Source organism: Ursus maritimus, unplaced genomic scaffold (assembly GCF_017311325.1).
Source record: "Ursus maritimus isolate PB19 unplaced genomic scaffold, ASM1731132v1 scaffold_25, whole genome shotgun sequence".
NCBI lineage: Eukaryota > Metazoa > Chordata > Mammalia > Carnivora > Ursidae > Ursus > Ursus maritimus.
Genome location: NW_024425008.1, coordinates 4,529,183 through 4,759,574, shown reverse-complemented (window position 1 = coordinate 4,759,574; position 230,392 = coordinate 4,529,183). Strand labels below are relative to the sequence as shown.

Genomic DNA, 230,392 nt, shown 5'->3' with positions numbered 1-230,392 from the left:
CCGCCCCCATCCAGCAGCCCCTGATGTGGACAGCTACCCTAACCTTTGACACATCCTGGGTGTGGAAAAATCCTGAAACCCCACCATCACGCTTCTAAAAAATCATTTTAAGAAATTAGAAGAGTTTTAGGTTTACAGACAATTTGCAAAGATAGTTCAGAATTTCCCATATATCCCTTGCCCACATCCTCTATCATTAGCATCTTGTGACGTCCTGGTACGCTAGTCCCAGTGAATGGACCGATGTTGGCACATTCCTATTAATTAAAGGAGTTCTCTAGTTTTCCCCTTCTGTCCTTTTTCTGCTCTAGGATCCTATCCAGAAGCCCACATTCCATTCGGTCATCGTGTTTCCTTAGCTTCTTCTGGTCTGTGACAGCTTCTCAGACGTTCCTTGTTGACCACACTTTAAAAAAAAAAAAAAAAACACAAATCTATTCATTATTGACATTGTTTATCAAGAAACACATAAGGATTTCCTCCTTTCATCCCTTCCTCCCCTTTCCCCCGAGGTCCTCTCTGGCTTTATCTGCTAGCGCCAGGATTTACAGCAATATGGACGAGCACATGCAAACTTTGCGTTTTTCTTTGTTCCTTTTCCCTATTTTGTATAAACATTTCCACATTGCAACATCACTCTCGAAAGCATCGTTTTGAATGGCTGTGTAATTGGCTGTTGAGTCACCGGGCCACAATTATCTTACCCATTCCTTGGACATTAAGCTTATTTCCCTTTTTTTTTCATAGAGTGCTTCTCTAAGGAAATATCACATATATGGAGCATGTAATTCATGCCAGGCTGCCTTAGACCCACCCTCTCCTTTTGCCATGAGGCACCTTTCTTTCGCTGTGGGCTCATTCTCCCCAGGCAACTGAGGGGACCCGAGGCTTAGAGAGTTCTCCTGCTCAAGGTCCCCTGGAGGGAGGAGCCAGAACCAAGCTAGACTCCTTCCCTTCCCGCCCTCCGCCCTCCCTCATCTCTTTTGTGTTTCTCTTTTGGAATGCACGTCTTTCTTTGCACCGCAACATCCTGCGTAGAGGCTGCCTGGAATGAAGAAGTCGGGAGTGGACGAGTGGGGTGGGGCATCCATCACTGCCCAGACAAAACCACTGGGGCATTTACGGGTGCATTTCCTACCTTTTGCCTAACAGAGTTTTTTTGTTTTTTTGTTTTTTGTTTTTTGTTTTTTACATCATTTCTTTAAGGAACAAAACCGTGCTGGGTCTGTCTGAAGCATGTGGATATAATCTGGGGTTCAGAGCACAACCCACTCTTTCTGCAGCTTTGGGAAGCGTGGGTGCCTGGCTGTGTTTCTTCAGCCTCTGGGGGAAAGACCCATACCCCTCCTCAGTTTCCCTCTTTGGCCAGGCCTGTCTGGAAGCCACCTCCTGTCACATGGCCACTTCACCCTTCAGGCTTTTCCCTTGTGCTGCTGGAAACTATTGAAGTCTGGACCCACGTGGGCCAGTCCCAGAATAGGGTCGGTCCCATTCAAAGACTCACAGATCAACAGCCAAAAGCTAATTAAAATGGAATTCCATGCCTTACTTGTGCCCCTTGGAGATGTCAAAGGAGACCCAATTCAGAGCCCTGGTAACCCTTCTCAGAAGCGTCTCTCCCCCAGCTCTCTGAAGCCCCGCCCCCCACACCCTGGATCGCTCAGCTGCCAGCCCCGCAGCTCTCTCCCACCCTTTATCTTTAGATCCGCCTTACCTTTCCCTCTGATGTGGCATCACCAAAATCCAGGGCCAGAGGGGCAGAGAGAGAGAGACTCTCCTCACAGGCCGAGGGGCGCCGGCGGGGGGGTGTCAGGGTGGGGTGCGGGAATCAGACTGCAGTCACAGTTACAGCGGTGGGGCTGCTGGTGGAAGGAAAGGGGCTGTGACATTTGATCTCGTTCCGAAGACAGTTCATGCTCTGAATCAGAAGCCGCTCAGGAGAGGCTGAGCCACTGGCCCTTGGGCTCTTGAAAAGCAGACGCTGAGGGGACACTCGGCAGATTGTCCTACAGGATTTCTGTCCTGGGGTTGGGCTCCCGGAGCCCTGGGGGCCACACGGCAGGGGCGCCACCAGTGGTCACCATAGTTGTTCCCGTCCCCCTCTGCCCAGGCCTGAATGCACAGTGGTCTGGCTGCAGGGGCAGGGAGGGTGTCAGAGGGACAACTCAGGGCGGGCTCCCGGGGTGGCACTCACCACCTCCTTGTGTCGGCAGGCGGGCGCCACCCGGCAAGTGTCGGACCCAGCCGGCCCAGGTGAAGGCGAGGAGCCGCCTCATCCGGTTTGTGCCCAAAGAAAGTAAGTGCCTGTCAGCAAGGAGGCATCGGGGGAGGGAAGCTCCCCCACCCGGGGCCCAGCTGCTCCTCCACCAGATATGGGTCCTTCCAGCTGGCCCTGGATGCCCTTCCTGGGCCCCGACGCCTAGCACTGGGAATGGCACCCAGGAGATGCCCAGTTATAATGGGTGGAGCCCCTTGAACCCAGGCCACGGGTGAGTGGCCCCAAGGGGCTGCGGGCCTCACAGGGGCAAGGGAAGGGGAGGGATAGCTGGCGCTAGGCCAGGTGCACTCAGAGCCCTCGGGACAGACAGAGACAGCGGGTGTACCTGTGTGGGAGCAAGACTGGAACGAGTCATTCTAGATGCACGAGCCGCAGGGGAGGGGACACCTGCCTGGCGCTGCCATAAGATGGTTCCGTTTTGACAAATTTGGTGGGGAGGGAGGTAGACGCAAACCCTCATGACCTGAGGGCCAAGCAAGGCCACACATGATGACCCCTGGTATCTGGGGCCAACTGAAGGGGCAGGCCTGACGAGGGGTCTGTTCCCCTGGGCCCAGGCTAGGTGGGAGCATAGAGCCAGTGCTGGCAGACCATCCAGTTCTTAAGAGAAGTGGGAAATGGATCCATCCATCCGTCCGTCCGTCCATCTGTCCATTCACTTACCACACACACGTGCTTCGAGCTGGCGATGTACTGCTGAGCAAGACAGACATGGTCCCCGCCTCCTCGGGTTGTTACGTGCAATCTCTCCATCTGCAAATTTAGGCAGCTTTGGCTCAAAATCTTGAAAATCACCCTGCGGGCCAAAGGAAATACTTTAGGGGGTCCAGTGTGTCCAACAGATTGAGGACCTGTTGGTGGACTGAGGGGCAGGGGAACGGGAAGAGGGGAAGGCTGAGCACCTGGCAGCTGGGGGTGGGCAGCCCTGAGGAAGGGGTGCCCCCAGCAGAGGACAGTTGGGGGAAGGAATGAGCTCAGTGTTTGGGGAAGTTAATTCTGGCTGCACTTGATTTTGGGCCTGGGCCAGTTTTCCATTCATTCAGCAGTTTCTGGCCGTTTCAATAGTTACCCCTTCCGTGCTGGATGCTGGGACCACAGGAGAAGTCAGACCAGGCCCTGTCCTGGCTGGGACAGACAGAGAAGTCACTTACTGTCCCAGGGCTGTTACAGAAGTGTGTGCCAGCTGCCATGGGGACCCAGAGCAGTGCAGGACTGGGGTGGGGGCCTGGGGGTTCCTGGGGGCTGAGGGTTGAGGCTGGAACATAGAGGAAGGGTGCACTGGGGGTGGGGGGGGCAGTCTGGGCAGCAGGGCCCACAAGAGCCAAAGCAGAAGGCTCCCCAGCAGCCTGGGGAGCTGAACGTCCTTCCCTGTAGGTGGAGTGGGGGCCAGGCTGCAGGGAGGGGGGTGTCTGGCCCATGTCCCTGTGCTCCTGGCCCTGACCTGCTCCTGGCCTTGAATCAAGACCCTTTCTTAGCCTTCATCTCAGCTGAGGTGGGGGGTTAGAGGGCTTCGGACTGGTGACCCTGGGGTCCCTCCCCATAGTCAGGGAGTAGTCTGGGAGTTCGCCTCTCCTGGCAGTGTCTCATGCAGAATTAAGTTTATCTCTGTGGCTGGTCAGGGCCGAGCGTGAGTGTTGGGGTGCTGCAGGGACAAAGGGAGTCGCCCCCCTCAGCTCCCCATGCCGACTCTATCCAGGCCTGTGGCAGGGTAGATGGTTGGGGTACTCTGTCCCCTACGCCGGTTCTGGTCAGTGTGGACCCCAGCCCCAGGCCAGCAGCCTTGGGAGTGTGGAGGGGAGAGCTTCGCCCCGCCCTGGCGGGCCCTGGGCGGTCCAGTTCCCATCCTGCCCGTCTGCCTTAGATCCTCAGCAGTTTTTCCCCATCAATGGGCCTCAGCGTCCTCGCCCCTAAACCAAAGACTGGAACCAGGAAGTGTCACTTGCTCTGAGGAGTCCTCCCAGACACTTCTTCTCTTCCACTGGGCTCATGAGTTAACAGTGTGAGGGGCTGTTCCCCCATCCCTGCTCCCAGACTTGGGACTCCCAGGAGGGCAAGACTAGAGGTGTGGGGAGACCCCAAAAGCGGACTGGTGCAAAGCAGCTGCCAGTGAGTGTTTGCAGAACGAAGAAGCACCTCGCACCCAGCTCCAGGCTGGTAACCCCAAGAGGTACCCCATCCTCAGGGGTTGGAGTGGAGGGCAGAATGAGAACATCTTTCCTTGGTGGAGCGCTGGGGTGGGCTGGGCGGCTGGGGTCCTTCTGACCGCAGGCTCTTCCTCTGCGCAGAGTTCATCCGGAGGGCGGAGAGCACCCCACGGCCCACAGCGCGAGCACCCACCCAGGCGCCCCGCCGCAGCCGCCCCACGGCTGCTCCTCCGCCTGCGCCCACCCCGAGGCCCGCACGGCCCACTCGGCGGCCCGGAGGCCGGAGGGGTGGCGGGCGGCGGCGGGGTCGACCCGGCACCGCGGACCCTGCGCCCTCAAACGGCGCCGTGCGCCTGGTGCGGCCCGCGGGCCTGAGTCCGGGCCGCGGGCGTGTGGAGGTGTTCGCGGGTGGACGCTGGGGCACCGTGTGTGACGACGCCTGGGACATCAAGGCTGCCGCCGTTGTGTGCCGCCAGCTGGGCTTTGCGCACGCCGTGCGGGCCACCAAGCGCGCGGAGTTTGGCGAGGGCCGCTCGCTGCCCATCCTGCTGGATGACGTGCGCTGCGCGGGGAGCGAGCGCAACCTGCTGGAGTGCACGCACGCCGGCGTGGGCACGCACAACTGCGGGCACCAGGAGGACGCGGGCGTCGTGTGCAGCCACGAGGACCCTGACCTGTAGGCGAGCACCATCCGACGGGCCAGGACACCTCGGTCCGGCCGCAGCCTGGCAGGGCCCCTCCACCCTGAGCGCGCCCGGTGCGTGCATGAGTCTGAGGGCAGAGGGGGCCCATCCGTAAGGCTGTCCTGTGGAGGTGTGTGAGGTGTGTGCAGTGCTCGCGTGCTCTGTGTCCCTGCCACTGTGTCTTCCGCAGACCAGAAGCCACAGCATGTTGGGGTCTGTGTGGTCATGGCCCCGGGTGTTCTTTTCTTACCTCCAAACATCTTGGGCGTGCACGGGAACACAGTCTGGCCATGGTCCCTGAGCACTGAGGGCTAGCACCCTTCAAGGGCAGACATTGCTTTTGGCCGCATTAACAGAGGCGTAGCTGGCAGATTGAGGGAGGGGATCAGGCCTGTTTTGCCCAGGGCCAGAGTGGAAGGCCCCGGACTATCTGGAGTGTGGCTTAAGGAAGGTGACTCAGAGAGCATGGGCAGGTGGCCCAGCAGGTAGAGGTGCTGAAGAGAACAGGAAGGCATCCAGTGGGGCAAAGGGAAGCTGTTAGACTGATGGGTCCAGGGTGAACTGTGAGCCATGGCCATCTGAGTGAGGATCAGGCTGCCCGGGGGAGGCGAGCATTTGGGGAGGGCTGGCTGGGGGAGGGGGTTTCTGGATGACCTCTGGAAAAGCCTCTTGGTCATCTTGGACTTCATCATCATGCTGGGTCCATGTGGGTGCTCTGGGGACAGTGCTGGGGCCCCGGGCCCTGAGACCTGACTCTCCAGTGCTCACTGGAACGGAAGCCACCCACCTGGCCACTCTGAGCACCGTGGCCCTCAGCGAGTGAGTGGGGCACCAGGTTTCTCTACTTTAAAGACTGTGCTGGGGCCACTGAAGCCACCCCGGTCATCTCTATCCCCACGCTGCTCAGTGAAATCCCAGAGGACCCTCTTATTCTCCATCATCCGCCCACCCCCAGAGGTCCAGAAAGACTACTGACGCTCTATCACCCAAAGCTGTGCCAACAACGTGACTGTTTACAATCCCCTTCCCGCCTCTTCTCTCCAACCTGTACTGCCTGGGGGCTGGAGATGGGGGGGGGGCGTCTCGGCCTGGAGCCTCCCTTCTGCTCACAAGTGGAAGTTCCTTTGCCCACTAAGGACCTCCACCCTGGCCCCGTGTGTCAAGTACAGATGGGCATAGCTTCTGATAGGGGAGCAGAGAGGAGAAGCAGATGGTCACTGGGCAGTGGGGACAGGATATAGCCCATGTCAGGGTCTGTCAGGGCTCTGGGGGGTCATCTCAGCCCAACCTGTCATTATTCTGAGAGCTGAGCCAGCACCAGCGGCGGTGCGCCCAGCTAAGGCAATGGTGCAGGCAAGTCTGGGGGGTTCTCCTGGCTGCTCGCGGAAGCTGAGTGTAGAGTACAGGACTGTTGAAGAAAGCTCAGGGTCCCCTCTAGACCCCACACACCTCTGCCTTGAGCGGGGTCGGCAAGGGCCCTGGGCCCTGGCCACTTACCTGGCCCCATTGAATCCGGCCTGGAAACCATAGCCCTGCCATTGAGCGTGGCCTGTGTGCAGACACCGTTGTAAGGACAGTAGAGCACACGTGAACTCATTTGAGCCTTTGAACAGCCCTCTTCTCCTCCTTTTACAGATGGGGAAACTGAGGTGCACAGCCAGGGAGCGAAGAAGCCAAATAAGAACCCACACAGCCTAGCTCTTGCACCTGCTGGCACCCTGACCGTTCGTGGCACTGCCTGACCCTAGGGCTGCTATACCAGCAGAAAAGCAGCTTGGCCCAGGGGATCCCCCCGGGCTCCTGCCCACCGTGGGGTGCCAGCCTGGCTGGGAAGCAGCTGATGGACACTCCTGCCTCCTCTCACTGCCTCGTGGTAGCTGACGGGCATCTTCCCCAGACACAGGGAAATTCTGAACAGCGCTAGGAGCTGGGAGGGCTGAACTTGTCACTGCGCCCATGGAGAGAGGAGCCCAGGAGGCTGAGTGTCCTGGGCCTGGGCCTGTCCCAGATGGGGCTGAGCTGAGACTAGAGCTGAGGGAAGGGGGGTGACCCTCCAGAGCAGGGTGGCACCACGGCCCTACCCAGTGGGGCGACCAGAGCTCTTGGGCCCCCTGGGCCCAGAATGGTGGTGGTGGAAGGAGGGTCATACAGCGTCTTCCTCGGGCTCCTCCATGCCCTTCCCTGCCCTTCCTCACCCTATCAAGCCCCCTCTTCATTTGAGGGCCTGAAGGCCGTGATGCCATCAGGTGTGGGTTGGGAAGTGGGGCAGAAGTGAGGGCGGCATCTCCCACTGCTGCTCAGCAGTGGTAACCATCTGGGGCTCCTGGTAACTTCTCCCAAGTGATGGGGGGGGGTCCAGTGTCACTGTTGTTTGGGGGCAACTGGGAGCAGTCTCAGGTCCCTCCCCTCTGGGTGGGGTGCTCCCCCCTCCAGTCCCCCACCTCCTGACCCCTCAGGCTCCAAACAAGGCTTAGGCTTCAGCCTGACTCCTGACAAGGAGGCTGACAGACTCACTGCCCCTTTAGTAGTAACAAGGATGGACAGCTGATGTTTGCTGAGCACTTACTATGTGCTAAGCACTGTCCTAAAAGTTTTACTCAGTAGTCACTCACTTAATCCTCATATTAACCTGCATGAGGCATGTATTCTGCTCACCGTTTGTTGTACAGATGTGGAAACTGAGGCCCTGGGAAACTTCATTACTTGCCAAATGTCATATAGTCAATATTTGAAAGCAGGCAGTAGGGCCTTGAGCCCCAGCTTTGGAATGTCACCCTGCTGCCTAAAAGGCATTGAATTCAGTGTCCCCCCACTTCCCATCGGCCCCTGTCATTGTGCAGATGGGGACACAAGCCCAGAGCATAGCAGAGCTGGTTTCAGACTCCCTGTCTAGTGCTCCTTTCACTCCACTGCCTACAGCTGGCTGAGGAGGGAGCATTCACAAGTGACTCTGTCCCCAGGGACTTTGACCCTGCCTTAGAGTCCTCCACGGTCTCTGGGGATAGGCGCTGACCCTGGCCAAGGCTTTCTCTGCTCCCTGTCAGCCTCTGCCATCACACCCTCTGACTGGGCTTCCAGTCAGCAGGTAGAGTGATCTCTCAGAACGTGGCCCAGAGAGGGGCTGCCTCCACCCAGCGTCACACAGCTTAGTTCTTGAGCCCTTGGAGCCCAATGCTGCAGGGATGTCCCAGGTGCAGCCCGTCACCCAGGAGTGCATCCATGTGTCAGCCTCAGGTAACGATATGCCAGGTCCCTAATGGGGCCTCGTTTGTTCCTTGTGTACCTGCATCCCCTTCACGAGACTGAGGCCTTGGTCCCATGTTCAGAGGGAGGCGGTTTTGCACCACTCGAGGGAGGGCAGCCCCTTCAGAGCCTGGCTCCCGAGCAGGCAGCTTTCGGAGCCTGCACCCTCCCTCCGCGACTCCTGCTGGGGAACCTACTTCTTACATGATGCTCTCAAACTTGAGCAGAAAGACTTGCAGGGCCGGTTAAAACACAAGGCGCTGGGGGCCTGGCAGAGTGTTAGACTCAGTAAATCTCAGTGGGGCCGAGAATTTGCCTTGTGCCCCGGGTGATGCTGATGCAGTTGGCCTACTTAGGACGCTTTGAGAACCACTGTCTATACTAGTGCTGTCCGATAATATGAGCCACACAGGTCATTTCAAATTTTCTAGTAGTCATGTTAAACAAGCAAAACGAAAGGGGTGAAATTAATTTTAATAATATATTTTCTTTAACCCAGCATATTCAAAAATTACTGTTTTAACAGTTAATCCATATAAAAACATTAATGAGATTTTTAAAACATTTTTTATATCCAATCAATGTAATGCAGTGTCTGTTTTACACACACAGAACATCTCAGTTTGGACTAGCTGTGTTTCAAGCGCTGGATTGGCACATCTGGTCAGTGGCTACCATATTGGATAGTGGTGTCTAGACCTTTCTGGGGAAGGCGCTTCCAGGCAGCGCCCTCTGCTGGCGGCTTGTAGTGGTGCTGCCCAGGCAAAGGGCCTGGAGACCCACCTGAGCTTTGGGTGGGTCTTCTCCCTCATCAATCCCTACCTGATCACAGGAGAGCTGCGAGAATCAGATCACATGGCAGTAGGACAGCAGCAGACTTGGTACATGGGGAGAGGACACTGTTGACTCGCCCCGGTCAGGGACAGGGGTGCTCTGTTGACAGAAATGCTGGTTGAGCCATGGTCACCTTGAGCCAGAATCTGTTACTGGTGTTGAGTGATGCAGCAGACAGTATTAATGCCCGTTCCTCTCCTTGGCTCTAGTTGGACAGGCTTAGGTTCACAAATGTACGCTGAGGCTCCCCCGTGCCTGCCTCATGTGAGACCCCACACTTTGCCCAGAGCAGTTTAGGATCTGGCCCTGTCCTCAAAACACAATGGTTGGGGGTCTTCCCTCCAAATTGCTCCCAGTCCCTGGAGCTTTCACAGCCCAGGAGGGACTGTCTAACCTGCCCACCGCCACCAGCACCCCCCCAAGTGCTGTCCAGCCAGCCGCTGCGTCTCACCGCCACATGGGGGCGCCCCGGCAAGCCAACGTCTCCCAGCCCCAGCCGTAGATGCACCCAGCTCCCCGCGCCGGGATGGGCAGCCAGGCTGCGGTGGTCGGGGACAAAAATCCTGTCTCTTCTGGGTCCAGTTCTTAAAACGTGGCCCTCTCCGTCACCCTGCAGTCCACACACCCCTCACAGTCATGTCCCTGCTGGGGACCGTCCTGGCTGCATCTGGGAAAGAGATACACAGACCTCGGTTTCCCAGCCTCCCAGACCTCTCCAGGACTGGCCCACGAATGGGGCAGGGCCATGTCCCCTTCCCAGGAACCCGGCAGCATCTATCTTTGGGCGCCTCCCCCGCCCCCCGCCCGTTGGAGCTTTATTGGAACTAGGAGTGTGCACACCGGACCTTCCCATCCACTGTTCCCACTCTGGGTGCCCCCCGCCCCCCAGTGTAAGAATGAGAACTAGAAGTGCAGAGCTGGGCATCCTCTGTTACACCCGAATGGGTGAGGAGGAGAGCGTTACATAAACGCGAGGGAAGTCTCGGTTATTACTTCACAAATACCCTTTGACCACCAAGGGCACTTTTGTCGCCTTCCGTCGAGGGCGACCTTGCGCACCAGACTTGCACGCACTCCAAATCCGGCTCCTTTGGACCCGGGTCAACGCCTCCTACCCTACTTTTCTTGGGTTTGGGAGGCTCCGGAGGCGCCGAGACGCCGGGAGGGCCGACCCTGGTCCAGCTGTGAGTTCTTCATTCGCAGACACAGCCTCCCTGTGTCCCCGGGATCCTCGCCACCTGGACCGTGGGCCCCACGGGGAGACCACGGGCGCTCGGCGGGGACCGGGCAGGCAGAGGGAACCAGCTTTGGCGGTTGAGGGTTCCAGAGAGAGGTATGGGAACAGTCGGCGTAAGACGGGCGTTTGGAGGCTGGGATGGGGTTCCCAGGAAGGTTTTAGGGAGAAGGGAAGGGGCCTAGGACCGCGCGCGGAGAACGCGGTTATTTGAAGGGGCCCAAGACAGCGGAACTAGCCAGTAGGACTTAACGCTGCCGCCGGGGCAGGAAGCGCGGAGGAATCGGGGTTGCCAAGGACAACGCGTTCTGGGCGGAGCTTCTGTTGGGATAGAGCTTGAGGGACTGGGGGCGGGGCCTGGAGAGCGGGGGGAGGAGGCGGAGCATGGGGGGTCTGAGCCAGAAGCGGCTTTGTGACTGGCGGAAATCCCATGCTCTGGGCGGGGCCTGAGCTGGAGCGCAGTAGTGGTTGGGGCGGGGCGCGGGGCGGGGCGGGGGCGGGCCCCGAGAGCGGGAGCCGGAGGCGGAGACGTGGTTGGCGGGGATGGAGCGCCCTGGGAGGGGTCGAACCGGCGGGGGCGGAGCCGAAGGGGAGTGGGCGGTGCTGGGTCGCGCCGGGCCTGGGGCCGAGGCGGCGCGCGGCGCTGACAGCTGAGTCGGCTCGCGGCCTCCCGCCCCCTCGGTGCCCGGCCCCGACCCTGGCCTGGCCTGCCCCGGAGCCATGAGCCCCGGGCTGCTGCTGCTGCTCGGCAGCGCCGTCCTGGTCGCCTTCGGCCTCTGCTGCACCTTCGTGCACCGCGCTCGCAGCCGCTACGAGCACATCCCCGGGCCGCCGCGGCCCAGGTGAGCGGGGGGTGGGGGCGGGGGCCTGGATGGGGCGCTCGAATGGGGGGGCCGGGGGACCGCGTCCAAGCCGGCGTCGGGGCCGGGGGTCCAGCCTAGCGGTTGCGCGTGGCCTCTTGGAGACGGCGGCCGGGAGAGGGGCGCTAACTATTCTTAGTAACAAATTACTCACAGCCGCAGCAGCTGCTCGGCGCCCACCGCGCTCTGCTGGGCCCCACAAACGTGATGGCAGCGACAACCCTGTTAGGTAGGCGCTATTGTTACCCCATCGTTCAGACGAGGAGACTGAGGCGCGCAGAGGCAAAGTCACCTGCCCAAGGTCACACAGTTGGTAAGCCTAGATTTAAGCCCGGGTCAGCCCTGGATCTAAAGTGGGCACTCTTAACTTTGAGACTTGGAACGGGGTCACTCAACCTGGATTGGAACACACTCGACTTTGGTCACATTCCCCTTTGTATTTCTGTCCTGGTTTATCCTTTTTGTCTTCTCCTTAGTACTTCCATTCCATCGTTGTCCCCCACCCCCACCCAACTTACCTTCCCCCCTACCCCCGTCCCAGCAACAGAAGCTTACCTTTCTGAAGCTTAAACCAAATGTGTCATTTCTCCGCTTCAAACGCTTTCCTCACTTTAGAAGGAAATCTAATTCTAGATTAAGTCCACTCTGTGGCCAGCAAGGCCCCCGCTGAGCTCTCAGAACCCACTCTGTCCTGTTCTCATCCCCCCCTTGCTTGCTCACTGCTGTCCCCAGTCTTTCTGCAACACCCCTCCTGCAGCTCCAGGGTCTTGCTGTTCCCCATTCACCCTGTGTGAAGCCCACCTAGCCCCAAACTCCTTAAGGGGCCATCACCCCTGAAGTTACCTTCTGTTCACTTGTTGACTGTCTCTTCACCTGTTGACTGTGTCTGTCTCCCCCCTTTAGAATGTGAGCCCCGGGAGGGCAGGGAAGCTGTGTGTTCGCTTGTGTATCCCCAGCACCTGGCACATTGCAGATGCTCAATAAATATTTGTTGAATGAATGAATAAACAATGGTATTAGACATACTTTTTAAAACCTCAGGACATGAACATTCTGGAAGGTGCCCTCCTCCAGCCCAAGCCAAATGACCTGGCCTTGGAAGCCTGAATCCATGGTTGGTGGGTTTGGGAAAGATCCTGTGGCTGGTGACATAGGGAGGTGATTGTTCTCCCTGCTGGCTCTCTGTCTTCCCAGGTGCCCTTGCCCACCTTGGGGTCTTCCTTTTCCCATGCTTAGCAGCTCTGTCTTCCACGCCACCTAGATGGTTCTTCCCCTCACCTCCCAGGCTTGGTTTCAGTGCTAACTCCTCAGGGAGGTCCCACCTGCTTCCATGCCTGAATATATCATGTTCATTTTGTAAACTCTGTGTAATTGTAAGAGTTGGGTAATTGTGCAACCTCTTGTTAAGTGTCTGTCTTTCCCATAGGCCTGTGTCTGTCTGTTCACGGCTGTGTCCCGGACATCTGGCACAGCAGCAGCTGGCACATGCATAGTAGACCCTCGATAAACAGTGATTCAAAGTGGTTGGTGGAAATCGCCTACCAGTTCTGTTCGGTACACTGTCACCCTTCCAACTTTTCAAATCAGCCATCAACAGCCTGGGATTGAAGGAGCTGTGTGCTCGTTCTGCTGGGTCTCATCATGACTTGGTCTTCTTGTAAACCCACGTGCTTCAAGCACTGCAGACCTGGTCTAGTCTCTTTGTCTGCAGAAGGCAGACCTTAAATCAAGACCCCTTCTGCCCCTCGCCCATATCTTTTTTTTTTTAAGTTGCACTTTAAAAACAAAATCATGCCATACAATTTACCCTTTTAAAGTGTACAATCAGTGCTTTTTGGTATGGTGACAGAGTTGTTCAGTTTAACCACTGGTTCCAGAACATTTCCATCACCCTAAATAGAAACCCAGTACCCATTAGTTGTCACCCCTCATCTCCCCCTGCCCCTCACCCCCCAGCCCTAGGCAACCACTAATCTGTTTTCTGTCTCTAGATTTGTCTGTTTTGCACATTGCATATAAATGGAATCAAACACTATGTGGCCTTCTGTGGCTGGCTTCTTTCATTGACCATCATGTTTTCCAGGTTCATCCATGTAGTAGTATGTGTCTGCATTTCTTCCCTTTTATGCCTGAATTCTCCCCCAAACCCTACACTGCAGAATCTACGTGTGACCTACAGGTGCGTGTGGGTGGGTGGAGGAGTGGGAGGAGGTTAATTATATAATACTTAATTATATAATTAAATATAATTATAGTTGGGCTCTTTATTCTAAGGAGGTGAACTGAACGCTGCATATGCAAAAAGATTTGGGATTAACAGTTGTTTGGTGGTCACATATAAAACTGCACTAAGCGAAAGTTCTGGAACCTCTTCTAGCACAGATCAGAGGCTTGGGTGTTCAAAGCCTGGATCCTCAAACCATAATTGGCAACATCATGGTTGGCAAAGAAGTGTACGTGTCGAGTCTCTAGTAGTAATATTTGCCCCTCAGTGCTTCCAGGCTTTGCCAACTTTCAGGAAGTATCCCTCTGCCTTACAAGGGGCAGCTGCCATGCTCCCCTACCCACACCCATCCTCCTCCTTATTCAGCAGGAGTCACCAGGATGCCCCCTCCTCCAGGATGCCCTCCTGGAGTTCCCCACAAACAACATCCTACTGCAATCATCCGTGTAGCAGCTGAAAACCCAGACCCCACGTTCGGATCCCACACAAACACTTGTGGTTTCTTCATTTCTCTCTCACTGCTCTCCATTTCCTCATCAGCCCCCACTCTCCTGGTAGCGTGGGATGAATGTAAACTTGACAACAAAAAAGCCTCTCTCTTCCGTTTTTATTTATTTTGGAATAAGTTTTTCAAGTGTGGCTCCTGGGTGGCACCAGCTCCCTCCTCCCATTTCCACTTGCCAAGTTGCCCGAGGTGGGGTCTGTTCAACAAATTGCCCGCTGGCTCCCGGCGATGGTGGTGACCCCTTGCCGGCTCCGTTGGGTGGCGCATCCAGAGGACTTTGGCTGCCCCGCTGAGCGCTCACCACCCCGTTCCACTGGCACCAGGCACAGTCATGGCCCCTCACCCTCGCTCCTGGCAGCGGCCCACCCCTCAGCCATTGTGTGGGCTCCCTTCCTCCCTGTGGCTGGCCTCGCAGTGGGCTCTCCAGATGACCTCTGCTTCTTTACCATCCAAGACTTTCTCTGCCCTCAGGAAACCTTGGATTGCCACTGTGCCAACCACAGCGTTATGGGAAACGGCTCGTGCTACCGACTGGGCGAAGGGAGGGGGATTTTCACCCTCTTCTCTCTCCCTTGGCTGCTCTGCCGTATCCAGTCTACCAACAGGGGCTTGCTTCTGTCAGGCCCCCAGCTCAGTCCCAGTATTCTACCAATGGGAATTCTATCATCCCTTACCTGTTTATTTCCGACACCTGGTCTTCCCGCTTTGCCTTTGCCTCCCCAGCGCCCCCTGCAGGAACTGGAAGGAACGGGTTTTAATTCCCTTTCTTGCCTGGCCCTGGGGACCCCACGCCAATCTGTCCCCTGGGCCTTCTTGAGGTGGACTCACCTTCTTCCCCAAATGGCAGTGGGCCCCAGTGTTTATGGTGGAGGCTCTCAGACAGGCCTGGGAGGGTCAGGGGGGGTCTAGATTCTGTTCTCACTCAGGTGATTCAAAACAGAGCATTCTCCCAAAACATGCAGCTATGGGGAGTGACCATGGATACTAGATTATTCCGGAAATACAGCCAGTCATGTGTGATGTCCGTGGTCCGTCTTTCTACGGGTGGAGCAGTGTAAGTTCAAGGCCGTCACCCCGAGCGGCCTTCAGCTGCCCTGCGGCCACACTGCACTTCCTTCCTCATGCGTTTGCCCACCCACTCTCGAAGTGTTCTTGCTTCTATTCAGTCCCTGCCACCTCCCCCTCCATCCCCACTCTCAGCCTTTATTCTTGCCTCCCACTTCCCCGAGTAAAGGGAACAGCCTGGGAGAACTTCCCTGCAGGGCTGTATGGCCACAGCTGCCCCCTTCCCTGCCCCGGGCCCACATGCCCTTCGCAGTGGGACCTCAGAGCTTGTGGCCAAGGAGAGCCGTCCCCTCCGTTCAGCAACTCTGGCCCCAGCAGCGCCCCCCCCCATCAGTTTCCCTCATCTTCTGCATCATTCCCATTTTTATATAACATGTTGCAAAAAAGAAAAAAAAACACCACCCGTCTCTTCCCATTCCTTCCAACTGCCGCCCCCTGGCTCTGCACCCCCTCAGCAACCCCCTGAGAAGCCTGCCTATCTTTGGGCCCCCATTCCTCCTTCCCCTCCTCTTTTGGGCCCGCCACCCCATTGGGCTCTGGCACCCACCTCTCTGCCCACCCTGCTTTGGCCAAAGTCCCAGTGACCTCCCCGTAGCTCCATGCACAATAGTGCTTCAGTCCTGGTCTTGCCTGGCCCAGGGCAGCCTGGGGGAGTGCCTGTCCCTCCCCTGTCCTGCTCTCTGCAGGCTTCCCACTCCACTCCCCCCTGCTGGCCTCCGGCCTCCCCAGTGTCTCCTGCTCAGTCTCCCTGGCTGGTGGTCCCTTTGCTGCCTGACCGCCTGGCAGAGTCCTTGGGTCTCTTCTCTGTCTACACTCATCCCTTTGTGGTCTGATCCAGTTGCTGGGCTGTAAGAGCTGCCTCTCTGCTGAGGACCGTCACACTCACATCTGTAGCCTGGCTTCAAGCATGGACTCACCTGCTTCCCTTAGTAGCTTTCCCCCGCAAACCTAACAGGTTCAAAGCCAAATTCCTAATTCAATCCACTTGTCCCAGGTTGGTCCCCAGAAGCTGATCCTGAGACAAGATTGGAAATGTAAGTGGTTTATGGGGGATGATCACAGGGGGAATTGGGGATTGGTTAGAGAGAGGAAGTCAGAAAGCCAATAAAGCAAGTCACCTCTGGGAGCAACTGAGGTGCAAACCCCCTGGGGAGCTCTGGGAGCTTACCCCCACCCAGGTGGAGGCCACAGGGTCATTGCTGGAGGCTGCTCTGGGGGTGTTGAGCTGGAACTTCTGTCCCACCCTTCCTGCAGGCAGAGCCGGGAGCCCCAGGCGGAGTCTCCGTGCTGGCCCTCACATATTGCCTGCCTGCATGGACAAGGGCAGCGGTGGGCACAGTGGGGTCTGCTGCCCCCCATCAGCTCCTTCTCAGTCCTCCTTGCCTTAGTAAATGGCAGCCCCATTCATCCTTCTGACACTCAGCCCAGGAGACTTGGGTCAGCCTTGACACCCCTCTCACACCCACACCCACAGCAAGTCCGCTAGAAACCAGGCTTCTCAACGGCACTGGTCTGAGCCCTATGCCCTTTCACAGCCCCTCGCTGGTGCCCCTGCCTCCATTCCTGCCCCCCACCCATCCCGTTTACTCTCAGCACCGCTGCTGTGAGAGCGAGCCATTGAAAACCCATCAGACCGCCTCTGCTCTGCTCAAAACCCTCCGCGGTCCCCGTTTCAAGGTCAAAACAAAAGTTCTGACAACAGTCCACAAGGCTATTGGTGATCTGCCCCCTACCTCGGGGAACCTATCTTGTATCACATCTCCCTCAAGCACTCTACTCCAGCCTCAACACCTGCTCCCTGTTCCTTGAACTTACCAAGCACACTCCTACCTCAGGACATTTGCACCTGCTATTCCCTTTGCCTGCAATGCTCTTTCCCCAGATACCTGGGCAGCCAAGTCCCTCACTTATGGCAGTTCACATGTTACCTTCTCAGAGGGACATTTCCTGACCTTCCTGTAGAAAATGGCAACCCTCCTCCTATCCCCACCCCCACCTCTGATTACCTACCCCTCTGCTTTTTCTCCCATCTCTCTTCAACTTCATGTTTACTTACCTCTTTGTTTATTTGCTGTCTATCTCCCTCCAGGAGAAGGTGAATTCTCTGATGCAGAAAACCCCACCCGCAGTTTTGTCACCCACTCTAGATGGTGTAGTCAGTGAGCTTGTCTGGAATAAGTCATGCAGGGGAGAGGAAGAACCTTAAAAGCTGCCACAAGCCAGACAGACTTGTTCATACTCTGGTGATCACACCAGACTTAAACACACACACTGCAGACTTAGCATCACCAAACAATCCCCTGGTGAGAAGGACTTTGGGGTGACCTGTCCCAGCCATGCAGTGGTGGGCAGATGACCACCTCTGTGCCCTCCGCTGCCCCACCTATAAGACAGGTTAACAACAGACCTATCTCCAGGCGGTGGGGGTAGGTCAGATGGAATGAGGTGTAGAATGGTACCCAGCACGTAGTCAGTATTCAGCAGATGTCTCAGGGTCATTGCACACAATATTCTTCTTCACTTTCCGCATGCCAGCCTCCAGCCTCTGCACCAGGGAGATGGTCTCATTCTTCTCCATCCCCCCTCTATGGAGACTTCTGGAGCTGGCCAGACCTGGGTTTGCATTCTGCCTGCCTGCCTTCTTACCGCCGGGTGCCCCTGAGCCAGCACCATACCTCCTCGTGCCTCAGTCCTCCCATCTGCAAAGTGGGCCTAATAACGCTAACCTCATGGGGTCCTGTGGGGGAAGGGGGCACTCTTTAATGGTGACTTCTGGTGGTCTTAACGTTTCCCATTTCTCCTAGTTTCCTTCTAGGACACCTCCCCGACTTTTGGAAAAAGGATGAGGTTTGTGGCCGTGTGCTCCAAGATGTGTTTTTGGATTGGTGGGTCCTAGTTGTCATTTGTTACCCTTACTCCAGCCCAGGTCCCTCGTGGGGTACCCCCTCCGCCCCCACCCCCCAGGCCAGCACATCCACCCCTCCATCCCCGGCCAGGTCACTGCCACGCCCAAAGTTCCTCCCCTGGGTGGAGAGGCAGAAGAGGCTGGTTCAGAAGGCAAGCTCTGCCTGTCGCCAGCTGTGTGACCCGAGACCAGCCATCAGGAACTCTGAGCCTCAGTTTCTCCCTCTGTAAGCTCGGTGGGGGGTAGGACTCGGTAACAGTCCGCATATGCGGTGGTGCTTTACTCCTGCCAAAGCATCTTCAAAGACACGATCTGGCTTGATTCCCAGCAAAGGAGGAGTGTAGGAACCCTGTTTCATAGATGTGGAAACTGAGACCCACTGGGGGGTGTGACTCAGGCCCTGGGATGGGACACCCTGACCCTCCTGCTGGGTGGTGATGATAATATTCACATCTCCCAGGGCTAACAGACTGCTTTGGGTCATTTTGGTTTCCAGGGCTAAGAAGTACGGCCCCGTCGTGCGAGTCAACGTCTTCCACAAAACCTCGGTCATCGTCACGAGCCCTGAGTCGGTCAAGGTAGGAAGCAGAGTGGATTCCATGGGGGGGAGGCCCTTCCCTTCCCTGGTTGGGGGCATGAAACTCGGCCCCAGGGACTGTACGAGAAATGTCCTGAAGGCACCAGCGTTTGGGCTGGTTTCCCAAGGATCCAGAAATGAATGGCATCTTTTTCTCTGACCACCCACCGTTTGGGAGTGTGGCTCAGGTGTGCACGCACATTAAGCTCGTTAACCTCGCTCAGCCTTCGTTCCTTCATCTTCAAGGTAGGATCATAACCCCGCTGTGTCCGGGCTATCATGAGAATTAAAGATCAATTGATTCATTTCACAAATATTTATATAAACAAATATTTGTTTACAAATAAAGGGGCAAAAGATACTTAAACATGCACTTCTTTATATACTTCATAATTATTAACCCATTTAATCCTCACAGCGGGGAAAGACCCCACCAGCCTCCATATTAGAGATGAGGAAATGGACAGGGAGCTCGGATCGGTCTGTACCATGTACAGGATGGTGCTGCCACGTGGGCACGAAGAATGGTCATCAGATCATTTACCTTGGATTTGGCCGAACTGGGCTCAGGTGTGGTGGCTCTGCCATCACTCTGGGCCTCCGTTTCCTCATCTGTACAATAGGGATGATGCCTCCCGGACAGGTGGTTGTCCGCATGGAGCTGAAATAACGTGTGTGAGCCACCTAGCCTGTGCCTGGCATACAGCAATTGCCCAATAAGTGATGGTGCTTCTGTTCTCACAGCGGGTACTCAGCAGACATGCAGGGTGATTCTTGGCAGGCGAGGGAGAAAATGCAACTTAGGGTCCAGATCAGGAGAAAAGCTGAACAGCCATTGTGTCTCTAACACAATGCTAAAAATCATTTTTTTAGGGTGCCTGGGTGGCTGAGTCGGTTGAGTGTCTGCCTTTGGCTCAGGTCATGATCGCAGGGTCCTGGGATCGAGCCCCACGTTGGGCTCTGTGCTCAGCGGGGAGCCTGCTTCTTGCTCTCCCTCTGCCCCCGCTCCCTGCTCATGCTCTCTCTGTCTCAAATAAATAAATAAATAAATAAATAAATAAATAAATAAACATCTTTAAAAAATAAAAATAAAAACCATCAAAAAAAAGTTTAAAGAAAGGGGGGTAATCAGAAGGGGGAATGAAGCATGAGAGACTATGGACTCTGAGAAACAAACTGAGGGCTTCAGGGGGAGGGGGGTGGGGGAATGGGATAGACTGGTGATGGGTAGTAAGGAGGGCACGTATTGCATGGTGCACTGGGTGTTATACGCAACTAATGAATCATCAAACTTTACATCAGAAACCAGGGATGTACTGTATGGTGACTAACGTAATATAATAAAAAAACATTAAAAAAGTTTAATTTCAATATAGACACAGTTTAAGATTTTTAAAGCATGCTACCAAAAACCGTATACAAAGAACTTCAGACGTTCAATGAGAAAAGTTGAGCCATATATGTTAATATGATGAATTAATATTCAAGTGTTAAACCAACCTTGCATTCCTAGTCATGATACAATTTGCTCATCTTTTGCTAAGAATTTTTGTTTCTATATTTATTCTTTTCTTATAACGCCTTTGTCTGGTTTGGGGATCTGTTTAACAGACCTTGTAAGATGAATCAGGAAATGTCCCCTCTCCTCTGTTCTCTGAGAGAGTTTGTATGGGGTAGTGTTATTTCTTCCTTGAATGTTTGGTAGGACTCATCAGTGAAGCCACCTGGGCCTGGCATTTTCTTTGAAGGAAGTGCTTTTTGTTTTGTTTTAATTACTCACTTTCTTTAATTGATTTATGGCTATTCCAATTTTCTGTTTTTCTTAGGTTTGGTAATTCGTGTCTTTCAAGGCATTTGACTATTTCATCTAATTGTTAAAATTATTGGTATAAAGTTGTCCATAATATTTATTGATTAACTTTTTCATGTCTATTGGCTCTGTGGTGATACCCCTTCTTTCATTCCTGCAAACAGTAATTTGGGTTTCCTCTTATTTTCTTAATCAGGCTAGCAAAAGGTTCACCAATTTTATTTATCTTTTCAAAGAACCAGCTTTGGGTTTTATTGGATTTCTCCATTGTCCATTTTCTGTTTTCTTGATTTCTGCTCTTTATTATTTCCTTCTTTACTCACTTTGGATTTAATTTGTTCTTGTGCAAATTTTTTAAGGTCAGAGTTTAGAAACTTGATTTTATATCTTGCTTCCTTTCTAATATAAGCACTTACAGCCATATATCTCCATATATTTCATTTATCTACAGATATCTCTATATATCTCCATATAGCTCATACATAGCACAAATGTAACATACATTTCAATATGTTGTGCTTTTATTTTCATGTGGTTCAAAACAGTTTCTAACTTCCCTTGTGATTTCTTCTTTGACTCGTGGATTATTTAGATATATGTTATTCAATTTCTAAATATTATGGTATTTCCAAATATCTTTTGTTATTGATTTCTAGTTTAATTCCATGAAGTCAGAGAAAATACTCTTCATGATTTCAATCTGCCTCAATGAACTGAAGTTTATTTTATGACCTAGCATATGGTTTATCTTGGTGAATGTTTATGAGCACTTAAAAAGAAGGTATATTCGGTGATAGTTGAATGGAATGTTTTAGAAATGTCAGTTAGGAGAAGTTGGTTGATAGTGTTAGTTGAATCTTCTAAATCCTCACTAGTTTTCTGTATAGTTGTTCCAGCAATTACTCGGAGAGGAATGTCAAACTCTGACCACAATCATGGGTTTTTCTATTTCTGCTTTTGGTTCTATTGATTTTGCTTCATATATTTTGAAGTTCTATTATGAGGCATGCTCACATTGAGGATTAATATGTCTCTGTGATGAATTGACCCCTTTATCTTAAAAATGTCCCCCTTTATCCTTGGTAATATTCCACTTCTTGAAGGACATTTTGTCTAGTATTAATGTTGCTACTGCAGCTGTCTTCTGCTTAGTGTGGCATGCTATATCTTTTGCCATTCTTTTACTTTTAACCCATCTGGGTTTTTATATTTAAAGTGGGTTTCATATAGATAGCATATAGTTGGGTCTTGCTGTTTTACAGTTTGACAATCTCTGCCTTTTAATTGGAGGGTTTAGATTACTTATATTTAATGTAATTATTGATGTGGTAAGGTTTAAATCAACCATGCTGTTATTTGTTCTCTGTCCTTTCTGTTGTTTGTTCCCCTCTCCTTCTTTCCTGCCTTCTTTTGGATTGAGTATGTTTTAGTATTCCATTTTATCTCCACCATTTGCTTATTGGCTTTCTTTCTTTCTCTCTTAGTGGTTGTCCTAAGACTTATAGTATACTCTTTAACTTACATCTTATACTTACATCTTACAACTTATACTCTTAACTTACAAATAATATACTACTTCATCTCTTGTCTACTTTTAAGATTTTCTCTTTATCACTGGTGTCAGAAATTTGATTACGATCTGCCTTGGTGTACTTTTCTTTTTGTTAATGCTCCATAGGAGTCTTTGAACTTCTTGGATACGCGGGTTCCTTGAGCATATTTGCCATATTTGTAATAAGTGTGTTAAAGTTCCTTTCTGCAAACTCCATCATCTCTGTTATTTCTGGTCCTGCTTGTAGGTAGATTTTTCTGCTTTTTGGAGTGTCTAGTGATTTCACGTTGGACCCTGGACATTGTGAGTTATATATTGTTGGGTGCTCACTTTTGTTTCATTCCTTTAGAGGATGCTGGAATTCATTCTGGCAGACGGTAAAGTTACGTGTGGATCAGTTTGATCCTTTCCAGGTTTGCTTTAAGGCTTTTGTGGAGTTGGGCTAGGGTCGACTTTTGCTCTAGAGCTAGTTTAGCCCCACAACTAAGGAGTGACTCTTCTGGGGACCACATAAAAGCCTTCTGTTTGAGGTTTAACTCTGGCCAGTGGGAACTTGAACAGTTCTTGGCCTGTGTAAGCTCTGAGAATTGTTCAGCCTGTAGTTACTCAGTAATTCTTTTCCCAGAAGTTGTCTTTAACTCAGTCTTGTGTTAACTGTATGCATGCACAGGTTGGTGTCCATCCAAAGATGTAGGGATCCCTATGCAGATTGCTGCACAGGAACTCTTTCTATGAATAGCTCCCTCCCCTCGGGTTCTCTGCCCTACAAATTGTAGTCTCCTCTGGCCTGTCGGGACTCTGATTTCGGTCTCATCAATTTGGAAAGCCTGCTGAGCTATACGTTAGTTTTATCTTTTAGTTCCTTTATCCTGAAATAGCAGAAAGTTGGAGTAATATTAGGTCGTAGGGCTCACATTTTTTTTTCCTTTTCCTTCTCTTAGGATTCACAATCCTGCACTTCTTGTTGTCTAGTGTCTGAAAACAGACATTTCATGCATTTTGCCTGTTTGTTTTTTTTTTTAATTGCTTATGGCAGGAGGGCAAGTCCCCAGCAGTTAACCCTTAATGTGCAGAAGATTGCTGTCAGTGTGGACAATCAGTGAAGGCAGTGAAGGTGCTGAGGGTGCCCCATGCACCCCTCGTGTCCCAGAACCTAGCTCACTGGGCCTTCAAAGGATCCCCAGCCCCAGGGACAGCAGGCATGGGGACCCCCGACTATGGGGACACCTGATTGGAGCCTGTATTGAGGCTGCTGTGCCTCAGTATGGGGACTCCTCAGTTTAGGTTGGGAGGATTGGCACAGACCTTGGACTATTTAGGGATGTTTGAGAAGGACCTGGGAGGTGGGTCTTTATTGTCATAGGGACGGAACCTGCAGAAGTGGGTAGTGATGGAAGTTGGTTTATAAATGACAGTGCTGGGTGGGAGTGGGGTTCTCAGGATATGGCTCATGATCCAAAGTCAGCCATTTTGAGGGTTTCTTTTCAGCTGAAAAATTTCTACTAGACCCCTGGGCTCAGCTCCCAGATACCAGCAGCCCCTGGATTAATGTAGAGTAGAGATACCATCTTGCTGGTTCCCAGTGTCCACAGGATAAAGCTCAGTGTACCATAAGGCAGACCTCTGGGATCCAGCACACCCCCCCCTGCTACTCCTCCCCTCTTCTCACTCTGCCTGAAGGCAGCATGTGGCCTGGGCTTCCCCTCCTTGGATCACAGCCTTCGCTTTCCTCTCTCCCACAGCAAATTGCCTGGATTCAAATCCTACCTCCACCGTTCACTGTGTGTGTGACCTCAGGCATTTTAAATCTCAGTTTCTTCATCATATGTAAGATGAGCATAAAAATAGCACCCACGGCTTAGGGCTGACTGGGCACTAAGTGGGCTATCGGATGCTGATGTGCACTTGACATTTATGGAGCACCTGCTGGGTCTCAGTGTTCTGACTGTTCACACAGAGCAAATTTACTCTTCACAGCAACTTTCCCAGGCAGGCAGTCTTCTCCTGTGAGGTGAGGAAGCTGAGGGCAGAGGAGATGAGTAACTTGCCTGTGGTCATAAAGTTAGCAAGTGGTGGAGCGAAGATGCTGAGACTGGATCCAAATTCAAGCCAGCTGACTCCACAGCCTGAGCTGCTAACCTCTTGACTATACTGGCTCAATAGCTGTCAGCTAATGTTATTATTGCTACCATCCAGCTTGTGGTAAGGCAAGTTGATCCTTCCTCCAGGAAGCCTTCTTTGACTTCCATGGCTGGGTTGGCACTAACAATACTGAATCTGTGCCAAGTGTCTCTCCTGTGTCCCAGAAGCCCTCCCTCTGGGCTTCTCCCCTTCCCGGCTCTGGTTTCAGAGCAGCACCTGCCTTTTCTTGTTCTCGCTGCTTTGGAGTGAGGTCCATGCGTGGGCATTGGAGTGAGGACCCCCCACCGTACCACTCCAGCTGGGTGGCCACAGCAATATCATTTGGTCGCTCTGTGCCCTGCTTTCCTCATCCCCAAACAAGATGATATTGCTTGAAGACGGGGCTTCCAGAGGGTTAGGTGAGACTGTGCTGGAGGAAGTGCTCACGCCACAGCTGGGACTCAGTTAATGGTGACTCTTGGGGCATGGTTTCATAAGAGTCCAGAAAACTGCTGAGTCCTTTGCAGCCTCTCAGGGATGCACGAGCTCATGTTGGCTTTTTGGGGATGTTTAGAAATTCCTGATGTCCACCAAGTACAACAAGGACTCCAAGATGTACCACGCAATCCAGACTGTGTTTGGTGAGAGGTAAGGCATGAGGAGGGGCTGGGGGAGAGGCCGGGAAAGCCTCTGGTGATAGACAGAGGGCCACGGGGCTGAGGGCATTGGGCATAGCATGAAGGCCTGAGCCCTGGCTACCAGGCACGAAACAGGTGCCCCAGAAATGGTGGCCATGGCTGTTGTCATTGTCACCTTCCTTCTCCTCTTTCCCTTCTGGATAGCAGGTGGGCGGGTGGGGGGTTGCCAGGGTGAGGGACACGGTCACCCCATTTCTTATTTACTTTTTATCATGGTAAAGTTCACAAAAGTCATCGTTTTAACCATGTTGGAGTTAAAATTCAGTGGCATTTGGTCCATTCACAATATGGTATAACCATCACCACTGTGTAGTTCCAGAACATTTCCATCATCCCAAAAGGTGACCCTGTCCCCATAAAGCCGTCAGTCCCCCTTCCCGCCCTGTTTCTCACATCAGACACTTGTCTCCCACAGACTGTTCGGCCAAGGCTTGGTGTCCGAATGTGACTATGAGCGCTGGCACAAACAGCGCAGGGTCATGGACCTGGCCTTCAGCCGCAGGTGAGTGTATTCAAGATGGGGGCCTTGGGAAGGAGGGTGGGTTTCAGGAGAGGGAGCCTCCCCCCAGATGAAGGGAGAGAGGAGGGGGCATTAGTAGTCAGAGAGAGAGAGCAAGGCAGGCTGCCAGGGACACGGGGCTGAACATCCAGGGCTGAGTGACAGTGATGCCTGGGGGTGGGGGTCTCTCCTCCTCACTCCTCCTCTGGGCTTCTCGTTTTCCTTATTATAGCTCTCACTTTTGGTCACACTTTATGTTTTAAATAACTCTCATTGAGGTATGGTTTCCATACCATGCAATTCATCCCTTACAGTTGAGTGGGTTTTAGAATATTCACAAGATTGTACGACCATCACCACAGTCCATTCTAGAATACTTTTGTCACCCCCAAAAGCAGGTGCTCCCCATTTCCCCTCGGTGGTCTCAGCACCTGGCAACCACTAATCTACTTTCCGCCTTTGTGTTTTTCGTATTCTAGACATTTCTAACAAATGGAATCCTACAGCATTTCTTTTGTGCCTGGCTTCTTTCACTTAGCATAAGGCTTTTGAGGTTCATCTGTGCCAAAGCGTGTTTAGGACTTCCTTTTTTTTATTATCAAGTGAAATTCCATTGTTTTGGACATACCACATTTCGCTTATCCATTCATCAGTTGATAGGCATTTGAGTTGTTTCCAATTTCTTGGCTCTTTCAACGGATGCTGTTTCCCCAGTTCCTTGGTCAGCTTGATGGAAACGTTCAACGAGAAAGCTGAGCAGCTGGTGGAGATTCTGGAAGCCAAGGCAGATGGGCAGACGCCGGTGTCCATGCAGGATATGCTGACATGCACCACCATGGACATCCTGGCCAAGGTGATGGGAGGCTGGTGGGCCGTGGGAGTGGGGTCCGACACGGGTCAGAGGGCTGCTGTTCTCTCCCTCTTCCCTTTCCTTGCGTTCTCCCAACCTCCTCCTCCTCCTCCACACATCAGCCCTTTCTCTGCATGGGGAGCTTCATATCTCCTTGAATATTCAACACAAACTCGTACGAAGTGATAGCTACTAACTCATTCTCTGGGAATGGGCCCTGAGAGGTGTGGGGACTGGCCTGTGTCTGGTCAGTAAAAGAACCTGGACTGGATCTCAGGTCTGCTTGCCTCCCAGCCCAAAGCCTACCTCCCCTCAGCCCCTGCCCTGGGTCTGGCTTGGCTCTGCCCCCTGGCAGGCTCAGCAGTGACCCCCTACCCCACTCCAGGCAGCTGGAGTGTAGACACAGTGGGTGATGGGTTGTGTCACTCAGTGATTCCCTGGGAGGCTGGGTATAGAAGGGACACCAAGGAAAGCTGCATTTCTGGGCAAATGCATCTTGTCAAGGAAGGAAGCCAAGGTTTGTGGAGTGGCTACTATGTGCTATGTAGTCCTCACCACATCCCACGGGGTTGAACTCATCACGGGTCATTGTGAGGAGTTGATGACAGGATGCACGTAAAGCCTTAGGCCAGGGCCTGGGTCTCTAGCTGAGCAGTGCCAGGTTCTGCCCTGGGTCTGCAAGTCTTCCCACCCCCCAGGGATGACCTCGCCCTTCTCTCCCGCCCCCAGGCAGCTTTTGGCATGGAGACAGGCATGCTGCTGGGTGCCCAGAAGCCTCTGTCCCGGAAGGTGAAACTGATCTTGGAGGGGATTACCGCATCTCGCAACACTCTGGCTAAGGTACTGCCTCCGCACCCTTCCGGTGACCAGCCACCAGGGCTGGCGTGGTCCTAATTTGCTGGAGCACCTTCTCCAGGGACCTTTCTTCGGAATGGTTTTTGAGCTCTGGTATGACCGAAGTGACTTCAGGATTTGCAGACATCACCAAAAGTAGAGACTCAAAATCAAAGTGGTTTAAGTAAATGAGTAGTTAATCTTTCTCTCATGTAAAATCATCCCGAAGCAGGCAATCTAGGATGGCTGTGAGAGCGCCACAATGTCAGATGTTCCTGGAATTTTTTGTCTTTCTGTTCCACTGTCTCCAGCACATCACCTCATTGTTATAAGATGGCTGCTGCAACTCCAGCTATTACCTCCTTGTTCCAGGCATGAAGGAGGAAGAAGGGAGAAAGGTGGTACTTGAGTTGATCCTCAGACAGATGCCCAGGGCCTCTTCCTGTTCTTTGGGACTTCAGCCTCTGAGCTTGGGGTCCCCTGATGCCACCCCATCTTTTCTGCAGTTGATTCCACCTCACTCCCCTCTGGCTGTGGTTTCCTCCTTCCTCGCAGTCCTAGCCACCTCCATTCTTCAGGGATCCCTTCTTATTTTCCAGGCATCTTTCCCATTGTATCTAGGGATTTGGTACAGGAAGGGGAAGCTGATGCTTGGGCTCTGGCTGCCATGTTGATCAAGTCTCCTTGGCTGCTTTATCTTTTCTAGAATTTTCTCGCAATTTTCCCACCTCCCAGCTTGCCAGGGCTGCTGTGGGTTTCTAAAGTGGTTTGGGAGTCGGGGGAGAGGGAGAGGCTGACGTGCGCTCGGTTGGCGTCCTGAGTGGGAGCTCTTGTTCAGTTTATGCCAGGGAAATGGAAGCAGCTCCGCGAGATCCGGGAGAGCATTCGCTTTCTGCGCCAGGTTGGCAAGGACTGGGTGCAGCGCCGCCGGGAGGCCCTGAAGAGGGGGGAGGACGTCCCTGCCGACATCCTCACACAGATCCTCAAAGGTTTGAGGGCTCCCACATGGGCCTTGAGAGGGCCGGGCAGCAGGGGTGCCCCATCATGCTGGCTGATCACGCTCAATTCCGGGTGTCTCTATCCGGCTTCCAGCCAGAAGGGCATTGCTTCTTTGCTGAGCCGTGGGGCGAGGGAGCGAGGGGGTGAGTGTAGCTGATGTCTGCAGCCTGCCCTGAGACCCTCCTTGTCTTTCAGCTGAAGAGGGGGCCCAGGATGATGAGATCCTGCTGGACAACTTCGTCACCTTCTTCATTGCTGGTTCGTAGCTCCAGGGGAGGCTAAGGCCCTGGGCTTTGCAGAAACGGTGGGAACCAGGCATCCCCTCGACCCTGACTCTGGGCGATTTTTCAGGCTGTCTGCGCAGAGTTCTGCTGCAGAAGTGAGGGGCTGGGATAGGGGAGCAGAAGGCCTCTCTCTGCTCAGGGAGGTCCAGGAGGCCTTCTCGGTGGCCGCTGACCTGGTGATGGAGCTGGCCATTGAGAGGGGTCGTGAAGCTGCCTTTTTGGGCTCAGGAGAGCTTGGCCATGTGAACTCAAGGCTCCGCCCCACTCAGAATTTGTGGGGAGGCCTTCATTAGACCAGCATGAAAAGATGTGCCGGGCAACTTCATTCCTTTGCTCATCAAATATTTTTTTAGAAGATTTTACTTATTTATTTGAGAGAGAGAGAGAGCACAAGCCGGGGGAGTAGCAGAGGGAGAAGGAGAAGCAGGCTCCCCACTGAGCAGGGAGCCTGATGAGGAACTCGATCCCAGGACCCTGAGATCATGACCAGAGCTGAAGGCAGACACTTAACCGACTGAGCCGCCCAGGCGCCCCCAGAAGGAGCTTTTAGGGTGTAAAAATCAAATGCATGGAGGCAAATGCCATTTACTGGACCACACTGGCCGGCACAGGGGGTCAGCAGGTGGGCAGCCTGTCTCCTTCTTACCTGTACATGCAGCTTGGTGGCAGGGGGCAGAAGTGAGGACCTGAACTGCCACCAGGGTCTCAGGCTCAGGATCTCAGAGGCGGGAGGGCCGGGCCAGCAGCAGCCTGGTAGCCCCATGTAGAGCTGCTGCTCTCCTTTCCTGCAGGCCATGAGACCTCTGCCAATCATTTGGCATTCACGGTGATGGAGCTGTCCCGCCAGCCTGAGATCTTGGCAAGGTATGGAATGGAGAGACTTGCTGGGGGAGTAGTGGCTCCCCTTGAAGCTGGTGAAGGGATTGTCTGATGTCTTGTTCCTAGAAGACAACCAGCTCCAGCCTCCCACAGCTGAGTCTCCTCCAGTGTGTCCTGCTTCTCTTCACCCCAGGGCCTTTGTACATGCCAGTCCCTCTTCTAGAAGCTCCTCTCCTTGCTTTTCTCTTAGAGAACTCCCTGTCCGGCCCTATAGAAGCCTTCTCACAACCCTAAAGTAGCCATTCTGTGATTTCCTCTCCTAGGTTCCTCCCAGCTCATGAATGCATTTTTCTCCTGGGACGGTTTGCTTTGAGCCTTCTATTTCAGTCATGAAACTAGAAGCTCCAAAAAAGCAGGGACCGTGGCTCTTTCCCTCCCCACGCTGTGCTCAGTGCCTGGCCACGGGCTGACACTGAGAACTGAACAGAACTCCAGCTCAGCATTGAGGAAGGGCTTATTCTCGGCTGGCGAGACAAAGAGGGTACCCAGGAGATGGCGTTTGAGCTGGGCCATTGGTTTCCTTAAATACAAACGGGTTCCCTCGAGGACCGTTGCACAGACCAACTGCGCCAATGTGAAAGCACTGTGAAAAACCCCACAGGCTTGGGGGTGGGAGCTCTGGAGGTGGGGAAATCCTTGATTACAGCTGCTAATCGGCAGCGTCCAAGGGCAGATGTGAACGATTGCTTGTGAGTATAAAATGGTTGGTTGGGGTTTTAAATATATCTATAATACTAATATGTTCTTTATAAAAATTTGGAAAAAGCAGGAAAGTTATAATAATAATAATAATAATAATAATAATAATAAAATAATAATTCTACTCACTGTGCCCCACCCCCTGGAGGCAGTTCACATTAACTAGTGAATTTCACCGTGTGTTTTATCACATCACCCCACATTATTTATTGTAAACTCTTCTCCCAAATTCACTCTTTTTTATATTGTGGATATATACACACACACATGCATGCATAAAATTTGCCATTTTAATCATTTTTAAGGGCATAGTTCAGTGGCTTTAAGCACATTCCCATTGCTGTGCTGCACCACAGCATTTCCAGAACTTTCTCATCATTGCAACTGACAGTGTCCCCAGTAAACATTAGCTTCCCAACCCCCTCAACCACTTACTCTCTGTCTCTCTGAATTTAACTCCTCTAGGGACCTCATATAGGAATCACACAGTAATTGACCTTTTTGTCTGGCTTATCTCACTTAATATAAAGTCTTTAAGGTCCATCCATGTTTTAGCAGGTGTCAGAATGTCCCTCCTTTTTAAAACTGAATAATAGTCCATCGTATGGATAGACCACATATTTTTTTAAAGATTTTATTCACTTATTTGAGAGAGAGAGAGAGAGAGAGAGAGAGAGGAGCAGGGGGAGGGGCAGAGGAAGAGGGAGAAGCAGACTCCTCACTGAGCAGGGAGCCTGACATGCGGCTCGATCCTGGGAACCCCAGGGTCAAGACTTGAGCTGAAGGCAGATGCTTAGATGACTGAGCCACCCAGGCCCCCCATGAACAGACCACATTTTGTTGATCCATTCATCTGGTGATGGACACTGGGGTTGCTTCCGCCCTTTGGCTACTGTGAATAATGCTGCTACGAACTTGGGTGTACAAGTATCTACGCGACCCTACTTTCCATCTGGGGGCGCATACACCCAGAGGGGAATTGCTGGAGTATATGGTAATTCTACATTTCATGTTATGAGGAAGCACCATCCTATTTTCCATATACACCTGCACCAGGTTACATTCCCACCGGCAGTGCACAGGGTTCCGACCGCTCCACGTCCTGGCTAACGCTTGGTCTTTGCTGCCTTTCTCATGGGTGTGAAGTGGTCCAAATCCACTTTTGGTGCTGCACAGTCTTCCAACCGTGCCCATCATATGGCTTACTCAGCCAGCATCCCTGCACTGCTCACGCTCGTTCCAGCTGTCGGCTGCTGTGAGCCAGGCTGAGCCCGGCTGCGCGGTGGTGCGTTTATTGTCTGCAGCCTGTTCCAAGCAGCAAGCACGAAGAAGGGGTGTTGTAAGGCCCCGGAACAGAACTGCCAACCGCTGGGGCAGCTCGGTTTGGGACGTGGTGGTTCCTGGACGTCTTCAACAATGGGGCGGGCTGTGCGTGCGTGCATACGTGCGTGCGTGCATACGTGCGTGCATACGTGCGTGCATACGTGCGTGCATACGTGCGTGCATACGTGCGTGCGTGCATACGTGCGTGCGTGCATACGTGCGGTGGGGAGTCGCAGGAGGGTCACTTCTCACTCCCCTCCATCCCACCTTCCTAAAACTAGTAGGGGGCGACCTATGCTTGGGGACCAGCTTGTCTTTATCTGCCCCAACAGGCTGCAGGCGGAGGTGGACGAGGTCATCGGTTCTAAGAGGCACCTTGACTGTGACGACCTGGGGAGACTGCAGTACCTGTCCCAGGTGTGGGGGCGGGAGAGAAGCTTCTGGGCACATGTGGGTGGTGCGTCAAGCCAGGCCTGCTGCCCCCCTGAACCCTTCCATATGGGTGTTCTCTAAATTCACTGCGCGTGAGAACGTCCCAGGAGATTTAAAAAAAAAAGTTCCCACGACCAGCTGCCCCAGACCAATGACATCAGAGTCACTGGGGCAGGACAGGGGTGGGGCAGGAGGGGCAGCAGCAGTTGTAAGGGCTTCCAGGTGATTCCAGTGCAGGGTCCAGGTGGGGAAGCAGCCCTTGATGGAATGGCGCTGTTTGCACTCGCCTGCGAGGCCCGGCTGCCAGCGGGGCCGGGCACTTCCAGGAACCTCAAGCCGGCCACCAGGGGCCGGACTCAGCGGCCCCCTGCCCTCCCCAACGAAGCAGCTGGAGGCCTGGCTTGAGCTGGGGGAGGGCTCCTCTGGGATGGTAGTGCCCTGGTTCAGAAGGAGCCCTGGGGGTCCTGGTCCGGCTCTGGCATGGTAGGTCTGCACAGTTCTCTTCTCCTTTTGGGCCTCAGTTTCTCCTTCTGTGATGGGAGGGGTTGGACAAGAAGATGAGGCTAACTTTGTGGGAGTCTGGGACCCAGTCCTGGACGTGGGTGCGCATTCAGCACTGAGTGGGAGCAAAGATGGGTGTTGGGCACGTTCTGGGGGGATCGTCTGACTTCTTGTCTCCCCACGTGGCTTCTGTAGGTTCTCAAAGAGTCGCTGAGGCTGTACCCACCAGCATGGGGCACCTTTCGCCTGCTAGAGGAGGAGACCTTGATTGACGGAGTCAGAGTGCCCGGCAACACCCCGCTCCTGGTGTGTGGGGGCCCTCCCTCCCCACCCCCAGGGTGACCAAGCTCTGAGGTCGGGATGTCCGTGGCCCCATTGTCACCACTGGGGGTTTCTCATTCAAGTTGCACTATAACCCCTTTCACACTGTCCGGCGTAAGGTTACAGTGGATTCTGGAAGGGAGGCACCCCTGTTTACGTCTGAGGACACTGAGGCTCAGAGAGGTTAGGTCACTTTCCTGAGGTCACATAGCCATCCAGGGGCAGATACGAGATGTACCCGGTTTCACAACTGACCCCAGTCCGTCCAATTCCCTCTCTCTCCCCTTCATAGCCCCTTCTCCCACGGAGGGTGACTTTCCCCCTTTCTTTCTTTCTTTCTTTCTTTCTTTTCTTTCTTTCTCTTAGTGCAAGAGTGCAAGTGGAGGGGTGGGGAAGGTCAGAAGCAGAGGGAGAGAAGAATCTTAAGCAGTCTCCATGCTGAGCATGGAGCCCAAGCGGGGCTCGATCTCTGAGATCATGACCTGAGCCGAAATCAAGATTTGGACGCTTAACCCACTGAGCCACCGGGCACCCCTACTTGTTTCTTTGTTTACACACGCATTCATTTATTCCCTCATCAGGCATCCCTTCATGCACAGTGACGTCCCGGAAACCCACCCCAAAACTAGAGATGTGTCACTGTCGTCTTCCCTCCAGAAGCAATCACTGTGCTGAATTTTGTGCTTGTCATCACCTCGCCTGTTCGTGTGTGTGTGCCCACACGGTAGTATGTCCCGGGATTGCTTTGTGACTGCGGGCCCTCAGGTCACTGCTGTATCATATTCTGCTGTGTGTAGACCACCACCCCGTTCTCGATCCTGGGTCAGCGGGCATCTGAGAGGTGCCCAGTTTCCTGCTCTCCTGAGCGCCACTGCTGCTGTTCCTGCCTGCGTGACTGGTGGACGGTGCAGGGACGGGGAGGTGGGGGGAGAGCTGGGGTGTGGGATAGCTGAATGGCCAACTTGGTAAACCAGCGCCAAAGTGTTTTCCAGAGCACCTGTGCCAACCTTGATGCCCTCTAACATGGTTCCTTATTCTCCCCAACACCTAGAATGGCCCAGCTTCTTATTTTTTGCCAGTGGAATAAATGCAAGGAAGGTACTTCCCTGGGGTCTTGATTTGCACTTTCCTGGTTACTAGTGAGGCTCGCAGCCCTATGCTACTTTTCTTCTTCTGGGCTGTCTCATCGCTATGCAGAGCTCTCTTGAGAAATTCGTGTTAATCCTTTGTCAGGTATGTGTGTTGCAAATGTCATCTTTAGATTTGTGGCTTCTCGTTGTTAAGGCGTTTTCAATGATCTGAAGTTCTTGATTTTGTAGGGGTCCCTTCTCTTGTTTTGTCTTAGGGACCCCCTCCCTCTGCCCCCATCTTGAGGTCAGCTTAGACGCTTACATTGTCTTCTAACAATTTCACATTCTTCTTTTGCAAGTTAAGTTCCTATCTACCTGGAGTTGGCTTTGTGTATCGTGTGAGATAGGGATCTGGTTTCGTTGCCTGGGGCTGCCAGAACAAAGCACCACAGACGGGGTGCTTAGCTGTGGAAATGTACTTTCTTACAGTTCTAGAGGCCGGGTGTCCAAGATCGAGGTGCCGGCAGGGTTGGTTTCTCCTGAGGCCTCTCTCCTTGGCTTGCAGTAGCCACCTTCCTGCTGTGTCCTCCCAAGACCTCTTCTGTGTGTGTCTGTCCTAATCTCTTCTTCTAAGGGCACCAGCCAGACTGGAGTCAGGCCCACCCTAATGACCTCATTATAACTTGATTATCTCTTTAAGGAGATGACCTCTGAAAACAGTCACATTCTGAGGTTAGGACTTTAACATAAGAATTTTAGGGGGACACAGTTCAGCCCATCGCATGATCCATTTCTATTTACAAAGGAAAGCGACATGCTTCTGGTCCTATGTATTAGGCAGCTCTCCCCCCCCCCCCCCCCCTGCTTCTTCTTCTTTTTTTTTTTAATTAACACCCCTGCGCCAGTACCTGCTGCCTCAGTGACCGGTGGCGGTTTGCAGTCACCTTACGTCTGGCTGGGCAGGTGTATCGCCGTATGGGCCTTGAGTGGGCAGACCCCGGCTCCAGTGCCAGCCCTGCCCTGGCAGGCTGGGTCATCTCTGGGCCTCGGTGCCCTCCTTGTGAGATGGGAATGATGATACCTGAGTCACAGTTTACTGAGAAGAGTCAAAGACTAACGTACGTCACATGTGTGGCAAAAATCCCTGGCACGCAGTAGGTGCCCTTTGCTGACCTCAGACCCCTCCCTGCTTTATGCTCCCACTCACTTTTCAGAGTTTCGTGCCAGGCCCTCCCTTCTCCCTGGCTGCCCCGGACTCAGCACAGAGAACCAGGGGCATAGTGGGCTCAGGGAGCTCTTTTGTGCAAGAGTCGTGAGGCAGAGGTTGGGACCCAGGGCCCAAGTTATGGGAGGCCAGGGGCATGGAACATTAATCCCAGTAGGGAGGTGATGTAGCATGCGCTGAGAGGCTAGTGGGTGCCCGCAGCTCCTCTGCCTCACCCCTCTCCCCTACTCACCCCCCGCCCCGCACCCCAGATGCAAGCCTTGTGCCAAATAACAGCTCTCAGAGAGCTTGAGAAAGACGCTCTTGAAGCAGACCTGAGTTTGAATCTCAGTTTGGCCACTTACTTGCTGGGTGACTTCAGGCAAGTCATGAACCTTTCCCCGAGCCTCAGTTTTCTCATCTGTAAAATAGGGGTAGTTGTAGTCCCCCCACAGCACAGGGCCCAGCATGGAATGGTGCAGCAGCCGGCTGGCCCTTGTTGGCACACTGGGCTGTCCCCTTCCTTCCTGTCAGGTACTTTCCAGGAGCCAGTGGAGTCCCACACTGGCCCAGATGGGTGGGTGGAGTAGAGTGGGGGGTGGGCCACTCCACTGGGGGGCCGCGGCGGGTCGGGGAGGTGTGAGGGTGCTCACCTGTGGAATTAGAGACAAGTGGATCGTCTGCCCCGCAGTTCAGCACCTACGTCATGGGGCGTATGGACACGTACTTTGAGGACCCACTGACTTTCAACCCCGATCGCTTCAGCCCCAAAGCACCCAAGTAAGTCTCTCTTCAGCTGTGCATGTGGGAGAAGGATGGTCCAGGGAGCTCTGGTCTGAATCGCCTATGACCCCTGATCCCACAGAGCCTTCCAGATCACCGTGAGGGAGTTGTAATCCCCACTCTGCCCCCTTTTATGGAAAAGATATCACAGCTCAGAAAGGCTAGGTACCTTGTCCAAGGGCACACAGCCGGGAGCCTCAGAGCTGGGGTTTAAGGCCAGCTCAGACTGGTTTCAAGACCCATGCTCATAACCTGTCCCTTATACGGGCAGCCCTGTGACTCGGGCCAGGGACCGCACCTCCCCCCGCCTTGATGGTCCTATCTGAGAAATGGGAATCCTGATGGTTCTCTCTGAAGCTCGCTCTGGGGGTGAATGCCTGAATGTACAGTGGTGGGGGTGGCCAGGCTCCGGGGACAGACCACCTGCGTCAGACTCTGCCCAGACCCGGACATGTGACCGGCCGAACATAGAAGTGCCATAGGATCGTGAGCTCCTTGGTTCCTCCTTCTGTGAACTGAGGGTAATACCAGCTTCTTCTGGAAGGCTCCAGAAGAGGATAACATGAGAAAATGCTGATGCAGAGCCTGACGGAGCCAGCTGTTGATGTTTTCAGTGTGTGCAGAACCCAGCCCTGGCCCACAGCCATTCCTCAGCAAGGGATGGGTTTGTCACCGCGGCAGTGGAGCTGTGACAGGGCCGCTGCCTCCTGACACCTCTCTCCCTGCAGGCCGAGGTTCACCTACTTCCCCTTCTCTCTGGGACCCCGCTCCTGCATCGGGCAGCAGTTCGCTCAGGTAGGAGGCCAGGGCTGGGTTTTCTGCCCGGAGCTGACTTCAGGGGTGGTGTCTCATCCGGGCCCAGGAGGCATTTCAGAGCCCTGCTCTGGGACCCCTGGGCTGGCGGCCGGGGGCTGGGCCAGCCGGCCGCAGGGTTTGCGGCACATTCACGCGCCGTGCACTTCTGCACACAGATGGAGGTGAAGGTGGTCATGGCCAAGCTGCTGCAGAGGCTCGAGTTCCGGCTGGTGCCCGGGCAGCGTTATGGGCTGCAGGAGCAGGCCACGCTCAAGCCGCTGGACCCCGTGCTGTGCACTCTGCAGCCCCGGGGCTGGCAGCCCGCACCCCCGCCGCCCTGCTGAGCGGGCCTAGGGAGAATGGGACTCCTCGGGCAAGGGCGCTGCACCCACGCACCTCTGCAACCCCACTGCCACCCACCTCACTCCCCTACCCCCTTCCTCGGGGGCACCCTCCCCGCTGGCTCCCAGTGGGCCCCTTGCCGACCACCGTCTGCTTCACACCTCCCCCTCCCCCCAGAGCTCCCGGTCCACCGCTAACTCCATGCCCTTCCTGGACTGGCCCCTGCCTAACTCCCAGCTGCCACCCAGATGTGCTGTCTCTTACCCTGAACCCCTTTGCATAGGCCTCTCCCTCTGCCACACACCCTAATTCTTGCTCACTTCCTAAAACCCTCTTCAGGTGTCACCTCCTCCAGGAAGCCCTTCCTGCCACCCCCCGGCCGGGCCAGGGGCCCCTCCTCTGTGCTCCCTTGGTCACCTGTGCTACCTCTAACACCACACTGACCACACTGTATTGTGAGTGTCCTTTGATGTGACCGACCGCCCTGTCAGGCTGTGAGCGCCTCATGGGTGAGGTCTGTGTATGATTCGTCTCTGAGCTCCCCTGGGCCTGGCACAGAGTCGATGCTCAATAAATATGTGTTGACTGCATGAATGAATGGCCAGACCGGGCCAGAGCGCTCTAGCCTCAGTTGCTCGTCTGGTAAATGGGAGCGATGTTGAGGCCAGTGTAAGGGCTAATGCAGCTCGGGAAGCTGCCCCTTCAGATGCCCAGACATCTGGGGAGAAGACTGCCCATGTTACCAGGAGGGCTCTGTGTTTGTAGAAGCCCATTCCCTGTGTCGTATGCAAGACCATGTTCCTGTGTGTGGTGTGAGGTTGGAATTACAGACGGAGATTGAAGAGCTTGATTTGACGGGGTCCGGGGCCCTGGAGTCTGTGTGGTCTAGTCTACTCCCAACAAGGGTGCTGATGGCCCAGAGGGCCTCACATAGGCTAGAGCCCCTGGGACCTTTCTTGGGGACAGCTTGGTGAACTTGAGCACCTGGATGCCTGGCCTCGCACCTGCTGGCATCCTTCGTACCTTCTGGCACAATGCTTCCCCTCCTGACCAGGTTGGAGGAGGCCAGTGGGCCCAGCTCCAGGAGGTGAGACTGGACTCTCACAGTGGGTAGGTGCGTGGGTGAAGACGTCATTCTTTCCTCCCCAGGGCCTACCCAGGTGGCCAAGGGGCATTAAATACTAGACTAGCCGTATCCTTTGGGCCCATCCGAGGAAAAGGACCCCCTCAGTTTCTCTTTCAGCACTTAGGAGCTTGTCTTCCTGCAGAGAAAACCAAATGCCCATGACCACTGCCTAGGGCACAGGACCCAGAGAGGGCCCCTCTCCACACCAGGGAGGATTTAGGCTGGCCCTTGCTTTACATCGGCTCCTCATTCCTTGTGCAGTCATGAACTGAGGGATCTTCCTATTTAGCAGAAGAGGAAACTGAGGCTCAGGGCAAGAAGTGACATGCTCAGTATAGATGGGTATATTGTCCCGGGGTGGAGCTAGGTCCCTGGCCCAGGTGGGTCATGGGGACTGGCACCAGTTGTCTGCCCTGGCCTCTGGGCAGAGGCTCCAGCCTCCAGGACGTCTCTGTAGCTGCAGACGGAGAACACTCCTGCTCCCCTAGCCCTCTGCCCAAACTGAGCCCTGGGCGAGGCTCTTCTCAAGCTACACGCCCACCCTGTCCTTTTCCAGTTCCCTGTCTGGGGGCCCCCAGAACCTCCTGTGGCTCTGAGAATAGTGTGCCTGGGCTATGCCTCCAGCTGGCTGGCCAAACCCACCCTTGCTTGTCTCTGCTCAGCCCAGAAATGGCCCCTTCCCTCGGCCACCCAAATGCCACTGTCTCCTCTTGTCTTGTTCCTGGGCTCTCAGCCTTGCACTGTTTCCAGGGACCTGTCCTGCACAGCCCCTAGGCCCCACCCTCTGCAGCATCTCTGAGATTTCCCAGCCCCCCTGCAGCCCTCCAACAACCCCACAGCTGCCCCCATCCCACAAACCCTACAGCCCACACACACCCTCGGCATCCTCTACTATCCCCCCACACCAGTCACCCCACAGCAGCCCCCCAGTCTCCACCAGCATCCCTTGCTCATGCCCTGCTTCCTGGCATGGCTAGGCTTGGCCCCATAGGACAGAACTTCCTTCACTGTCCATCTAAAAGATCCACAGGCTACCGAGCCTCAGCATTCCAGGGGCATGGCCTGGCATTGCCTGGAGTGGTCTGGAGGGTCAGCTCCCACTGGAAACTTCAGATTGCCTTTACCATCCTCTGACTTGGCAGATATCTATCCATTGCTGAGCCTGAGTCTTTGCATCATTATTTCATCAAATCCCCGAGTATGACCCATTTAACAGATGAGAAAGTCAAGGCCACAGCACACAGCCAGGCTGTAGTGGAGTCAAGACTCAAACCTGTAGGCCTTTGCACTCAGTAGCCTTCTACCAGCTCAGCAAGCCCTGTCACTGAAGGCCTGAGCTTGCCTCTGAGCACTTGAAACCCAGGGCTGGAGGCCTGAGGTGAGTGGGAAGAGCAGAGCCTGGACCCCCCACCCCTGCTCTGCTGTCATTATCTCTGGGTCAGTGCACCCACCTGACCTTCCCGAGCCACTTTCTCCTGTAAAAACGGTTTTCTGTGAGTGGGCAGGTGGTTCTTAGGCCAGCTGGATCAGTCTATGGGCTGGGAGCCGGAAACTTTTCTTACACCCCCTGGGGAGACGCCAGTGTGCACAAGGATGGTGCAAATCCTTGGGACCCAGCTCGGATGGATGGGATTAAAACCAAGGCCCTGCACCCAGGCTTCCTGGGGTGGAATCCTCCCTGTACTGTCACTGTTTATGCCGCTTGAGCCTCAGTTTCCCCATCTGCAAGGGAGGACGGATGGTAGGAGATCCTAAGATTGATGGGAGAATTAAGAGCGTTCTACACAGACCGTACTTAGCACAGAGCCTATCGCGACAGTGCTTCAGACCCACCAGCAGTAACTGTCACTGGCGTAAGCATTTTAATTACTAGTTACCTCTACGGAAGGAAGGACTTTCCTGGGAGGCCAGGCGGTGCAGTTCCCAGAATAGCCACACGGTGGCGCCCCGGCGCAGCGCTCGGGTCGGCGCGGCCGCGGCAGGCGGAGGGGGCGGTGCCTCCCCATCCAGCGGGGACCGGAGGCCCGGAGGGGGCGGGGCTCCCAGCGAGGCAGGCCAGCCTCCTGGGCGCGGGGCCAGGCCGGGAGGGCGTCACAGCGGCGGCCCCGGGCGCGGGTGGTCTGGAGCGTCCGCTGGCCACTCGGATGACGGCGGGCAGGCGGGCGTCGCCATCCCCATATCGCTGGTGGGGCCGCCGAGGCGCGGCGAGGCGCGGCAGCGGGTGGGGCGTCAGAGGGACAGCCACGCAGGCGGGCGTGCCGAGATCGCGACCTCTTCTGGCGATGGGCTGGGTCTGGCGGTGGGACGCTGGCAGGTCGGGCAGGGGCAGCTTTGGCAACCCCCGCGGTGGAGAAGCTCACCAAGAGCCGGGCAGGGGTGCAGGCTGCTTCCTCTTGCCTGGGAGGGCTGGGGGATGCCGCCTGACTCCTCGGGGCTGAGCTGCCCTAACACTTAAACATGCTCGTGGCTGAACTGAAGCCACGTCCAGTGCCTGCAGCACCAGGGTCCTGGAAGCTGGTGATGAGGGGGCCTCCCGATGGCTTGTGCCCAAGGTTGGGCTGTGGTTGGACTCGAGAGCCTTGGCCTACCTGGGCTGGGGGTGAGAAGCTTGGTACAGCTGTGCGGGGCGGGAGGTTTTCTTCCTTGCTGCTTCAGGAGGCTGGCTCTGGAGTCACCTAGGGACCCTGCTGGGCCTCAGTGGAAGCCAACATGAGTGGACGGAGGGCCACAATTAGCTGCCCACCTGGGCAGGTTCCTGATGGAGCTTGGCTCCTCCTGATTGTCTTGGCCAATCAGGCATGGTGTCCTTTATACTGGTCTAGAGTCTGGTAGGTCCAGCCCAGGCGGACCTCACAACAGTACGGGTGTGTGTTTCCTGGCCGATCAGTGAGAGAGAGAGGATGGCCACCTGGAGGGGACCTCAGGGCAGGGGCAAGAGAGGGCTGAAGCCAGTGGCTCTTCCCACGTTTCATCCCCTCTGCAAGAACATTTGCTTTCCTCTGGAACGAGAATCCTGCCTTCTAAGCAGGCCTCCTGATGAGTGTACGACCCGAGGAGGTTCTCGCCCCCCTGGGGTGGGTGACTCCTACATGTGCACATCTGCCCAGACCTCACTGGCGGCTCCAGACAGCCTTGGGCATCTCTGCCTGGACATCTAAATATAACCCTAGCTGGGGGAGGGGGCAGCCACTGGGGGTGTTTCTGGCAGGCGAGCGAGACTTACTGCTGGAGGGCCATTTCTCTGAATCAGGGCTGGGATGAGCACACATGAGGTCAAGGCCCTTCCTTGGCCTGGAGCTTTAGAATCATTTGTTTCTCCCAGAACACGGCCTCCCCTGCACTTCCTCTTCACTTGAGGAAACCATGGTCATCCCCTGGTGTTGCCCACCTTCAGTAGTCCCCGCTGGTGAGCCGGAGCCTGGGCCAGCCAGGCAGAGTGGTCACCACCAGCAGGTGGTAGCCGGGGCAAGTGTGCCGGTCCCTGTTGGGGGTACCCCAGAGCCTCAGCCCTGCTGGCAGCCCCCACCCTGCTGTGCTGAGCTCCCTAGCCTGCCCTGGAGGAGGCACCCTGGACCTCAGGATGGTGAGGCCGGGTAGGGGCAAGGGGGACACTGGGGCCTTCCATGCAGGAACCTGGCCTCCCAGGTGGGGTGTGGAGGGTCCCAGGGTCAATGCTGGGCAGGCAAGGGCAAAGGACTAGACTCCCCTCCCTGTTCCCTCTCTTTGGGCCCAGCTCCTCTGCCGGTTTTGGCTTTTGGGGGCAGAGAGGGATGATGACAGCAACTCTGCCAGGGCTCTTCTATCCACTGCCCATGGGGAGAGCCCCTTGGGTGGCCCTGGGACCCTGGGTGAGGAGGAGCCCAAGATATCATGATGATGCTGATAGGCATCCAGCTCACTGCTGAGCGTCCCCTGTGGCCAGCCCTGAGCCCGCTGTGCTCTAAGCCCGGCCCCAAGAGGTGGGGCCTCACTCTCCCTGGGGGGGCGTCACCCCTGCTGTGAGCCCCAGAGCCCAAGGAGGAAGCCAGAGCATCCCCACCAGCTCCGTGGCCCCACCCCTCACACACCCCAAGTGACAGCAGCTCCTTGGCCCCCACCCAGAGGTGAGGGTGTTGTGCCAAAGGACCCAGGAGTTGCTCCCGCCCTCACACAGCAGGGACACCTCGTGCATCTGGATGGGCCTCTGAGCTTCTCTCCTGGCTGGGAGCGTGGAGGCTGGGAGGCTCATCCAAGGCCACCCAGGAGGCCGTCAACCTCAGGTGCCCGGGCTGGATGGGGGGCCTCTGGGTGCGGGAAAGCAGCTCCCAGAGCCACACTGCACGTGTGTGTGTCTGCTCGCGTCTCCGTGTATCTCTGTGTTTCTGCGGCCTCCCTGTCATGGCGGATCTCTTTTTGTGAGTCTCAGCGGCCATGCCTGCGTGTCTCAGGCTAGTGTATCGGGGTGTGTGCACTGTGATCTGAGCTATAAGACGGTGTCTGTTGTAACCTAAGGCAGTGGGTAGACCTGGGAAGTGTTCTGAGGCCCAATGGGGACAGGCCTTTGCAGTGACGTGCGTCACCCTCCCTCCGACATCTGGGCCTGCTCAAGATGACGCACCCAGTGTGGACATACGCTGTCCTTCCTCAAGTCGTGGACACTGAGGACCCAGGTGAGGCTCCTTGTTCAAAACTTTCCTGCTTCTATTATGGGGGGACCCAAGGCCCAGGAAGACGGGGTCTCCAGCAGGGAGGAGTTACTGGGGCCACTGAGACCTAGCTGGTGTCCATGTGAATCTGGGGTGAACAGGTGCCAGAGGGGGGAAGCGGGCCTTCTCCCTGACCCCAGCATGTTGGGGCGCCCCTCCCACCTTTGATCAGGCCAGGCCTGACCCTCCTTTCCTTGGACACCCCCCTTCCAGCAGCAGAGCTGTCTGGCTTCTCAGTGTGGGGGCAGGTGCGGGGGATGTGATGCCCTCCCTTGAGACCCTGACGTGAGGCAGGGCCGATAGGGGCTTCGCTCAGACCTGGCCTCACTGACACCCAATAAATGTGCACCTCTCTTGCCCTGTTCCCCTTGAAGCAAACTGCACCCCTGCAGACTGTGGAGGCCCCATGAGCAGCCCGCCTTCCCTCTCACTGGATCTCTGGCCCCCCGCCCTTGCCGCAGCCCTGAGCACTTTGCCCGCCCTTCTCCTCGGCTGCGCCTGAGCTGGTTCGCGCCGAAGCTGCTGGGTCACCCTCCAGGCCTCCGCCTGCTTGACGCTGCTCAGAGAGGCCCCCCTGAGCTCGCCCCAACCGCTCTGCCTTCCCTGCCCCACCGCCACAGCCCGTGCCCGCATCTCGAGCAGGCCCCGGCGGCAGCTGGGCCTCACGGGTCCCCAGCGGGTAGTGGATCGTGGCAGCCACTTGCTGGGGGCCCCCAGCGGCCGGCCAGTGCTGTGCCAGGCCTGCAGGACCCAGGACAGGGACACAGACAGCTGGCTGGCAGGTCAGAGATATGGGCACACGTGCATGGGTACACACACGCCCGCACACGCACACACAGCCTCCTACACACGTACACAAGCTCACATGGAACCACACACATGCCGCACGTGTTTACACTCCCCGCACACACGCACACGTGCTCACACTCACGCACACTCCCCTACACACATGTACGTGCTCCCACACAGATGTGCACACACATGCTCGCTTGTACAAACCCACACCCACACGGGTGATGTGCTCTCACACATTCTCACAGGCACACACTTCCCCACACACGGACCCACCCCCGTGCACACCCACGTGCACTGTCACACACGTGTTCGAGAGCGCACGCACATCCACACACGTTCGCACATGCGTGCCGTGGCCCATAGCTGCTGCAGTGAGCTCAGAAGCAGAGGACTCAAGTTGTTTTTTCCCCAACCCATGTTCCCACAATAAAAAAAACAACAACAGGAAGGTGCTCAGGGCCGGGGCCAGGAAGGGGAAGTGGCCCGTGCGCAGGGAGTCGGCTCTGGCGGGTGGACACGGGGCGGCCTGCTCGGCGGGACTCGGGTGGAGAGCCGGAGGGCCCCTCCCAGGCGTCCGGGCCCTGGTGCTCCTCCTCACCCCAGCCGCCCACTTTCAGACGAGGAGCCGAGGCTGGGGTGGGCTCGTCCCAGTCTCCGAGGAGGGCTGGCGGAGTGGCGTTCGACCCAGGCCCTCTGACCCCGTGTGCGTCCGGCCCCGGTCCTGCAGTGCCTCCGAGGTGGGCAGAGGCCCTCTGTCTGGGACGCCAGGTGGCTTGGTGGGGCTCTTCCTGTGGCACCACTATGTGTCCTGCACTGGGCACACCCCTGCCCCCTGGACTGGGCTGCTGGCAGTCGGGTGCCCCGAGGCGCGTGCCCCGCGTGCTCCTTGGTCCACCCAGCTCCTGCCAGGAAGAGCAGGTGCTGCGGGAGATGAGCGCGGTCACCTGACACTGGGGGCCCCTCCCGCCAGGGACTCTGTGGGGTTCTTCCTGCCCTTGGTGGCCCAGGGCCAAGTACATAGGAGGTGCTCATAAATGCACTACAGATGGGGAGACAGAGGCGTGGAGGGGGACCGTGACCGCCGAGGCCACACGGTGAGCAGGTGTGACCCCGCCCGGGGCCTCCCGCTGCAGCTCCAGGAGAGCCACGCTGAGGGGAGGGTTTTGCAGGTGGGCTCCAGTGCCCGCCCCGGATGTAGCAGTCGCTTGCGGAGAATGGCCACGCAGTTGCTGTGCTTTATCTCAGTTAATCCTCAAAACCCAGCAGGTGAGACTCCTCCCCCATGCGGGTGAGGAAGCCCTCAGGAGCCTCTCCTCTCCCCAAGGCTCAGGACCGCTGGGTTTCCACTCACTCCCAGAGCGCTCCCCCTGAATGAGTTAGGCGGTGGGAGGGGAAGAGGAGAATGCCTAAGGTGGAGGGGGTGGGGACTTTGGGGTTCCAGAGACAGTTCCAGCCTGGCTTTGTCTTTTTTTTTTTTTTCTTTTCTCACTTAAAAATCTCAGGAGGGACCCAGGACAACCGACAGTCCTGGTTTATCTATGAGGGTTCCCAGGATGCAGGCAGGACTTTTAGGGCTGAAACAGGGAAAGGCCCATGGAAACCAGGACAGGTTGGTCACCCTAGAGGGGCCCCAAAGGCATTAAATTAACCCCACCTGATGCTTGAACTCCCTCCACTGGGTCCTCATCCCGTGGCTGTCCAGCCCTGCTTACATACCTCCAGTGATGGTGAGCTCATTATCATACAGCAAGAGCCAATCAAAAGGTGGACAAAACCAGGGCCAGGCACTGACCACAGTGAGGGCAGGTTGTGGAGCAGAATGCAAGGTCCCCTGGCCCACCTTCAGGGACAGTCAGACAAGGCTTCACTGAGGAGGAGAAGAGGGAGGAGGACAGGGAATTCCTGACAAAGGGGTCAGCACAGGCAAAGGCCAGAAGGCCTGGAACCACCTTATAGGGATTGAATTCTTTTGCTGTTATCGCTGACAGCTGGTGTAACTCTGCAGCTCTCCCCAGTTCCATCTCCAAAAGGCAGTTGCTTTGAAATATGGCGGCCTGGGCCCTGCTGTCTTCATCCCCCAGGTGTCTGAGCTGGGAAAGGCCTCAGTGCCTTTGAAGAGCTGCTGGATGCCTCTGATGCTGTTCCACCCCCTTCTCGTTTTTCTGAGGCTCATGGACCCTTGAGCACCAGCATCTGCCCCCTCTTCCAGGAAGCCTCCCCGACTTCCCTAGCCCTGATGCCACCCCTTCTGCAAGTATCAGCCTCCTCTCTTTGGGTTGGTCATGACCTCCAGCCCCTGCCAGGGACGCCTAGCACTCTTCAGTCAAGCTTTCCCAGTTCTGACCTATGCACCTGCTGGTCTCTTTTCCTAGAATGCCCTCTCTTCTCCTGAAAAAGCTTTCAGATTCTTCAAAGACATAACTCAAATGCCAGCTCTTCCAGGAAGCTCTCCTGTATCTCTCTCATTGGTATTGATTTAACAGCTTCTCTCCTTTTTAAGCCATTTCACTCCTTCTGCGCTCTGGGTGCAAGAACCAGGTGGACCTCGAGCTCTGGGGGGGCCCAGCAATGCCCAGCCCAGAGGTGATGGCTTGGGAGCGGAGCTCAGAGCCCTCCATTTGTCTCATTGCCCTAGTCTCTGGCCCAGGCACTTGCGGGGACCCAGAAGTCCTAGGTTACCTCTTAGGCAAGCACACAGCAAGTGCATACTAAGTGCTTGCTGAGATGTGTCCTCCCAACCACTATTTCCTGCATCCCCACTCTGGGCCCAACACTGGGTCACATGGCTCCCCCAGGGAGTCCACCTCCGCCCCCCACAGTACCCCCAACACATGTGGAACAGTTGACACCCAGAAGGTGCTCAGAAGTGTCTACTTTTGGTCTGCCAAACAGAGGCAAGGGCCACGCCTTCCTGTAGCCTTGGAGACAGACAGTCGGGCTCCAGAGTCCGGCTCTGGTCACACCCCTCCCTGGCCTGGTGGCCTTGGGTGGGTTGCGGCGGCTCCGGAGAGCTGAGTGAGAGGACAAGCACGGCAGCACCAGGCTCGGGCTCAGTGGGTGGCATCACTCCATCTCTTCCACCAATGCCCATAAAAGCACCTCACCGGCTGAGTGGAACCCTTCCCAGGGAGAAAGGCTTGGGCACTCTGGGGTTTCTGGGGCTGGGGTCTTGGGGGACTGACCAAGCACCCAGGGGTGTAGCAGTTTCTCAGGCAACATTCCGAGGCTGCCCGGGAGAGGCCCAGGGCAGGGGAGGGCAGTGCCCAGATTTATCCACCAATCGGGCGGGCTCCTGGCTCTGGAGCACGTTCTTATCTGCCCAGCCCAGCATGGGGGGGTGGTGGGGGCCTGCCGGGCCGGCTGGGGCGGAACGCTGCCTGGGGACTGGACACGGAGCAGGCCCGGCAGCCCCAAGCCCCACCAGGTGGGTGACAGCCACTGACGGCTCTGAGCGTCCCTGCAGGCTGGTGGCCGGCTGCCCGCCCATCTCCTGCACCATGTCGGACGGCGAGGGCCCCTCGGCCGGTGAGTGGCAGTGCTATATTTACCCACCACGGCTCCGGTTGCAGAGCCAAGGCTGCTGGTCGCTAAGGGCACTGGGTGCCCCCACCCCAGGCTGCAGGCAGTTGTGGGGCTGGACCCCCTTCCTCCTAGCCTGAAGCCTGGGGCGGGGGGCCTGCGCTCCTGGAAGAGGAACTGGCCCTTCAAAGCTAAGTTCTGCGCCACCCGCTGTCTTCCCGATGGGGCTAGAGCAGGAAGCCGTGCCTGCTGCGAACCCCACCCGCTGCCAGCCGGGGAGTCTGGAGCTGACCCACAGTGCCGCAGGCGCTGGACTGTGGCTGGGCCCCTCGGTGGGTGCGGGCTGCCGGGGGCCCCTGGAACCGCATGCAAACAAGTGTGTGTGAACATTTATCGGGGCTGGGGGGCCTCCAGCTTCCATCAGATTCCCCGAAGATCTAAGACCTTTGGGAAGTTCTGAGCCCCTGGTCTGCCTGCACAAGGCAGGCCCTCTGTGAGTGCCCAAATCCTCTAGGTTGGAAATGGCCCGGGACACAAAAGCAGAGGAGCGGTCAGATACTGGGGTCTGCGCACATACCTTCTGCCCTCCAAGGGGACTGGCTGCCTGTGCGATTGGCTGGCCACCCGCGGCTCCTTCCGGCTGAAGGCAGGCTCTGAGGTGGACATCCCTCTGAGCCGGCCGTGGGTGGCACCGGAGCTGCAGACAGCCTACTCTGGGCTGCCCGGGTTCAAATCCCCATTCTTTCACTTCTAGACTGGGTGACTGACCTGGTGCAAGTAGCTTCCCTGCTCTGAAGCTCAGTGTCCCCAAGTTAAGAGAGAGACAGTGCTAGCAACAGTCCCTCTGGCCAGGGTGGTTGTGAAGACTGTGAGAACGCGTGACCGCCGGTCTGTTGGGCCGGCGTGCTGTGAGCCGTCAGTGACGGCCTCATGGAAGCAGCAGGTGGAGGGTCCTGGGCAGGGGCATGGGCCTTCTGCTCTGGCCCCTCCAGCCGTGCCTTGTCGCCTAAGCCACTGCACGGCAGTCCCTGGAGTCCTTATCTGTCCCGTGGCACCGTGGAGCCTCCTGGGCATGTCAGGCTGGCCTGGGGGTCCTGGGATGGCTGTGATTGACAACCATGTGGCCACCGCCAGCGTGGTGTCTGATGGACAGTCCTGGCGCCTGGGCCTGGCCAAGTCAGATTTGGAACAGAGTGTGTGTGTGTGTGTGTGTGTGTGTGTATGTGTTTCTGTGTTTGCGTGGGTGTGTTGGGGAGGGGGACACCGACAAAAGTGGCCTGACCTCACCCTCTTCCGCCAGGCGTCAGTGGTGCAGGCTGCCAAGAATTGTCTGCCGAGGAGCCAGTATGGGGGGGTGCAGCAGACAGGCCCTTTCTGGCTGGCTCTGCCCACACCTGACACCAACCCGGAATAGCTCTCTCCCTCCACCAGGGACACGGCCCTGCTTTTAGCAGCTTGTAAAACCACCGCACAGAGCTGGGTATTTCAGGAAGGCCAGAACAATATTTAGCCCGCAGGGGCGATGGAAGGGGCGCTGAGTGTGTGCGTGTGTGTGTGTCCGGGAGTCTGGGAGGAGACACGGCCTTTACTGTAGGAGAGGGTCAGCTGGGCGGGGGCCGGCAGGCACGGTCGTGGCTCTGCCCACCCTGGCTGGGCAGGTCATGCTGGGCGAGCCTGGGGCTTGGCTTCCTGCCTGTAGAGGGATGGTTGTTGTCTCCGCCGTGCTGCACTTGCTGGGGATTCTGGTTGACAGGAGTAAAGGCAACACCTGGGTGCAGGGGTGTATGCATGTTTATTGGAGAGGGGTCTTCTAGAGTGTGTTGTCTGAAGGTCAAGACTTTCCAGGATTCCAATCCCATGGCAGTGACTGGGTCCAGGAGGCTGCTGTGAAATATTTCTATATCTCTTTTCAGAAACCAACCCCTGGGCCTGTGTCTACAGCAGGAAAGTTCTCAGCTCCCCAGCCACAACCTGTGTGACCGTGGGCGGGTTACTGAAGGTCACTGTGCCTCAGTTTCCTCATCCATTAAATGGGGATGATAATAGGACATTAGCTCCTCAAGTCCCAATGAGGATTAAGTGACAGAAACCATACAACCCACTTAAAATAACAGCAGGATACTGTTAGCAGGTGTAATTGTTATTACTGTTCAACCCATAAGCGAGCTGCAGCCAAAGAGGAGAGTGAAGGGGACAGATTATGGGCTGTGCCTTGTCCTGGCCACTTTGGAGACGTGGTTTGATCCCTGGAGGGGGATGCATGAACTCCACTGTACAGCTCGGAAAACTGAGGCTCCGAGAAGCAGATAGACTGGCCCCAGGTTGCCCAGCTGGTAAACGGTGGAGTCAGGATTCGAACCCAGCTCCCCAGACCCAGACTCGGGGCACCATCCAGGAGATCCCACCCTGCTCACCCAAGGGTGGGGGCTGAGGGGTCTCGTGGCCCTTGCGGCTCTCGTCTGAACACCAGCACTTCTCATTTCGGACACAGCTAGCTCAGCATTGTCTCCAATAATTTGGAGCCTGTACCAAGCAATGTGGTACCTTGTTAGGGTGTCAGGAAAGTTGCTCAGAGCAAGAGCTCAGTGGCAGGCGGTCGGCTCCAGGATTTGTGGCCCTCTGCCTGGACAGGGGAGCCTGGAGGCTAAGGTTACCGGGAGTCAACGTTGTATTTATAGCAGGAAGCCGCCTGCACCAGGAACTGCCAGCCCGCACGCCCCGTGCAGTGAAGGGGCTTCCCTTACAGCTGTCTGGATTCTAGGCCTGGCTCTGTCCCCGAGTGAAGCACAGCACGGGACGACGGTCCCCTTTCCCAGCGAGACTCAGGTCCCCCGTCTGTAAAATGGGGCCCCACCATGTCCCTCGCTGGGTCTGGAGACAGAGTCTCTGAGGGCTGGCAGAGCCTGGCCAGAGGGGCCGGAAGGTGCTGGCTCCACGCATCCCGGGTCTGTTGATGCTCTCTTCCTGCCTTTGACCTCGTGATCTGCCCCCTCCCCTCTCAGCAGAACTCTGCAGGAAGAGAATCCAGCCTCTGTGCTGTCGGTCCCCATGTGTTTGGGAGAGTTTCCGGTAAAGCAGTTTTGCCATTCCAAGCACCAAAGAATAGGCCGTTGTTATTCTCAGCAGAGCAACGAATGCAAGTCCCTCAGAGCCCAGGGTTCGAATCTCGGCTCTACCGCCCCCTGGCTCTGTGGCCTTGGGTGAGTCACTTAGCCTCTCTGAGCCTCAGTGATGGGTTTCCATTTGCCCTGCTTTGGAGGGTGTGGTGTGGTGAGGGTGGGCACGGCTAACGTGATGAGGGCTCAGCCAACAGAGTGATTCTCTTTGTCCTCCTGTGTAAACTTCCACCAAGGCCATGGCCCCTGGGGACCCCAGCCTCCCTTTGTTCCTTCAGTGGGCAGTGGACAGCTTGCTACTGCTGGTTCCCCTGTCTGTATCCCCTCCTTCAGCTCTGCAGCTCCTGCAGCTATTCCGAGCGATTCAGCTTGGGGGGGGCTACCACCAGCTCTCTGGGGTCCCCCAAAGGCCCCCATACTTGGCTCCCCAAGTATTTCTCTTTGCCTGGATACAAGGGTTTTTTCCAAGGGTGGAGGGCCTGACATTGGGGTGGGCCGCCCCCATACCCCACTCAATTCCTCCTGGCATCCCCAGAGCCCAGAGAGAGTCCCACTTCCTTCTCCCTCGTTGTCCTGGCCTGGGTTTGATTCTCCTTCATGTTGACCAGCTGACCTCAGTGCCTGGGCCTGTGTCTGTAAGGAAATTCAAGCAAAACATTTTAATTGTTAGGCCTTGCTCTTGGAGAGGAAGTGTCTTCCCCCAGGAGAGGCAGGCTTGGTCCCCGGGCCTTGTCATCTCTCTAGGTTGTTTCCTTCCTGTTGATGAAGGCTTCCCCCCTTCTAGACAGGTAAGTGGGTTCAGTGCTGTCTCTTGGGCAATAGGGAGCCAGTGAGAATTTTAGCCAGGGTGTACCTGGATTGCTTCCATGTGTGGGGGGCAGGGACTAGAGAATCTGGAGGCCAAGAGGCCCAGGAGGAGGCTGGCAGGATAGTCCTGAGGAGAATAGGGTGAGGCTGACTCAGGAGGGGAGGGACGGGGGACTCGGGGGGTTAGCGACTGCCGTGTGTGGGGGCAGGGAGGCTGTGGCCCCTTGCTGCCTCCCCCATCACGGAAGTCCAGAGGACAGATGCTCATCTCCAGGGGACTGGGGGCGACCTGGCAAAGTGCCAGAGCTGGTCTGTAAAAACACATGGGAGTGGATGGAGGACGGTGTCCAAAGTCAGGCAGGCCCAGCCCCCGCTGGACGCTGTGGACACAGGCAGGCCCTCCTCTCTGCCCCTCGCTCGCCTCATCTGTTAAGTGCAGGTGACACCACAACCCCAGGGACTGTCACGGGGGCTCTGTGAGATGGCACCTGCAAATTCCTTACAAACCGCCGGCCTAGGGGATGTACGGGTGGTGCTCGGGAATGAGCCTGGAAACTCTGCTGTTGATGCGCCAGGCACCTGCTCCCAATGGCCGGAGGGTTCAACCTGAGCAGCATCATGTGACCTGGCTGAGAGTGGGGGTGGGGGACGCAGGCCCCAGACGGCCCCCTACTCCTGCTCTTCACAGCTCCCTCCTGTCATGGGTCAGTGCCATGCCTGCACTCCCAACCCGTGGAATCCCTGCGTCATGGAGGGGGAGACTGAGGCGCAAGGGAAAGACTGGCTCAGGGTCACCCAGCCAGGGAATGAAGAGCGGGGACTCGGGCTCGATTCCCAAGCATGGACCCACTCGCTCTGGCACCTTCGTTCCAGCTTCCCTCCTTCTCTCCTCCTGACCAAAGCCAGCCCCTCATCTGGCCTCTGTGGGGCTCTGCCCCCTCCAGGACGCCTCCCTTGATTCTGCAGTTCCTAGGGGACCCTGCCCCCTTGGAGCGCCGACCCCCCAACCATCCGGTTGAATGGTGCCAGCCTGGACACCCCTGTCCGGCTCACAGGATGTGGGATGGCCGGGGAGACGATTGGGTGGGGTTCTTTGCTGGGTGACCGTGACAAACCTCCTTTCCTTTTTGGCCTTGGGGAGGTTATTTCTTGGCGTCTGCCCTCCAAGAATCCTACAGGCAAGCACATGGCTCTGTCCACATGTCCTGTGTTCCAGCATCAGGCGGGGCTCGGGCCCCTGCTCTGTGCCTGTGCTCATCACAGCCGGGACATCTCTGAGCAGCAGCTGAGTGCACTTTCACTCCACGTGGCTCAGGTCCCTGCCCCGGTGTCTCAAGTACCCTCGGGATGGGTCTTAACGTGACAACGAGTACCATTTAGAAGCTGTTGGGAATTCAACTGGGAAATGAAAGTTACCTGTTTCCGTTCTTTTAAGGGATTGGGTTCATTCTAATTCAGCATTCTTGAGAGAGCAAGGTCGATTTTTAAAAATTTTATTATATTTTTAAATGAAGCTGCTGGTGTTTGCAACCACTTACTGTATTTTCTTGAATCTGTGAGGTCAAAATAAAAGAAACTGGTGGCCGAGGGGCCCCTGGGTGGCTCAGTCATTAAGTGTCCGTCCGACGCTTGGTTTTAGCTCAGGTCATGATCTTGTGGTTGTGGAATCGAGCCCCGCGTCGGGCTCCGTGCTCAGCGTGGAGTCTGCTTCAGATTCTCTCTCCCTCTCCCTCTCACCCGTGCGCTCGCTCTCTCTGTAAATAAATAAATTGTCATTGTCATTCACAGCTGCTGATTTTAAATCTTGGCATTCATCAACACAGACCCTTTGTTTTTTGCTGACTATAGCACCCAGGATGGACTCAGTATGTGCTGGGAAAAAACAAATAAATCCCAGTGGTTTAAAGCAGGCAAGGTGTATTTCCCACTCATGCAGAGTCCTTTGTGGATCTGGGTAACTCTCAGGGCGGGTTACCTCCGCCATGGCTCAGCCTGATGCCTCCATATGGACCCACGCTTCCCCGGTCACGAGGCGGGCAGAGGGACAGAGACTCCGCACTGACAGTTCCACGCTCCCACCCCCAAGTGGCCCGTCCTGCCGCTGGGGCATTTCATTGGCTCGAGCGAGTCACATGGCTACACCTGATGGCCAGGGGGCGGAGTGCAGCCCCCGTCTGTGAACGGCAGTCATATCAGCCCCCCCATTGACTTTTGTCCCCAATTGACTTAAAAAAAAAAACAACTAATCCATTTTAATTATGAAATGTTGGGAGCGTATGGTCTGAGCTGTGGTCCGCAAGCATCTGAAATGCAGATTATGAGTCGTTCCAACATGCAAGTCACAAAGCAAGGGACGAGATTTTTCAAAACGTGTTCCTTCCCACAGATTTGAATTTGCATTTAAAAGCACAAACATAAGTGCCTGAAAGATTGGGTCATCACACCAGCAAGGAAGAGCGTAACCAAGAGAAACGTGAGCCGTTAATTGCCACGAAGCTGTATTGATTTATCACTTGCTCGCGCACTGAAGACGAGCGTGCTGGGCTGGACCGCTCCTGCGCCTGTCCAGTCAACACGGTCAACGATGAAGAAACAGGGTCTCAGCGTAGGAGGAGATGGTGGTAGAAATAGATTGGAAGGTGAATCACGAGTCTGTGCGCCGTCTCTCCGAGGCAGGCACTATTGCCTTGATCCCAGACGCCACCGCCGCGTGGAGGCTCGCCGCCAGTGTAAGGAGTGTAGCATCTAAGGGAAGGAGCTTAACCGGAGGGCTGTGGCCGTGAATGCTGCGCGGCGGTTTGTATAATGAGATAAGACCTGGTTTAAAAATAATGTTTGCAAAGACTAGCTTGTCTCTAAGCTTCTCCGTAAGGGTTGATGACGTCAACTGAATGGCTAGAAATAAAGCTGGAATGTAATACGTTAATATTATAAAATTAAATATTAATTGATTAATATTAGATTGATTAATATAAATTAAATATTAATTAAATTAATAAAGCTGGGATGGTAGGGCTCCCTGCTAGGGATCAGACACCCCTGCAGCCCCGGGGCCCCACGTTCCAACCTCTAAGCCAGACTGTTTAGAGTACTCTCTCCTTAGTTTAAACACATCTTCTAGGGTTCCTGCCTGATTTATTTTGGGTGGAAAAGCATGTCCAAGCACGGTGCAGTTGTAGAAAGCACTCTTCCTGCTGCTCCTCTCTGGAGGAGCCTGTGGTCTCAGTGGACCACCTGATTTGGTTGTGCTTTTCTAGCACGTCCTGTGTGGGCGGGTCCCACCAGGCCCTGCCACGTTGAGGGAAGAGCTGGGACCTTGGCCCTGGGGAGGGCCCTGGGGGGCAGCTGGCCAGGGGAGCTGTGCTCAGGTCCCTCTGAGTCCCCAGTGATACTCAGGCTGCAGGCTCCAGGCAGGGCCCTGGGGACCCTCCACCCCAGCACCGTTACTTCTAGGTTTTGGTAACGGCTTTATTGAGACGTGTTTCGTATGTCCCGCGCGACTCACCCACCTCACGGGTACAATTTGGTGGATCTTGGTCTGTTCCCAGAGTTGTGCAACCGCTCACATAGTCCGTTTGAGAACATTTTAGTCACCTCGAAGAGAACCCCGCCCATCGGCAGTCACTCCGGGCCCCCCAAGCCCTCCTCTCTCCGTCTCTGCGGATTCGCCTATTGTGGCCATTTCATATACACGGAATTGCACAGTACGTGGCCTTCTGGGACTGGCTTCTTTCACTTCGAGGAACGTTTTTAGGCTCCTCCACGTGTGGCCTGTGTCTCTGCTTCAGTCCTCTTGTGGCCAAATACCCTCCCGTCGTGTGGGGAGAGCTGTGTTATTTACCCGGTCAGCGGGTGATGGGCGTGCGGGCCGTGTCTGTGTTTCGGCTACAATGCCTAACGCTGCCGCGGACTTGCTGGGGGGAACAGACGTCTTCATCTCTCTTGGGCGAATGCCTCCCAGCGGGATTGCTGGATCGGACGGTGGCTCCGTGTAGGACTTTCTGAGGACCTCTGGGCCGGCTTCCACAGTGGTGGCACCAGCCTGCACTCCCCTGGGGGTGCGCGAGGGCTCCCCTTCCTCCACATCCTCAGCAGCGCTGGTTGGTACCTGTCTGATTCCAGCCGTCCTAGCGGGTGCACCTGTCTCACTGCGGTTTTGCTTGCCCCTTCCCTAGCGACTAGTGGTGTGGAGTGTCTTTTCCTGCGCTCCATGACATCACCCCCTTGGCTCTGAGACCTTAAGCCTCAATGTCTTCCTCTATAAAATGGGGACAGGGACAGGGACAGTGCCTGCCTCACAGGCTGTGGTGAGGCTTCAGTGAGATAATTCTGGGGTCTTGGCCCAGAGCGGCTGCCCAGTAAATGTTTCCCGCTCTTAGCTGCGGTCCGGGCTTAAAGTCCCTCCTCTAAAGGCTGATGGGAGGGAGGGACTCGGAGAAACCTGGAAAACGGGAGGTTTCTGCACGTTCCAAACCCGTGTAGGGACAAACCTCATCAGAGAGGTGCTGCCTGACCCTGGCCCAGCCCTGGTGATTTCCTCCCTAGCTGCTGGGCTGGGCCGGCCAAGGGAGAGGGCCACGTCTGCACAGCCCAGATAAGGCAGGTATCCTGACCACACGCTCGGTGGAGAAGCCTAGCCCTTCATCCAGGTTTCCACTGAGGGACACCTGCACATTTTTCTTATCTGAAGGTATTTGGCCTCCTCCCCTTGACTACTCTCGAGGCTGCTCATGTGGCCCTTCCCAGACTTGCAAGCTTCCGTCTGTCCATGGAGAGCTCTGGAAAAAGGCCAGGAGCATCCTCCCGTGAGCTTGGGCAGGTGCCTGGGGCCTGGCGGGGGTGCTGATGGTCAAGCTGATCGTGTAGCTGTAACCCAAGCCAGCAGCTGGGCGGGTGGTGAGGGAACACAATCGCCTCATCACCAGCAGAAAGCAAATCCATCTCCAGGTAGCAAGCTCGTTAGGCTGCCCCGGAGGAACAATTCCTGTTCTGTTCTGGAGCCCAGTGGGAGAACTGCAGAGTTCACCCCGATGGCCCTGGGTGTTCAGTTGAGTCTGTAATTTGGGAACAGTGGGTCGTACCCTAAGGGGACTCCGGGCTTGGGCTGGGTGCAGATGCTGTCACTGTGCCCCTAGCCGCTCGGGGCAGCAGGTGAGAAGCAGGGATGGGAATTGGCTGGGGAATCAGTGAGACTGACTTTGGCATTCGAGCTCTGCTATCTGGTGCTGTGTGACCTTTGCAAGCCACACGACCTCTCTGGGCCTTTGTTTGCTCGTGTGTAAAATGAAGCTGATGATACCTTATAAGGTGGCTGTCAATCGCGAATGGAATAGTGGTCAAGGGCAGGGTGGGGGGATTCTAGAGATAGGAGTGGAGGTTCGGATCTATGCACTTGCCTCAGTGGGAAAGGCTCTCAGGAGAAAGCAGTGAACGTGGGAGGGAGGCAGCATAGGGCTTCAGGCAAAGTGTAGCTTTATTTTGTTCGATGTTTGATGTTTGTACGCTTGAGGGTCAGCCCAGGGAGGGAGGGGACCACGCCTTTCTTGTTGCCTCTGCTTCTGGGGGGAGGGCAGCAGATGGGATCCCGAGGAAGCGCCCCAGTGTAGACTGCACCACAGATCTGAGGCAGGAGGAGAGCTCTGTGCCCTGCCCCAGGGCGTCAGGCGGTGTCCACCCCAAGGGCCTGGCTCTCCCCCCCCACCCTCCCGCTCCTGCCCAGTGTGGCTGAGGCGCTGCGTTGGCTCCTGGGGCTGCTGCGACAAATGGCCGCGAACTTGGTGGCAGGAGACAACAGAAATTACTTTTCTCACGGTTCAGGAGGCCTGAAGTCTGCGATGAGATGCACTGGGCTGAAGTCCAGGGGTCAGCAAGGCTGTGCTCTCACTGGGGGAGAATCCATCCCCCACCTCTTCCAGTTTCTGGAGGCGCTCCTCAGCTGGGGCCGTGTCCCTGCGCCCCTGTCTCCGCGGCCACATTGTCCCCCTTCTGGGCATCAGATCTCTGTCTGTTGCTTTCCCCTAAGTCCTCTCGCAGTGGCATCTAGGCCATCTCCCCACCTCGGGATCCTTAATTTAATTACATCTACAAAGACCCTTTCCCCATATATGGTAACATTCAAAGGATCTAGTGAGTAGAGCTTGGCGCCTTCAGCCCTACTGCAGGGACCAACACAGGATCCCTGGGAAGCTTGTGGCCTCCCGGGGCTCTGGCTGGGGACCCAGGGAAACAGCCTGACTGGCTCAGATCCCCCCAAGGGAAGAGCTTTGTGCCCAAGGGAGCGCCCCACACCTTCCTGGCCTCTGAGTCCTGCTCTTCTCCCTCCCTCCTGAACCGTCTCTGGCTACTGGACCAAAGCTTGCCCAGTGCCAAGGGCAACCGTACCCCCTTTGTTTCCCCCCCCCCTCCTCCCATGAAGAAAGTGATTTAGGGCCTGGAGTAAACAGGGTCGGTGGGAGAGGGAGCATAGTGGGGCCTGACTGCAGGAAGAGTCAGCTGCTACCTTTCAAAAATACACGTTAAAAAAAAATACACTTTTTAAAACAGCAGTTTTTTAAAATAGCGAAGCCTGAATAGGAAAATAAACCCTAAAATATGCGGATGGTGGAAGACTTACTCGGGGAATCTGAGAGGGAGCGTGAGCGAGAATGAGGCCTCTGTGGGAGGTACCCGGCTTGGGCCCCCGCTTGACCACATGTGGGCAGTGACCGCACCTGGCTGAGCCTCGGTTTCCCTGGCAGGACCCGGGGCCCACCTCAGGATGGCCGCAGGCAGGAAGCGGGGAAGATGGCTCGGCAGGCAAACACCTGGAGGGGGTCCTACCTGCAGAGATAGTGGTGTCACTCCTCCCCCAGGGAGGCACCCCCACCGTCTGCCTTTCCCTGGGGAGCCTCTCCTCTCAGCCCTGTGGCCCGGGGTCCCTGACGCTTCAGCGGGTAGGACTTCTTGGGGACCTTTCTCCACTGGAGTGTGGTCTAAGCCCCTCGGCCTGGCATACACTGCCTCTCTGGGAGATCTCCCAGGCACCCCCCTCACACCCCAAGTGCAACCAGAGATAGAACTCTGCACTTTCTGGGCCATTTCTCACCTTTTGGTCTCCTCGGGAACGCCTCCTCATCTCTAGCAAAGCCCTCCTTCCCTCCCAGCCTCTCCCTCCCTGCCAGGGGCCCCTCACCAGATGGTGACCGTTGTGACGGCGGCATCCGTGTCGGAGTCTACGGCCAGCAGCTGACACATAGTAGGTGCTCAGCAGACGGCCGTGTTATTTGTCTCATGCTGCTAGGTGCTCTTCCTCCAGCGGCCTTCACGGAGGAGGCAGTAGGATCACTAGGATCGAGACCTGTCCAGGGCCCTTCTGTGCACCTGCTCTCTCCCCACAGCCCCACCACCAGGGGTTACCCTCACTCCCACTTTATGGACCAGAAAACTAGGGCGGGGCACCTGGGTGGCTCAGTCGGTGAAGCGTCTGCCTTCGGCTCAGGTCATGGTCTCAGGGTCCTGGGATCGAGTCCCACATCGGGCTCCTTGCTCAGCAGGGAGCCTGCTTCTCCCTCTGCCTGCCGCTCCCCTGCTTGTGCTCACCCGTGCTCTCTCTCTCTCTGTGTCAAATAAATAAATAAAATCTTAAAAAAAAAAAAAAAGAAAACTGGGGCTCAGAGGGTGTGGATCATCACGTGGCTAGTGCGGAGGGGTGTGAGGACTCACCTGCAGGCTGCCCCCCGCCCCCCGCCACTCCCCACGACTGAGACCTTCCTTGTCCTTGCCCTGCATCACTGGGGCTCATGGACAAATCCCTTCTCTCTCTGGGCCTCAGTTTCCTGATGTGGGAGGTGGGGGAGGGGCTACTGCTGGTGATCTCTGAAGCCTCACCCCTGGAAGTGGGGGACACAAGACACCACCACACTGTGTCCCTCCTTGTGATGTCATCTTAATGCTGGGCAGGCGTGGTCTGCAGGGGAGCAGGGGCACCTCTCAGCCTGGAATGCTGCCTCCCCCACCCCTGCTTCCCCCAACACTGGCACGTGTGACCTCTGGGTGAGGCTAGGCCTCGACTCCCAGCCTGGCCTGTCCGGGCTGGGGGGCTCCCTGTGCTGGAGGAGAGGGGGGAAGGGGGAGGCGCGGGGGCTGCAGACCAACCTCCCGGGGCTTCCTTTGGTGGCCTGGCCTTCTTGTTTTCCATCTTTGCTTGCCCCAGCTGTAAAGTTAGAGGTTCGGGTGTGGGCGGGCAGGGTTTGCACACACGAATTCACTTGTTTCAAGTCTCATTTTGAAGACGGATGAGTCAGCTTGCCATCCTGGGACAGGGAACGCTGGCCAAGCCATCCACCCGCGGAGTGGTCTGAGCAAGCCTGTTTCCCCACCTCTAGCAGCCGGGCTGGGAAGAGCTGCATGGACCCCACACGGGAGCCGATGTCTCCCCTGCCCCCCTCCAGACCCCTGCAGATGGCAGGCGCGCGCCCCGCAAACACCCGCACTGTTATAAGAGGGGACAGGTGGTCACGAGGAAAAGCTGTAAATCTAACCAGTCTTTTTAAAAAAACATCTACCCGGTCTTAATCCTGCTAATGGTTTATCTTCCTTTCACGAGAATGAGGTCCAGCTTCCGGCACAGGGCCAGGAACAACAAGCCTTTGTGTTCTTTTGGAAAATCGAGATGGAGCTCAGAAGAGGACGAGTCAGGTGTTGGCGCCTTATCTTTCCTGGCAAAGCCGGGGCCTCTGGGCCAGGTCCCTGCTGGCAGCCGAAGGGAGGCGTGAATAATGGAAGGGCTGGCACCGGGCTCCCTGCCACCAGGGCTGTGTCGGGAAGCTGAGGGAGGAACCATGTGGATATGCAGCCGCAAATGGCATCGGGATCCTGGAGGCCCAGGCGGGCTGAGGCTGGGCTGGCACTGCTCCGGGAGGCCAGGTATCTCTGCATCAGGTTACACCAGCTGTGTGTCCTTGGGCAAGACGCCTAACCTCTCTGAGCCCTCATCTCCTTATCTATGACATCCTGCCTACTTCTTGTGATAGTTTCAAGGGCTCCAGCAGAGAGGCTGCAGGGTGCCTGGCGCACAGTAGGTGCCTCACGGTGGCAGCTACAGGAGAAAGCACTCGGGGCAGGGCCGCTTCCTCTGTGGGGAAATGGGGGGAGGGGGACATTTACGAGGTCCCCAGAGCTTGTAGGACTCCAATTCTGACTGGCGCTGTTGCTGATCAATGGCTCAATCCCCACAGCCCCCTCGCCATGGGGCAAGGGTGGGGAAACCAAGATGCATTTGTTGGTCAAGCAGGGGCTGCCTGGAGGAGGTGTGCCCGAGGAAGGCAGAGGGCAGGAGCCAAGCCCCAGCCGAGAGTTGGCACAGGGATGGGCTATTTCACAGATGAAGAAACTGAGGCTCAGGGAGCTCAAGCGACCTGCCCAGGTCGCCAGGTGGCAAGTGGCAGCCCCTCTCCCCGCCATTGCTGTACTCAGTGAGGGGATAACGTCTTGACCCTGGGATGGCTTTCAGTGAAATGGAGCTTGGGAACAGAATTATCCTGGGTGAGGTCACCAGGCGCCAGCAATCCGAGGGTCAGCGCCTGCAATGGGGATCCTTCCCGGTGCTGCTGGAGATGGTACGCCCAGATGGGGGGATGTTGCTGATCGCCACCTATCACTTCTGATTTAGGGTGGGTCCCGTGATGGGGTGTCAGGCCAGGAACATGGGCAGGGGCGGGGTGCCAAGGAGCAGGGTCCACGGCGTGACCGCCCTGCCCCTGCCCCGCTGCTGCAGGAAGGTGGGAGGGGACGGCTGGCCATGAAGGCCACTCCGTCCCACTCCAGTGTGAGTCACTGCTTGGCTCCGGGCCCAGGAAGCCGAGGGAGGCCTCTGCCCGGGGTTCCCTGAGGTTAGCAGCCTTGGTGCCCATCCATTCCTTGGTGTTCCTGGCAGGCTTCTGTTCCTTTAAGAACGTGAACTTGAGATACTAGGGTGGGTGTTGAGATGCCTTGAGCTCAGGGATGTTGTAAACCTCTCCCTAAAGAATCATGGGGCTCACTTTTCAGTGCCCCAAACCTACGGCCTGGGGTTCTCAAACTTTGGTGTCATTACAGCCACGTGGGGTGGGGGTGCTGCCCAAAACGGTGCGTTCCTGAGTCGCACCCAGGCCCCTGGGATCTACATCTCGGGGCTTCCCGCGTGGCTCATGGGCCCTGGTCTCTGGTGCCCGTTGGCACATCCATGAGATTCTCCACACCCCCTCGTGTGCACTCTCTGCAGCCCTCCCCCGCACATCCTTACACGTGGCCTTCATCCGTATGGCTCCCGCCCACACTCACCGGGACTTGTGAGCAGGACGTGCAGACACACACACACCCCAGACCGGCCACACAGTTCACAGGCCCCTGTTCGTGGATCTCAAGGTGGTGACAGCAGGACATTAAACCAAGCCTGTGGCCCCGTGTGGCAGCACAGGTCACACGTCAACACGGCCAAGCCCTACATACCCTCAGGTCACACGCCCGGGGACACTTGTGGATGAGCTTGCCCGTCGCACGGGCGTCTGCCGTGGGCACACACGCACGCTCACGGGCACACACGCTCCTGTGCGGTGAGGCTTTCAAGATGGCTTTTTATTGGGATAAGGAAGCGTGCTGGTTAATGTTTAATAAAGCAGAATCAAAGTTGAGTCATATGTGAGCTGCTTGTAAGCAAGAAATGCCAGATGGAGTATTAGCTGAATCACTGTCTTGGGTTTCATGAGTAACATTTTAATTGGGTTGTGACTAGTTTGGGAAAACTTCTAAGCTCCCTCCCACGCCCACCCCAAGACCTAAATTAAACCGGCACTTATTTCATGCTTCAAACACCACAGAGCGCACCGAATAAAATGTGGCCTTCAGGAATTCTGTGAACAGCATTAGGGTGAATGGGCCTGCCCTGGCTTTCCAGGAGTGGGAAGGGGAGACGCGGTCATTGAGCACCTGCTGCGAGCCGGCCTGCGTGCTCAGCGAGGTGGCCTTTGTCTCTGCACCTGTCCTGTTTGAGAGCACCGGGCTCCCTGCCCCGCACACGGTCCATGCTTCGGAAGGGGAAGCTTTAGTGCTATTTAGACGTACCTCGGAGACGTTGCAGGTTGGTTCCAGACCGCTGCGATACAGGGACTATCACCATAAAGCGAGACGAATGGATGTTTTGATTTGCAGTGCATATGTAAATTATCTATGAAGTGTGCAAGAGCACTGAGTCTAAGAAAACAATGCACATACCTTAATTTAAAAATACTTTATTTCTAAGAAATGCTAACCGTGCTGAGCTTTCAGCGAGTGGTGATCACTGAGCACAGATCACCTTTTTTAAAAGATTTTTTATTTATTTTTGTGAGAGAGAGAGAGAGAGAGAGCACATGAGCAGGGGGAGGGACAGAGGGAGAAGCAGACTCCCCTGCTGAGCAGGGAGCCGATGCGGGACTCGATCCCAGGACCTTGGGATGATGACCTGAGCTGAAGGCAGACACTTAACCAACTGAGCCACCCAGGCAACCGAGCACAGGTCACCTTACAAATATAAGAATAATGAAAAGAATAATGAAACATTGGGAGAATTATCAAACGGGGACACAGAGACACGAAGTGAGCAAATGTGGTTGGAAAAATGGCACCAGGAGACTTGCCCGACATATGACGGCCACAAACCTTCCGTGGTAAGAACCGCAGTATCTGCGAAGTGCGGGAGGACAAAGTCCGCCCGTGCTCATCCAAGCCTAGGATCCCACTGGTTATTCTGACCACTGAGAAAGAGAAAACACCGCCGTTCATACCCCAACACCAGCCAAGGTGTTGATGGGTGAACTCGCTCTGAGCTCATAGGTGCTTAACTGTGAAGAGCACGTCTCAGAGTCAGTGCAGGGAAGGATCGGCCTCCCAGTCCAAGATGGGGAAGACCGAGCTCCCGGAAGGGAAAGAACCAGCCTGGGGGGCTTTGGGGCTCTTGCTATTATGTTAATAAAGGCTTACTAGGGCTTATTCCAGAGTTCCACCCACAATGCATGCAGTGTTGTTTTTCTGGGTGAGGGGGAGATCTGCCTCAATTTCCCTGAAATGCTACTGGTGTGCCCCTATCTGTGCAGCCTTGGGGTTCAGGGTTTCCCACAGTAGAGGCTTCATTCTTCCCATCGCCCCCACATTTCACCAGAGGTAGACACAGTTGGGAGGGTTTTCTTCAAAGCAAGTTTTAGAGATTATAGTAATTTTGAGGACCGAGTCCTGCCTTGAGCCCTGCCCTAGGCTTCCCATGCAATAATTCATTATGGAAGAATTTTTCAGAGACAGCAACTGGCCTTAGAAGGCGATGAGCTCATGAATATGCATCAGCTCATCCTCATAAATTATGCATTTGATAGGGAGGCTTCCTGGGGAGGCCAGGGAGGGCGGGGAGTGCTTAGTCCTGACAGGCTTGCTCTCATGCACTTCTTGTAAAGCCCATATCCCGCTTGCCCTCCCTCCCCGTGACAATGAAATTGCGGGGCACCGCTCCGGCTCCATTCAAACATGGCACTCTGGTTTTCTAAGAATCTGGAGTTGACTTGGCTGTTGCTTCTCTGATGGCAAGACTGGAGGGTCCAGAGGGGTCAGACAGGCATGTATTCGCCCCCCCAGGGCAACTTGCTTCAGACACACAGACCTTCATAGTCTGACTTACAGAGGCCCCGGCAGCTGAAAAGCTGATGCCCAGACGTGTGATTTACGTGTTGTTTAGATTTCAAGGGCTCATATTCCTCCAAATGGGTTCATGCTCAGGGCCAGGTGGCCCCAGCATCTTGCAATTAAGCCCTGTGCCAAGAGTCAGGGTCAGACCAAGGTGGTAGCAGGAAGGAAGGGAGGTGTCTGGGGTGACCCCAGGCACCTGCCCTCCCCAGAGCCACCCCTGGCCTCCCAGATGCGTTGCTGTGCGCAGTGAACACATGGGCAGTCGGGGTCCAAGGTGAGCTCTGCATGGTCTGCTTGGCTGGATGGAGGTCACCCCTTCCCTGTGTCCATCCCTCCTCTTGCCCAGCTGCTGCCACGTGGGCCCACCTTCCCCGCGGCTTTCTTGTGGTTCTGCCACATCGTGGGGGTCACACCTCAGCCACTCTTGAGGGCAGTCCTGGGCCAGGGGGTCCTGTTTCTCTGTCTACGTCCTTCTGGGACCATCAGCTCCTTTTCTGCTACCCACAGCCTTCACGTGTGGGCACGTCAGCCCCTTCCTTCCATTCCTGGTCGCGGTCCAGGCCTCAGCCGGAGAGGGAGGGGCCCGTCCTGGTGAGTGGCTGGGAGGTGGCACTGTGGGTTCGGAGCGGGCTCACTGAACACTGTCTCCAGCCCGGCAGCTCGGGGTGGAGCCCCCACCCCCAGCAGGGCCAGACGAAGTGCTCCCGAACACTGTGAACACATATGGATCGAGAGCTATGGGTTTAGGCTGAAACCATTCCATCTTGTTAAAAAGTAAACTCCCAAATGTGTGTAAGAAACAAAACCTCTACGGAAAGTGAGAGACGTTGAGAACAAGAAACCTCTGTCACCTGCGGTCCCTTCACCTGGAGACACAGCAGGCCGGCGTTTGGGCTCCCTGCCCTGCCACATGTGTTGCTGAGCAGAACTGTCCCCACAAGCCTCCTGTAGGAGGGCGTCTCCCGTCCTCGTCTCACTGTGATGTCACGAGTGTTTCTCACGTTGTTGCCATCTCTAGAATTACCGCTTCTAGCGACCGCAGAACCTAATGCATGGGACCCTTCCCTTATGTTTGGGCGTTACCTGCAGGGTTTTAGAAAGTTGCTGTTCAAAGGAAATGACTTTCAGCCATCTATTAATTTAATTCTTCCTGGCGTGTCACTAATGGAAGGCAGCTATCGACCGGTCCTTCGTCTACACGGCTAGCCTCCGACGGCAGGAAACACGGCTTTCTCCCCAGCCTCGCTGTAAGGGCCTTGAAGACAGGACGGGAGCCCGCTCCACTCCCACATGCACGCTGACAGCTGCCACTGTTCATCCTGTTCCCGCCAAGTAAGCACCTGTCCTGGGCCAGACGGTCCCCACGCTGCCATCACATGTCCCACCGTAGGCGGAGCAAATAGTGTCTCACCCTGTACTTGTCTTCAGCTGGGATGCCCAGAGCAGAGATTCAGACCCTGCCCGAGGGCCACCGAACCACCAATGCCTGACCTGGGGGAGCCACAGGCAAGCAGGGGGCCATCCAGCCTGAGGGCTGACGCCAGTAGAAACCAGAGGCCAGTTAGAGAAACACCGTGGAGGCTGAACCAACTCCGTGCCTGAACAGATGTGGGGACAGCCAAGAGAGGAACCCCACCCCCAGGCAGTGACCTGGACTGTCAGCATCTTCACCCGTACCAGCCGGGCAATAGCAGCACCTGTGCCCCTGGATGGTTTTTACGTGTACTTTTTAAAAAAAGATTTTATGTATTTATTTGAGAGCAAGAAAGCATGAGAGAGAGATCAGGAGCAGGGTGGAGGGGTAGAGGGACAAGCAGGCTCCCCACTGAGCAGGGAGCCCGATGCGGAGTCGATCCCAGGATCCCAGGATCATGACCTGAGCTGAAGGCAGACGCTTCACCGACTGAGTCCCCAGGCTCCCTAAGTGTACTTTTTAAGTCAGTATTTAGCGTGCCTACAGCGGAGGGAGCAGGTCGTAAGCACAACACTTGATGAATTTTCACCAAGTGAACAGACGCCTGTGTCACCAGGACCCTGAATCAAGAGACAGAATGTTACAGCTCCGAAGTCCCCCTGATACCTCCAGGCACCACCCCTGTCCAGACCCCTCACACTGCAGATGAGCCTTGCTTGTTTTAGACATCACGCGTTTGCAAATGCAAAGGCTGGGCCAGAGCTGGAGCAACTGGAACTCCCACGTTACTGCCGGACTGTGCGTTGTCGAGAGCATTCTGGAGACGGAGGTTACCTCCTAAAGTGGAATGAGACTGTCGACGTGCCCGTATGATGTCTGCGTACGTGTGCGCACACATACATGCTGCTCCCAGTGATGTCCCCAAGGGACCTAAACACGCATATTTACCAAAAGGAATGTTCGCAGCAGCAAGTTCATGAAAGCTTCACACTGGATGCGGCCTAAGGACGTCGACGCTGAAATCAGTAAGTCACACAGCGGAGTGGCACTCAGCAACGAGAAGGAAGGAAGGACACGCAGCAGGGTGGATCTCAGAGGAAGGGAGGCCGACCCGCAGGAGCGCGCGCGGTGAGGTGCCCTGGGCTGTTCCCGGGAATAACGAGCTCATACGAGGGAAGCGCCCAGGCAAGGGCCCGGCGAACTTGGCTGTGGTTCGCATCACTAGTCTCATGACTCGCATCACTTAGTCCCACTAAGCTGGAATGATGCTTTGACTGATTTTAGCTTTTCCCATGCACGTTCCTTCCCCTCTCTGAGGCTCAGCACAGAATGAACATGGGCATGGGAGGGGCGCTGGGGTGGCTCAGGAGTGGGGCATCCAACTCTTGATCTTGGCTGAGGTCGCGATCTCAGGGTCATGAGATGGAGCCCCGTATTGGGTTCTGTGCTCAGCGTGTAGTCTGCTTGTCCCTGTCCCTCTGCTCCTCTCCCCACCTGCTTGCTTGCTCTCTCTCTCAAATAAATAAGTAACATCTTCTAAAAAAATAAGCATGGAGAGTGACATGAGCTGGCCGCTCAGGGCCGTGGGGGACGCCTCTTCTGGCCATTCGTGAGCATCACCACGTCCACTCTGCTGGGCAAGGGAGGGGCCAGGCCGGGGTCAGGGGGAGGCTTTGGCTCCTAGAGGTCACTGACCTGCGGAGGCCCTCCCTCGAAGGCAGGGCTTGGGTATCAGGCTGCACTTTGTTTCTTGCTAGGACTGCAGGCCAGCTCAGGGCCTTGAACACTTCCTTGAGGAGGAGAGAGTTTGCAGCGGGGCCAGGAGGTGTGGGAGCAGAAGTGGGGGTGCCAGAGACAGGCACAAATCCCATGCTGGCCAGTGATTTGCAGCGTGACCTCTGGGTCTGCCCTCCTCCCTTCCCCCTCCCCTCTTCCTCTCCTCCTTGGCTTCTCTCTCTTTCTCCTCCCCCTCTCCCTCCTCCCCCTCCCCCCCTTCCCTCTCTCCCTCTCACTCTTTCCCTTCCTTGTCTCCGTAGCCCTGCAGTTTTACAGACAAAAAAATGCTGCTCAGAGAGGCCACTGACCTGCCCCAGGTCACACGGACAGGAAGAGCTGGGGCCAGAATTCAGCCCTAATTGTCCCTCCCTTGTGCTTTCCTGGCCACCACTGGGACTAAGGGTGGTCTTCCCCACCTGGAGTCGCCCCTCCTCACCAGTCACAAGCTGAGCTCCTGCTGTTGGGCCCTTGTTCAGTAAAGCCCGCTGGTTCCGGCTGCCAGAAGCCTTTCTCTTGCTCGCTTCCCCAGAGGAGCCCAGAGCCCGGGCCGCCACTGCCTGTCCACCCTAGAGAGCTGGACAAGGAGAGCTGGGAGCTGGGCCTGCCCTCTGGGCCAGGTCTCTTGTGAGACTCTGTGCAGGGGAGCTGCGCTTCCCCCCGCTCTACCCGTGGGGAAGCCGGGCTCAGAGGAAGCAGGTTGAGCCTGTGCCTCGGGCTGTGGGAGGGGTGAGGCGAGGTCCAGCCCAGGCCCCCACTCTGCCCCACCAGCTCTCCTGTGAGGTGTGAGCTCCCAGAGGGGGCTGGGGGTGCAGGACAGGGGTGGGAGGTTCACCCAAGGAAGCCACAGCTCCTTTGTTGCCCTGTCTCTGCAGATGACAACCCTAAGGCCTGCACCCGTGTTGCCCCTTGGCAAAGACACTCCTGCGATCCGTATCTAAAGGCCCCCAAGTATGGGCCGGTTCTTGCTTTCCAGAAGGAAGGGCTGTAGCAGGTGGCAGCCTGAGAGGCACATTCTGCCCAGTGAACGGTCTCTGCCACTCAAATGCACACCCATGAGGGGCCAGAGGGGGCCTGGCCTGCCTTTCACCGTGCCCGAGCAGAGAGACAGCAGCCAGCAGAGCAGAGGAACCCACTGTATACGCAGCATTCTCCAGAGAGGCAGAAGCAGTAGGATACACAGGGATCTGTAAGAGGAGATTTATTATAGGAATTCACTCACCTGAGAGATGAGGCTGAGAAGTCCCACAGTCAGCCGTCCCCACGCTTGAGAATCAGGAAAGCCCGTGGTATGATTCAATCCCAGTCGGAAGGCCACTAAATCCCGGGAGATGTAAGTCCCCATCTGCTGCCCCAAAGCACCAGAATCAGGAGCATAGGTAACCCAGGGCCAGAGCTGATGTCCCAGCTCAAAGAGTGAATTCGCCCTTCCTCCACCTTTTTGTTCTATTCAGGCCCTCAGGGGATGGGTGACGCCCACCCACATCTTCTTACTCAGGCTGCAGATTCCAGCGCACTTTCTGAGACACCCTCACAGACACACCCAGAAATAACGTTTTACCACTGATCTGCGCGTCCCTTAGCCCCGCCAGGCCAACACATGAAATTCGCGGTGACACCCATAAGGTTGGGAGGGTGTCTGTGTGAGAGGAAAGAGCCATTCTATAGACAGCGCCACTGGGGCTGAATGGGGGATGCATTTCTCTTCACCTGCAGGACATGTTAAAGCTCACGATTCCTGAGCCCAAAGATTCTTACTCCCTGGCTGGATAATTTGAGTTTCTAACAAGCTCCCAGGGGCTGCTGATGCTAAGTACGGCATTCAGGTTCTCAAAGCCCGGAGCCCAGTGGAGAGAGAGCCCAGTAAACAGAGGGCTGTGGAGGGTCAGGGCAGGCTTCCTGGAGGGGACACCAGAGGTCCTGCTGGAAGGAAACGGGTTGGTGGCTGACGGAGTAAGGAAGGAGCGAGGCCCCCACCAGCACTGCAGTCCAGGAATATAGCAGAAAAAGCAGGACAGACTACGCATGGCCACAGAAGCAGGCATGCTTGGGGAAATATGCACGAAAGGTCCTCGATAGACCTTTGGCTTGGCCGGGGGTAGGTCTGTGTCGGTGTCCGGGGACACCCAAACCACTGTCTTACCCATTCCTCCACTGGTATTGTTTTCTTGTGATAAAATACATGTAACAAAATTCATCATCTTACTTGTGTTTAAGTGTACAGTTCAGGGGCGTTAAGCACATCCACTCTTTCCTGCCACCGCCACCATCCATCTCCAGAACTCTCCATTCTGCAAAACAGAACTCTGTATTCATTATTCATTAAGCACTAACTCTGCCTCTCCCCTCCCCTAGCCCATGGTAACCACTGTTCTACTTTCTGTCTGTATGAATTTGACTCCTCTAGGGACATCATAAAGCTGGAATCATACAGGATTTGTCTTCTTGTGACTTGTCTTCTTAGGTGACTGTCTTTTGTGATTGTCACTGAGCGCAATGTCCTCAAGGTTCATCCGTGCTGTAGCAGATGTCAGAATTCCTTTTTTTTTTTTCCTTAGAGGAAGGGACGTTTATTCTTCCGTGGAAGCACCAGAATTTCCTTACTTTAAAAAAAAGTTTTTTATTCTAATTCTAGCGTAGTTAACACAGTGTTCTGTTAGTTTCAGGTGTATGATATAGTGATTCAACACGTCCATACAGCACCCCCAACCCCTCCTTCCCCCAGTCTCCCCACCCAGCTCCCCTCGTAAACACCAGTTTGTTTTCTGTAGTTAAGAGTCTGTTCCTTGGTTTGTCTCTTTCTGTTTTATCCTTTGCTTGTTTGTTTTGTTTCTTAAATTCCACCTATGAGTGAGAGCATACAGTATTTGCCTTTTTCTGACTGATTTATTTCACTTCGCATAATACTTGTTAGCTCCATCCATGTCGTTGCAAGTGGCAAGGTTTCATTCTTTTTGATGGCTGAGTAATATTCCATTATATATCTATACCACGTCTTTATCCATTCATCAGTCGATGGATGCTGGCTGCTTCCATCTTCCCGGTATCGTAGATTATGCTGCCATAAGCATAGGGGTACATGTATCCCTTTGAATTAGTGTTTTTGTACAATTTCCTCACTTAGTAAGGCTGAACAATATTCCATTCTATGGGTATACCATCTTTTGTTTCTCCATGCCGCTGTCAGGGACACTTGGGCTGTTTCCAGCTGCTGGCTCTTGTGAGTAATGCTGCTGTGAACATAGGCGTGCAAATATCTGTTCAACCCCTTCTTTCAACTTCTTTTGAGTCTACAGTCAGAAGTGCTGGATCCTATGGCAATTCTATGTGTAATTATTTTGAGGAACTGAATCGGTATTTTTTATCACCCACAGATGGAGAATTTCAGGGAGGCTTAGCAACAGCGGGATGAGCTGGTCATTACGCTCGCACATTATTTAATGTTTGATTAATAGCTTCATTATCCTAGACTTAAAAGCCGGGTTTGAACTCTTCACTGTTGAAACCGTATTGGACAACGTTAAATATCCACCCAAATCAACATCAATAATTTGTTCCACTTGGCAAGGGAAAATGTTTAAAATTCAATGAAGCCAGCAGATACCCACAACCCTGTGTTGCCAAGCAGCAATCGTGCTCACAAACGGCCAGAGCTTTTCTTATAAAGAGAGGAGGAGGCCAGCGTCCGCACGGAGACAACGGGTCTGTCGCTAATGGAGTGAGGCTGGCCGTGGAGTTTCTATAGGAGGCAAAGTGCAATCCATCATTTCTGAGTGTTTACTTTGAAAGTATGGCATGTCCACTGGGAATTGCAGTTTTCCAAGGTCCTCTTGCTGGTTTTGCTGATTCATATTCCCACAATTCCTTCACCGCATAATATTTTCCCATTGCCATGGTGACCGTGTGAGGAGAAGGCATAGGGAGAAACTTCTGAGTTTCCTGCTTATTCCACAGAACTGAGATTCGACTTCTGCTGGAGAGTGGGTTACGTGTTTCTATTTTAAAGAGAAGAGGTAGGTTCCACCGAGCCGAGTTCTCTCGGGCTCAGAGAGAGCAGGAGTCAGGGAATGAGAACAGCTGGGCAACTGGTCCTGCATCCAGCACTTTCTAGCTGGTTCTGGCACGTTCTGGTTGTTGACCTTGGTCAAGACTTTCCTTCTCTGAGCCTTGGTTCCTTTCTCTGTAAAATGAGGTGCAGAATGGCAATTAGGGTTCTCTGCGGAATTGATCGAGAAAATGCAAGACATTTACAAATAGTAAAACCTTATTTAAAAAAAAAAAAACCCACAAAGAATTCCTCAAATACAAAGCCCTTTAGTCCAGGCCAAGGTGTTGCCGCGGGTGGTTTTATCTGGAATTGCTGTTGGTTGCGTTCCTTCCGACCGCTCCAACCCCCTCATTCACACACACGGCAGCCTTGACCTCCTCAAGGACAGGAGCTTTACTTTGTCATACTGATCCCTCCAGTTTGCAGAGCACACAGCTTTTCCTAGTGCAGAAAATCTTGCACGGAGCTCAAACGTGGATCCAGCAAGTGCTTGCCAAGCTCAGTCTGCACCAGGCTGTGGGGCCGCAGAGACAACTTGGGGGGGGGGCTGAGTCACCCCAATTCTGAGGTCTGCCTTTGATCTCACAGCAGCCTTTCCTGGGGGTGCGGGACAGAGGGAAGCACACTTACATTAAAAGTGTGAAATGGGGGGCGCCTGGGCAGCACAGCGGGTAAGCGTCTGCCTTCGGCTCAGGGCGTGATCCCGGCGTTATGGGATCGAGCCCCACATCAGGCTCCTCCGCTAGGAGCCTGCTTCTTCCTCTCCCACTCCCCCTGCTTGTGTTCCCTCTCTCGCTGGCTGTCTCTATCTCTGTCAGATAAATAAATAAAATCTTTAAAAAAAAAAAGTGTGAAATGGAAGATTCAACCTTATTTCAGGAACCTTCCAGAGCAAAATGGTGTGTCATAGAGTTGAGAAACTGGTTAATTACAATGCCGTGTGTTACGTGAACTTCTCAGAACCTCTCTGTTAGCAGAGGTGATCCAGAGAAGGAAAGGGTTCACTCTGTGTGATGGGGCGGGGTGTCAGAGAGTTTCATGGAGCAGCTGTCCTGGCTGGAGGGTGACAGACCGGAGCTGCCACACTGAGCTGCCACGGAAAAAGAGATTTTGCGGGCGCAAAGGCTCATGGCAGCGGGCTACGATTAAAGGAGCTGTCGGTAACTCCGTGCGGCCGGAGCATAGAGGAGGAGGAGGGAGGAGGACAGAATGCAGGCAGGCCAGGAATGACCGCACACACTACACACTCAACTAATGGGCACTAAGAGAATCCGTGCTCAGATCGTGTGTCTTGTGCACCAGGCAGCTTGGTCAAAAGGGAAGACTTTGGTGTGCTTGAAAATCCCCCCAATGCTGGTTGTGTCTTTTTTGTCCCCAGTTTGGAGCTTCAGAGTGACCCAAGCTGGCATTGGTTGGAGGTTCTGATGAGGAATCAAGACAGCCACGAGCTGCAGACCCTCCACCATTCAGGGGACCCCATCAGAGGTTCTTCTTCTGGTCGTCCTTCCTTCCTTTCTTTCTTTTCTTTTTTTAAGATTTTATTTATTTATTTGACAGAGATAGAGACAGCCAGAGAGAGAGGGATCACAAGCAAGGGGAGTGGGAGAGGAAGAAGCAGGCTCCCAGCGGAGGAGCCTGATGTGGGGCTCAATCCCAGAACGCCGGGATCACGCCCTGAGCTGAAGGCAGATGCTTAATGACTGCACCACCCAGGCACCCCTGGGCCTGCCACCTAGCACATATGGAATAAACATTAAGTCCTTCCTTTTCCTACTCTTAATTCTAGCAATTTCTACTGCTATTATAATGATCTGTGTCTGCCTTACCCACTAGATGTTGAATTTTAAGGGTCTATGATTTAGTCCTTTGTGTTTGCCCTAGCAGAGTGATTTTCCATCTTTTTTTAAGAAATGAGCCATAGTAAGAAATATATCTTACGTCATAACTCATATGTATAAATATCAATTAGGTCAAGATGTGTTGGGATCCTCTGTCATTACTGATTTTTTTTAAATGGTCTAACTGTTCTGTAAATTGCTGAGAGAGGGGTGTTAAAATCTCCTCATATGATTGTGAAGTTGTCTATTTCTCCCCTTTGTTTTTTTCCGAAGACTTTAAATTTTTAAGTTATCTCTACACCCAACATGGGGCTCAAACTCACAACCCTGAGACCCAGAGCTGCACGCTCTACTGACTGAACCAGCTGGGAGTCCCTATTTCTCCCCCTTTAAAGCTGTCAGTCTGGCTTCATGTACTTTGAGGCTCGGTATTTGGCACATGCACCTTCATTATGGCTATGTCTTCCTGATGAATTGACCCTTTCATCGTTAGGTGGCGTCTCTCTTCAGCTCCAGTGCTTTTCTCTGTCCTGAAGCCCATGTCCTCTGGTATTGATAGAGCCACTCCGACCTGGAGTGGCATGTTACGTCCTTGCCCAACGCACTTACTTCCCGTCAACATGGCTTAATATGTAAAGTGAGTCTCTAGCAGACGGCACACGTGTACAGTTGTGTCTCACTTCTTGTCGCATTCTAGTAACCTCTGTCTTCGGATTCGAGTGGTTGCCCATGACCCTTTAATAGAATTATTTGCTTGGTTACCTGTGAGTCTATCATTTTATTTTTTATTTCCCCTTCGTCATCTCTGTTTTTAATTTCTTTTTTTTTTAAGATTTTATTTATTTATTTGACAGAGATAGAGACAGCCAGAGAGAGAGGGAACACAAGCAGGGGGAGTGGAAGAGGAAGAAGCAGCCTCCTAGCGGAGAGCCTGATATGGGGCTCGATCCCAGAACGCCGGGATCACGCCCTGAGCCGAAGGCAGACGCTTAACCGCTGTGCCACCCAGGCGCCCCTGTTTTTAATTTCTCTATTCACTTTTCTGTCCTTTTAAAGAGAGAGAGAGAGCTTGAGTGAGCAGGGGACGGGGCAGAGGGAGAGAGAGAATCTGAAGCAGACTCCTCACTAAGTGCAGAGCTGGACACAGGGATCATGACCTGAGCTGAAATCAAGAGTCCAATGCCTAACCGACTAGGCTACCTAGCAGCCCCTTTCCTGCCCTTTTTAAGAATTATTTGAATATTTGGGGGAATTCCATTTTAATCTACCCATTGACTTTTTAGCTATACCTCTTTGCCTTTTTAGTAATTGTTTCAGGGATTATAGTATACATCTTAAATTTTCACTTATACTTAAGGTTAAAATGGGATGGTTTCACATAAAATGTAGGAACTTTGCAGCCATTTGGTGCATTTATCCTCATTCCCTCATCCTTGCACTGCAGTTGTAACATGTATTATATCTCTATCTACTTTAAATTCCATAAGATGGTGTTAAAATGTTTGCTTCAGACAGAAATAGGTAATTTTTTAAGATTTTTTTAAATTTAGAGAGCAGGGGGAGGGGCAGAGGGAGGGGAGAGAGAGGGAATCTCAAGCAGACTCCACACTGAGTGTGGAGCCAGACACAGGACTCGATTTTACGACTCGGAGATCATGAGCTTAGCCGAAATCATGAGTCAGACGCTTAACCAACTGAGCCACACAGGCACCCCTAGAAATGGGTAATTTTTTAAGTTAAGAGGAAAATGGTCTTTTGTATTTACTATTTCTGATATCATTCATTCAGTCATGAAGATCTGAACTTTTCTCCTGCTTCCTTTGCCTTCAGACTGAGGAAGTTCCTTTAGTATATCTTAGGTCTGGTGGGGATGAGTGGCCAAAGTTTCCTTTATTTTAAAATGTCTTTATTTCATCTTCAGTCTTGAAGAATACTTTTGCTGGATATAGACTTCTGGGTTGATAGTATTTTTTCTTTCAACACTTTAAAGCTGTTGTTCCACTGTCCTCCGACCTCCATGGTTTTGGATGAGATGTCTGTGGTCATTCAGATTGGTTTCCTTGTATGTAACACATGATATTTCTCGGTCCGCTTTCCAGCTTTATCTGGTTTCCAGCAGTGTTTTATGATGTGCCCCAGACATAGCTTTCTTTATCCTCTTCAGATGTGTTGAGCCTCTTGAAATTATAATTTATGTTTTTCTTCAAGTGTGGGAAGTTTTCAGCCATTATTTCTTCCAATAACGTTTCCTGCCCTGTTCTCTTCCTGTCCTCTGGAACTTTTAAACCTTTGAAATTGTTTTACTGTCCTTGAGGCTCTGTTAATTTTATTGTCTTTATCTTCTCTCTCTTTCAGATTGGAAAATTTTTATTCATCCCTTTCCAAGTTTGTGGATTATTTTTCCCTTCTCATTCTGTGTCCAGTGAATTTTTTCCATTTCAAATACTGTGGTTTTCAGTTCTGAAATTTTCATTTGATTAATTTTAAATGTATAAGTCACAGGTTTTTTAGTATGTGTACAAAATTGTACAATCATCACCACTATATAATTCCAAAACATTTCATTACTCCTAAAAGAAACCCAGTATTCATTGGCAATCACTCCCCATTCCCACTTCTCCCCGGCTCCTGGCAACTACTAGTCTACTTTCTTTCTTTATAGATTTTCCTATTATAAAAATTTCCTATAAATGAAATGATACAATAAGTGGTCTTTATATCTGGCTTCTTTCAATTAACAGTGTTTTCAAGGTTTATCCATATGGTAGCCTGTACCAGTACTTCATTCTTTTTAATGGCTGAATAATATTCCATTGCATGAATATACCATATTTCATTAACCCATTCATCAGTTAGTTGATGGATATTGGATTTTCCCCCTACTTTTTAGCTCTTATGAATAATGCTGCCAGTTGGTTCATTTTTATATTTTATATCTTTTGTTTGAGATATCCTATCTTTTCTTTATTAGGACATTTCTTTACCTCATTGAATGTTGTTATAATAGCTGCTTTAAAGATCTTATCTAATAATTCCAATATCTGGGTCATCTTAAGGTTGGTTTCTGGTGATTGACATTCTTCTTGAGAATAGGTCGCATTTTCCTGGCTTTTCATATATAGAGTAATTTTAGAGTAATTTTGGATTGTGTCTTGCACTTTGTGGGTGTTATGTTCTGGAAACTCTGGATTCTGTGATATTGTTTTGAAGAGGGTTGATGTTTTTGTTTCAGCAGGAACTAACTTGGTTAGACTCAAACATTTGTGGTGGGTGGGAGCCCAGATCTTGGTTCAAGCTGCTTTTAACAAGCCACACACATGTGTGGTTTGGGGGTCAGCCAGAAATTTGGGCAGAGTTTACACACAAAATTTTGTGTATTCCTTCTCTGGCTCTCTCCTTTATGGGCTTCCTCCCCACTCCCAACTCTGGTTGTCCAAGCCGCCTTCTTCTGGTTCCTAAGTCCAGGGGGAAAATAGGCTTCCTGCTGGAATTTAGCCACCTTGTTCCCCCACCACAAATGTGCCTGCCTTCAGGGCAAAGCCACAAAAATGGGAAATTGCCCCTTATGGGTTGATTCTTCTAGGGATTTTTTTAAATTTTATTTATTTATTTGAGAGAGAGTGAGAGAGAGAGAGAGAGAGCACGAGTGGGGTGAGGGACAGAGGGAGAAGCAGGGAGCCTGATGCGAGGCTCGATCCCAGGACCCTGAGGTCACGACCTGAGCCGAAGACAGATGCTTAACCAACTGAGCCACCTGGGCACCCCTCTTCTAGGTTTTAATGCTACTCCAAAACCTGCCTGCTTATGTTTACTCTCCAGGACCCTCAAGATGTTGTTTTTGCTATTTTGTTCATAGTTTGTTAATTTGTAGATGTTGTCTGCAGGAAGGTTGGTTTGTGAGGAATTTAATCCTGCATAAAGAAGCAGAATATGTGTGTGTGTGTGTGTGTGTGTGTGTATGAATATATGTATATATTTCAATATATATTAATATATATTTCAATATATATTCAAATACATGTACATTTGAATATTTATTTGAAACAAAAAGGTTTATGAATCAATACTTACCCTACTCCATGTTTACACATGATATATTCTGATATTTTCTGCTCTGCTCCACAGTATTTCATTTAAAAAATGCTGGTCTCAGTCCCCTGCTACATTGATTTCATGAACCAAGAGTGGGTCATGACCCACAGTGTGACCCGTGGTGCTCTAATGCCTGGCAGGCAAGGGGCAGGTGCTCTTACTAGAAGAGCTCATTGAACAAAATGCAAGGGGTCCCCCCTCCCCTGCCCCAGTTTTCCTGAACATACTGGGAGCAGGGTGGTCATAATGACGTTCTCACAGATGGGTGAACATCTGTGCCTCCTCCCCCTCCACCCCCACCCCTCCTGGGGCCTGCAGTGACCAAAGCCCAAAGTAATAGCTCCCCAGGGCCCATGCCTTGCTGCTACATGTGATTCACAGGCTTTTGCTAGCACGTCCCTGACCCCCCAAGGCAGCAACATAGGCTGCAAACTTTTTATTTCGCTAAATAAAGACATTTAAAAACCATGGCCATCTACTCGAACCACCATTTCGTTTAAAAAAATCACAAAAACATCAGATGGACAATCTCAGAACAAGGCAAAGGGCTGAAATCAAATTCGCTTTGTGCATCCTGAAAACCCACTGCACATCTCACTCGTGGGTGGGCGTTTGGGAGCCTCTGGTCCAGCCGGGGCCACAGGAGGCCGGGGCTAGAAGGACACTGGGAGGTTTCAGAATCTACCCCTCTCCCTCCCACCTGTGTCGGGCCCAGAATGGGGTGGACATCTGCCCAGGGTCCCAGATCTGGGAGAGATAAAGTTTTTTCCAGTTTTTTCCACAGAAAATTCACCAAAATGCTGAGTAGCTCTGACTGCAAAGACGCGGCGCCTGCTCCCAGATCCCATCTGTGCTCCACACACTTCCCAGATCACTGAGCTCATTTCACTAACCGCCACCAGTCCCCTGGGGTGGCTTCCTCTGCCCTACTTGCCACCACCCAGATACGCAGGGCCTTGTGGCAGAGAACGGCGGCAGGGATGGGAGAGGATCCCACCAGGCCAGGTGGGCGTGCTCCCCCCTCGCGTCCCCGCCCTGCTCCCAGCAGCATTGGAGGCCCAGAGCCCCATTAGTGCCTGCATAATGGATGTCTCTTTTCTTGGAAATCACCAGCCCATCTACTTAATGACAACGAGGGAAGTCGGATGCGGGCGCTCTGCTTCTAAGGCTGGTCTCGCCTCCTATCCCTCTTGGAGGAGGGGCAGCCCGGTGCTCACGCCGGGGGAGCTGGCGAGGTGTCTTTCTTCTGCCTCACAAAGGCTGGGTGAGCATCTTCCCCTCCCACCCTCAGGCCGTCCTGCTGAGGGCTGGGGTACGGGGCCTCCGAACCATGCTCAGGGTGGGTGGGGTGGGCAGAAGGAGCTGGGGTCAGGGAAGAGCCCTTCGCAGGGCTAAGGGGGGGCGAGGGTGGGAGGGAGGGGGGGAAGCAGAGCTCCAAGCAAAGAGCAGAGGGCTTGGAGGCGAGAGGGTGGGATCCTAGGGGTGGAGGACTTTCCCTCACCCTCTGAATGCCTCCGGTCACCAGAGACAGCCATGCGGGCATGGCCCGGACCTCTCCGCTAATGCACATCCACGCTCTTCACCGCGGTGGTCCTCGGCATCTTTAGGGTCAGCTGGTGCACCTGGTTTGGCCACGGTGATTGTTGAGATTCAAGTATTTCTGTACTGCTCCGTATTTCTGGAAGGCTGCCTCATCCCCCAATCCTCCCCTGAATGCACCCTTTTGTCCTGCCACCCAGCCTCCTTCTGGGGTCCCTCCGACTTCCCCATGTCCAGCAAGGAAAGGGCTCCTGCCGAACACGCCAGGGGCTCCAGGCCCTTGCTGCAGTCCTGGCCGTGCGGGCTATTGCAGAGTTTAACAAGTCCCTCGGGCCTTCTTTCTGCTAGGCTACTGGCGCATGGCCGCCCGCTGATTTGCAGCCATGGGCATATGCCTCGTCTGCTTGTGGGGCTGAGCCAAGGATGTCAGCCTTGCTCCTGGGTGACCTGCAAGCTTAGGGGTAAGGAGCTGTCTTGGTGCATCCACGGGAAACCTTGGGTCAGGAGAAGCTGCAGGGAGAAAGGGCTGGAATTTGGGCGGGGTGGGGGTACATTGCCGGCATCCCCCTGAATGGTGAAGAAAGTTGAGAGTGAAAATTCTAATTGCAAATCCCTCTGACAGCTTGAGTTTAAGGGAAAAGATGAGCTAAATTTAACCTAGCCAGTTAAAGAGCCAAAAATGCAATTTACTAATTAGCTTAAAATGGAAACGAGTCCAGTGATCATAAAGAGCTTTTCTAGTTACAAAATACAAAAAAAAAAAAAAAGAGGCTGTTCCTCTCTTCGTACTGACATTCATTTTACATCCTAATACTGTTATATAATTAGGAATGTAGCCTGCTGGCACGGTGTTCAAGACAGGCAGAGCACCACAGCCCTCTTGAAAAGTTCCAGGAAGCTGTGTCCATGGCAAATGCATTTTCTAATTACAGAGCGCTGGGAGGGATCCAGTCTCGGTTCTCAGGGAGTGCAGAGCCCACGGGGTGCCGAGGCAAGGTCTCACACTGGAGTTCTTCTAGATGGCACCCAGTGCCGAGGGGCTCAGAGGAGGGAGAGGGGCATCTGGTAGGGAGGGAGGAGAGGGTCCCCAGAGTGGGAGGCATCGGAGATGACCCTTGAGGGATGGGTGACTGGGAAAATGCGGAGTGCATCTGTCTGTTTGGGCTTCCATAACACAATACCACAGGCTGGGGGGCTTAGACAACAGAAATTTACTTTCTCCCAGTTCTGGAGGCTGGCAGGTGAAGATCAAGGTGCTGGCAAGTCTGATTTCTGGGGAAACTCTCTTCTGTCCTGCAGATAGCCACCTTCCCATTGCATGCTTACATGGAGGAGAGAGAAAGTGCTGTTGTCTTCCTTTCCTTAGAGGGATGCCAGTCCTATTACATGAGGGCCCTACCCGGGTGACCTCATTTAACCTTGATTCCCTCCTTTTCTCCAAATGCAGGTGCATCAAGGGTTAGGGCTTCAATATAGGAAATTGGGGGGACAAAATTCAGTCCGTGACAGGGAGCAATGGGAAGGAACAGCACGAAGTCTGTGATGGAACAGCGTGGGGGTGTATCCAGAGAATGAAGGGGTCCACGTCACACGTGAGCAGGCTGAGGTGTGGGCAAACGGGATAGACCCCGAGCTGGAAGGTCTGGCCTGACCTCATCACAGCAGTTCCCAGGCCTGGCTTACCCTTCGGTCTTGGGCAGTGGGGAGCCACTGAGGACTTCTGAGCAGGGTAGCGATTGCATGAGAGCTGCAGTTCAGCAGACCACTCTGGGCACGCTTAGAGGAGGATACATTTTCATTACCGTGGGATGTATTTTGTTGAATATAATTTTTGGACCAACTTGGAAGGCGTGCCTAAAACAGGGGGCTAACTTATGAGCCCCTTCTGTTTCCCACATAATGGTAGTATTGGGTTAGCAACAAGGACTTTGAACACAACATTTGTGGATTGATCCAGGACAGTATAAATAGTCATCGCACAAAAGGTACCATTTGGGAGAAAGCGTTCTCTTAGCAAATTTGCATGATACAGTTTATGTTTCTACTCTTCCAACTAAAACAGATGGTTTTCCAAACTATGGCTATCTTTTAAGAATATTTACTGCTGCTGTAATTTGGTGCAATAAAATGTCCTTTGGGCAAAAATAAAATCTTAGCAGGTAAAACAGCTGTTCGTATATTAAATATGTAGGAAAGTGTGTCCTTGAAGTCCTCCTAGATGGAGCTGAAAGGAGGAAGTTCTATCTGTTATAAATGGAGAAAGTGTAAAAACCTGTAAAATTAGTGCAGAATCCCGATGACGTATAGATGAACATTTTACTATCCCATTCATTGCATATGGTTAGTTTTTAATCAGTAAGTGACCTCATTAAGAATGCACATAATAATGTAATTAAGGACAGCATCATAGTATATGGTATATAAATGAATTCTAACTTGTTGTCATTAGTAATATCGGTCCTAAATTAATTCCCCTCTTCCCAAATGGCTATGTGTTGCCCATAAATTTGTTCTCCTGCCACCACCTCTATTTCTCACCAGAGTGGCCAATATATGAAAATATAAGCTTACACATTGATATATTTATTATGGGGATTTTCTTTTCTGACAGATTTATCATAAGGCTCTTTATATCAGAAACTCCAGCCACATTGTCCCAAGCCTTTCACTGATTTTCAAACGCACAATTTAGAGTTCTTCAGAAACCCACCTACTATACAAAAACAAAGTAGAAAGGCACATAAATCTCTAACCTCCTTGAAGTTTTTCTTATTAAAAAGAAAGGTCCTTTAGGGGCAGGAACTGAGATTTCACCTTCATTGGCACGGCACCTGCTCACAGCAAATGTCTGTAGAATGAATGAATGAATGAATGAATGAATGAATGAACAAATAAACCAATTGAAGTTTGGGAGCTTAGATTAAAACGTACGTATAATTTTTAAACTTAATTTCAGTTCATTAAAGTCATACTGCACATATTTAAAACAATCAGGTAGTTCTACAAGTCTTAATACAAAAATATAGCAGTTAGCTTCCTTCAGGCCATCCCCACATTCGAACCTCCCAGACACAACTGCTACTTTCAAATACTGTATCTCTTCCTTTTGGTAAGCATTTATCTTTCTTGAACTAGCCTGGGTGCACTGATTCTCCCAGATCTTCCAGATGCAGGAATGTGTTACCTGTTAGTGTCCCACAACAGCGGATGAAGACCTCGCTCTCGTTCACGTGGCTCACGACACAACCACAAATGCACACACATGTCTCCTCTTCCCAATGTAGTCATGTCATAATTTATTAGTACTATTATTCAAGTATAAAAAACCTAGTGTCATATTAGTTTCAGGTGTATAATATAGTGATTCAGCAACTCTATACATGAGTCAGTGCTCACCATGGTAAGTGTATTCTTAATCCCTTTCACCTATGTCACCCCCACCCCCGACCATCAGTTTGTTCTCTATAGTTAAGAGTCTGGATTTTTGCCTCTTTCTTTGTTCATTTGTTTTGTTTCTTAAATTCCACATATGAGTAAAAGCATATGGTATTTTTCTTTCTCTGACTTATTTCACTTGGCATTATACCCTCTAGACCCATCTGTGTTGTTGCAAATGGCAAGATTCCATTCTTTTTTATGGGTGCATAATATTCCTCTCTCTCTCTCTCTCTCTCTTTCTCTCTTGCTCACCTCTTGTTTATCCATCCATCTGTTGGTGGACACTTGGGCTGTTTCCATATCTTGGCTATTGTAAATAATGCTGCAATAAACATAGGGGCACATATATCTTTGTGAATTACTGTTTTTGTTTTCTTTGGGTAAATACCCAGTCGTGGAATTACTGGATCATATGGTAGTCTCATTTTTAATTTTTTTGAGAACTTCCATACTGTTTTCCACAGTAATCGTACCAGTTTGCACTCCCACCAACATTGCGCAAGGGTTCCTTTTTCTCCACATCCTTGGCAACCTTTGTTTCTTGTGTTTTGATTCTAGTCATTCTGACAGGTGTGAGGTGAGATCTCATTGTGGTCTTGATTTTGTATCTCCCCGATGCTGATCGATGTTGAGCATCTTTTCACGTGTCTGTTGGCCATCTGGATGTCTTCTTTGGAAAAAAGTCCATTTGTGTCTTCTCAGTTTTTAATTGGATTATTTGGTTTTTTGGTCTTGAGTTGTATCAGTTCTTTATATATTTTGGATATTAACCCCTTATCAAATACATCGTTTGCAAGTATCTTCTCCCATTCAGTAGGTTGTCTTTTTACATTATTGATGGCTTCCTTTGCTAGGCAGAAGCTTTTTATTTTGGTGTAGTCCCAATAGTTTAATTTTGCTTTTGTTTCCCTTGCCAGAGTAGACATATTTAGAAAAATGTTTCTATGGCTGATGTCAAAGAGATTATTGCCTGTCTGTTCTTCTAGGAATCTTATGGTTTCCGGTCTCACATCTAGGTCTGTAATCTATTTTGAGTTTATTTTTGTGTATAGTGTTAGAAAGTGGTCCAGTTCCATTCTTCTGCTTGTAGCTGTCCAGTTTTCCCAACACCATTCGTTTTTTTTTTGTTTTGTTTTGTTTTTTTAAAAGATTTTTATTTTATTTATTCGACAGAGATAGAGACAGCCAGCGAGAGAGGAAACACAGGCAGGGGTAGTGGGAGAGGAAGAAGCAGGCTCCCAGTGGAGGAGCCTGATGTGGGGCTCAATCCCAGGACTCTGGGATCACGCCCTGAGCCGAAGGCAGATGCTTAACAACTGAGCCACCCAGGCGCCCCCCCAACACCATTTGTTGAAGAGACTTTTTCCCATTGTATATTCTTGCCTCCTTTGTCATAGGTTAATTGACCATATAAGCATGAGTTTATTTCTGGACTTTCTATTCTGTTCCATTGATTTATGTATTTACTTTTGTGCCAGTACCAAACTTTATTTTTTTTAAGATCGATTTACTTATTTTTGAGAGAGAGCATGTGTGGAGGGGAGGGGCAGAGAGAGAAAGAGAATCCCAAGCAGACTCCCTAATGAGCACAGAGCCCCACTTGGAGCTTGATCCCATGACCCTGAAATCATTGCCTGAGCCGAAACTGAGTTGGACGCCTAACTGACTGAGCCACCCAGGTACCCCACAGACTGTTTTGATTACTACAACTTTGTAGTATATCTTGAAATCTGGGCTTGCAGTACCTCCAGTTTCATTCTTTTTCAAGATTGCTTTGGCTATTTGGGGTCTTTGTGGTTCCACACAAATTTTGGGATTATTTGTTCTAGTTCTGTGAAAAATGCTGTTCGTATTTTGATAGGGATTACATTAAACCTGTGGATTACTTTGGGTAGTATGGACATTTTAACAATACTGATTTTCCCAATCCATGAGCATGAAATATCTTTCCATTTGTTTGTGACATCTTCAATTTCTTCCATCAGTGTTTTTTTTTTAAAGATTTTATTTATGTATGTATTTGAGAGAAAGAGAGTGAGTGAGAGAGAGAGAAGGAGGAGGGGCAGAGGGAGTGGAAGCAGCAAACTCCCTGCTAAGCAGGGAGCCCAACGTGGGGCTCGATCCTGGGACTCCAAGATCATGACATGAGCTGAAGACAGACACTTAACTGACTGGGCCACCCAGGCGCCCCTCTTCCATCAGTGTTTTATAGTTTTCAGAGTACAGGTCTTTACCTCCTTGGTTAAGTTTATGTCATGTCATTATTTTCTATTTAATCACTATGTGTTTATATTATTCTGATGACGAAATGCTCTCTCTCCATGGTTAAGCCATGCAGTATACGATTGAATTTCCTTTCTTCTACATTTTTTTGTTTTCCTGGAATAACGAACTGTCTTTGGTTTTGCATATATCTATCACTAAGGCATCCCAAAATACTTTGGCTTGTGTGTCAAGCTCGCAATAGTTTCCAGTTTCATCTTCTTGGTAGCATTTCTCCAGCATCTCTGTCCTGGGGCTGTCATCTGACTGGCTACCTCCTAGCATGACTGCTACTGTGCATTGCACAGCTGATATCTTGAGATCTCTCGTCCCATGTTCCTGGGGACTCCTTTCACCTCTGTCCTGGATCTGATTCCTTGTGTTTTTGGATCCTATGTCCTTGGCAACTCCCTCATTTTGGTGGAGCACATCCTGCAGTAGCTTCCTGAGAAAGGAGGCACATGGGAGCTAAGTTTTTGAGAGCTTGCAGGACCGAAAATATCTTTAATCTACTCACACACCTGGTTTGATGGTTTGTCTGGGTCTGTGATCATAGGTTGAAAACAAGAGCCCCTGCAAAACTTACTTTTTGCATTTCTTTATCATCAGAGGACAGTGAGCTCTGCTCGGAAATCCAAGGCCATTCAGATTCTGGATCCTTTGTCTGAGACCTATTGTTCTCCTTGGCAGCTTTCTGAATGATTTCCTTATCCCCAGTGTTGTAAATGTCACAGGGTAGAAACTTGGTTCTTTCTCCATTGTGCTGTGCATTTAGTAGGTCCTTTCAATCTAGGAATCTGTGTCCCTTTGTTCTGGGAATTTTTCTTGAATTATATCTTTGATGATTTCTCTTCCTCTAATCCTGTTTTTGCTTTCTGGAACTCCTGTTTTTAGACACTGAACTTCCCAATAGGATTACTAGACTTTTTCCTCCTGTATTGTAGATTGCTTTGTCTTTTTGTGCTATTTTTCTGGGAGATTTCCTTAGCTCTATTTAGACTCTTCTGTGGACATTTTATTTCTACGGTCATATTTCCCAAAACCCTCTTTTATCATCTGACTTAGCATCTTGTCCTTATCTTTTGGCTGCAGTAACTTGGATCACTGATGATGCCGATGACTGTTTTATTTCCTTCTGGTCTCTGTATTGTCTGTTTCCTCATACTCCCCTCCTCTTATCCTTTCATATTTTCTGTAGTGTTTAAAGACTTCGGCTCTCCATTCACATTTTAGAGAGGAACATTCAACAACTGTCTGAAGCTTGGAGTTCACCGATGAGGCTTGTCAACAGGAGGACCTCCCTGTGATTTCTGACCTTCCCCACCTCCAGGTTTTTTCCTGAGTCTGTCATATTCCCTAAAGAAGTGTCTCCCATACTCTGGAGAGCAGATACTTGGCTGCCAGGATTCCTGGAGCTGAGGGTGGGAAAGGGCTGGGGTGATGGCTCCTCATTCAGCCTTAGGTGATCACTTCTTTCTCATCTTCAGAATGGTGGCCTCTGGTATCCATTGGTGCAGAGAACCCCTCAGTTCCCCTGTTGCAGAGCTTAAAACTCCAGTCTTCTGCAGGGAGAGGAAGGGCATCGGGAAGGCGTCTAACTTCTTCTGTCACAGCCACCTTGGGCTGCCATAACAAAACACCTTTACAGGCAGGGGGGCTTACACAACAGAAATTTATTTGCTCCCAGTCCTGGAGGCTGGAAGTCCAAGATCAGGGTGCCAGCAGCATTGGTTCCTGGTGGGGGCCTGCTCCCTGGCTGTGGACAGCTGTCTTCTTGCGGTGTCCTCACGTGGCAGAGATGGAGAGGGAGGCTGGGAGAGAGAGATCTTCCTCTTATAAAGCCACCAATCCTATCAGATTAGGGCCCACCAATATGACCTCATGTCACCCTAATTACTTGCTGGAGCCCTATCTGCACACACAGGCACTCTGGAGGTTAGGGCTTCAGGAATTCAAGGAGACACAGTTCTGTCCGTAGCAGCTTCCTAAGCATACTTTTGGCCGATCCTCCTGTTTTCAGCCTCTCCAGTGCCCCTCATGTCCGTTGGTGCTGGTGCTGTCAGTTCTTGAATCTTTGGGGGGCTCTGCGGTAGCAAATGGGGTGCTTCCTGGTTGCTCCAGCCTTACTGGCTTTGGCTGCAGATTGCTGGGGGCACATGAGCCCTGACCCGTCCTGTCCTGGTGCCCAGCTTGCGGTTCTGCGGAGGGCCTCTCCTTCCATCCTCTCTGCCTGTGGGTGTGAGGGCCTTCTGCACAGTGTGCGCGGTCCACTGCCTTTCCCTGGAAAGCCACTGTTAGATCTTCTTTATGAGGACAGTTACGTTGTCAACAAATACCTGTTGAACAAATGAACGAAACCTCACCTTTTTTGTGGCTTAACACCCATCTCATCCTTCTGACCCTCCCTCGCAGAAGACGTGCCCTCCCTCCTTCTGTCCAAGGAAGCTCCCCTGCATACCGTGTCCTCTGGAAGCCCATCCCAGCAGTCACCTCCCCCTCCATGAGTCACCACCAGCTTCCCTTCCTCTGACTTTCTTCCTCCCACCAACTGTGCTTGCTCTTCCCGTCCTGACAGAGTCCCCCCTGGTCATGCTGCCCCTGAGGTGGGTTTTCCGCTCTTTTCTCCTCTTCCTATGTGACTGCCTGATCCTGGCCCCCTCCAGCCCTCAGGCCTTGCCACCGCTCAGCTGTCCAGTTCCAGGTCCCCGGTGGCATCCTCACTGCCAAAGCCATGGCCTTCTCCCTGCACACACCTCACTTCCTGACAGCTCGCTCTGCCCCTGACTCCTTGTCTCTTGGAAGACATCCTCCCTCGGCGTCCTCTGCAACAGCAACCTGGTCTGACCAGCCCATTCCCCACCCACCTGGGAGGCTCGCACTCAGGCCCTCGCCACCTTGCTCAGAAATATGCTAGGCATCCACTGGTTTGTTTTCATGTCCTCAGGGTCCCCTGGTCGAGTTTACATGCCCTGCCCCATCAGCCTCCCTGAAGCACAGACTAACCGTGCGCCTTCAAGGGGCTTCCTATTGCCCATGGGCCAAGCCCAACCCCTTTGTAGGTAGGGGCTCCCAGACCCTCCGCAGTGGAGCCTCCAGTCTGACCTCCTCATCCCATGCTTGACTTGAACAGAGCTGGACAGCTTATCATTTCCCAGATACCCTGGGCAGGCATTGCTAGCCTCTTCCCTGGATGGCTTTCCCTCATCCTCCCACTGTCTTGTCTTCCAGGCCATCAGGGCTGGAGCTCTGGGTCCGTCCACCCCCAGTTCCTCTCCATCTGCCCCAGCCACTGGGGGTGCAGTAATCCTCATGCCTTCACTTGTCCCAAGCCCAAGCAGCAAAGACTTTCTGTGTTCATACTATGGGTAAGGTGCAGTTGGACCTGGGGGCTCACCCTGCAGGATGTCTGAGGCCCCACCCTATCTCGGGGTGTTCTTCCTTCCTGTGCGCAACTGGTGTAGGCTTTTATTCTTGAGTAAAGTCTTCCCTTCCTTCCCCCTGGGCTCTTATCTCATCCTCGGCTGCGGAGGGAATAGTTCAAAACAGAACAGGGAGGGTTTGGGCCTGACAGGACCGGATTTAAATCTTGTCTCCACCACTCACCAGCCCCATGACCTCAGGCCAGGCACCTGTCTCTCAGCTCACAGGGGAGTTTCCCTATGTGTAAAAAAAAATTTTTTTTTAAGTTTTTATTTTTTATTTTAGAGAGCGAGCTCAAGAGAGTGGCAGTGGTGGCGGCGGGGGAGGAGCAGAGGGAGAGGGACAGGCAGACTGCATGTTGGGCGCAGAGCCTGATTGCAGGGCTGGATCCCATGGCTCTGAGATCATGACCTGAGCCGAAATCAAGAGTCAGACACTGAGCCACCTGGGTGCTCCCCTATGTGTAAAATTGAGGCAGTACTACCTACCCCACAGGCCTGTAGCATGGGCTGGAGCTGATACATGGATGGCAACTGGCACCTATCCCCGATGGGCTCCAGTGTGCCTTGGTCCCCTCCTGTGTGTTTGCTGTGTTCCTATGCATATGCTCCCTCCTGGACCACGAGACCCCCAAGGGTGGGCTGGCGCCTTATTCCCCTTTATGTCCTCTGTTCCTGGCACAGAGTAGTCACTCAATGTGTGCAAGGGAGTGAACCGATGATGGTCAGCACCCTGTCTGTGATGAAGAACACAGTGAACAAGCCATGACTGGGGGAGGAACAGCATTGTCTTACCAGTGATCTCTAATCAGAAGACTCTTTAACCCTTTGCCTTAATCAGTGGGATAGCTGGAGTTGAAAGTCCAAAGACAAATATTTTAGCAAGGCTTCCAGGACCCTTGGTTAATTACAAATGAGTGCTGTGTATCTATCCCACAGAGATGTGAAATCCCAAGCTGGGGGCGGTGGGAAGGAACCAGGCAAACCTCAGAAACAGGTCTTTTACTTGGCGTTCCAGATAAATATTCTGATTTCTGGCAACTTTCTTTCTTGCAACTTTCATGCCATAAGGCAGCTTAAGGTAGCACTTTCAATATACCCGTGCGAATCTCAATAATTTTTAAAATACACACTATGGATAGATTCTAAGTCTTTCCATGCTAGCTGGGATTATCATATAATTTGTCATCCAAACCAGAATACCCCAGAGTCCCAGGGGGACTACTGCTGATCACCCAGGGCGCGGGCACAAACCCAGCCGCTCCCCAGCACTCTGGAATGAATAGTCGACCTAATACTGGTGTATTTACTCTGTGGTTAGTCGGTGGTATGCCAAGAACTGCCATAACACCTCGCGGGGAACACAATGGAGAAAATGAACACAAATTCCTGAAAATGACGTTGTGCAGTGGAGCTGTTGCAATGGAGGTTTTGTTGGCAACACCTGTATGACTCTATGAACCACAGACAATCACAATGCCGAGTGTCCTAAACGAAACAAAATTTTAAAGAGGGAGAATTGAATATGCCTTTTAAATTTCCACTTCATTTCAGACACTTCCAAATATGTAAATTATTTTGATAGAGGCCAATCGTCAAGAATGCTTTTGAGTGAATGACCAGAGAAGAAAAAAGCCATGGCTTTCGCAGATCACAAGGAGTCTTCATGTCCATCTGGACTATGAACAAATTAAGTGTGAAAGGCTCAGAAGTTCATGGTTCTGTGGCGCCGACAGTTCTGTGATAGGGTAATGAGGCTGGAGAGGCCCCTGATAAGGCCGTGTGTGCTGTTTCTCAGCCGGCGCTTCTGGCACGCCCCAGCCGGTGCAGGACAGGTGGTGCGCAGGTGGCCAGGGACCAGGCTCACCATGCTGCCGCTGACTCACCTTTGTGAGATAGATCTGTCTCAAACCTTTGTGAGATAGATCTGTGAGGATGAGGCTCCCAGGGGCGAGGCCAGGCGGAGTACTATGAAGGCTCCATGTTGGCTGCTGGGGGGGCTGGTGAATAAACACAGGGAACAGAAGCCAGGCTGCCATGGTTCCCAGTGGTGTGGACAGTCCAGTTTCTACAGAGTTTCAAAAGGCAGGTTGGTTTGGCACCGGTGAGAGGTACTGACTGCCTTGAGAAGTGGAGGAGACAGCAAGTCTGGCAGGACTCTGAGGTTACTGTATCTGGTTCTGGGGTGGCAGGATTCAGAGCCGAGTGGAGTGGAGCTCACGGATTGAGGGGAAGGACACGTCCAGCAGTGGGAATCACACAGGGCACACCTGGGGGACAGGCCACTGGGGACTGTCTGGGAAGTGAGGGGCAGCGTGGGCTCACGGGGGTGGCAGAAGCATGAGCGAGAGGAACAGAGGCCACAAAGGACTCTGAAAGCCGTCTGCAGATTTTGGGTTTTGCTCTGTGGGTTTCTTTCTCTCCCATGAGAAGAAGAGTTGTAAAACTGGGAAGAGTAGAAGAAACATCCCTGGAGGAATTGTCAAGAGCCCAAAGATAGGTGAGAAATGGCGGGGGTTCCTTAGTTACCCGCGAATACATTCTCTGGGCCTTGACAAACCATCTCGAACCTCACCAGATGGGCGTCACAGAAAACTGGGAAGGGAAAAATGTCATAATTTTCCCCAAAGCAGAGGAAGTTGGATTCTGGAAAATATGGATGATAAATTTGATATTAATCTTGGTTCTGAGCAAAAATTTTAACAGATCTTTGAGGAGCTAGTGTGCATGAACTTGGAAGGAAATGAGGTCCCTAAGAGCCAAACCAACTTTGTTCTCTCTTTTTCACGGTATTACCAGACTGGATTTACTGAGCGCTGGTAAAGATCCTTCACAAAACACTGTGCAAGATGGAGAAAAATGGGCTGGGTGAACAAGCAGTTGGGGCAATTTCATGTTTAGTTGGACAAACATGTCCAAGGTATATGGATAAATAGATCACTGGAGATTCGGAGTGCAGAGCTCTGCCCCCTCTAGTGCTGCGGAGGGACGGACGTGTTTGTCAGTTACAAGGGGGGCACCCACAGTAAAGGGTTGGTTCCCGCACACTCCCTGTCATCAGAATGCTGATGCGTTAGACGCCAGATTTCAGAGTTTAAAGATTTGGGTTGGCTAAGAGGATGGGTTGAAACCAACAACATGGCATTTAACAGGGGTAAAGATAAATTGTGTTTAGATTTTTTTTTTTTTTTCTGGATCGATTAGTTCAATACAGGATGGAGAAGACCCAACAGCAGTTCATTTGAAAAGACTGCTAGGTTTGTAATTGACCGGAAGTTCAACATGAACCCACTGCTCGAAAAGAAAAAAAAATCAATAGGAACTTCAGTCGCATTAAGAGAATTATAATATCCAAGTTGTTAAAGGGAAAGGCCACACAGGTCTGTCCTCTGACGTGATTGTATTCCGTTCTGGGTGCAGGGATTCAGGAGAAAAGAGCTCAGCTGAGTGAGGTGGGCATCTCTTCAGACGAGGGGTTGAGAAACTATGTCATGGGATGGCCAGGGAAGCCACGGACGGAGAGCAGGAACGCTCTCTTCAAAGCATTTGAAAGCCTATGGTGTGTCCTAAGCAACTGATTTTGTCCAGCGGGTTCATTCATTCATTCCATTCATTCACTCAGCGTGTACTCAGTGCCGACTACGTCCAGCATGAGGGGTGTTTGGGGCATCTAACCTCCCGGGAGAGATGGACACACAAGTTCCTACAAGGCAAGGCCACTTCACATAAGGGATACAGTAAAGTACCAGCAGATGCTGGAAGTGTAGTGGACAGGATCACTCGGCTCCTCTGCCGCCGGGCGGGGAAGGCAGGCGCTCAGGGCTGGGGCATGGGCAGAGGTCCAGAGCGTTCAAGTGCATGGCATGACTGAGAGTCTTGAACGGGCGCTGCCGATAGCGTGGTGCGGCGGGAGCGTGTCAGATGCCAAAGACAGCATTTGCCTCAGGAGCACAGACACACTTGAAGTCTGCGCCAAGATATTTGCACTTAATGGGGTAGGCAGCAGAGAATGAAATGCCATCATTAACCCCTCTCTGGGCCAGTTAACCCTGGAGTCACAAAACAGAGCTGGGAGAACAGGACACAGGCTGTGATGGCAGAGCCTCGGAACAGACAGCCTGCAAGCAGGACAAGGGAGATGAAATCGCTCGGACAAAAGTGGGATCTGTAAAGGATGCTTTGGGGAAGGAGATTTGGGATAAAAATAACAGCCATCTTTTCAATAATTCAAGCTCTTCAATTTTGAAATGGCCGAGGGACCATTTGTCAGGGACGTTGTAGAGAAGTACAGGTGTATTGGCGGGCAGGTGGGAGACCACGGAGTTTAACGTTCTTTACTGACGCTAGGAATCTCTGATTATCTCTTGTTTTATGGAGTGACAATCCTACCATAGGAAGTGTATTTTGTATTTTAATGTCAGTAATGAATGCTGTCCTGGATCTATGGAATAGCCCATTCTTTTTTTTTTTTTTTTTAAGATTTTATTTATTTATTTGACAGAGAGAGAGACAGCCGGCAAGAGAGGGAACAAAAGTAGGGGGAGTGGGAGAGGAAGAAGCAGGCTCCCAGCGGAGCAGGGAGCCTGATGCGGGGCTCAATCCCAGGACTCTGGGATCATGCCCTGAGCCGAAGGCAGACACTTAACGACTGAGCCCCCCAGGCGCCCCTGGACTAGCCCATTCTTGACTTTGGGTTTCTATATTAACTATGTTGGTTTGCCAGGGCGGCGGTAACCAAGTTCTACACACTGGGGGGTGGGGGCGGGGGCCTAAGCAGCAGAAATAGATTGTCACATTGTTCTGGAGGCTGGAAGTCAAAGTCAAGGTGAAGGCTTGGTCGCCTCCTTCTGAGGGCCACGAGGGAAGGGTCTGCCCCAGGCCTCCCTCCTCGGTTTGTAGATGGCTGTCTTTTCCCTCTGTCATCACACGATCTTCCCTCTGTGTGTCTGTGTGTCCTAATCCCTTCTTCATATGTGGACATCGGTCCCACCCTAACGACCTCATTTTAACTTCATTACCTCTATGAAGACCCTGACTCCAAAGGTCATGTTCCGAGGTGCTAGAGGTTAGTACTTCAACATATGAATCTGGGGCCAACACAGTTTAACCCACACTAACCTAAGGGCAACTTTCCTTTGCTCTTAGAATATAGTCAGAACCCGCATGTGAGCAGGCCACTCTTCCTGCCTGGGTGACCTTCTCGGTTCCTCAGCCGGTCCTGGGTCCTGACCTGGCAGAGCAGCTTCCCCTGTTCTGATTTCCTCCTTTACCCTCAGACCAGTGTTCACGCTCTCTGGAATAATCTGAAACCCTTCCTTCTGCTTCTGTTTCTTAGCACTTATCACGATTCGTTATTACCTGCCTGAACGTCTCCTGGACTTCGAGGCCTAGAGGGAGTAACATTTTTGCACCACGACCCAGCATGCATTTCAAGTAAAAACCAATGTGTTGCGTAAAAACTCTTGGTCTTAGTAAATTCAATGTATTCCACTATTTCCTATTCTGGTTCATTTTTAATTGGTCTTAAAATATGCATAAAATTTGCCGTTTTAACTTTTAAGCACAGAGTTCGGTGGCAGTAAGTATAATAACCCTGTGATACAACCCGCACCACCATCCATCTCCAGAACTTTCTCATCATTCCAAACTGAATCTCTGTCCCCGTTAAACACGCATGTCCCGTCCCCCTCAGCCCCTGGCGCCCACCATTCTACTTCTGTCTCTGTGAACTTGACTCCTCTTGGGACCTCATGGACGTGCCATCACACAGTATTGGACTTTTTGTGACTGGCTTCCTTTACTTAGCCTAAGGTCCTCAAGGTTCATCACATTGTAGCAGAGGCCAGAATGTCCTTTCTTTTTATCTTATTTTCTTTAAAAAGATCTTCTTTCTTTCTTTATTTGAGAGAGAGCACACACACGCGCGGTGGGGGGGCAGGCAAAGGGAGAGAATCCCAAGCAAACTCCACACTGAGCCAGATATGGGGCTCCATCTCACGACCCTGAACAGAAACCAAGAAATCAGGAGTTGGACACTTAACCGACTGAGCCACGCAGGCACCCCGGACTTCCTTTTTAACACCGAGTAATATTCCATTCCATGTACACATCACATCTGGTTTATCCATTCGTCTGTTGATGGACACTTGGGGTGTTTCCACACTTTGGCTCTTGTGAATAATGCTGCTATGAACATGGGTGTGCAGATATCTCTTCAAGACCTTGTTTTCAGTTCCTTTGGGTATATACCCAGAAGTAGAATTTTCTGCTTCATTCTTTAAAGTGCACATACGACTCTTTAAATCGACTACACCCAGCCACCTGCAGTTTGCAAAGTACTGGGTTCTGTGGCTGTCTTCCCAGCCCCAAGCACGGTGCCTGGTACCGTGTAAACTATTTTTGGAGAAATGTTGAATTAAACAATAGATACACAAGCTACATTTCCGGGTAATTTTAAAAATTACTTTTCTACGAATGAAGGCTACTGAGCTCCCATTTTTCTTTCTCTTTCTCACATACTGTACAATATGCTTCTATTAATGCCACTGAATGCTATGGTTGTATTGTCCTCGAGAGTACATCACTTATCACAGTGACAACAGTTCTTGGTCTTGGGCCAGAAATTATCTCAAAATGACATGGAATACAATCTGTTAAAATGTTTGGGCGCAAAAATCACACATCATTAATTAAGTGTTCAGAGATTTTTCTTGGACTTCCCCCATGGATCTTTTTCAATGTGGTGTAGATTATACCTAATTGACTTAACATGCCTATCCTTGTAATTATACTAAATTTTGCTTTTTTAAGAGTGAGTTTTTGCCATTGTGGGAAAAACATAGCCTTTAAGTATTCTAGGTTAAGAGTGTAATAATGATCTTTATCATCTCAAAAGCACGTGGACTGAGTTCTTCATTGTTATTTGCAATTTTGCTCTTAGCAAAAGTAAAATCTTCTGCAAAAATCTCCAGCTCAATTTCTCTCCTGCCCCACTTCTGAATTTCCTTTGTTCTTAACTCTTCTTAGCTGTGGTCCAATAGCATACCTTGAACACGATAAATCAAGAATATTAACGTTCTTAAGAAGAGCCATCTTTTAATCATTTATTCATAATTATCATTTCCTTTCCAATTTGAAGAATGCCGCAGTCAGCTTTTTATTCCAATTATCTGCTGTATTCTAATGCATAAAACTGCAAAGTGGAGTAGAGGTAGCATCAGGACTGGCTTTGAAGGGGAGAAGGTGGGAAGTGAGAAGACGGACAAGGGCAGAGATCAAAGTGTACCCGCGTGCAGTCTTGCCCTTGGAAAGCCCCTTCTCTATAGCACCTGCTACTTGCTCTACAGATGCCGAGGGTCCACCTGTACTGGGCAGTGGCAGGGCTGGCTTTGTGTGACCCTTCTGCCTCCCCTGCCCTCTATAGTTGGCCCTCATTTCCTTCGCCTGCCGAAGTTCTCAAATGTGCATCCACGTGTGCTCTCCTTTTGACACCCAGCAGCCCGGCTCCTGTCCCCCCTGCTCACCAAGATGCTCCAGGCCACCTGGCAAGCCCTCTGCCACCAGATGGAAGGACCTTTGCCCAGCTTCGTCTTTCTTGACCAGTCCTACAGAGAATCCTGCAAAAATGCCCACCCCTCTGCAACTTCCTGTGCTCCTAGTTTAATGAGACAATATCCTATGCGGGTTTCCTGCCTCTCTTTCCTGACACTCCTTTGGAATTTCTCTCCTCCTGTCCCAAGGCTCTGCCCAACACTGTCCTCACCTTTAGAAAGTTCATTAACAACCTCTACCCAAATCCCATTCTTTCAGTGGCACACCCTCTCCAGTCCCCAATTGCTCTGAGCATTTCTAGTAGGATGCTTGCTGTCCTCTCTTGGCTTTCCTGCCTCTCTAGCTGTCCGTCCTATAGCGAGGTCCCTCTGGCTCATCCCTCTGACCGTGAGCCCTCCACCCGCCCTGGGCCACTCCAGCTCCCGGCCCTGGTCCCTGCTGTCCAGTCAACACACAGACTCCTCTCTCTAATGCAGCTCCAACAGCCACTTGCTTGTGTGTAAGCCTCTCACCTCCCTCCTCCGTCTGCCACCAGCTCTGTTCAGGCTCCTCTGCTGGCCCTCGGGGCCTCTCCTACCTGGCTCCCCCCCCCCATGCAATCTCATTTCCCACCTGTCTGCAATACAAGCTGTTCCCTCCTCTCAGAGCAGCCCTTTGGCCTGTCAGCAGACCCAGGATCACTAATGCTGTCCTTCCCACCGTCCTTCAAGCTCTAGGGCACATTCCAACCGACCCCCGCAGCCCTTCACGGTCCCCCATGCATTTTCCTTGTTAACAATCCTTCTTGTCCTCTGTGCTTGGTCTCCCTGACTAGGTCAGGGGGAAGGCCTTCGACCTCCCTTCTTCCTACAGCATCCAGGGCCAGTTGTGGCTAAGCCACAGGCCAAACACGCTACTTGCAGTGACAGAGCTGGGGCCCTGTGCCCAGTGAGGCCCACACAGTAAAGAGGCCCGTCTTTACTCATCTCACCTACAGGGTGGTCAACCCCTACAGGGGAATACCTACAACTTGAAACCATTCAGACATGTAAGTGAATTAGAACATGTAACGTGAATCACGTGTTGTCCTAAGGCGGAAGTGAGTTGTCATTGTTGTGTGGCGAGGAGCACAAATGTTGGCAGTCTCTTCCGCACCCGGCCAAAGGATCACCCGGCGCATATATTCTTGTCTCCATTTCCCAGCACCGGGCTTTCAGGCGGAGCGTGGTGAACTCCAGTCATTAATGCAGCGTGTGTGCGTGTGTGTGTCGGAAAAGTTGCAGAATGCTGGGTCTGGGTGTCTCTCCTGCTATGGAATTTCGTCAGAACGCGGTGTCTTCCTGAGACAGAATGCACACAGCTCTCCCCGGCCCCAGGAACCAGTTAACAAGTGTGTAATGTGACAAATCTGTACCGCAGGGGCTGATCAGAGGGGAAGGAGCGGAGCAGATGTTGTCGCTCCTTCCCAGGCCGCCCAGACTCTGCGGCCCGACGTGGATGAGCCGCGGCCTCCGTTTGAAGTGGGAGGCCGCATCCCTCTGCGCCCTTGAGCAGGCGGCCGAGCGCAGTCACCACCCGGTGCTAATCCTCCCTTGGGGCAGGGCCTCGCCGCGGCGGAGGACGTGTGGGGAGAGGGGCGCGCCGCGGTCGGAGGACGTGGCCAAAAGTGGAGCTGCTCCGAGGGGGAAACGCGGCCGAAATGGGCTCGCGCGCTGTCCATGTTTGGTCCTGGAGCCGCTGGCGGCGCGGGCGCAGGGACCGGGCCTCCGGGGAGCGTGAGCCTCGGCGCCCGCAGGGGAGGGCTCCCCCGGCCGGGGCGGCGCCCCGCTCCCTTCGCGCCCGCCCCGCCGCTCCCTTTGTCCCGCGCCCCCCGCGTCCCGCCCTCCTGGGGGCGCCCCGACCGCGAGAGGAGGCGGGGCCCGGCGGCGGCGCCCCCGCAGGCCCCCGACGCGCCGGGACCCGGCGGGCCGGCCGCGCCCCCGGCTCGGCCACGGCCCCGCCCCCGCCGCCCCTGCCGACCGCCTGGCGGGCAGCGCGAGGGGCTCGGCCAGCGGGCGGCGACGGCGGCGGAGGGCCCGGGGTTGCCATGGTAACCGGCCGCGGCCGCCGCCACAGCAGGGCCGGCCCCAGCGCCAGCGCCGGCCGCGGCTCGGCTCGGCTCAGTGTGGGGGTGAGCGGCGGCGGCGCGGCCGGGCCGGGGGAGCGGGCGCGGCCCGGCGGCCTCAGCATGGAGGACGGCTTCTCGAGCTACAGCAGCCTGTACGACACGTCCTCGCTGCTCCAGTTCTGCAACGGTGAGGGGCGGCGGCCGGGAGGGCGGGGGCCGCGGCGGCGGGCCGGGCCGCCGGGCGAGGCCGGGGCTGGGAGGCCGCGCAAAGTTGCGGCGGCGGCGCGCGGTTCCGCCGCCGCGGGCGCATTGCAGGCCCGCGGCCGCGCGCCCGGCTCGCCCCCGCTGCCTGCGCCCCGCGCCCTCCCGACCCCGCGTCCGCGTCCGCGCCCGGCCCGCCGGTGCGCGCGGGCGGCCGGTGCCGGGGACCCGCGGAGCGAGCGCACCCGTCCGGGAGGCGCGTGGGGAGGCCGGGCCGCCGCGGGCGCGGGGACGTGTTGCTCGCCCGCTGCCCAACTCGGGTCCGCCTGCAAGGCTCTGCGGGAGGAACTCGGAAAACAAATCACTTAGTAGTGTTCACTCCGTGGAGATGTGCGCGGTGCTGTGGCAGCTGGACCCTCAGGAGCCGTTCACTGCTACTTTGGTGAAATCACCCCCGTGCAACGCAGTGCACAGGCGGAGTGAACCTGGCTGGAAAGTGCTTGCACTATTCTGTTTATGGGATGGTAGATTTTGTTTTTTTGTTTTTGTTTTTTTACAGGAAGGAAACAATAATAACTGGTAATATGGCATCTTTTACAAAATGTAGAATCCTACGTGCTTTTGAGAGATTTTAGTCTCACTAGCAGGGTTGAAAATGATTTTCACATCACACAGCATATTTTATGAGAACATGATGTATGATAATTCATGCACAAAAGTTAACCAGTTTTTTTTTTCTACGTTGGATTTATTGCTTTATCCGAGGGTCCCAGAAGTTTGTTAAGGAAGAAACAATGTATTTTATAGAATTTGCCTGTAGTGCCATCAGAATAATTTGGAATTCTAGATGCATTGACAACTTGAGCAATTTATTTTGCAGTTGTAATTGTGATTTAGGGGAACTTTTCTAGCTCTTCGACACCTGTTTGCAAATAGGAGGTATTCGCTGTAGCAATAAAGATTACTGAGTGTGTCGATTCTTCCTCTATAATGATATTTTAATTTCGGGTGGAATTGATCATTGTCTTTTTCATGGAAGAGTTTTTCTGATAGTTTTAGCAGTGAATGATTTTCATGTTAATCACGTGCAGGCCTTCATTAACTTAGTAATGCTCTCTTCAGTGGAATGAGAGAAAGTTTTGACTCTCCATATGGAACAGCAGTTTCCCAGAGCAAAGCCCCTGTGTTTTTGGTCCTCTGAAGGTGTTGAAGGCAGATAGAATGTATTTGGTTCTCTATAGACCACTGGGATCCCTTACAGTTTAGGGTCACCGGAGCGTTTTGTTCTCCAATACAGTGAAAAGAGTTCCCAATTAAATTTTGAATGGTTTCCTTAAATGACTTGCAGTCAATCCTATTTGAATTACTATTTTTGGTGTAAAGGTAGTACAGCCTCCTACGTGTTGATGGTAGAATTCCCCTTATGTTAGTTGTGAAGAGCATGTGGCTGAAAAATTATATTAAATGAATCCCAGGCATGAAGGATTTTAAAAATTAATATGTGGGCATATATGTTGACAGTTTGATTTAGGTTATGGAAATGAGCCTAGATATTTTTATTTGAGCAGTTGTTTGGGGGCCCGGTCATATCATTCCTAAATAGTTCAGTCGTGAAGTTGACCTACACGTCTGTTCATGAGTGTTTTGGTTTTCTGCCTTTTCTTGTTAATTGCTAGTTTAGAGATATTGGTGAAGTATCTTCCTGGCAATGATGTCTAGAAGAAGGTAACGGCCAGCTGTTATATGTTGTATGGGCAACAGTTTAAGAAAAATCACTTTAAAATAGCCAGAATCAAACTGTAAGATCACTTCAAAACACAACTGAATGAATCATAGCTGTTGAATTTCTTTTCTCAGAAAGTTCTTAGCTCTGTTTTTATTATGTTTTGGTTACCATATGAATAAACTTTACAGCAAGAGTAGTTTATGGGACAGAATGGGCGTTAACTAATGATGTCTCAAGCAACAGATGTTTTGATGTGAAATTATTCATTTTAAGAGGCTGCCATTAAGTAAAAGTATAAATGAATACAATTTAGCTAATTACTATGATGATTCCATTAAAACAGCGGATCACAGAAACACCGTTTTACTAAGAATGAAATTAAACATGTGGGTATTTCATTAGCTGCACTGAGAAAATTTTTTCTTTTTAAATTAGAGATTTACATGACAATGGCCCAGACTACAACAGCATAATATATGAACTCCTCCATTTTCATATGTTGATGAAGGCTCATGCTTCAGATAATGACAGGAGCTAAAAAGTCATAGTTCAATATTAGCTTCAGCAAATACAACCCATACTTATTCGCTGGATGACTGTCAAAATCAGCGTCCTCACGGGGAGATAAAGATGGAAGCAAATATCTAAACGAGAAGGAAGAGAAAACTTTGTTCAAATGAATGAACTCTTGGTCTTCCTCTCGTCCTTTTTTCCCTTGCTCTGTCTCCTACCTAATTTGCAGTGGACCCTAAGTGTAAAGTCAGGCGGTGTCAAGCCTCACCGCCAGAAGACTTCATTCTCATCTTTCAGATACTGGCGCTCTCCTTTCAGGAGAAAACTCATGCAGCATTTTTTCTCCAAAGTATTTAGAACTCTGGTCAAAGAGCGAGAAACCACAAACTTCTTTTATTGCTCCAAGAAAAACCACCATAGTTGAAAAGTGAAGAAAAGTTATCATTTATAAGCCAATTCATGATTTGGGAAATGCTTACCATTCTTTACTCCATATTTCTTCAAAGCCTCCCTTTGAGGTAAATCGTATTGCATGTGAGAAAACTGAGGCTCAAAGAGATTTGGGGATGGGGTGCCTGGGGTAGCGCAGTCAGTTACGCGTCTGACTCTTGATTTCAGCTCAGGTCATGATCTCAGGGCTGTTGGATGGAGAGCCCCTGGGCAGGCTCTGCGCTCAGCAGGGAGTCTGCTTCTCTTCTCCCTCTGCCCTCTGCCCTCTGCTCTAGACCGTGAGGAGGACTAACCTGCTTTCTGTTTCTATTGATTCTGGATGGTTTAATGTAAGTGGAATCATCCTAATATTTGACCTTTTGCACTGGGCTTCTTTCATTTAGCGTCATGTTTTATACTTTGCCCAAAGTTGTAGCACTTGTCAGTACTTTGCTCCTTTTTATGACCAATTGATATTCCATTGTATGGATACACCGCATTTCATGTTCCATTGTATGGATACACCGCATTTCATGTTCCATTGTATGGATACACCGCATTTCACGTACCCGTTCTCCTGTTGGTGAGCGTTTGGATTTTTTCCACTGTTTGACTGTTCTGAATAATGATCCTATGAACATTCATGTACAATTTTTTGTGTAGACCTGTGTTTTCATCTTTCTTGGGTAGATACCTAGGAGTGGAATTGCTGGGTCATATGGTAACTCTGGCTTTTAATCTTTTTGAGGAACCAATCTGAATTTTTTGAAATCTCAATATCAGCGTCTTTTTACATTACACCCGTGGATGGAAGAACAGGGAGTTGAGCTGGATCAAAGAGGGAGAGAAGTGAGAGTGCAGTGTAAAATGTTGCTGTTTCATTTCTGTGAGTCACTTTGGATACTTTTCATCAATTGCAGCTCACCGGAAGGATCCCGCACACACCGTTGCTCAGATGCCGTAGGTTAGAAGGTGTTTGAGGGGACCTAACAGAAATTTCATCTTGTGGTTTCCTTTCTTGAGCCTTTGAGCTGTTTCTTCAAAGTACCGCTTACCCAGGAACCCAAATGTAAGGCGGATGAACATGGAGCTCCTTCAGCTGAAGTAGAAAGAGCACAGCACGCTGGCCCTCCTCGCCTGCCACTGAGCCAGGCCACCCATCCCTCCAGGGCTTGAAATCTCGGGTGTATGGGAGGATGCTCCAAACGTTATTCAGCCCCTGCCTGAGCAGTTCCAAGGGGCTGGAAACTCACTGTCTCTCCCTGCAAGCCATTCCTTCTGTGTGACGTTTCAGACTGTCGGTTCCGTGTGCACTCAAAATTTGGCCCGAGTTCTGCCTCTTGGGTCCACAGAGAATAGGTTGAACCTCTTTTCCATACACTAGGTTGTCACATGTTTGAAAACAATTATGATAGCTCTTTCTGAAGTCTTCTTCTAGCTAAACATTACCTTTGAAAAAAAAATTCCTTATACGATACAATTTTAGGCTCTTAATCGTTTTGGATTGCCTGATCTGCATGTGTTTTCTTTTGTCTATATGCCTTTTAAAATTGGACACAACTGAATGTGGTATTCCAGACATGGTTTTTAAACAGAGCAGAATAGAGCAGGATACTTCACCTCCCATATGCTAAAGTTTATACTTCTTATAATGTAGCCTAAGATGATATTAGCCCTTTTGCTTATCATTTCACATTGTTACCTCTTTACTGATTTTCACTTAAAATTCTTATCTGTTTTATATGTATAATGGATAAGACCTTACTTTTCTTACTTTTACCTTTCTCTTTTGAGGGGGAATTTCTTCCAGCAGCCAGAACCCTGTCACGTTACAACACAATTGTAATCTGGGTCGTGATGCTGTAAATAATCCTGGTGCTCATATAAAATACTTCAGCATTATCGTAATGTGGAAATTGGTCGTCATCTTAAAGGGTTATGATTCTGGATAGCAACCTTTTCTCCATCTTTCTTTGGAAGGTGTCATGAGAGACTACCGAAGTCCTTCTAAAGCCTATACATAGTTTAAGTACCCGTTCGTCCCTGATCTTCTTCTCCTGCAGGTGTTACTTTTAATAACCATGGCAGGTCAAGTCTATGGTACCTGCTACTCCCAGTCACGTTTTGAAATCACTATAATAATCTTTCGAGCTGCTATTTATTTTTTCTAGTTTTGAAATGGAGAATCTTTTTAATTTCTAGGGATTTAAATTTTGAAAATTAAGAATTATTTATCTAAAATCTTGAGCATCTTTTGGCATCTATAATACCGACGACGTTCTCCTAACTAGGATCATGATAGACTTTTCAAGTTGGCACGTAGTTGGGTGTACGACAGGATCAAGGCATTCTTGTGAGGAAATCATCTGAACTCAAAACTATGAAGTCTTCTCCTACCTCTTCTGCGTTGCCGTGTGGTGACCGGGCACTGACTTGGGCTTTCTGTGATAGCAAAATCAAGAGAGAATGCTCTCATGGAAAGTGCAAAGCAAGCACCCATGCTAAGTGAGAATTTCTTCTTAGTACCCTTGGTACTCCACCCGGCAAGGAATTTAGTTTATAGCCAAACCACAAGCATTTATGACATTATAAACAAACCCAAGCATTTTGGTGGAAAATTCACGAAACTGTGTTCAAAAAGTAACCAGTAGTTGGTTATTGTTAATTTCTGAGACAGTGAAGCCTTTTCGTATATTCTGTTAAGAAATAAACACTTCAGGGGCACCTGGGTGGCACAGCGGTTAAGCGTCTGCCTTCGGCTCAGGGCGTGATCCCGGCGTTCTGGGATCGAGCCCCACATCGGGCTCCTCTGCTATGAGCCTGCTTCTTCCTCTCCCACTCTCCCTGCTTGTGTTCCCTCTCTCGCTGGCTGTCTCTATCTCTGTCGAATAAATAAATAAAATCTTAAAAAAAAAAAAAGAAATAAACACTTCAGTTGAGTGGACGGTAGATAAGGAACGAGAAATAGCATCTTTGTTTCTAGTGTTACAGTCTGTTCAGGCCACAAAACTAGTAGCGTGAAAAACTGAATCACAGTGGCTTTGAAAATTCTCCATGAAAGCGTTGCTTTTATTAGTAGGGACTTGAAATCAATGGTATTTTGTGCTACTAAAAATCTCTTTCAGGAAAAATGTTTTTATTCCTCTTTAAAATCCTAGCTTATTAATAGAGGATTTCTAATAACAAAATGTTTTAAATGCCAGCAGAAACATGAGTAATCAAAAAAACTATGCTGTCAACTCTGAAAGCTGTGTAACTATTTATCAATACAGCTCCTCCCCCAAGAAGTCGGTGATTTTCTCACTAGCAGGTGGACACACACATTTACTATTCCGCTGGTTGTAGCGTATGTTTGATGCAGTCCAGGCCTGGCGGTGTCCTGGGGCGTGAGCAGAAACAGGGGCGCATCCTCTTTGGTTTGCTATAAAGAAATAGCTGTTTAAAAGAGTTTATCCTTCTTTAAAGTACTAATTTTTAAATGAGGAGTTAGTTCCAATTTTGTTTCCTCTAAAGCTGTATCTTTATTGGAAAATACTCTTGGTGTGGAAAACCACATTTTTGCAACATACTTAGTCGTGTCTTAAAATGCAGGATTTATTCTGCCAGCTTTCTGGAAGAGATCTGAACTCTCTGGGAGTAATAAACTACCCCAGATTTCCCTAAGAATCATCATAGACTTTTCTGTGCCCCATCCTCCCGTCCCAATCCGCCCCATGGATTCTGCTCCCTGAGTATCTGATAACCCATCCCTTCTGCTCAGTTCAGACGCTCATCACTTCTCAGCTGGGTTTTCGTTTGTGTTTAAAATGGAAGCCCCAGACTAGTCTTTCTTCCTCCAGTCTCAGCCTCCTTCAGTGTGCTCCTTTTTTATTAAACAGCTAGGGTATCCACCGTGCTCATTATTACACTGATGGGGGGGCTGGTTCCAAGGACACACATGGCCAACGGGGCCCTTGCCTTCGGGAAGCCCGCGCTGCTTGTCGGGAGCTAGACATTCAGCGCTTCCTTCACGATGAGTGACTTGGTGAGCCCGGGGAGGACGGAACTCACAAATACAAGGACAGTGTAGAGTGTTGCAGGGTGCTGGACTCGAGGGATGTGTATTGGGTTTCTTTCCAGGATGAGTGCAAGTCGGACGCTGCGAGGGGGTGGGGAATGGGCAGGTGCGGGGAGAAGAGCAGTCCAGACCAGGGACGGCGAAGAGCAAGTGGAGGGTGGAAGCACTTTTGGAAATGGAAAGCTCTCATGGGGAACGAGGCAGGAGCAGAGTGGCTTGAAATGAAGCTGGGGCGGAAGGGGGGGGGGTCCCATGGGGCTTCTTGGCCACATTAAGGAGTTTGATCTTATTCTGAGGAGCAGAGAGAATGTGGCAGAGGATTTTGAGGAAGGGAGTGAGGTGGCCACATTCTCCGGGATTTTTAAAGAGGGCACCCCCTGCAATGTGGAGGGTAGGCTAGCAGGAGAGGGGAGGGGAGGGTGGAGGCGGGAGTCCATTGTGTGAAGTCAGGGGACAGTGGTGGTAATTTCTACTTGAGGGCTGCTGAGGGCCCACCTCACCAGGACTTGCATCATCATCAAGGGGCAGGGAGAGGAGGGAGCCAGGGATGACACCCAGGCTTCTGGCTCATCTGACTGAGTGCCATTTGCAGGGAGAGAAGGAGCCAGAAGGCTGGGCAGGCAGATGATGGTTCCGGTGTGGCTTGTGGGTGTGACGGACTGTGGAACATGCCAGTTGAAGAGCCGAGCGGGCTGTGGGCTGTGGGGTCTGGAGCCGGGGAGATGTCTGTTAGGTGTAAAAGTTCGAGAGCCATCAGAGTATTGCAGCTGAAGCTGTGGCACAGATGAGCTCACCTAAGAAGAAATTTGACGTTTTTGGAACACTCTTTCTGGAAGACAGATCTGATCATAACAGGCTCCTGATTGAAAGTCTTTAGTGCTCCCCCCCCCACCTTGGGCACTCAAGGCATCTTAGAGGGGGCTGCTGGCTTAGCCTGCGGCCGGCTCCTCCTGGCTCCCACCTGCCTGAGACTAGTGAGGGCTTTCCCCGGTGGCCATGGGGTTATCTCGCATAAATCTCTGTTACCACGATTACCCCAGAGGCCTGTCACTGCGGCTTAGTTGCACATCTCTCATTGGGCTGTCACCACCTTGCGGGCAGAGTCTCCTGGTGATCGTCTCAGTGTCCACGCATCAGCAATGCCTGGTACCTCATGGGTCTCCTGGATCAGGAACCACCTTCTTTATCCCAGAGCGCCTCCTCACACACACAACCCAGCGAAATGGCTCACATGCCATCGTACGCTGAGTCGTGCTTGGAGAAAGCGCTCGAGCCGCGTCTCCGTATGCTTGAAATAACGTGTGTATTTGTATGTTACACCTCACATGTGTGTATAGCTACACGGGATGCACGCAGGTACACATGTCACGTGCGTGCGCATACCTGCATACCTCGCGTGACATTTAACTCTTGCCCTCATCAAAGACCCAGCGCACTCAGGCATTCAGAAGAGAAGGCATCGTAGGTGAGGGGACCTCACTGGGAAAAGCCAGAAGCAGGTGACTGCGTGACGGCGAGGAGCCTGGCCTCACCAGCACAAACATCACAGAGCACCTCGAGCTGGACGCTGGCTCTCGAATCAATAAGGAGGAACATTTGCAAAAAGCACTTGGTGGTTCAACAGGCTTAAAACACATCATTTTCAGCCAAAGTAATTGACACAATGAGGTAGTTCTTGGCAAAACCAGCGTTTTGAACATTAAAAGAGATTTGGCTGTTAAATCAGCCCCCCAAAAAGTTGTTTTATGTAACAAGAATTTTACCATTCTTAGGGAAGTATGCTCCAGTCGAGAAACAGTTGGGTGGACTTAGGCTGGCTTAGGCTGGAGCATCGTTACACATGTTAGCCCCGATGAGAGTGCCGAAAAGAGCCGAAAATCCTTAGGAGGAGAGCGGAGTGACGAGACTTCGTCTGTTACGGAGTCCCTCGCCATGCCAAACCGTTCTGCGTGTGAGTCGTGGAGACCGCTCCTCGGGGACCGTATGGGAGATCTAATAATGATCTGTTAGCACGGCTCCCCCAAATTAGTCCTTTAGAAAGTAATTAAGCAGGACTGCCCACACTCCAGTGCCCTCAAAGACTGAAATCTGGCTCCATGCGTGATATCTTCGCCTTCCGTGAAAATGGCCCTGTTCTGAGCTGATATAATTTAATTTTATAAAAATACGTGTCCATACTGCATCCTGTACCGATGATAGCACTCTCACCAGAGTTGTCATTTCCAGATTGGAGCTTTCTGAGGTAGGGCCAGGGCCTCCTCGTCTCTGGGTCCCCACTCAGGGCCTGTTGTACTGTGTGGGCTGCAGGGGAGGAGAGGGAAGGGGGCGGTGCTCTCAGCAAGCAGGGGCAGGGGCCCAGGACTGAGTGCTTTAGGGGGACCCCCCTTAATCCTCACTGCGCCCCTTTGAGGTGATGCCTGTTATCAACTGTGTTTTGACTGGTGAGGTCAGCAGAGGCCCCAAACTTTGGGTGACTTGCTCAAGGTCCCCTGGCCAGTGCTTTTCAGAGCTGGGATTTGAACCCAGGCACTCAGCTCCGCTCTCCACAGCATGCTGAGAGCTCAGTTACGCTCGAAGAGCGAGTGATGGGTCAGAGGTGGGGAAGATGCGGAGGGGGCTTAGGGAGTGGGTTCAGTCTGTGTCTTGCTTCTCCGGGGGACCACGTGCCGAATACCAGCTCAGACCTGTGTGCCTTTCCCTGGCTCACTGTGGGGTCTCCAGACACATTTCCTCGTCTTCACCCGTTTCCCTTCCCCACTTCAGCACTTTCTGAGGCAGAAATCCTGTTTATCTCTGAGTTGCTCAAAGTCCCACAGAAGTTGCCCATAGCTCAGAGGACGGGCTGGGTCTGGAACCGCCTCCCACCTGCCGCCCTGGCCTGGGGCCTCCTCTCCCCGCAGGCGCCCTTGGGTTCTGCCACCCTGGCTGCTTCTGGCAGCGTCTGAAGGCTCCACCTGCTTGAGGTGCATCCGCACGTGCTGGGGCCCCTGCCTTCCCGTCCGTCTTCACCTGACCGCTCCTTGTCCTTCGGAACCCAGCTGTGTGCCCTGGGAAGCCTCCCTGGCTGAGAGCTGCCCGAGGCCAGCTCAGCCGGTGCCCCGAGCCTGCTGTCTGCGTATCACTGCACACCTTGATGTCCCTCCAGACCGGCAGCTCCTAGAGGACCACACCGCGCTCCCCCCGTACCTGTGCACTGACCCGAAGAGCGAGCCATTGCAGGCTGGTGACCGCCTGCCGAGGCAGCTTGAACGTTCTGAGTGGCCCCTGCGACAGCGGTCACCAGCCTTCGTGACGCTGGTCAGTCTTCCTGTGAGCGGCCCTGGTACTTCCGGTGCTTCTCCAGCACCCTTGCACTATCGTTATTCCCTTGCTTTCCTCAGAACCCTTTTACAAAATGTTTAATTGTGCTGAAACGCACATCACATAAAACGCACCATTTTAACCGTGTGAAGCCTGAAGTCAGGTGACACTGAGCACATTCACGTCACCACCGTCCATCCCCAGAACACCTGTCATCCTGCAGAACTGAAACTCCCTTAAACCCGGACTGCCCTGCCCCGCCCCCAGCCCCTGGTGCCCCCCATTCACTTCCTGTCGCTGTGGGTTTGACTGCCCTACAGACCTTATGTGAGTCGAATCATGCAGGATTTGACCTTTTGTAACTGGCTTATTTCACTTGCTGAACCCTTTTAAAAACTATTGTTCCATGAAGTTCTAGAATCCCAAACTGAACAATGTCTAACTAAGGGTTCAAAGCCGGGCATAACGAGTGGGATAATTACCTCGAAGTTCAAGGCTGTCAGAGCCCCTGCTGGGTGTCACCTGATCACACCCACATGCGATCCAGCGGCTCTGCTCAGCCTGTGTAAAGTCTAAGCTGCTTATCTCTGGAATCCCTGTAATAAAAAGTGTGTTCTTTCCCCCAAGCTAGCGTCAGTATGAGGCCGGGCTCCAGAAGGGCGGTGCAGAGTTCTAGAAACAGGGCTCAGGCTCAGAACTGTCCCGTACGCCCACTGAATAGCAACAGAGGCCCCTCTGACAAGCAGAGCCGGGTCACAAGTGTCTAAGCTCTCTTAGGAATGGAGGAGGTGGGAAAAAATGTTAGAGCAGTTTAGAAAAATGATGAGGGGCATATGTTTGCTAAAGAAATTCCGTGACATATGCCTTCTGATCACCAATAGCATGCATTCTCTCGCAACTAGCTAAGAATCTAAGAAAGGAAACAGCAGATGTGGGACCCATGATCTAGGAAGGATCTGGGCGGGAGTCTTGGAATATCTCCTGAGTTTCTTTCTTTTTTAGAGATCGCTGTTACACATTTGGCACAATCCACTGACATGACTGTCTGATTGGAGCATCTCATTTGCAGGACTGTTTAAAAAAAATAAGCAAGCAGAGGCTGCCTGTGTGCAAAATGAATCATGAGCCCTTGAGAAGTAACACAAAAGATTATGTGCGTCTCTTTCAAGACCCTCTGTGGTCTAGCAACAAATCACTTTTTCCGAGTTTCAGAGCAGGGGCTTTGGAGAAGGACAGGTCTGGTTTGGAATCTTGATTCTGTCAACTATGAAGAAGCTGGGGGAATCGACACCCTGGCCCCACTCTCCTCCCTCCCTCCCATCTGTTGCTCTGTGCCCCGCTGGGCAGACTCAAAGGGAGCCAGAGAGCAAAGGAGCATGTTGCAACACCCCCAACCCCAGCAGCCTCCCAGCGCAGAGGACAGGACAGAAGAGCCGAGGGAGGACCTGGAGGGCCAGCGGGAGAGGCCCAGCAGCGTGGTCTACAACGGAGAGGTTCGTGCCAGGTAGTGAGTGTTCCCTCCTGCTGTCTTGAGGGTTGCAACAATGTTGATCTATCCTGGTAGGAATCCCATCGATGTTGGATTTGGGGTCCTAGCCCATCCCTCTGCCTACCGTGTGCATTGTTCCTCCGGTGTGCCGAGAATTGCTTTGGCTCTGTAGTCCTGCTTTATCAACCGTCCCCCCTCCTGTTCCCACACTGAGATGTAGTTCATCCTGGGGCCCCGCTGGGACCATCTCCCAGCGGACCTTCCGCGTCTACCCGGAGCTACTTCCTCTTTCCTCGGCACTTCCAGGTTATGACACGCACACCTCTGACCGGTGCGTGGCTCACCCCATCGTGCGTTATGGGCAGCTGCGTGTTTGTTTCCCCCACCAGCTGGTGAGTTCCTTTAGGGCAGGGACCCTATATTGTCTTTCTGTTTCACTTCCTTCGATTGCTCTGCAAGGTGCTTTGCACCTCGAGTATGTTTAATAAGTGCGTGTCAAATGAAAAGTCCATAGTGAAATTTTAGAAAGGGCCACGCTATCGTTAAATCATCACGAAAGGCCAAGGGAGAATGTCCTGACCCTGAAAAGCTTTTCGGCATTACCAAAACCGCTTCTTCGTTGTTAACAACAGGAAGATAGCCCAGTCATACGTAGCAAAGCCCCTTAACGAGTGGAGGATGGATGTACAATTTTATTTTGTTTATTTACCTGACTGCTATTCACCATGGCCTCTAAACACAGTCCAACCACTGTCATCCGTTCCAACATCGGGGGGATGGATGGAGAGACGGGACGGTTTCACACAAAACCCCATTTGCTGCGCACCGTGGACTGAGGGAGTTTTCAAGAGTAATTTTGACGCTATTTTCATCCCCTTTACTGACCCGAAAACATCACCCCAATGTAAAACAATCTCCTCTCTAGTATTTTAGAGTACTAAAAGCTCCTTCAGATCTTTTCCTCACTGAATTCTCACAAGCAGACTCTGAGGCAAGTAAAATACTGTTCATGACACTCATTTTACAGAAGGTCCGGGAGACGGATGGATGCTGCCAGCTCGCCGCAGCCACGCGGGAGAAGGATGGGCCTCAAGGGCAGGTCCCATCTAGGGCTCTGGGAGCTGTGCCCTCTCTTCCTTGTCCTCACGTGAGTGCTCTGTTTAGAAAGAAAATGAGACCGAGATAATTGCATCTCTTATTCTGCAAGTTTTGTTGTTGCTTTGCTGGATCTTGAAAATTATTAATGCACTCTGCCTTAGGAAAAGTGACATTTAGAAACCTGGGTGCGTAACACGTAAGCCAGTGTAAGATTATTTATAGGATTCCATAGCATCTTCTTAAAAGTGTGAATTTCCTTGTCTTCTTAAATATCATATTTACCGGACATGGACCTTATTCTTCAGGACCATATCCTGGGTATGGTGTCTCGCTTTTTTACCTTTTTTTTTTTTTTTTAAACTCTTCTTCTCCCTGAAACCACCATCTGATGCTTAAAAGGCTGGAGAAACTGCTGCTGTCACCACCGTACATCCTCACTCGTGTGGTTTTCCATTCTGGCTGATGTGTGCGCTGCGACACGGCTTGGCCAGAAGCATGTCCGGCGCTCAGACAGGTGCCCTGGAGCCCAGGCTGGGGCTTTGCCCGTTTGCTGGAGCCACCCCTAGCACCGGCTTTGTCTCGGGTGCCCTGAGATCCAGCAGCCCCAAGGGACAAGCAGCTGCTAAGTCGGCCCATATCCCTTATCTGTGATTTCAAAATCCAGAAGGCTCTGAGCACCAAATGTTTTTTGGTAACTCGTTTGTTCGTTAGTCTTGGCCTGCTCTGAAATCACTTGGTGAGGAAAAAACAACTCATCTGAATTGAAGCATGTGGTTTTAATGGTTTACATTTATTTCTTCTTAGACGAGAGTTCTGCTTTCCTGTATTTTTGAGCGTGTTTTTATGGATGTTGCCCCAAGAGCTTCTGGGGACGTTGGGTAATATGTGTGTGTTCCGTGCTTCCGTTCTGAGGTCAAAATCTGAATTCAGAAGCAGATCAGGCACCAGGGGTTTAGGGAGAAGGGGTTGTGCACCAGTGGGACCCGATGGCCAGGCTGGCCCTGTGCCCTGGGCGGTTCCTGCTGAGACTCTGCACGGCTGGTCTCCCCAGTGTCCTGGACGCTGGCCTGATGCGTGGCCAACATTCAGGGGAAAGCCTGGCTTGTAGGTGAAGGGTGCCCCCGGAGGGAACCGTAAAGCCACGATAGGACAGCCCCCTGTCACAGAGTCCTCCAGAGCCAGCCAGGTTCCCACAGAGCCAGCAGCTGATTTTGTGCTGAATTTTGTCCCGGGAAAGCCAAGTTCAGGGCGAGTGTACTGACTTTACTGTATTCCTCCCTCCCGCCCGCCCTCCCTTGCTTCCGTCCCCAGCAGTCTGTGTGTCTCCTATTAACCAGGCCTGGCACTTGCCTCACGAAAAGTAGCAGTGACGCTTCACATCTGCTCGCCCTCTCCTGCTGGTAGACTGTTGGAGTTCCTCGCCCCAGGCTTCCACCGGTCCACGGCGGGCTGGGGCTGGCCTTTTCCTTAGCGGAGGAGCTGGGGGTGCGTGGCTGGGCGACACCCAGCTCTCCAGCTGCAGACCCTGCACTTTGTGCTTTCCCTGCCGCGTTCGGAGGCCCTCACAATTAGTTGTTGATTTGGACCAAATCTGTACCTTCTGAGACTCACCTTTTCAAAGCCCAATCCCAATGATGGGGTGGCTCTTTTCAGATTCCTGGGACTACGCTGCCGACTGCAGTGTGCCTCGGTTTTCAGTGCTGCGAAGTGGGTTTCCTGATCCTGCCAGGGAAGCGGTTGGCGTGGCCGTGCTTCGTGAACCTGCCCACGTGGGGTGACGCTTTTCCACCCCCGCAGGCGGATACGTCTGTGGGGCGCCCCCCCGTGCCTTCTGGGGTTCACCCCCTATACTCCGTTCTGACATCCTCACGAGTGTTGCCTCGATTCCTAAGTGAACAGTAAACTGAGTTGAGTTTATACAGCACAGAATGATCTTGGTGGTCTGGGCTTGCTGATGTTGTCAGGGGCGCCTTGGCAGGTGTGGGGCTCCCGAGGCCTTAGTCACCTATGCCTGAGGGCACCCACTAGGCCATGTCTTTAGGACACCAGAACCTCTAGGGATGGTTGGAGAAAGTCAACCAAATGAATGCTGTTTAACTCACTCTAAAAATGTAGATTTTAGACAATATCCACATGATGATTCCTTTCTTGATTTACTGTAACTAGAAATAGTAACTGTGAGGTTGGGGGGTTAGCATCTGAACCTAAGGGGCTTTTGGAAGAACCAAGTAGCATTCAGGTGTTCCTGGGAGTTTCTCCCCCGCTAGGAGCCTCTCGGTGACCCTTTCTGGTTGATTATGCGCGCCCAGGGTGCATGGCCCTCTTCCCTTCCCAGACAATGGGTTCTACCAGTTTGTCTGGCTCGGAGGTTTCCTCCATACCAACGAGACTCAGAGTGTTAAGATTTAGGGCCCTTTTGAAGTGGGTGGGGTGGGAGGGGGAACACAGGCTTCTCGGCAGGGTTGCTGAAAGTTTCAGGGGTCAAGGAAATAATATAAACCTTTGAATAGAGGCCCGAATAGTTTGTTTGGAGCTCCCGGTGACTAGCATCTCAGTTACCAACTGCTTTGTTACAATTTGCTTTTCTTTAGCTAAACAGGCTCACATGGTTTTAAAAGCAAGTGAAGGGATGGAGCTTTTCTGAGTGTAATGATTCTCTTCCCTGATCCATGGCGAGCAAGGGGAGAGTGGGCGGAGGGCCCTTCAGCCAAAGGGTCTGTAATTCACTCTGCCAAAAAATCCGTTCCACACTGTCAGCCCCACGTCGTTCTCCTCAAGGCTGAATAAATTAGGTGCCGCCCTTGGAAAAGAAGTGCCCTGTTTGGCCGGGAATCTTCGCTAGCTACCTTTCTTGAGGAAAGATGATTAATCTTCTTATGCCCAGCAAAAGGGTTCCGGGTATGGCTGCACCAGTTCTGTGTGCTTTGAAATACCAACCCTGTCAATTTCGTGTTTCTCGGTGAGGGAGCAGCAAATGACAAATTCATGCAAGGGAAATACTGGCTTTGATTTAAGGGGAGAAAATACAACAGTTGCTTAGCTTTAAAAAAAAAATCTTCAAGGCAAAAATTCAGGTGCCGTCGCATATACATTTATATGGGTTTTTGGTTGTAGAAAGGACAATCTGGTAGATTATCAGGACTGACAGAAATAACGACCTGTTAATGAAATATAAAGATGTGAATAGACAGTCAACTTTGCATATAATTATGCTAATCCAGGTCAATAAGAAGTTAGGAAGTAAGGGTAATGAAACATCAGTGGACAGCATGGATACTTAGGTTGATGCTCTGGAACGTCCGACCCAGAGTCCCTTTTGCACAGAGCCTGGAGGTGCTGGTGGGCTTTGAGGCGCTGTGGACTGCCAGCCTGGAAGCCGGCTGGGGTCCAGGGGGGACCCACGGCGGCACGGTCCTGTGTCTGACACACCTGTAGCCTTCCGCAGTGTTTTGTGTTCTTGTAACTCCTAAGAGACCACATTGTTCACCCCCCAAACAGTCAAGAATGCAAAGCAAAGGTGGCGCCATTGTCATTTTCTGCAAACCTAGAGATGGAGAGGACCTGCAAGGATTCAGGGCAGAAACTCCCCTTTAAATAAGAACCCCAAAAGAGGGCCAAAGGAACCAGGTTTATTATAAAGCAGTTTTTAAATTACTAGGTCATAAAGCCAAGAGAGGAGTTTGTTAAAATACAAGTCAAGGCTGTTTTACAGAACATGGAGGCTTGCATCGCAGCCCAGTGGAGCCTGTTGAAGCCGGTCCAGCTCTCCTCCCTCTCCCCCTCTGTCCCACCCTTCTCCCTCCCTCCTTTTCTCTTTCCCTCCCTCCTCTCCCCTTCCCCCTGCTTCCTTCTCGTCTTCCCCCCACCGTGAATCCTACAGCACACGGACCAGTCAGCTCCCAGCCATGAAGACGCATTTTCCCACATTCCTAAGCCCCCACTGCTCCTCTCTGGAGTGTCCGTCAAGCAGGCGGGCCTCAGTGGTCCTTACTCGAGCAAAGACAAACTCCGAGTGAGTGACTCTGCTCGAGGCTGTGCTAGCCCAGTGTGCTCTTCACTCTCCCAGCAGTCCTGTGTGGGCAGGCTGACTTAGCTCAGGTTTGTGGATGGAAGAGCTGAGGCCCAAGAAGGCACAGTAGTTTGCTCAAGGTCACACAGCTAAGGGAGTGGCAGAACCAGCCAGCATTCAAACTCTTGTTGGTTTCATTCCAGAACTTTCTTGTACAACCCATAGCACAGGGTTTGGGCATTGCTCTGTCATCTTGAAAACTGTGAGCTTGAATTCTCCCCGGTGCTTAAACAGATCTGTGAGGCTTTGTTTTAGAAACAAACTATCCATTTCTAGTGCGGTAACGATGCGTCCCTTGTTGTGTTGTGGGTCACACTGATTGATTTTAGAGAAAATTGTAATGATCCCTTTTTCGTCTATAAACAATGGTTTCTTTTTGTTTGCCTATGTTAAAATGGGAATGAATAGATATTTTCAATAGCCAAATTGCAACAGCCCTTTGTAATACTTTCTGCAGTCTGGAAGAACAGTTTTGATTGGATAACAGAATTAGAGATTTGTAGAATAACTCTTAAGTGATTAATGGAGGAACATTTCTGAGTTGCTTTTTGTTGGGTTTTCATAAACTAAGGGGATTTTTAGGGCGTTGGTGATTTTTCTTCTGTCTCCTTTATGGTTTGAAAGATAAACCCATGTTGGTGACATGTTGGTTCTGTCATTGAGGTACTTAGAAGATGAGCATTTTGTCGGGTGTTTTTTTTTTTCTCATTCAAGTATAATTAACATACAGTGTTAATTAGTTTCAGGCATACAATATAGTGATTCAGCAATTCTATCCATGACTCAGTGCTCATCATGGTAAGTTTTCTCTTAATCCTCTTAACCTATTTCTCCCATCCCCCACCTACCGCCCCTCTGGCAACCATCAGTTTGTTTTCCATAGTTAAGAGCCTGTATTTTGTCTCTTTTTTCTGTACTCATTTGTTTCTTAAACTCCACATGTGAGTGAAATCATAGGTAATTGTCTTCCTCTGACTGACTTATTTCACTTAGCATTATACCCTCTAGACCCATCCATACTGTTGCAAATGGCAAGATCTCATTCTTTTTTATGGCTGAGTAATATTCCAGTGTGTGTGTGTGTGTGTGTGTGTGTGTGTGTGTGTGTATGCGCGCGCACATCTTCATTATCCATTCATCTGTCAGTGGGCACTTGGGCTGCTTCCATAATCTGGCTATTGTAAATATGCTGCTATAAGCATAAGGGTGCCTGTATCTTTTTGAATTAGTGTTTTTGTTTTCTTTGGGTAAATACCCAGGAGTGGAATTACTAGATGATGCGGTAGGCCGATTTTTAACTTTTTGAGAATTCCACAGTGATTGTACCAGTTTGCATTTCCACCAACAGTATTCTGGGTTTTTCCCCCCACATCCTCGCCAACACTTGTTGTTTCTTATGGTTTTGATTTTACCCATTCTGACGGATGTGAGGTGATACCTCATTGCAGTTTTGTTTTTTTTCATTGTGGTTTTCATTTGCATTTCCCTGGTGATAAGTGACGTCGAGCACCTTTCCCTGTGTCTGTTGGCCATCTGGATGTCTTTGGAAAAATGTCTATTCATGTCCTCTGCCCATTTTTTAATTGGATTTTTTTTGAAAGGGGTGAATTGTATCATTTCTTTATATATTTTGGACATTAACCTCTTATCAGATGGGTCATTTGCAAATTCTCCCATTCCACGGGTTGCCTTTCTGTTTTGTTGTTTCTTTAGCTGTGTGAAAGCTTTTTATTTTAACGTAGTCCAATAGTTTGATTTTGCTTTTGTTGCCCTTGCCAGAGCAGACATATCTAGAAAAAAGTTGCTATGGCCCATGTCTGAGAAATTAGTGCCTATGTTTTCTATTGATTTTATGGTTTCAGGTCTCACATTTAGGTCTTTAATCCATTTTGCATTTATTTTTGTGTGTGGTGTAAGAAAGTGGTCCAGTTGCATTCTTTTGCGTGTTGCTGTCCAGTTTTCCCAACACCATTTGTTAAAGAGACTGTCTTTTTTCCATTGTATGTTCTTGCCTCCTTTGTCGTAGATTAATTGACCATATAAACTTGGGTTTATTTCTGGGCCGTCTATTCTGCTCTCTATGTGTCTGTTTTTGTGCCAGTACCATACTGTCTTGATGACTACAACTTTGTAGTATATCTTGAAATCTGGACTTGTGATGCCTCTAACTTTGCTTTTCTTTTTCTAGATTGCTTTGGCTCTTCGGGGTCTTTGGTGGTTCCACACAATTCTAAGATTATTTGTTCTGGTTCTGTGAAAGATGGCTGTTTGTATTTTGGTAGGGATTATATGAAATCTGTAGATTACTTTGGGTGGTATGGACATTTTAACAATATTGGTTTTCCCGACCCACGAGCATGGAATATCTTTCCATTTGTTTGTGTCGTCTTCCATTTCTTCCATGAGCGTTCTGTAGTTTTCATAGTACAGCCTTTCACCTCCTTGGTTGAATTTATTCCTAGGTATTTTATTCTTTTTGGTGCAGTTGTAAATGGTGTTTTCTGAACTTCTCTTTCTGCTACCTTATTATTAGTGTATAGGAATGCAAGAGATCTCTGTATGTTAATTTTATACCCTGTGACTTCTCTGAATTCGTTTTGCATTTGCTCGGAGGTAAAGGGTGGCTCCTGCTAGATAGGGATCTCAAGGAGGGAGAATGTGGGGATTCCTGTGTAGCAAGCACTTCTCATGGGATGTCTGCCGACACTTCAGAGCAGAAAGGTTTCCATGTTGTTTTACTTTTCCCTCATCCTGGCCTTTTCCCCTTTCTACCTATTTTATACCTACCTACCTTTATACCTACCTTTCCCCATTATACCTGTTCCCCTTTATATATTATTCTTAATACTGTGTCTGTTCTATCGATCTTCTTTACACCCCCTCCTTTCAGAGGGTTATTATTGATACCAAATGCTGTCGGTGAGATGCGCAGTGTGCCCTGGGAACCTCTGTGGTCAGAAATCCGACTGGAAGTACTTTCCCTGTATTTTACTGGATTCCCACAACACACTGTGTAGACAGTGTCTGATGCCGCAGACACAGACATGGGGGTCTTAGTGCTGGACGCTCTGCCCAGCTCTCTCGGTGCCCCTGGTGACATCGGGGGTCCAGTTCCTGGGCTTCCTGCTCCCCAGGCTTTGTCCATATCACCTCTCAGTTTGATCCAGTTTTGAAAGTTGTCGATTTTGTTTGAAATGAGGAAAGCTTGGGTTGGAATGGTACAATTGTCAGATGCAAGTACGAAACAGACTTCTCACTGTGGGGCGCACAGGCCAGTTCCTAAGGAAAGGAAGGGGTCCATTGTGATGGAGATTTGGGGGCTTGCCTTTCCACTCTGGGTCCTTCAGTTTGACACTGGAGGTCGGAGGTCACACCTTCTGTTCCATCTGGCATTTGAATGGCTCTTGGACCTTTGGGTGGTTTTGGAACGTCATGTTGTCACTTGGGAAGTACTGATGCCCTGGATGGTGCAGATGTGCAAATGTTGACACATTTCGTTATATAATATCAACAAAATCACACGGGTTAATATCACCACCAATACCCTCAGAAAAGCCTGTAAGTATTGGGAAGGTATCAAGCTCATGGATGCCGGTACAAGTTTCCAAAGTTCTGTCTTTTTCTCTAAAGCTCGGATTTTTATCATTGGTAACAAATACTGTCAATTGCTGTTCTTGTTCTCTCATTTTTGAGAGCGTGATTACAAACACTGATGTCCAAATAGCCACACGGTTTGTCTCTCAGCTCTTCCTGCCGGTGGAAATGCTGGTTCCTGAAGAAAGCTCGCAGCTCAGTTGCACAGAGCTTTGCCTGAAGACAACTGGCGTGCTTTGGTCGACGTAGCAAACGTGCTTTATATGTACTTGTCGTTTGTCACTCAGAATATTAAAGAGCCGTGTTCTTAAGGGGTCAAGTTTGATAATATGACTATTGTTTGCAGCTTCAGCAAAGACATTCTTACATGCATTTGGCATTTTCACTATAAGTGGCAGCAAGGAGCCCAGTGACCTGGTGCCACCACCTTGATTGGGCCGAGATGTCCACGATTTTACCCGCTGCTGCTTCCGCACACGTCAACACAGTGACAAAGGCAGATAAAATCTTGGCATTATGATGAAAATAGTTTTGACCTCATGACTTCCTGAAGGGGCCTCCGGGGCTCTCGGGGGTCTTGTACCTTCCTTTTAGAATCACTGCTCTCAGTATTGGGAGCAGCTCTTCAGGCGGCACCTCCACGGAGGGCTGGCTCTGTGCCAGGTGATGCGCTAGGGGCTGGAGATACCAGCAAGGACTGTCACAGTCCCTGTTCTCAAGGAGATCGCGGTCTGATGGAGAACGGGTCAAGTCGGTGTGGTGGTAGCGGTCAGCCAACGGGATGCTTGGCAAGTACGGAGGAGAATCACCCAAACAGCTCACTGATCTAGCGCTGGTGATGAGGAAATGGCAAGGATCTGATGACTTTCTTTCGGCATCAGGGTTTTACTCTTTGTTTTGAAATGACTTCTTAACAAACCAGTCCTACACACATCCAGACAGACAGGGAGGGTGTCCGATCAGAGAGACAGAGTCATCATTTCCCCATGAACCTTATGCACTTTCTATGAGCAAACTCATTCCTCCGTACAACTCCCACAGGGAGCCAACATCAGATGAGGCTCCGCAGGTCGGCTCAGAATCGAAGCTGTGGTTTGCTTGGGTTCAGCTCCGGGTAACAACTGTGTTGAGGTGTCCTGTCGCAGTCGTTGCCAGAAAGAGACCCAAAGCACACTGATGACAAGGAGATGGGGGAGCATGAAAGGAGGCGGCCGGGCTGGGAAGGCACACAGAGCCCGGGGCAGGGTTTGGCTGTGATTTTTACAAAGCCAGTGCACTTCCTAACAGTGAAATCACCTGCTTTAGGAAAGTACCGTCCCCCGATATCGTTGGCAGGTGGAGGCCGAGGCTGGGTGCTAGCTAACATCATGACTGCTGGACGGGTTCTTGCATGAACTTCTAAATCTGTCCTGCTTTTATGTAAAGCTCTTTAAATTTGAGTGTCTCAGCACTGTGACCCCATAAAATAGGGTCATTATCCCTGTGGTACAGATGAGGACATTGAATCGAGGGTTAAGTGGTCTGTTGGGGGGTAACACGCCCCTAGCCTGGGTCTTTTAAGGGCTCTTTCTGTTTGTTGCACCTGCTGTCTTCTGCCCAGGAGGAAGGGGACACTTATCTCTTCCAACTCGAGAGATTCTCCCCATGTGACAACAAATGATGAAATGGAATGGAGCAGATCTAAAAATCACTTAGACCAGGATCGACAATTACATTTCTACTTGCTCCTGTGTGTGTTCTATGACATGCTTCCGCGGCTAACCACAGACCATTAGCAGTGCGCGTATCTGCGGTCAGATAGCCACAGGATTCACTCCCTATCAGGAGGGCAGGGTGAAGCGGCGGCTTCATGGCCCATCACTGTGCAACCCTGAGTAATAGGAGCAGACAGACAGCCTGGTGTGCAGAAAGGAGAGATTGGGTTGCTCTTTTTTGAACAAAAGCATTTTGCAGCCTGTGAGGTGGTAGCAAATGGTTGCAAATAGGAGTGCTGGCTTCTCACCAGAGGGCAGACAGCATGTCTCTTCAGTACAGTGAGGACTGCTTGCCGTTCTAGGGTTCTTTTTCCAAAACAAAATCTACTTTTTTTAGACCATGGCACTGTCATTAATGGTATTTTTGAGTATCAAATGCAGGGGCTGTCTAGGAGAATATGCATTTGTGCGTGCGTGTGTGTATGTGTGCATGCGTGTGTGTGCGTGTGTGTGTGTGCGCGTGCAGGGGGGGACCTGGTAGACAACGAATAATCATGTAACAGCACTCAGTTGTTTGACTAACACCAGCAATAATACCCTCTTACATGCAGAAGGCACAGTGACATTTTCCAAGTACTTTCACAGGTGTCATTTGAATGATAGTTTAGTCAGGTCATTGTGCTCCCGCCAGAGGGTGAGGTGGGAGAGGAGGTCTGCCCTCCCCACCCCTTCTTTGCTTCTTGCTCTGATTCCTTTCTTCACCCACATCAGTTCTCCTTCTGTAGCCTCCTCTGTTCAACACCTCTTGGATGGGGACTTCCCGAACCTGTCTTTTTTATCTGTCTTGCTTTAAAAACATCACTGATTTCCTTTTGCGATGATGCGCGTCCCACAGGGAGGCGTTGGACTTGAACTTGGCCACATGGCTTAGCCTCAGAGGAAGCTCACTTGGACTGACTTGCTGGCCCACTGGGCTCGGCCGTGTTTCTGATTTCCATTCCTCGGTCCCCATTTCAGCCTGCTGAAACCTCCCCCCAGCCTCCTCATATTTTAACACTCCCTCTTTTTGGCCCAGTTTGCCCCACCAGACATGCTGGTTGTCACCAGTCCAGTCCATCTGTGTCTTCTGGATTCGCACCGGAGTGTCAAAGCCTTGACAGGCTGGGCTCCCGCCTGCCTAAGTGCGGGGCCCTCCAGAAGCCACCTCCTCCGGGAAGAAGACCAAGGCCCCCCTCTGCCTTTCCAGCTTGAGCCTCACCATCCGCCATGCCTGTCAGTTCCAGGGGATGGGGGGAAGGCTGCCTTTGGGTGCGTAGCCAGCGTCTTTTTATACCAACTCGATTTCTTTTTATAAAATTGCTGCTCTGGGGACCGTGCTGCCAGCAGAATAGCTTCTTTTCTCATGCTCGTGCTGGTTCCCGGCTCCCAGCAGCGTCTGCCACGTATGTGGGCCTCGTTGGCTGCCGTGGGTGTCGATCTTGTCCTGGCCTCACCAGAGCCGTGTCCCAGCATAGCCATCAGAGCCGGGGCCCGTCCCGGTGGCGGGTGGTGGGGCAGAGCGTCACAGGTCCTGGCATCACCAGCCCTGGAGGAGACCTTGCATCTGAGCCTGAATTTCTATTGTCTACAAAATTGGGTCGAGCAATCGCACAGTACCTACCACAATCCCTTGCTCGTTGTACAAACAAAACAGCATGTGCAGAAGGACTGTGGGCTGTGACAGTGCTAGAGGAGAGTTAGTTCACTGTTTCTTCCAGCGTGTATTTATTGAGTGCCTCCAGCATGCCAAGCCCTCCCACATGTAGGCTGTAGAGAAAGAGCAATGAAGGGAACAAAGAAAGGTCATTATGGCCTGGTTGGGGAGGGACCACACGCAAGTAAGCAAATCAATGAGCAAGGTAATTTCCTGAAGTAGTTAAGTACCCTGAAGAAGGTGAACTAGTGACTGAAATGATTTGGGTTGGGTAGTCCGGGTGTCACTGTGTATCACTCAGCATTCGGTACCATTTCCTCCAGGAAGCTCTCCCTGATTGCCCCAGGCTAAAACAAGAATAGCTGTGGTTTGTTAGGAGGATGACTTTACTAGGCATTGTTTCTAATCTTCCCTCTTCTCTGTAACACTTATAGAGCGCTTATATGTAACACTTCACAATCAGGAGACCCAGGCTCAGAGGGATCAAGCAATGGCCAATATCTCATAGCTAGAACGTGGCAGAGCTGAGTGCCTGCCCTCAGTGTCTGCCCTTCGCACCACCTCTCTGATCCTCCCAGTTCCCCTGGGACCTTGTGTCTGCCTCTGTTCCAGCACTGCCCATAGCCTGTGGACTGACGGTTTCCTGTGGTTTTCCCTGTTAGCTCCCGAGCTTCTAAGGGTGGGAGCTGTTACCCTTAGCCGCTGGAGCAGGGCTGAGCACTTCCTGGGAGCTCCTCCCACGTTCACTGAATTCATCACCAGCTCCAGCCAGCCCCTTGCCGTCTAAAGGGCACCATGGATTTTCACTTACGGGTTCCAGAATTGTGCCCTGTAGACAGCAGTGGGAACAGTCAGGTGGGATATGTTTTGAGAGAAAACAGGGGGAATGAAGTCTCTTTTAGACCTGAGGCCTCTCTGTTCACAGGAGCGATGACTTTTTTGACAGTCTGGCCTCTCAGCTTTACGGTGAGCAAACGGAGGTCTGTCCCTAGAGCCGCTGAAAGCCCTTGGCTCGGTTAGTAACAGGTGATGGTGTCCGCTTCCACGAGCGTTCGTTTGTGCGAGGGCTGACGGTCTGCGGCATGTCAAGGGTGCTTGCCTGCATTGGTTTGGAGCAGGGGTAGGATACAGGTAAGTGGTGGGGGTGCACCGAGCAGCGAGCAGTCAGGGCTGGGGTTCCGGTCGTGACCACTCTCTCCACCGAATCCATTTGCCCAGGGCATCCTTATGCAAGCAGCGCGTCACCGCCTCCCCGGGTTCCCCCCCCACCGGTCTGTGAAAATGCTTGTGCCCCACCGTGCCCGGACACACCTTTGTTCACCAACTGGAGCCAGACCACCACCACACAGCACAGTGCGGGTGTCCCAGGGTCACGCACACTGCGCCTCGAAAAACATCTCAGGGCAAAAAAAAAAAAGTGACTGTCTAGACTATTTGAGAAGTCTGTGGGTGCTACAGATGTGATCGCATTTTGGAGGGAAAGAAAGCCGACATGTACACAGACGCCAGAGAGTGGAAGTGAGTCAGGAGCTGAGGCGCGTGAGAACTTTGCTGTGACCAGAGATGTTCTGAAAACAAAGCACGGTGTGTCGACCAGGAACAGTGTGTGACGGTGGTTCAGAACACTGCAGAAGGCTGGTCAGGGTGGTTCCAGATACGGATGGTCGTGAGTTTTTTATTCATTCGGAGCCAGGCTTCGTACGCTGTTCGGTGCAAAGTCAGTGCCACAGTGCAGAGCGTGGTCTTGGTCCTGCTGCACAGAGAGCCCTGTAGCAGGCCCTAAAGACCCTGGCAGGGCAGCCCGACCTGGTGGGGACTGGTCCTGTGTAAGTAGCCTTGTAAGTGTCCAGACCTGAAAGGCATGGTAAATACCGCTTGTCGTGGGCTGAACGGTGTCCAAGTCATTGTTGAATTGGCTGAACCAATTCATATGTTGAAGTCCTAACCCCACAACGCCTCAGAAGGAGACTGTATTTGGAGGTAGGGGCTTTAAAGAGGTGATTAAGGTTCAGTGAGGTCCCTAGGATGGGCCCTGATCGGTATGACTGGCATCCTATATTGGGGTGCAGACGTGTGCAGAGAAGACCATGTGAGGACACAGGGACGAGGTGGCATGTGCTCACCAAGAGACGGGCCTCAGGAGAAACCAGCCCTGCCAGCACCTTGGGGTGGGGCTTCCAACCTCCAGAACACTGAAGGAAGTAGGTGTCTACTGTTGAGGCCCCCCGGGTGTGGGACATCGCTACGGCAGCCCCAGGAAACCGACCCACCCTCGTGAGGCTGCTGGACCGCGTCAGCAGGAGTGCTGCACACATCCTAGCAGAGAGCCTGGACCCCGGGGCTCGAGGCGCACGTGTGCTGTGCGCACGTGAAGAGGAAGGCAGGACTTGGAAGTTGCTGGTGTGCTTGCAGACTGGCTATTGATTTCTGGGTTCATTTCCTAGAGGGCTGATAGTTACAGTTCTCTTTCCTTATGGACCCAAATCATCACGTGCTCATGACCCCCCAGTATTTGTTCCCTGTTTGTAATTTAAAAAATAGGGGTGCTTTCTCGTCAGCTGCTGTTTTGAACCAGGCACTTCTTTGGATGCCTTCTTTTTTTCTATTTGGCAAAATTGTTTTGGTCCTTTAAGACGCAGCCACCACTGTCTTCAGTGCCAGAAGCCTTCTAGATGCGCCGAGCTCACCTGAGGGCCCCTGTCCGTGCCTCTTGGGAACACCGGCTTGTATTCTCGCCCTTGCACTTTTGTTAGTACCATCATCTGTGCCCACGAGCCTTTGCACTTCGCATCTCCACCACCCAGCGCTGCCTCTGGCACACGGAGCGCGTGACTGCAGACAAGCGTGAGTATGCTTGACTCCCGTCGAACAACACAGCAGGTCCATGTATACGTTGGGTTTTGTCAATAAATACAGTCCTGGAAGTATATTTTCTCTTCCTTATGATTTTCTTAATAGCATTTTCTTTTCTCTAGCTCACTTTATTGTAAGAACACAGCGTGTAATACATGCAACATAGAGAACATGTGTTAATCGACTATTTGTTATCGGTGAGGCTTCCCGTCAACAGCAGGTAATCAGTACCTAGATTGTTGGGGAGTCAAAAGTTGTATGTGAGTTTTTGACTGTGGGTGGGGGTCGGCATCCCTAACCCCACATTGTTCGGTGGCGAACTGTATATAGTTTTCTTGAAAGCCAGTCATTCAAAGTGGTTGAAGAAAGATTGGGGTACCTATTTAATGTCATAAAATATATATAACAAAATCGGCTATTTTAACCATATTAAAGTGTACAAATCCGGTGATGAGAATTACTTTCACAAAGCTGGGCAGCCATCACCACCATCTCTTTCCAGGATTTTTACATCACCGCAGACAGAAACTCGGTCCCCAGGAAGCAGTAACCCCATTCTCCCCCTGCACCAGCCCACCAGCCCCTGGCAACCTCCAGTCGGCTGTCTGCCTTTATGAATTTGCCCAGGCTAGATATTTCATATAAGTGGGATCGTGTAATATTTGTCTTTTTATGACTGGCTTGTTTCACTTGGCACAATATTCTCAAGTTCCATCCACATTGTAGCAGGTGTCCGAACTTCATTTCTTCCCGTTGCTGAATACATGCTGAATTTCCGCTCCCATTGTAGGGGTGCACCGCACCTTCTTTATCCACCCCTCAGCTCGGGGACGCGTGCGGTGTTTCCGTCTTCAGACTATTGTGAATAACACGGCTCTGGACGTGAGTGTGCAAATATCTGTTCAAGTCCCTGTTTTCAGTTCTTTGGGGTATATACCCCAGAAAGGGAATGGTGATTCTATGTTTAACTGTTGGAGGCACCACTACGCTGTTCTCCACAGGGGCAGTGCGTGACGGCCAGTCTCTCCGCACCCTGGCCAAGGCTTGATATTTTCAGTCTTGTTGCTCCTCGCCCTCCTAGTGTGTGTGAAGGGGTGTCTCATTGTGGTTTTGATGTACAATTTCCTAATGACCAAAATAATGTTAAACATCTTTTTATGTGCTTATTGGCCATTTGTGCGTCTTTGGAGAAACGTCTATTCAGGTCCCTTGCCCATTTCTCTTGTTGGGTGGTTTCCTTTTGTTATTGAACAAAACGGTGGAAACTTTAAAAAGTGTGCTCCTAGAAAATGTGTACCCCTCCTAATACTTGGCTTTCTAGGAGAGCCTTTCTGAGGGTCTAGACTGACAAGGTTATTTTAGTCATCTCCTGTCCCTCCCCACTCCCAGGTCTCTTGGCTTTCTCCTACTTTTTTCTAGTATTCACGTTTCAGATTGAATTTTAAATAGATCTCAAGGAATCAAACTGCGAAGTTTCACTTTGGAAAATGCTACAGCTCAAATGCCCAAGTATCCTTTTCCCATGCCCTTAAGAGATTGGAGACCTAGACGGTCAATTCCTATTACTCAAAAACACTCTGTAAAAGTGATAACATTACGGACATGTACTCTGGGCTGTATTTCCCAATGTATTTGATTGGGGTTGGAAGCAGGGTTTTGAATGTAGAGAGGCAGATGTCGTCTTGGCTAGATCTGAATACTCAGCTCCGTGGTTTAATAGGGTGTTCAAGGTCAGTATCCCCCTCTGTGGAGGAGGGGCCGGGGGTGTGGGGTGCAGCCGCCCCGTGGATGGGTGCAGAACACATCCTGCATCCCAGCCCTCAGGCACTGCCTCCGCGGGACCAGCTGTGAGCTGGGGGTTGTATCTTTTGTGGAATTTGGAATGAGGAATTCCCAGTGGGATTTTCAAAGCTAGTCTAAGAGGGTAGAATTGCAGGTGGGTGGGAGGTGGGAGAAATATGATTTCGCTGTGACTGCTGGAATATGTAATTCCTGGCTTTGATTTAAACTCTTTTCCCTTTTTTTTCTTTTAAGAAAAAGTCTGCTATAACCTTTAGGTCCAGAAACAGTCCAGTTTATCTTTTTTTTTTTCTTTGTTCAACCTGAATATTTCTTTTCTCTTCTTCTTCCTCTTCTTCTTCTTCTTCTTCCTTCTTTCTTCTTTCTTCCTCTTCCTCTTCCTCTTCCTCTCCTCCCCCTCCTCCTCCCCCTCCTCCTCCTCCTCCTCCTTCTTCTTTTTGCATCCTGCTTCATTCCACGAAGATTTTGATATCTTGTAACACACGAGTAGGTTTTCTAGATTCATTAAAATATATTTAATTTTTTTTCCTTTTCTCCTCTTTTTACTGAAAGATGGCAGGGTTGTTTGCTTGTTTTTGCTGCTTCCCTCCCTTTAAAAAAAGAAACTTTCTGGAAGTATCATTGATGTGCCGTAATCTGTACACATTTAAGTGAACAATTTGGTAAGTGTTGACATATGCATATGCATATGAAACCAGCCCCGATAAAGAGGATGCACATTATCATCCCCTAGGGTTTTTTTGTGCTCCTTCATCTTCCCCCCCGCGTCCCCCGCACCTTCCAACCACTGACCTTCCGTCCCTGTAGTTTAGTTTGCATCTTGTGTAATTTTGTATAAATGGACTCATTCAGCATGTACTCTATTTTCTGGCTTCTTTGACTAAGCGTAATTATTTTGAGATTCACTCACACTGTTGCTTCTATCAATGTTAAAATATTTTTATTACTGAGTAGTGTATCTATTCTGCGGACAGCCGACAGTGTGTGCATTCATTGGGTGATGGGCATTTGGGCTGTTTCTAGTTTTTGACTATTATAGACCAAGCTGCTCTGAACTTTTGTGTCCAAGTCTTCGTATGGACATATGCTTTCATTTCTCTTGGGTAAACGTGTAGGAGTGGAATGGTTGGACTAACAGTGGGTGTGGGTTTAACTGTTTTCCAAAGTGGTTGTACCATTTTGCATTCCCACAGCAGGGCATCTGAAATTCAGTTCCTCCAATGCTAACCCACACTTTTTGCTATTTTATCTGATTTTGATGTTAGAGTCATGCTGGCATATAGGTTAGTTGAGAAATAGTCTCTCTCTTCAGTTGTCTGCAAGACTTTGTATAAAGTTGGTATTATTTCTTCCTGAAATGTTTGGTAGAGTCCGCCAGTGAAGTTATCTGGCTATAGGGTTTTCTTTGTGGAAAGGTTTTTAACTATAAATTCAGTTTCTTTAATAAAGCTATTAAGATGATCTACGTATTCTCTCTTGAGCTTTGGTAGTTTTATCTTTCAAAGAACTTGTGCTTTTATCCAAATTATTGATTTTATTGGTATAAAGTTGTTCTTAATATTCCTTTCTTATCCTTTTAGTATTTGGAGATTTGTAATGATATTACCTCTTATTCCTGATACTAATATTTTGTGCTCTTTCTCTTTTTATCCTGAGTAATTTGGCTACAGGTTTGTCAATTTTTTTATTGTCTCCAAGAACGAGCTTTTGTTTTTATTGATTTTCCCTGTTGTTTTTTTTTGTCCTAGTTCATTGATTTCTGCTCTAAAGTGTATCATGTCCTTTCTTCTGCTTCCTTTGCGTTTCTTCGGTAGCTGAGGTCATTTTCCTTCACCTCCTCCTCTCCTTTTCTTTTAAAGATTTATTTATTTATTTTAGAGAGAGGGAAAGCGAGAGCACAAGCGGGAGGAGCAGAGGAGAGGGAGAGAGAATTGGAGCCGACTCTGCACTGAGCATGGAGCCCAACACAGGGCTTAATCTCACGACCCTGAGATCATGACCTGAGCTGACTCCAAGAGTCGGCCAGTTAATAACCAACGGAGCCACCCAGACACCCTAGACTGTGTGTCTGTTCCTTTACCAGTCATACAGTGTTTTGATTACTGCAGCTTTATAATTAGTCGTAAAGGCAGGGAGTACCAGTTCTCTAACGTTGTTGCCCTTGTTTCAGTATCGTGTTGGCTATTCTTTTACCTTTCCATTATAAACTTTAGAATCAGTTTGTCAGGATTCACAAAATAGCTTGCTGGAATTATGGTTGGGATGGCGTTGAATCTGTAAATCAATTTGGGAAAAATTGGCATTACAACAATATTGGGACTTCTAATCCACGAATATGGAGTATCACTATTTCTTTAGATCTTTTTAAAGTTTCTTTATAGTAACTTTACATAGAAATCCTGTATATGTATTTTGCTAGATTTATACCTAAGTATTTCATTTTGGGACACTATTGTAATTGGCATTTTATTTTTAATTTCAAACACCACTTGTTCATTGCTAGTATATTGGAGAGCAATTGACTTTTGTATATTAACCTGGATCCTGCAACATTGTCATAATCACTTACTAGGTGTAGGAGTTTTTGTTGATTCTTTGGAATTTTCTATATAGGCAATCACGTCATCTGCAGAGTTTTATTTCTTCTTTCCCAATTTGCATCCTTTCACTTCCTTTTCCTGCCTTCTTGCACTCGCTAGGACTTCCAGTGCGATGTCCAGTAGGAGTGGTAAGAGGGACGTCCTTGCCTTGTTTCCATTCTGAGGGAGAAAAGCATTCAGTTTCTTACCATTAAGTGTGGTGTAGCTGTAGGTTTTTTGTAGATGCCCTTTATCAAGGCGAGGAACTTCTGTATTCGTAGTTTGCCAGATTTTCTCCTTGTCACTGGTCTTAAGCAGTTTGAATTTGCTCTGCTGCAGTGTAATTCCTTCATGCTTGTTATGCTTGGGACTTACTGGGCTTATTGATCTGTGGATTTATAATTTTCATCAGATTTGGAAAAAATTCGGCCATTATTTCTCCAATTATTTTTTGTTCGCTCCTCCCTCACCCCCTTCCTTTGGGGACTTGAATTACGTAGATATCAGGACACTTGAGGTTGTCTTACGAACTCCCTGGTGTTCTAATCTCATATTCTCTCCCTCCCTCTCTCCCAACCTCATTCCAGTCTGTTTTCTCTCTGTAGTTCATTTTGGATAATTTTTATTGCTATTTTTTCATGTTTACTAATTTTTTCAGTTAATCTCATCTAGCGGATTATAGTTTTCATCTCTAGAAGTTTGACTTTTTATTTTTCTATTTTTTAAATGTTTATTTATTTATTTATTTATTTGAGGGGGGAGGGTGGGGGAAGGGACAGAGGGAGCGAATATCCAAGCAGACTCCCACTGCGTGTAGAGCCTGAAGTGGGGCTCAATCTCATGATGCATGGAATCAGGACCAGAGCCGAAGCCAGGAGTTGGACACTCAACCGAGTTAGCTACCCAGGCGCTCTTAGAAGTTTGTCTTTTTAAAATATATATATATATATCTTCCATGCCTCTATCTAACATACTCAATCTTTCCTCTGGCTCTCGTATATATAATACAGTTACAGTAACTGTATAATTTCCTTGTCTACTAATTCTATCATTGCTGTCATTTCTGGGTTAGTTTGCTTGGTTGATTCTTTCCCTTATTATGGGTCATGTTTTCCTGCTTCTTGGAATGCCTGGTCATCATTTTTTTCTTGGATATCAGACATTATGAATTTTACCTTGTTGGGAGCTAGATATTTTCGTATTCCTATAAATACTTTTAAGCTTTGTTCTGGGATGTGGTTAAGTTACTTGGAAATAGTTTGATCCTTTTGAGTCTTGCTGTTAAGCCTTGTTGGGGGGGGCACCAGCATTTTAGTCTGGGGCAAAATCCTCTGAGTTCTCCACCCAATGCCCTGTGGATTCTATGGTTTTCCACCCTAGCTGATGACAGGAACTGTTCCCACCCCTGTGTAGGCTCTGGTGGTGGTTCTCTTTATTCTTTTTGGGTGGTTCTTGTCCCAGCCCGGGGTAACTTCCTCACGTGTAAGTGCTGACCCATACCTGGCAGAAGACTCAGGGGTCTTCTCTGCACATTTCCAAATGTTCTGTCCTTGTGGCTCCCTCCTCTTCAGGGTTCTGCCCTGTGAACTCATGGATTTTTCTGGACTTCCAGCTCTGTCTCCCCAACTTAGGGAGACCTCCAGGCTTCACCTCGGTTCCCTCCCTGCGTCACTTCTGGGAAACTCCAGGCTGTACGTGGGACAGTTATAGGGTTGGCCTCACTTCCGGGAACCTCTAGGCTGTATGCAGGGCAATTGTAGTGTCCCCTCTTTGGCTTAGCATTTCTGAGCGATCGCTGTCCCTCATCGTCTGATGCCCAGTGTCTTCAAAGGCCTTGTATAATATATTTTGACTGTTCCTTTTCGCTGTTGTAGGAAGGATGACATATACGGGGCCTATAACTCCATCTTGGCTGGAAGCAGAAGTTGATGGCACTTGAGAAAAAAAGTAGTTACAAAATATCCATAAAAAAAGGCAGAGAGGGCGCCTGAGTAGCGCAGTCGTTAAGGCGTCTGCCTTCGGCTCAGGGCGTGATCCCGGCATACGGGGCATACGGGGATCGAGTCCCACATCGGGCTCCTCCGCTGGGAGCCTGCTTCTTCCTCTCCCACTCTCCCTGCTGTGTTCCCTCTCTCACTGGCTGTCTCTCTGTCACTCTGTCACATAAATGAATAAAATCTTAAAAAAAAAAAAAAAAGCAGAGAAAGCATTTTACAGTAACAGCAGCGATCAGCAAAAGAATGTGGATAGTGGTTGGGACTCAGATGTCCTTTGGATTCTAACCTCAGAATGTTGTGTCCCCAAATTTGATAGGAACGGACAACAGAAGTCCTACAGTGAGAACCTAGGCATTTTCAGTTTTAATATCTCCCATGAGCCATACCCATCGACTGACTTATCCTGAAGACAGACTGTTACCTTCACAGTGTTTTAGGACGTTTTATCTTGGAGAGCCAGTTCCATGGCTTTCACCCATTCATGGATTTTCAACCATTTAAACTTTGCTTCTCTGACTTTCATCCCAGCAATTGAGGGACAGGCTCCTGTGCAGGGAAATATTGTCTGAAACTAATGGAAACAATCCAGTCTAGAAAATGACCAGTGTTATGGGGAATGGAGCCATAAAGTACTTTAAATGGAAGCATGTTATATTAATGGAAATTAATAGAAAAATAAGATAAGGTTAGCTTTTATTTTATTCTTTTTGCTGAAATGTTTTGAAACCATCATAGCAAATAAGAATTTATTAAAGCTACCTTTTTAGATACTTTTTTGTTAAGTCCATTTAGGACCTGACCACATGGTATCTAGACGTGGACAACAAATGTGACAAGTGAATATTGCAGTAGTGTCCTTGTAAAATAAAATTGAGATGACAGCTTTAGATCTCTCTCAAGTCCTATGCTATGCTCATTATTTTGTCCGCGCTCCCCTTCCCCACCTCTGTATTTTTAATCCTTCCTTTTGAGATTGGGATTGGCAATCCTGTGTGATTTACATCGGTCCTTTTCCTCCTCTTCCCCCCGCCCAGCTGTCCCTGGGACTGGCTACGCCCTCCTGTCCTCAGTGCTCCTTACACGGCTAGACTTTGGAACAAAGCCAAGTTTGAAAGCAGATCACTTTATGCCTTATTGGGGGTTTCTTTTCTGGTCAACTGCAGGATCTCTCATTTGCTTTAAAAGTGTAAAGTGGGAAAAAAAGAATCAACAAACTTAAAGTGTCTAGGTCTTTTAGTTTCTGGCAGAAACGAGAAACAAAATGACTTGCAAAGGTAGGGGTGTGTGTGTGTGTGCGTACGTGCATGCATGCAAGTGTGCATGTATGTTGGGGGCACGTGCGTGTATGTGCACGCACGTGGAGAGGGCATCGGTACGTGGGCGTGTGTGTGTGGGCTCATGGTGGTGTACGTGCATATGAGTGCATGCGTGTGTGTGTAGTATTAATCATTTCACAGATTTCAAGGAATCTCAGGGCTTCATGGAAAGTCTTTGTTGGCTTGGTAATTCTGGTTCGGCAAAATGAAATTAGAGTATATTTCAAGATACAGTAATTAACCCATTTTCTAAATGCTCAACTAGAGAATTCCGAGGCTGTTCTTCCCGTTAAGTGTGATTGTTCTCATTCATCCTCTGCTTCATTCATTATTCACAGTTGAAACCCAGCAGCTCACCTGAAATCCTGCTCTTCCCCCTTCACCTGTGTTTTGAAGCAGGTGTGTCTGGTCCTCACGTTACATTTCCAGCTGGGCTTTTTGCCAAGTTTGGGGTGGGGGGCGGAGCGGGGACAATTGCTCTCTCGTCCGTGTCCCTGTATTTCTGTGGTGGTTATTTGTGGGCCAGTCTCCTCTGCTAGACTGAGCCGGCTACAGGTGGGAAGGTCTCGGTGTTCGTTGCACTGCCCGGCACTAGGTCTGGCCCAGAAGGATGCTCGGGAACGTTAATTGAACTGGGCGGAAGCTCTGTTAGCTTTAAGCTCTGTGTCACTGAAATTCCAGCCCCGTCACCTGATGCTTCTTAGGGTCTTAGGTCTTACATGTATTTTTCTGGTCTCCAATACCACTTTTTCACAACCTACGACTCATCAAAGACTTTGAAGCCATTGCTCTCCAGATTCTGGGGGCTCTGCTGAAGTCCCTTTAATCAATAGGCAGTGGCTGCATTTTTCTATCGGTCAAGGGCTGCTGTAGAATTCTTTTACAGTCAAGAATACAAATGTTAGCTTGAGCATCCATCGAGACAGGTTTATTGGCAGAGGGGGTCAGTTCTTGTAGTTTTCTAGGAAGCGATGAATTTCAGAGTTGGACCTTATGTGGCAGGGCCAGCCCAGAGACAAGCAACACTCGGTGTGCCCAACGACCCAGGTGATCACAGCAGAACCGGGAGTTTGAGAGCAGAAATAAAGCTGGTGCCCTTCAGGGACGTCTGCGTGGCTCAGTCAGTTAAGCGTCTGCCTTCAGCTCAGGTCATGATCCCAGGGTCCTGGGATCGAGTCCCGCATCGGGCTCCCTGCCCTGCGGGGAGCCTGCTTCTCCCTCTGCCTGCCGCTCCGCCTGCTTGTGTGCGCTGTCTCTCTCTGACACATAAATAAATAAAATCTTAAAAAAAAGAAGAAGAAGAAGAAGAAAGCTGGTGCCCTTCAGCCAGGAGTGGTGGACAGGGCTGAGAATCTGACAGTAGAGCTGGAATCCATACCTGAAAATGACAGAGGGCGCGTCGCTTCTTACACTGACAGTGTCTACGTTGCTTTTGCGATTGGATGCTCCAGAATGGTTCAGAGTATGACGGTCAGTCTAACATAATATGGAGAGCCAGCTTTTATATGAAATGTCTGCCTGCAAATTATCGAGTGAAAGACTGTTATTCCTTACTGCTTATATGATCTAAAATGCTAAAACCTGGTAATGAGGTATTTTTCTAAATAGTATTTGTCTAATATTTTAGGAGAGGTAAAACAGAACAAAAATTCTATGTGTATTTTGCTTAGTACCACACAAGTCATTTAGATGGACAATGCATGTGGGGCAAAGAGTGGATGCCTTCCAGCTAGCCTTGGCTCACCGCTTTCTATTTAGAAGATTTAGAAGAGACGGATGAGAAACCTAGCTTCTTCAACCTCATCTACGGAATGGGGGTGACACCTCAGTGGGGGAATGTTGTACGGACTGGAGAGAATGCACACGAGGTAGAGTTTCTGACAGTAGTGGGTGGGGGAGGAAGAGCAGGTGTTATTGTTTTGGTGCCCTCCTTACTGTTGTAAAGATTTAAAGAAAAAAGTGGTGCCTGGATGGCTCAGTTGGTTAAGCATCTGCCTTTGGCTCAGGTCATGATCACCAGGTCCTGGTATCAAGCCCCTTGTTGGGCTCCCTGCTCAGCGAGAAGCCTGCTTCTCCATCTCTCTCTGCCTCTCCCCCAGCTCGTGCTCTCTCTTTCTCTCTCATATAAATAAATAAAATCTTAAAAAAAAAAAAGATTAAAAAAAACAATTAAAGAAAAGAGGACAACTCAAGATAAAGGGGACAGATTGTAAGCTAGCCTTTTAAAATTAATAGTTCCTCCTTTGACCTCCAGGAGCATTACTCAGACACCAACAGCATTTCAGAGTCAAGAGCCTGTTTCTCTCTACGTAATGAGAGAACCCTATGAACAGGCAACAAAGTGCACTTCCCTTGCCTTTTGAAACAGACAAGTTACTTGATCTTTTTGTGCCAGTTTTTACTGTAAAACAGTAGTTAAACCTAAAAGTCACATCCACAAATGGCTACGCGAAGATCTAGGGTAAAGGCAGAGCTACGGGGTCATCTTTTTGCCTCTGGATCCAGGGGTGATGGAGGACCCACCTGAATCCGTGACCTCTCTTGAAACTCAGAAGCTTGCATTAGGCGAGGTTCTCATGAGAGTGAAGTCAGAGGCGGGGCCGTGGACGTAATGCTTGGTCCATCCTTTGGCCACTCATCACGGGCTGTCATGGGAGGGCTTGTACAGGACTCTGCCTTACCTTAAGGTCAGTGTCACATTTCCTCAGCTTGACCGGAGGTGTTCCAGAGGCAGAAATGGTCCTTTTCACTCTAGAGCAGACCTGTCTCGTGGACCAACCGCTGCACAGTGCTTGCAGAAACCGCACAGTAACTATCGTCAATGCTGACTTCCCTGAAGGTCAGTGTTCGCTTTCGCTGTTACAAACAGTAGGACTCACAACAGTGAACTGTAGTAATACTAAACTACCATTTGTGTTGAGCATCTCTTTGCCACCACTTTGTTAGATGTTCAAATAAGTCAACGTTTATCCTCACAAGAACTTCAGAAGACAGGTGGTGTTCCTGCTAGAGCGGCCAAGTCCTTTGCCAAGACGACACAGCTAGTAAGTGACACACCGGGCATTGAACCTTTGCCCAATTTGAACTCCAAAGCAGTGCTCTTTCTCAGGGCCCAGGGCCCAGGGAGTCCAGAGCAGGGTTCACGGAGTGTCAGCCTCCCCAGGGACTAGTTTTCTGAACCGTGTTTGGACCTTGACAGAACGCTGACACGAGTCTGAGATCCGTAGCCCCGAGGAGGTCTGCCGCTGGCCGAGGACGCAGTGCCTTTAAGAGCAGTTAGCCAGCTAAGACATCTGTGCCACGGGCCTCACACCACCGTGGGTTGGGTCCTACCTCCGATTCGATCTCGTCTGTCCCTTTGCCTGTTCCGTCAGTTTGCGCGGCCTGGTCACTGATGGTTTCCTGATACCGAGATAAAGCGACTCTCTGCTCGTCATGTGTAAACAGATCCCCATGCCTTCCTAAGGACATGAGAAGGTGCCAAGGCCCCAGATACAAGATCCAGTTCATACGGAAGTGTAAAAAACCCAAGAGGTGCAAATATAAAGAAGATTGTCTTTTTCAACCCCCCCCCCCAACTCCACAAAGTGCAATGATGGGGGACAAGAATGCAAAAACTTCGAAAAAAAGATAAAGCAGTTCTGTTATTAACACTGTTTTAATGACATCCGTGGGTAGATTTTAGAGCTCCAGGAACGAACGTTATTTTAAAATTCATAACTCGCTAAGGTGTTACTCATGCTGGATTCCCAATCGAATAAGGTTCTCTCTGATGGAATTCAGGGGCACTCGCCCATCGTGTGCTGTGGAACCCTGTGAGATGTCCCGAGGCTGGAAATGGTTTGTGTTGGTTAGACCAGGCTTTGGGCTTTGGTTTTCTTTATGCCAATCCATTTTTTTTGCCAGCTGAATTTGAATTTGAAAAGTCATTTGAACAACACTGGCCTTTTCTATACCCAAGAAGGGTAAGACCTACAGACAGCTCACACTGCTGCCAAGAAGCCTTCCAGTCTGTTCTAGAGAGGAGCCACCCAAGGAGCAGAAGTAGGAGAATGAATTGCAGGCTAGGGCAGGATCTGCAAGCCACGGGCATTAATGTCACAGGGACAACTTCAGCAAGTCTTATAAACAGAGGTTCTCCTAAGCACACCAGACTTTTCCGTTTTTAATCGCTTGTATTTAAAGACAGGCATTGAGGTGGTTGGGGTTTTGTGCTTTGGGTTTTGGGAGTTTTTGGTAAAATATTAAAATTTGATTTTTTTTCTTATACAAATTTGACAATATAATTAAAATAGAGTCTGATCTATGCACTTTTATGAAAGGCATCTATAGAGCAAATGGAGGCCATAGGGATGCTATTTTGCATTGTAAATTTTTAGAACACGGAGCAGGCCTGCGCTACCTTACTTGGTATGCTGTTATAGGTATAATATTGTCTTGACAATGCAAGGTAGTATGAAACAGCCAACTTACTCCTTTTCAGTGCTGTGCGGGCCCCCACAGCCAGTGCACACCCTCTCTCCCAGCTGCTGTCTACTCACACAACCCCCAAATCATAGAAATGCATGATTCTATATGCCAGATTCTTTTATGACTTAGAAAAAACATACTATTAATCAAACACTAATTTCTAATTAATTTTCCAGTGCTATTTTGCTTAACAACGTTCAGACAACACACATAGGACTTTTGAAGGAAATGTTAAACTCAACTTCGGTGATTTTTATCAGTAATAATAATTAACACTAATGATGACAGTAGCCCTATTATAGCTGGTGTTTATAAAGCATTTACCATATGCAAAAATATATCCTAAGTGCTCTACATACATCAACTAATTGAATAGTACAACAACCGGCTGAGGTAGATAACTGTTGTTGTCTCTGTTTTACAAATGGGGAAACTGAGGCATGTGGCAATTAAATAATTTGCCCCAGGTCACACAGCTAGTAAGTAGCAGAGCTAGGATTTGAACCCATGTGATCTGACTGTCCAGAGTCCACGCTCTTTGCGACTAGAGTACATCCCCCTTCACAGGTACTCCCTGACACTAACTTAGTCCTATGATGGTTTCTTCCAATCCATAGATCTTTCCCTGCCCTCTTCCTGAGGCCGGAGACCTTCCCAGTTAGGTGTGCCGTGCTCCAGGCCGCCACGTGACAGCCGCTACACAGGCTTGCCCTCCTTTCTTTTATTCACGTGTTAACAGATTTTATTCAGCGGTTTCCCTGCTTCTGGAGGAGGATACCTTTGTCTCTCCCCTTTCCTCCCCTCCATTTGGCTTGACCTGGTCAAGTGGGGCTTTCTTGCTTTCCCATCCAGGTCTAAGGACAAACGGAGAAATCGCACAGAACTGCTGTCTATTCACAAGAAGTTGTGTAGAGCTTAAGGACGATCTCTTTCCAGTGAGCAACAAGTATTCAGTTTGGAATATTTCTTTGCTGAGATCTCAAGGTGTAATAACAACCAACCTCCACAAGCCAAATACCAGCAAAGCCAATGAGCAGACCTTATCTCCCTCGGACTCTCAAAACGTTATATTATTTTTTATGTTAACATTCAACACATCTGCTTTTTGGAGACAGTTCTATATATTTTAACACAGTATAGATTTGTGTAATTACCACCCCCATCAGGATCCAGAACATTTCCATCTTTCCCCAAAAATCCCTAGTGCTGGACCCCCACCCCAAGCCTTGACAGCCCCTGCTCTGTGCTCCTTCACTAGAGTTTTGGCTCTTGGATAGTGTCACATCAGTGCAATGATACAGTGTGTCACCTTCAGAGACCGACTTCTTCACTCGGCGTAGTGAGTGATCCCCCCCAAACCGCAGTATCAGTGGTTCCTTCCTGTTTATTACTCTGTGGATGCAGCGTATCCGCCCACCAGTCGAAGGACCTTTGAGTTGTTTCCGGTTTTTACCAACTATGAATAGAGCCCCTCTCAACTTTGACGTACAGGTTTTTATGAACGTGGGTGTTCATTTCTCTAGTAAGTACTTGGGGATTGCTAGGTCACAAGCCGTGAGTGTGTTTAACTTCATAAGAAAGTGCCAAGCTGCTTTCCCAAGTGAGCCTACCATCTTGTGTCCACCAGCAACCTAAGAGAGTTTCTGTGCCTTATACTCTGGCTGCACCTTGTTTTGTTGGTATTTTGTATTTTAGCCATTCTAGGAGCTGTGTAGTGATCGCTCATTGTGGTTTGAATTTGCATTGCTCCAATGGCCAGTGGCGCTGAGTGTCATTTTCACGTGCCTGTTGGGCGTTTGGTGAAATGTCTATTCAACTCTTTTGCCTGTTTTTAAATTGGAGTGTTTGTTTTCTCATTGCTGGGTTTTAAAAGTTGTTTATATGTCTCCATCTACAGGGAGGGACAGAAAAAAAAGACATACTCACCTGAAACAGTATGAATCCTCCATTAGGAGTATAGAGATTGATGTTTGTAGTTCTTGGAAGGTGAGGAGTGTGTAAAAAGTCATTTGCAAACTCGTACCTCAAGTTTGATTTCTTTAGAGAGATAGGTCTGTGATATATTTTTAAAGAGTTATACACTGTTTTCTTCATAAGATCTTAGCAGTTTTATACGTATGTGAATGCGTGATGAGTTCTCTGGGTTGTCGGGAACTCTCTCTCGGAAGTGCTGTAGACACACTTAAACAGTATTTCTGTGTACGAAACAATGATCTGTTACCTAGAACGTTGGCAGAACCTGAATTTAGGGGCATTGCAGATTTATATCCAGTAAGCAGAAATTACAAAATGGTAGATTTCAATTTCAAAGGCCATGATTATCTGAGTACTCATTATGCTTCCCTGTTTCCATGTTTTTGTTTCAAGTATTTCTGTTGCCTGAATGCCATTCTTCTTGCTTTTCCACGTAGGTGATTTTGCCCATCAAGGCCAACCCCCACTGGCTCCTGTTTTCCCGGATAGAATCAATATCCCCCTCTCTATGTTCACTTACCACTTTACATATTTCTCAATTATGTAACTTGTCAGATTGTCTTAGAAATTTGTGGACATGTGTCTTCTCTACTACACAGAGAGCTTTTGAAGGATAACTGTGTTAATCCAATCATCTTCATATCCCCAGCAACTAATTTGATGCATGCTTCATAAGAGATACCCACTTACCCATCTATTCATTCATTTACCAAATACTTATTGAGTTCCTAAGAGGTGTTGCAAAGTGGGAAGGTAGAGCAGTGGACTGGCAGAAAAAATTTCTGCTGTCGTGGAGGTTACATTTTATTGAAGTTTTCAGAGAACTGGCTTCTGATTTCATATATTTTCTTCATTGTTTGTCCATATTTTATCCCATTGATTTCATCTCCTTGTTATTTCCCTTCTTTCTTCTTGATTTTGTTTTAATTTGCTTATCTTTTTCTAGTTACTTAATGTGAAAGCTGAGAATCATTGAGAATTCTCTCCTTTCCTAATAAAGAGATTTTAAAGCTATTAATTTTCCTCAAAGACCAGCTTTGCTGCAACCCACACATTTTGATATGTTATATTTTCACTATCATTCAATTAAAAATATTTTCTAATTTCTCCTGTGATGTTGTCTTTGACTCAATGATTATTTAGAAGTGTGTTGTTCGGGGCGCCTGGGTGGCATAGTCAGTTGGGCACCCAACTCTTGATTTCAGCTCAGGTCATGATCCCAGGGTCGTGGGAGAGAGTCCTGTGTTGGGCTCTACACTCAGCAGGAGTCTGCCCCTCCCCTGCTCATGCTCATTCTGTCTCTCAAATAGGCAAATGAATGAATAAAATCTTTTTTAAAAAGAAGTGTGTTTAATTTATAAGTAGAAGGGGTTTTCCTGGTCCTCTTTCTATTTTTTGATTTCTAATTTAATGCCACTGTGGTCAGAGAACATACTCTTTTAGACTTTAACTTCATCCACGTCTGTTTTTTGGGTTGAGAACATGATGTGTCCTGGAAAATGTATGGTGTGCACTGCCATTGTTGAGTTAGCTTTCCATACATATCCAGGAAGTCGAAGTGGTTTATAATGCTGTTCAAACTTTCTACTTCTTAACTGATTTCTTAAATTAATTGTCCTATCAGTTGCTGAGAGAGGAGTGATAAAAACTTCAGGAATAGGGGCGCCTGGGTGGCACAGTTGTTAAGCATCTGCCTTTGGCTCAGGGCGTGATCCCAGCGTTATGGGATCGAGCCCCATGTCAGGCTCCTCCGCTATGAGCCTGCTTCTTCCTCTCCCACTCCCCCTGCTTGTGTTCCCTCTCTCGCTGGCTGTCTCTATCTCTGTCAAATAAATAAATAAAATCTTTAAAAAAAAAAAAAAACTTCAGGAATAATTGTGGAATTGTCTATTTCCCACTTCAATTCTGTTTTTGCCTCATGTATTTTAAACCTCTATTGTTATGATTGTCTTGTCTTTCTGATAAATTGATCCTTTTTTCATTATGAAATGGGCCTCTTTATCTCTGGTAATACATATTATTTGGTATCTATTTTATCTGATTATTAATATTGGCACTCTAGCCTTCTTATGCTTAGTGTTTGCATGCTATGTCTTTTTCTCCATTCATTTATTTTTAACTTGTGTCTTTGTATTTAAAGTGTGTATCTTGTAGACAGCATATAGTTGGGTCTTGTTTTTTATTTTTCTCACATTCTTGGACTTTGAATTGATGTGTTAGTTTTTTTTTTTTAAGATTTATTCCTTTATTTTAGAGAGAGAGCAAGTGTGGGGGAGAGGGGAAGGGCAGGGGGAGAGAGAGAGAGAGAGAGAGAGAGAGAGAAAGAATATGAGAATCTCAAGCAGACTCCCCGCTGAGCAGGGAGCCTGACACAGGGCTCAATCCTAGGACCCTAAGATCACAACCTGAGCTGAAATCAAAAGTCAGACTCAACCAACTGAGCCACCTAATTGATGTGTTTAATGGAATTATTGCTTTATTTTTTTTTTTTTAAAGATTTTATTTATTTATGTGACAGAGATAGAGTCAGCCAGCGAGAGAGGGAACACAAGCAGGGGGAGTGGGAGAGGAAGAAGCAGGCTCATAGTGGAGGAGCCTGATGTGGGGCTCGATCCCAGAACGCCGGGATCACGCCCTGAGCTGAAGGCAGACGCTTAACCGCTGTGCCACCCAGGCGCCCCGGAATTATTGCTTTAATGTAACATTTAATGTAGTTATTACTATGTTAAGTTTACATTGATCATTTTCCTTTTTTTTTTCCTATTTGTTTACTTTCTGTTCCTCTCTCCCTCTTTTCCCCTCTTCTTTTGGATTATTTGAGTATAGAATTTCAATTTAATATTTCTGTTGGTTTTTTTTTTTTTTTTAGCTATACTTATTTGCATTATTCTCTAGTAGTTCCCTAGGGATTACAATATACATCTTTAACTTTTCATGGGTCCCTTATAGTCAATAATGTATAATATTAAACTTTTATGTAAAATATTAAAACCTTGCAGATCCATGTCTTCCCCATCCTTTGTGTTATGGTAGTTATGTGTATGACATGTGCACACCTTATGGATCCTGTCAGTGTCATAACTTCCATCTTCAACGGCTTAAAGGTTATAAGAACAGTAACAGGAAAACGCAAAAAGGAAAAAAAAGTCTTGAACTCACTCAGACATTTTATCACTTCCAGGGCTCTTCATTCTTTCCTGAGGGTCTGAGTTTTGATCTTACATAATCTCCCTTTACCCTGAAGAACTTCCTCTGGTACTTCGTGTAATGTTGGTCTGCTGGCAATGAATTCTTTCAGTTTCCATTTATTTTTATGTTTTTTCTTTGCCTTCGCTATTGGAGGATATTTTTGCTGGATATAGAATTCTGGATTGAATTTTCTTCATTCAGTACTTTATTTTTTTTTAAGATTTATTTATTTCAGACAGAGAGAGAGCACAAACGGGGGGGAGGGGCAGAGGGAGAAGCAGATTCCCTGCTGAGCAGGGAGCCCGATGTGGGATTCGATCCCAGGACTCTGACCCGCCGAAGGCAGATGCATCACCGACTGAACCACCCAGGCGCTCCACTCAGTACTTTAGAGATGTTCCGCTGTCTTCTAGTCTGCGTGGTCTTTCCGCACTATATCCTATGTCCGTTTGCCCTTGCTGCGTTCAGGATGTGCACGTCATCTGGTTTTCCGCAATTCGATTATGATGTACCTTGGGCGGGGCTTCTCTGTGTTTATTCTGCGTGGTGTTCGTCTAGCATTTTGTTTTACATTTCTGTCTTTCATCAGATTGAGGATATGTGGGGCCTTTATGTGTTAGATATTTTTTTCTGCCTCATTCTCTTTCTTTTTATATTCCAATGTAGTGTATGTTGGACCGTTTGAGATCCTCTAACAAATCCCCAAGGGACTTGGCTAACTTCTTTTCTCAGTTCTTTTCTCTGTGTTCTTCACCCTGGAGACGTCCTCCACTCATCCTCAGGTTTACTGGTCTTTCCTCCATCACGTCCATGCCGCTGCATCCAGTCAGCGAATTGTCTGCTCCAGAAGTTGTATTTTTCAGTTCTAGAACTTCCATTTGGTTCATTTTTTATTGTTTCTGTTTCTCTGCCAGTGCGTCCCACTTCTCCATTGAAATTTTCATTCATTGGAAATACCTCATTTTCCTTATCTGTTTGTTCCAATATTTTGTCATTTGGAGTTGAACTCAGTGTATTTTCTTTTCTCTTGAGACTGTGTTCCATTTCTTGATTCTTAGTACGTTGAGCAATTTTGGATTATATCCTGGACATCACAAATCTTAAGTTGTAGGGATTTTGTCTTCTCTTATTTTCCTCTGAGAAGTGTCCTTTCCCTTGTCTAGGTGGCTACGTTCCTTGGCTGGACTTGAACTGCAAACTGCTTCTTGGGCGTCTCCTCCAATCTGAGTTCCGCTCTTCTGCTGTTAGTGGTGGTACTTGAGTCTGTTCCGTGCTGGTGCAATTCCTGGGTCAGCCAGAGCTGAGATAGGCAGAATTTGGGAATCCCCCTCTGGCATCTTTCCTTCTGGAATTTCCCCACTCTCCTCGGTGTTCACAGTTTTTGGACTTCACTTCTTGGTTTTCTTTGGACAAAATGGCTACAGGGTTTCCCACATGTACGCTCACCCCTGCTGTGTACCACTTAGATCTGGCTAGAAGCCATGCAAAAGGGATTTACTTGTTTATTTTTCCAAGTGAGTGTGAACTCCCCACCAGAGTCTATACACCTGTGTCTCCCCTCCAGTACTTCCAGGTAGTTGTTTTTTTGTATAATTTCTAGGCTTACAATTGCCTTCTGTGGGCAGGAGGGGGTGGGTGCTGTCCATGAAGGGTTTGTCATACCTGGAAGCAGAAGCAAGTCCATGATGCTTACATTGTAGTTGGGAGATAGCAGATAAGCTAACAAGAGCACGGTAACATTATGGAAGGGAGAAATAAAGTTGAGGTGATCCAAGTACCAGCCTTAGGTTAGGTTGTTAGGAAGCATCTCTGAAGAGCTCTGGTTGAATTCACACCTAAAGAACAGAAGAATTTGGTCATGCAAAAAGCTCGTTGAGAAATGTTTTAAGTATGGGTGCCTGGGTGGCTCAGTCCTTTGAGCATCTGACTCTTGATTTTGGTTCAGGTCATGATCTCAGGGTCATGAGATTGAGCCCTGCATTAGGCTCCGTGCTGGGCATGGAGCCTGCTTAAGATTCTCTCTCTGCCTCTCCCTCAGCCACTCCCCTGCCTCTCTCTAAAAAAAAAAAAAAGAAAAAGAAAAAGAGATGTTTCAAGGAAAGGCAACAGCAGATCCCAAAGCTGTTAGGGCAGTTGTGAAAGGTCAGTGTGACCAAAGCACGGAGAGTGAAAGGAGGAGTTACATGAGATGAGTTTCCGAGGAAGGAGACTATGTGGGCCCTGGGAGGCCTTGGTAAGGAATTGGCGATTAACGGCTCTGTACAAGAGACCAGGATTGCCATCGCTGTAAGGGGACACTTACCAAACCGATTTGACCACTCGTGTTACTTTGTCCGAGTACCCAGACCTTAGCAGGCATGACTGGTACATAGTGTAGTCTTGGGTTTTTTTGTTTTTAACGAAGTCAAAAATTTTATTTATATGATCTTAGACTCTGCGTTGCGGCTAACTTTTATAACATTACTATCTATCATGTTTTGACTGAATAATAAGATTATCCATAATTATCTGAAGAGGCTATTAAAATACTTCTTCCGTTTCCTATTGCGTGTCGGCATGAGGCCAAATTATCTTCGTATATTCCAACCAAAATAACATATCACAGCAGATTGAACGAAGAAACAAATCCAGTTTTCTAATAAGTCAGACATTAAAGAAAATTTTTAAATAATCAAAATGTCAGTCTTTTCACAAAACTATTTTTGTTTTTAAAAACACAGCAATTTTCCACAATAATGTGTTATCGAATGTCATGCTTTTGTTGCTTTTAAATAGGTCATGATTCAATATTTATAAAATGCCTGTCTTAATTTCCAATATCGTTGGTACTGATGGACTCATTCACACCATCAGAAGCTACTTGTGGTCCTCAGTAACTGACTAATATAAAGGAGTCCTGAGACCAAAACATTTGATAACTGCTATGTCAAAGCTATTTTACCTGCAAAAGATGATACATTAACTTTACCTACATAGTGAAATCATGCAAAAAGGTTTTTTTCTCACATTTTTATTTAAATTCTAGTTAGTTAACATATGGTGTATAATATTGGCTTCAGGAGATAGTGTAGTCGTATGATTATGTGACCACCCCGTCAGCTAGCATCAATGGCACCAAAGCTAGAAGACCGTGCAGTGGATTTCTGCAGTGTGTGCGAAATTGAAGTGGGTGCACCCTAGCCGCCCCCCTCCCCGGCCTCTGAGGTCTCTGACGTCATGGGAAAGAAAATATGTTGCCTTGTGTCTAGAATAATATAATAGCAATTAAAACCACAGCTAAGGGCACCTGGGTGGCTCAGTTGGTGAAGCGTCTGCCTTCGACTCAGGTCATGATCTCAGGGTCCTGGGTCCTGGGATCGAGCCCCACGTTGGGCTCCTTGCTCAGCAGGGAGTCTGCTTCTCCCTCTCCCTCTGACCTTCCCCACGACTCATGCTCTGTCTCTCTCCCTCTCTGTCTCAAATAAATAAATAAAATCTTAAAAAAAAAACCCACGCAGCTAAAAAATGAAAAGCACAAGCAGAACGAAAAGACTGTAGTAGAATGAGGCGCAGTCGTCATAGGTCGTAAAAGCTGTCCCATGTTTCTGCATAAGAGCTTTGCCTTCCATTGATAAATATTGTTATGTGTTAGCCACATGCACGCACATGGATGTTGGTCTGATCTCCCTGGGGGCACTAACGAGTCACTGGTTCCTCTCCTGTGGTTCAGATGACAGCGCTTCGGCGGCCAGCAGCATGGAGGTGACAGACCGCATTGCCTCCCTGGAGCAGCGCGTCCAGATGCAAGAGGATGACATCCAGCTGCTCAAGTCGGCGCTGGCGGACGTGGTTCGGCGGCTGAACATCACGGAGGAGCAGCAGGCTGTGCTGAACAGGAAAGGACCTACCAAAGGTGGGCATCTTAGATGTGCGGGCGGCAGACAACCTGGTCTGGCAGCAGGTGTTCGCCCCTAGCGCGTATGCGCATGCTTGAGCTTTGACACAGACCCAAGACTCAGAACACCAAGCAGCTGCTCTTGGCATTGCCAAAATCATCACACAAAGCAGGACAGGGTGTTTTTGGCTTGATGTTAGTGAGTTGTTCAGCCCAAGGGTGTACGTGAGTAGGTAACCAGTAAACGCTCAGAACCACCCACGGTGGATGGTCAGGAGCAATCGTGTATCAAGTTTAGGAGGGGGGACGTAGCTTGCAAGGCAGAACCTAGAACCGAAAAACCCCACGATCCTTTGGGCACCCTGGAGGCTGTTCGCCCTAGAAACTTCTTGATAACTCTCCTGTCTTTCTTTATACTCAGCTTGTCTGCTACCGTTCAGTTCAGCATAGCCAACAGTTAATTATCCAATGTCTCGGCGAAGCTCGGAGCCAAGGCCTGGGGGCCCAGAGGGGGCCCTGAGGAGCCCAGAACCCGTACGTTCATCACTCACTGCCCCCGCCCCCCTTAGCTAGTAAGCTCCTCCTGGGCACAGCTGCCTGTTTCGAATTTCCTGCTCTGCTGTCCAGGAGAACGTAGCCTACTACAGAATTCAGTACCTAGTGGGTTTCTGGCAAATTTAAATCATCGTTTCATGTCCCTGTGGCGCCTATGTGTGAAACATAAAAAAAGCAATATTTGTGTTTGAAGTAACTTTGTAGTGACCCTCTTCCTAAAATTTGGAAGTGTGACACCTCGTAAAAGCTTCTGTCCTGCTACTCATCGTCCCCCAATGTCTGTTCAACCCATATACATTGCTCGTCGTTTGCCAGGATTTCTGTTCCTCGTGGCTAACTTTAGAAAACAGAATTCATCTTGGCTGTTAAATTCCTTTGATTGAAACATTTGAGATCACACTGGCATGTAAATGTCCCTTTAAAATTAGCTTTTTTTTTTTTTTTGGTTGTTTGGATTTAACAAATTATTTCACAGTTACCATGTTTTTCTTGGAGTCAGGAGAGGGTACTGTCTTATGTTGCATATGTTACTTTTTTCTCAAGTGCTTGGCTACATTTTCACATATCCGCGGAAAGAAATCTATTTCTTTGTCCTTCTGGGTAATTATCACCAGCTCCATGTAAGAGATACATGCTGGGCAATGTCTACATATTTCTGTAATTTTTTTTATCTGAGTATAGTTGACACACAGTGTTACATTAATTTCGGGTGTAAAGCATAGTGATTTAATATCTCTGGATGCCGTGCTCACCATAATTGTAGCTGCCATCTGTTACCATATAACACTACCTCTTGAATAATCCTTTTATTTATTTATTTACAAGATTTTATTTATTTATTTGAGAGACAGAGCACAAGCGGTGGGGGGGGGGTGCAGAGGGAGAGGGAGAAGCAGGCTCCCTGCTGAGCAGGGAGCCCAACAAGGGGCTGGATCAGGACCCCGAAATCAGGACCTGAGCTGAAGTCAGATGTTTAACCAACTGAGCCACCCAGGTATCCCTTGAATAATCCTTTTAAATCATGTGTTTTTTTTTTTTCCTTCCTCCTAAGTTACAGAGTGATTAGGAAACTTTAAAAAGAAACCAGTTCATTTTAGATACTCTTGACCTGCTCAGCTTTCCAAAAATAAAACCGACGACTACTCTACCCTAAAGGGTCCATTCGAAGTTGTTACTTCATATAAAACGTCAGACTTCCAAAACTTCTGTTTTTAAAACAATTAGGGAAAAAATAATACAAGAGACCTGCCAAGGAGTTTTCTTCCCTTGATTAAGGGTGAGGTTTGCTTTTTATGAAACTTTGTCTAGGAGAATGATTTGTTTTCATAGTGACCTCTATTTCTCTATAATATTCTTTTCATAAGTAAAAGTAAATCAGAGCATAATAGCCAGGGGGTCACTCACCCCAAGAAGTAGAACAAAGATCATAAGAGAGCTGGTGAGTGGGGTGGCATCCCCAGGATACAATGGGCCACGGTTTCCCCCAAGCAGGTAATTACAGGACAGAGGAAGCAGAGGTGGGGAGGTGGAGGAGGGGGCCTGTCCGAAGCTCTGGGTCGCTGCTTCCCTTCTGGGGAGGGTCGTGTGGGTGCGTGCGCACCTGTAGCTGGACAGCTATAGTCAGTAGCCACAGCTCAGTTGGGGGATCTTTCAGACAAGGTGGATTGGAGGCAAACTTGTTTTGGTTGTAAAAGGCCACATTATTATTATTATCGCACTTTACAGTATTTTGGCCTGCCAGCCTCGTGCAGACTTGAAGAAGACGGGACACACGGCATTCCAATGGTTAAACATTAAGTGTTGTCAGCTTAGGGTTCATGTTTCGGGCTTGGGGTGCACATCTTTGCACTGTTTGCCCCGTGACAGGAATGGCTGTGCCACCACGAAACAGGCCACACTGGTGGGCAGTGAGCTTTCAAGGCGCTCAGCATGGTTCAGCTCAGAGAAAGTGCGCGGTGGGTGCCGTGGCTACGCCACAGTCACCCCTCGCTGGTAGACGGCAGGGTCCACACAGTCGCCCCAGTGTTGCCCGTGAGGCCGTCTATCATGATTCTAGGCCCTTTCCATGACAGACCTTCACTTATGTGAAGAAAGTTTTCGTGACCTCTCAGCTTTGACTTACTTTATTATTCTTTGCATGACTTCACTAGCATAACAATGAGGACTGCAGTCTCAGGATAATAATTCACTGACAGATCGCGTTCATGGCTCCCCGAGACAGGGGGCAGATTGTGGCCAACCCTTCCGATGCTGGGCCTGTGGACGTAGGGTTTATACAGAGGGAGCGACGTCTCAGACCACTTTTCCTTGGCAACATTCTCCTGTCCCTGGGATTTTTAACAGTGCTACCGCCCTGGGTCTTAGGAGTTATTCAGTCTCTACCTAAGCTCCCCAAACTTTGTTCCTCTTGTTTTCTTTTGCCTTTGGTGTTTTGTTTAGGTATTAAGAACTGGTTGCCCTGTCATGCATCTTAGCTCGAGAGAACCTCAGCCTGCAAATTTGCTTTTGTTTATGTTAGATCGACTCTCAGATGGGGAGATATGGCATTTTTTAGTTATGCTGAGCTTGGGTTACCATATAGTGGAGAAAAGAGAATCAAATAGTTTGTGAAGGCCCATATTTTAAAAATTCTTGGCGATATTAAAGCTTTTCGGTGTTGTGGTTGGAGCGGGGGCAGTCTTCCTGGCTCCCTAGCAGAATGCGGTGAGAAGACCCTCTTATAGATTGCTGTTGTGAGTATAAGTACAGAAGAGCTTCAAGAATAAGAGTTTGCTGCCACATCATGCACTTTGGGGGATAAATGGATAGAAAGGAATGGAAGGAATGCAAGCTATAGGGGCATGGCTAGAAAACCCGCAGCCCTTCGTAGGCTTGAATACAGTGTTATCTTTAAAAAATGTCTGTGTTATTGGTAACAACAGGGAAAGTGCCCATGCATTGCATTAAGAGTCAAGAGCAAGGGGCGCCTGGGTGGCGCAGCGGTTAAGCGTCTGCCTTCGGCTCAGGGCGTGATCCCGGCGTTCTGGGATCGAGCCCCACATCAGGCTCCTCTGCTATGAGCCTGCTTCTTCCTCTCCCACTCCCCCTGCTTGTGTTCCCTCTCTCGCTGGCTGTCTCTATCTCTGTCGAATAAATAAATAAAATCTTTAAAAAAAAAAAAAAGAGTCAAGAGCAAGATATGAAACTGTTTATATGGCATAATTCAAGTAAATAGACAAAATCTGTGCAAAAAGACGGGAAAGAGTTATACCAAGAGTTATCATTGATGGTGTTTTTTTTTCCGAGTGATAGGATTGTGATTGCTTTTCTCTATACTTGTTAGTTGTTTTCTAAATATTCTTTGGTGTAATAAGCAAAAGAAACTTGTGTTTTTAAAAATGACTCCTTTCTGGGGCTCCTGGGTGGCTCAGTCAGTTAAGCGTCTGCCTTTGGCTCAGGTCATGATCCCGGGGTCCTGGGATTGAGTCCTGCATTGGGCTCCCTGCTCAGTGGGGAGTCTGCTTCTCCCTCTGCCCCTTCCCCTGCTTGTGTGCTCTCTCTCTCTCAGATAAATAAAGAAAATCTTTTAAACAACTCATTTAAAAAAATTAAAAAATGAAAATTACTCCTTTCTTACCCCTGAATCTGATCTTCACCGCACTGAGAACAGCAGCAGGGCTCAGAGCACATGTCCGGAGGCTGGAGTTGGCTCACGTGTGTTCTCAGGAAGACAAGGAATCATGGTTTGGAGTTAAATTCATAATGGGCCCATTGTACACATGCATGGCTAATTTCCATTTCAGTGCAAGGGGAGTGCGATACGATTTTACTGTAAAATGTAGATTAAAATATAGTCATTGTCCCATGTATCTGGGGTTGTCTGCTTTGTTATGCATTAACTGGCAAGTAAGTTCTATTTATCATTTTATTTATTTTTTATTTTATTTTATTTTTTTAAAAGATTTTATTTATTTATTCGACAGAGATAGACAGCCAGCGAGAGAGGGAACACAAGCAGGGGGAGTGGGAGAGGAAGAAGCAGGCTCATGGCGGAGGAGCCTGATGTGGGGCTCGATCCCATAACGCCGGGATCACGCCCTGAGCCGAAGGCAGACGCTTAACCACTGTGCCACCCAGGCGCCCCCTATTTATCATTTTAAATTTTGCTTGTGTGTTCAGACCGTAATTCGGCAGTTTGCCTTTTGTAAACTTTAATATACCTTTTACAGACTTTTTTATTGGTTCTATTCAGAGCCCCATTAATTAACAGATCAGAGAATTACTAAATACAACCGAACTTTCTGGTCGAGATGCTCATATGAACGTAGGTCCTGCTGTTCTGGGACATCAAAACCTCCCAGTGTCAGGACTTAGCCCCGAGAGCGCTGTTGAAAGCAGACTACGGCTCACCTTTCAGTAGTCTCTGCTACGTTGACGCTTCCTCCTGATACTCAGAATGAGACTCGTAGCTACATTTATTGATCGGCTGGGTGCTGGACATTGCAATAGATATTTTGGATATGTGAGCCCATTTCCCCTCTCCGTGGTTCTTCGAAGTAGGTGCTGTCATGCCCATTTTACAGATGAGAAAACAGCCTCTAGGAGGTTGGATAATTTACCCCAGGTTACACAAATCTGGCACTGGCCCCAGGGGCTGGCTGGACTGCCTTCTTTCCACCATCTATGTTGCTTTGCTTCGTATTTTTATTTAAATTCACATTATTCAAATCAAACCAAATATTTAGGGAATGAATAACCGAAGGACTTGAAATGCAGGCTCTCTTCTCAAGGTTTAACTTGATTTGCAAAGTGTCCCAAATAGCATAGATCATATCTGGCACATGATTGTGTGAAATATGTATGATCCCTTCACAAATTTTATTAGAGAGGGACAACGAACAAATTAAAATTTGAAGCTCTCCGCAATGAATGAAATTAACAAGTAATTAGTTCTTGATGCTGGTTACCTGCAGTTAGCAGTTTGTGTCCCCCTCTCCTACACCGTGCTTTCTCCTCGTCTTTTGCCTTACAGGGGGCTCTATTACAGAAAATAACTTTTGGGTTTTCTTTAAGACAGAACACACTGTCATCTCTCTCATTTTTCCCATTAATTGTCCTCCCCGGTTTAGACAGTCATTGTTTAATGAATTATGGAGAAGGTTTAGTAGATATATTCCATTTCCCAGAGACTAAGAAGGATTGTACTCAAAATTGATATTATGGTGGGCCTCCTGGGTGGCTCATTTGGTTAAGCATTCGACTCTTGATTGGCTCAGGTCATGATCTCGGGGTCATGAGATCGAGCCCCATATCAGGCTCTGCTTGGAATCTGCTTGAGATTTTCTCTCCCTTTCCCTCTGCCCCTCCCCCCTGTTCTCTCTCTCTCTCTCTAAAATAAATAAATAAAATCTTAAAAAAATAAAAAGCTTCATATTATGAAATGTTCAAATGTATATAAAAGTAGAAAGAAAAATACCTTTTATTTTTTACCTGGCTTCATTATTTATCAACGTGTTGCCAGTTTTATTTATTATCCCCCCGTGACTTACTTCCCTCACCCCATTAGGATTATTTTAAGGCGAATCCAAGACATTGTATAATTTTATCTATAAATATGTCTGTATATATTCTTAAAATATAAGGATTCTCTTTTTTAAAAATCCATAATACCCTTATCACAAATTTATTATTACAAAATAATTCCTTAATATCAAGTAGCATTCAGATTTTTCCAGTTTTCTAATGAACGACTATTTTATAGCAGCCTAGTGAGATGCAATCCACAGAACATGAAAGTCACCCTTTTAAACTGAACAATTCATTGGTTTTTGTACGTTCACAGAGTTGTACAGCCATCCCCACTCTCTAATTTCAAAACATTGTCATCGCCCCAAAAGATACCCCTTTTCACCCCCCCGCCCCTGCTCCCTAGCAACCATCAGTCCACGGTCTCCACAGATGTGGCCGTTGTGGACATTTCGTGTAAAAGGAATCATGCGGTATGTGGTCTTTGGCCGCTGTCTTCTCTCACTTAGCAAGTCTTCAGGGTGCATCCGTGTCCCGCAAGTGTCAGTAGTTTATTCCCTCTGATCCAGTCCCTCACTCCGTCTGATGGCTGGATCAACTCTGGTGCTTGGAGACGCAACATACTGCTTATCCGTTCACCAGCTGATGCTAATACATGACTCTTCGTAATCGGTTCATTAATGTCTTTTTTGTCCATACATATTTCCATTATATTGACTATTCAGCCTTACAGGATTCTTACATTACCAGACCTGGGCCCGGGAATTCAAATAACCCATGATACCGGGGAGAGCCCCATCTACCCACCAACACTATATTAAAACTTGATTCATTTGTAGACTGATCATTTTAAAACCTTTTTAAAATCATATAAGAAAAGGAGCGCCTGGGTGGCTCAGTCAGTTAAGCATCTGCCTTCGACCCAGGTCATGATCTCAGGGTCCTGGGATCGAGCCCATATCGGGCTCCCTGCTCAGTGGGGAGCCTGCTTTTCCCTCGGCCCCTCACCCCCCACTTGTGCTCTCTCTCTCTCAAATAAATAAATAAAATCTTTAAAAAAAATCACATGAAAAGAGTTAAGATTTTAAATCTGCTGAAAGTCCTCAGGCTTCTGGCACAGCAGGTAAAACTGTTCTGTGCTCGCTCTTTTCTCCCCGGTGTGGAGAGATCTTCCTTCCTCCTCTTGCAGCGCCCCCTGCGGTGAGGCTGCCCCACAGGCTACTCCACCAGTCCCTGTGGTGGTCTTTTATCTTACAGGTAATGCTGCGGTGGTTGACCTTGTGCGTGTGGCATTTTGCATTGTTGCCAGTAAGTCCTTAGGACAGATCGCTAGAAGCGGGATTGCCTGTCAGAGGATGAGAGCGCGAGTGACTGTGCCGGGTGTCAGGATCTTCCACAGGACTTAAGTAAGACTTTGTCTCACAGCGTAGCACACACGGTTTGCCTCCTCCAGTTCCAAATGTGGACATTTTGTAAATTCTGAAATGGATCATTAGGGGGTCTCGAGCTCAGGGTCATAAGTTCAAACTCCATGTTGGGGTCCACACTGAGGGTGAAGCCTACTTAAAAATAAATAAATAAAAATAAATGAAGCCTATACATAGATTCCTTCCAGTTTGGGGAGCCTGGGTGGCTCAGTGGGTTAAGCATCCAACTCTTGATCTCGGCTCAGGTCATGATCTCATGGGTCGTGAGATGGAGCCCCATGGTGGGCTCTGCGCTGGGCATGGAGTCTGCTTGGGATTCTCTCTCTCTGTCTGTCTCCCTCTCTCTAAAAAAATAGATAAATAAAATAAATGGATAATTAGGAATTCTAGATTCATAATGGCCAGATATGCTAAAATTAAACTTTGAATTTCTACACATAACCACGTACATAGTCACACTTTGCATAATTAAATTTATTTTTAAACCTAATGGGGTATTTTCCTTATCAAATATTGCACATTGAGTTATTACTACAATGAGACTGAAAGGGTTTCTTGGTCCTTAGGTTGTAACATCTCATAATAATAAGCGTTGATAGGTTCGACTAGCTATACTCGAATTTCTGTATTTATATCAGCTACGGTTTTGAAAATATGTCATCACAGGTAGTAGTTCTTGAAGTCTGGATATTCCAATCCGACCACCTAGAAAGATTGGAGAAAAATTATTTCAGGTTTCATCGTGAATGTTTTAGACCTGAGATTGCAAACACCTTTTCAGAGCCAGAGGTTTTCAGTTACCATGCTGTGGAGTCATTTTGCAGGAAATTTAACTCCTGGCAGTTTATCGAGGACCTTCTGTGAAAGAGTATGCCAAGTAACTGCTGGCCATCAGTGCTGCACGTGTGGCTGGCCCAAGGGCCTGGCCTCTTCAGCCTTGTGGCTCAGTCCCTGGTGGACTGTCGGGTCTGTCTACTAACTGACTCAGTGTGGCGAAGTCATAGAAACTCAGAACACTCTTCCCACATGAATTAGGATCAGATTTCAGGGTGGGAAGAGACATCCTTAGAACGCATTTGGATTCGAAATGGGGCCTAAGGTCACGCTGCCAGCTGGGGACACACTGGGCCTAGTGCTCTGCCCTCACGGCCAGACCTGAGGTCCTGCCCCTGCCTACACCCCCCTGCCTCCCTCACTTTGCCAGGCATCTTCCTCTGCCCATCCCTGGGTGTGCTGGGTGCGGCCGAGGGCACTCGTGGGTCTGATTCCGCCGTAGGTGCCTCTGACCATAAGTGACACACTATGCTAACTCTTCTCACATCGCGTTCCGGGGGCTCGATTGCACCCAGATGTCCAAAAGCGTTTCATCATCTGGATGTAGCCATAGGATAAGAGCCCCCACTTCTCGTGGGCCTGCTGCGTCCCGGACACGCTGCTGACAGCTCGTGTTCCTCATTCCCGATCTTCGTGGCAGCCCTGCAGGCTGGGCGCTGTTCCCCGTATTTCACAAAGAATCTGGGGCTTGGAAAGGTAGTGACTTCTCCGAGGCCCTGTAAGTAAGCCGAACTGAGAGTGAGCCAGTCCCGTCTGACCCCCTCAATCCTCTCTGCTTCTCAGTTTCCCTTGAGATTTGAGATTCCAGCCATCCTGATACCGCTCCAATGAACGCGTTCTAAATACACACCATTTATCATTCATTCTCCTTTTATTTGAGAAATTCTTCTTTCGTGCCATGTGTCTATGTTTTGCCCCTAGGAACAATTAAAATGTTATTTTAAAAATCCCTTTTATGAACCAGAAGAATGTCTCATATCTTAGTGTCATGTGGAGGCAAAGGAGTCATTTATCTTCGCACCTGATGAGCGGGAAATTGTGTTTGAACCTTTCCCTGTGCTATTTCTCTTCCACGGTTTTAAAGATCGCTTGTCTGAAAATGACTCATTGTAGCCGCCCGCTCCCGTGTCCTCCCGTCTCCCGTCCTCCGATCCAGGCTGCTGCTTGTTCACACCGGACATCAGGAGGCATTCTTTTCTTCCAGAACTTTCCCTTTATAGCGGCCGCCTTTCGCCCTTGAGTGGCTGATCCCATCTAGATGTGGAAACACGGAAGGAACCTGCCGGGGGGTCGTGTGCACGATGGGCGCTTAGTTAAAGGCGTGTTGGTGGCAGCGGTGTGCTGTTGGCGGAGTCAATGGTGACAAAAACCAGGGGATGTTACCCAGACAGGTGTAGCACTAACAAGATCTCTCCACCTTCCCCGTCCCTCCGAGGGCGCTCACCGTGCCCCCGCCGCATCCTCTGTTTTTCTTTCATGATTTCTCGTCAGAACTTTGAGGATTCTGTTTGCTTCCGACGATGCTGTGTCACAGCTTGACGTACAGATCTGTCAGCCTGGGAGAGCCCGCCGCACGCCGCTGAGCTTTTCACGGGCTCGGCCACCCTCGTTCCCCTTTTGGGAGAAGGACAGAACTAGGTTATTACGAGACTGAACTTTGACATTATGAGTCAAGAAAAAAATAAAAATTTCATAATGACTCAGAAATGGGGACATGACGCCTTCTCTGGGAAGCAGGGCTTTTGTTCTTGAAATTCAGTGCAGTGTGACCCACAAACCCGTGTGGAACACCTTCTGTGGAGGGATGCCACCTTCAAGGAGCCCTCCGTCGATGCAGTGGGCAGGCGAATAAACAGACGCTTGCCATGCTGTGTTCTGGGGACGGCAGCACAGGCCTGGGCTGCGGGAGCAGGGAGGAGGCTCACCCAGCCTGGTTTGGTGGCAAGCGTGGGGGGAGGGGTGGGGCGGTCCTGGGCCAGGGGCCCCAGAGGAGCAGAGCGCCAGACATCCTCCTTGAGCCCCTCTGGGTCCCCTCGTCCAGCCAGCTCTCCCTGCAGGCTGACCTGTGGGGGCCGCACCAGCAGGCCCTTGCCCTCCACCTCCCAATCAGGGTTTGGGCATTGGGAACCCTAGCTGGGGATTGGAATGGGGGCAGAGGAGGAGGCCAGAGTATTTACTTCCTTGGCTCTTTTCTCATGGGGTCCTTCGGGTTGGCTCTGTCCCTCCCCTGCGTGTTGCTGCTGCTCCCAGAGCAGTTTCTCTCCCTCTGGGTTCAGGTAGCTGCTCCTTCCCTCGGTCCGTGGGACCTGGGAGGGATGATGGCTTCTCTGCTGTCAGCTCGAGGGATAGGGCAGTCCTCCCGGGCTGATGGACAGGATGGAGAGAGCTAGGTGACACCCCTCCCGGCACAGGTGTCTGCCGCCCACTGTTACTCTGGAAAGTGAGATTAGCCCAGCTGGGACAGCAATATATAAGCAAGGGCTAAATTGTAAGGTACAAACTGGCATGGGGTAGGAGCTCAGAGAGGGCAGGAATGCCAAGGAGGGGACAGTGGCATAGCCTGTGGGTCTTAAACTGTGGTCCCCAGAGCAATGGCAGCATGACCTGAGAGCTTGTTAGAAAAGCAAATTCTTGGGCTGCCCCCCAGACCCAGCATTGGAAATGGGCTGGAGCCCGGCGGTCCGTCTTGTAACACGCACTCCGGGTGAGTCTTACACACTCAGGTTTGCGAGCGCGACAGAAGCAAAGCTAAGGAGTGGCATCGTTTCTCTTGTTGGTTTGTTGGGGGGGCGCACTGAAGAGTCTGGATGCATAGTGGGAGAAATAAAGTCATACAGACAGAATGAGAGCAGCTTGTAGCGGTTATGAAAGACCAGATCCTGACAGGCCAGGTGGCAGGGAGGTGTGCTAACCCAGGGGTCGGGACCGGGTCCTCTCTCCTTTCTGGGCTGGTCGTGAAGTAGGAGCCCCCCCCCCCATGTGCAGGTCCCAGTAGGACGAGACAGCACCCTTCCAGTTGTCCCATTCTGCTCGACAGTGAGCGTGTGTGGCTGCCCTTCCATTTTGTGTCGGTCCTGGCGACCGTAACACAGTGTGGTGGCTCCTGGGTGCTGTCGGAGATGGTGGCGAGGGACGTCAAGGTGAGGGTCACGGGGAGATGAGCCTGGAGAGGGCTGACCAGACGTGCAGGAGACGCACCATCAGGGCTAGGAGTCATGCTTCAGGGACAGGCTGGACAGGCAGGAGCGGCAGGAATGGAAGGGACAGCCAGGTGGACATATGCGTCATTCTCACCTCCAGGCCGCTGTGACCAACGACCTCAAACTGGGGGGGCCTGGAAACAATAGACTTAGACTCACACCACTGGAGGCTGGCAGTCCGAGACCAGTATCACCGGACTGAAGTGAAGGTATGGGCAGGGTCGGTTCCTGCCGGAGGCTCTAAGAGAGACTGTTCCAGGCCTCTCTCCCAGCTTCCGTGGCGGCCGGCCATCCTTGGCATTCCCTGGCTTCTAGATGCTTCAGTCCCAGCTCTGCACCTGGCGTCACCTGGCCTCCTCTTCCGGGGCCTCTGTGTCTCTTCTCTGCTCCTCACAAGGACACCATCACTGGGTTCAGGGCCCACCCCAATACTGTATGACCTCATCTTAACTAATTACATCGACAAAGACCTTATTTCCAAATAAGGTCACATCCGAGGTTCTGGGTGGATGGGAACGTTGAGGGTCCATGTATTTAAAAAAAAAAAAAACCAGAATGGGAACAGAAATGGTGGATGAAGCCGAGAGAGAAGGTAGAGCAGTGACAGTGACGGGGACGATGCCTGTCCTCCTGTGGGGAGAAGGGTCCCGTCCTGTGGGCGTGGCATGGCAGACTTGCGCAAGAGAAGATGTGGAGTCCCGGTTCCGGAACCGCGGTGCCTCGCTGAGCAATGCTGGCTCCCGCCACGCTGGGCCCTGGGGCGGGCAGGTGCTGAGGAGGCGAGGAGAGAGCATGGAGGGTGGCGGAGGGTGTGGTGCTCTGGCCGGGGCGCTACCTGTGCCCTCTGCCGTTTACTGTCATGTTTGAAGAAAGAAGGAAGCCTGACCCCCTGCCTTAGGGACCGAAAAGTTTTGGTGTGTTAAAAACTTGGCTTTCTATGCAGTCCCGTCATTGTTTTTAAGAACCTCAGTCAAGGCAGGTTTAATTCTTGATGCACAAAATACATTCCACTAGCATTTCAAATTTGACTTCAGAATAGTGTTAGATTTACAGAAAAGTTGCAAGGATGGTACAGACAGTTGCCATCTACCCGGCACCCGGTTTCACCTCCATTAGCATTTTACATCAGTACCCCACAGTGATGATACTTTATTTTTTATCCTATCCTTAAAAAAAAAAAGATTTATTTATTTGAGAGACAGCTCATGGCGGGGAGGGGCAGAGGGAGAGGGAGAGAGAGTCCCAAGCAGACTCCACGCTGAGCGCAGAGCCTGATGCAGGGCTTGGTCTCAGGACCCTGAGATCATGACCTGAGCCAAAACCAAGAGTCACACGCTTAACCTACTGCACCACCCAGGTGCCCCAGTGATACAGTTTTTTATTACTTAGAAGCACACTGTACTTGGATTTCCTTAGTTGATCCCTAACATCCTTTATTTGTTGCTCCAGGACCCCCCCCCCCCGATTACGTTTGGTCATCATGTCTCCTGGGGCTTCTCTAGACTGATGGTTTCTCAGATTTTCCTTCTTTCTGATGATCTGGACGGTTTTGAGGGGCCCTGGTCAGATCGTTCATTATCTCTCGACTTGGGTCTGTCCAGTAGGTCCTGGGTTTTAGGGAGGAGCACTGCAGAGGTAACGTGCATCGCCATCACATCCTGTCCAGGGTACGTGCTGTCGACGTGACTCATCCCTGTGACGCTGGCCCGGGTAGAGTTCACCAGGTCTGTCCGCAGTGAAGTGACTCCCCGCCCCCGGCCACAGCGGGTTGTGCGGAAGGCCAACACTGTGCCCCCGCACTTACGGAAGAGAGGACGGTGCTCACCTCCTTGAGGATAAAGCATCTACATACATGATCTGGAATTCTGCGCTGGAGAAATTGTCTTTCCTCGCCCGTTTAATCATTTCCTCAATTATTCCATCAGTATGGGCTCCTGATATTTACTTTATACTTTGGGCTATAACCCAGAGCTACTGTCTATATTTTGTTGCTGAAACTGTGGCAGCTCTGGCTCCTGGGGGAGCTCTTCCAGTTGGCTCCTGGGTCCCTTTGACTTGGCCCCATCTGTACAGGGTTTGGGGTTCTGTTACTGCTTTTGAGCACTTCCTTACTCTCTGGCTCTACAGGATACTCCAGGCTCATGTTGTACGCGCCCTGCCCCAGCCCCAGATTCGCGCATTTCCCCACAGAGCCCTGGTTCTTTGTTGCTGAGGAATCGTGTTAGAAACCAGGGTTTGGGTGCCCGGTGTCCTTGCTTTCAGTACTCTCAGCACGCCGAGCTAAGGAATGTGTTTATACTGGGGCGCCTGGCTGACTCAGTCAGTTAAGCGTCCGACTCTTGGTTTCAGCTAAGGTCACGATCTTGTGGGTTGTGGGATCGAGCCCCATGTCAGGCTCCATGCTCAGTGGGGAATCTGCTTGAAGATTCTCTCCTTCTGTCCTTCCCCCCACTCGTATGTTCACTCTCTCTCTCTCTCAAATAAGTAAATCTTAAAAAAAAAAAAAAGTGTGTTTATAACTAACCCATGTTTACGTACATAGGTATAATTTTCTCTGTAGCTGTATCAGGCTAAACATGGCTTCATACTGAGGTCTCCTACCCCCTGGCTCATTCAGCACCATCCCTCTTGCTTGTCTGTAGCCTCCCTCTGCAACAATGAGAAGCCTAGTTCCCACCATCCTCCTTGCCATTCCTTAATTGTTCACTGCTAGGGCTCATGACGGTGGTTTCAGAGGTGTTGACCATGCCCTGTGGGAAACAACGTGCTTAGATGGGCTCCTCTGTAGGCTTAGTCTCTCCCCGTTTCCACGACACCTTCCTGTCCGCCCCCTTGCATGAGGTTATAGCACATACTTGTAGTATGGTTTGATTCTTTTATCTGTCATGGGTTTCCCCATCCCCTAACTGATCTTTATCTGCATACATTAAAGTTCGCTCTTTGTGCTGTAAGAGTCTGGAGGTTTTGACGCATGCATGGTGTCACATAGCCACCATACAACATCATACAGCGTCATACAGCATCATTTTACCACCCAGAAATGCTCTTGCGCCTTACCTGGTCAGCCCCCCACCTCCACCTGGCCGGCCTCTGACAACCACTGGTCTGTTTTTTGTCTCTGAGTTTTGCCTTTTATGGAATATCATATAAACGGAATCATACAGAAAGTAGCCTTTCAGCCTGGCTGCTTTCACTGAGCAGCGTGGATCTAAGACTCGTCCCTGTCCTTGGACTGCTTCGTTGATTTTTTTTTCTTTTTTTTTGCTGAGTCATATTCCATTGTCTGCATGGACCACACTTGGTTTAGCCACTCACCAATTGAAGGACATCGTGGTTGCTTCCAGTTTTTGACAATTATGGATAAAACTGCTATAAATATTAAATGCAGGTTTTATATAGACAGAAGTGTTCCAATCAGCTGAGTAAATACCTAACGTCCCGCGATGACTGGATCCTACCGTGAGACTGTATCGAGCAACCGCTGAACTGCCTTCCAAAGCGGCCGCACCACTTGCATTCCCACCAGCGATGAATGAGAGCCCCTGTTGCGCTGGTCCTGGCCAGCAGTTGCTATTTGTGTTTGTTTTTTGGATTTTAGCCACCCTAATAGGTGTATAGAGATATCTCATTATTGTTTTAATTTGCATTTCCCTAATGACAAAAGATGTTGAGCATCTTTTCATATGCTTATTTGCCATCTGTAGATCTTCTTTGGTGAAGTGTCTGTTCAGATCTTTTGCCCATTTTTTTTAATTGGGCTGCTTGTGTTCTGACTGAGGAGTTTTAAGCATTCTTTTTTATATTCTGTATACAAGTCCTTTATCAGATACGTGAGTTGCAAATATCTTCTCCCCGTTCGTGGCTGGTCTTTTCATCCTTGTAACAATGTCTTTCACGGAGCAAACATTTTTATAATTCTGATGAAGTCCAAGCACTCATTTTTTTCTTTCATGGATTGTGCTTTTGGTGTTGTATACAAAACGTCACCAAAACCAAGGTCACACGGGGTTTTCTCCTGTGTTTTCACCTAGAAGTTTGATAGTTTTGCATTTTACGCTCGGGTCTTTGGTCCATTTCGAGTTCGTGTCTGCGGAAGGGGGTAGATTTTGTCTAGGTTCATTGTTCCAGCGCCCTTTGTTGAAAATCTCCGCTGAATTCTCTTGGCACCTTTGTCAGTCCTGCCAGCATTTTGAAATTGATGTCCTTTGCCATCCTACCAGTCGTAAGTTCTGTAAAAAGTTACCTTGACAGAGGGGAAAGCTCTGATTGCGTTTTCTATTTGTCTCACAGCAAGACCACTGGTGCAGACCTTGCCTTTAAGGACCACTGTCAACAACGGCACTGTTTTACCAAAGAAACCTAGTGGCTCTCTACCGTCCCCCTCGGGGGCCAGGAAAGAAACTGCTGTGCCCGCCGCAACCAAAAGGTAGGTACAGAGTGTCTTCATCCAACTCGAAAAGGAGTTCCATCTCAGATTTAAAATAAATATTGCCTTTTTATGTGACATCTCTTAATTTCTTGTCTGAATTAAAACTCATAAAAGTACAATATTTGGTGTGTTGCCGTATCGGGACCCATATAAATTTATTGTTCTGCTTTTTTTAGACTTAATCTTACTGTCTTTGAAGTCTCATTGACTAACACCACGATGTGCCATTTCGTATTTTCGCCTGAGGTTCTCTTAAAAACACAAATGGGAGTGTAAACTGTGTAAAGATGAATATGCTCAAAAAAAAAAGAAAGAATGAAGGGGCACCTGGGTGGCTCAGTCTCTGAAGCATCTGCCTTTGGCTCAGGTCATTATCCCAGGGTCCTGGGATCGAGCCCTGCGTTGGGCTCCCTGGCGAGCCTGCTTCTGCCTGCTGCTCCTGTTCTCTCTTTCTCTCTCACACACACACATTCTCTCTCAAATAAATTTTTAAAATCTTCAAAAAAAAAAAAAAGATAAAAAAAAGAATATGCTCTTCCCAACTTTATACGTGGCATAGAGCAAAATTCAGATTATCATACCAACCTTAACTTTTTATCTATAAAATTTGGATAAGCTCATACGTTTAAGTAGTGCCTAACGGGGAGGTTCTGGATATTGATATTGTCTGTCCGAGCATAGTTTGCTCTTAACATTTCTATAATTTTGTGATTATCATATTAAAATTTCATATCTTATATGCCAGGCCACTTGTCTATGTTTTCAGGCACTAGAAAATTAAATACCTGATGATAATAGAGTCTAGAAAACCTTAAAGAAATTCTTGTGCAGTGCTAGCCCCCCGACTTGTTACGAGCCCACCGTAGAAGCTTTTAGAGCTCATTACGATGCTAGCTGCCTACCAGGTGCCGGGTCAGGGACCGTGAGCGTGCTCTAGGGCATGCTGGGGCCGCCCGTGGGTCCTCAGGTGTAGATCAGAAGCTGGGCTGTGACTTGGAGGAAAACGTAGCGACCCCATCTTCGCCTCCAAATGTATAGTGTTTGTCCTCTCCCGCAACAAGCGAATTTTCATTGTGTTTTTATCGGAGTTTCATGGACTTATTGTTTGTGAATTTTAAGAAAATTGATTTTGCAGGGCTTTTTAAAACAAAAAATAACATTCTTAGCTTCATGTCGTATCTGTTTAATACTTGCTTGAATCCTTTATTTCTAATCGACATGAAGTGACCTGCCTTCTAAATGACGGCAGTAGATATGGACTTTTTTTTTCGTCCAGGTGTCGAAGATTGCCAAGGTTGACTTCACTTTAGGATTCGGGTTGCCATCTGTTATAAAACACATGACATTATATCATCTCAACCATTTCTAAGCGTACAATTCAGTAGTGTTAAGTACCGTTGCACATCGTACCACAGCAGATCTCAAGAACTTTTTCATCCTTTTTTTTCTGTTTCTTTTTAAAATTATTTACTTACTTACTTAAATTTTGATTCCGACACAGTTAACATACAGCGTTGTATTAGTTTCGGGTGTACAATGTAGCGATTCAACACTTGCATACACCCCCCGGTGCTCATCAGGACGAGTGCCCTCCTTCATCCCCAGCCCCCACTTCCCCCGTCCCCCACCCACCTCCCCTCTGCTGACCATCAGTTCGAAGAACTTTATCATCTTGCAAAACTGAATCTCTATACCCATTAAACAGTAATTCCCACGCCCAGCCCTTGGCAGTCACCTTTCTACATTCTGTTTCTGTGATTTTGACTACTTTGGATACTACATATGCATGGAATCAGACAGTATTTGTTTGTCCCTTTGTGACGGAGTCATTTCACTTAGCAACATACCCTTCAGATTCATCCATATTGTAGCATATCACAGGATTTCCTTCTTTATTAAGGCTGCGTAACACACACACACACACACACCCCACCTCTTCTTTATCCAGTCAACCGTTGATGAACACTTGACTTCTTTCCACCTCTTGGCTAATATAAATGATGCTACGATGGACGTGGATTTGCAAATAGCTCTTCAAAATCATGCTTTTAATTCTTTTGGATATGTACCCAGAAGTGGGATTGCTGAGTCATAAGGTAATCCTATTTTTAATGTTTTGAGGAGCCACCATACTGTTTTCCCGAATGGCTACACCATTTTACATACCCACCAATGATGCACAAAGGTTCTAATTTCTTCTCATCCTTGCCAAAAACTTGTTATTTTCTGTTCTTTTGCTAGTGACCATCCTAATGGATATGAGGTGTTATCTCATTGTGGTTTTGATCGGCATTTCTCATAAGTGATAATGAGCATCTTTTTTTTTTTTTGAAGTAATCTCTACGTCCAATATGGGGCTTGAACTCATGACCCATGAGATCAAGAGTCACGTACTCTACTGACTGAAGCAGCCAGGTACCCAGATATTGAGCATTTTGTTATATGCTTTTGGGCCATTTGTGTATCTTCTTTGGAGAAATGTCTGTTTAAGCCCTTGGCCCATTTTTAAATCAAATTATTCATTTTTCTGTTATTGTTCCTGAACTGTAGAATTTCCTTACATATTCTGGCTATGGACCCCTTATTAGATATATGATTCGCAAGTATTTCCTCCCATTACATAGGTTGTCTTTTTACTGTATTGATTGTTTCCTTGATGCACAGAAGTTTTTAAGTGTGATGCAGTCCCAAGTGTCTATTTTTGCTTCTGCTGTCACATCCAAGAAATCATTGACAAATACAATGTCCCAAAGCTTTCCCCCTCCATTTTCTTCTGGGAGTTTTATGGTTTTAGGTCGTACATTTAGGTCTTCAATCCCTTTTGAGTTAATTTTTGTGTATTGTCTAAGGTAAGGGTCCAACTTCATTCTATTGCATGTGGATATGCAGTTTTCCCTCTGCCATTTGTTGAAAAGGACTGTCCTTTTCCCGCCATGTGCTCTTGGTTCCCTTGTTGAAAATCATTTGGCCACATACTCAAGGCTTTATTTCTGGGCTCTCTATTCTGTTCCATTGATCTGTATTTCTCTCTTTGTGCTAATAAAGATACCTTACCAACTTGATTACTGTTAACTTGTAGCATATTTTGAAGTCAGGAAGTTTGAGGCCTCCAACTTTGCTCTTCTTTTTCAAGGTTGTTTTGGCTATTTGGGGTCCCTCGAGATTCCTTTTAAATTTTAGGATATTTTTTTCCATTTCTGCAAAAAATACCATGTTGATAGGGGATGCACTGAATCTATAGATCATTTTGGGTAGTATAGACATCTTAACAATATTAGGTCTTCCAATCCATGAAAATGGGATGGGTTTCCACTTATTTATGTCTTCTTTGATTTCTTTTAGCAGTGTTTTATAGTTTTTTGTGTACAGGTCTTTCACTTCTTCAGTTAAATTTATTCCTGAGTATTTTATCCTTTTTGATTCTGCAGCAAATGGGATTTTTCCTTAATTTCCTTTTTTGTGTTAGTTGTTGTTAATGTATAGAATGCAACTGCTTTTTTGTATCCCATAACTTTGCTGAAATTATTTATTAGTTTTAAAGTGTGTGTGTGTGTGTGTGTGTGTGTGTAATCTTTAGGGCTTTCTACATGTAATAGCATGTCTTCGGCAAATAGAGATAACTTCACTTCTCTCTTTCTAATGGCAATACCTTTCATTTCGTTTTCTTATCTAATTGTGCTGGCTAGGATTTCTAGTACTGTATTGAACAGGAGTGGTGCAAGCGGATCTCCTTGCCTTGTTCCCGATCTTAGAGGAAAAGCTTTTAGTCTTTCACTGTGGCCTATGAGGTTAGCTGTGAGCTTTTCATATATGGCCTTTATTATGTTAAGGTAATTTCCTTCTATTTCTAATTTGTTGAGAGTTTTTAACATGAAAGAACGTTGAGTTTTGTCAAGTGCCTTGTCTGCATCTGTTAAGATAGTGACGTGCTGTTTGTCCTTCATCACGTTGATGTGGTGTCTTACGTGGATTTTCATATGTTGACCCATCCTTGCATTGCAGGTTAGGTCCCACCGGGCTATGGTGTAATGGTCCCCTCTTATGCATGGTCTCACTTTCTGCAGTTTCAGTTGCCCATGGTCAACCTCAGTCCCGAAGCACATGACCCTCCTGACATACCACCAGAAAGTCAACAGTAGCCTCACACTATGTCACAGTGCCTACCGCACTCATCTCACTTCATCCCAACACGTAGGCATTTTATCATGTCACATCATCACAAAAAGAAGAGTGAGTAGAGTATAATGAGATATTTTGAGAGAGACTACAGTCACATAACTTTTATTACAGTATATTGTTATAATTGTTCTATTTTATTATTATTGTTGTAGATCTCTTACTATGCCTACTTTATAAATTAAACTTTATCATAGGTACGTGCTTATAGGAAAAAGCTGTGTAAATAGGGTACTATCCACAGTTTCGGGCATCCACTGGGGGTCTTAGAACATGTCCCCCGTGGATAAGGGGGGCTCCTGTTATCCTTTTAAGATGCTGTTGAATTCAGTTTGATAGTATTTTGTTGAGGATTTTTGCTTCAAGCGTCATCAGGGATATTGGTCTATAGTTTTTCTTGCTGTGTCTTTGTCTGGTTTTGGTATCAGAGTAACGCTGGCCTCATAGAATGAGATCGGGAGAATTCCCATCCACCCCTGACCCCCTTCAACTCTTTGAATGACTTTGAGGAGAATTGGTATTAATTCATCTTTCAATGTTTGGTAGGGTACTCCAGTGATGCCATCTGGCCCTGGGCTTCTCTTTGTTGGAAGAATTTTTTTATTACTGTTTCAATTTCCTTCTAGTTATCGGTCTGTTAGAGTTTTTATTTCTTCCTGATTCAGTCTTGGTAGGTTGTATGATTCGGGGAATTGATCCATTTCTTCTAGGTTATCCAGTTAGTTAGCATGTAAGTGCTCATACTGGTCTCATACAATTCTTTTTCCTTCTGGGACATCAGTTGTAATATCCCCTCTTTCGTTTCTAATTTTGGGTATTTGCATCTCTTTCTTTTTTCCTTAGTCTAGCTGAGGATTTGTCCATTTTGTTGATCTTTTTAAAAGAGATTTATAGTTTCACCGATTTTTTTCTTTTTTCTATTCTGTTTTGTTTATCTTTGCTCTGATCTTTATTAAGTCCTTACTTTTACTAACTTATGTTCCAGTTCTTCTTTTTTCTAGTTCCTTGGGGTAGAAGTTAGGTGCTTGTTTTGAGATCTTTCTTCTTCTCAATGCACATCTTTACTGCTGTAAACTGCCCTCCTAGGATTGTGTTCTCTGCATCCCACAAGTTTTAGTGTGTTTTGTTTTTATTTTCATTTGCTTCTAGATATTTTCTAAATTCCCTTGTGATTTCTTCTTTGACCCATTGATTGTTCAAGAGTGAGTCCTTCCATTTCAAGAGTAACTTTTTATTTTATTTATTTATTTTTTTGAGAGGGAATGCGCATGCACACACAAGTGCACGTGGAGGGGGAGGGAGAGAATCTTCAGCAGGCTCCACGCCCAGTGTGGAGCCCAACGTGGGGCTCTCACAACCCCAAGATCATGACCTGAGCCGAAATCAAAAGTTGGATGCTTAACCAACTGAGCCACCCAGGCATCCCACAAGAGCAACTTTTTTTTTTTTTAAGATTTTTTTATTTATTTGACAGAGATAGAGACAGCCAGCGAGAGAGGGAACACAAGCAGGGGGAGTGGGAAAGGAAGAAGCAGGCTCATAGCAGAGGAGCCTGATGTGGGGCTCGATCCCATAACGCCGGGATCACGCCCTGAGCCGAAGGCAGATGCTTAACCGCTGTGCCACCCAGGCGCCCCACAAGAGCAACTTTTTAAAGTAGCAAATTATTGTGGTGCTTGGCTGGCTCGGTCGGTAGAGCGTTTGACCCTTGATCTTGAGGTCGTAAGCTTGAGCCCTACGTTGGCTCTGGAGACTACTCAAATGAATAAATCTTTTTAAAAAAATAAATAAAGTAGCAAATTATTAATGGAAAAATGAGATTCTTTCCCTTTATTCTTAGATAAAACAGAATGTTATCATTTATACCTCATATATTTGGAATTTATATAAAATAAAAAAATTTTCAAGGCAAAAAATAAAAGTAAAAATTGAAATGCAAATATAATTCCTAGCTTTCAGTTCATTTCACAAAAGCTTACGTCCAGCATTCGCGCTCTTTGATTTTGTAGAATTCTCTATGTTTGGTCCAAAGTAACTTTGATGTAGTGCGATAATGCCTTCTCTTTATAGACTATTTACAGTTTTCTTAGACCTTGTAGGATTAATTGGCATGATTGCTAGAATTCCTGGCAAATTGTATTTTCAGTTCTAGTGTTCGACACATGTATTCAGGGCAGGGTAAGGCTGGGGAATGAGGTTTCTGAAACTGACCACAGAAGTGAGGCTGGGCTATGGAATTGGATGGACACTTTCCCCAGGGTGTGAAAAAGCAAGGACATCAGTGGGTACTTTGGGTCCCCTCTAAGTCAGTGATGAGGGCAGAAACCATTCTTCGATGATAATAAAAGCCTTCAAAGTACCAGGTTTTTAACATTGGTATCACTAATCCTCAAAATGACTTGCAAGGTAGATATTATTATTTCTGTTACAAGAAGACCGAAGCTCAGAGAAGTGAGGTAACGCCCCCAGGTCCCACGGGCACAGAGCTGGGAAGGGGCTCGGACCCAGATTCACGTGCACCCAGAGTTCACGCTCCTACCGCTACGCTAGGCTGCTTCCCGCAAGATGTCCAGGTCAGCACTTACATAGACTCCTAAAAAGTGCTCGATACAGTTACTGTTTGGAAGTGATCCCTTGTGTATGCCCCACGCTGTCTGCGTGCTGCTGTCAGGAGCAGCGATGTTCCGAGATGCCCCCGTGGGTGCCGACGGGAGCAGCTGCAGAGACTTCTGGCAGCAAGTCTGAGAGATAGGACTGCCGGGTACTCAGGGGCTCAGGGGCTGGACTCCAAGGACAGAACTGGCCATCTGCCGTGAGCAGAGACCTGGGTCCTCTGCCCGCCGTGTCAGCCTTACATGCAAGAGCTCGTGACTGGTGATTGCTCTCAGCAAGATTATCTTGGGAGGAAAGGAAGGAAAGGCGGGAGGGAGGGAGGAGAGTTAGTGGTAGCCATCATATTGTGTGCATGTATACGTGTTCACACTTAAACAATAACCTTCCTTCCAGAAATATTCTAAAGCCTCTGTAGATACTTCTTTTTAACTTACAGAATAATCAGTTTGGTTCATCTGATAAACTGTTGTCCAGCAGCCAACCAGAAATCCATGGTTTTCTAGAGTGAGTGTCCAAGGCTACTGGCTTTCAGGGTAGAACATAGTGGATCATTAATTTTGTTTCTCTGGCTTTTATGGGCGTCCATGGATGTGAGTTCCCATCCACTCGGATGTTGGAAACCCAAACAGTAGCATCCAATTATTCCTCTGCGGTCAAGTTCCTATAGATCTCTCATTAGGAGAGAATTCTGAAAAGAGCAAGAAGCACGCTGGGCATTCTGAATATTAGGAATAAAATAGCTTCCAGGACGTTTCAAATATGTTTACAATCACGCGGGAATTTTTCTATAATCAGAGTTCCAAATTAACCAAGTCGGGGCATCTGCAGTGGGTGGATGGGTATATGTTTGTTTTCTTTCCTCTGGGGTTTTTTCAGCCTAGTGCTTAAGAACAAAATCTCCTTTGGAAATTGTCCAGCACCCAGCAGTTGTGCTTTGTGTTGCCAATTAAGACTTCGATTGGGGGCTCGATTTGGAATCCTTGGGAAAAGCTTTGTTTCCATTAGTCAAAGGAAAAAAGGCAGAAAATCCGGGGAAGACATTGTAGGTCATACCTTGCTCAGTGGGGGTGCTGACGCTGACAATAGAATAACATTCCCACGGGCTCAAAACAGAGACAATAACTCATTCTTTCAGCTCCTAAGCAGAGTTTTACAATAGGGCAGAGCTGTGAGAAGAGAGATCAAAAGAACAAAACTGGTACAAAACAGAGCATTATTTTAAAAATGCTCTGTTCCAAGTGTAAAATAGGGTGGTAAACATCTCTTGCTTCAAATAAACAGCTGACGGTCCTTTGGAAAAATGATTACACTTGTTAGAAAGACCCATTTGTAAATGCACCAGTCGGTGCTGGACACGCACACAATTTCAAAAGTAGAAAAGTGAAATTTGATTTTCCAGGGTTTTTTAAATTATTACTTCTGATATATTTCCTTATCACTGAGATCCCTTGAAATGTAGGTGTTAAACTCACGTTTTGAGTCTGTTTCTGTAGCAAAATAGAGATAGAGTCATTCTGTCATTGAACGAAGGAAGATGAAGTTGGCACCTGTCCCCTTATCAGAAGTGACGCAGTCACCCCTCTGGGCTCAAGGAGCTGGATTTGCATGGTAGAAGAGAAACTTATTCTGAAGACCCATCAGATTCTCTAACACCACCAGCCTTCCTAGGAAATGACTTGGTTTCTGCCACAAAGATACAGTGGAAGAGAGGGAGATAAGAGCATTTTGTAATTACTCAAGTGAGTGATCTCCTGCAAGAATTGTAACTTGCCGGGGCGCCTGGGTGGCTGAGTCAGTTAGGTGTCTGCCTTTGGCTCAGGTCATGATCTCAGGGTCCTGGGATTGAGTCCCCACGTCAAGCCTTCCTGTTCAGTGGGGAGTCTGCTTCTCCTCCTCACTCTGCCTCTGTGCTCTCCCTCTCCCTCTCTTAAATAAATAAATATAATCCTAAAAAAAAAAAAGAATTGTAACTTGCAGGACAAACACCAGATTGGTCCTGGCCCATGTTGACTCACCAGGGCTCAGCCCAGCTCCCAGTATACAGTCAATGCCTCATACGTATTTGTTGAGTGGATAATTGTTCCGATGATGATTGTCATCACCCCGGCTGTCATGACAGATGACATCATCAGAAAATCTCTGGTGGTACACAAGAGACACCGGTCAGATTTCTGTTTTTTCTTTTGTAAACGTTTGGGATCTTCTTGCACAATTTTGGAAAGCCAATCCTTGATTCCAAATCACTAATGAGAGAAAGACATAATTGTAGCTTGTTATGCTTAGAGTTACTATCTAACCGTAGGAAGAAAGCTTGCCACCAGTCTCCCTTGCAGAAACTTTTATTAAGTCTAAAATTTAGTTTAAATTGGCAAAAACCATCGAATGGGTATGGAATGGAATGCAAAGAACCATTGTATTTGCAGAACTTGGAAGGTTTTTGGTTTGGAAGTGCGGGTAGAGACCAGAAGGGAAAAGAAGAAATGATGCTGTCCGTGCATTTCTACACCAAAAATATTTTACTTGCCTTAACTGCTAAAAAATGTTCTCCACTACTGTACAGTCTCTCACAAGCCACTTCTACCACTTTCAAAATGAAGAGCAGTATTTTTCCCGTGCTGTCCGGAGGGAACATAACTTCTCTGATATTCCCTGCTGGTTATTGAAGGAGGCTTCTCGCAGTGAGTGTACACTCTTACTCCTTCTGGCTGCCCTTGATCCTGTGAATGTCTGGTCTTCCAGCTTTATTTTCCGTCCTTCACTTGGAGTCCTGGTAAATCCTCTTTAATTCCTAAGAGCTCTGGGCTCTCAAAAGGAAATATCTTGTTTTTTCTGTGTATACAACAATAGTTTTTTTTTTAAAAGCTTAACATTTTAATGCAAATGTGCAAATGATAACTATCTGGGAAGAGCTGTGATGAATTCTATCCAAGGCTGTCTCCGCAGAGAAGGAAATGTTCTCCACTTGGATGTGTGGTGTGTGTTCTGTTATTTATTGAAGCTTACCAAAATATTTTCCCACGCTCTTGTTGTTGCTCTCAGCTTCTTCCGCTTTGTCTCTGTGGCTCTGATGCGTAGATCGAACAGGTCTGTGAGTCTGCTGAGTGCATGCGGACTGAGTAGACGGATTCGCAGGTCCTTAGCTTGATTTCACAGCGCGGGAGCGTGAGGGCCCGTTGGCGTCGCGGCAGGGAGGTCTGCGGTGTCTCTGTTGGCCCCGCCTCAAATCCTGTGACCACGTTAATTATTGACGTTTGTTGGACGTTTAGATGTTCGGCAGGTCCTCGGCCCCGTGTACGTGGGTGTCGCATGAAGTGTAGGCAGTCCTGAGTAGGACGCCCAGCAGAGAGAGCAAGGAGGAAGTAATCCCAGACGAGCTGCCACATCCCCGAATGTGTGTCCTCATCTCTATAAGGGGGATCACGCCGCCTTTGCCAGGGGCTAAATGAAATCACACATGCCAGCCGCGCAGTTCTTTGCGTGTGTGGCCCGTCACTGCCACCTGCTAACTCCATGTTTCCATCACTGCTGTCCCCTGGTAGCTCTTCTGGCTGCTAAGCTCAGCGTTATTAAAAAATCGGTTAACGTTTGCTCTAATTGATGAAGAGTCATGGTTTTTCAGTTCTGTAAGGGTGTTTTATCCCAGTCTTTAAGTTGCCGTGAACTTGCCATGAACTCCCCTAAGGACACCACGCGGGTGACGCTCTGGGCTGGTGGCTCGGCTGCTCCCAGGGGGCCACCAGGGGCTGGGCAGCGTGCCTCCGAGCCCCGTGCCAGATGCTTGGCAGAGAAGATCCCGTGAAATTAAATCAGCTCGGTGTTTCTCGTCTCTGGAAGAAATTGAACTTTAAGCACAAAGGTTTCTATCATTTTTAGACCTCAGTCCCAAATTTCAGAAATGCAGTGCTCTCCTAAGATCTATAATTTCCTTGTCCCCAAATTGAGCGTTCTAAAAATGCACGTTTTTGACCTTGAGGCATGCCCGTTCAGATCTGGTGATGTAAACCAGAGCTTCCTTGGTTACCAGAAAGTCTACGCAGAAAACATATTCATGTCATCACGATTACGGTCACGTTATTTGTATTTGCTCACCCAGAGAGCAAGATGGTTTTCAAAAGCTGATACACCATGCAGTCTTAAAAAAAATGCTAAGAGATTCTTTGCTGAGTGGTGGGTGGTTCCAAAGGGAAAGGGACTGAAACTGGCCTGAAGGAAGGGGGTGAGGACAGAAGAAGAGTGGGTGGGGGGCTACTGAGAAGTCCTAGTGCCTGGCTGTCATTAGGAGAAAGGGGGGCTCGGACCTTCGCCCCAGGAGTGTAGCCTTGGTCTCAAATCCCTTGGTTCCCGTGTCCCCCTGGTTGAAATGTGGTCTGATCTGCCACCTCCCTGGGCCCATTCTCTCGGCAGCCACCTGGCCCTTCTGCCTTGTCCCTATTTCCACCTGCAGCCCCAGTGCCACCTGGACCCTGCTTCTTCCCACCTGTGGCCCCCTCCTGGCTTCCTCCTCCCCACCTCTCTAGCCTTCTCTGCCACCTAGCTCCCATGCCTGGGGCAGACCCTCCACCCCCAGCCCCAGCCCGGGACTGGCACCGCCAGCCAGCCCTCTCCTCCTTTCTACAGAGCAGGCGCTGCGTTAGAACACCTCCTGTCTCTTCCTGTGACAGGCTCACAGTGTGATAGTCCCGTTTATTGACTCATTTATTCCATCTTTTTTCATTGAGTAAGTATCAAGCTTCACTAGCTCTCGAAGTATGTAGGAATGATCAGTGAGATAGGGTCCCCAGGAATGTGTGGCCTGGTGATGAGGATACGACCTTCACAGGGATGCCTGTAATACACGTTTCACCTGCAGCCCCTGTGCTGGCTGACCTACCCTTCATGCCACGCGGGCCTTTCTTTTCCCTAGGACGTCTCTTCCCGACTGTGTAATGACAATACATTCAAGCCGTTCATTTGATCTCTCCCAGAAACTCCCAGTCTTCAGGGAATCTTCCCAGACATCGCCCCTGGACCCCGCAGCAGTCTAGCTCCCCCTGGTTACACTTGCATGGGCGCTGCCTGCAAACAACAGCATCGTACAGGGGCTGGAGTGTTTCTGTCATTAGCGGGGTGTCCTATTTGCTTTTGTCCTACATGTGCCTTTAGAGCAGAGTTCCTGCGTGTCAGCACTGCCAACTCTGGGGGCTGGGTGGCTCCTTGTCGCGGGGCTGTCCTGCAAGTTGTAGCGCGTTCAGCAGCATCCCTGGCCTCTCTACCTCCTGGACACCAGGAGCAGCCCTCTCCCCCCTGTTGGGACCATCACAGATGTCTCCAGACATTGCCGAATGCCCTCTGGGGGAGTAACCCCTGGTTAAGCACCCGTGGTTTAAATGGAAGCCTGCTCCGGTGCTGGCTACTCCCAGCAAAGCCCCTGCAACGCTTTCAGATAGGGTCATTGGCGATCTTCCCTTTCGGCGTCTGCTGGGACACTGAACTGTGTGCCAATTGCTACTGTTCCGAAGTCCGTGAGCAGAGGCATTGATTCCAAGTGAAATCCGTACAGGCATACAGACACAGAGGGAGAGACGGACACTCTATAGTTAGGAATTTAGAGCCACGCTCTTAAATATCCATGTGGAAGTACGATGTTCTATGTAATATATTTTTATACGCGGCAATAAAATAAAATCGCCCTGTTAAGAATTTCATTGCCCTTTACATCTCACTGTAGTACCGTCAAGAGGACCAGCTCCTCCGAGCGAGTGTCTCCCGGCGGTCGGAGGGAAAGCTACGGCGACTCCAAAGGAAACCGAAACCGGACGGGATCCACGAGCAGCTGTTCCAGTGGCAAGAAGAACAGTGAGAGGTAAGGGGCGTCTTCTCTGCTGGTCCTGCGTCCGGATGCTTTGTCACCTCTTTTCCCCAGAGATGAATCAGAAGATCCCCACACGCACACGAGCGCCAAGCTCGCCCCAGCAGACAGGCCTTCTCCTGAGAGCGTTGGGGGCACTGATCCAGGGGCCGCTGGAGGCGGCCGCTCGTCATAGCGCCCACCAATCGTTGTCCACGTAGGAGGTGAGAACTTGAAATCCCAGCACCCTGATGCACACAGAAATAGCTCCTGAGAATTTGCTTAGCACCAAATCCAAGGAACTGGGGAAGCCATTCTGAATTTCCGTACAGAGCTTTTTATACTTCTAGTATGTTCTGCCGCCATTTTGAAATTAATTTCAGTGGGTTGTTTGACTTTGTCAGCAGTACTTTCCAAGATAGACTGGGTGAAAAGTTGAAGTTTTATCATTTGTCAGAAACCATTTTTAATACTGAGCTGACACCAGAAATAGGACCCTTTCTTTCTGGTTTTACGAAATACGCTTACTTCTAATTATGAATTTTCCCTTTGAGGTTAATTTATAATGGATTATGATAAACACCTACACAACTAATAGTAACCTTTTATTAGTGAAAGCTAATGTTGGTGTTGTAATGGCCTGTTTCCCATTTATGCATGTGTGGGGCCGAGGAGACCGGTCTCTCTGGGCGGACACCTGACGCTGTACTTTATTCCCTCTTTTTAAACATTGTGCTTTAATTTTACTCTCTCTCTATTGAGCAAGGCTGAGGAAGGAATTTCAGCTTCACAGGCTAAACATGGCTTCCCCCCCCAAATGTTTATGTAAGGAGAAGGCTTAGTCATAAAGCAGTCGACTCCAACCCACAGGCTGTAAAGATTCCAAGTTTGTAAATCCACTCTGATTCACTCCTGTAAGGAAGCTTAAATTCTTTTTCAGTTTTATTCCTCAAAGATATCTTCTGTAGAAAAGATGCGGACGCTTCCCCCATCTGTACCAGGTTAGGGCCACCTGTCGTGGATTAGCAGTCTCGGAGACCACTCACATGGGCTTCTGTCTTCTAATTTAGACTGTTAGTACTTCTTATCAGAAGATTATGCTAATTGGACGGTAATACCTTAGAAATAAGGCCGCATGGCAACGTTGGCGGTAGGGTGTTAAACGGGTCATGCTGCGGCCCGTCGGGCTTCTCTGTATTTAGGGTAAGCTTGGAGGTTGGCCCTGAAATGTCTAGATCTTGGCAGTTCTTAAAAACTTGGCTCCTTCTCTGCACATCTGATTTTTATTAAGAATTTCCAAAAAGCATCTGCATTGTGCAAACTCCAGATCTGTTTTATCTTTTTAAATCCTACGGCGTTGATAAATGCACTGGGTAAATATTTCCATAAAAGATATTTGCAAAGGGTTTTGTTCGGTTTGCTTTTGTTTTTAATGCCACGGTAGGAAATTTTGATTTGGAAATGAGGGATGGGGAAAATCTACTCATCATTTTCTAAAAATAACTCCAGCAATGGAACATGTCCATTTAAAAATAAAACCTTTATTTCGTTAGGACCCAGGAAAAGCTGAGGTCTGCGTAGCGCTGGACAGGTTGAGTTGTATGCACCTGAAAAAGAAAGTTCTTGCCTTCTCATAGGTAATTGCTGGTGTTGGGAGATACCTTCAGGGGTCCGTGGGAATAATAGCCCAGTAACTGAGACAGGAAGAAGCAGCACCGAGAAGCAGGAGCAGTGAAGGCCAAACTGGTGATTCAGTCTCTGCCTGACTCTTTCCTTCCTTCTTCTTCTCCCTTCCGCTGTGAGCAGGCCCCCTCCTGGGCTCTGTTCATCTGGCCCCAAAACAAAGCTGGGAGTCCCATGGACCGATGCCCAATGGCCGGGACTTAACTCGTGCAGAGAAAGGTGGAGGGAGGTGGCCTGACCTAACCCTCTTTGAAACACCATGGTCTTCAGGGGTCTAAGACGGTGTGGTCTCTGCCTTATCACTCTGGTGTGTGTGTCTGTCCATGGTTCCAGGATGCCGTCCTACAGTTTCAGAGTTTGTCTTCTTCAGTTACTGGGGACAGCAAGACAAAATGGAAAAAGCACAGGCCCTGGAGTAAAAGAAAGGTCTGGGTTTGTAAACCAGGAACTTCTCCAAGCCGCAGCTTTCGCCTCAGTGCGTGAGGGATCGCATACCCAATCACCTCGAATCTTATCATCGAACTGACTAGGAGGAGAACCCCCAGCCCAGGGCTTGGCACCCGGTCACCGGCATCACGGTGGTGGCAGCTGTTAGAGAGCCAGACCTGAGCAGAGCACAGGAGAATAATTGATGAGGCTTTCAGAAACCGGGAGCTTTCTTTCCCCCACTTGTAAGATAAGGGAGTTACATGGTGGCAGAAGCGATTAGTCTTGTTTCTGGTCTGACACACATTCACTGATGTTCACGTGAGTGACGCAGTCCCAGGAGAGCAACCCGAGTTCTGGCAAGATCTAGAAAGAAAGTGTGACACGTCCGCATGGTTGTCCGCATCACATCAGAGCTAGAGGGGCTGCAGGCCATGCGTGGCCCCCGGGCGAGCTGGTGAGGATGCAAGGGAAGGAGAGGGGCACAGGCGTGACTTTGGATCAGTCCCGGGTTGTGCAGGAGGCACGTCGTGCCCCCTCGCCGGTGCGGTAACTTGGGAGAAGCAGACTCTTGGCTCCGGAGCTCACGTTACCGCACACCATATGCAGAGCTGTCTTCAGCGCAGGTGGCCCTTGTACGAAAATTGGAAAAAGCCTCCTCTCACTCCAGGAAAACAGTCCCACGTCAGCATATATAGTTCTCGATGATAATCATGGCAGATATAAACTACTCCGTATACATTGTCCGAATCTTCATGTCGAACATAAAATAATAGTGTTCTTGAGGTCCTCCACACTCACGTTTTCCGAGATAGACTGATTTACTTAAAAAATAATGGCCTGTTTTGCTTTCATAGAATCCCTGCTCTTTTATGAGTTTCAGTGTTCCTGCATCTCATTTTCTCTGGAAATGGTCACTGGGTTTGACGGTCGTTCTTGTGACATTGTAGACTTTTGTCTTAGAGCGCTTAACCTCGTAAAAGAGTCTGCTTATAACAACAGCGCCTCATCTTTGCCCTGACAAACTTCCATCAAAGCAATGTACGGCAATGTAATATTTACTCTATGTATTATCGATGATAAATACTAACAGGTACATACTGATTTGTGTCGTAATGACGTACTTGTTAAATTTAAATAGGAAATCAACAGTAACATTCTGATGAACTACTTGTTAACTAACACAGCCACTATACTAACCCAATAGGGGTTTTTTTAATTTAAAAAAAGTGCTTTGTATCGGACAGAAAAACAGCTACTACTTAGAATGCAGTTTGTTAGATGTTGCTAGACCGATTGTTTCAATTAGAAAACCGGTCCCCCCTTTGTAATTCTGACTGCAATGACATGTATCAGCTTTGTAAACTGGACACTTTGTTTCCATCAAAAAGTTGTTGTAATGGGCTCATTTTGTTAGAACAAGAAATGTTTTCAGCCATCTGCTGGAAACCTTGTTAGAACACACATTTATTATTAAAAAAAAAAAAAACACCACACATTTAAACTCCCCATCTTGAGAGTCAACAAAAGTGAAAAAAAAAAAAAAACCACTTCAAAATAACAAAGATGTGACAATGTCCCCTTAGAGGCTGTTTCGTGTTGAACAACCTGAACACCCGTACCAGCCGTTTTGTCCAGAACCCTGAGCCGGAGACTCTGAGCTCCATCCTTCCTAAAGTTCTAGTGTTCGATGAAATACTCTTTTCAATGACACCTCGAGGTCCTCAGGGCTCACGTTTGCTCTTTGACTTCAGCATCACTGATAGTGTAATCCGAAACTTCATCCTCAGCCTGGGGCAAGGCCCCTCACCTGCCTGCTCCCATCTTCTCTTGTGTCCTGATACTCACGCCTCTCTAACACCAGCTCTCACTTGTCCCCAGCAAGAATTTTCTCTTCGAGATAATTGATTTATTACACAAGTAACGTGTGTGCCCCAATGATCAAACCCAGTCTTAATTAAAGCAACGCAAATCTAAGTAAGAAGATAGTATATTTAGAAAAACCTTTATTGGGGCGCCTGGGTGGCACAGCGGTTAAGCGTCTGCCTTCGGCTCAGGGCGTGATCCCGGCGTTATGGGATCGAGCCCCACATCAGGCTCCTCCTCTATGAGCCTGCTTCTTCCTCTCCCACTCCCCCTGCTTGTGTTCCCTGTCTCACTGGCTGTCTCTATCTCTGTCAAATAAATTAATAAAATCTTTAAAAAAAAGAAGAAGAAGAAGAAGAAAAAGAAAAACCTTTATTATATAAGGGCGCCTGGGTGGCTCAGTTGGTTAAGCATCTTATTCTCGATTTCAGCTCAGGTCATGATCTCATGGGTCTTGAGATCGAGCCCTGCATCAGGCTCCATGCTCAACGCAGAGTCTGCTTATCCCTGTCCCTTTCCCTCTGGAACCCCCCCCCCCCGCCGCCGCCAATCTCTCTCTCTCTAATAAATAAAATCTTTTAAAAAATCCTTGTTGTATTATAAAGCACAGATCCCCCCCAAAAAAGAAAAAAAACACAAATATATAGCTTAATGAATTACACCTGCTAGCACTTAGAAGTGGAGGGTTTCCCCTTCTCCTGAGTGACGCGTATGTGTCTGGAGATTTGGCAGAGGTCGCTGGTTGGGTACATTTGGAGGACCTCCAGCCGATCCTTCAGGACCCAGCTCAGGGTGCCCCTTTCTCTGGGAAGCCTGCCCTGGCTCTTTGGTCTGAGTTAGTTGCCTTTCTGATTGCTTTGTATCTGCTCATTCGCCTTACCTGTAACTCTCTCCCCCCTCGCCCCATGCCCACACGTGCCCCTTGCCCTCCTTGGAGCTTTGGGAAAGCAGAAGCTGTCCCTTGTTATTCTTTGTATCCCTAGCACTTCACACAGGCCCTGGCACACAGCAACTGCCCAATAAATACTTGCAGCATGAATGAAAGAATATATATTTAAGTTTTTTTAAAGTCCTTTAAGAACCATGTAAACAGCACCACCTACTGGTGGATACATTTGACACTGCGCTTCAGATTCCGAAACCTTTCCCGTTGGAAATGAGGTGACTTCAGTGAAGCATCTTCCCTTTACGGGAAAGGTGGTTCACTCCCCAAGCCATGGGGTCACTTATGTTTTCATAAGTGTTAAAATAATAGGTGCTAATATTCTGTATGTTGTTATAGTTAGGAGGCTGGCAGGCAGAGAGCCTGGAAATCCGTGTAGGTTCTTACCAGTGAAATTTGGAGGAAGAGGGTAGTGATCACCGCCGTGTCCTGGGCGCTCTGTGACACACTTTATCTGATCTGGCCTGTACCTGACAGTGGATTTAGTCCCATTTTGTAGATGAAAGAAAGTAAGACTGGCCCGCACCGACTGCAGATCGAGCTGACTTCAGAATCTGGGCTCGTTCTGCCGCATTAAGCTGGAGGCATTGGTTGGAAATTCTGTGTAGCAGTTTTGGTCCCCAGCGAGGTCTCCAGTGACTTCTAAACTCTTTTAGATGGTTCTTAAATGACCCTCTTTCCAGTAGAAAGCCATTTAAGGGCTTTTGTAATGGAGAATCATTACTTACACGTTAAGTATTTTGATTTCCAGGGGAAATGTTATGTCAAGTGAGATCCTTTTCAAAAGGACTCGTGGTATGGATGCCAAGAATGACAGTTTTTATAGGCGAATACATTTCAGGGAAATAACACGTTTGACTTTGGAATGGCGTCCTCCTTGATGGAGCCTAGTAATCGTTTTCAAAAGCAAGTATCTCTCCTCAAACCGCAGTTGATGCGTGTTGGCTCTGCTCTAATATTGGTCTCCCAGGGGTCCCCGTGACACATGGCACTCGGGGGTCAGACCTGGAGTGCGCAGGACCTGGGACTCTGAGCCCCCTTGCAGGCACGTGGGGCAAATTAGGTAACAGATAAGGAAGTGCCAAGTGCAGATCCCAGCGCAGAGGAGGAGCACGGCGAGTAGGGGTCGAATAGGAGAGAGCAAGTTCCGCACCAGACTCCCCTCCTTACACACCCTCCGCCTGCCGTGGGCCAAGGTGCATGTTAGCAGATGGAAAGACAAACAGCCACTAGGAGAGTCCACAATGAATGTTATTGGGGGCAGGAGCTTCTCCTTGGCTCGGCTGTTGGATTTTCTCCCGCTGCTGGTCTGGCGAAGGTTCTTGGCGGCCTCGCATCCTCCGTGAGTCCCCAGGTACTGCTCCTAGCTTCTAGAGTCCGTGAGATAGTCTGCTGAGCCAACCGCTCCGGGAAACACACAGCCAAACTCTTTCAGCAAATCTTCCTCCTGCCGAAGCAGAGCAGTGAAACCTTCCTCGACTGCAACGCTGGGCATGTGGGGGGATGGGCCACTGCCTAGCGCAGAATAGCCAAGAAGAGAGGGTCTGCTCACCGGACAGGAGACCCTTTCTCTCCACCAGGCTCACGTCTCTCGTGGGCTTCAGGGGCGGGTGGGGGACATCTGTGTCAGCCTCGCCCTGGGACTGAGTGAAGCCTCGCTGTGGTCCTGGTGTTCAGTCAGCCCCCCCGCCCCCCCCCCGGAGCCACACGTGCATTTCAACAGCGACAGGTCGTCGGAGACCAATCACACAACACTGGACAGGCGATCTCCTCCCGCACCAAGCGAACTTGCAGCCCAGGTGACAGCCTCGGGTTCCGAGGGTCCACTCCCAATCTGTCGACGGCGAGTTTTGGCAAGGACAGGTGTTCAGCGTGCTGCTCCCATGAATGGATTCTGACTGGGGGCCGCAGCGTCTTTGATCTTGGATCACTGTTGTCATTGCATCTGTGGGGTGGCCGCTCTGTTACTAGTTGGGAAGGTTCACTGTCGCTTCGTGGGTTTGTACTTACAAGGCTTGCACACAGGAGTGGGATGTGGGACTCCCTCTTCCTGGCACTCCGGTGCTGTTTAGGAAGGCTGCTGGTGCGCAGACAGGAGTAACGGGTTCGCAAGTAAATAGAGTATATTTTTCTATAAAAATGTAGCTTTCTGAAACAATGAAACACGGCAATAGTATCCTTTCTAAATATAATAGACCCAAAACGTGGTATAGTTCAGAGCAAAATTTAAGAACTCTGAGCACGCTGGTGCCTCTCTCTGTGGCTGTCAATTGTTACCCTCACACTGCCGTTTCTAGTGTTTTATTTTTTATTGATTTATTTTTAAAGATTTTATTTATTTATTTGACAGAGAGAGAGAGAGACAGCGAAAGAGGGAACACAAGCGGGAGGGAAGCTGGAGAGGGAGAAGCAGGCTCCCCACTGAGCAGGGAGCCCAACACGGGGCTCGATCCCAGGACCCCAGGATCATGACCTGAACCAGAGGCAGATGCCTCACTGACTGAGCCAGCCAGGCGCCCTCATTTCTAGTGTTTTAATAGAGATCTTTGGTTGTTCCTCTAATGTTACAAGCTCAGCCTCAAAAGTCCACGGGCCTCCCTATATTTAGAATTCAAACTGCCCTACGGATCTCTCTTTCTGAGAAGAACGTAGTTGAGAATTGCTCTTTTCAGTCTCCAGGAAAGGTCCTGAGTTGCTTGTTCCTGTGTTCGTGGCTTTTGTGTCTCTCTACTTCTGTGATCAAAGTCATGATGGAAAAATGGCGTTGGTGTCCTCTGATTCCCTGTCATTATGTTCCTATAACCAGTAGGCTTGCTCTGCAGTCTTCCGTTTCAGCTTAACCCCGCGTGTCCTCACCCTGCCTGTGAATCTAACAATATGTGGAAGTCACAGGTAAGACTTGTGCTTCGACTCAGACGATCACTGGCATGTTGCTCCCGCTCCGGCAGGGAGCACAAGCCGGTGATCTGCGAAAACATGGCTATTTTAAACCTACCCTGGAGCTGAGGTCACAGAGTAATAAGGCTGAACGAAAATCCACGAAGTGACAAGCCTGTCTTAGGAGAGACAGGCCCACGGCTGCGTTTATCTTGGGCAGAGTGACAGGAGAGGAGCCTTCCTGGGTGCACGTCGGAAGAAAGCAGCCGAAAGCTCATGGGATAATTAAGCTGAGCGTGGACTGGCAGGGTCGTCTGGAAGTCTTGGGAGCCCCCGGCACAGGGGAATCCTCACACACACACACACACACACACACACACACTCCTACCCTTCTGCAGACTTTCAGTGAGCTCGTGACAGGTGACAGATCGGGAGCAGGTCAGCAGTGAGGAGGGACACCCTCTCTCGGGCACGGGCACGCCGGCCTGCTGTCATCCAAGGGCGGAACAGGGGAACCAGGAGACATGCGCTACCCGTGGAGCTTGCGCAGGTGCTGGGCAGGAGCCGGCCCCCCTCCAGGAGGGACGGGAGAGCCGAGGGAACCCCCCACACCCCGGTTACAGGCAGGGAGCCCAGCAGTGAGCAAAGCAGAGGTCCTCGCCCTCTGTAGGCACTGACCTGCAGCTGCGGGAACACGGCATGAGAGGATTTGGCTCAGCGGGGCCAGGGAGAGAACTTCTGCTGGCTGGGGCGCGGGGTTTGTCGGGGGCAGGGCCGGGGGAGGTTACAGAGTGGAGCGGCAGAGAGGTCCCCTGGGAAGTGGCTCAAAGCACAGACAATGCGGGGGCCGTGGGACCTGTGTACAGGAGGAGGGGAAGCTAGGGCAGATGCCTGGCACAGGAGCTCCGGGTGCAAGCGAGGGCCACCAGGGACAGGGCAGCTAGACTCAGTGACTAGGGGACAGTAACGGGAGACGTGGACAGAAAAAGAGAGTTGTCAGGAAAAGTGGCATTAAGGCCTTAGAGGCCAGTGTAAGACTTAGACTGTCACATTAAAGATTGGACCATGCTTTCCGAGTAGTTTCCAGTGACCAAAGGTCAGAATCATGCAACGGATCCAACTATTTAAAGCACATTTGAGCAGAATGCCCAGCACTTCTAAAGCATCAGCCCAGAGTTCCCCTCCCCCCACCCGCACCCCGGTACTGCATAAAATTATCTGGGAATGAAGGACGTTGATAATATTATTTGTTAGATTGTGAGGTTACAGCTCATTCTTTTTCTTTTTAGGACATTATTTATTTGAGAGCGAGGGGGTGGGGGAGGGGCAGCGGGAGAGAGAGAATCCCAAGCAGACTGTGCTGAGCTTGGAGCCTGATGCGGGGCTCGATCCCACAACCTTGAGATCATGACCTGAGCTGAAATCAAGTGTTGGTTGCCCAATTGACTGAGCCTCCCAGGCGCCCCAGGTTACGGCTAATTCTTACTAGTGGTGTTTCTCAATATATTTCAAGAAAAATAGAGGAGAGGGGTGCCTGGGTGACGCAGTCGTTAAGCCTCTGCCTTCGGCTCAGGGCGTGATCCCAGCGTTCTGGGATCGAGCCCCGCATCAGGCTCCTCTGCTGGGAGCCTGCTTCTTCCTTTCCCACTCCCCCTGCTTGTGTTCCCTCTCTCGCTGGCTGTCCCTCTCTGTCAAATAAATAAATAAAATCTTTTTTAAAAAAAGAAAGAAAAAGAGGAGGAAATTAAGGACTATATGTGCTCAGGTACTTTTTAAAAAATGTGCACACACACAAATCTGTGTGCTTCCGTAGGCTCCCTTGGGGGTGGCTTTCATCTACGTAGCCTGTCTTGTCCCGTGTCTGCAAGCGAGAGGCCAGTCAGGAAGCAGGCTGGTACAGGGGAACACGGTGCGGACACTGGAGTCTCGCAGATTCGGGGTCAAGCACTGGGTCTGTGCTTGAACAGGACACTTGTTGCCCTGCCTGGGATCCCTCCCCGGGTCTGGCAGGCAGGTGGTAACCTGTCCCCGCAGGTGCTTGTGGTGGGAAGTAGCAGCACGCCCGCCTGCCCCTAGGGATGAGCCTAGCCCTTCAGTGGCGGGACCTTGAATGCTTTGGGGGTTTGGTTTCCCAGGTGCAGTCAGGGGGTGGTCTCAGCCTGGCAGAAATCCGCAGCAGGGTCCCCACAGCACTGATGAGACGGCTGCACCCCCGATATTCCTTATTGTTGCCCTCTTCTTCTTACAGAGGCCACCCGTCGAGGAGCTAGGCTCTAAGAGTCCTTACCCGGAAGACTCGGTGTCAGGAATGTGCTGGTTTTAGATAAATTCTTTGAGTCTATCAGAGGAGCATGGGGAAGAAGAGCAAACCCTCACACATTTAGACACAGCCATTCCCATCTTGGAGAAGCACCTTTTTCCTCCTAGACCCTTCTTTGCTCTTGTAAAAAAGCTCGGTTGTGGCGATAAAGCTAGGATTACGACGATCCCTTGCACCTGCTTTTAGACATTCTCCTTTACTCGTGTTCCTTTCTACAGTTGCATGGTTTTGTTTTTCTCATTAACGAGCATTGTCCATGCGGCCTCAGGGTGACTGGCCTCCACCCCCCCCCCCAAGCCTCCCTTTCAACCTTGTCTCTCTTTTATCTCCACAGCAAACCCAAGGAGCCCGTCTTCAGCGCAGGTAAGTCTGATTTCATCTCTATGCGGGTGCCCCTCACTCACCTCAGGACTCAAGGGACAAATAAGTAGCTTGTCACCGGCGGTGTCCACGTGGCAGGGCTGACGGGCTGAGTGCCAGCAGCCTTCCCCCCTGGGCGCCGGGGCTCAGACCAGAGACCGGCCATAAGATGGTCACAAAGACTGGACCCCTTACTCACCCCCTTTAAACCTGATTTAAGACGCACCAATAAGGAGGGAGAGTCAAATGCCACCACGTAAACAGAAGCAGGGCTTCCAGGTGAAAACCCTGTGTCGCCTCTGTTACCCCGCCCCGCGGGCCTTCCAGCGCAACATCCGCATCTCTCCGAAACGGAAGCTTCTGATGCATTAAGTTATAACTTTGTCTAAAAGTAGCTTTTTTTTCTCTCTTTCTGCCTTTGATTTCCTAAACTGCAGACTAATAGTTCATATGTACCTTTCCATATACCTTTTCTTTTTTTAACACATTTTATAATAAGATAGATGCTATTTTTAGGATATTAACCTGATTTAAAAGCGCATTTAAAATGCAAAATCATTGACAAGGTATGGCGTCAGTTCAATACAGTCATTTAATTTTAACTTTTCCAGTTTTTTTTCCCTTCGGTTCAGAATTGAAACCTCTTTAAAAGTCAGTGTTCTGTATTTATCAGCATGTGCTTTAGTATCCATCTCATTTTCAGGAAGCATGAGATCACGCGCTGAAAATGTAGTTGCCCTAAGCCGGCAGAGCCAGGCCTCGAGCGCACTGGTCCGAACCCCTGCACCGAAGGCAGGTTGTCCTGCTGGGGGCGGGGCGGCCGCTCCGACTGAGAGCTAGCTGCTCCCCAGCGAGAGCTGCTCCCCAGCGAGGGCTGCTCCCCCAGCGAGGGCTGCTCCCCAGCGAGCGGGCAGGCTGGTCCCTCTTGCAGTTCTTGCCATCTCTTTATCTAGCGCTTCTGTCCCTGTCTCCGAAATCACAAGGGAAACGCCGGGTGACACACTGCAAAGGTAGGCGGCATTTCTGAAACCTCATAGCTCTCTGAGCAAAGCTGCTACCCAGGCTGCAGAAACTTTTTTCATACAGGCAAGCAGATAATCTCCTCGTATGAAAATGTTTTTGGCACACGAGCCACTCCGACTTATTTTAAGTTAAAAGCATTCCTACGCTTTTACTTGGATGGGTTTTAATAAGTAGCTTATACATTCGATCTGGCTTGATTATTGGCTGATTGCAGGAACTTTGAAAACTCCGTATAAACCTTAAGAGAGCTATAGGGCAGCCCTGAATGTCCCACTGCTTGACCTGGTGTCCTGCACCGCTGCTGGCCTCTCCCTCTGCGCCTTCGAGTTGGCAGGTGTGAGCTGTTGTCCTAACATGCCTGGAAAATACTCTTGCTTTCCCTTGCTGCATTTTGATTTTATTTTTTTGAATTTTTAAAAAGATTTTTTTTTTGAGAGAGAGAGAGGGGGGGGGCAGAGGGAGAGAATCTCCAGCAGACTCCCCGCTGAGTGCGGAGCCCGACGCGGGGCTCGATCCCACGACCCTGAGGTCATGACCTGAGCCAAACCCAAGAGTCGGACGCTTCACCGACCGTGCCACCCAGATGCCCCTGCATTTTGATTTTAAATGTAGAATGTCTCAATTACCAGTGCAAAACAGTGCCAAGGCAAAACCCCGGGGCTTTTTTGTCTAGGTCAGTGATTTAGAATTGTGCTAAGTAAGCCTCCGTTGTAAGGATTTAACCAGCACACAACTGTAACAGACTCAGTATTTCATGCACACTGATTTTTACAGCATGGAGGGCTCTGCCGTGCTGCGGAGATGGCCTTACAGCCTCTTTACTACCCATCCACGTTCTGTGCCTCCTCTCGTACAAAGAGAATGGACGCAACCACATGTCCTCTAGCTCCGGGCTCGCGCGTGCCTGCTTTCTTTTCCCTTCTGTCGTCTGCTGGGGGCTCCTGAGTCCTGCAGGTGTGGCGGCCACGCAGCCCCATGAGCTCAGATTTGGGTGAGGGATGAAGCAAGGGAAGAGGTTTTGGGTGAGGACGAGAGCAAGGGCAGAGGCCCAGAGCTGGGTGCGAGAGACACATCTGGCCAGACAGGTGGATGCAGGCAGGTGCTTGCAGCAGGGAGGTTACAGAGGGGAGAGCAGGCAGGGAGCCAGACGTTTAGGTCCAGCAGGTAAGACAGCGGGCAAAGGATTTTACGTGGAGGAGGGACGCGGTGAAATCCCCTTTGGGCCTTGATGGGTTTGGCAGCAGAATGTAAAATGCCCCAGGGGAGCAATAAGAGAGCCTGGGGTGCCAGACCTGCGGTGGCCAGTCCCAGCGGATCTGGGGAGGACAGAGCCTGGTGGCAGCATCCTCACGGGAGGGTCCACGGAACACAGCGCCTGGCACACTGCCTGTCTCCAGGATGAGCACGTGGGGGTTCTTATTCTCTAGTCAGACTTACCGTGCAGAGTGGAGCGTGCATCACACGCATGCATGCGAGACCGGAAATGCACGCGCACGGTAACACAAAACCGCTCTCTTCATTTGGAGGCGATGTTGCATGTGGCGTTGTGTGAAGATCCTTAGGAACAAGACTTACAACACTAACCTGTAAATGTGGTGCTTCTGGCAGTGTAATTACTCCATGACTTCTTCTCACAAGTTTCCTCTCTGCGGATGATTTTTCTGTTGAGTTCTGTGCTGCTGTGGCTAGTTCCAAACCGCCCGATTTAACTGCCGCGAATTCACAAGGAACTCACCAGACGTTTTCTCTGGTCTTATTGTCTCCTGAAAGCCAGCAGAAAACCCCAACTTATTTCTTGTTAAAACTACACTTGTCCCATGTCGATGTATCACTGGGTTTTCCTCTTGCCCCATAATTTCTCGAAACACCAGAAGTTATTTTATTATAAAAATGTTTGTTCTAGAAGGTCCTATTTCACAATGCCGCTCTCTAACGGGTCTTTTGTTCTTTTATTTTCTTTCTAGCTTTTCCTTGAGACCTTTCCTTCTTGCGTGCACCGTAGCATGTACTTTTGCCAATTTTGTGTTCTTTACGCTTGAAAAATGTGTCCAACATAAAAGATGCATAAAGTTATATTTTTACATTACGATACAACAAACCAATTTCAATATTGAAAGAAATCTAATGAATTTTGATACTGAAATTGTATATACATTGAAATCAATAAAAAAAATTTAGTGGATTTCTTGTGTTAGTTGTAATTTTTTGAGGTGGCATTTTCCCCCCTCCTGATGATAAAGAAAACGTAAGCACCAAATCTCTCATGGAAAAATATTGGAATCGAGTTTTTCCCTGCCTTTTATAGTTTCTCATATGTTTCATATACTTAAGTAAGCAGCATGTCAAACGTAAACAGGGTAAAAACTTTCGTTTTAAACTGTTTAACGTTATGTTTCAGTTCTTTTCCCCCAACACGTTAATTAGAAATCACACGAAGGGTAAAATTTCCCCCTTTTATGTTAAAAGGCTAAAGAAAAGATAACATTTGTTTTCAGCTACACTGGCACTGAGGTGTCTTACTGATCTCTTTGTTCTTTTTGTAGAAGAAGGATACGTAAAAATGTTTCTTCGTGGACGCCCTGTTACCATGTACATGCCCAAAGATCAAGTGGACTCTTATAATTTGGAAGCAAAAGTAGAACTACCAACCAAGAGACTGAAGCTGGAATGGGTGTATCCTTTATCCACTGACTGGACCTGTTGCAAAGTTTAAGTTGTTTCATGCCCTGAGCTTAAAGTTTAACTGTGGGAATTCAAAAAACTTAAGGTCCCTTAAGCTTTTATTTATTTATTTATTTATTTATCTATCTATCTATCTATCTATTTATTTATTTATTTTGTAGAGGGGTGGGGGAGGGGCAGAGGGAGAGAGAGAATCTCCAGCAGACTCCCCGCTGAGTGCAGAGCCTGACGCAGGGGTCCATCCCATGACCTGAGCTTAAACCAGGAGTCAGACACAACCACTGAGCCACCCAAGCACAACCAAGTTCTCTCAAGCTTTTTTAAAAAAACACCAAAGTATTCTATTCTCACTTTAAAAAAAATCAATTTAACAGAAGGGGCCACATGTGAGCACCCAGTACGGTGGTGTCCTGGCAGAGGAGGGGCTCCGTGAGGCCTGCCGATCATGCAGGACGCTGACTTACCAGGCCTCCTGCTCTGTTACGTACTCCTTACTTTCCCGAAAAGAAAATATTCACAGGCTGGACGGGTTTTGTTTGTTTGATTTTGTTTTTGTTTTTGTTTTTGTTTTTGTTTTTGTTTTTGTTTTTGTTTTTTTAGAGAGTCATGGGCAAATGCATCACTTTCTGGCCTGAATTTTAATCTTTCCGACAGAACAAATGTGGTTAAAAACTAATAGAAAAGCAAGCTTACTGAAAATCGCAAAGGGGTAGAGTTTAGGATTCTAATGAAATTGAAAGAACTGATTATTTTTAACAGTAGCTGTTGCCGGCTTAGTCAGCTCTGCGGGCAGATGGAAAAGCCTGGAGCTCTACCTGCTTACCTGGGAACGGTGGAAAGGCAAGGGGACACCGAACTCACACACTTCGGAAAGTGAGACTATCAGAAATTGAACCAAACTGTGCTGGCAGGAGGTTCTTACACCCAGAGAGTGGGGGACACCCTGGAAGGAAGGACAGGCATCCCCCCTCAAACCAAGTGGGAGCTGGGCCCCCCTTGGGAGAGTAATTGAAGGAGTAACATCAGGAATACCCCAGTACTGAATGAAGGGAGTCCAGTGAAGGCGTAAAGAAAATCGACATGTAGCCTAGATAGAATGCTACTTTAAGAAAAATAAAAAGCCCCCCCTCCTCCCGCCACAGTCAGAGCCACAGAAATCCCAGTCCGCCCTAGGACTAATGTTCTTGAGATGAAGCTGTTGCAGCCTTCATACTTCAAGGTCTGGAAAAGTCAATGAGCTCCAGGGAGAAAACCCCTGAAACACAAAGAAACAGAGCCTATGAAAAGGGGTGAATGAACTGTCGGGTTTTTTTTTTTTTTTTTACTTTATTTTTCCTTATTTAATTTTACTTTATTTTATTTTGTTCTGTTTATTTTGCTTTAAAGCAAGCCTGCAGAGGCCACCTTCCAGTCCGTGCAGATTTTAAGACAAAGAACAAAAATCCTTTCTTCACTCTCAAACAAATTTTTATTGAGTACCAGTTTGATATCAGGCCCCGAATATAAATTCTAAGAAGTTGGTTTAAATCAATGCTGCTGTCATTTCAGTTGGAAGAATTGCTATTTGAAATGATAGTATCATATTCTTTGGGAATATATTTTTTACATTTTCAGACTCAGATGTCATAAGCATTTGCGTGTGTCTGTTTCGGCACATGTAATCGAAGTGATTCACTTCTTCTTTAAGTCAATAACGGTTTACATTTGAGGTTCAATCATAGCTGGAAAACATTCAGAACACATTTTTTTCAGCCCACTCTCTATTCATATTTTTAGGATGTAAAATGGTGGGATTTACTTCAAATAAATGAGACTTCTGTTAGATTAGTTTTTCACGTCTAAGTTCAAGTGATGTGTTGCTCCCAAAATAGTTTGTAGGGTTTGAAAGTACACATGTCAAGGTCTTAGCAGAGGTCATTATCTCCAAGGAGGTGGGGATGCTTGTGGCAAGGAGGATCGAAGTTTCTTAGCCTTGACGTATGTATGTGGGAGGGTTGTTTGCACCTTTTACAAGTACTTTTATAATGTAAGAAAAAAATATAAATAAAGGATTTAGCTCCTAGATAACAATAAAAAATAAGATTGACTCAATAACTGAGGTCGATACAAGTCAGTTACCAGTATCTTAAAATTTATTTTTAAATACTTTAAAATAAGGAATGTTAGAGTTCCGAGGTCTTTTTGGAATAGTCCTTTTGACCTCACCGTGCTCGGTAGTTGGGACAATGTAGTCACCTCGCATTTTCAGATCTATTTTGTATTTCACACAAACTGCAAATCCCACAGCCTGTCATAGGGATTTGATTCATTTCCCAGCCATGATTCTAGAACCAGAGCCAGTCCTCTGGTGAAGCCACAGTGTAGTGGTGATGTCAGTCCCCAAGTTGGACGATGGTGGGATGGGATAGGCAGCTGGGAGATGGCAGCCTGCTCCCCCACCTTCTCTCCTATTCCTGGAGTCAAGCCGTCTCCTGCAACAGACGGACACTCAAGCGGGAAGGAGAATGAATGCACTATAGACCTCGAGATACTGAAGTAGACCTGAGCAGGTGGTACGATAACTAGAGGAAAGAGAAAACAAATTTTGGAGCAAAATATTCCAGCATTCTTGTGAAGTGTCAAAATACAGTTCCCAGGTGATTTTAATTCTAGAGTCAAGCTGGTTAGGTAGTGGGCCTTTCAGGAAACCAGCTTGGCAAAAAAAAAAAAAATTTTTTTTAAGATTTTACTTTTAAGTAATCTCTACACCCAACATGGGGCTCGAACTCACAGCCCCAAAACTGAGAGCCACACGCTCCACTGACTGAGCCAGCCAGGTGGCCCTTGGCAACACTTAAAGGCAGACTAGTTGTGAAGAAGACAGGCATCCACAGAAAATCCAAACAGTTCAACAAAGAAATTTGGGCCTGGCTGTGGCTCCCAAGGTCTATGATTGTTTGGCTCAATTCAGAATAGTTCGCTTTCTGGTAACTTCACAAATGTCCACTGTGGTTATTTTCAGTAAATAAAATAATAAGTTACATTTTTGATCCAGCTGAAAAATTCAGCTTTCAAAATATAATACGTAATTTCTACAAACAAAGCTCCATCTTATAAAAATATGTATTCCCCTCAACTCAATGACCATTTCCACCTCTATTGCCTGCCTGTTGAGAGTCCCACGTATTCGGCACTGAGTATTCACGATTTCACGTTATTGAACCAAGAGAAATTGATGGGAAGAGTCTTACGGAATTGTGTTATCTGTCCCTGTTGAATAGAGCTGATGTGTTGTCAGCTCTTGAAGGAAATCAGGTTTCTCTTGACACACACAAAGCTATGGCTACCGGGGTCGCGACTGCCGGAACAACCTGTACTTGCTTCCGACGGGGGAGACGGTGTACTTCATTGCGTCCGTGGTGGTGCTGTACAACGTGGAGGAGCAGCTCCAGAGGCATTACACCGGCCACAATGACGACGTGAAGTGGTGAGCCCTCACTCTCATGCAGATAGCGTCACAGGAAAGACGCCCGAGCTGAGATAGAACTAAAGAGAAGAGAAGAGATGGGAGAGAACTGGGTCTTTTGGAAAAGCTCTTCTTCATATTCTGCGTTGTCATAGCTAGTGGTTGGCTAGTTACCTAGCTCTCAGACACTAGAGACTAGTTTAGTTTCCATCCGTATAACACGTAATCGTAACTAACCGTATCACCCAAACCAACACTTCCCATAGATCCCCGTTTGGAGGCCTTCTTAGCACAGATGCTAATAACTTCCGATTTGAGTTCTGGTTTTTTAATAAAAATGTTCATGCTTATGGCTGGGTTTGCTGTAATTCTTTCATTTTTAATTCATTCATAATTCACCTATAGGTTTTGACAGGGAGTTTATGTATCTCAGAAGGACGGGTGGTTGAATAGGTGGTTTTTCCTATTTCTATTTATCCTAGATCCCTGGTCAATTATGAAAATCCTGTTGGAAAAAGATGATATTTTTGCTGTTTAACATACTTAACAAAGATTGTTGTAGGAGACTTGGTATTTTCCAAGCAATGGATGCTTTCTCCTTGAGTTTGGAAATTCTCAAGAAAGGATGGAATGAAATAGGGACTAATTGTCCAAGGTTGTTGAGGTGCTGAGGGAGTTTGTCATGAGAAGTCAGGCACCATATCATTCTCATATTTAAATTTTTGACTAGATTATATGTGGCCAAGAGAAAAGTAAAGCTTATCTTTAAAGAGTGGCTGTCTTAAAAATATCCTTTTTTTAGCCTAGCGGTTCACCCTGACAGGATCACAATAGCGACGGGACAAGTCGCAGGCACATCTAAGGATGGAAAAGTGAGTTGAATTACCTTTTCATATTTTTATAATGAGCTGTTAACTCGATTTCATCTTCTGGAAACATTTCACTGATGAATAAGCCTACCAGTTAAAGTATCTGAATGCTTCTTAATCCCTCATTAGAATCTTTTATTGCAAAAAATTTTTTTAATTTTATTTTTTATTTGTTAGAGAGAGAGATAGAGAACAAGCTGGGGCAGGGACAGAGGGAGGAGCAGACTCCCCGCTGAGCAGGGAGCCCGACACAGGACTCGGTCCCTGGATCCTGGGATCATGACCTGAGCCAAAGGCAGACATTTAACTAACTGAGCCACCTAGGCGCCCCCCGAAAAATTTAAAAAAAAAATAAACTTTATTGCAGATTTTCTTACAGTGATCTTCAAAATGCTTCAAACGTGCCTTAATTTCAGCCAGTCTTTAAATAGAATTGTTCTTGCTGAAGAATTCAGCAATTCTTAAGATACTTACACACATGATAATACAGTACCTTGTGTTCCTATATTCATGACGTCACCCCAGAGCCCTCAAAGGCTGCAGGAGAGTTTGGACACAAGTTTTATAAGCACATCAGTAAGACTTTAACTTGAATTTTAAGGAAGCAGAGAAGGAACTAGGGGACGCTAACAAGCAGAGAACAACGTGAAACTGTCTTCCAGTTGGCTCTAGTCCGCAGTCTGTGGTCCTTGCCACGTCTTATCCTAAACTCCCTGCAGCTTTTTTGATATCTACTTTGTATGGCTTATTCTTGCACTGAATATGAAGCGAACCTCATTACACGGAGCACGTCCATTTTTACCAGCATGTTTTCTTCCCGATAACATGAATGCTGCCATTTTTCAGAAAATATTTTAATAACATCAAATTTTAATTATTAACTTTATGCTCTTTCCCATTAAAATTCTACACTGAAGAAGTTAACAGGAAGGACAGAAATCAGCTTACAATTATGTAAATACACATAAATGGAATAGGGTCTTCATCTTTTTTTTTTAATGTTATGGCTTTTAAGTCTTTGAAATCAGTAGCATACCATGTGTTCCTCCCTCTAGTGGATTAAAAGGGTATTTCAGTTTCTGGCATTGAAATTGAATCAGAAATTTGGAGCCAGGGAAGATGGGATGGCTCTCCGAGCCAGTCCTTCAGTTCAAGTGCAGAGAGACAGAGAGACGCAGAGGCCATCTGACCGTCTGCAGACACGCAACTACTCAGAGCAAGCCCAGCCTGGAGCCTGGCTCACCTCACCCCACTCTGTCCCCCTGGGTTAATGCTAGTCCTTTCCCAGTCCACCTGCTGATCGTTCTAGGACGCTTTCTTCTATTGAGGGAGAGAAGAATTAGGACCATTCACCTTGGAACACAAGTGAGAGGGTTCTGAACTAATGGTAAAAATTCTAAATTTTGTCTGTGCATAATCGATTGCCCGTTTTGCTCCTGTGAGACACAAGAATGTCAGACTCTCAGTACTATTTGGTGGTGACCGTCTTGTTGAGTTTAGATGTATTTACGCCTTAGTGACAGTACAGATTTTATAAGAACAGCCCTTGCGTGAAATTCCACTTTCCTTGTCATTTTTCATTTTTAAAATTCGGACGCCCCTAGATGCCCAAGGGAGCTCATCAGTTCCCGTGGTACAGTTATGAAGAACTGGCTATTCGAGATGTAAAACCCGGTGGACCTCCCCTGAAGTGACGCTGGCCGCAGGGGCCATGATCTGCTGCAGCCGTTGGGAGTGTTTCCTTGAGGCCAAAAGGCACAGTCTTCAAATGCAGGAAAAGACCTTGCATTTTGACAAAACTGAAGTAGTCTTGTAGCTTCGAGGTAAAGATAAATCTGTATGCCCGTCCCCCGTCGGTGACTCTTTCTCTGCATTTCCTTCTAAACAGCAACTGCCCCCACATGTGCGCATCTGGGACTCCGTGACACTGAATACACTGCACGTCCTCGGAGTCGGGTTTTTTGACCGAGCCGTCACTTGTATCGCGTTCTCGAAATCTGTAAGTGCGAGCCCCGTGGGTACTGGAGCCCTGGTTCGCAGGGAGGAGAGAAGCCGCTCAAGGTTGAAGAGGGAGGCAGTTAATGCGCTCGCTGGCTGCCTGGGTGCATGCGCGGATCTGCAGGCTGGACGGCATCCTGCTCCCTAGGTCCCCTCATTCAGAGGCCACACGTGTCCCCTCGGGGCCACACACGTGATGGAAGGAGGCCCAGCAGCGCTGTCGTCGTGTTCCTCTAGGCGGTTTTGCCCGCTCTGACCTTGGATGTCGCCTGCCCGTTAGTAGACGGCTCCAGCGTGTCTCTGCCGTCCCTACACGGGCTGCCTGTCCGTTCCAGCAGTCGGAGGGGCCTCGTGGTCTCCCAGATCTTCCTCAGGATGTGCCCATTCAACAGATCCACCCTATAAACCACTGTTCCAGAAACTTATGTCCACACGCGCTTGCACGTGTGCACATCGGAACCCCACGTGCCTCAGCCGCAGGGCCTTTGCTCCCTGCACTGCCTCCCAGACACCCTGCCCCCCGCCAGTCCCAGACGGGCGCCGTGCGCGCTGCGGGTACTGGCTCCTCCAGGAGGGGGCGCTGCAGCCCCTTTGGAGACTGGTCTTAATAGACCCGAAGGGGCGGGGCGGTCCCCCACCCTTCTCTGCGCTCCTGTCCCTTCCTCACCCCACTCTCCACCGCTGTCCCGGAGTGGCCGGGGAAGCAGGTCTCAAAAGCAATGCGTACACATTCTTTAGCCAAAACGGACTCTATTAAAAGGAAAATTAATGCTCATTGTTAATCACTTTTAACCTATTTTATTCTCAAATGTAGTCTTCCTGGGAATACCTTTTTTCCCCCCAGAATGGAGGAAGCAACCTGTGTGCGGTAGATGACTCCAACGACCATGTGCTGTCTGTGTGGGACTGGCAGAAGGAGGAGCGGCTGGCGGACGTGAAGGTCTCTCTCCAAGCCTGATGCGGGGCTCCGTTGTCATGTCCCCCGGTGGAGCCTTCTCCTTAGCTGCCTCCCAGGCCCGGGTCCCACTTCTCGGTGGGCCACAGGCTCCCCATTTCCCGTGCGGCCCTCGGGCCTGACACCAGCACCCAAGAATCCCGAGCCCGCCCATCTCAGCTCCCAGGGTGCGGTGCCACGTCCCGGCAGGGTCTCTCCCCCTCTTCATGACACCTGTAAGGTTTCCTTCTTCCTCGTTTTACAGCCCCTCCCCTTCTGATCCACTCCCTTGTTCCCGTTCCCGGCTGCTTTGTTTCATCCCACAAATGTGTGCTCGCGCAGTCGAGGGGCGCTGCAGGCATGGCGGTATGGGAGATGTGCCCCCCGCGCCACCAGAGAGGGGATGAGGAGGTGGGGACAGGTCAGGAGCAGTGAGGGAGAGGTCAGCACGGCCAGCATGGGGCTTGTCCAAAGCTGAGTGGCCTCGGCAAAGGTGGCAAAGGCGAGCAAGCCCCCCTGACGGATCCCAGCCCCTCCCAGTGGACTCTTCCTGTAGGGGGTGCGCTCGGCTTCTCTTACCGCCTCCGAGCCATCTTGCGCGATAGGTCACCCAACTTTCCTTAAGCTTTCTTGTATTTTCTTCCTATGAAATCATGAATGGATCCCAGTTGTTACAGAATTGACTTCAGATTGCCCGTCCTGTCATCCATATACCTTAGATCACCTTACTTCCCGAACATTAGGGTTACCATCCATTGCCTTACCTTTTTCCCTTGAGTGTCTGCGATACAGGGTCCATATTCTAACCTGGCATGTTTCTTAACACCTGTTTACTAATATTCGGGTCAAGTATTTAAGTTCTTGCTAGGTTGCTGGGTTGAAAGTAATCAGAGGCAAATTTTTACCCAGGTTTAAGGCGTGTAACTGAATTTCAAGCAGAAGGAACAATCAGGGTCAGATTTATCCGACCAAAGTGCAGGTGCTGGAAATCCAGAGAACAGGGTCAGGGTGGTGCAGTGACACCCAAGAGCCAAATCCCCCACCCTGGAACCCCTGCCTAGTCACCAAACCACCGGCAGAGTCTGAGGAATTAAACCAGGAGGGAATCCCAGAGCAAACAAGACAGCCAAAGTCAGCCAGGAGTGATGGAGCTATATAAAATCCAGATTCCGGGGCCCCTCCTGAAGACTCCAGTGCCTAGATGGGGCTGAGGCCTGACCCATCTGCATTGTAACACACGTTGGGTGATTCTGTTGTTCAGCCTCGGCCAGGAATCTGTGCTCGAGATGAGAGCAGATTCTTGGATTTTTAAGTTTCCACCCACCCCTTCAGCAAGAGTGTGCTTTGTGCCTGCTCCTGCTGGGGGCCCCACACACAGAGAGAGGAGCCGTGGTCCCTGTCCTCAGGGCTGTGGTCCAGCGGGGGAGACAGACAGACAGACAAGGAGAGGTTATGGCACCTGACAAACAGAAGTTGACTGTTTGTGAAAGCTGAGTTCAGTGGGGAGAAAAATCAAGAGGCTTAGGGCTTAACCTGGATGAGTTATTTGTAGTTCAGTGCTGTTTATTTTCTGAAGTGTCTTAAGAGATTTGAGACATTTGATTCTCCCGTTTTGCTCAAAGTGTTCTAACGAAGCCGTGTTTGCTGCGGATTTCCACCCCACGGACGCTAATATAATAGTTACCTGTGGAAAATCACATCTCTACTTTTGGACATTAGAAGGAAACTCCCTTATTAAGAAGCAAGGATTATTCGAGGTAACGTTAAGTTGCATTTGTTTTATCTTCACTAGTGGCGCGTGTGGTCAGCTGGCTTCTGCGGGAGTTGTGAGGCCTTCCGCCGTCTGCGAAGTTGCTGTAATTGCAAATCAGGAAGTGCCTCTGGGGCTATAGTGATCAAGAGTATTCCCGGGGATCCTTAACAGAATCGGGGAGCCCCTTGTGTCTCTGTGGGTAGCCTTGGTGATGCCGGCAAGGAAAGATGGAGCCGCATAGAGAGAAGTGCAGGGACAGTTGCCCTGGGGGCCGGGCGCCCCCTCCCAAGTGTGGTCCTCGCAAAGAACAACCAAGAAGGCATGCGGCCTGGTGAGCACCAGGGACAGCGCCTCCTTCCCTGGGGGGCCTCGTGCCACTGCCCCGCGAGGCCCAGTTGGAGGACCGCTTTATTCCGGGGCCAGGGCCCTGTTCTGGAGGCTCTAGTCATGACCACACAGCCCGCCCCATAGCCCCTCTGACACCCTCCCCTGCTCCAACTGTAACTTCATAATTACCAGAAATTTCTCTATTTCAGAGCAGGTAGTCTCGCGGCCTAAGTTATAGAAGGGTAGCTAAAAATGAAAGTCATGCGCAGCTCGGGAGCTCGGGGCCTCTAGGTCGTACGAATACAAGTAAGAGGAGGTCTTGACCTAATACGTCTGTGTATTCACAACATTCTGCAGAAGCAAGAAAAGCCAAAGTTTGTCCTCTGCGTGACTTTTTCTGAAAACGGTGACACCATTACCGGGGATTCCAGCGGCAACATCTTGGTGTGGGGAAAAGGTAACACAGGCTTGTCCCCAGAGCAAAAGATTGGGGGCGGATATTATACGCCGTTAAGGCGACTTCTCTAAGAATTGTCTATGAGCACAATTAATAGGATTACAACTAAATCCCAAGTTTTATAGGTACATACATACATGGGTATGTGTGTAACTTGAAACCTTCAAACTAGAACAGAGGAAAACAAGAAAAGCCAAGAACTCTTCACTTTCTATCACTGCAGAAGGCTCCTTAAGCCCAAAATATTTTGATGGAATAGCTTTATTAGGAGATCTGTTAACACGTTATATGGTGAAGCTGTCAATGACTATTTATTTAGCTATAAAACACTTAAATAACTTTCCTGGTTCCCATGGCTTCCGGCAGACAGCTATTGAGAACTAATTCTGTGCGAGTCGGCGTGCTAGCCGCCGAGCGCACCGCTGATCCGAAGCTCCTGCCGTCAGGGAGCCCACAGCCCGGGAAAGAGGAGCCGCTACTCGGAAAACACCCATCGGTTCAATTCAGTGAGCGATTACGGCAGGAGGAAAGGAAAACACACCATCTCTGTCTTCACAGGGCTTCGAGTTTGGGTTGGGGGTGAAGGTGGAAACAGGCCCTGGATGTGAGTTCAGGGTAACGTGGTGACTTCTCTAGCGCCCCCACGTCTGCGGGGGCAGGTCCTTCCCACGTCGCTCCATTTCACCCTTAGCGGGATCCTGCGGGATAAGCAGGAGCCCCATTACCGACAAAAGGGAAACTGAGGTGTGGGGCAGTGAAGTCACTTGTCGAGGATGTGAACGCAAGCCCCTGTTTTTCAGCGCGTGTAGTCCCACCGTGATCTCCACCCTGGGCTTCCTGGGAGCGTGTTCTCCTGAATCATAACCCAGGGCACACTTGCCTCGTGCTGCGTGAGCTTCTGGAAGTTGTGCCCTTTGTAGATTCACACAGCAGAGGTGTCCTCACCGACAAGATCACATTGTAAAACTGAAGCGAAATGGGATGGACGGAGGCGAGCCTTTCGATAACGTCCTAAGGATGGTTTTCTTGGTGTGTTTAGGTACGAATCGGATAAGCTATGCTGTTCAAGGGGCCCACGAGGGCGGCATTTTTGCACTTTGTATGTTACGGGATGGCACGCTGGTGTCGGGAGGAGGGAAGGACCGCAAGCTCATTTCTTGGAATGGAAACTATCAGAAACTTCGTAAAACTGAGGTAAGACAGCAAGCAGCATGATCTAAATTCCTTTTTTTATTCAAAATTCATTTTGAACCTCCTAAAACTGTTACACTAACTAGTTTTCTTGTTAGTTTGAAATCTTTAGCTTACTGTTTTGAAAATGGTTTAGATAAACTTTTATTAAAAGGGTAGCATTTTATTAAAATCATTGGAAGCGGTTTAACTACTAAAATGGACTTAGGTTTGTAAAGTTCTAGGTCGTAACATAATTTACATTTAGAATATCTTTATCATAGAGCGATCTCACTTTGATTTATCGTTCAGTGCTTTCTTCCTGGGGCGCCCGGGTGGCTCAGTCCTTTGAGGGTCTGCCTTCGGCTCAGGTCGTGATCCCAGGGCCTGGGGATCGAGTCCAGCTTCAGGCTCCCTGCTCAATGGGGAGTCTGCTTCTCCCTCTACCCCTCCGCCACCCCCTGCTCGTGCTCCCTCTATCTCTCTCTCTCAAGTAAATGAATAAAATCTTTTAAATTAAAAAAAAAAGGGGGTCTTCTTTTTCCTCTTCAATTTCCAGGTGTGACTTTGGAGACATTACGACCTGGAACTAACATTTACTGAGCACCTACCTTGTACATGGCTGAGTGCCAACATGTTCTCTAAAGCCCTGTCTCCTTTTAGTATCTATTTTACCACCTCATTACCTGGCCGGCAGCCTTGCACACCGGCAGGAACCCAGGCAAGCAGCCTAATCGGCCTCGTACACGCTCACCGAACTTCCTCCCCCAGGCCCCGGAGAGTTAGGAGCAGACAGACATCAAGGCAGGCATCCACGTGAAGGTGGACTGTCTTCATCCCCAGCATTGAGTTGACACGTTATGGAACTTCTCCAGCCTCTAAGTCAGATGTGTCCAGCACACACAACACGTCACGTCCTGTGACACGTTCAATGGGAGAGCAGCGTGGCCCGGTGCTCTAGCTATATGACCTACGGTTCTGTTCATTGTCGCTCTTAATAAAGGAAGGCCTCTGGGGGAGCTTGGGAAATCGCTTCCCCTTTCATGGAGGTTTTAATCATGCTGCCATTCTTTAGCCTACGATTGGACCAGCGTTTGACTGAACGGGCACCTGTGTTAAATCATGACCGCGGCAGAAACTCCGAAGCCTCGTCCCGCTTCGTGAAACAGACGCATCATTTTTTAAGCCTCTTTACACTCCTCTTCCTTAGCATGAGTTATCTTCCCCTTTGCCGCAATCTGTGCCAACACACCGCACTGCAGGAGGAAGTTTGTAAGAGAGCCAGCAGCTTCTTCCCCTTCTAGACCTGGAGTGCCCGGAGTCGCCCAGCGGGGTCTAGCTGCAGTCTGTTCCTTTCGTAAAGGGCGACAACCCGTGTTTATCTTATCACAGCAGATCGTTCTCGGCTGGAGTATTGGGAAATTCTTTGTCTTAAAATGTAGGTAATTCCTTATGCTTACCGACAAGAACAGAGGATTTCAACACTAAGTCATGCAAAGTTGCCAAAGAATTTACCATTTTAAGTTACGGTAAATTTTAGGGACTCTTCATATAGCTTGTTATTCTTCTCTCTGCTTTCCAAATTTTACCAGCTACTGCTGTCCAAAGCCACAAGAAGAAAAGAGTAAACTAACCAGTGTTATTTCTTCTTTTTTAATCCTATCAAGAAAAAGACACTTCATTTTTTATTGTTTACTCTTGCCGATTCTTTTAAGGTACATACATGTTTGGAGTTTAAAAGTCAGATGTGGGGTTTCGATCATTCATTCAACAAGTCCTGGCCGGGGACCTTTCTGTCTCTCCATGTGACCTGTATACATGTGTGTACGTGCGTGTGTGTGTGCATGGGTGCATGTGAGTGTGTATGTGAGAGAGAGAGGGAGGGAGGGGAAGGGAGAGAGGAGCTGTCATCATGATATATAAGCACATATTTGGAATGGTGGAGCTAATATTTAAGGACATTTTCGATGCTTTCTTTTCAATGCAGATTCCAGAACAGTTTGGCCCCATCCGGACAGTGGCCGAGGGGAAGGGCGCCGTGATCTTGATAGGCACAACTAGAAACTTCGTTCTGCAGGGCACTCTGTCAGGGGATTTCACACCCATCACTCAGGTACGCTCCAGCCCAGCGGGCCCGCCAAGCGCTGTAATTTGGTGCAATATCAGGATATCAGAAAGCATTACAAAGAGGAGATGATTCTGGTGTCAGTTTTGGTTGCTGTCATGGCTTAGGTTGGGTGGGAAGGGAAACCGAGGAGGACAGTCAAAAGCATGCGGTTGCCGGGGACACCCCTCCCCCGAGACTCCGAGTGTCGATTGGAGTGTTTCAGAGACTGTCATCTGTCTTGGTCCTTTGCAGGGTCACACTGATGAGCTCTGGGGACTGGCCATCCACGCCTCAAAACCTCAGTTCTTGACCTGTGGGCATGACAGGCACGCCACTCTCTGGGACGCTGCTGGTCACCGGCCCGTCTGGGACAAAATGATAGAGGTAGACATGCACATTACATGGCGTTTTTCTTGTAAAAGTTCATCTGGAACACGTTCGTTTATGTTTTTGCGTGCAATCGATAGTGATAGAAAATTGTCCCAAAGTAAACGTCACCCAGTTTGCCGCTTTCGGTCGGCATTGCCTTAAACATTGCCTCATGTGGTCCCGTCCACGTCATCCTGAAGTTGGCTGGTGTTCGGGTCTCCCGAGCAGAGTTCCTTCACCGGCTCCCCTGCTCAGAAGCCCCTGTCCTGAGCCCGCACACCGTTTACAGCGAACCTTCGGCGTGAGAATTTACGCGGGCGACGTAATTTATTTCTGCATTTGGAGTTTGACGCTGAGGCTTTAGTGTTCCAGTCGACACAGAAGGAGCTCAGATTGTGCATTGCCAGCGGGGACGTCCTTGTCCCACCTGCACGGAGCCCCCAGCTAGCGTCCTTACTGAGCACCGGGCGCTGGGCGCGTATGAGCCGTCATCCCGGCAGCAGCGGGGGCGCTGTGTTGCTGAATTCGAAACTGAGGCTTAGCCAAGTCAACTAACTTGCCGTGGTCACTAGATCAGCAAATGACAGCGCCAGTGTCTACACCCAGCTCAGTCTGATTCCCCAACCCGTGGTCTTCCCCCACATGGTACTCGCTGAGTCCAAAGTATAGTATGTCCCGTGTAGCCTGTGCGCTTGATGACATGTCCTGTCCCGTGACAGGCGCAGCCCCTCTGTAGCCCCCCTCCTCCTCGCAGCCCCCACAGAGGCCCCGGCACTTCCTGGCACGCTGGATCTGCATTTCAGCCCTCTTGCCCTTTGCCTTTCGAGAAGGTCACTGAGGGCCTAGAACTGGCCGTCACCAGTGAGCTGAGCACTGAAGCGACAAGGCCCCAGCTGGCTCGGAGGGAAGAGTGGGTGTGGCCCGGGCGGCAGAAGGGGCTGAAGGAAGTGGTGTCCTGTGTTGGACCTGTCCCCCTGGGGGGGGTTGGAGGAACAGGTGGGGAGACACAGCAGGGGCAGTGGCATCGGGAGAGCGGCCTCCCCTGCTGCTGCTTGGCCACAGCCCCTCTGAGAGCAATCCCGGTGGCTCCATCCCCCTCCGCCTCCCCTGACTGGTCACCCCTCAGCCTGACAGGAGGGAAGGGGCTCAGAACCAGGCGCCTGAAGGAGCTGTGGTTAAGTCCTCGCTCCTTCACCCACTGGCCATGTGGCTTTGGACAGGAAGCTCCCTGTGCCTCCGTGTCTTCATCTGGAAAATGTTAAGAGCCTGAATGAACTAATGACACAGTGAAGCTTCAAGGTGATCTCTCTGTGGCTCGGTGGCAGCCCTGAGCTGAGTCACAGCTCCCGCCTTGAAGAGAGCGTTGCTGAGAACAGAATCAGTACCTTTAAGTTCCTGGGGTCTTCTTTTTTGAGTTTATGCAGTAGCGTGTCAATGCCTCTCTCTATTTCCATTCCCACGGGTACTTCCTTCTCGGTCTCCCTGTCACCAGTCTCCTCTCACTTTGGGCCCTTCTGAGCAGTTCCTCCAAGTGACTTGTATCGAAAACACAGATTCAATCACGTCACACTTAATTTTTTTTTTTAAGATTTTATTATTGTTCAGTCATCTCTACACCCAGCATGGGGCTGGAACTGACAACGCTGAGATCAAGGGTCACACACTCCACTGCCTGAGCCAGCCGGGCGCCCCCGTCATGTCATACTCTTTATGGAAGGAAAAGAGTCCGTGTGGCTGTGTTCTTGTTTCCCAGCGATCTCAGCCCTGACCATGGCGGCACAGCCTACATTATTCGTGTCGTCCACACGCCTTCCATCCCAGCCGGACATTCCACCTTGTGACGCTCTCTCTACCTGCCATTCCTCAAGTATGCCCCACACTGGGTTGTTTCTACCTCTTTGATCACAATCTTGTTCCCTTCACACCTGATCTAAGAAAATACTGATTGGAGTGTCTGCTCCTGCCTTCACCACCCCTGATCTTTCCTGGACCGGGAGGCCCGATTCCAAGGGGCTCGGCACCAGGAAGCCTCCTCCCAGCCACCCCGTCGAACTTCGTCTAACTCTCCCTCTCCCGGGACTTGACAGCTTGCTTTTCCCTCTGTCGCCAATCCCATTCCACCTTGTGTCAGAGTTAGTGACGGACACGTTAGTAACGAACACTAGACCCAAACCTGAACATGCCTTACTCGTCTCGAGATCCTTCCAGGCCTGCCGAGTGTGCTCTGTGTGCCTAGGGGGCTCTCATCCAGTGTTAGTACTGGCATTGGGCACGGTGGTCCTATTTCCAGGGCATCAAGCACACCCTTCGACAGGCTGACCGTTCAGCATGGGGCTCAACCGAAGGGGCTCCCAAGACTGGGAGAAGAGCATTTACTCGTTGGTCTGTCCTCTGATTCCTGTAGGTATGAAAAGTAATTAAGACAGAAAGAGAAAAATCTCTAAAGGGATGAACATTTAGTATGATGGACACGTGACCTTCACCTGAGTAGGAAAACGTTTTCCTCTCTCGGAGAGAAAAGAGCCTTGTTGTTTAAATGGGGCCACGTAGCCCTTTGGAACAGCCGTGTGTGTGTGTGTGTTTACTGCGGTAGTGCTGTGTCTGGCCATCAATTTTTACACTTCCTTTAAAATGTTTTAGGATCCAGCTCAGTCTTCTGGTTTTCATCCTTCAGGGTCTGTGGTTGCAGTTGGAACACTGACTGGGAGGTAAGTCGTGTCAGCAGGGCTCGTGCTTTCAGAGCGAGAGGTCTGTGTGTCCCCAGGGACAGGCGCGGGGTAGCTGCCCCTCTCAGCTTCTAGCCACTCACCAAGAATTAAGCCAGAACACAAAACTAGCATGGAAGACAGTGGCCCTTCGCTTTCGGGACGTGGGAAAATGTGACGAAAGACATAGACCCTTCTAGAAAAGCCACCCCACCCGCCCACGCACAGATGTGCACATACACACATACACACACGCGCACAGGCCTGCCTACGATTTTGGGGGATTCGTGGAGCTCCTCCAGCCCTGATCTGCAGCCTGTGGGAGGAGCCTCAGCTTTGGAATCGGGCGAGAAAGCATTTCAAAGCACCGAGATTTTAAAAATGCTTTTCTTGCTGCCTTTAGAAAATTCAGCAACTGCCCGGATCCTGAGCCTGTGCTCAGAGGCAGCTAACACGTACTTACCAAGCGCCTCCGACAGGCCGGCAGGAGGCCTGCACTTGAATCCCCGCTCCGCCGCTCGGCGGCTGTGTGTCTCTGAGCCAGCCAGACAACCTCTCTGAGTTCTTTCATTTTATAAACTGCGACGGTATTATCTGCCTAGACGCACGGCGCCGACGACTGAAGGAGATGGCGTGGGAGGTGTTTTCTGGGGTGGCCTGGCAGGCAGTGCTGGTGGCTTGGTGATCATTGTTTTGTAATTTTGATTGCACTTCTGTATTGTTTGTCATAGTACCTGTATGCTTGTTGCGATTTAATTCACATATTTTTGGTGATATCCTCCCATCTTTCCTCTCTGAAAAGCAAACCATTTAGACTCTGTTGTGATGACCGTGGAGTATGTATAAGGAAAGAGTAACCACTTATAAGTCCCAGGTCGCAGTATCTTAAAAGTTGGGCACCTCATATCCAACAGAATTCTTCATGAAAATGTTTTACCGCGTGTGCACACGCACACACATGCACACGCACAGACATACACACCCTCCCTTTAACTCTCCCGCGGACAGTGGAAGCTTCAGACCCAGCAGGCTCTGATGAGTGGCTGGTAGCCAATGATCACCAGACCTACGTGCTGACTATTCGCAGTAGGACAGGGCCTGGGGACAGTGCCAGGATGCTCAGAATCACAGACAAGGTCCCGTGGGTGGAAGAGATGGCACGTAGAACCTAGTCCTTCCCTCCTTGTATGCCTCCTGTATCTCTGGTCCTCGTGCCGGCCTTAGCCCTGGACGAGGCCGTTCACGGGGCTTCGGAGCACAGCCCAATCAGCCCCAGCCTCTCCACTTCTTATGTTCTGACCTCTGTTCACGTTCAATAGCGCGTTAAAGGTAAACGGTTGTTGAAGACGCAAGTCGAGAAGCCAAATCCAAATTTCAGGGGCCATCCAGGCCCCTGGAGTGGGAGGCAGGGAAACTCACGCTGCTCGCTGGCCATGCCCGTGGAATGTACGGTGTCTGGGGTCACCTGGGTCTGAAGCTGCCATGGCAGGACACCCACAGTCCTTTTCATCCCTGAAAACCCTGGAGTCCCGGTGACTGCCATCAGCTGAGAACACGCAGGCAGGAGAGTACATGTCCCGAGTGCCGTGTCCTTATCAGAGGATATGAAGCACGTCTGTATCCCTTCGAGCATGCTTTAACACTGAGCCTCCACGGTGGTCTTGGCCCTTAGCCCCATCTTATAGTCAAGGACACGGAGCCCAGACCAGTCCTGTGGCCGGCCTTCCGCCGCTCTCCATCCTGGTTTTCCCTGGCTGGTGCATGCCAGCATCATTCTCGGGAGGTCAGACACCCCGAGGCTGTCCCAGCCCACCCCCTGGGACCCACCCTGCTGCTCTGGGGCCAGGTCTCTGGGTAGGGCCGTGAAGGTGGCCTTTGCTGCCTCCTCTGGCCTCGGGCCCGGCCTTAAGTGTTTCTGTCCTTTGACATGTTAAGTGACAAAACTCAAACACTGAGGACCCCATCACCACACTGGAACCGAATCATTCGAAGGGAAGCCAGCATGCTGTTTCTTTCTTTAGGAAAGGCTCATATGAAAGAACTTTCCCTGAAAAGCCAGGAAAAAGTGTTCTTGTTAATTGAATACAGAGTATTTGTTAAGCCCTAAGAGTAATAGTTTTTAATAGTTACTGTTAAGTGTACCCGTCTTTATTTTCTCACCAAACAATTTACTGTGCTTTTTCTCATGTTCACGACAGGTGGTTTGTGTTTGACACGGAGACAAAAGACTTGGTCACCGTTCACACGGATGGAAACGAACAGCTGTCCGTCATGCGTTACTCACCGGGTGAGAGCGGCAAACTGTTGCCCATACAGTCACAACAGTTACGAAATCCTGCGTGGATGTCTTCTAGGGAAGAAGTCTCACAAGCCTCCTGAGCGGAGCTTAAACTATACTGAACCCCCGTGTATTCATCGCCCAGCTGCAGAAAGTACAGACGCTCAGCCGAGCTGGCTCGTCCAGAACCCCCACCCCCGCCCCTCGAAGCAGTTCCCCGAATTTAGCCCTGCGTCTGTTAATATTACTTACAGATCTTAAAAAGATGAGGCCTCTTTATTTTTCAACAGCTTTATTTAGGTGTAGTTTACAGATTCTGAGTGAATTCATGCCGTTGTACGGCCGTCACCACAAACCAATTCGAGAACCTTTCCATCACCCCAAAAGTTCCCTCCCTGCCCCTTAGCGATTAAGCTCTACTCCCACCCCTCAGCCTTTGGCAACCACTGGTCTGCTTTCTGGTCTATAAATTGCCTTTTCTGGACATTCCATGGCAATGGGATCCTGTAGTACAGAGCCTGTCGCATGCGGCTGCTCTTACCCAGAACACTGTATTTTGAAATTGATTCAGGTTGTTAGGTGTGTATCCGTACTCTGTTCCTTTTGAACTGCCGGATAGGATTCCACTTTGTGTCCATACCCCATTGTGTTTATCCGGTCAGCATGCGGGTCATGGGGGCTGTTCCTGGTCTGCCTATTATGAGAAGTGCCACTGGGAACATTCACTGCAGGTCTCTTTGTGGTCATTTGTTTTCATTTCTCTTCAGTAAATTCCTAGTAGGACTGGTGGATTGCATGGTCAGTCTGTGTTTACCATTTTATGAAACGGGGCCAGACTGCTCGCCGGGGAGGCTGCACGTCTTAGGTTCCCACCAGCAACGTGCAAGGGTTCTGGCTTTTCTCTGCATTTCCACCAAACACCCGTTATTACCTGCCTCTCTCCGGACGGCCGTTCTGGTAGGGCTGGAGTAGTACCCCACTGTGGTTTTAACTTGCACCTCCCCTCAACCATCAGAGTTGCTGGGCGTGTTTGCCTGTGCCTGTCACTCACTCCTGTATCTTTGCTGAAATACCTTTGCAGATATTTGCATGCTTTCTAGTTAGTTGTCCGTCTTACTCTTGAGGTGTAAGTGCACTTTCTATAGTCTGTGTGTAAGTTCATTACCAGCTACGTGACTTGCAAATGTTTTCTCCCAGGGGGTGGCTTGTCTTTTCATCTTCGTAATGGGGTCTTTTGAAGCAAAAGCTTTCCATTTTGATGAAGTCCAGTTTCTCAGGTTTTTCTTTGATGGATCATGCTTCTGGTGTCGCACCCAAGTCATGAAGCTTTTCCCCTCTGCTTTCTTTCAGAAAGGTGAGCTTTGGGGCGCCTTTCGGTGGCTTAGTCAGTTAAGTATCCGACCCTTGGTTTCAGCTCAGGTCATGATCTCAGGGTTGTGGGATCGAGTCCCGCTTCTGGCTCCATGCTCATCAGGGAGTCTGCTTGAGATTCTCTCTCTCTCTCTCTCTCTCTCTCTCTCCCTCTGCCCTTCTCTGGCCTCTTTCTCCCTCTCCTAAAAAAAAAAAAAAAAAAAAAAGATTATTTTAGCCCTTACATCTAGGTGATTCTTGTGCATTGCAAAGGGTAAAAGTTCGATTTGTTCTGCATGTAAATTATCCCAGGATCATTTGTTCAAAAGACAGCCCTTTCCCTATCAGATAACATTGACACTTCTGTCACAAACCAACTGACATATAAAATATAAAGGTTTATTTTGGGTTCTCAGTTCTGTTGTGTTCACCTAGATGTCCACCCCTGTGCCAGTACCACGCCGTCTGGATTACGGGGAGTGCAGAGTAAGTTTCGAAGATGAGTAGTCTGACTCCTCCAACTGGGCCGTTCCTTTTCAGAGTTGTTTTGGCTGCTTTGGGTCCTCACCATTTGTATATAAATTTTATGACCACTCGTCCATTTCTAAAATCTGCCAGGATTTTAATAGGGATTTAATGTTGATTTAATGTGGAATTTGTAGATCGATACGGGGAGAACTGCTGGCTTGGCAGTGCTGAGTCTTTTGATTCTTAAACACAGAATGTCTGTCCATTTATTTATATCTTCTTCCATTTTTCTCAGCAATGTTTCATAGTTTTCGGTGCGCAAGTCACACTTCCTTTGTCAAATTTATTTTCCAGTCAGTTATCTTTGTGTCATTATCAACGGAATTATCTTCTTAACTTTATTTTCAGGATGTTGGTTGCTAGTATAGAGAAATAAAACCAATTTTTGGGGGCGCCTGGGTAGCGCAGTCGTTAAAGCGTCTGCCTTTGGCTCAGGGCGTGATCCCGGCGTTCCGGGATCGAGTCCCACATCGGGCTCCTCCGCTGTGAGCCTGCTTCTTCCTCTCCCATTCCCCCTGCTGTGTTCCCTCTCTCGCTGGCTGTCTCTCTGTCACATAAATAAATAAAATCTTAAAAAAAAACACACACAATTTTTGCACATGGATCTTATATCCTGTGACCTTGCTAAACTCTTTCAGTAGTCTTAGTAGTCGTGTGCGTGCGTGTGTGTGTGTGTGTGTGTGTGTGTGTGTGTGTGTAAAATCCTTGGTACTTTCTTCCTACAGGATCATGTCATCTGCAAATAAAGACGGTTTTATTTCTCCCTTTCCAATCTGGGGGCCTTTAGTTATTCCTTCTCTCTTGCATCGGGTAGCGCTTCCAGGACCGCGTTGGACGGAAGTGGCAAGAACGTACCCTTGCCTCGCTCGCCGTCTTAGGAAGAAGAGCATTCGGTCGTTCACCATTAAGTATGACATTAGTGCCCTTTTAGTATGATGAGGAAGGCCATTTCTATTCCTAATTTGTTTAGGGTTCTCATCATGAATGGCTGTCGGATTTTGTCAAATGCCTTTTTGGGGTCAAATGTAACTACTAAGATGATTAAGTGATTTTTTTTAATCCTTCATTTTATTAATATGGTCTATTATATTGATTTTCAGGGGTTAACCCAACTTTGCATTCCCGGGACAAATCCCACTTGGTCATGGTGTATCAATTCTCTTTATATATCACCGATTCCATGGGTTAATGTTAAGGACTTTTGCGTCCCTGTTCCCGAGGGATATCGGTCTGTAGTTCTCTTTTCTTGCGATGGTTTTGTGTGGCATAGATACGAAAGTGCTGTTGTCCTGCAGCGTAAGGTGGGAGGTGGTCCTTCCGTGCTTATCTTCTGAGAGAGTTTCTTAAGGATTAATATTATTTCTTTATTAAATATTTAGTAGAATTCATGTGAATTTAGTGAGCCATCTGGGCTTTTCCTTACGGGAGGGTTTTTAACTACCGATGCAGTTTCTTGTAGGTCTATTCAGAGTGTTTATTTCTTCCTGATTCAGTTTTGGTAAATTGTCCATTTCTGCTAAGTTGTCTACTCGACTGGCACTAAATCATTCATAATATTTGCTTATAATCCTTTAAATTTTTCTGAGGTCGGCAGTGAGGTCTTCTCATTCATTCTTAATTCTGGAAACTCTGTCTCCTTTCTTTTCCTCTTGGTCAGTCCGGCTAAAGGTTTGTCGATTCTGTTGATCTTTTCAAAGAACCAACTTTTGTTTTCATTGATTTTCCTTTTTTTTTTTTTTTTTCTGTTCTCATCTTTATTTTTTCCCTTCCTCTGCTTGATTTCCCTTCGAGGGGCGCCTGGGTGGCTCATTTGGTTAAGCGTCTAACTCTTGATTTTGGCTCAGGGCATGATCTCAGGGTCATGAGATCGAGTCCCATGTTGGGCTCCATGCTAGGTGTGGAGCCTGCTTGAGATGCTCTCTCTCCCTCTCCCTCTGCCCCTTCCCCTCCTTTTGTCTCTCTCCCCTTCTCTAAGAAAAAAAATTTCCCCTTGAGCACTGTCTCAGTCACATCCCATAAATTTTGATATGTTGTGTTTTCATTTCCATTCCGTTCAAAGTATTTCCTAATTCCCTTAATGAGTTCTTCTTTGGCCTGTGGGTTATTTAGATATGTATTGTGTAATTTCCGAATATTTGGGGGATTTCCCATATTTCCTCCTGTTGTTCTCTAACTTAACTCCATCGTGGCCTAGAATGTATTTTGGATGACTTTAATCACTTTTACTTCATCGAGACTTGTTTTGATAGCCTGGCACGGGTTCTATCCCGGACGACGTCCCAGGTGTCCTTGCGGAGAATGTGTGTCCTGCACTCTTGGGTGGAGTGTTCTCTATTGGTCGGCCGCACAAGCTGGTGGACAGTGTTCAGAGCTGACTGATGTGTCGTTCAAGTCATCTGTGTCCTTACCGCCACCCGGTCTGACTGCTCGCCAGTTGCTGAGAGGGAAGGATTGAAATCTCCAGCTGTACCTGGAACCTGTTAGTTTCTCTTTTCGGCTCTCTCGGTTTGGCTTCATGCATTTTGGATGGAGGATGGGACAGAGTTGCACTCAGACACCTCCAGCCAGGAAGGCTCGCGCCCTCTGCCCACCGACGTGTGTGCGGGTAGAAGGGCGCATCCGGAGTTGAGGCCGTTTCCCGGTCTGCCCGGCTTCTACTTCTGCTGGCCCTTTGGCGTCTTCCCTGGGCTTGCGTGCAAGGTCAGCGTGGCCGTGAGCGTCTGGACAGCCGGGGTCCTCTCCCGCCTGCCCCACGCCTGCACGCGGCCCCCATCACCAGGAATAGGCTCCTGCAGCCACAGCCATGACCGCAGGCCACTACAGCCCTCGGCCCTGTCTGCTCAGCCGCCCTGCAGACGGCCACTTCTGTCCATGGTGCTGCTGGGCCTGCGCATCGCCGGGGCTTTGTGCGGAGTGAGCCGCCTGACCGCGGAAACAAAGCCGCTGGTCCTCACAGCCCGCTCTTCCGGGCCAGAACCTCGGGGCCAGCCGGGCTGGTGGGAGGGGTGAGCATAGCCCCAGGCGAGCGCACCGTGGACTCATACTTCCTTACCCCAGATTCCGCAGCTTGTTAAGTATAAAACACTTCTCAGATGGTTTTATGTCTTTGATCGATTTCCACAGTGTGGAAACGGTTATTTTTGTCAGTTTTGTACATCTTTATCTTCGCTTTATGGGGAGAGGATTCCCCGGGCTTCTCACTGGGCCACAGCTGGAAGCCCTGCCCGCTTATTTTTAACATAGCCACAGTGTCCCTGTCACCCTCAGCCCAAATAGCATTAACTTCTTAATATCATCAGGTATTCGAAGTCAGTATTCAAATTTTCACTTGACTTTTTTTTCACAGTTTAAATTGAGATCCAAGAAAAGTCTCACATGTGGTAATTGCCTGATACGTCTCTGAAGTCCCTATTAATCCATAGTTCCTGTGCTTGTTCTCTCCCTCCCTCCCCACCCCCTCCCCCACCCTCTCTTGTGTGCACTGTTCACTTGTTGAAGGAATGGGCTCATTTTTCCCGCCGTGTTTTCTCTACTCTGGATTTTGCTGAGCGTGTCCTCATGGTGCCCTTTAACGTGTTCCTCTGTCCCCTGGACTTCCTCTGATGCAACGTTTGCTTCTACAGGCTGGATCCCATTCAGGTTCTGCATGCATTGCTGTCTTCCAGCTACCAGAGACTCACATCTGCTTCTCTCACTTTTTGTGATATTAGTAGCTGTTGGTGCCCCCAGTTCACAATTGGGGCTGCAAATGAGTGGTTTGCCAATGTTAGATTTTCTTTTTCACTTATTAGATATAATATTTCTATAAAGAAAAATGGCTCATCATCTATTTTGTTACCCAATAGCATGGTAGCGTTCATTAAGGAAAGTCAAGATAAATGCATGATTTCTTTTTTTTTTTTTAAGATTTATTTATTTGAGAGAGAGAGAGAGCAAGCATTGGGGAAGGGCAGAGGGAGAGACAGTCTTAAGCAGACTCTGTGCTGAGCGTGGAACCTGATGTGGGGCTCAATCTCACAACCCTGAGATCACAACCTGACCTGAATCTGAGAGTTGGATGCTTAACTGATTACACCACCCAAGCTGTCTTCTTTTACTGAATTTACCAATTTCCAAGATAAGGAATTTGTTCTCTGTCCCCCTTAACAGTGCTCAGTCAGTGGCGGTGGGTTGGGTGCCATCTTGAACGGAAGTATATATCCTCTGTTTCCGTCTGCGATAGTTACCACATGTGGAGCAGTTTCCTCAGCACAGGCCGGTGGAAGCCACTGGAAGTTTGGCGCCCGAGTCCTTCTGACAGTGTGGGTGCCAGGAGTGCTCAGGCGGGCCCTTGCTTCCAGGCCTTGTCATTGGATGCAGGTGTTTCAGGAAATGCTGTGTTTCTGTGATGGCAGGGTATTCAGCCATGTGAACACGTGGAAATAGCAGTTTCATCCTTGGAAATACTTGGCCAGGACTGAGCTGCCACTGCTCTGTAGGAATCCTTCTGTAAGCTAACAGATGGTGGTCTTACCTCACGCTGGAGCTGTGTTCTTTTTTTTTTTTTTTTTTTAAAGATTTTATTTATTTATTTGACAGAGATAGAGACAGCCAGCGAGAGAGGGAACACAAGCAGGGGGAGTGGGAGAGGAAGAAGCAGGCTCATAGCAGAGGAGCCTGATGTGGGGCTCGATCCCAGAACGCCGGGATCACGCCCTGAGCCGAAGGCAGGCGCTTAACCGCTGTGCCACCCAGGCGCCCCTGGAGCTGTGTTCTTAATCTCCCCAGGTAGCATTAGAGAAGGAGCAGCCCTTCCAGATGGGTTTTCCCTGTGCCTGAGCAAAGTTCACACTTCTCACCCTAAACAGACAGCCCCCCAGACACCTCGGAACCTTTTCTCGATGTTGAGAAGGTGCTTACTCAGCTCAGAAGGCCTTTCATTCTTGAAGTAGCCTATTTTACTGTTAATTCTGGCCAGTATTCTGCATTCTTTTATGTGTTTTATGTGTTTCTCGTCATTTCCTTGTTATTTTGAATGTCCGTGAAGGGCAAGAGGCCCTCGTCTACACACTCTTTTCCTAGAAAGCCCTCAGGTACCTATCAGCTCTTGCTGACATGCGCAGAGTCCTTTGGGGAATATATTTGCATTTCTTGTCGGTTATACTCACGGCCACTCCCTGGAGGCCAGAAAGCTCTTTCTACCAGCACCTCTGCTTCTCAGACTTCGGAGCTTTTCTTCAGTAACCAGGGGCCCTTGTCTCAAAGAGACATTTGTACACCATGTTTATAGCATTATTACTCTGTAATAATTATTCTAAGCTGTGGAAGCAAGCCCAGTGTCCTTCTAGGTGGATGGAAAAGCAAAATGTGGTATAGCCATTCAGCAGAATATTATTCAGCCTTTAAAAAGAAGGAAATGTTGGGGCGCCTGGGTGGCACAGCGGTTAAGCATCTGTGTTCGGCTCAGGGCGTGATCCCGGCGTTCTGGGATCGAGCCCCACATCAGGCTCCTCCGCTAGGAGCCTGCTTCTTCCTCTCCCACTCCCCCTGCTTGTGTTCCCTCTCTCGCTGGCTGTCTCTATCTCTGTCAAATAAATAAATAAAATCTTTAAAAAAAATAATAAAAAAATAAAAAGAAGGAAATGTTAACACATGCTGTAACACTGATGACTCTTGAGGATGTTATGCTGAGTGAAATACAGCAGACACAAAAAGACAAGTGTTGCGTGATCCCACCATGGGAGGTACTTAGAACAGTCGAAATTCTAGAGCTGGAGCCGTCAGAATTATAACAAACGGTTCCATTATGAAAGAGAGTTAACAGATGACACGGTAGTTCTTATCTTGAGATCATAGTTTAAGAGTGTACAAGCCAACGTCGCGTGGCGATGACACATCACGTGGCAGGCTTTCCCCTGTGCTTTACCCTTAATCTGTGTCATAGGGCCAACAGAGTCAGCAACGAAATGCTCCAGGCTCTGGAGTCAGACTGCCTGGGTTCGAATCCCAGCTTCCGTACACCTGTGTGACCTTGGGAAGTTACTTCACCACTTGTGCCTGCGTTTCCTCTCCTGAAAAATGGGCGTCATATCTACCTGTCTGTAGGGTTTATGAGGATGAAATACATGAATAGAGGACAGTACCTAGTGGGCACTACGTAAGTGTGGACTGTTCTAATTTGAGAATAATTATGGGCAGCCTTTAGTGTCCATCATCATCATTACCGTCAGGGCCCGGTCAGTTGGGGGAACCAAGGGTAGGACCTCCCATGCAGCTCTCTGGCCTTCTCAAGAGCTATCAGCCACAGATGGTCTCCTTCTCCAGGCCTCCACTGTCCTTGGCCTTTTTACCCCGTTCCGCCAGGATTCCCGCATGGGACAGGCTGACTTGGTCTTGCCAACACCCTTATTTTGACCTGGCCCAGGCTAGGACTTTCTGAAATACCATTTCCTGATGATGTCAGGCCATGCTGTTTCCTGTAGGACTCCCTACCTTGGGAGAAGGAAAATCTGAGAACAGTGGTTGGGGGGGAGAACATTTATTAAAGACATGATGGCCAGTGGCCCCCAGGACCTTTACAGACACTGCCCAGGGAATCCTCCGAACTGCTGTGAAAAGGCGCCGTTGCCGTGCTTTGCGGACGGAGGCACTGGCGCTCGGTGTGAGCAGGGACGCATCCGCGGTCCCCGAGCCAGTGTGCGGAGACCCCGCTGCTCTGTGTTCCATTCTGGGCCTCAGGGCGCCCGCCGCCCCCATGGTTCCTGCCTCCTTCCTTCTGCTTCCTGGCCTCAGGAAAGTCTGACCTCTGGATTAGTGTCTCAGGCATTGTTTCCTTCCCCGCGTATCCTGGATCTCCCTGCTTCGCCTTCACACTTGGCAAGTTCCTCGGCCGGCTGCAAAGGCGGGCTCTGCTTTTCTGTTACATTGAGCTCCTTCCCTGTGTTTCCACATGAGCACCGAAGCCCCGTTCCTTAGGCTTTCCTGAGGCCAGAGCCCAGATGAAAATGGTAACCCATGGCCTATGGGAAGAGAGGAGGGAAGGGCCTTCCAGGCAAGGCAGGCGGCGGGAGGGAGGACAGTGCGTGCACAGGTGAATTAGGAGGGGCCTTCCAGGCAGGGCAGGGGTGGGAGGGAGGACAGTGTGTGTACAGGTGAGGTGGGAGGGACCTTCCAGGCAGGGCAGAGGGGTGGGAGGGAGGACAGTATGTGCAGAGGTCTGAGAGAGCCTGGCGCTCAGGGAGGAGCGATGTGGCCGCGTCCTGGAGGGTCTCATCGGCCAGCCACGGAGGGAATGAGTCTCGGGCCTTCCATGTGGGAGTGGCTGGGATGGGGCTTATAAGGGGAGAGATCTGGTCGGGGCAGATTTTCAAAAGACAGCTTTGGAAGTGGTATAGGACTCCCTAAAAAGCAAACAATTCTCTTTGAGTTGAGTCACTGATTTGGCTAAATTTCTAAAGCTGTGATGTCACTAGTATTATCCCTTGTCATTGGTAAGTGTTTATTTTTAAAATAAACGTCGTCTGCATGTTTCTGCAGATGGGACCTTCTTGGCCATCGGCTCCCATGACAACTGCATCTACATCTACGGAGTCAGCGACAACGGCAGGAAGTACACGCGTGTTGGCAAGTGCTCGGTAGGCGCTCTTCTCTTTTCCGTGGGGGGGTGTGGTCACCGCGTGCCCGTCGTGCCGGGAATTTACGAGGCACGTGAAACGCATGCTGCTCTTCTCGCCCAGGGTCATTCCAGCTTCATTACTCACCTGGACTGGTCTGTGAACTCACAGTTCCTCGTGTCAAATTCTGGAGACTATGAAATCCTTTACTGTGAGTAGCACCCCGGGGCTTGTCTGGGTTCAGATCTAATAGAACGTTCACTCTGAGACTAAAATGGGGTCTCCTGCAAAACCCTGCTTCCCTACTGCCTCGGCACGTGCTGTCACCTCCAGGCCTCGGTTTCCTTTTCTATAAAACAGGGGAGTTGGGCAGGGCCACCTCTAAGATCCTTCCTGCCACCGAGATCCTTCGGGGCTGGGGCTGACGTGGGCTCCAAGGAGAAGACATGGGCTCCAAGGATGAGAATGCCAAATCCTGGAGGGAGAGGCCCGAGGGGGGCAGTTGGGGCAGGAGAGAGTGGGGACCCTTGTGAAGGTGTCATCCCAAGCAGGCAGACACAGTGAGGTCTCTCCTGCAGGGGGACAGCAGCCCCCGGGGCCCCTCCTGCTTCTCTCCCCACCCCTCCTGGCAGTGTCTGTGTCCAGGCAGGACCTGAGAGCACTCAAGACGAAAAGGCTGGCCCTTGCTCAGCACAGACCACACCCCGTGCGCTGGCTCCTCATACGTTTATCAAGCACCTGTCGTGTGCCGAGCTCTGGGCTAAGCAGAGGGGATCGTGGGGCATGAGGAGGGCCTGGTGCCCACCTGCCAGATGGTACTAAAAAGCACAGTACTAAAAAGTACCAAAAAGTTTACGTACATGTTCTCTCGTGATCCAGAGTTCTTCCAGGCTTATCGCATTTTGTAGACAGGAAATCTGGGCTCAGGTGTGAGGCCAGAGGATCAAGACCCAGTGGGTGGGGAGGCAGCCGTCCACTTGCTGAGGGGCCCGGACAGGTCGAGCAGCTGGCGGTGGAGGAAAGAGGGAACTAGCCCGTGCCAGGTGGCACCTGGTCTTCCTCTCTGCTCTGTCCAAGGTACTGCCTGGCACAGGGCAGAAGCAGGGGGACGGATTTCAGAAATAGGCCACGGGTCTAGAATCTTCTCAGACACAGTGTCATACTCTATGAGTAAGAGCTCATTTGGGGAACAAATCACCTGGGTATGACTGGTTTTCGTAAGCTTCCGAAACTCCTAGCTCAGGGCTGAAGGGGTATGTGTGTGTGTGTGTGTGTGTGTGTGTGTGTGTGTGTGTGTGTGTTGGGGGACAGCTGGAGAGCCTGATGTGACAGCAGGTGGCAGAGCTGTTCAAGGGCTCTGTGGGGGGTGGGGGAGGCAATCACTGAGCAGTTGGAGACCCAGGTACCCACGGATGGTCAAAGAGAAGCCCGACTGCAGGAAACAGACTCAAAGAGGGAGATGGATGGGAGGTGGTGCCCACGGAGGCCTCAGGGCTCGGGCACAGTTGTAGCTGTGAGCGCGGCTCCCACGGGGCTGGGAAATGGAAGGGGTCCCCCTCCGCAGGGCTCTGTCGCTGGCGGGGCAGGGCTCCAAGGGCCAGCCTTGTCGGGGGCGGGGGGACCTTTGGCCCAGATGTCACCAGACTTGGGTCTGCTTTTTCCAGGGGTTCCCTCTGCTTGTAAGCAAGTCGTAAGTGTGGAAACTACGAGAGACATTGAATGGGCTACGTACACCTGCACTTTGGGGTTCCATGTCTTTGGTAAGTTTTCTGAAGCTTTCATTCAGTTCAAACATAACGTGTATCCACTTTTAGAATATTTCTCTAATAGTTATGAACTCTCATAGTCACGGTTTTGCCACCGTCCCTACAAGGACGCGCTCCCTGCAGCTCCCATGGGAAGGCCAGGCGAGAACCAGAGATAGGCTTAACCCTTTTCTATTGTATTAAATGAGTCTTGAGATAATGTTCTAGAATCTTCTCCCATGAGGTTGTGCAAACTTCCTAGAGAGATGGGCCAGATGGCACTAAATCAATCTATTTCTTTATCATTTGTTAGAGGGTTTTTGGGTTTTTTTTTTTTTTTTTGGTTCCTTAAATTTTTCACGTCCTTTAAAGTTGAGGTTGGAGTACATTTATAAATGGTGTAAAATAAGTTACCACAGTTTAGTAGACTAAAAAAGAAAAGCCAGTACGTATAATCTCTATATGTAAGACCGTAAGTCAATGAGGTGGTCAGAATTTCACAAGTCCCTTTAGAGCTGGCATTACTCGTTTTCTGGTATAAATGCCAGGAACCCCCGGATCTGCCAGTCGAGAAACTGAGGTACATTCAGCTGTCTCAGACCCAAAGTTATTGGGACCAAAAGGGTTTCCCAGAGCAATGATCGGGAGACACTGCTCCCCCAACCAGGCTCCAGACCCATGACAGGCGGACACGACACCTGCCGGATGCCGCCGGAGCGGCCACAAGGAGCGGGTACCCAGAAACACCTGAGGGGGGTCTGGGTGGCTCATTCGGTTGAGCGTCTGGCTCTTGATTTCAGCTCAGGTCATGATGTCAGGGTCGTGGGATCGAACCCCAGGTCGGGCTCCGCGCTCAGCACAGAGCCTGCTTGTCCTTCTCCCTCTGCTCCTCCCCCCACTCTGTCTCTATATATATAAATTAAATCTTAAAAAAAAAAAAAAAACCAAAAAACACCTGAAAGGCACACACAGGATTAAACAGGCCTTTGGAGAGACTCACATATAAACATTTACCCCAAAAAACCCAAAAGTTAGGAAGCTGTAGGCTGAGGACTAGTCAGCTTCCCCTCAGATGCTTTGGGAATAAAGGAAAGACATCCAAAGCCAGGGTTTCTGGCACGCTCTCTGCTGTAGAGTCAAGAAGTAAGGGCCCCCCAAAAATTGTGGGAGCCCAGAAAGCTTGCCGTAGCTCTCCCCTGTGATGGGACAGATGATCTGGGAATTGCCCTGGGAGACGATCGCGGGCAGGCTGGGGGCTGGCCCCGGCTTCGAAAGCCACGGCCTCCGGGGGTCTGATCTCCATGAGAGCTCAGTGGCAGTCCCCATGCAGCGTGGCCTAGTGTCCCTGGGGTTTCAGGGCCCTGTCTGTGGTCTTCATTTTAGGAGTGTGGCCGGAAGGCTCTGACGGAACCGACATCAACGCCGTGTGTCGGGCCCACGAGAGAAAGCTGCTGTCCACTGGCGACGACTTCGGCAAAGTGCACCTGTTCGCTTACCCTTGCTCACAGTTCAGGGTATGCTCTTCGTCACGGACGCTGCCCCCGGGGCGCATGTGTCGTGGCCTCACCTGGCGGTCCGGTGGTTGACCAGAAGGGTGCTGTGCATGAACCTGCCAGTCGGCCATGCAGGCATGACCCTGTCGTCCCGCCGTCCTGGAGCTCTTCCGGGCTCCCCACTGCTCTCCGGGGAGAACCCCCACCCACAGAGCCCTTCGAGCTGGCTCCTCTACCCCTGTGGCTTCCTTCGTGGGCTTCACGCCTCTTCCACCACCAAGCTCCCTCTGCTCCAGCCTGCTGAGCTGAGCCAACGCCAGTGCCTAGAGCCCTTCCCATCCTTCCCGAAGTCCTTCGGCCTTCCCCCTCAACCCATGGCATCTGGTTGGTCCCTCCTTTGGGCGGCCCCATGCCTGGTACAGCGCTCTGGCCCCGAATGCGTCCCCGCCCGGGGCCGTCACCTGCCGGTGTCCGTCCCCCCGCGAGGCCAGTTCTCGGGGTACAGGGAGGGCCTCTGTGTCATTTGTTTGCATGCCCCTCCTGTACCTGTGCACGAAGCCGGTGCACAGGTGAGAGCCGCTGAGTGAGGGATGAAGCGGCGTAGAATTCCAGCACTTTCCGACTCCACGTAGCGCGCTCTGCGTTAAGCTCTTTCTCTCTCATTCTTCCCCAGGCTCCGAGCCATGTATACAGTGGGCACAGCAGCCACGTCACCAACGTCGATTTCCTCTGTGGCGACAGCCACCTCATCTCCACGGGCGGCAAGGACACGAGCATCATGCAGTGGCGGGTCATTTAGTCCCAGCAGGAAGCGTGGGGAGCAGAACAGGGGCAGGCACCGGGTCGTGCTAGGCCCCACCACTGTGATTTCTGTTCTGTTTGAGAAGTTCTGACAAACCTCAGGAAAACCACTCCCTCTACCAGTTACCTTAGCTTAGCGAATCGGTGAGCGTCGCACCAGAGCAGTGGTTCCCGGTTCGCCTATGTTGTACAGTACACAAAACAGCACACATTTAATGTTAAACAATATGCCAGGGTTTACATTATGGTGACATCAACAGAAGTGACTGGTATATCCTTCGTAACTTTTCTACGAACCCTTCAAAAACGGTCACAGAATGCCTTTTAAAATACTGTACATAGGCTTTACTCTTCCCCATCTAGCTCGCTGAGTCAAATATTTATGATAATAATGAGGTACTGAATTGCGATCGCTATTGATTCATTGGTCCTAAAAGCATAAATCGATGGACAAGAGCATGGAGGACTGATGGGCACAGCTGAATCAGGAAATGCAAATATGACTTTATTTGGTTACATTCTCGAAGGGTTCATGCAGTCCTCCCGCCAGGAGGCTGACGGCTGACGAGAAAGGGCTTGTATTCTTCCCGAGTGAAGCAGATTGTACTCCAGATTAACTGAAATTTGTCAGCAGGGTATGCAGGCACCGTAGACTTTCCGTGACGCTGTCCGGCAGCCGCCTCACTCCCTTCGGCCCCGCGCTCGCGTGCCCGGAAGAGTGGTGGAGACCTCGAGCCCCCTGCTTCTGTCTATGAGCTGGCATGTCTGGTATTGTATAGGATTGTAGAAATTCATCATACAGACGTAAGGCTAGGCTTTACTATTTTATGCTTGTGGACATTGTATATTTGTATTTTAAGACCAAGTAGACCAAGTCAAAACGGTATCTCTTACGTGTACCATGAACCTGCGGCGGGGAGAAGTCTGGAAGGCTCCACCAGGTACGAAGGGCAGCGTCCTTCCTGTCTTTCGTACACGGATGGCTCACTACACCACAAAATAAGATTGCGTTCTGATGAGTAGGACACAGGTGGGGCACATTTGTCAAGAAGGCCTGATCCATTTTGATCGTGTGACAGATTGAAATTTATTGTTTACATTGGGGAATGTATCTCAGACTTTAAAATAGAAGAGTAATAAACAGACTTAAACACAAACGCTGAGATTTCTGCTTGTTCCAGGCGAGTAGGAGTGGGGTTGCCTGAGCTCCACGGCGCTGGCTGTTCATAGAGCGGCCGCTTAAGCACCGCGCTTGGAAGCGTGTTTCGTCCGTCTCCAGCCTGCTGCACGCGTGCGGGCCGCGGGCAGACACGCGTATTAGAGAAGAATCTGTTTGTATGTATCCTTATCAAATATATTCTATAATGAAATTAAATCTGAAAAGGATTTCTTATTGACCTATAATCATGAAAATATATAAATTAAAATATTTAAAATTAGATATGATTCACACTATATTCTGTTTCATAGACATATTTCTCGTTCTCACCTGTGTCCTTCGCAGATGGAGCTCTAGCTTGCGTTCAGCGTGTAAGCACTCATCAGACTCGAGGACTATAAAGAATTCAGCGTAGGGGCACCTGGGTGGTGTGGTCGGTTGGGCGTCCGACTCTTCCTTTCAGCTTGGGTCGTGATCTTGGGGTCATGGGATTGTGCCCCGCGTTGGGCTCCTCATGGGCTCAGTGCAGAGTCTGCTTGGGGTTCTCTCTCCCTCTCCCTCCGCCTCTCCTGCTCATGCTCTCTCTCTTTCTCTCTCTAAAATAAATTAATAAATCTTAAAAAAAAAAAAAAAAAGGAATTCAGCTGAAGGGAGCCTGGCTGGCTCAGTCGGAGGAGCATGCAACCCTTGATCTCAGGGCTATAAGTTCGAGCTCCATGTTGGGGATAGAGAGTCTAAAAAAATAAATTAAAAAGCTTCAAAAGTTTTTCAGCTGAATGACCATACCTAGTTGTTGTCTTACTTGGTGATGTAATACTGGCAAAAACAATTATTTTTGCAATAATAATTATGGGAATCACCAGATCAAGGAAGGGGAAAGGGACCCATTATTGATCTTATAAGATCTACTTTTATTTCTATATAATTCCACTCTTTTCCAGACTCATAATGAAAAAGGATATTTATATAAACTACTAATGTTCATATTTGCCTATATTTTATTTGTTCGTTTATTTGAGTGGGGGAGGGGCAGAGGGAAAGGGAGAGAGAGAATCTCAAGCAGACTCCGTGCCCAGCACAGAGCCCATCGTGGGACTCAGTCTCACGACTCAGATCCCGACCGTCCAAGATCCAAGACTCTGCTGGGGCAAGAGGCCCGGAAGCAGGGGCGGCTGCCAGGCCTCTTCCTCCCCGGGGCCCTTGGGGCTGGGAGGGAACGCCAGCATGTGAAGGATCGCTTGCGCGCAGTGGGTGAGGCCCGGGCCCCTGACCCGTCTCTGGTCGGATGGCCGAGCCATCAGCCAAGGTGCAGAGCAGGGCAAGTTTGAAGGTGGATGATGCCTGGGACAGGATGACGTGAGGTGAGGGGCCTCCGTGACATCCAAGTGCAAAAGCAGGCGTTCGGCTAGCAGGCTCAGAACAAAAATCCCGCGGCAGGTGCCACCGCAGGCCCTCCCCAGAAGAGCGCCAAGTCTGACGCCGGGGTGTGGCGGAGATTGCGCGGAGCCGGTCCAGTCGCGCGAGGAGAGGGCCTCGGCCCCGGCCAGGCGCACTCAGAATCCCAGCGAGGCAGGGGAGCACCAGCTGCCCGCAAGGAGAGGTTCGCGTAAGAGCCCACACAGGCGTCTTCCCAACCCCCCAAACTCTTTTTCAGACAGTGGGGGTGGGGCAGAGGGAGAGGGAGAGAGAATCCCAAGCAGACCACAACCAGCGTGGGGCCTGACACAGGGCTCAATCCCACGACCCTGAGATCGTGACTGGAGCCGAAATCAAGAGTTGGCACTTAACCAACGGAGCCACCCAGGAATCCCTGACCCCCCAACTTTTTTGAGTGACTACTTCCACTGCCCAAAAGTTACACATTCCACCCGTTAAATCATTTTTCTGTGATCTGGGAACAGACTACTATCATGTGATCTCTGAGGCTTCTAGAAGGGCACATAGAAGAAGCAGCGTTTGAGCCCCTCTGGCCTCCTCAAAGGGGGTCCATCTAACCGCACAACTAGGGAGACAGCTGTTTGGTGAAAATGAACAAGAAACATACTGCAAGGTAGAAACTGACTCGTTCTGGTTTCGCGTTTTGTTTTACTTTATGGGAAATTTCAAACATATACACAAGTAGAGCCTCTCACTGAGCTTCAAAAATTATGGATGTTCAGAGAATCTTGTTTTCGCTGTCTCCCCTAATTTGGGGGACAGAGAGGCCTGGAGTGTTTTCAGAGCAAGTCCAAGTCACCGTGTCCTTCACCTGTAAATGCCTCAATCCACAGTGTACTTCATGTAACCACTGTAACGCCGTCACAACTGACCAACCGGACAGTGATTGCTTATGGTCCGATCCCCACTCCACGTTCGAGTTTCTCGAGTTTTCAAAGCAGCCATGTCTCAACGCCAGTTGCCACGCGAGGATGCCACCCAGCCACGCACAACACAGGATGCGGACCCCACCTGCAAGCTTAGCTACCGGCTCAAGCCCAGTGCGCAGCTGAGCTCAGGACCCTTCTCCAGAACCCACTCTGACCCCCAGCTCGCTGCCCCTTTGCACCCCACCCCTCCCCACCCCCTGCCTCTGGCCCCTGGGGGAAACCCCCCTTCTGGGTCACCCGGCCTGGATCCTTCCCACCTTGGCTGGTGGGTGAGAGAGACCAGACCCAGGGAGCTGCTTGGAAACCTTCTCTCCCCTTTGAGGGAGGAGCCTTGTTCACAGGGAGCTGGAGTTCCGGCCCCTCCCAGAGGGTTCCAGCTGTTCCAACTTGGCTCCTCCACTCCCCAGTGCGTGGGTCTCAATAAGTATGAGACACAAACTCCTACCACCCTGAGGCCAGAACCTGGGATGGCTGGGGGGTGGCATTCATTCTTTCCTGCTGTCCTTGGTTACACGAGCCCCCTTCACTCAGGAAGCCTAATGGAGGGGTGAGGTTGGGGGCTTGTGAACACAGATTTTGCCTGAGCTCAGAATGTGGGTGAGTTAGCAACAAATTTGACTATTTGGGCTTAGAGCAAAGGAGGTGCCATAGCACCTGTAAGATGAAGACTGGAAAGGTAATCCTCAGCGCTAGATTTAAACGTATCCGTGCCTCCCTGAGCTCCGCTGGCTGCAGGGGCGCCACCTTGTGGCGGAAAACGGAGACGGCTTCTCTTCCTCAGGCTGGAATAACCAACCCGGTTCCGACCTCTGTAGCTGGGGATGTGGGGCCGGAGCAAGGAAAATGCTTCCACGATTCAGACGGACTTCACCCGCTGGGCGGGGCAGGTGTGCTTACGGGGGATCTTGGGGAGGTGCTCCCAGCTCCCGGCAGCCCCTGAACACAGGGGAGTTGATCCCCAGTCCTCGTTCGGTGGGAGTGTGTCCCCCCCCCCCGCCCCGCTCCAGGAGGCCCTGTGGGCAGGGTCCCAGACGAACCCCTCCCCTCCAGGTTCTCTACCATGGTCAGAGGAAACCTCTGTGCCCCCACACCCTGACACCAGAGGAGGCAGGTTCCTTCCTCCCCCACACAGCTTCTCTGGGCATCTGGCTGAGAGCCACCTGCTGCCTTCAGACTTTCAGCCATCAACCCACCAGTCGCAGGGGACACACGTCAAGCTCTCCAGAGGCTTGGGGGGAGAGGGGAAAACCCCACCCCTCCCTCTTGGGAGAAAGGGGGCTGGAATCGACAGCTCAACTTGGCCCCAAAGAAATTCCCCTTACAAATACTTTTTTAAAATTCTACTTCCCGACACTTTTATACCCATGACATGGATGACGGAGGTCCATTGGCTCTTGGCTCCTGGATTGAAATGTCCTTTCATCATCCGGTGACACAAACTCCTGCCGTCCGGATTCCTGAAGTTTCTCTGTGCATCTGAGCGAGAGTTAGGCATCGCTGCCTGGGGCCGGGGGGGGGGGGCCGCTGGTTTTCTAGGGCACGCACCCGCTCGCTTCTCAAGATTCGGCGCAGTCTCTACCCTGGGCTGCGGCACCCCGGAGTCCCCGCTGCCTGGTGGAAGCTCTGAGAGGCAGGATCACTCGCCCCCCTCTTTGACGATCAGGAGACAGGCAGTTGGGAAGACAGAGGTGCTTGCCCAAGGCTGCTGAGCTAAGGGAGAAAGTCCCAGGTCTCCCGGGCTGTGCTCCACGCCCGCGCCAGCGTTCTCAGACGTTCGCTGTGCAGAGCGCGTGCGAGGAGCTGCTCACACAGGGTCTCCGAACAACTTTAGGAAGCGCCCCAAACCATATGTGGTGTGTCGTAGGTAGAGACCGAGCGCGGGCTGCCTCTTTAACAGACTGGAAATTCTATAATAAAGAAGCCTGTTTGCACTGACGTTTCCCATACTCGATCTTTGGGCATTTCGGCTCCCACGACGCTGATTATTGGCCGGGATCAGTGTTCCGTGGCACACCATCTTGGGAAACGCTGTGGGAGAGGGTTAGTCACGCAGAAGCTTAATATAACAAAGAAGTGAAAGGGAACCCAGATGCCAAACAGTTCTCCCCTTCCTCCTCTTCCCCGGATCCTGCTAGGAGGGGCTTCAAGGCCAGATTCTGAATGGAGGCGACAAGGCGCAGAGGGCTCTTCTGTTATGCTGGAGTTCCAGGCCGGTGTCTCGGGCTCTGCACACCCCCCCCCCCCCCCCCCCGCCCCAGCACTCAGCCTCACTGATGTGCATCAGCTGCAGCTGGGGACCGGCAGGGTCTGAGGAAGAACAGCCGGGGACGCTGGAACAGAGGAGGACTCTTGCTCCCTCTTATTTTTAAGTTGTTTTTTTTTTAAGAGTTTATTTATTTATTTGCCAGAGAGAGAGAGCACAAGCAGGGAGAGCGGCAGGCAGAGGGAGAAGCAGGGAGCCCGACGTGGGGCTGGACCCCAGGAGGGGTCAGGGGTGATGGAGCCTGCTCGAGCCCGAGCGCTCAGTGAAGTGGCCTGTGAGCAGACATTTCACTGTAGAGGACCCAAGCCTTGGGGCCATCTGGGGACGCTGTCTGCAAAGCAAAGCTCCTGGGAGCATGCCGTGGGGAAGAGACACTGCTTTCTTCAGCCAGACCCTTCCTCTGTAGACACAGAAACCAGAGCCCTTGTTAAACAGGGATTTGCCCAAGGTCACTGTGACCTTGGCAGGGACCGCGCCTCGCTGCCCTAGTTTGTTTCCTTTTATAAAATGAAGTTTAGGGGCACCTGGGTGGCCCAGTAAGTGAGGCGTCTGCCTTTGGCTCAGGTCATGATCTCAGGGTCCTGGGATCGAGCTTCACATCGGGCTCCCTGCTCGGCGCGGAGCCTGCTTCTCGCTTCTCCCTCTCCCTCTGCTGCTCCCCCTGCTTGTGCGCTCTCACTCGATCTCTCCTTCTCTTTTTCAAATAAATAAAATATTTAGAAAACAAATAAATAAAATGAAGCTTACTGTATTTTTAAATAATGAGACATACTTATTATAGCAAATTCAGGACGCCCTGCCGCATCCCCACCACCTAGAAGTAGCATTACTGCATTCTTGGTGCGTCTCCTTCCCGGATTGTTTTCTATGCACACATTTCTGGATGTGTTTCCATAGTTAACATCGTGCACAGACGAGGCTTCACGTTGCTTTTCTCTTGCACCTTTGTAAGCATTTTCCAGTGTCATTACAGACTTGTTAGAAATAATTCGTATCGGTTGTGTAACAGGCTGCTGCGACTGTCCAGTCCTCCCACACTGGTGATGGTGGTGAAGACAAAAAAACAAGGCCACCTTTACGGAAGGCCTTTGTCCCTGGTGCTGCGGGCTCTGCCGGGGCCCCTTGCCGTGGGCCCCCTCCTCAGCTCTCAGGACCGGCCGCGGCTCCGACGCGGATAAGGCCCAGGTCCACATCTCTGCGTCAGTTTGTTAGCTTCGCCCTCTTGCCCATCTGCTCGGCCCGAGTGCCTCGATCTCATGCCCCAAACCAAAGTCATCCAGTCCCTTCCCCAACCCTGTACCCCCATCTCGCAGTAGCCCAAGCCAGCAATGCGCACATCCCTCCAGACCCCTCTCTCCACCTCACGGCCCGATCAGCTGCACCAACTCCAACAGCATCACTCACCCCGTGCCGGTCACCGCTGGGTGCGCTCACACACGGGGACCCTGCGGTACTCCCAACAACCCTGTCACGGGGGGGTCCTCCCTCCACAAGGAGGAAACTAAACAGAGAGGTTCGTTAGCTTCTAAGGGCTACACAGTGAGTAAGTGGGGATTTGAACCCATGCAGTCCGGTTTCAGAGTTCATACCCAACCCCTGCACCACTCTGCCTCTCTCTCCCAGACTCCAGGAGCCATCCCCCATGTGCCCATCTCCTCCCACCCGCGCCGCTCTGCCCGGGCCGGTGGCATCACCGCCGACCCGCCTGCAGCCACACCGGCCTTACCCCACATGGCAGTCGGGGTGAGTTTTCTAAAGGCATCACTCTCTTGCTTAAAATCCTTCAATGGCTCTTAGGAAAAAGCTCCCCACATTGTAAACAGGGGCTGGTCCCTGTTTTCCCCGATTCCTCTGCAACACCATCCCCCCTGCTTCCATGGCTGAGCTCCCCCTGTGCCTGCACCGCAGCGCCGCCGGTCCTGACACACGCTCTCGTCCCCGAGCTCTACCTCCCGTTTTGCCTGCCCAACCACCATAACTTTCACAAGGCAGCTCACAGGTCACTTCTTCCAGGAAGCCCCCCCGGAGTGCCTAATCTGGGTTCTGATCCCTCGCATGGATACCTCCCTTATCACACTGAGTTGTAAGTGGAGTCCACTGCTTGTACCCCTTCCCCTGTAAGCTTCCCGAGGCATAAACGCTCGGCATCATGTACTCTCGACTTTCTTAGCGCAGGGCCTGGTACGGACAGGTTACCAGCCAGTGTTAGGTGGAGGCGCAAATGGATGGAGCCCTGGGTAGCAAGGGGGAGCGTTTGGACTTGGATTAGATTCCTAAACCTTTGCCCTTAACCCTGAGTGTCTTCCTGCTTCCAGTGGTTTACTATTGCGAACAACACGGCGGAGAACAGCTTGTCCACGGAGCTCTTCGTTTAGTTAGACTTGCTTCTTCAGGGCGAAATCCCAGGAGTGCAATTACTGAATCTGAGAGCAAAAACATCTTTAGGACCCCTGATACGTTTGGCGGAAGTGAATTCCAAAATTACGGTAGCACTTTGGGAGGCTTTTTTCTTTTTTAGCAAACGAATCCTCCCTCCGTTTCTAAACGTCTTCCTGGCAAAAGCCGCACAAAGCTATTTTTACCTAAAGGCTGTAAACCTCGTCCTTCTGAGGGGAGAAAGTCGGGCGTGCGTGCGGAAACCGGCTGCCTGGCCGCCCATCAGCCCCTGCACACTAGCCTCGTTCTTGGTCATTTGGGAAAAGCAAGTTTAAATTATGTTCCAAAGGAAGCAGTCGTTTTTTAAAAGAAGAAAAACACACGCACGTGCACACACACACACTTGTACCCATCTCTCTTTGGGGACTAAATGATGAACATCTTTACGATTCTAAAAGGCCAGACGGTTATCAAAGCAAGTGGATGCTGAGAAAGGATCGGGGCTGAAAGCAGCCCGGGGGTTGGGGGAATCACCTCGTTTTCAAACGTTGGGGAGCAACAGCTTTCTTAGGATGAAATCTTAGAGGAAAATCCACCCTATGAAGTGGTTGAGAATGCCCCGCTTTGGCAGAAGCAGTCAGAGGTCATCCTATGTCCATACCCCCCACCCGGTCTACCCCCTAAACATGCCACCCACCTCCCCTCTCCTCCCTACCCCGCCCCCACCACCTCCAGCTTCCATGTGGGGCTCCGAAGTCCACCATCCAGAATCCACCTGGAGGACACCCACCCCCGCAAGGGCCACGCAGTGAGCGGTGGCAGATCAGAGTCCGCCTGCCCCACACCTAGCCCCGTCCGGGGTGACTCTCTCCCTGCTGTCTCGCTGGGAGCCAGCTCAGCGACCCTTCACAATCACAGTGCAGAACGTCACGGGAGGAGGTCCCAGAGATGGCTGGTGTCCCCCATTGCTCACCATCCAGTGCCCCAGACACCAGCATTTCCACCGATTTGTTTCTTAAGAAAATCATCCATTTCATGTAGATCCTCAAATTTATTGAAATAAAACCACAGTAATATTCTTCTGTAATTATTTTCATGTGGCAGGATAGCTGACATGCGATGTTATATTAAAGTCAGGTGTACGACACGCTGGCCCGACCGTTACATACACTGCAAAGTGATGCAATTCTTTTATTCTTGTTCGCCCTGCGACTGGAGATCCTTTCCCTTTCCTAGTGTTGTGCACTTTTGGTTTTTTGTCTTTTACTTCTTAGTCTTTGCCCATTTTCCATTTCCTTTTCTCTTGAAGTGGATTTTACTTTCATTGCTCAGTATTTCTAATTCATTATTTTCAGCTTTCAGCTTTCATCTTGATTAATTCCCTCCTTATAATTTTTTATGTATTTTGTCGTGTTTTAAACTGAAAGCCTCACGTACGTATACTCTGTTGTATAATAAAAACATGCAAGGTATGCTCTCGCTGTATCCCATACGTGTTGCTACGACGTGTTCTCATATTCATTAATTTCTTATCAATTTGTGGTTTTCATTCTGCTGTCTTCTTTCAGCTAAAAGTTATCTAGAAGAGTATTTTTACATTTCCAAGCTAAATTTTTATTATATTTTTTACAGCTGTTTAGGACTGTCCCTGGACTGCGGTGAAATTTCCAAACTCCAAGGACAACAAGAAACCCCTTTCAGCTTCTGGGAGAAAAAACGGGTTGCCTGTGTGCGGGACGTGCACACCCATGCCACCCTGAGATGTCCAGTCCTGATCTCTGGAACCCACAAATATGTAGGTTCCATGCGCAGGGGGGAATTAAGTTTGCAGGTAGAATCAAGGTTGCTAATCGGCTGGTTTTAAAATAGGGAGATTACCACTGATTACCCAGGTGTGCCCAATATAATCAAGGGTCCCTAACTAGAGCAGAGAGAGGGGAAAAGAGGAGGTGAGGGAGATGCGAGCGCAGAGCCATAATTCATCTGTACTTGCCGCTGGCTTTGCAGGTGGCCCTTCCCGAGGGGCCACAAGCCAAGGAATGCAGGAAGCCTGTAGAAGCTGGAAAAGGCAAGGAGCACATCCCTCCCTGGAGCACAGCCCCACGGACACCTCGATCTCAGCCCAGTGAGACCCACGTCAGGCTTCTGACCCCAGAACGTAAGAGAATACATGTGTGTCGTTTGAAGCCAGCAAGGTTTGCTCGTCTGTCTGTCAGCGATAGGAAGCTAATACACCATGTGAAGAGAGACTCGGACTGCTTATTTGGCTTCTTATCTGCAATTTGAAACTAGAAGTTTGCAGATCTCCGAGAAAAGGGAACTGCAGGCCTAAAATCCTTTCTGGCTGAGGACCTCATCCGTGTGGGAGAGAAAAACAGGCATTTCTACCAGATTGTGTCTAAATGTGTGTCTTTCTCCACTAACCCTCCCAAACACCTGGTGAGCTCTCTTTTTCCGAACAGCTTTATTGAGATAGAATTCAGGGCCCATGCAGTTCACCCACTTAAGGAAGGCTAGTCAGTATATTTTATTTATTTATTTTTTATTTTTTTTTAAAGGTTTTATTTATTTATTTGACAGATATAGAGATAGCCAGCGAGAGAGGGAACACAAGCAGGGGGAGTGGGAGAGGAAGAAGCAGGCTCCTAGCGGAGGAGCCTGATGTGGGGCTCGATCCCATAACGCAGGGATCACGCCCTGAGCCGAAGGCAGACGCTTTAACCACTGTGCCACCCAGGCGCCCCTAGTCAGTATATTTTATATATATATATGTATTTTATATATATATATTTTGTATATATCAGTATATTTTATATATATAATATATATATTAGTATATATTAGTATCAGTATATATATATCAGTATATATATAATATATATATATTAGTATCAGTATATATATATCAGTATATATATAAT

General features: G+C 49.9%; 3 protein-coding genes across 6 annotated transcripts in view; all 3 read left to right on the top strand.

Annotated features, from left to right (window-relative positions):
• Positions 1-6,126, top strand: part of HHIPL1 (HHIP like 1) — a 26,467-nt gene extending 20,341 nt beyond the window's left edge. Inside the window, exons 8-9 of the mRNA XM_040641242.1 lie at positions 2,214-2,296; positions 4,564-6,126. Coding sequence (XP_040497176.1) covers positions 2,214-2,296; positions 4,564-5,102 — 622 coding nt within the window. The 3' untranslated portion in view covers positions 5,103-6,126. The remainder of the gene's footprint in view (positions 1-2,213; positions 2,297-4,563) is intronic.
• Positions 6,127-11,033: 4,907 nt separating this feature from the next.
• On the top strand, positions 11,034-37,132 carry LOC103673592 (cholesterol 24-hydroxylase). Its single transcript, XM_040641443.1, has 15 exons — positions 11,034-11,258; positions 17,875-17,955; positions 18,472-18,553; positions 24,610-24,683; positions 25,149-25,235; positions 25,947-26,085; positions 26,812-26,922; positions 27,755-27,905; positions 28,111-28,173; positions 28,991-29,063; positions 31,433-31,517; positions 32,229-32,339; positions 35,320-35,408; positions 36,140-36,206; positions 36,383-37,132. The coding sequence occupies exons 1-15, from the start codon at positions 11,137-11,139 to the stop codon at positions 36,548-36,550; spliced, it is 1,503 nt and encodes a 500-aa protein (XP_040497377.1). The 5' UTR covers positions 11,034-11,136; the 3' UTR covers positions 36,551-37,132.
• Positions 37,133-46,593: 9,461 nt separating this feature from the next.
• On the top strand, positions 46,594-220,748 carry EML1 (EMAP like 1). Of its 4 annotated transcripts, none has more exons than XM_040641441.1 (23): positions 46,594-46,679; positions 144,476-144,658; positions 160,452-160,587; positions 173,087-173,221; positions 183,656-183,684; positions 184,635-184,691; positions 187,248-187,377; positions 190,703-190,852; positions 191,634-191,703; positions 193,589-193,699; positions 194,543-194,638; positions 196,255-196,389; positions 197,070-197,169; positions 198,209-198,363; positions 200,327-200,452; positions 200,699-200,830; positions 203,456-203,523; positions 205,719-205,807; positions 215,192-215,289; positions 215,392-215,479; positions 216,933-217,028; positions 218,397-218,527; positions 219,180-220,748. In XM_040641441.1, the coding sequence occupies exons 1-23, from the start codon at positions 46,652-46,654 to the stop codon at positions 219,303-219,305; spliced, it is 2,469 nt and encodes an 822-aa protein (XP_040497375.1). In that variant the 5' UTR covers positions 46,594-46,651; the 3' UTR covers positions 219,306-220,748. The 4 variants fall into 4 exon arrangements, with proteins under 4 accessions (XP_040497375.1, XP_040497374.1, XP_040497376.1 ...); XM_040641440.1 differs by lacking the exon at positions 46,594-46,679 and adding an exon at positions 96,822-96,912; XM_008697846.2 differs by lacking the exon at positions 46,594-46,679 and adding an exon at positions 109,532-109,587.
• The last annotated feature ends 9,644 nt before the right edge of the window (positions 220,749-230,392 follow it).

Coding starts and splice junctions, on each gene's coding strand:
- EML1 (XM_040641440.1), top strand. CDS start 96,846: ATGGAGGACGGCTTCTCGAGCTACAGCAGCCTGTACGACACGTCCTCG. Junction 187,378..190,702: donor AGACTGAAGCTGGAATGGGT/GTATCCTTTATC, acceptor ACACACACAAAG/CTATGGCTACCGGGGTCGCG. Junction 191,704..193,588: donor GCACATCTAAGGATGGAAAA/GTGAGTTGAATT, acceptor CCTTCTAAACAG/CAACTGCCCCCACATGTGCG.
- LOC103673592 (XM_040641443.1), top strand. CDS start 11,137: ATGAGCCCCGGGCTGCTGCTGCTGCTCGGCAGCGCCGTCCTGGTCGCC. Junction 25,236..25,946: donor GACCTGGCCTTCAGCCGCAG/GTGAGTGTATTC, acceptor CTGTTTCCCCAG/TTCCTTGGTCAGCTTGATGG. Junction 36,207..36,382: donor TCGGGCAGCAGTTCGCTCAG/GTAGGAGGCCAG, acceptor TTCTGCACACAG/ATGGAGGTGAAGGTGGTCAT.